Source organism: Polypterus senegalus, chromosome 1 (genome assembly GCF_016835505.1).
Source record: "Polypterus senegalus isolate Bchr_013 chromosome 1, ASM1683550v1, whole genome shotgun sequence".
Classification (NCBI taxonomy): domain Eukaryota; kingdom Metazoa; phylum Chordata; class Cladistia; order Polypteriformes; family Polypteridae; genus Polypterus; species Polypterus senegalus.
Genome location: NC_053154.1, coordinates 42,534,784 through 42,798,836, shown reverse-complemented (window position 1 = coordinate 42,798,836; position 264,053 = coordinate 42,534,784). Strand labels below are relative to the sequence as shown.

At 37.9% G+C, this 264,053-nt stretch overlaps 3 protein-coding genes across 8 annotated transcripts; all 3 read right to left on the bottom strand.

Annotated features, from left to right (window-relative positions):
• Positions 1–43,160: 43,160 nt before the first annotated feature.
• sinhcafl (SIN3-HDAC complex associated factor, like) lies at positions 43,161–48,121 on the bottom strand. 3 transcript variants are annotated; one of them, XM_039748232.1, is made up of 6 exons: positions 48,027–48,121; positions 46,643–46,787; positions 44,785–44,884; positions 44,287–44,401; positions 44,061–44,211; positions 43,161–43,547 (listed from the first exon to the last, which is right to left on the bottom strand). In XM_039748232.1, the coding sequence occupies exons 2-6, from the start codon at positions 46,768–46,770 to the stop codon at positions 43,394–43,396; spliced, it is 648 nt and encodes a 215-aa protein (XP_039604166.1). In that variant the 5' UTR covers positions 46,771–46,787; positions 48,027–48,121; the 3' UTR covers positions 43,161–43,393. The 3 variants fall into 3 exon arrangements, with proteins under 3 accessions (XP_039604166.1, XP_039604183.1, XP_039604175.1); XM_039748249.1 differs by having other exon boundaries at positions 44,323–44,401; XM_039748241.1 differs by lacking the exon at positions 48,027–48,121 and adding an exon at positions 47,886–48,014.
• Positions 48,122–63,255: 15,134 nt separating this feature from the next.
• Positions 63,256–178,724, bottom strand: dennd5a (DENN/MADD domain containing 5A). 4 transcript variants are annotated; one of them, XM_039748193.1, is made up of 24 exons: positions 178,084–178,724; positions 141,834–141,905; positions 140,958–141,067; positions 139,183–139,846; positions 124,174–124,361; positions 121,553–121,870; positions 119,576–119,791; positions 118,976–119,210; positions 118,506–118,595; positions 108,914–109,064; positions 100,670–100,763; positions 96,870–97,001; positions 93,308–93,460; positions 93,129–93,216; positions 92,962–93,046; positions 84,411–84,539; positions 83,464–83,585; positions 79,568–79,713; positions 78,823–78,941; positions 77,875–78,056; positions 75,650–75,732; positions 74,682–74,805; positions 67,545–67,713; positions 63,256–66,941 (listed from the first exon to the last, which is right to left on the bottom strand). In XM_039748193.1, exons 1-24 carry the CDS (start codon positions 178,181–178,183, stop codon positions 66,758–66,760), a joined length of 3,954 nt encoding a protein of 1,317 aa, XP_039604127.1. In that variant the 5' UTR covers positions 178,184–178,724; the 3' UTR covers positions 63,256–66,757. The 4 variants fall into 4 exon arrangements, with proteins under 4 accessions (XP_039604127.1, XP_039604145.1, XP_039604136.1 ...); XM_039748211.1 differs by lacking the exon at positions 118,506–118,595; XM_039748202.1 differs by lacking the exon at positions 141,834–141,905.
• A 9,224-nt stretch (positions 178,725–187,948) lies between these two features.
• tmem41b (transmembrane protein 41B) lies at positions 187,949–230,219 on the bottom strand. The gene is made up of 7 exons (XM_039748179.1): positions 229,897–230,219; positions 222,793–222,910; positions 210,792–210,920; positions 203,181–203,274; positions 202,169–202,273; positions 199,650–199,788; positions 187,949–190,097 (listed from the first exon to the last, which is right to left on the bottom strand). The coding sequence occupies exons 1-7, from the start codon at positions 229,994–229,996 to the stop codon at positions 189,928–189,930; spliced, it is 855 nt and encodes a 284-aa protein (XP_039604113.1). The 5' UTR covers positions 229,997–230,219; the 3' UTR covers positions 187,949–189,927.
• Between the last annotated feature and the right edge of the window lie 33,834 nt (positions 230,220–264,053).

Sequence of the window (264,053 nt, the reverse complement as noted above, 5' to 3'; positions counted from 1 at the left end):
GTTTTTGTTGATTTCTATGTTCACATTGATATACAATATTCTGTAAAACTCTGCTACCTCCCTCCTTGGAGAGGCATATACCAGGTTAAGTACCTATATTAAACATTCTTGGCCATATAGACAATATTAGTTACGAACGATCCCAACTGTAGAGGACAAAGAGAGTATAGGAAATGACTGGAAAATGTGTGTCCATCAGTGATCATGTGTAGTGGATAAAATATGAATCCTCAATTATTTCCTGTTTTATTGTGATATAGTATGTAATTAAGATGTATGTAATAGTTTTTTACACAACTACATAATACATACACACACAAACAACTCTGTAATGTCTATAATGAAAAAATATCCTACAGATTCAAGGCTTCTTGTTACAGCATATTACATGATTAATATCAGCTGTGTTAAATTTGATCGCAACCTTGTCCCTTAACCATCATACACATATTCATAGCACATAACAGCGTAGCTTGTTATTTATTTGCTAGTTGAGCTAATTATGAAGATTTATTATTTTGGCCCCTGGTGACCCTATATTGGATTAAGTGGGTGTGTGAATGTTATGTTGCAGTTTCAGATATCCGTCTCATAAAAGCAGAAGCTTCCTGTTAAAAGAAGACTCCCAGCAATATTAACTGACTTTGTCCCACAGTGCAGCATAGATAGTGTAACTCATAAACTTCATTAACAACATTTTCAATTGTAGCATCTGGTCCTTTTCACCTATTAAATATGTAGTTTTAATTTTACTTGCAAATAGTACAGTTTCTAAATCTCAGATAGATAATCACAGCAGACTTTAAGTTGTGTAATACTTTTAAAGATTGTATGCAATAAAAATGAGAAATCACTGAAAAACTATGAGTATATCAATTAGTGGTTCAGTTCAACCTGATTTTGTACGTATTTATATTGTCATAGGTGTGGTATAAATACCTTGTACAGTTAAATAACTACAGTTACTTTTTGTGTCTGTTAGATAAGGATGCCAAATATCATTTTAGATGTTGATTTATCTATGTTTTATGTAAGACTACATAATGAAACGTACAACATGGAATAACATGATTGATTTCTTTTTGATCCACTCCTAAAAAGGTAAATGTTCCATTCTTCCAAACTGTTAGATTTCTATGCACAGCACATTTTCAAATGTTTTTTTTCTAGATATCCTGGTTTTCCTACCCCATCCCAAAGACATGCATGTAAACTTAATTGGCAAATCAATGTGAGTGAGTGTTTGTGTGTGACAGAGAGTGTCCTGAAATATACTGGTGCCATGTGTGGGGTTGGTTTTTACGTATCTTTCACCTGATATTACTGGGATGCACTCCCACATCTGCAGCCCTGAAGCTGAGAAATGGATGCATGGCTGTATGTATGTAGGTAGTATGAGTTGTTTGAGAGCAATGGTCAAATATTTTGATGGTTTTCCAGCATATCTTCAGTAGTAATACAGACAATATACTTTAGTCTGAAAAAAAATTATTATCAATCAATCAATCAATCAACATTTATTTATATAGCATATATTCATACAAAAAAATGTAGCTCAAAGTGCTTTACAAAATGAATAGAAAAATAGAAGACACAATAAAAGATAAACATAAGTCAACATTAATTAACATAGAATAAGAGTAAGGTCCGATGGCCAGGGTGGACAGAAAAAACAAAAAAACTCCAAAGGCTGGAGAAAAAATAAAATCTGTAGGGGTTCCAGACCAAGAGACCGCCCAGTCCCCTCTGGGCAATCTACCTAACATAAGTCAAACAGTCCTCTTTGTATTTAGGGTTTTCATGGAAGGACCTGATGATGATGGTCACGTAGACTTCTGGCTTTCAGTCCATCAGTGTTGGTGCATCATGATGCTTTGAGTAGGTGGTGGTGGCGCAGGCCGCCACCACAAAGAAACCGGAAAAAGAAACAGAAGACAGAGTTGGGGTCAGTATGGATTTTGGAGCCACTGTGAATAGTCATTATGAAGAATTGAACATACAGAGTATCAGTATTAAGTTAAAGTGAAGTTATAAAAAGGCCATGTTAAAGTAATGTGTTTTCAACAGTATTTTAAAGTGCTCTACTGTATTTGCCTGGCGAATTCCTATTGGCAGGCTATTCCAGATTTTGGGTGCATAACAGCAGAAGGCCGCCTCACCACTTCTTTTAAGTTTAGCTTTTGGAATTATAAGGAGACACTCATTTGAGGATCTAAGGTTACTATTTGGAATATAACGCATCAGGCATTCCGATATATAAGAGGAAGCGAGATTATTTAAGGCTTTATAAACCATAAGCAGTATTTTAAAGTCAATCCTGAATGACACAGGCAACCAGTGTAGTGACATCAAAACTGGAGAAATGTGTTCGGATTTTCTTTTCCCAGTTAGGATTCTAGCAGCTGCATTCTGCACTCGTTGCAAATGATTTATGTCTTTTTTGGGTAGTCCTGAGAGGAGTGCGTTACAGTAATCTAGTCTACTGAAAACAAAAGCGTGAATTAATTTCTCAGCATCTTTCAATGATATAAGAGGTCTAACTTTAGCTATGTTTCTTAAGTGAAAAAATGCTGTCCTAGTGGTCTGATGAATATGCGATTTAAAATTCAGATTACAGTCAACGGTTACCCCTAAATTTTTTACTTCCGTCTTAACTTTTAATCCTAGTGCATCAAGTTTATTTCTGATAACCTCACTGAATCCATTATTGCCAATTACTAAAATTTCAGTTTTCTTTATTTAGTTTGAGAAAATTACTATTCATCCATTCAGAAATACCAGTAAGACATTGTGTTAGTGTATCGAAAAGTCGGAGTCATCAGGTGCTATTGATAAGTACAGCTGTGTGTCATCAGCATAGCTGTGGTAACTCACGTTGTAACCTGAGATAATCTGACCTAACGGAAGCATGTAGATTGAGAATAACAGCGGACCCAGGATAGAGCCTTGTGGAACACCATATCGGATATCATGTGTCTTTGAGATTTGATTACCACAACTCACAAAGACTTTTCTCCCTGCCAGGTAGGATTCAAACCAATTTAAGACACTGCCAGAGAGGCCCACCCATTGACTAAGGCGATTTCTAAGAATATTATGATCAATGGTGTCAAATGCAGCACTCAGATCTAAGAGGATGAGAACAGATAAATGGCCTTTGTCTGCATTTAGCCGCAAGTCATTTACTACTTTAACAAGTGCAGTTTCTGTGCTGTGATTTGTTCTGAAGCCTGACTGAAATGTATCAAGAATAGCATGTTTATTGAGGTGGTCATTTAACTGCATAATGACATAATTATACAGTATATATCTTATTTTTGTATTTTAAGGTGACACTACTTTACACTTCCAGTATTATTTCTGTTTTGGCAAGTATTGATGATGACATGTACTTTATAATACAGTGGAATAAGAAAAGTAGTCTAATTTTCCCCTCTTAAAGATGTTGTTGATATGTGTGACATCAGAAGTGGTATGAGTGAATGAATGATTTTTATGTTGTAATAAATAATTTATGTCATGAACAAAGATTTCTATGGCGGCATGGTGGCACAGTGGTAGCGCTGCTGCCTCGCAGTTAGGAGACCTGGGTTCACTTCCCGGGTCCTCCCTGCGTGGAGTTTGCATGTTCTCCCCGTGTCTGCGTGGGTTTCCTCCCACAATCCAAAGACATGCAGGTTAGGTGGATTGGCGATTCTACATTGGCCCTAGTGTGTTTGTGTGTGTCTGCCTTGTGCCCTGTGTTGGCTGGGATTGGCTCCAGCAGACCCCTGTGACCCTATTCGGATTCAGCGGGTTAGAAAATGGATGGATGGACAAAGATTTCTGCATAATCTTATATTATTTTAAATAACAATAAACACAGTTCAAATACATGAATTGTTTTTCCTTCCTCTGACCTTTCTTCTTTAATCAAACATGGTCTGGTAATAGTAGCTCATTCTCATCATTTATCACAACTGACAGTAAATAATCGTTGTGTAGCTTTTTTTCGGGTTAAGAACAAGAGTAAAACAACTTTGACAAATAAGAGGAGACCATTCAATCCATTGGGCCTACTTTCTTAGCTAATAGTAAAGTTGTGCCAGTATTTCAGTGGCATTTTTGCCACCAGATGTTGTTCAAAATAAGTATAACTCCCCTCAGCTACTTAACCTAATACAATATTTATAAAAAACAAACTCAGCTTTATCTTTTTAAACCTTAATTTTTTTCTGTTGTATGCTTAATTCAATTACTTACGTATAAAAATTGCTTCTTGTAATATGTGAAATTGTTTCTGTGCCGGGTGCTGCAAGTCTGTGTGTTCTGTATCTCATGGTGTGAGTGTGTACAAGTGCAATCTGAACTTTGCAATCTAGCAATCAGGTTTGAAGATCATTTTTCGTATTAAAATGTGGACTGTCTCATTTTTTTAATCATGTATTTGCACATACAGTTCTAACTTTTCCCAGTCGAGACCATGCAGCACACAATCGGGAACAGGTATGAAAAATTCAGTATTATTTTCTCTTAAAGGTAGCCACAATAAGTAAAAAAAAAGAAAAAAATAAAGGAATGTGATCAAAAAAAGGAATGGATCATTTACAAAATATTACGCCACAGCTAGATTTTCACTCACCATTTAGGGAGGACCTAGGTAAATTTGAAAAAGCCACTGATGAGTGTTCAGTATGAGTGCTCTTTCCATTATGTGGGAAGAAGCAAAGAGTGTGATGCTGCTGTTTTACTGTTGTACAGAAACCTGGTATAGAAAGAAAATATGCAGAAAATATATTTTTTTCAATTGTTTGCTGGCCTTTTTCTGACCAGTAAACACTTGGCAGCGTGGTAATTAGTGCTGTTATCAGACATGAGTATGCATAGTCTACATGTTCTGTTTGTGTTATTACAGCTTGTTCTTTTTCACCTTAGAGCTGTTTGATTCTAACCATGAGGTGCTGCTGTTTCAATTTAACCCCAATATTTTCCTGACAAGCTGGTGATTGCCTGACTTGTACCCTAATTAATGTTTAAATTTATATGGTTTTGTTTTGTCAGGTGGTAACAACGTCAGAAGATATCACAATGATGTGATGGCAGTTGAGACAAACGAAACATTAGCGTCCCATTGTTGAAATGATTTTTTTGTGACACAAAAGTTGTGTGAACTTATATGTTTTACTAGTCATTAGCAAAAAGAGGGGAAGGCATTTTTAGCTGGGTAAGTTCATGTTTATGTCAGAGAAGTCTGCACACATTCAGCAAAATTGTGGTACAGCTCCATCAGAATTTCAAGTCAGAAACAATACTGGTTTGGTTTGCTGCCTCATCTTCATGAGTAAGTAGTTTGGCGTCTTGCAATTCATTTTGAAAACTCTTCAGTATAGACTTTATTTCCATCTATGATGGAAATTAAAGAATATTGAGTATATGATTCACTACTAATATAAAGAATTTTGGTTTGTGTTTTTAGAATTTTGAAAACCTGGTATGGGCCACTGCTTAGCCTCAACTGGACAAATGACATGTAATTCTGTAAGCATATGTCATGTCCTTTAGTCCAGTGTTGTGCTTGATTGATAGAACATTATTAGAACAATATAAATGATCTAGATAATCACATTGTAAACCAGTGGTCAGTCCTCGTTCTATATACTGTAGCATGTCTTGTCAATGAAGATGATGCATGAAAAAAGGTGTTCTTTTTAATGTTCTGCTGTTTTTGATTTTAAAATTATTTTTTGTATAGGTTCTGTAAATTTGATCTGCTTGATTGTATACTATGGTACTTCCTTAAAACAAAATATAATAAATAATAAAAAAAAAGAGAGAGTGGGTGCTCTGAGGGCACCAGAGTGAAAAAGACGACGTGTAGGATTGATGAGAGGCTAATGGAATTCCTCTAGTCTAGTAGGTGAAAATAAAAATATACAATAAGGAATGGTGAGGGGTGTTGCCCATTTTAGAAGACAAAGGGACCAGACATTGCCATGGTACACTGACCCCTAAAGAGAAAACAATTGCTGAGGTATAGTTGCTCCTAGGTTCTATAGGAAGTATTATGCATTTTCTGACTAAATCTAGTTGGATTAAGATGCAGAAGTCCAGTTTAAAACAACAACCAACATAACTATAGGTGACAAGTGAAAAATAATTGCAGGATCAGAGGACAGGAATACTTTCTTAATTCTCAAGAGCCCTGCACTTGGGAATAGTTAGTGTCATATAAAAAACCTCATGTTTGTAGCTGCAAGGAGGTATGTCCTATAGATTCTGACACATCTAAATAGGCATTGTGCATCTGTTTCTGTGAGAAAACATTACAACATAGAGTTTCAAATGGAATCAAGATGGCAACCCATACTGTTCCATACATACTAAGCAAACAGTACTGCTAAAGTAACAGGCCAAGGAAAGGTCATAACATCAGAAAGACATTCCTACAACATGCCAACTGTATTTGGTAAAACAATACTGGGCAAGCCTACCGTGAATGTTTCTGCAGTGGGTGATTAGATCATTTAAATATATCTTCAGTTATAGCACTCTACATAAAGCACTGATGATTCAGATGGTGTGCTGTTTATCAATGCTCTGTTTATCATCTCCATGTTCAAATCTTGTGGTTATGAGCCCTAAGGGAGAGGCAGTAATCATCAGTAAAGACAACCTGACTTGACACCAGTCTAAATTGTTCAAAATATTTTGGTCCTTTCAGATTATTCTTGACAGTTTTAGGTGTTTCTGCTGCCATCATCTCCAGCTACAATTCAACTGCAATAATTACATATCCAGCCTGTGCTGTACATTAGACTGAACACTCTATTTTGCCAAGATCAATCATTTAAAGCTTGACAGTGTTTCCTGTTTTTCTACAAAATTGATGTTTACAGTGATTTCAATCTATCTGTTTGTAGAGTTTTAATGGAGAGAGAGACCTGCCAGAAAAATAGATCATGCAAGCCCAGGTAGGACAGACAATTGGGAGCCATGAAACTTTCAAAGTTCAGAGAATGAGTCCTGCCAAAAGATGACTCCAAATTCAAACTTATGTTGCATAAACTGAACATACAGGTGCATTTAGTTCAATAAAGCCCAAAAAACAAAAAGCTGTTAAGCCTAAAGGGTATTTCATACAAATAGCAGATAAAGCCCCAAGCAAAAAAAGTCAATTTGTGTTTCTTGCTGCTTATAAAGAATCTGAAGAGAGGCAATATAGAGATTTCTAATAACCCTATTGTGATATATTTTGTTTGTTTACATGAGCACAAGGGTGCAGGAAGTGTCCAGTGAGGGTATGGAAAGGAAGGGGAAATGAGAGGGGCAAGCTGTAGAGACAAAAACGCCTGCCAAAACTGTCTATATTTTTAATTTCTAAAAATATTCATATTCGTATAAGCACATCTTTACCAAGAGCTCCTTAAAGTAAATCCTGTCCTGATCAATGAAAGTGCATTTTATGTGCAAAGTTGACAGCTGGGACTCCTATTCAAAGTATGCCTTTTAACATGAAACACCTAGACTCACTTGATCCATTTCAGGATTTGATCTGGACAATGAGCTCACTTCAAAAGTACTGGTTGCAAGTCTAAAGCAGCCCTGGACAGGGCAGTAGTCCAGTACAGGGCCCACTCATAGTTACCCACACTTGGTTATTCTTTTTATTATATGAAATAACCATTAGTCGGTTATTGTGAATGATCCTTCCAAAGGCAAAGTACATGCAGACATCTCTAACATTGCTAATATAGTTTTGTTTTTTACAGGTGATCTGAGGTGATGACTGGAAGCGTCAGCATGTTTATGCTATTACCAATAGAGAAATTCACTGTGTTCGATACCTTAGATGTGAGTACTTCAGGAATTCTGTCGCATTTTATCATTTCATCATTTTATAGCAGACATCCCTTGAGTGCAAACCTTCTTGAGTAAAGAAGGTAATATATTTTGTATTCAAATCTGTGATCATGCTTGTTCAGTTTATATTTACATTGCATTAAATTACAGCTTCAGAACTGAATCTTATTAAATTATACTGCATTATTTACTTGTAAACATATATTGACAAGCTTTAAGCCCGTTGAAATATTTGCTTTGTGAAAGTCTATTTAAATTCCAGCAGTTCCGCGATGAAAAGCTAAATTGGCACTACACAACATATTATAGGCACAATTAGGTCTCTAATTGTGTGATTTTATTTTTCAGCAATGTTTTTTTCTTTATCAGAAGAAATACTGTATAGATATGCTTTGATAGTCCCAATTTTAATTATATAAATTTTCAGGAATCATATATATATACAGTATATATATATATATATTTAAACTTTTTTAAGCAAAGTGTGTGTGGTCTTTTTTCTTTTTGTCTTGCATCTTCCTGTTAAAACGAAAAACCGATGTAAAGCGAATGATAAGAAGTAGTGCATTGTTTGGCCCCTACCTCCCTGCCAGCATCTGCAGTATTATTTACTTTTACCTATCAAATTTGTCTAAAAACATGTGCCAGGAAATAACTTGCAGACTCATCAGCCTGCGCACACCTCTAACCACGGCCTCCATTCCAGCTTTTTCTGAACAAATACAGTCTGTGTTCTGTGTAGGAACCTTCACAAGACTTGTCGAAATCTCTTGGGCATGACTTTCAGTGTTTGTGCGCAGGAACCTCATGCTGTATGTGTGAAAACTCTTCTTTACATGTTAAAGGAAAATGTGCCAGTTTGCAACCTCGTCTCAAATATGAGCTCCTGGTGGTTAGTGCTTTGGTGAAATATGTAAAATGCAGCTCTAAACGTTTTGCTATAAGTAACCTTGTTATGAAGACTACAGTTTGCTTGAACTATTTAATCTTATTGCAACGCAATACAGCTTGATAAGGACAATGTACATTTTTTTTTATTCATTGTATATATCTGAGTGTATATATATCTGAGTGTATAACTATATCTGAGTGTATTCAGCACCATGGCTGCTTAACAGCAGCATAAAACAAGATTGCTACTTAGTACTGTGCACCTGGGTGTAATTTAGCTGAAAATGCAAAAAAAAAGACAAGTGAACATTAAGTACATTCCACTGCAGCTGACTTCACAGTTTAAGGGGTAAAAACAGAGATTTGGTGAAGGAAAGGGAAGAGGAAATGTAGCTGTAGACTTCATTTGTTGAGTTCCTTACAGTGGTTAATATTCCTACACTGTGCGTCATAGAACCACTTCGGATACAGATTTTGACTGATGCCAATGTTTAAAGCCAAAGTAAATTAAAACCATTGCATAGGACAATATGTCTTAACTGTTGTAGCTTTTAGTACATAGGAGTCTTTTAATTTTTAAATGCTTCTAGTTTTTTTTTTCTGAAACTTACACTAAACAAAGAACAAATGCAGTTTTAAATAACAGTGTGTCTTTAAAGGTAAGATGCTAATTCAGTACATTTCTAACTGTGTACTAATCATTGTGCTAATTATTAAGGAACAGCTTTAATACTTTTTTTTTCTTTTCCAACACATGACCCAGTAATCCATCTTTAAAGTTACTAGAGTCTATCCCTAGAGCATAAGACTATAGTCTGTTGCAGGGCACTCTTACACACCCAAACACAGTTGTCATTTTGAGCCATCTATTAAACTAACATGAGTGTCTTTGGGATCTTGTAGAAAGCCCATACAAATAAAGAGAGAGCATGCAGACTGCAAACAGACAGAAACCAGGTTCGAAATTTCTGAGCTATAAAGGAGCAGTGCTAAGCACTGCCCCACTTTGCTGCCCCCAAGGTTAAGTATGACACATAATTTGAGGAAAAATAAACAGTACATGGACATTAAACATTTTGGCGAAATTACTTAAATGTTTGTAAGTAACCAAGATTCTTATTTCTATAATGCAACAATGTACAGAAATACCGACAAAATGTGCTTAACAGCTGAGTTAACAATAGTCTATGCATCAATCATAACTGTCCTATTAAGCAATTGGTTCAAACAGAAATTTTTAGGTTCAGGAGATAAAATTCAGAACCCAGTGCTAGGCTAAAGTAAAATTAAATAAAATATTATAAACTAGCCACATTACCTCATTGCCTTTTGAAGACTGGTAATAGAATACATTTTAAAATATATGATTTTCTCTATACTGTATGTACCTTCAGCAGCTTTCCTCTGTATCCTCATGTGTCTGAAACTCTCTTGACTGACACTCCCAATCAAGAGCGTATTCCTGTAAAGCCTGTCATTTCAAGGCACTTAGCTCAACTCATGCCTACTTTTATACTTACCATCTTTGAGGGTGACTCTCAGCATTTCCCCTATGTCTTTACTCCTTCCTGTTTTGATCGTCTCACCAAAGCCAAACTGACCAATCGGATTCCTTGAATGGACACACACACACAGCCCTTAATGTTTTATTATATAGTGTACACTACCCGTCAAAAGTTTGGACATACCCAGAAATTTTCACATTTTTGATGGAAATAGCTTTTTTTATCAAGATATAATTAAATATGGCTGTTAGTGCTTGAAATGACTGATTTTTAATTTATTATTCACATTTTTACCAGTTAATGTTTCAGTGTCCTAATGGTCAACACCTTTGCTCATCCTTAATTAGTCATTTTAAATACTGATTGGTTTTTAAAGAAGCCTTTGTAATTACATTAGCATAGCTGAAACCTGATTTTCTGTTAACTCGGGTTGCAAAGTACTGGCATTCCTAAAGAAATGGCTGAAAGTAACAGCTTCCTCAATAAATATGTCAGTCTATTGTTGTGTTTCTTTTTCTCAAAATGAAAGCTATTAATGTGACAGATTCCCAAGAAGCTGAAGATTTCCTGCAAATGTGAGTGAAGAGAGCAAACTGGATTTATCCAGGACAGAAACAAAAAATGAAGACTAAGATGGGCAACTGCATAAAAAGATACAGTAAGTACATCAGAGTCTGTAGTGTGAGAAACAAACACTTTGCTGGCCTTTATTTTGCTTCTTCCGTAAATAAATGGCATATTTCGGTGTTGTCTCTGACAGTAAAAAGACAACTCAGATTCTGGCCTAAGCAGCAGAGTTTTACAGAAAAAGTTATATCTGAAACTAGTGAATAAAAAGAAGAGATTAAAATGGGCAAAAGAACACAGACATTGGACAGAAGATCAATAGAAAGCATATTAAGTGTCTGGGGTCATCTTTTCTCTGTTGTAGATGACACTGGAATTTGGCTTGTATTTAAGGAAGAAGCTGAAAACAGAGTAAATTATTGCGTGAACTTTATTGAAACTACTTTGAATATAGGGCAGTACGGTGATGCAGTGGTAGCACTGCTGCCTAACAGTAAGGAGACCTGGGTTCGCTTCCCGTGTCCTCCCTGCATGGAGTTTGCATGTTCTCCCCGTGTGTGTGTGTGGGTTTCCTCCGGGTGCTCCATTTTCCTCCCAGAATCCAAAGACATGCAGCCTAGGTGCATTGGCGATCCTAAATTGCCCCTAGTGTGTGCTTGGTTTGTGTGTGTGTGTGTGTGTGTGTGTCCTGCAATGGGCTGGCACCCTGCCGGGGTTTGTTCCTGCCTTGCACCCTGTGTTGGCTGGGATTGGCTCCAGCAGACCCCTGTGACCCTGTAGTTAGGATATAGTAGGTTGGAAAATGATGACTGACTTTTGAATATGTATGGTTAAATAACAGAGTTCTAAAATATAGATGGAAAGAGTTCTACAGAATTTCCTGATTTACTTTTCATACAGTTTTTTTCTTTTGAGACTGTTTTTTTCCCTTTAAATATAACTTGTGATTTGACTTCTTGTTACTTTCTGCTATGGATTCAAAGATACACTTCAATGTAAGTTTTGTTAAAAATTTGTGTTATATTTTTTCCTTTTATTTGCCTTCTCAAATACCCGTTTCACTCATTTTTGGTGTAAAGCAGTGATAAACAAATTTAGTACCTAGTATCTGCTGTAGTTTCTTTCAAAAAAGACCTTGCAAATAATTGCCATTACTGATTCTCAGAGTATCAGAAATGCTTGTATTCATGTCTGCTCAGGATAAACTGGCCATCTGAATTAGGAGAGTAATTTCTTGAGAAGCATGCTGAAGACTAATGCTTTCATGTATATTACATATTGTTAAATTTTATATATATGTATAAATAAATTTGTATGGTAGCTTCAGTATTTTTCCAAAATGTATTAAATTAATAAAGATATCAGACACTGGTAAAATATAGACAGCCAATTTCAAACCCTATAATGTATTCAGAAATGCAGATAAAATATGATTACTTTTGTAAAAAGATGATTTGAAAAATAACATAACATTGTAACATCTGCAAAGTCTATTCAAGGGTTGTTCCTGACAGCATCTGGCATGAAGCAAGAAATAGAAATGGCCAGGGTTGCCCTACAGATGCCATACAGACTAAAAGAACCCTGTTGCTTTATAGGCGCATGTGGAAAGGCAGCAAAGAATTGCCATCTAGTGGAAAGTACTAGTATTACGTTATAAATTTTTAAAAAGAACTGATGTTTGCATATTCATAATTTGTTCATAGTAATGCAAAAATGAGGATGAATAAAATGGTTGTAAAGAAAATTCTGTCTCATTAGTTATACCATCCTTTAGTTATTCTAAGATGGACTTTGAACAATGTTTTAAAATATGTCATTTAGCCACGTGTGCTATTTGCAGAAAACACTATAAATAAGACAACCTGAATAAATAAAGTCTTCCTAATTTGGATAAAAAATATATTTTATAAGTTTGAAAAAACTATTAAACTAATTGGATAATGAAAGTTCAAATACAGTATGTTCTGCTAATATCAACTTTTGAAGTAATGTCTTTATTACTATTTTACCTCTTTTGTGACAATTGCATAACGGGTTGGATAATGGATGGAGACTATGCAGCATTTAAACCAATTTGTTATCTAGTTAGAAACAAACTCTTATGTGTGGTGTTAGGAAGGACCCATTGATCTTACCCTGTAAAAATATTATATAAGATTCTTCTCTTGATTCATTGTGTGGCTCTGATCGTGCTATTTATAGATGCTAGTTAATCTAATTCTTAATAATAAATGTATCTGAAATGTAGGAGGAAAACTGAGCAACCATATAATATCTCTGATAATACAAGTAGAACATGGGGCTGGTACATACATATTGCCTGGACTATCAATCAGATCCAGGTCTGGACAGCAGCTCTCAATGCTTTACACACCCACCCTACTGCTCTCTATGAAAGCCTTCAGTAGTAAGAAGGAATTTACTGCCACATAAATTGTTAAAGGATAGCACAGTGAGTTGTGTTTTCCTCCCAAACTGAATTAAATCAAAAGTTTCCCTGTGTGAATGTGGGAACTCAGTCAGTACAGGGCTATTTTCTGTCCTTGCCATGCACTGCTGAATAGACTCCAGTCCCCTGAAAGCTTGAAACAATTTTCAAAACTTGTGGAAAGACCGCCATCTGGTGATTTGAAATAAAATTACAATTATCTTATTAAATTCTGCAACAATAGGAAGAAAATAGCTTAAGATGTCAATTCAGTTTCAAGACATTCTGGCATATATTAGATTGAAAAAATATCACAATGGGCAATTCTCCTTTATTCTGTTTCAAATTATTTATTTTTATAAAACAAATTTCATTAATAGGATTAGTATACCTTGAATTAGTTGTAAATACAGTATAGCTGAAATAAGACAAATTATATTGACTATAAGCACAAAAAAGTATGAAACACAAGAAACATTATACAGTATATACATATACACACACACATATATACAGTATATACATATGCAAATATATATTTAAAAATTACAATATATATTGTATTTATATATTTATGTACAGACAATATACACTCACCTAAAGGATTATTAGGAACACCATACTAATATGGTGTTTGACCTCCTTTTGCCTTCAGAACTGCCTTAATTCTACGTGGCATTGATTCAACAAGGTGCTGAAAGCATTCTTTAGAAATGTTGGCCCATATTGATAGGATAGCATCTTGCAGTTGATGGAGATTTGTGGGATGCACATCCAGGGCACGAAGCTCCCGCTCCACCACATCCCAAAGATGCTCTATTGGGTTGAGATCTGGTGACTGTGGGGGCAATTTTAGTACAGTGAACTCATTGTCATGTTCAAGAAACCAATTTGAAATGATTCGAGCTTTGTGACATGGTGCATTATCCTGCTGGAAGTAGCCATCAGAGGATGGGTACATGGTGGTCATGAAGGGATGGACATGGTCAGAAACAATGCTCAGGTAGCCCGTGGCATTTAAACGATGCCCAATTGGCACTAAGGGGCCTAAAGTGTGCCAAGAAAACATCCCCCACACCATTACACCACCACCACCAGCCTGCACAGTGGTAACAAGGCATGATGGATCCATGTTCTCATTCTGTTTACGCCAAATTCTGACTCTACCATTTGAATGTCTCAACAGAAATCAAGACTCATCAGACCAGGCAACATTTTTCCAGTCTTCAACTGTCCAATTTTGGTGAGCTCGTGCAAATTGTAGCCTCTTTTTCCTATTTGTATTGGAGATGAGTGGTACTCGGTGGGTTCTTCTGCTGTTGTAGCCCATCTGCCTCAAGGTTGTGCGTGTTGTGGTTTCACAAATGCTTTGCTGCATACCTCGGTTGTAACGAGTGGTTATTTCAGTCAAAGTTGCTCTTCTATCACTTTGACTCAGTCGGCCCATTCTCCTCTGACCTCTAGCATCAACAAGGCATTTTCGCCCACAGGACTGCCGCATACTGGATGTTTTTCCCTTTTCACACCATTCTTTGTAAACCCTAGAAATGGTTGTACGTGAAAATCCCAGTAACTGAGCAGATTGTGAAATACTCAGACCAGCACGTCTGGCACCAACAACCATGCCACGCCCAAAATTGCTTAAATCACCTTTCTTTCCCATTCTGACATTCAGTTTGGAGTTCAGGAGATTGTCTTGACCAGGACCACACCCCTAAATGCATTGAAGCAACTGCCATGTGATTGGTTGATTAGATAATTGCATTAATGAGAAATTGAACAGGTGTTCCTAATAATCCTTTAGGTGAGTGTATATATGCACAAGCATATATTTATTATAATGATTAGTGTACAAGGCAGTACAGTTAACCCAAATGACAACAATTGACAGACAAGTCAAAATGATGGAAAGATCTGACAGTGCATCTGTTTTAGTAGATGACTCATCCTATCCAAAGTACACCAAGAACCACTACAACACAAAAAAAGAAAAGAAAATTATTTTCTATAATTATTATAGTCTTAAACACATCCTGTCAGCAGGTTTAATATGAGTTTTCCTTGTTAAACAGGCTTTGCTCTTTTATTTACATGCCAACGCCAACAGGACCCTTCAAATATTTGTGGTCAGTTTTTTTCAGAGTTTTGGGGGCCTTGTATATTTAAAAGAGTGGTTTTCAAGTTCAGTGTGGAGCCCAGATGTTTCTGCAGGTTTAGATCCCAATCAATATCTTTAACTGGACTCCTACCTTAATTTTAGCAATCTGTAATTTTCTCAGTTTCTCTGCTTTCTTGTGTCAGTCAAGAGAGTACAAAATAGTTACGGTAAAGATTTACTGAAAGCAGTAAGCATTTATGTGAGTTAGATGGGGATGAATTAATTCCTTTAATCTTGCTTTTTAATATTTTGTCCCTTTAATGTGCTGGTTATTTATGATATTAAATAAGTGATTAACACAGATGTAGCTGCTGTAATTCAATGATGTTTTCACTGGTGTCTGCTCTGTTTATCATTAATTGCTAGTATTTAGATAAAGTAAAGAAAGGAATCCCCATAGAAAATTTACAAAACAGAGTTAAACATTTAAAGCTATCGAAAAATAGGAATATTTCCTAATTTGTTATACCTAACTCTCACACTACTGCACTTCTCTGAAACTTAAAACAAGTGTAGGGGAAAAGGGTAAAAATGACTCACTGATTTTGAAATTAGTTGGAAAGAAAACCTGCAGGCAAATGGGACCACTGGTCTAAAAATTGTGCCTCTTACACTTGTTTTATTTATCTCAAAATATTAAGTAGACTTGCATGTTGAAATTGCACTATACACGTTACCATACACAGTATGCAATAAAACATTTAAAGTCAGAGAAGACTATGCCATTTTCAATTTTACATCTTAAGGAGATTTTAAACGTAAATTGAAGCCAGTGTAGTGATTTCAGAGCTCTAGTTATAAGGTCACATTTCTTGTTTCTAGTTATAATCCTTGCTGCCATGTCCTTACTTAACTGTAGAGCAGTAATAAACAAATAGAACAGCCTTCAGTGAAATGAGTCAATAGTCAATTCTGCATTGAATGTATGGCACAACTTTTAAAGATCTTGCAAGTGAAGAATAAATCAGAATTCTGAATTTTTTCTAACCTGGAGAAAGCAGATTTTAATAAATGGAGATGTGACCCTTGTAATTTATATCCATGTTAAAGATAACACTTACATATAATATGCATTCTGCCAAACTATAATTTAAACTTTTACATTTTTTGCACACATGGTTTAGGGAAAGTATTGTAATCCTCCAAAAATTCCATTTTGCAGATTTTAATGAATCTTGACATTTTAGACCTCCCTGAGTCCGAAAATACCATTTTTGGAATTATGTGTGTGTGTGTGTGTGTGTGTAAACACGATAACCTGAGTACACTTTCACTTAGGTCAACCAAATTTTGTACGAAACGTAGATTTCTGTCAACTTTTGGGTTATTTCTGCTAACCGGAAGTGGTACTTTACTTGAACACATACTCAATTTTTTTTTATTTATTCAGCTGCAGAGTTTGATTTTCTCAGCTTTACTTTTATAATAATTGTTCAATATATTATTAATTTGATTTGATTTATTTTTAAAGGTTCTTTAATGTACATAATATAAAAGCATAATCATTGTCTTGCGGTTTACTCCTCAAATATCCATCCACATATCTGAGTATATGAGAATTTTTTTTTAATTTACATTTATTAACAAAAGCATATGCTGTGCTATTACACTGCCTATGCTTTTTTCAAGCATGATACAAAATTAAGAAACCCAAAACACAAAAACAACTTAATTTAATTAAATAAGTTATTTTTTAGTTGTGCCTGAATTTCTTAATCATAATATGTAGTACTAGGGTCTTGTACCGTGTTAGCCATTATGAATGTAGAGAAAAGCCAAGCAAAATGACACCTTTTATTGGCTAACTAAAAAGATTACAATATGCAAACTTTCGAGGCAACTCAGGACCCTTCTTCAGGCAAGATGTAATACAGAAACTGGGGTTCCCTGTGTTTATATACACTCTAGGACAAGAAACAACATTGGTAAATCTTTAAATGAGAAATCTTAAATGTAAAAAATGAATAGATTCATTCAGGCTAGGGTTAATTTAACAAGAGAGAGAAGAACAATGTATGGTCAAGATCTTTGGATAAGATAACTGTTTAACAAAGACTTTTGCAGTTTGTGTTGAGTTTTTCAAAACAATGTTGATCTGTAGACAGGTTGTCTGTGCCATTCTGAGAGATGTAAACAATCCTCATATCTGGCCATAAAACTCTTGACTTTATTCAAGCCATGTTGTAATGTATTATATTTTAGCATGAGTTTAACTTCCCATTCTTTTCTCTCTTGCTGTGTTTTGAAGTTGCCCATAAGCACTGTGACTTTAAAGTCCCTCTCACAGTGTCCATGGCTGTTAAAGTGGGCCACTACAGGAACCTCTGTGTTGCCACGTTTAATGTGGAACCTGTGTAAATTCATCCTCTGGCGGAGTGTTTGTCCAGTTACTCCCACATAGAGTGCAGTGTCAGGACATTTCATGCAGAGAATTAGGTAGACCACATTAGATGATCTGTAGGAAAATGATCCCTTTATGTGATGTTCAAGTTGGCAGTGTGGTATGACTATACGGTCTGTATTATAAACGTAAGCACACGTTTTACATCTTTTCTGTAGGCAGGGAGGTGTGCCATTTTCTGTTGGTTCACTAAGCTCCCAGTCAGATAAGGGCAGCCAGACAGATACCTATGTGACTTCAAGAAGTGAGAGCAGAGGTGGCAGCAGTGTGTGTGAATTCAACCTACTATCTACTTCATGTGACTGTCATGTCTTTGGCATCATGCTTAAACATTATATTTCTTTATGGCAGTGGGGCGTGTCACCTCCTTATCAATATTTCTTGTTTGTTTATTTCAAGCTTCCTGTTCCCATTGTAAGTACAGGCTAGTAATTGCAGCGCACTCTGCTGTATTGATTAACGCAAGCAGTTCATTTATATAAGGATACAATCTATGAAACTAATGTTAAACTGAATCTTTGTGAATGCTGATAGTCATTGTATGCTGTAACATATTTTGTGTAATGATGAAGTAATCTGTTATAAAAAGATAAGCTTGACTATAGCTTGATTTTTAGTGATTTGAGCATTTTGCTGCAATTTTATAATTATTTTCAGTCATCTTGCAAAGCCAACCAACACCCAGGATGTTTGCTGAGGCGGCCTAGTGAGTTGCTGCCTCCTGGTTGAGAACCAATGATTTAGATTATACATATGCAAAAGTAGTCTAATTTATTAAACTGCTATATAACCTACACATTTGAGCTTACAGAAATATATTGTAAATATAAACCTTATTTTGTAAAATTTCTTGTTCACAGCTTTAATACCAGTTTCTATTATAAACACTTATTTGAACATCAAAGGATATTTTGTAAAACAACGATTAGAGTAATGGTTTCAAAAAATGTACTTTCATATTTTTGTGTCAAAACATATTTTCTAAAATTTATGTACTGTATGTATATAAATTATATATAATTATATTGCACTATTTACCTAACAGTAAGTGTGAGTTTCAAAGTGCCAGACAGAGACTAGTCTTGTATTTTTTGCCACACAATTGGTGCTTGCCACTGTAAGTTTGGGGTGGAAGCGATTACAAAGAAAGTGAAGTGCAGAGTAATCCTACTGTCTTTTATTTATCAAGACCAATATACAGTATAAGTATTGCAACAAGCAGAATGAACACTTAAAGTGTAAACATAGAAATGCTTTTTTCATGTATACTTTTAAGAGTAACTTTAACACTGTAAAAGTTAAGTTAATGGTGCTGGTTAGTACACCAAGTTTGCTGTCTTAAAAGAATTTTCATGCAATCTGGTGCTTGCCTTTCAATCTTTTTTGTATATATTGTATCTTATTTATACCCATGACTCACGATTACTACCAAACCCCTATACTTTATTAACTATTTATGTAATATAATTATCCATGTTCTGTTACTGAATGTCAATATAACTGCTAAAAATGGCATACCTATGTAGAGGGATGGACAGTCCATGAAAAGCTGCTAAAATGCAGGTTAATAGTCTGTTAACAAAGTCTAAATAAATCCAGGCTCTCTTCTGAATATCCCTGCAAAGTCCATCTAAACAACACATATGATAACTCCTGGCAGAAAAATTCTTGGAATGTTCAATGCAATATCCCCCCCACCCCAAACCACTAGCTTTAACAGCCTTGCCCAAATAATTTAAAATTACATCTAAAAATTTAATAAGTACATATTCAGCCTAGAATTTCCTCATTAGATGTGAATGTTCTTGATGTGTGGGGCTATAAAGCTAAGAAGTACTTTAAATCATCAGAATCAGGAGAAGAATTCCAGTTCCATAATAATATATATTTCAGTAAAATTTAAATTTTGATTTCAATTTATTCTTATTAAATAAATGATCCAATTAAAAGTGTTTTTATTCTGCTCTATGTAGGACCTTCCTGTTGTTCATATGACCCAGAAGTGCTTCCAACAGGGAATATCATGTCACCGGAAGAGCTCCAAGGTCCAGCTTAAAAGGAGCCTGCTGTCACACCTCGGAGAGTCAGAGTCGGAAGGCAGCAGGTGAAACTCACTGAAGGAAAGAAGGTGAGAGAAGAGAGAGAAAGAGATAAAGTATTCCAACTGTCTTTGTCTGTACGTATTGTATTATTGCAGTGGGCTAGGTTAAAAATCTGTCTATTGAACCCAGAGTGGTGTTGGGACTTGTAGTTTTGGCATTTGGTTGCACAGTGGTGCCCATATATACATTTTGGTATATGCAAGGTGATATTTTTTTGAAATGCAGTTAAATTTCAATTTTATTGAATGATGACACAATTTTTCCAAGGCAAACCTAGTGGCAACATGCATGCTGAGAAGAGGAGAAAAATAGAGATGACCTAGTAATGGCCATTCAAAATGATTAATGGAATTGCTTAAAAAGTAATGAAAAGCACAATGTGAACACCCTAAACAGCAGCTCTGACAAGAGTACACTATGCTAAAATATCCTCACCCAATGCAGAGAACAACTTTAGCAACTTCTCAGTAGGATTGAGGTCCCAAAATCTTCTGACGGTTCCAGTTCCAAACCTTCATTCTTTTCTGTTTCTTTTATTCAGTAGTGGATTGGCCAGTGTTCATAGAATCATTGCCATGCTGCAGGATTTCATTTAATCAAAGTTTTAGCTGACAGACAAATGACCTAAAAAGTTTCTGCACTTTTATATTTTTGTTGAAAATGGTGAAGTCGGGAGGAATAGTAATTGGGCATTAAAAAGTTGGTATGACGCTGGGATAATTGCATTGCAAATGAAGCTAACTATGTAGAAAAGTGACGTAATTTCTTTATAAGTAAGTTCTTAATAAATAGGGTTTTAAAAAGTGCAGAAACATTTTGACCTTCCCTCGTATTTTACTCTAGTATGCTCCAATATAAAGATAATTGCATGGTGGCGCTCCAAACGAACTTGTATCTTCACCCTCCACAACTGCACTTGATGGTTGGTATGAGGGTCCTGTGGTATTACCCTGTGCATGGTTTTCACAATACATGTGACTGTATACCAGTGAGAGCTCGCTTTAGTCTTACCTGCCATTGTTCCAGAAGTCTTGCAGTTTGGTCAGATGTAACTCTGCAAACCTAAGCTATGTTTTCATGTTCCCTTTAACCAAAAGGGAGCCTTGTCCTGCCTACATTTTCAGATATGTCAAACGTTTAATTTTTTTCTGATGGTATACCCATGAACTGTAACATTTGCCTTGTTGACAGAGGTCTATAAATTCCTGGATATATTTTTTATTTTTTTCCTGATTCCTCTTACCATCACACAATCTGATCTCTGTGTGAATTTGCTAGAATGGCCAGTTCTAGGAAGACTGGCAACAGTATGATTTATAAATAGTCCTTTCCACTTTAACATGGAGGACTTCAGATTGTTTGGAACTAGCCTCATAAATCTTCCGAGAGTGATAAGCAGCAACAGTTGGTTCACTGTTGAGATCACTGCAGATGTCCTTTGTACTTGCATGGTGTTAGCACAAACTTGAATGCTCCAGACAAAACTGAAAAAGGTTTGATTTTTACATCAGCATTCATCATCAGTCAAGTGCAGCTGATTGTAAGCAGCGGTCTGAATTACCATTTTGTTTGAAATGGATGCAGTTAAGAGTACTGTTGACTTCTTTACTCATTTTAGGTTTAGCTTATTATGTGTTTGTCACTTCAAGTTAGATTTGACTAATTTTAGGACGTGATGAGGACAAGAACATTGTTGAGGCAAGTGTCCTGATATAGAAATTTATTTTTTTTTTATTTCTTTCCAACTTTTTTTTTTATATCACAGCATAGGGGAAAGTGAAGTGGCCCAGTGCTAGAACCTGGGGTACACCGTGGCAGCAGATAGGAATAAGGTGCCACTGTCATCAGACGTTTGCATACATTTAAAAACAAATATAATGGAAACTAACTAAGAGCAGGTTCCTGATGATGTCTACTAAGGCTTGTAGTTGAATTCTACCAAATGAATCACTTAACTTACTTAAAAATGAGTGAAAGCAAGCAATAAACGATTCTGTTCCTTCTTTTACATTTCATAGAAGCAATTTTGTAAACCATCTGCAAAATGACTTTGACAGTGTTGTGTTTCAGCCAAGGTCTGGTATTATCCATTTAGCTATGCCTGGAACACAAGTCCTACCTTAAAAAGCCACTGCCAGACACTCTTAATATCAGCCTCTTCTTGACTGTGTCTTTCTTTGGAATTCATCCTCTGCACATTATCTGATAAAATGATCAATAACCAGGTGAAATTCCAGAGATGTCTTCTCATGGTACCCTTCAAACATCTGGCTCAGACAAAGAGTTAGAACTCAGTGATTGGCAACCTTGATGGACAAAACATTGCTTCAATAGCCAACCAAAACATACGGGCTTATTTGCACCCAAGAAACCAATGGCAACCCATGTCTTCCTTCCTTTAAAAACCCTTACACACCCTAAATCTGTGCTCTGTCTTCATCAAGCTCACTGCTCTTATGCTTGCAATAATTTCAGCTGGACCCCATTGCCTTAAGAGTATGCCCATAATAAAGGCTGAAGCAATCCCTTTTACTCCAAAGTTCAGCTGTGCTGGACTGAAAGAATGGAAGATCTGTCTGTATTAGAGTTGGATGTGGGTGCCATTAGTCAAAACCTTGCTGAAGAATAGCAAGGGCACAAGCAGGTGGACCTACGTAAGAGGCATGCATTCATCTTTTTACTGACGAGAGTTGATTGATCAGCGGGTGAGACTTTGCTTGCAATAGAGGACATTGTATGTAAAAACCTTGAAAACCTGAAGAGAAAACTGCAGTACAACCCACAACCATAAGGTGTAACAAAGGTCACAAAGGAGAAAAGTTCCAGAATAAAGAAAGAAAAGTGTGCTGAAGATCCTTCACATGTGCAGAGGAAGTTGACCAAGAAAGGAGCAAAGCATTGCTTGTATAAAACATAAGTACACCTACTTTGATTCCAAGAATTGTTGATTGTAACTTAGGATAAAGCTAGCTAATGAATTATGGTATTGGTACCACTGTAACAGAAAATAATAACATTTGTGAACAGTAAGTAGTTTTTATTTGTTTTATGTTTTTCATTCTAAATCCAGTAAGGAATCTCAGAGCCACACTTCACACACACACGCACTTACACACAGAAAATATATGGGGGTATTGGTGGTAAGCCAGCACAGGCTTACTTGGAGTAAGAAAAAGAGTAATCAAATTCATCAGTAAAGGCAAATTTCTGTTGCAATTAAAGCTAGCATCTGACAAGGAGAAAAACCTAACAACATAAAGTTGGTTGCTTAGCAGGTGGTGAAAGTCTGAATGTAAGAGTCTCTCACTGAACCAGCTAAAATTAGGAAAGCACCAAAGTTACTGCATACAAGGATAATGATGAACTCTGTGCTTAACGTAAATTTCATCTGTTCTCTGCCTGTCAAATACCGGTTTATATATTGTGTTTCCTGTAGTATGTACAGCTTAGGTATTCCAGCCAACAATACAGACAGTTTCACTTGCCAAAAATGCATAGTTAATCAGTGAGGCAGGGGCCTAAGAAGTCAAGAGAGATGGACCTAATTCTAACTGGAGGGAATCTTTTGTTTTATCCCAAAATATGGCAGCAATACTGCCTGGCCAAGTACCATCGAGGCTGCATCCTTGTGATCTTAAATCATAGGCTGCAGTTTATTCCATTTGTTACTTTCTGTAAAACTAGAATGTAGATGTGGAGCAACAAAGCTGCAGGTCTTCTGAACTGCATGGACAAAGAGTTTTAAAAAGTATAAGAAAGCTCACTTTATGTCTCTCACACTCTACTATTCTAGATTAATAGAATTAATCTATTCTAAATTAATAGTTAACAACAGATAACAATCCTCATGTACTGTTTAGAACAGTGGCTGATCTAACAAATCGAAATTCTGCAGTGCAGAACACCAAAAGACATTATCAGTGCAGACTTTATGGACTTTTTAATGTGAAACTTAACAATGTGAGATCCCAGATTTCAGTGTCATTTTGCAGACTTAATACTAGATTGGCAAACCCTGCCTTGCCTTGCATACACCACTTTAGAAATTGTAATTATTGTAGCAGAAAGTCATAACTTTAATTTCAAAAATGAAATCTGCTACCTGTCCAATAGACCCACCGTTAACAAAACTAATAAAAATCTCAAAGGATGTTCATTATGGAATAGCACAGTTCCTGATTCACTAAAAGCATCAGCTGCCAGACCATTTCTTAAACAGTCAGACCTAGACCCATATGCATTTAAAAATTATAGACCCTGTTTCATATTTACACAAATGTTAATTATTGGAAGGAATGATGCTCAAGATCACCATTAGTTCTACTAAATAAGTGAACAATCTAGGTGTTATCTTTGACACTAGCATGTCATTTAAAGCACACATTACAAAACTATCCCAATCGTTTTTCCATCATAAAAATGTTGGAAAATTAGGATTTTTCTAAATATGCAGGATACTGAGAAATTCATTAATGCGTTAATTTCTAGTAGGATGGACTACTGTAATGCAAGAATAGTATACAAGAATGGATTATATTGTGTTATGGTATATTTCTGAGGTGGTAATCATAGACTCGCCATCTTGCTCTGAGGATTACTTGTATTCTTTTTTATGTGTTGTAATTACCCCATGTTTGACACCCATTGCATACTCCACCTACCTAGAAGTTGAATCTGAATTTTTTGGGAATTTTTTTTTCTTGTCTCCCTAGAGTCAAGGCTGGGAGACTGTCAATTAAACAGGGTCTGTTAAAGCCCATTGAGCCATTTGTTGTATTATTTTGAGCTATAGACAAATAAATTGTTGTTTTAGTCACCCTCACGGTGCAGGCACAAAAAACTTTATATCTAGCCAAACAACCTATCCATCTTAACTACATGAATTGAAATATCTGTTTTCTGTAGGAGAGAAAAAGATAAACTAAGCTAGCTTAAATTTATAGTTTGCTTTGTCTGTATACTTTATATCTAAACTAGCAAAATACCCGTGCTTTGTAGCGGCGAAGTACTGCCTTAAAATTTTTATTAAGAAGAAAATTAAACCTTTTAAACTGAGTGAAAATATACCAATAAGTATTTGTTAAGGATCTCTTTGTATACCACATTGTGAGTTCAGCCCACGGTTGTAATATGACCAAGCTGTGTGCTGAGCTTACTCTTGAGCATGCAACGTACAGTTGGCCATGTGAACAGTAATCTTGTTTCAAATCTCACAGCTTGGATTGCTGCTATCATAATCGGTTTGAGTTTCATGGTTTGTTTCAATTACGACAATATTTGTAGGACTTGTGTTGAAGTGACATTCGGCATCTGTCAAGCATTGTAAGTATACAACCAGTTTCATCGATAACTTCACATCCAGCTTTTGAGAGTTTAAACATTCATAAATATCAAAGTGTCCACTACTGAAATCATCACCTGTGAATCTAAGATGTTTAAGAGGCATTGGCGGTTGTCGAAAGGTGTAAAATATTTGTCCATTTCGGTACACTTGAAAGTGACAACCTAACAATTCAGCGGCAGCCATCAACTCACATGCAGATGCATAGGTGAAGAGCTTAAGCATTTCACTCTTATAGTGCTCCTGTGTAGTATAATTATCTCCTGTACCGTCATCAGTCCACACCTTGAACCTGTCCCTGTCATTCAATACATAAGACACAATGTTCCTCCGGATATCAAGAGTGAGCCTGATATGGCCGTGCAATATGTAACAAAGAGAATGGAAAAGGTAGGTGCCATCTCCGGGCATGGAAACCACTCGGTAAGTGACAGTTCTTTGATCGATGGTGATCACCTCGATAGACATGTTAATGCGAGTAAGGTTGGAATGATAAAGGAAATGGGTACCTGAACAATGTAAAGTAAGTCTAAAATACCTACACAATAACTATAATCATAATAAATGAACAATAAAACAGCGGAGAAGCCGTGGATTAAATAAAAAGGGTGTAGTTATCAGCAGGGAGATGTGAAGCCAGTAGCGAAGCAAGGAAGGGAATGTAGAGACTGGAGCGATGGACGGCCTTATATAGGCAGGCAGCCAACAACGTGGGAGGCGTTGGGATGGGGGACCCAACGCCGCCTCACACGGTGACCGAGCTGCAGGCTATGGACGTATATATGTACGTAAGTAGGATTCAGTTAGCGTTGGGAAACCGCGTACCAAATTTCTTGAAGATGGGCCCATAAGTAACAAAGACCGTTGAAAGGTTCAATATGGTGGCCGACAGTGGCATCATACCACCGAAATAAGTACCAAATTTTAGCCTTCTACCTACACGGGAAGTTGGAAAATTAGTGACGTTGGAAAGTTCAATATGGCGGCCGACAGTGGCGTCATACCATCGAAATAAGTATGTACATTGGTTTCGGTTAGCGCAGGGAAGCCGCCTACCAAATTTCGTGAAGATGGGGCCATAAATAAGAAAGTTCAACATGGCGGACGTAAGCTGTAAGGAATGAGCCTGCCAAATTTCATCCTTCTACCTACACAGGAAGTTGGAGAATTAGTGATGAGTCAGTCAGTCAGTGAGTGAGGGCTTTGCCTTTTATTAGTATAGATACATATACATCTACATATGTACTTGAATATGTTATCTTTTATTATAAGTAAATTATATCATTTGGTTTATTGTAGCTAACATTTTTGAGCTATTTGTTGAAAATAAATCTATCGCCACGTCTGAACTACAACAGAGTAAATGAAAGTATTTTGTTTAGACTTTCATTGAATCTCGTTGATAAATGTATAGATCTTTTCATACCTGGTTCTGGTTCCCTGGCTAGAAGGTGAAACAAAAATCTTTGTGTGGACAGGAGTTAAAATCTCCCACTTCTCCTACATCGGTGTTTGTTAAACTTTTTGAAACTATGGAGCCATGCTGAAAAGTAGTTCTTTTTGATGACAATGTAAAAAAATACATAAAAAATAAACAATCATGTGATAAAAAGTTTAATCAAGAAACTATTTATACATAATGTAAAAAGGTGTTCAGGTTTCAGGCAAGATAAATATAAATACCTAGTCTTTAAAAGAAGAATGCACTGGATTGAATTAAACAGTATTTAAGATTTATTAAAGATATCTTTAATATAAACGTCATGTTTAGACTATTTCAGTGTTTTGTTGTTGCAGTGACAGTCAAAAATCCACTTTCATCTAAGTAGGAAGAAGCAAAACGAAGTAGGATCTGAAATGCATTTTCACTTAAGGTCCATGTTCACAATGAATTTTTATACAAAATGTATAAAGAAGTAAATTAGACTTGAAATGTCTGAGGGAAAATTAGCCAAAATGCCTTCTTCATCCGTGGAAAGCACATTCTTTACTTGTGTATTGGGATACAAGTCAGGAGCTCTTGGACATTAAGAAAAATAGGCTTCAGATTTAAATGACAATGTTTTCAAATGATTAATCAAAATTAGTTTTAGCTGCATTGAATTGCAATCTTTTCTGTTCTCTGCTTTGTTTATTTGATCAGTTAGTTTGTTCAAAGCAATTGCTTTCAGTACTTTCTATCCAAAGTTTAATTTTCTATTTTAATATAGCTGTCAAATATTGTTTTATGTATTCCCTAAAGAGATAAATTAAACTTGTTCAGAAGTTGAAATATGTCTGCAAGACAACATAACTTCATGTTCCAGTCTATGTCTTTGAAGAACTTTGTACGGTCACAGTTTTTGTTTGGGAGAAATATAATTATTTATGTTGCAGGTCACTAAGTCTTTTTAATATTCAGCCTCAGAAAAGTCTGCCAACTCATGTTTGCCGTTAATAACGTTTTAAGAGAGGAGCCCATTTCTTCACAAAGAATTGCAAAGACTTTGAATTTAAAGCGCTGGACTTTATAAAACTCACTGTCTTAACAGCTATTTTTAATATTGTATTCAACTCAGCATTTATACTTTTAATTGCTAAGATATCTGAATGTGTCATGCAATGTGAGCTTTTTAGATCTGCCAGTACTTTTTTTTTTACCTAATTTGTACGACTGTCCAGTATGTTTACCAACCATATTAGCTCCACCATTTGTACAAACTGAAATACAGTCCGGAAGATTTTAAACTAGGATTTCAGAGATACTCAATGCTGAAAATATGTTTTTGCCAGTTATATGACTTTTTCGGTTCAAACAGTTCAGAAATTATTCTTTAATGTCATTTTCATCTCAGTCTATGTAGTGAACATAGATACATAACAATGCTTTATTAGAAATGTCTGTCAGCTCCCCTGACTGAAGAGCAGAAATCTTTTGACATTTTGAATTTACTTATAAATTGTATTATTGTATTCTTTTTAATTTCTTAAAAAATGTGTCTCCAAACATTGTATGGCAGACATCCAACATGCAAGATTTTTTGTCTCATTTGTTTAACTGGTTTCACTTTATCTACTTTTAGGACATTTTAGGTCATATGTATGCAGAAATATAGAAACTTCTAAAGGGTTCACAAACTTTCAAGCACAACTGTAGATGCACGATGACAAACTGAATGATGCAAGCATTAAGCTATAGAAACGTTTAGTAACTATCATGGTAGATGGTGGAAGCTCTGCTTTCTATATTGGGTGAGCTCAGATCAGAGCTATGAGAGGCACAACCATTGTTGGGTCAATTGCAGGGTCTTCACCTCTTATTTTTCCAGCAACAGCAACTGAAACATAGATTGCAGACCTCCTATAGATTTTAATGGAACCGAACACAATTTAGGAATCACTGTCCTACTTTAATTTGGTTTTCCTGGGTGTACATCTTACTAACTTTTTTTTCAAAATTAATTACTGGTATTTCCAAAGGCAACAATAGTAATTAATTACGTGATTGAGTAACATTATTGTTAGTTCAGGTATGTTCTTTGTTTATTTAATCTTTTTCTTGTTTTAAAATATTATTTTGATACTGTTATTCATTTTGTTTCTGTTTTTATTCAGTATTTATTTTCTTAGTTCATTAAGGTGATTACTAATTATGTTTCAACTCAGTATTATGTTAAGACTTTATATGTTACACTTTTTTGTTCTTTTCCCTGTCTCCTATATATGGAGACCAAGGAGGCAGGACCACCTAATTGTGCAGTCAGGGAGCTAGCAGTATTTAAGCTGAAGTTGGAGTTGGATCAACAGCTTCAGCATTGTGTTTTCATTTCAATTTCTGTATTCTTACTTCATTTTTGATATTTGCATTTATTGGCTTTTGATTTAAGGAACTGACTGACTATTTTATTTGGTTCTGTATTTGGATTTGGTTGCTTTAGCTTTTCCCCGTTTTTCCCCACCTTTCCTTTTGTTCAGTCTTGTGTGTAAATTTTGCTTTCGTTATCATTGGACCCCAAAGCTTATGATTTCCTTCTACTCCTTTTGAACACCTTCGACTGCTGCTGTTTTTAAAGCCTTAGCTCGATTTTTGGGTTCTGTGTATGTCAGAAGTCTGTCATTTGATGCTGGGCTAGGCTGCCTGGAGTGAGGCCAATTGAGTGGGCCCAGACCTGAAGTCAGGTCATGTCTGCCTTTTGTGTTTTTTTGAAGCCTGTCTCCCTTAAACTAAGTGTTCAATGTTATCTGAAAGGCTTAATATTAAGATGACAAAGGGAGGCTAACAAGGTTTACAAGGACAGTGTCTTTCTGTCTGTGTTACCCTTCGTTATCAATGTAGACTTATTTCATTTTCTGTACGTGGTTTAGGGTTAATTAGAATGAGTACAAATAGGGATCTCAGTCTATCATTTTGGATATCCAAACCTTAGATGATGAGAGTAGTAAACTAGACAAGAAAAACAAGGGGAACACTAAATAAGTAGAGTACTATTATTTTTAAATATTCAAAGAATTAATGAGCTTTACCAATCACAGAGAGCCAGTCAGTCATTGCAGCACATACAAAACAATAACAACAACATTTATTTATATAGCACATTTTCATACAAATGATGTAGCTCAAAGTGCTTTACAGGTTGAAGAACAGAAAAAAAAAAGACAAAATATATAACAAAGTAAAATTAGGCAATACTAATTAACAAAGAATAAAAGTAAGGTCTGATGGCTGGGGAGGACAAAAAAAATAAAAAATAAAAACTCAGGACAGCTGGAAAAAAAAAATCTGCAAGAGTTCCGAGGCCACGAGACCACCCAGCCCCCACTAGGCATTCTACCTAACATAAATGACCTCAATCAGTCCGCATGGTATTCAGGGTTCACATGGAAGAACTTGATGACGGCTATGTGGACTTCTGGCCTCTAATCCAGCAATGTAGGGACACCACGGTGCTTTGATCGGGTGGTGGTGGCGCAGATCGCCACCACAAAAAAACAGAAAGAGAACAGCAGAGAATGTAGGGGTTAGTGCAGATTTCGGAGCCTCCATGAATGATAATAATAATTAATTGAATATACAGAGAGCATCAGGATTTAATTAAGATGAAGGTATGAGAAAGCCATGTTAAAGTAATGTGTTTTTTAGCAGTTTTTTAAAATATTCCACTGTATTAGCCTGGCAAGTTTCTATCAGTAAGCTGTTCCAGATTTTAGGTGCATAACAGCAGAAGGCCACCTCACCATTTCTTTTAAGTTTAGCTCTTGGAATAATAAGCAGGCACTCATGTGAAGATCTAAAGTTAGGATTTGGAATGTAAAGTGAAAGACATTCTGAAATATAAGATGGAGCGAGATTATTTAAGGCTTTGTAAACCACACTATGCGACTCTTCAATTCCACCCGGGGGAGTAAATGCTAACATTAATTTTATTTTTTTCATTTTTATTACTATTTAATTTAATATTGTTTCTTTGTATCAGTATACTGCTGCTGGATTATGTGAATTTCCCCTTGAAATTAATAAAGTATCTATCTATCTATCTATCTACCATAAGCAGTATTTTAAAGTCGACTGTAAATGCCACAGGTAACCAGTGTAGCGACATCAAAACTAGAGAGATGTGCTCGGATTTTCTTTTCCTAGTTAAGATTCTAGCAGGAACATATAACTGGATAAAATCAAAGAGATAGGATCGTGCTTGATCATAACAAGTCTTTCAAGTTAGAAGAACAATTATATAATGAATATTTGATTCAGGTTGGCACCCTGCCCGGGATTGGTTCCTGCCTTGTGCCCTGTGTTGGCTGGGATTGGCTCCAGCAGACCCCCGTGACCCTGTGTTCGGATTCAGCGGGTTGGAAAATGGATGGATGGATATTTGATTCATCTGGCAACCAATTACTTGTGTAATTTAGATTTTTAAAAGTAGAATGTCAGAGGTAGTGGGTTTCATTTTAACATTGACTTCGGAAACACAAAAAAGGAGACATTTGCAGCCTAGACATTAATTAATGAATTTCTTTAATTAAAACAATTAAAGACAAATACACGTGCGAGTAAATAGCATCTTTAGCCCTGATTCCCATGCTGAGCTGACCTGTCTGCAGTCCATGTGTGGTACCTTCAAGTTGTATGCATGTCCTAGTCTTAGTCTGCAGTAATTTGGCTTCAAGAGGAGCTAAGAATTAACATAAAATGAACACATTTTTGCTCACACTAATATGGGAAACCAACAGCATACATTTCAAGAAGCAGTGGCGCCCTCATTCTTCCTCAGTTTTCTGATGTAACGTGTGTAGTTTACAAAATTTTGCTATCCAAAGTACAGAGTTCTGCGGATCAGTGAGCTGTATTTCAAAGTCTTCAGGCCCATCCACTGAAATACCATTAAATCCACATTAATTGACTTTAATATATCTGGGCTGATAAGAATAGAAAACAGTAGTCCATGTGCCTAGAACTCTTAAAATCTCTCGACTGAAGCTGCTGTGTATATGGGATGAAGTTTTCAATATTGGTCAAATGACATGCAGATAGCTACACATGAAAAGTGTCTGGACTGAGACTTGATACCACACATCACCAAACATCATTCAACAGCAGACCTGAGTGGTTCTGGACCTTACAAGTGTCTCCATATATAGATTTTGACCCATTGACTACTCTGTAGGCAAGCATTAAGAATCTGAACTTAATCAGGCTGCTACAGGAAGCTGGTGTAGTCATCTGAAAAGAGCACTGACATGTGTTTTCTTCAGTTGGTTGAACACCAGACGTCTTACTGCTATTTGAATCATTTGTAGCGACTTAGTGAGTGACACATGCCGGTACTTCTGCCAGCAGAGAGTTGCAGTAGTCCAGACATGACAATACCAAAGTCTGGTACAGTTGGTTGCGTACCAACTTGGCAGGTATCAGTGATAATGAGTTCAGCTAAACAGAGATGGAATTCTGAATAGACGGATGAGCTGGGACAACAAGGAGACCTGTGTTTGAGCTGAAGACGGTGTTCCTTCATCCAGACTGAAATATTAGTGAAACATGCACAATGCCATCTGGCTATCACAGAGTTTTAGAAGATGTGAAAATGTCAGTGCTGACATTAAAGGAAGGCATTCTTCTGATGCAGTTCATCTGTGTTATGAGACCAGTCCAACCTGTCATTGTACTTGTAGGAGTGCACCTCCTCAACATCTACTTCCTGAACAGTGACTGGGTGTAGAGGCTCTTGTTTGTCAAACCTTCCTAAATTCCAACATTTAAAGAAACCAAAAGCAAAATTTACAAATAAATATACCAACAACTCTATAGGTATTATGGATGCAAGAAAATTAAACTCACAAGACCAAAAACTAAACACTAAAATGCAGTCCCAAAACATGTGCATAGCCGGTGTAGTTAAGGAACAAAGATGGCAGGTAGGGTCTGTGTGAGTTCACCATGCGAAGGGCTGGTGCTCTGTCCAGGGCTTATTCCTGCCTGCGCCCTGTACTGGTTGGGATATGCTCTAGCTGCCCCCGCTCTGGATAAGCAGGTTTAGAGGATGGATGGATCAGCGAAAACTTCAATCCATCCTGCCCAAAGCAACTCTGCACGTGCATATCACCTATCCTTAAAATAGACAGAGACATGCACTATTCAATTTCCATGACAGATCAGTTTATTACATCTTGCCTGAAGAAGGGGCCCGAGTTGCCTCGAAAGCTTGCATATTGTAATCTTTTTAGTTAGCCAATAAAAGTTGTAATTTTGCTTGACTTGTCACTACATTCATAATAGATAACACGGTACAACACCCTAATATGGCGCAGTGGTAGTGCTGCTGCCTCACTGCATGGAGTTTGCATGTTCTCCCCATGTTTGCGTGTGTTTCCTTGGTTCCAGCAGACCCCTGTGACACTGTGTTCGGATTCAGAGGGTTGGAAAATGGATGGATCAATCAATCAATCAACATTTATTTATATAGCACATATTCATACAAAAAAAAATGTAGCTCAAAGTGCTTTACAAAATGAATAGAGTAATAGAAGACACAATAAAAGATAAACATAAGTCAACATTAATTAACATAGAATAAGAGTAAGGTCCGATGGCCAGGGTGGACAGAAAAACAAAAAACTCCAAAAGCTGGAGAAAAAAATAAAATCTGTAGGGGTTCCAGACCAAGAGACCGCCCAGTCCCCTCTGGGCATTCTACCTAACATAAATCATCATATTTTCATGGAAGGACCTGATGATGATGGTCACGTAGACTTCTGGCTTTCAGTCCATCAGTGTTGGTGCATCATGATGCTTTGAGTAGGTGGTGGTGGCGCAGGCCGCCACCACAAAGAAACCGGAAAAAGAAACAGAAGAGAGAGTAGGGGTCAGTACGGATTTTAGAGCCACCATGAATAGTTATTATGAAGAATTGAACATACAGAGTATCAGGATTATGTTAAAGTGAAGTTATAAAAAGGCCATGTTAAAGTAATGTGTTTTCAGCAGTGTTTTAAATTGCTCTACTGTATTTGCCTGGCGAATTCCTATCGGCAGGCTATTCCAGATTTTAGGTGCATAGCAGCAGAAGGCCGCCTCACCACTTCTTTTAAGTTTAGCTTTTGGAATTATAAGGAGACACTCATTTGAAGATCTAAGGTTACGATTTGGAATATAACGTGTCAGGCATTCCGATATATAAGATGGAGCGAGATTATTTAAGGCTTTATAAACCATAAGCAGTATTTTAAAGTCAATCCTGAATGACACAGGCAACCAGTGTAGTGACATCAAAACTGGAGAAATGTGTTCGGATTTTCTTTTCCCAGTTAGGATTCTAGCAGCTGCATTCTGCACTCGTTGCAAATGATTTATGTCTTTTTGGGTAGTCCTGAGAGAGTGCGTTACAGTAATCTAGTCTACTGAAAACAAAAGCGTGAATTAATTTCTCAGCATCTTTCAATGATATAAGAGGTCTAACTTTAGCTATGTTTCTTAAATGAAAAATGCTGTCCTAGTGGTCTGATGAATATGCGATTTAAAATTCAGATTACAGTCAACGGTTACCCCTAAATTTTTTACTTCCGTCTTAACTACTAATCCTAGTGCATTAAGTTTATTTCTGATAACCTCGCTGAATCCATTATTGCCAATTACCAAAATTTCAGTTTTCTCTTTATTTAGTTTGAGAAAATTACTATTCATCCATTCAGAAATACCAGTCAGACATTGTGTTAGTGAATCGAAAGAGTCGGAGTCATCAGGTGCTATAGATAAGTACAGCTGTGTGTCATCAGCATAGTTGTGGTAGCTCACGTTGTAACCTGAGATAATCTGACCTAACGGAAGCATATAGATTGAGAAGAGCAGCGGACCCAGGATAGAGCCTTGTGGAACACCATATCGGATATCATGTGTCTTTGAGATTTGATTACCACAACTACCAAAGAATGTTCTACCTGCCAGGTAGGATTCAAACCAATTTAAGACACTGCCAGAGAGGCCCACCCATTGACTAAGGCGATTTCTAAGAATATTATGATCAATGGTGTCAAATGCAGCACTCAGATCTAAGAGGATGAGAACAGATAAATGGCCTCTGTCTGCATTTACTCGCAAGTCATTTACTACTTTAACAAGTGCAGTTTCTGTACTGTGATTTGTTCTGAAGCCTGACTGAAAAGTATCAAGAATAGCAGGTTTATTTAGGTGGTCATTTAACTACATAATGACTGCCTTCTCTAAAATTTTACTTAAGAAGGGTAGGTTAGAAATGGGTCTAAAATTTTCAAAGGCAGAGGGGTCAAGATTATGTTACTTAAGAAGGGGTTTAACTACAATGGATGGATGGAACACCCTAATAATAACAGATTTAGCTTGCATATTTCATACACAGTATTTTCGTCTTCTATACGTACCCCGTGCTTACGCCTGCCTGTACAAACAGCAGTGTGGCAAGCTGAGCAAATTTCCGTCACACATCATCTTCATCCCAGTCACAAAAATGTAAAAAACAAAAATTTGATATTTGTCCCTTTGATGAAGCAAATGTATCACGGAAATCATTCCAAATTTTAGCTGCACCTGAATGCTATACTATGTGTACATCTTGTAATAAAAATGTGCTTATTGTTTTACAATTCAAAGAAGAAAGCACACTTTCTGTCATTTAAATATTGTTAATGGTATTTGTGTACTTTCTTGTAATTTAAAACTTTAAATGTGTTGTGGACTCTAGAGGGTGCCAGAGAGCTCCATCCTCCAAACACAACTGCCACAGACACAGTTTCAAGGTTAAACTAAAGTTGTTTCATTCCATACCAATACCTTTACAGGTTTCCTCGTCATCCTGATAATGGATTTCAAAACAAAGCTCCTTTCTGTCTCTTTTCACACGTCAGTGAGCGTCATCCCCTGCCTGCTGATCTAGACTCCCTGATGCTGGAGAAATGGCTTCTTTAATGCCTGACCCAGGAATACGTCTGGTGCCACAGCACTGCACATTGAAAGCACTTCTGGGTCAGGTGGAAGTTACAGTGCTCACCCACATCACATAAATATCCCAACAGGGCTATCTACATCAGGACTACAAGTCTCAGTATGCCCTGTAGGTGTAGGTATGGGAGTTCCACCAGTGGGATGCTCCCATCATGTGCACTGGGGAATACATGACCCCAGAAAGAAGACACTGCCTGTCGTTCTGACAAGGCCTCCCTTCCATGAAAGGCACTAACAACCAACCAACACTGACAGGACACTAGTCCATCGATATCCTTCCACTAAGGCCTCCCTTCCTGGCAGGGAACCACCCTCCATCCTAGTTGGGATGCCAGTCCATCCAGTATGGCACTCACAGTGTTATTGTAAGTGAGACTTCAAATTATAAATGTATATCATGAGCTGTTTTCTAAATTAGATATGGGGCGTGATGTAAATATGTAACAGTACAGTTGAGACTCTAAAAAATGCTGTTGTTGTTTAAGCCTTAGATAGATAGATAGACAGATAGATTTTAAACTTTATTTATGAGAATTTATACAAAGGGTGGAACATATTGATCGATAAATTGGAAGCCTTTAAAAACAGAAAAAAGTTGTAAATAAAAGAACAAGGAATGCTGAGCTATCACATAAAGAATGTGACTACTCTTGCAAACTCCGGACTGAGGCTACATATTTAGAGGAGAACTCAAATTTAAAAGGAAATACAGAAATTGTGAGTATAGTTAAAAGGCCGCTAAAGCACCAGAATTACTGGTTTGGTTAAACATGTGACATAAAATAAAAGCATTGCATTGCCATTACTACTAGACCTAATTGACTCACAGATTGGTTGTGAGATTCATGCAGGGTTGAGTGCTTCTTCTGAAATTTGCTGGGTTATTTTAAAAGCTTTGCAGTGTACCTTAAGGCCAGCTTGTTTTGTTTAGTTGTTCTTGTTGGCATCTACGAAGTTTTACTGAATGAAGTTTTAATGTAAACCCAAGAGAGATGTGAGCAGAGGTAACCTTACATGGTTTAATACGAGCTGAAGTATCCAATGTAAGAAACAGCAGAATATTATGATTTGTTACCATCTTAGAATAATCTCCACCAGAGATCATAGACAAAACATCACGTGGATTTACAATTTAATACTTCTAGAGCTAACTGTACTTGTAATTGGACTTACATTTAACAAATGGCCTAATGATCTATAAATCAAAACCAAGTGATCATGAGGAGGCATTCTCGTGTCTAACTCAAACTAGATCTAAGATATGGCCTTGAATATGAGCAGGAAAAATGAAGCAGCTGCTAGAGATCTAAACACTCTAAAAGAGCCAGAAAGTCACTTCTATTCAAGTAAATGAAAGGGAATATTAAAAGTTACAGCTTTAGGAGTCAAAGAGTAGAGGACTGTAAGCTGTTCATATGATTCAGATAAGAATTAGCATCAGAGCTCCTCTACTGTATTTAGGCAACAGCATGACAGGGTGGTTCATTGGCTAGAAACTCTTTATGAAATGTACAGTAACAGGCAGACCACCACTGCCATGAACAGAAAAATGGGATTTCTTCATATAAGAATAACCAGGTGGAGTGTTTTCAGATCAATTCATTTGGCTGTTGCTATGTCTCAGTCATAAACACATAACATCACAGATTTCTCTGAGATAAAGTCATTAAAAAATTCAACCTTCATGATCAAAGGACGGGTGGCAATTTTATTATCAGTTTAATTCCAGGGAAAGCAAGAATCATTTGATCATACCTGTACAAGGGAATAGTAATTCAGCCTTTATTCACACGGTTTTCAAGAGATATGTACAAGGGGTCCTCGCGTTACGACGCAGTTCCGTTACTACAACAGTGATGTAACCCGAATTTTGGTGTAAGTCGAAACACACCCTAGCCAAAGTCACTTACCTACCCTAACACATTTGCACAATTATAATCTAGATTAGAACATAAAAACACAACTATGCCACAGAAAAAAGGAAAAGGACATAAATCGATTGTACTGTACACTGTAGAAGAAAAAATGACAAAAAATGAGTGTAAAAAAATCTCACCTTTATTCCTTCTGATCTCTTTACAATGTCTAATTTCACTTCCGTTGTGATGGCTGTCCTCTTCTTCGAAGCACTACCATCTGAAGACTTTTATTTAGGAGCCATGATAAGGACCACAAAGTCACGAAACAAAGCCACACAAACGGAATACTTCCTCTGCACGCAACCAAACTAGTTCGCTCATGTAGTCTGTAAGTACAATGCTAATGGCGTAAGCCGAAACACTCATGTCTTGCTTTTTTTTTAAAGTTTTTATGTGAGTGAGCGTCGTAAACTCGAAATGTTGTATGCTGAGACGTTGTAACCTGAGGACTCCCTGTATTATGGTCACTGTATATGTTGGTTGCAGTTTTTAAATTTGTAGCAGAATCTCAGAGGTAAGGTGAGGTGCCTCTGTATAGTGACTGACAGTACAAGTCTGAAAAAGAAATATATATATGTTCATCAGGACATTATGGTCATGTGCAAGAGCAGCGTTTGGGGCTGGCAACTGGCCTAAGGGGGCCCTGCTTCTGAGGTCCACGTGTCGCGTTCGAGCGGATATGTCAAGAAATATGCTCCAGTATAGATCAACCATGTCTCAAGGCAGGCTTTGTGGTCTGGCGATCCTATCTATAGAAAAAGACATTGCATCCAGATTAGACTACGAAGATGTGATCAACAACTTTTCCAATCGGAAGGCAAGAAAAGTGAATTTTCATCTGTGAACCTGGAAACTGGTAAGAGATTTCATGAGGATACCTCTGCGTTAATTTCACACTTCCTGTCGAAACACTGAAACTCACATTTTATTTGTAGGCCATAAACGTCAGAGTATTAATGCACAAAAACATGTATCGCTAATGATTACCGGCTGACATGACATCAACGTGAGTTACGACTATGACATCCTGCATATCGAGACTCAGAGTATACTTGCAATTTGGGTATTTTTCTAGGAGAGACCCTGCTAATTTCTGCATGCCACCACATCGCATTTCGCACTGTCGTGGTATTGTCATGAATTATGAACTGCACTTTTTTAATAGATTATTATATCGTTATAGTTTGATAAAAAGCCGAATACTGCAATGAGAAAATCCAGTATATCCAGTTAACATTATTTTTATTAAATTCGCGCACAAGTTTATACAATCCACACATACCAGTAACAGTGTTTTACGTAACTGGCCCCGCGTGGAGTTGGTCAGACCGAAACCCCGCAAACCCCTAAGGCCGCCTCTGGACATGTGAAATGAAATTCCTAAGTCCATGTCACATTAGATGACTTTTCTATTGATTTTCAGCCATAGCCTTCATTTACTTTTATCTTGGAGAGACACAGGCAGTTTGTCAGCACATTCCTGTCAAGTCAAGTAATGTGACATGCCCAGTGACTCGCTTCAAATATTCCGTGATTTGACCCTACAAAAGCAGACAGGTTGGATTTTGTCTTTAGTTGTAGGGACAGGATCTGTGTGCATGAGAACGGACAACCAACTAATGCTCATCTGGAGGTAAAATGTTATAAAAACATGAAATAGGAAATAAAAACGTGTTTTGGACATCACAAACAGAAGAGAAGCTTCTGTCTGATGTCTTATGTTTTATGTACCATGACAGAATGGAAAAAGAGATAACTATAGAAAAAGCACTTGGGGGCAATACTGTACTTCAACTCACCACACCTGTGAACCCTTTGTACAGCGTCAGCTCTGTCAGGTTATTGGCTGTCAGAAAAAGAGGCAAACACAACTGTGCCGAGAGTCAAATTTAAAGTGGCCACCTATTTTCATTCGAGTAAACTGACATGGTCTGGCGATGAGATGAGCAACTGCATTCAGAAAGTGTGAAATACCACACACCTAGTAGTCACGCAATGCACTATTCAACCTGCACTACTCCCTGGTGCCTTGATTAGAGAGTAGAACTATGAAACTTTTCTCTTCTTTGCCTGAACAAACATATGACACATTTGTCATTAGTGTCTCCAGCACATGCATTACCCAAGATAGTCGCCAATAATTAATAAATTATGTTACCTTTAGTTGCTTGAGTGCACTTATTGAAGCTCTGATGTCACCATTTAGCTCGTTAACTTGAGTAAAGTAATAATTCACAATAGGTAATCGTGTCGCCACAGGTCGATTTCCGTCCATAATTTGAAACACTGCTGTCATGTCACCTTTCTAATCTTCATCTACTTATTCATTAAGTCTTGCCCCACAGCCCTGGATTCTGTCTCATGGCTCTTCTTTGTGCTCCTCCTAATGTGGGGACCAAAAGTGTACACATCTTTGCAGATGAGGGCTCACAGCTGCCTTCCACTGCTTTAGCATAACATCACTTGCCTTGTGCTCATCAGAATAAATTAACTAACATCATTCTATCAGCCTTTATCAACGCCTGTGCACACTGTCTAGTATAAGATAATATATAGTGCATAATTGATGATGGTGCCTCAAATACAGTTACTGTGTTTATTTTATCCCACAGTATAGCCACAAAACAATTCTCCTTGAATTACGGTTTAGACCATATTTAATTAAATGTGGCTAACTGCTGAGACACCAGAGACTGCAAAACAGCCAGATGGCTTTGCTTTCTTCTTTGATTGTCTAAAATACATTTAGAGAACCCTTATCAGATCTGGATGATTTTGCAAACATCTTAACAGGACTCATCCCAAAGAAAAAAGAAAGTGTGGATAACTTTGTGCCTACGAAAACAATCTGCAGATTTCCTAATAAGAGACTGTGGATCACTGGGGCCTTCACTACATTTTTGTACATCCTGCATCATCTCCTTGGCTCACAAACACAAACCCCTTTAGAGGGTGGTGAAGGCAGCACAGAATATTACTGACATGAAAGACGCTTGCTGCCTTAGAAAAGCAAAACGGTAGAATTAGGAACCTCCGCGATACTGCACAGCCACTTTTCAGACTCCAACATTTGGAATACGGCACAGAGCCATTGTCACTCATACAAGGAACTTCAAGAACAGTTTCTACTCAGAAATTATAATGAGAAGTTAATCATAAAAATTCTAATATTCTAACATAATAATAATGTGTAAAAAGTGTATAATATATAAAACTAAACATTGTGCATATATGTTGCGAGCACACACGTCATACTTTATAAATTTGCACAACGTACGTCTGTACTGTCAAAATGTGTATCCATTGTCTCCATTTCCTAACAAACAGGGTGGGGAGTACATTATAATAACATTTGAAAAAATTGTTAATTTGTTACATTTCATGGACTAAATCATATTGGATATGGAGAGCCTTAATCAAAGACAAACATTGTATTTTATCAGTATTTAATTAAAATACAGAAGTATTACAGTAGTGATATACAAGTATAAAATAGCATACAATTTACATTTCAGGCCAAATATTTCAAAAGTGCACAAAAATAAAATGATTTTGAGAAGTTCATTACAGCTACCGGTGAATATGGAAAGTTTATGCAAAAAAATAAATAAAATAAATTATGCTGGATAAAGACAAATTCATTAAAAACAACAAAGATTTATGGTCCAAATTATTTGTGTTCTTTCCAAAAAAAAAAAAAAAAAATTACACAATTGAGACAAAATAACCCAACAGTAAAAGACTAGAAACGAATGTGACAGCGGTGGCAATATAGGAAAGATTACAAAAAGAAACAAGCACAAGCCCACTTAACTGTTTGTTCATTTAAAAGATATGTAATTGTAGAATATCCTGAGATTTAATCATTCTATTTTGGCTACTTTTTAAAAATATTTCCATCCAAAATCTGAACGCCGGAAAAAAAACTTAACTAAAAGAGCATTAACTAAGAAGTCCTTGTTCTTGACTTAACTCTACGACATACTGCGAGTAACTTTATGACAAGTCTCGTTTAAACAGCCAGAGCACATCCGGCCCCCATCGGCATCAGTGGGGTAAACGTCGTCCAAAAATCAACCTCACTCATGGAACAGTTTCTGAGCAACAATACAAAATGTGGTCTGAGAGCAAGAGCACTAGTGGAAGACGGGTGTCTTCAAAAACCGTCAGTCAACTTAAAAGTAGGAATAAATTTAGCGAATTTAAATTATTACTCGGTTAAAAGCGCAGAACTTCTAAATAAACCGGGGGAAGATGTGACCGAGTTCTCCTGCAGAGTTTACAAGCAGAAAGAACAAGCACATCTGTATTTGCCAACAACGAATAAAATGGCCAGTAGCTACAGAAGTGTGGAAATATTCTAATTTTCAGCTTTTATACTATGATTAATAGAGAAGGCACTGAAGACATAAACTGATGGATTCTAAAAAGTAATTTTACTCAAAAGCAAGACTGGGGACTGTATGCCATTGTTGCATAGGTGGAGACGACTACAAGTTAGGTCTTACGCTTTAAAGCATATTACATGCACGTTACCAATAAGAACATTTTAAAAAGTCAAGAAACTGATTTGATCGTTTAAGTGGCGGACATTTTTCCTCCTCAAACAATACTCCACCGCTACAAAGGCGTTGAAACAGTTTTGGATTGGGGACGTTCAGAAGGTGAACGTTTATTAGAAAACAGTACATGTTTGGCTGAAAATCCTTCATACTTTCACAAATCAATGGTTTAAACTTGTAAAGGTCTTTCAGACAGGCATACAACATGGAAAACAAATTCATTCTCGATTTTCTTCTTTTAAATCCTTTTGCACCAAAAAAAAAAAAAAAAGTTAACCAGACCAACTAATTGACTGGTGCTGGGTTTACATCTTACATTTTACGGGAGGTAACACATCAGAAGATCTATTAAAGCTTAAACAGTACCTGGTCCCCATGGCATAAGTAGTGCAGTTATTACCATGGTCAAAGTTCACTGCACCTCTTGCTCAATAGTTACATTTGTTCCAGAGTTCAGATTTATCCAAAATAATACATTTTGTGAAGAAAGAAAACAAAAACAAATATCTTCACAATTCTATTTCATACTAACCCGTATTCAACTTCTTACACAAGTATATTGCAACTAATGTGTAAATAAAGGACAAACATTTTGACAAGGCAAATTTTTTTTTTTTTTTACATTTACTGTTCCATCCACAACCCCCCCCATAAAAAAGGCATCAAATGAAGAAGACAAAACTGGTGTCCCTCCAGAATAGCATACTGTGAGCACCTCTGGGCGCAGATCATTTTCACAAGGTCATTAGGCTCCAATTTTATGCACAGTGACAACGTTTTCGGAGTAGCATATATAGAACTAGCAGTAAATACTCAAAGTTTAACAAAATAAAATCTAGTTGCTTTATTTACATATGTTGTACATGTCAATAAAAAGAAAAAATATGTACAGTCCTTAAATGTAATAAAAAAATGTAATATATAAAAAAAAGAAGTACTTTTAGGTTTCCTGATGTTAATATCTTGCTAATGCCCATTGTTTTTAAAAAAAAAATTAAAAACAGCATTTTCTTCTCAGGAAGAGATGCTGAAGAAATCAATTTCCTGTAAAGATGCACAACATTACGGTATCATAGCTTGTGTGCCTGAATGATTTACCTTTTTATTTTTAATAAGGTGGACGACGACAGGAATTGTACAAACAAGAAAGAAAGAGTCTGCCACTGGAGACAAAAGTAAGTGTACCCAGGGAATATCCTGAGAGCGCAATGGAGCATGCGATAGCCCTCACCACTCCTCCTTCAACTCCTGCAGTGACGGTGGGGGAGGCTGAGAGAGGGTGCTTGACTTTTTAGCACTGCAGCAAGGTTTGAACATACGGGAATCAATCATGACCTCGCCAAAACGACCTTTGTAAATAATTCCACAACACACCTTTTGCCTGCAATAGAAAATAAAATAAATAAGCCCTTGGATAAATTGCCTTGAGGCAGAGAGAGACAGAGAGAGAGAAACAAAAAAGCACAGTGGTTTTATAAAGGTTCAGAACTACGTGTGCGTTTCATTGTTTCTTGCAAAGTAAAAACGAAACTTGCATGCTCACTATACCCAAAAATACTGTAATAAACTATGCCAATTAGAAATGTAAGAATCCACTAAATCATATAATCTGCTGGACACCAAACACTCAAGTAAGCCTTTCACAGCATGTTATCCATCTCTAAGCATTACACAGGCTGGGTTTTTAGCAAACTGGACTTGTCAACATTATACCCACTTCAAACCCAAACATTGTATTTAGAAATAATACATTTTGCCTCACAAATCTATACACAATGAGCCCCAGAAATGAACCTGTACCATTAGCTTCTTTGCTAACGCGTGACATGCTGTTGCAGGTACTACATCTTACTACTTAAGGTGTTCATGGATGATAATATACAAGGCCAGTCACCTTTTCCAGTAAGTAAGATCAATGAAGGAAAGAACTGGTGGGGATGAATGTCTTCTTTTGGACTCAATGTCTGACCCTTCATCCGAGTGGTTGCTGTAACTTGGGGACTGTGAAGGAGAAGCACTAGATGTTGTGCTGTGGGCATCAGAATCTAGAAGCAAAGCAGAAACATTTAACACACTGTAGTATTCAACATACACGCCTGCACAAAGTCCGAATTACTCACTTTGCCTTTTCAACTTGTGCAGTTTTGCAAGCTTACTTTTCTTTTTGCCATCCACAATTTTTATCTTTTTGGGCTTTGTCAATTTGAACCCTGGTCCAGCTCGCGCATCTACAACCTATAAGAGAGCAGACAAATATCTTATTAAATACAAATAGTTCGTTCTTGGAATTAAAGAGCACTTTAAATCACTTTTAAACCAGTTAAGGGCAAAGAAATCCAAAGAAATAAAGAATCAAATTTCCTGACTTGGAGTTCAACCATACGCTAAATGTTCTGTGCACAATTTGGCCTTCTTTTTTGAGCTACTTGAAAATTAAAAAAAAAAAAAAAAGTTTTAAATCCACAAACCTGGACAAATATGTGACTATGTTGCTGTAGCACAGGATGGCCTTATTTTTGTCAGTATATCTTAGCCAAAAGCCGCTGTACAGTGCAGACTCTGTCACAATTGAAATGACTGTTCTATCAAAAGCAGAGTACGGTGCAAAGGCAACTTACATGGTTCCAGTTCTTTTTGGAGCCAAGAGGAAGTTTCTTCCACCGTTTCACTAGCAGCACACACGCATTGCAGATATCTCCGGTGCGATCTTCCATCAAGCTACCAAAGACAAAGTGACATTACACTCGAGAAGTTCAAGAAAGTACTGCAGATATTTAAGAATCCATGGTCCATTCAGAGTTGCTTTCCACACTCTGCCCCAGGCTTCCCCAACTCTAAAATTAGATTAGCCTGCTTTGATTTATGCAGAAAAACTATTATATCTTAAAATGTCATCAGCAGTAAGCATTACCCAAATAGTTATCATTCCACGCAAGGCTGGCCAACAGTCTCCAAAAAATAAATACATAAATATTGGTTTTCATTTGACATCAATAAATAAATAAATAAATATTGGTTTTCATCTGACATAGAGAGATGTGAAAGGCACTATATTAGATAATAATAATTTTTTGCATCTAGATAGATAGATGCTGTACCCGTTATGCACATTACTGCTTCTTTCATAAGGAAATGTCAGCAAATCAATCCAGACATACAACTGTCCCATCATTCTTTACACCAAAATATCCGAGATGTGCTCAGTTACCTTAAACACAATGAATTTGTAAAACCTGAAATAAACCAAATTGTTCCATTCCACCAACACCAATTACAACATTCTTTAAATTTCTAAAAAAAAAAAATCAGGGCAAAAGAAATAGGCGCACACCCCTTATCCAGTTGTGTAAAAACAGCCTAACGGCATAATAAACACTCACATGAATAGCAAAATAAAAGACCATATTTTAGTAATAGAACGATTTTTTTAAGCATTATACAGGCCGTCTTACCGCACACATCATGAAATGTTACTTTCCTGCAGACATCACTCTGGGAACACAAAGTGTCACCATGCCTCCAACTGTTTACTAGGACGCACATTTCCAAGACGAGTGTCACAAGAAGGCCAGTGTGTGCAGTGTGCTCTGTTAATCACCTACACTCACAGCAGAGATCAAATCATATCGTATGTGCAGCAGTGCCTAGATTCAACTCTGGGAGTTAAACAACAAAACGTAACAATAAACGCACATTAAAGAAAAATGACAGTCTAAATCCATGTGTATATGACTCCTCAATACTACTGAATTTCTTTTCCATAAGGTTCCCTTCATGAATGCCACCACAAACAGAGTCACAAAGTGAAAACCTGTAAGACATGGCAGGTGCCTACCTAACTAGTAGGAATAGCTGAAGTCTTGCTTTCATTTCTGAAGGTGCGAATGTGTACACAACATTCAGTTTGCACATCTCCTACATAATTGCATCCTCCAACTGTTTATAATGCATGTTGTTCAACTTCTGATAGGTTTTGTCATTAACAGCTCCAAAGTGACAAATACAAATGACTCTGATCTGTACAGAGCTTTGTCAATTACTTACTTGATTATCTGCCCAACATAAAGTAAGGACTTCGTGGCTAGAATAAACAGCGTATGGATTGATAAATTGGCCTGGAAAGCCCAAAGTTGAGGGGTTGGCTTGTGAGACCCTCAGATACGTCGCGTGCACTCAGCGTGTATGGGGGTCTACCACTCACTGTAAATGATACAAAGGACTTCGGAAACGGACTCGCTTTGTGACCCTAACTAAGTCACAGGTGATAATATAACCGATATTGTAGCACAAACTAAAATAAACATTTAAAAGTTTTTTTTATTTATAAGTCACTCCGGTTTGAAAGAAAAAGATAAGTAAATGTCATGATAATGCGGCACCAAAAATCACACTTGCTCGAGAAAAAAAAAAGCAAGTTGAAGTATAAAACCCCGACATCAAGCACCGAATGGGAACGGGGAGTCGAGAGTCGCTTACCCAAAACAGAGCCGGAAGTTTTCCTGGTATCTCCTGCTGTCCGTGAAGCGGGAGCTGGACGACTTGGTCTTGCAGATGCAGCAGCCCTCGTGGCTCCTGTAGATCTTGGATTTATGAAAGCCGAACATCTCTCCACCGAGAGAAGCTAGAGAGAAGACACAGACAGACCGTTGAACATCATCGCCCAACCGGCATGCTCGTAACAAAGCTGAGCAAACAAGGAGCAGGGAGCAGCCGGCAGACACGAAATCCGTCGACCCTTTTTAACTTTCCGCGGTCTTTAATAAAAGAAAGGGGCGGGCACCCAGCAGACTGGTAGCCAGCACTGCCAGCTGCTCGGCGTACTCGACTTTTCATTTGGATCGCCTGAACGAGAATGCAGGGTACTTCGTGGTATTCTTCTGCTAGAAGACACATCTGACCTATTTCTTCCTCCTGCCGCCAACAAAAACGACATTTTCTGCAGCGCCAGACACAACATAACCCAGTTTCGGTCACTGGAGACAAATTAAGACACGTTGGAAAGCGCACTGAGCACCAACTGGCAAACGTGACAGAGAAAGCCGAGATGGCAATCCTAAATCCCCGATTAACCTTTCCAGAAAAAGTGCAAACGAGGTTCACATGCGTCGTACAAAACGAAACATCTATGCTTCGACTGAAAAACCCGTGCGACTGAAATATTCATTATTTGGAAAACAAGTCACCCGTTTCGAGTTCCACCGTGTATTTAAAATAAACGCAAAGATAATCTGTTCATCGCACTCGCAGCGGACTGATTTACTGTCACTGCCCCTCGCTGAACATCAGTCTGACGCCATCGTTATAAACGCAAACGACGAAAAACAGCCGCAAGTTTTCAAAACCGCGATCTCGTAGTATAAAATCAGTTCTCCACTCAAAATGCATTCTCTGCTAAACTCGCGATCGCACTTCTCCACGAGGGAAAGGCGAAAATTACAGACTGAGCATCTCAAACAAAAGTGGGGAGGTGCTTTTTCCCTTAAGAGAGCGTTAGTAGGCAGCGTGCGCCACTGCTTAAGTGCATCTACATTTAAGACGAATGGCCTTAAAGTAACTTGTTTCTTGACAGCAAGTAAATCCGGACTTTCTAATTAGAACACAGAAACGAGAAAATCAAGGAGTTTTTTACGTCGAGCGTGTTCTTCATACGATTTTATTTTTTACTACCACGCCACGCTCCACACGTTCTCCCATTGTTGTGCGTAAATGATCACCTTACCGATCTGGATTAAGTCTCTCCGCGTGTGACTTAGTGCCTCCGGTAGAAGGAATCTTAAGCAAAACTCAGCTGTCCTATATACTGCCGAACACTTGTAAAAGTCAGAAAAAAGACGTGATAAACACAGAAAACAACACTTACCAAACAAAAAACTTTGAATCCTTGCCGTTTTCTAAATACACTACTGCGCATGTCCTACTACGACTTCTGCATACAGCTGGATATTATCATATGATTTGCATAGCACCGCCTACACCAGGCTAACAACGCCTGAGCGCCATATATGGAATATAACGTACCTGTTTAAACGTAAATATTGCCAATCGGAAAGCAGCAAGGCGTGGTTTAAGTCGAGGTGTATGACGGGAGACGTAGTTTGGTTCACCTACTCCCGCAAGCATTTCAACTTAAAGAAATTCGGCTTAAAACTACACCATCCACAAGTCGGTGTAGTTACTAATATTAAACAAACAATTCTATTGTTAGACACAGCGAAGTAGAAATGGCGCGAACGCGTTACGTGTTCTCTATAAGAGCGCCGTTTTTCTAATTTTGTAAGCAAAATCCGTTAACATATCTTCGTTTTCTGTTGAGTATTAAACTTCTTTTCTCGTTTTTTGTCGTTAAACAGTATAAAAGTGTATAGCCGTGCAGTTTGTAGAGTTAACATGGTAGCTCCTCCCACCGGAATGCGCTGCCTTGTTGTGTACGTGCGCTTCATTCATAACTTGGGTCGGTAGTTGTAAATCGTGCGGCGGGGGGTGTAACGCGTCTTTTGTTTACACCTGTGTCGACAGGCGCCTGTAGCCGTCGCGAGTCAAAATTATGCTAAAAGAGTTTATAAGAAAACCGTTTACCTTTTAAAAACTCAAAGAAACGAATGGATTTAACAGGATATTCGAATTTCAACCGTGAGTAAATTGTTACGTCGTAGAAATCGGCCATCTGTCCGCATTATGAGGCGTTTCAGTTTGCCACGCGGTTGCCAACCCCTCCTTTCCCCAGCCATGCAGTATATCAGGAATCGAGCCGAATTCTGGACGCACTCTGCCAGCATTTTCGATGTAATTATTGTACGTTATCAATTTAAAGAAGATAGTATTACCGAAACACGTGCAAGGTATTATTTTTGTAAATATTTTATTAAAAATAATACGAATAACGTAGAATTGCAGATTTTTCGGGTGATCCTGCAGGGTGACATTTTGACAATTTGATAGTTGAATCCTAACAGAAGTTGCAACGTGGAAATCCATAAATCGCTGGACTTGCCGCGCGCGTCAATTATAATATAGTTGGGCGCTGTGTGATTCACGCTAATCGCGGTAGCGTTTCTCAGTAAGAATGTTTGCAGTGTATCAACTTATTAGTCAGATGAACGTCTAAATCAAATCGTAACAGACAGGTACGGTACTTTGTCATGTTAGGAGTAACAATTTTCTGAATTTCTTCAACGGGTCGTGCAGCGGTGGTGTGGTCACCTCACCGATTCAGATCCTGCTCCCAAGTCCTCGTGCACAGTTTGCACATCCTCTCCATGTCCCATTGGTTTTCCTTTTCCATCCTTCAGCTTAGCTGTCTGTCCACACCCTCCATTCCACTGATGCTGGCAGACTTACTGTGCCTCGAACTATCAAAAATATTACCTGCACTTGAGAACCTGCATGGTTGGGCCCGGCCCGTACTATTTCATGGGAAGATCATCCTGGAGGGCCCCAGTGGCTGCAGGTTTTTCATTCTAACTCTTTTCTTAATTAGTGACCTGCTTTTGTTGCTAATTAACATGCATTTCATTGTTCTCTGCTACCCTGTCTTTTTTTTGGTAATGTAGTGCAGTGACCACAACTGAACACACAACTCCATCTGTGGCCTCAGTAGTTTAAGCATAACACCCTTTGACTTTCATTCTGCAGGTTTAACATTTTTGAATTGCTTCTGCACATTGCCAAGGAAATAACAATGTGTGTACGTAAACCCTCCAGTCCCTTTCAGAAGTTGCTTGCTGTGGGTCCTATCTTGTCTTAATGTTCATTTTGCACACACGCAGCACTTTTCACTTGTCCACTTAGTTATGAAGATTTTCAAAGTTGTTGCGTCTTCCATGGTAATTGCTGTGTTGCCACTTACAGCTTCACGTTTCACATTTCCCAGTTTTGCTCAGCATACCTTAAATGTATCATTAGTATACCATAAATATAAAACTGTTGTGGTCCTCGGGCAAATGCCTGCCGAAGTCCATTGATGGCACTATCTGTTTTTCTGTTGCAGACCCAATCAATGTACTTTATGGATTTAGACGTGCTGAATCCATTTCTGAAATTGTTTTTTCTCTGCCATAAATCATTTCTGTAAGATATCAGATTAAGTGGAAACCTTTTGGAAAAAAAATGTGTTTTTTTTCTTTTGAAATGTTACATTTCTTTAATGGCATGCGGATATTCCATGCTCAGAACATTATTTGAAGTACGGTGTTCAAAAAAAATTAAGGTAACACTTAATCCTCACAGTCTAACAGTAAGTAAGTTAAAGCTTCAGAGATATCAGTCTGTCCAGTTAGGAAGCATAATCGATTGTGAATCAACTTCACCTGCTTTGGTGCAAATGGAAGTGACAACAGGTCCACTGGAGAGGCAACAGGAAGACAATCCCCAAAAAGGGAATGGTGGCCACAGATGATTGCTCTCTCCTTATCCTTCCTAACAAATTCTTCTCTTGTTTTGTCCTTATCACTACTTGTTGCATGAAGCGGTACCTGCAGCCAATTCAGGTTACGCAGGTAGTCCAGCTCCTCCAGGATGGCACATCCATATGTGCTGCTGTATAAGAAGCATTGTCGTGTCTCCCAGCACAGCCTGCATAACATACAGGAAATACCAGGAGAAGGGCCTTTACACAAGGAGAGCTGGACAGGACAGTAGAAGGGCGTCAACCCAGCAGCAGAACTGATATTTGTGTGAGGAGGAACAGGAAGATCACTGCCACAGCCCTACAAAATGACCTCCAACTGGCTACTGGTTTCCATGTTTCTGACCAAACTCTGAAACAGACTCATTGGGGGTGGCATGAGGGCCCGATGTCCTCTAGTGGGACCTGCGCTCATAGCCCATCACCATGCAGCTCTATTGGCAGCTTCCCCCATTGGCGACCCATTCTCTTCATAGAGGAGATCAGATTCACACTGCGCACATGGGACAGAAATGAAAGAGTCTGGCGATGCCATGATGAACATTATGCAGCCTGCAACATGAACCAGCACGACCGGTTTGGTGGAGGGTCAGTGATGGACTGGGGAGGCACTTCCTTGGGGGGTCGCACAGACCTCTACGTTGTAGGCAATGGTATCCTGGCTGCTGTTAAGTACTGGGATGAAATCCTCTGAGCCACTGTCGGACCTTACGCTGGTGTGGTGGGCTCTGGATTCCTTCTGGTGCAGGACAAGGCCTGGTCTCATGTGGCCAGAGTGTGGGCCATTCCTGAATGATGAAGGCATTGACCGCCCGCTTGTTCCCATACCCGAATCCAGTCGAGTACCTCCGGGACGCTATGCATCAGTGCGTCATTGTGTTCTCAACAAATTCCTCAGTATTTGTTAGTAAAGATTATCCACTCGAATATTTCATTCATCGAGATTCGATGTGTGATTTAAGTGTTCTCTTTATTCTTTGTACACAGAGTATGTTTAGCTGAGAAACGTCACCTTAATGGTAATTGAGGTGGAAACGACTCAAAAATCAAGCATTTGCTACACAGTTGCGCCCCAACACATTTTTTCTCTATTCTTATTCCTTCAAAAAAGTCAGAAGGTTTAGGTTAGGAAGATGCATTTGTTATTGTCAATAAGTGAAAAAGTTGTTTAAATGGCTTATACAGAAATATGTAAGGTGGGATTGATCCAATCATTGTCTTGACGAGTAAATGGAAAAAAATACACAGCACTCCTTTATTTAAAGAAAGAAATGCCATACTTATCTTGAGATTATAAAGGCAGAAACCTACGACCTGTCTTTCTCCGTAGCATTGGGGTACAACATGTCTTAAAGTCCTTTTCCGTCTCTCTCATTTGTTGTTTGAGACATCGCTCAGCCGGAGAGACGTTGTAATGTGAAGAGTCTACGGGAGCCGACTTGTGCTGGTCATTCAACTGTGAAACACCTTCAGAGGATTACAAGAGGCATAAAAAACTAGCAGAGGACCCCCTTTTGTAAGTAAAAATTATGTTTAAAAATTACATGTGTAACTGATCAGTTCTTCAAGTCAAGGTACAGTGGTGTGAAAAACTATTTGCCCCCTTCCTGATTTCTTATTCTTTTGCATGTTTGTCACACAAAATGTTTCTGATCATCAAACACATTTAACCATTAGTCAAATATAACACAAGTAAACACAAAATGCAGTTTTTTAAATGATGGTTTTTATTATTTAGGGAGAAAAAATCCAAACCTACATGGCCCTGTGTGAAAAAGTAATTGCCCCCTGAACCTAATAACTGGTTGGGCCACCCTTAGCAGCAATAACTGCAATCAAGCGTTTGCGATAACTTGCAATGAGTCTGTTACAGCGCTCTGGAGGAATTTTGGCCCACTCATCTTTGCAGAATTGTTGTAATTCAGCTTTATTTGAGGGTTTTCTAGCATGAACCGCCTTTTTAAGGTCATGCCATAGCATCTCAATTGGATTCAGGTCAGGACTTTGACTAGGCCACTCCAAAGTCTTCATTTTGTTTTTCTTCAGCCATTCAGAGGTGGATTTGCTGGTGTGTTTTGGGTCATTGTCCTGTTGCAGCACCCAAGATCGCTTCAGCTTGAGTTGACGAACAGATGGCTGGACATTCTCCTTCAGGATTTTTTGGTAGACAGTAGAATTCATGGTTCCATCTATCACAGCAAGCTTTCCAGGTCCTGAAGCAGCAAAACAACCCCAGACCATCACACTACCACCACCACCATATTTTACTGTTGGTATGATGTTCTTTTTCTCAAATGCTGTGTTCCTTTTACGCCAGATGTAACGGGACATTTGCCTTCCAAAAAGTTCAACTTTTGTCTCATCAGTCCACAAGGTATTTTCCCAAAAGTCTTGGCAATCATTGAGATGTTTCTTAGCAAAATTGAGACGAGCCCTAATGTTCTTTTGCTTAACAGTGGTTTGCGTCTTGGAAATCTGCCATGCAGGCCGTTTTGCCCAGTCTCTTTCTTATGGTGGAGTCGTGAACACTGACCTTAATTGAGGCAAGTGAGGCCTGCAGTTCTTTAGATGTTGTCCTGGGTCTTTGTGACCTCTCGGATGAGTCGTCTCTGCGCTCTTGGGGTAATTTTGGTCGGCCGCCACTCCTGGGAAGGTTCACCACTGTTCCATGTTTTGCCATTTGTGGATAATGGCTCTCACTGTGGTTCACTGGAGTCCCAAAGCTTTAGAAATGGCTTTATAACCTTTACCAGACTGATAGATCTCAATTACTTCTGTTCTCATTTGTTCCTGAATTTCTTTGGATCTTGGCATGATGTCTAGCTTTTGAGGTGCTTTTGGTCTACTTCTCTGTGTCAGGCAGCTCCTATTTAAGTGATTTCTTGATTGAAACAGGTGTGGCAGTAATCAGGCCTGGGGTGGCTATGGAAATTGAACTCAGGTGTGATACACCACAGTTAGGTTATTTTTAACAAGGGGCAAGTACTTTTCACACAGGGCCATGTAGGTTTGGATTTTTTTCTCCTAAATAATAAAACCATCATTTAAAAACTGCATTTTGTGTTTACTTGTGTTATATTTGACTAATGGTTAAATGTGTTTGATGATCAGAAACATTTTGTGTGACAAACATGCAAAAGAATAAGAAATCAGGAAGGGGGCAAATAGTTTTTACCATACCATACCATACCATATTTATTTGTTGAGCACTTAAAAACACAGCATTACAACTGACCGAAGCGCTGTACAGTTACAACAAGCAGGACTAAAAGCAAAATATTTAAAACAAACATTAAGAGAGAATTAAAACAGAGATACTAAAAACAGGTCAGGGGACCAAATAAAATAGAGAAAATAGCAAAAGGCAAGTGGAAAATGAAACAGGTTAAGAATTAAAAGCCAATGTGAAGAAGTGTGTTTTTAGGCGAGATTTGAATGTGGCGACTGAGGCGGCTTGCCTAACCACTAAGGGCAGGGAGTTCCAGAGCCTGGGTGCACAGGCGGAGAAAGCCCTTTCACCACGAGCTTTAAAAAGTGCCTTGGGAACGGTTAGGAGCAGCTGATCTGCGGATCTAAGAACACGAGGGGGATTGTGACAATGGAGCAAGACACTCAAATAGTCGGGGGCTAGACCGTTTAATGCCTTATAGGTTAGGAGGAGAATCTTAAAATCGATTCTGAATCTAACCGGCAGCCAGTGTAGGGTTTTCAAAATCGGTGAAATGTGTTGGATTCTGCTACTTCCAGTTAGAAGCCTTGCAGCCGCATTTTGAGCCAGTTGGAGTCTAGAAAGAGTGGCTTTACTGATACCAAAAGGCAGGAATTAGAGTAGTCAAGCCGGGATGTAATGAATGCATGGATTACTGATTCCAGGAGGTGGTTAGACAGAATAGGCTTGAGTTTGGCGATTCGCCTTAGATGGAAAAAGCAGGATTTTACTGTGCTGTTGACTTGAGCATCCATTTTCAGGAACGTATCCATTTTGATTCCAAGATTGGAGACAGACGGAGTTACTGGAATGGGAAGAGAAACGAGGCCAAGGGGTGGAGCCTGTTTGCAGTCGGGACTAAAAACAATGACCTCGGTTTTTGAATCGTTCAGGTGAAGGAAGTTTACAGCCAGCCAGTCCTTAATGTCAGATAGGCAGTCGAGGAGAGGTTTGGTGGAGTCAGTTGGCTTGAGGGAGAAATAAATTTGGCAGTCGTCAGCATATAGGTGATATGAAATTGCATGTTTTCTAAAAATTGCACCTAAAGGCAGGATGTAGATTGAAAAAGTAGTGGCCCTAAAATGGAACCCTGGGGACCCACATGGGAGTGGGACTGATTCAGATGAAAAATCGTCTAGCATGACTCTGAGAGTCCTGTTGCAGAAATATGACCTGAACCAGTCGAGGGCTAAGCCAGATACACCAGCCCAGGATTCGAGTTGGGAGATAATGATGTCGTGGTCGATTGTGTCAAAAGCAGCAGATAAGTCGAGAAGAACCATAACCACGTGGAGTCCTGAGTCCAATGCCAAAAGGACGTCATTTAGGACACGTAAATGCGCGGTTTCTGTGCTGTGTTGGGGCCTAAAGCCTGACTGAAAAGATCCATTACCTGATGGTCCTGTAGGTGATGAGTTAATTGCTCATAAACTACTTTTTCTAGTATTTTTGACAAAAAAAGGTAGTTTGGAGATTGGACGAAGATTGGAAAGAACAGCAGGGTCAAGATCAGGTTTTTTCACAATTGGATGTACAACTGCGTGTTTGAAAGCATGAGGAACTATAGCCGAGGATAGACTACTAGTTATGATCTTTAGGACATCATATCGAATCACAGGAAACACATCTTTCAGCAGTCTGGACGGCACCACATCGTCCGGAGAGCCCAAGGCTTCATTGAGGCGACAATTTTTCCAGATGGGGGAGCGAAATGGGTTCAAAGCTGGTGAGGGAACTGTGCACAGGAGCGGCTAAATCAACAGAGCCAGAAGAAGAAATGGAGATCTGGGATCTAATGTTCGTGACCTTATCCAGAAAAAACGTGAGGATCTGATTACAAAGAGCAGTGAAGGCAGAAGAGAAAACAGTTACGGCTGGAGAGAGGACAGCATTTAGTGTTTTGTATAAGACACGTTGATTCCCAGAGTTTTTTGAGATGATGTCAGCGAAAAAACGGTTCCTTGCACCTCTGACTGCTCTCTGGTATTGGGACCACGCGTCTCTCATGCAGTCGAAGGTAACAGTGAGACCATCTTTCCTCCATTTACGTTCTAGCCGCCTACAGTTTTGCCTGATGGAGCGAGTTTGTTCATTTAGCCATGGGTCATGCTTGACTTTGGATTGTCTCCGTTTGAGTGGGGCTACGACATCCATCACAGAACAGCAGGAAGTGTGGAAAGTTTGCAATAAAACATCAGCATCCGTGGATTCACATGATGTAGAGATTGGTGAAAAAGCAGCTGCAAAATCTTCAGCAGCAGGGGGAATGACACGGGAGGGCGGGTGGTGGTGGATTTACCATGCTCAACAGAGACCAAATCCAGATTAAACAGAACAGGCGAGTGATCAGAAAAGCTGGGAGGCAGAATGTCCAAGTCACTGATTCTGAGACCGCGAGAAAGAACCAGGTCCAGTGTGTGAACCTGTCCATGTGTTGGTCCGTTCACTAGTTGAGAGAGACCAAAGGAGTCAATAATGTCCAGAAAGTCTTTTGCTAGAGGATTAACGGGACAGCAGACATGGATATTAAAATCACCCAAACAAAGGAAGCGATCATATCTGCAGGTAATATCAGCCAGGAAAGCTGCAAATTCATCTAAAAAGTTCTTATTGTATTTTGGAGGGAGATAAATGAGTGTGCACAGCAGCTGAGGTGAGCAGACTAGTTCAAACATACTGAGCTCAAAAGTTGAAGGGGAAAATGAAAGGGGAAAGGAAGGGCGGTTGCAAATAAAATCAGATTTAAATAAGGTCAATAAGCCACCCACGCTGCGCCTCGGCGTGTTGATAAAGGAACATCCGGGGCAAAACTTCAGTGAGTGGGAGCGTCGCCGGTAAAATCCAGGTTTCAGCGGTACATAAAAATCCAGGCCATTAGAAAGAAAAAGTCTTTCAGGATGAAAGTTTTGTTCACGACCGATCTGGCATTTATCAGCGAAACGAACCGGCTGGGAGGACGTCAACAGAGACGTACCAGCCGTGGCGGCTGATATTGTCATGATACGGCGTAGGTTGTTAAAGTTCACCCCCCGGCGGCGGTGACGGAGCGAGGCAGGGAGGTACACCGGAGCGTCCGAGGGGACATGGCATTCCGGCAACATTACCTCATGTTGGGAGCCAGGAGAGTTGTTCCTAGAGAGGATCCGGGAAGCACGGAGCCGAGCCCTGGTGCCACCGCGCTTCCCCCGGCGGCGGCGTTTCCATCAGCGACCGCCAAGCCGTAGGCAGTGATGAGGAAAGATGGGACTTCCTCAAACAGTCGGCCAAAGGCTTGACTGAACTCAGGGGTCAGATGTTGAGAAATCCCCACACTCGTTCGAAGAGCCAGAAGGGTGAGGCGATCATAAGAAAGAAGAGCATCACAGGAACAGGTAAGCCGAGGAAAAAGCACTACTAAAGACTAATAAGAAACAAAAAAGCCAGAGCGGCTGACGGTGTGCCTCAACAGTCGGCGCCATCTTTCACACCACTGTAATTAATTTAAAAAAAAAAATTTCTGAACAAAAGTTTTTTTTTTCCATTAAAGCCTCTCTTGTCTCAAAACGAAACTGGCCGTGATAGAGCAACTCTCTTGCCAGATTTGGCTCAAACACCTTCAGATCAATAAAGAACACTAAAAATGTTTGATGGGAGTGGAAAAAAAAAAAGTTGCAGTAAAATTTTTAAATTTACTGTTGACACCGCAAAGCTTCAAGAACACTTAAGTTATTTCTAAAATTTATAAGAAAATGCTTCACTTTAGAACTGTGCGAGAAATCGAAACATCCTAATTAAAGAAAGAAATTCATTGTCAACTAGGACGAGTGTGAGTCAGTAATCAGGCAGGAGAAAAGCTTGTTCGTTGCGTCTTTAATGATCTCCTCAGTAAAAACTGAACAGGGAACGGAGCGTCCACAACAGCAGCCTGGTACAGAACGTCAAAAACAAAGGGTAGAAGTCAATTTTATCAGCAGCTGAATTCATAAAGAGTGCCAATCAATGCCTACATTTTATACATCAGATAAAGTCTCTTTTTATTACACTTGTTTTTCTTGTGTCTTTTAGGGTTAGCCATTATCCTTGACATTTGTCCAATCTACATATCTATATATGACATCGACCTTCCTCAGGTACATACTTGTCTTTTGTGCCCTTAACCATTTCAGTAGTTCCCTTCATGACATTTCTTAAATTTGCAGATTACACAACCTTAGCGGGTCTCATTTCCAATAATGACGTGTCTTCCTATCAAAGAGAGGTGGGCGGTCTTGTAGAATGTTACTCTTGTAACAACTTGGAGCTTAATGCTGTTAAGACGACAGAAATGAGGATTGACCTCCGCCGACGACTCACTAACTGTGCGAATGAATGGCCAGATTGTGTCTGCGGTTCAGTCGTTTACTTTCCTAGGGTCTACTTTCATGAATAAAATTAAAATGGGACAAGCACATCACCTCCATCATCAAGAAAGCCAGGCAAAGACTAGTCTTCCTTCACCAGCAAAAGAAGCTTGGCATATCAAGGTGTGTGTATGTTCAGTTTTTACTCGGCCACCATCATGAGTTTTGTGACCTCCTCCATCACTGTTTCCTTCTGTCTCTTCTCTTTCTAAGAGTCGGTTGCAGTGGGCGATTTGTTCAGCTGAGGAAATCACTGACTGTTATCTCTCAACATTAGAAGATTTGTTCATCGCCAGAGCAAAAAAGAGAGCAGGAATGATGGTAGCCGTCTGTTCATTAAACTGCCATCACAGAGGAGGCGCCGGTCTATCGTGAGCCAGGCTACACGCCATCTCTGTAGCTTCTTTCCTCAAAGTATTCAGATCCTAAATAAACTTACAGAGAATTCATCCTAACTTTTTACAAATATATACCTGGTAACGGTGCAGTTTGCTTATTCGTAATTACTTCATACTTGCTCAACCTGACTATCTGATGTTTATATTATTTTTGTATGGTTTTTCCATTTATTTGAAGATACCATTAAAGTTTCTAAATGTATAGTGGTTTGCACGATGTCGGGTAAATGGTGGGCTGAAATCGATCTGTCCTGAGTGGTAACGTCTTGGCTTCCATGTCTTTGCACCTAACCAAAGTCAATTCTGGAATCTTTCACATGCTAGCAATAAAGCGAGTCTAAAAAACAAATGCTTATATATTTCAATGTGCACTGCAAGCCAAAATACTTCACTATTGTTACCTCTAAATTATTTTCTTACAGTTTTATGTTGCAAATGAATGTGTGCCATGACTTTGACTTGAAATACACCAAACGTCTACCCTAAGAAGTGTGGTACAAGGGACTGTAACTATATTTCGCACACAGATTTAGACATACCAATCAGGTGGCTTACTTTTCTGCGTAAAATTAAATTGTGAGTATGTTTTCATAGTGAAGTGTCTGCTAATAAATGTAACTCATGTTCTGAACGTCTCGACTGTTCTGCTCAGGTTCCCCGACAGTTAAACGAATGCAGGCGGAGGTAGAAGCGACGTGGACATGAGGGCAGCACCCTCAAGAGGGCACGGTCCCAGAAACGGGTGTTGGGTTGGTGGCAGGCCTTGTGCAAGTGTCCCCTCAGATGGGCTCAGACCCTGTGCAGGGTTGGCTCCTGCTGGGTGAATTTTTAACACACAGTATTTTAACAATAACATATCTCTCTATTATATTAAAAAATCCCGCAACAAGACTTTTTGGAAGATTTTTTCAAGTCCCATGAGTCGAGACTTTGGCCATGAGATGTTTTCAAGTCCCGTCCTCCTCTCAACCACACACATGGTCCTCTCACCTCTCATTCGTGTGAATGCTTTTGACAGACACACTTCCTGCTCTCTCAGCTCTTATACATTTAAATGATTTCCTCACTTTAAGTTCCCAATTAAAGAAGACGTATTATGTCCAAATCTTATTGAAGAATTTCATCCCGAAGGGTTATCAACAGAAGAAATGAGAACCTGGGCAATCCTAGCACCGAGAAACGATGAAGTCAAATGAAGTAACACCAAAATTGTTGATTGGTTACACGGCAAATTGGTTAAATGCGTATCGATAGACTCTGCTGAAACAGCTGGTGGTGATCGTGCAGAACATGAAAACATCAACTTACAATACCCTGAAGAAGAACTACAACCGTTAACACCGTCCAGTCTTCCACCACACGAATTACTGTAGAAAGAAGGATGTATCCAAGAAAGGTAATGTAGTCCATCTTCAGGGGATAACATTAGACACCAAACAAGATCTTGATATGCCATTCTTATTAAAGCATTAACAGTTTCCCGTGAGAATAGCTTTGGCAAAGACAATTAAATCTCAGAGACAAACATTCGAAAAAGTTATTTTATTTAGTAGAGAGAAAGAAACAAAATTCAATCACGGGAGTTAAAAGTTGATTTTATCACGATGAATGTCCAAACACAGAATCAAAATTCAATGCAATTTTGACAAAAATGTAATCCAAAAAATTGTTTTTACTGAAATTTTACAGTAAAAGTGTAAGTTTAAAAAGTATTTGCGTGTTAATTTCAAAGCCAAATGGAACAAAATCGTATTACGCAACAAATAACTCTAATGCAACATGAAACATAATTTACTTTGAAATTATGTTTTACTCTTTTTTTAATACGGTTAATTACTTGCTGTACAGTTAAATAGTTAGTAAATTGTACATCCACATACCCATACGCGAGTGGTAGAACTGCAGAGAGGCTCCTGCATAATAATAATAATAATAATAATAATAATACAAATCCAAAAGATCTTAAAGATTTGTTGACTCGAGCCGCACAATATTACAGTTTACTGCTCGCCAGTATATACATGTATAGTATGAAAATAAATGGCAAATCATATTAGGCTCAAGGTGCACATCCAGGACACAAAAGTAACATAAAATACAAAAAGTAATTATTCTGTGTTCTATTCTTAGGGGGGCCGCAATTCTCCATGTGACAAGACTGACATTACAACAAAACTGAACGTCCAGAGACGAACCCCCGGAATGAGGCGCATTGGTTCTTCCCAAAGGATGCAGAAGTGAAGCCTTTTCATCTGAAGGCCCCAACATATCGCACAATTTTTATTTTCCCCCCGTGATTTCCATTCATAGACTTCATTTAGATGGTCTTAGCAAGTCAGGGCAGTCGCAGTGTGCTCCTACGACCGCCATTTGTGTAGTTTACATCCCCAGCTAATCGGTGAGTGCGAGTCATCCTGCTGTTCCATTTTTGTCTGAAGTTGCTCGGTGGGCCCTGTATACGCGAAAGCCGGCAAGCAGTGAGCGCTCAGCCACAAGAAAAGAGGGGCAGTGTGTGTTGTGGACCTGAAAAAGAGAGGAGAGGCTCATCTGTGTGACGTCAAAAGGAGGACAGAAACTCGCTGCACTGGAGAGTGTTTACAGCACCGGCTCAGTCCGGAGAAAAAGGCGAGCTCGCGATATTTTGGGAAATGTCATACTGTGATGGAACGTTAGCGTGGAGTCGTGCAATTTGACAACTGCTGGTTGTGTAATCGGATATCCTCTGCTTGATGAGATCAGCAAGTGCAGTCGCCAGGTCTGACATCCCTTCCGACTAGAAGTTGTGTCACGCGATTCTGGTTTCAGGCCAAGAGTTCCACTGCGTTTACACCTCTGGTTAGTTTTTTTGTGACCGACGTGGTTTACCCGAGACGGACGGAATCCAACCCCGGAACTACAACTGAAATGTGCATTAAGTCACGGGGGCGGCCCAGTTCTAAGTGTTAGGACGTTTGTGTGGACACTCGGATCAAATGAAACTGACGTTTTGTGAAGCCGATGGGTTTCATCAACATGTGAACAAGGATGGATTCAAAGCGACTGCTAATTTAGTTAGCCGAGGCCATGGGAGATTGTATGTCGTGCCAAAAAAGCAAATGGCAGCTTTCTAAATGTGTGTCATGCCCATGTTACTAGAGGATACTCTGCTCCTTTTTTCAATTTTTAAATCACAAATTTTAAATCTGAGCACAGGAAAGGCGCTATATGAATAAGATGTATTATTAAAACAATTCAGCTTGTTCATTTTTTAACTGACTTTAGTTTTTCCCATTGTCACAGACACACAGAGCCTAGAATGATGATGGCAGTTCTGGGCTCACAGCTCCTGGTAATCTTGGCACCGAGTGCCACCACACACCACATGCAGACCCCAAGAATCAGCTGCATTGGAACTTTGGATGGGAGTGAGGACTTTAAGGAGCCTGAAAACTGGACTTGGCTATCAGTATTACGTCTGAAGCCTTACCTCCAATCCAGGGGTCCATTCAACCATCTTACTGAGGTAGTGACTTGGCTGGCACAGCTACACACACGTAATCAAGCAGTGCCAATTTAGAGAGTTGCCAGTCAATCCGAGTACACAAGAACCCAGAGAGTCAGTCAGACATTTTAATTAAAATGGACGCTAAGAGATTAGATTTGATTTTATGGCTCAGACCTTTGCAGATGCGACACGTTAGATTTGGGTGTTCAAGTCAGGCCGTCTGGTTAACAACACACGGGAGGAGGCTTGGATTTGCAGCCTCTGGTCTCTCAAGTGGCCTGACTGGTGCCAGCGCTGCCAGGGTTGACTCCCTGACGTGAGTTAACTGGGCTCAGAGAATTTAAGGCAGTTATGTCCATTCTGCTATATTTTATTACACACAATCTCTGTCCACACTGAAATGACCAAGAGCGCATATGACGAAGATGTTCACCTACGCTGGGCCTGCGCCTGTTGGTGGAAGACTCCTTGAAGGGTTGGTAACGCTACCAGCCACAGGATTTATCACAAATCTGGAACATCCATTAAATGACTTGCCTTTTGCACACGAATGCAGCACTCAAACTGCTCAAAAAGTCATGTAGATGATAAGGTAAGCAGCGCAGAAAGTGCCATGGAAAGCAACTCTTTGATGTCGGCTATGTTGGACTATGGCTTTCTTCTGTGAAGGGTGACCAATCAGGGAAGGAGACACAATGAGCAGGGTCCAATCAGAAATGGGCAGCGTAATAATCCCGTCCAAATCAAAGTCTGCTTTTCAAAGGCCTGCGTTTTTGGGAGTTAAAAATGTCAGGGTAGTGTGGATGACAGGCAAAGACGGAGACTGATGGAAACCTAGTGGCGTGGACAAAGTCTCGGGTCACGACCGTGTGGTCAGGTCGGCTCTCCGCTGTTTCTATTGGTCCTTTGTTTTTTTTATGTCTCAATTTTAATGTACAATGCAGCAGTAATCACGCTTTAAAGTTTGAATGAAATCTCCTCACCTTCACCGCTCTGTCGTCTTCAGCACACTCCATCCTCGGCCATTTGCTGTAACGTCTGCTTTATTAGCTACAGCGTCATGAATTCCTCTGCAGTACTCGGAGCTGAAGCGCGATATTCCGATGGACTGGACGAGCCTGCTGTGTGGAACAAGGATGTTAAAAGTGACCGTCGCTTCTCAAGGTGCAAGAGAACCAATAACGTCGGAGGGCTTGGAAAGAAAACAGACCAGTCGTGTTAGGAAATGTCTGCAGTTTATTAGAGAGGACAATTTCAATGCAGTAACTACTCGAGGACATCTCTACAGTATGTACAGAGCTACGGTTCACGGACAGAACAGAGGCGACCAGAGCGGTTACAAAGGTAAAAAAGCTCTCTAGAAAAGCACTCGCCAGGCGCCGTCCACTCACCACAGCAAGTTCATTATGTAAAAATATACGATACGCTCTTTACACACACTTGCCACCCGGCACGGTTTTTATTGTATTACATTTTATACACTGTACACAATGTGAGTAACTATTTGGAACACAGCCCTAGTATGAACAATAAAATAAAAAACAACACCCCGGGAGCCTCACGTCCGCCTCCTCCCCCATAAGCGGGTCACCTCAGCTCACCGCCGACATTCCAGCAGGTGACCAGGATTTTCTTGAAATGCCTTTTAGTAATCACAAAAAAACAACAACAACATAAAGAGATACTTGTCGTGCGTCCCAAACGCTGGACTGACGGCTTCAGAGACGATTTACTGCGTAGCGGAGACATTTATGAGAGGAGCAGCGGCAGGCACTCTCGACGAAGAGGACGTCTGTCTGTATGAAGCGAAGGCAGCAAACACGCCGGAGACCTTGGGTATGACAACTCACTGCAGGTACAAACGGACACACACACAGAGCACTTGTGTTTTATTGTCGTCAGTGTTGTTCTTCAAAGTAAAATCAACAGATCGGTGTGGCATTTTCACCAGGAAAACTCTGAATGGCCAGTATGGCAGCCAACACTGTTTACTTCTTACAGAAGAGCGAACCGGAGAACGAGCTTCTGCTGAATGTGCATCAGCCTGAAACGCCACGTCTCGGGGGTCCTAATACTGCTCTCCACACGGCGGACATCCCCCGGGCCCAGTGGCAAGTGTACATACAGCTCTGGAAGCTTTTATATGATCACGTCCTACAGAATGACAATTATTTTCACGTTAGCTGTTAAATTCATTAGATGACGTGCTTTGATCATTTTGGAAATTCTCAGTACACAAACAGAGCTGCCTCAGTGCACTGGTGGTACATTTAGGAGGCCGCCGACATACAGACACGGCTAAATAGTGAAGAGAGTGGCCTGGCAGATCTACCAGGGTCTCCTGTTACAGGCTCAGATGCTGATGGCTACCAGTAGGCCGTCTGATACTGTGGACGAGGCCTGAGCGCCTCCAGTGCTGTGTGACCCGAGCAACGTCATTTAGCCGAATATAAACTTAAACAAAAGTCGTGTACTAGTGTCTGAAGCTGCCTTCGGTAAAGGGGTCTACAAGAATAAAAATAAAAGCACACACAAGAGTTAAAGAGAGCAATTTGAAATCTGCTTTCTGATTAGTGACAGCTCTGTCTCCGTGTCTGTACGACGTTAGCGGGCTGTCGACAGAAAAGTAACGTTTCTAGCATGGGAGGCACGTGCCCTTTGAATGTGTGGCTCACACAGAATACTGTCAGTTATGGCCGTCTGAAGAAACGTAACAAGTGTCACGACTGAAAAGTGACATACGTGCTTGTGTGCCTCGGACGTTTAGGGTCCGGTTTCCATGCAAAGGTGGAAGTGAGCTTTTGTGTTTGACGTTACGAGGTAAAAACTTCTCAGCAGCATTAAATAAAAATACAGACCTTCACAGACAGACAGGCACATGGCATTTTCTACAATGCGTTTTTCAAATATGAGAACGCCATGGAGTTTACGGTTTAAATCTCCTCCCGGTGGATCCATCACATTACAAATTAGAGCAGGAGCTTTTAAAGAAATACTCGATTAGAGCCGACTGCTATACTTCAGCAGTTACAAATGAGGGGAATAAAACGTCTCATTTTAAAAGTTTTTGTTCAGTTTGCTTTCTCCATTTTGTACATAATGCATGGAAATGAATTTATTTGGAAAATTTGTCAAGTGAGCGTTACATTTGTTGATAAACGTGGAGTTATCTTCTGTGCTCACATGGATACGCACACACTGTAAGTACTGGGCCTGTTTCTGCCCAGTTTACTCAGACAAACCAGTCCGAGTCTGAGGCACACACACAGAATGTCCTCTTTGCTGTGTCTGCTTGACCACCACTTTCAATTTCACTTTGGCTGCCAATGGCTTGTGCGGTGTTGTATTTACCAGCTGCCCTTCTCTTTATAGTTGGTTTGATGTAGTTGGGGATCACAGTTTGGTCAAGCCGGGGAGTATAGCCGTATATATAGAAGAGAAGCTCTAAAACGAGTGCTGCCCAAATCCACAAGAGCCGCCAGGCAGCAAGGCTGAGTGTGCCACAAATGAGTTTATGGGGGCTTGGATTGCTGCACTGTAAGGGTCACACAAGAGCGACCAGATTACAATTTGATGAACTAACAGAGTTTGGAGCCACACGATATGGACAGGCGAGTCGACAATAAAATGATGGCAGAGAGAAAAGAAAAACACGTGCATGTGAGAAAGTGACCCAGGCAGCCATGGCTCTGACACTGGCAGTGCCTCGCTCATCTATACTGATGCTGTAACAAATGACTGGAGGAGCAAAGTGACAGAAACGGCTCGTCTGTACAAAATAAAGTACAAAATTAAAACACCCTCACTGGCTGTTACGCCATCTTCTAGTACAACAAGGACTCACAACACAAAGTGGCCATGTCTTAGACAGACCGAGACTCGCTGAAAAGGCAGCTCAAGTCGGAGACACCGAAAACCAAACAAATGAACGCAGCAAAGGCAACACAGGAGACCACAGGGTTTGTCATCAAGCGACACGACCAATTTGATTTACTTTCACTTACTTTGTCCCAGCAGTGGTCATCAAAGTCCTGCTGCCAGGATAAAAATCCAAGGAGCCACGCAGGTTGTAGCGAAGGACGGGACGAGTAAAGCAATCGTGCAAATTAATATCCAGTCAAAAGTGATGGTTTTGTTCTTTTGTTTCCTATCTATTCTGTAAATGTAAAACAAACAAACCAGCAACACACTTTGGCATACAGACGTCTCTCTCGCGCACACACACACACAGTTTGTTTTAAAATCCTACCTGCTTTGTAAATATAGTACTTATAAAGTATACTTTTGAGGCGACTGGGTCAGAGCTCAGCATTCACCCTCTGTTAGAACTGGTAACGAATTTAACAATAGTGCAAGCAAACAGACAACAATATCAAAATAATACTGCTTTTTCCATTTTAAATATATTAAAATTAAACAAGTCCTTTCATATTATATATATGAACAAACAACTAAAAATAAACTACATTGGTAATCATAATATAGCACACACCAGGTCCTCACAGATCATTCAATTCTGTTGCAGCGTGACGTCCTGAAAGCCAGCGTGACTCGTCCAAAACGGTCTCATTGCACACGACACCCAGCGCATTGCACTGTAGCTTTAAAATAAGCCGGCAGAATCCTTTACGCTGGCCTCTCTCGATGGATCACAAAAGGGTGGAATATTTGAATGTCATTCTATGAAAATATGTATGTTGGACTGTATGAAAGAGATTCTAAATGCAAATTCCTTTAACTAAAGAAGCTTCTAAGGTGATGTTAAACTCTTGGAGTGTTTGCAGGACTCGGATTAGTGAGTTCACTAGCGTGTGGTCTTTAATCAGAGCCATGTCTTCATACATTTGTGCGGTGATAGGGCAGTCGGCAAGGAGAGCAATCCAGTGGTGCAGCAAGTGGTCCCTAGAAGAGAGTTACAAAAAAAGCAAACGTCAGATGTAACGACAGAGCACTGCTGCCAAATCAGCGAATACGATTACAAAAGCAGGGCTAGCAATAAAAAATATTTTTGAAGTCACAGGTGTACTTTGTACATTTTATTAACTGAGCACATGAGCTTTCAAACTCCAGAATAGACACTGCCTGGGGATTTTTTTTTTTCACCCTTAGTCTGAGCACATGAAAGCAGCAACAAGACGTGTTTTAGCAGGCCGAACACACGGTGCTCTTAATCTGAAGGATAAGATGTGGAAGCCTGTGCTTTCAAACAGCAGTCTCAGGCGGCCACTACTGAAGGCGCACTATTTAGTGTTAGGCACAACAGGAAACAATCACTCCCAGGAATGAACAGAAATCAATTAAAGAGCAAACACAACATGCAAGACAGTTCTGTAACCTTGAAACCTTAAAAGAGGAATTTATCTGTCTTTAAGAACGACATTTCATTAACACATTGGGCTTTCATGAACCGGGGCTGCCCTCAGTTACCACTCACATTCTTGTAAATGTCTTACAGTTCTGAAACCAGTGACAGCACAGAATGCCCAGCGTGACTGGCATACTTACCTCGCACCCAAGCACACCAGCAGCTGAAATTTGCCATCTTTCCCAATGTTTCGTGGTGTGTTGTTAACTGCATTCATAAATCTGCAGAAGGTCTGTGCTCTGGTCTGCCAGTTCTCATCTTCAGTCATTTCTCGCTGATCAAAGCTTTCAAAGTATGCTTGTGCTTTTTCTATAGATAAACAGAAACATTTCAGAAATAAAGTACTTTCTATATACCAATACATACACACACACACAGACATATATACATATACATGTATGTATGTACATATTTAAAAAATGTTAGGTGTGTAAATTTTTATTTAGGCCAGATGATCAAAATGTTTTGAAGATGAAACTGAAAGGGATGTAACTACTGTGGAGATTCTGTAAGTGACCAAAAACTACAGTAACCAGGGGCCTCATGTATAACGCCGTGCGTAGAACTCGCACTATAACATGGCGTAAGCATAAAAGCTGAAATGTGCTTACGCACAGAAAAATCCACATGCAGGAATCTGTGCGTACTCCAACTTCCACGTTCTTCCGCTACATAAATCCCGATCAGCGGGAAAACTAACGCTCGTGCACGCATTATGTAACGCCCCAAATCCTCCCAGAATTACGCCTATTTGAATATGCAAATCAGTATAAATCGCCCTTAAGCGCAGCCTTCTGTGAAAAGACAATGGGAAAAGCACGGGGGAAAATCTAAGAATTTCAGCGAATACCAAGTGGAGGCAAAGGAAAAATATACTATTTGTTCAAATAAGCTGTGGTATAATCAAGAAAAGGAAGTTGATCGAGTGACACAGCGTGTTGGAGAAACTTGAAAGCTCACATTCACAAAGTCGCACAGTGCCGGAAATAAAAAAGAAGTCACATATCAAAGTCGCCGTGAAAAGAAGAGTTGTAAGCCCACTGTCTGAGTGTCATATGAAAGCTTATTAGGGTACAGAGAAAAAAGCCACACGGTGGGGAAAAAGCATGAAATGTCAACTTCAATCTCGACATTTCCACTTTAATCACGTAGTTTATTTTGTCATTAAAGTAGAACATCATAAAATTCATCTTAAAATCGTTTAATTAACCAGTTTCTCAAATCACATCGTAATTAAAGTAGCACGTTAAATGCTTTGTTTTGTATTTGATTTTCTATGTGCTCTATGTGTGTGAATCACTACTTGCTTCTTAAACCGGCTCTCTTCCTCCAACTGGACACAGAGTCCATTACATTCGTGATATTACAACTCTCTGAATAACTAAAATACTGAGATGTATACGTGATATCATTTTCATGATGATAGGAGCTAAAGCACGTTATTAAACATGTGTTTCATTTCGATGAAATAATTTATTGTAGCAGTACTCAGGGGCAGCTCTAGGCTTGTGGTGGCACTGGGCAGAGGAAGAATCGGTGGCTCCTTCGCCCGCCAATGTCATGCACGGTGGATGGCCATGTATGTTGCAGACACTAGCCGCCGCGTGCTCATGACACAAGCATTTAACTTTTGCCGAAATTTGTCGCTGCGTTTTTAGCTGTGTTGTTATTTTATCTTTCTGTTTTATATTCAATATATATTGGTGTAGCCGTCACTGCAGTCAGTGCTTTTCTTTCCCCAAGTAACCGATCGCCACACAATCAGCTCTGTAATACACGTTAAGCCATCTGTAAGCTTAGCGCCGATTCTTCAAAACGTTTAAAGAACATTGATTGAAATATCTTCGTAGTACATGTTTAATTATTCTATCCTTAAAGACACTCCTAGTGAAGAATATAGATTATTTAAATGAAGTTAAAGTTTTATCTGTATAATTTAATAAACATATTTTGCTGCATTTCACCTTAAAAATGATATCGTCATCATCACTTTATAAAGTGGCCCAGGTTGTGAGATATTATAACTGTAGTGCAAGTTTACAGTGAGGTAATTGTACTTATAAGTACAAACAGTTCTACAAGGAGCACTTGATTGGCTGCATTTAAAGTTCTTGGGATTAAACTGTTTTGAACCACAAGGTCCGTACAGGAAAGGCTTTGAAACGTTTTGCAGTGGCTGAGACAGCGTGTCCTTAAAGCTGTATACCGATAATTCTCTTTCCGATCAGCTGCTGCTGTGATTCACACTCAGATACAGTGATATAAATACTCCGAGTGGTGCAGTGAGAGAAATATGGAAAAAGATGATCCGCTGTGGCAACTCCTAATGGGAGGAGCTGAAAGAAGAAGAAGAAGAAGAAGTAGTGAGAGTAACGACGCTAAAGCAGTTATGGCATTTGGAATACTATGGCTGTTCCCTGGACCATTATATTGTTACGAGTTAATTACAATCAGATGCATTACACTAATAAACAATATGCGGTTAGTTTCAGTGTATTTATAAAGCCGCGTCATGAAAATAATGAGTAATCACACAAGAACAGTAGCAGTGCTTTGACGCTGGGTGCCGCCAGTTTGCAAAACCGAGCGGAGAACTTGCGTACGACAAGGCATGAGGTACCGTGGAAAAGTGCGTGGATTTACGCCAAGTGTAGGTTTTATACATCGCGATTTGAACGTGGAAAAGTTCTTACACAACATTTCTGTGCGTAAGCACCGTTTATACATGAGGCCCCAGGTCAAGATGGATGCTGAAAACCACAAAAATCATAAGTTCTATCATTGAATTTCTACCACTAGAGAGTCAATACAATGGGGTCATCCAATACATTTGGCCCTCACAGAGCAAATACTCATACACACCTACCTAACACACTCCTGTACACTGTCATCTAAGCGCCACTTATTCACACACACACACACAGAGTTGTTTCACACCTGTCAAATTCAGATTTAGAGGAAATAAGAAATCATCAAGCATATGTTGCACAACTAGTAAGCTCAATTATTCACATTTTTTCCATCCAACAAATCCATAGTGGTTGTACCCGATCATGTAACTATTCCTGTTGCAAGCGTGCTAGCAAAAATGTCTGTCAAAAAATGTTAGAAATATTAAAACAGAGGATCACCATTTTAATAGTGAATGGACATAAAGGTATGTCTTTATAATGTTTTCATTTCAGAATGCTCAGTCGACCTGTCTGATCTGCAGCCTGATCACTAACTCAAGAGCAACAGCTGCTTCCCTCCAGGCTACACAGATACTGACTGAGCACAATAAAACTTTCACTGATGTGGAGGTACTAAAATACATTTCAAACATTTATCGGAGAGCTTGATATACGTAACATTACAAAATCTGTGAAACAGGTACCTCTGCCTGCCACAACCGTGTGTGTTCATGTCTTGACAGAGGATGGATGGATAGACAGATGGATACTAAAGGCATTATATACCATAGACAGATATGTAGCACCCCCTTTTCGAGACAGATAGATATGAAAGGCATTATATTAGATAGATACACAGATCTTTAAAGATTACTCCATCATTGCAGAATTCCTGCCAATCAGCCTTTGCTGTGTTTGCAAGACGCCTCACATACTGTAGCACATACTGTAGCGGTCGGCCTTTGTGATTGCCAGTGCCTGTGTACTAATCCAGAATTAGCTATCATACCTGCAAGAAGTGCTGCTGGAGAAGGCAACCCATATCGTTCAAATATGAACAATATATTCTTTTGTCACATTTTAATTGTTATATTAATAACCATCAATCTTCGGCTTCAAAAAAACCCAACCAATGACAGGTTTAATGTTTGTTCATTGATGCATTCTGTTCTAACAGCCACATTCACTACGAGACTCTGTGATTATGCACATCCATTAATGCACTTGAGATCATATCATCAGAGGGGTCTGCCATGTGCAGAATAGGTCAGCATAGATGTTTTGACACACTAAATTAAAACACTTTATTTTGGAATAAACATACAGAGCAGCTCGTTTCACCACCTTTGTAGATAAGCCACATACACAGATAAACTGGTTAGAAAATGTATGGATAGCTGAACAGACAAGTGCGGCCATGTCCATTACATTCAGAGGATAAATGCAAAGCCTCCACTCCTTTATCAGGGTGTATGGTGCTGAATGTAAAACCAATGGATTTTACCACCATTTGTAACTCACTCATTCAAATGCATGGTTTAAGTTAAAAGCTTTTAAACCTCACAGCCGAGTGTCTCCATTATCAAGTTCTTAAAGCAAGCACAAATAATATATTTTTATTTCTTAATGGAATAAATGTAGCCAATAATGAAAGCCTTTCCAGGCTGACAGAACGGTGGGATTTTAAATGTATTAAGTAAGCACATGTGGAACTTTTAATAGTAACAGGCGCAATCCCCACAGTCGCTCCGTGAAATTGTGTAGTGATTATTTACTTACCTCTTTCTGAATTTCAAGGTTTAGACTCCGAAACAGAAGTGTCAAATGTAGAGTAAATTTATTCAATTCGGTTATGAATTTTCTCTCATATATCTTGCTTGTCTTCTTACACTGAGTTGAGCACCTGCCCTGTTCAAACTCTTCACATGTACTTAATTTTATAGATTGTACATACTTTTAATATATCTGAAAAAATATTAGAGGATGGCCTGGGTGCAGAGAAAACTTGCATGCAGAACCAAATTGGCGACCCTGTCAATACACCCTCAGTGGTTCCTATTCTCTCCTTAGCATGTACCTGGACTAGACTGTGGCATATGAACAAGACCAGATGAGGTGCCAATGCATGTGGTTACAGAACTTTTATCAAAACGTGACCAAACGCCAGCTTTTTAACATTGATTACAGAAGACAATGTTGCCTCCATGGTATGAACTGTAATGGAGAATTGAGGAGGATGGTGTGTGTGATATGGTAAGCACTAAAGAGATTAGTTATGGGTTACAAAAACCCATTTATCGTGAAAAAATTAAACATTTGTTCTGGTCGGTCCATGCTGAAGGCACGTCATTTGTCATAAGAACGACACTGAACTGATTCATTCATACTGGAATATGTTCATGTAGTGTTTTATACCTGCCGGTGAAACTTGGAAACATCACTATGGATCAACGTTCCTAAGAACACCTGAAACAATCTATGCATGGCCATTCTCCTGCACCAAACAAGTTTAGTAAGTGCTGGCAAGATCACAAGCACAATTATTACGATAATAATTATTGACTACATGCCACAAACCACCTCCATAAATGGCCAAAGTTATGCAAATTTGTTTGATAAGGGAATTGCATTGAGGGAACCTGTCAGCCCTTCTCCCTGGTGCTTCATGACACCACCCTGCACAAATTGGAACAACTGGTCTGCAAAACTGAAACTGATGCCAGACCTGGCCCACATTCTCCAGTCTGAGGGCAACTACGCCAATGGTGAAGACGTCAAATCAGCTACTGCTACAGTAAGTGCTTACACAGGCAAAACAAAAGTTTTATCTGAGTGACATTAAAAAGTTTTATTTATGAAGAGCATGTTGAAAATTCAAACTTGTTGGATTTTCCTGTGACTTCTCTTAACTCTTTCAGGGCAGATGTCAACTTCTGTTGAAATTCAGGGGTAGAGGACGGTAATCAGCTGTAAATGGTGACAAACTTTGCCATTATGTTTTAGTTTGATTATCTTTGTAAGAAAGAAAGTTAGCTTCATTGATTTGACTTTGATTTTCTGCACGTGCATGAGTGACGAAGAGTAAACAATCGACATCTGGCGAGAGGCCGAAGCAAATGCATGAAGTACAATATTCTGTGGATGACATTTTGTGTATTAATCGCTGAGTCAGACTCCAAATGTAATGCAAGTGATCTGAAGATGGAGATCGAGCTGCCCCTGTGCAGCCGGCAAAATTGGCGATCAGGTGCCAACAGTGGCCACAGCATGCAGCAACAGATGTTTTATGTTGATTTATGGGCGAAGCCATTGCTTTGTAGGAGTTTTTTGGGAAAAAATATTCAGCCCTCAAAGAGTTAACAGGTCAGGCTTGAGACATTCTGATCACCCCTTGTATATTTAGGATTTCCACCCAATTTGTTATTCAGTATGCCTGCTCCTATTACACTTAACCTTGATCTTGAGCTAAACAAAGGAAAATGAACCCAAGAAAAAGAACACATTTGTGTCTATGTGATGTATTCACTAGTAAAAGCTACCAGACAAAAGCAAAGTCTTAAGGTAACCTGCAATTGTACACTGAAAGTTATAGCACAAGAAACTTAATTACTTTTTTAAAACCAGAGTCTGTAAATAATGTACTGTAGTAATTTCTGCAGTAAGCATTTGCCTGATGGTGCTTGTGGGATATGCAAGACATCAAATAGGGAACACTGCATGGCAGAACTAATACTGCATTGTCTTAAAAAAAAAAAAAAAAACTTCATGTACGTAACCAAAATGAAAAAGATGTATGAGATGCTTCTACAGTATTTAAGCTTCTTGATGGTGACATCATCTTCCTCATCAATTTTTATTTAGCTTATCCGGTCATAAATAACATCACCAGTTCTATCTGTTCATTTATGCTTTTACCCACCTGATTTATTTCACTTCATCATTTTACACACTTTTGTCATGTCTCCTCTTACTCCACCCTGTATTTAAGATGAACAGATTCGGCTCCTTTTGTCTTTTACCACAGCTTATTCACAGGAGTCCAAACGTTAGTATAAAACAGTCTTCTATGGACACTGTCTAATGTGACATCTCTCCTACAAACTGGGGATGATTCCAGATATGGCCTCACAAGTGTGTCGCACAACTTTACATTTTGACCTTTATGCTGCACAATGTTAAGTTACAGTCCTGAACCTGGCCTTCTCTTTGGCTTTTTTTCAGTCCTGGTTGTGGACACTGATCAGTCAACTGAGACTTGCCAGACATTTTTGCTCCCACAAGATGTGCACTGGGCCATGCCAGTTATATCTAATGTTGTTGCATGTTGTGTGTAACATTTATTTCCATAAAACTCTGTCACATGTGCACTCAAGTCCAAATCCTATCATGTTTGACCTGCACTAATTGACAACTGCAGAGCTTACTGCTGTCCGCACATTTAATTACCTGGTTATTTTCATATTTATTAACAGAGAAGCCGGCACAGCAGTAAACCTTTGGGGGTCCTCTTGTTTAATACTGGCAGAAGGGTCACACCATTATCATTTTTAGATCAGTGTTACTTTTTAGTTTAGTTTTACTTTTTCATTGTTAGATTAGCCTTACCTAAAAAATCCCAAATAAAGACATTTTTGAAGAGCCGAGGAGATTTGAACCCATGCTGAAACACCAGCTCCAAAGCAGAGACCAAGCCATTTTCTCCACATAACAGCAGTGTCAAACTTCCTCTCTGGCAGAAATAAATAAAAATAAATAAACAAAAGACATTCTAGGTCTATGGTAATAGCATAAAAACGAACAATATTTATATTATGATAAATTTCTATTTCAAAAAGTAAAGATACGTCTATAGTTTTGTAAACACAAAATGAAAAACAACTAGGTTGCTAGTAACATATGACTGGGGATTTACAGTTAAAAAAAAAGCTGTATTTCTGTTTAAAATGGTACCTTTTTCATATTTAGTGTGTTGGAGTGCATTTGCTACATAACTGCGAAAATTAAGCTCTGGGCTTGCTGTGGCGTCCCTGCCTCTCTGAATGAGAACAATCAGGCTTTGTGGTGCATCTGTGCTCAAATGTGCTCAATAAACGCACAGCTTCTTTCTTAACAAGTGTGATGGATAGTTCAGTAAACCACCAGTGGTTATATGACTCACATGCAGCACGCTGCTACCTCAACTTATTAAAGTACCTTCCTACATACCACATAAGGAAATAAAAACAAATATTCTAATTCAATATGGCAAGAACCATAGCCCATACAAAAATAGACACAAGGTAATCAATATAAAGGCACATTTAATTACACAGAGTCATCATTTAACCTAAATGGCGCATCATGGGGATGTAAGAGGAAGACGAGAGTACTCTGAAATAACCAACACAAACACAGGGAGTACATGGAAAACCCATAAAGACAGTGGCCAAGATGGGATTTAACTAAACACGAAAGCAGCATCCGGTTAAGAATTATTACTAAATACTATATAGTGAATGATGCATTATTAAATATATATATTTGCAATGAATAAGTGCTTTCCTTGCTATTTCATAACTGTTGGTTGACCTTACCTCTTTCTCTGGTTTGTGGAAGTGCTTCACTATGCCATTCATTGCTTCGCCAACACTCTCCTGTATCTGTCCAGTATTGAGCTCTAGAAGAAGAGATATAAAAAACATGCAAAGCTTAATGTCACCCAAGTTTTTTAAACTGTGCATTCTGATTTAAAACAGATACACCTTCTAAACCAGAGTCAGTCAGTCAGTCAGTCAGTCATTCTCCAACCCGCTATATCCTAACACAGGGAAATGTGGGGTCTGCTGGAGCCAATCCCAGCCAACACAGGGCGCAAGGCAGGAAACAAACCCCAGGCAGGGTGCCAGCCCACCACAGAAAATCATAGATGTGTACTGTCAAATGATAAAGTTACTAAATGAAGCAAACAGATTTTAAAATTAATTTCCATACTAAGAAGAATCTGGAACATTTCAAATGCAGAGAACATATTTAATTTTGACAAGTTACACATTAAAAGAGGACTGTTGCATATGACAGTGGCACTGGATTTAAAACCATACTGTATATCACAAATTATGTGTCACGGAGCATTGCTTTACAGCAACTAATAGATTAATGAATCATACTTTTCTGCTTCTGCATACCTTATAATTGTGCAAGAATCCCAAATAACATACATACCTCAAAAAATGTTAATATCTGTCTATGTCTTAAGTTAGCAACCATATGTCCATTCTATAGTCACAGAAAGAAAATGTTTATGGCTATCTATGGATCATGGCAGACACCTTACATTTCACAATTTTGAATCACATGTGTATATTACCAAACAGCGTATAGCATAAAGCAGCGGAAAAAGCAGAAATGAATGCAGTGAATATGAATACACACACCAGAAACTCCAAACTGGACACCCTGTGTACAGAACACAGATGTTAGAGCTGATACAGATGTGTGTGTGTTTCTACCCGTATTGCTATATTCACTTTCATACGACATTTTGGTTTGGTAGGACGTGTGCCTTTTCCTCCATCGTTCATCAAACTACATTAATTTTTGGCATTTATTTATCATTGGCAGTTTTTACACATGGCCAAGCATATTGTGTGTTACTTGGACAAGCGCAACCTCAAGAGCAAATGGGTAACACATAAAAGCTCTTAATACAGAAAAGCAAAGAAAACTAATTCCCAATGAATACTGGGTGTTTATTCAACAAATTGTGCATAACAAAGGACTTATTGTGCACTTATTATTTAATATAATGAGGAATTATGTACAGTAAGCTTAGAAGTATATACAGTATACATAACAAGCATTTAAGCATTCAAGTTACATACATAAATAAAAGCATGTAAGTGTACAAGTTACTATATTTATTCATTTCTCAGCCTTACTTTGTGCTTCCAGTTCTAAACACTGTGCACCCTTCCAACAGCACACCCTTCTTATTGAGGAAAGCTGGTATAGTTTTAAGGGAATATTCCACCCAAAATTTATATTTTCTTTACACTTATCACATGTATTTAGTGGTGATAACTGAGAAAAATATTTAATCTCATGTTTTCATGGAGAAAGAAAAGTTTATGACAGAATACAAGCCAATGGTAACCAATGCTGTACAGCTGGGTTATTCAAATGGCAGCCTGCAGGCCACATGCAGCCCAGAAGCAACCTCTGAGTGGCTGAATCTTGAGGTCCTGTCAGGGATCCAGACTGCAACTAAAATGGTCTGAAGTGTAACCAAAAATAGGCTTTGGCGATTGTTATTTCTACTTAGTTTGCAAGTTGAGAATGAAGTCATCGAAACTTTAAACTGATTATATTGTAATAGGCCCTGTGGTGGGCTGGCGGCCTGCCCAGGGTTTGCTTCCTGCCTTGCACCCTGTGTTGGCTGGGATTGGCTCCAGCAGACCCCCATGACCCTGTATTTAGGATATAGTGGGTTGGATAATGGATGGATATTGTAATAGATGCAAAAGGCCATTTTTTGAAACTGAGCATATGTGCCATTAACATGTGTCGGTATGGGCTCCGCAGTCCACCGCAGGGCCCAATCTGAAATTGCCAGTAAATTTAACCAGTGTATGATTTCGAAAGAACATGCAAAATGCAAATGGACAACTGTCAGGCACAGGGTCTGAGTGCAGAATAACCTCCCCAACAATGTGCTGCCCCAAAGCAAACAGTGTGAACTAGAAGGATGTGTTGCCTGCCCAGTCCTTAAAAGAAATCAGCAAGAAATGTTAACTGACAAATACAATCACTGTTTACTCACTTGGTTTACTGTTCGGTGATATGGTAACAAATCTCCTCATCATACTAGGAGACTGCTGCATGGGCGGTGTTCTGCACAATCGCTCGTCACTTTCCATGTTGGGTGTTACAAGTTCTCCTACCAGGATACGTTCTAAACTACCATCATCCACTCCCTTTCCTAGCCAACGTCCACAGGGAAACCTTGTGCCAAACAAAAAGGTATCGTTAGAGGAATTCAGTTACAAGTAAGCAGATTAAGTTAATTATTTCATTGTGCAATTAGATACTAACGTAGGACAAGAGACATGAATCTATACTCTGTAAATGATTATGATAAAGTAAAAGCAAATACTAGCCTCATACTACTGTACACTTACTTGTACAGTACACTTGTACACTTACTTGAAAGTGAAACACAGAAAAGTGTACGCAAGTGGCACGCCAAACAAATGACTCGGGAACACTGCATTTTTTATTCAGATTGACAAATTACAATGCATAGATACAGCATGAAATAAGGGGCAAAAGTAATTTACAGAACATAATATCATAAATTGGCTCCTAGCGAACAAGACAAAGAAAAGAACATCTTGTATTCTAATCTGTTGGTGTCAAGTGGTCTGAACCAAAGGCACTTCGTTTACATGTTTAACATCTCGGGCTCCTTTTTAGCCACAGTTAAAAAAAAAATTAGATAGTATAATTTGAGCCACAGTACTCTTTCCGTTAATAGTAAAGCTTAAGTAGTAAATTCAGCATTTAGTGAGGCCATAATAAAACCCCATCCATTTTCCAACTTGTTTAATCTATTTCAGGATCATAGGCATATGGAGCCTGTCTCGATAACATCAGGCAGGTTGCCATGTAACATGGTATGTAAAACAATATGTAATTGATGAACAGATAAAGGTGTACTTTGTTTTGCATATTTTCCCAATAAGGCTTACACAAAGCAAATCACACTCACTTGTATGCATGACCAGTTATCTCGTTTCTGACGATGACGAATTCAACCAACCACTTTGCATACAGTCCTGAGTTATCATGACCAATCTGGACAGTTGTCAGTTTCCCAAGATTTTGACACTAAAAGTCCCAAAATGACAAAAATTAGACACAAAGAAAATATTAGTTGCAATGATAGTTTAGTCTCTTTCATAATGAACGTTTAATTAACAAGCTCTTTACGGTGCTAAATGACACACTAGTAAAGCCTCGTCTGGAGTAAAGTGTGCACTTTTGGGTCTCCTTGTAAGAACAAAGATGTTGCAGCATTAGAGAGAGTCCAAAGATGATCAACTAGTTTGACTCCCATACTAAGAGGTCTAAGATATTAGGAGAAATTGAAGGAACTGAACCCTTCCAGTTTAGAGCAAAACTCCCAAATCAAACCAAGGTGGTTTCTTCTGAAAAATGACTTGCAGTGGTTTTGTCTTGAAATCTTTGATTATTGAAGAACAATCAGAAAGATGTCAGCTTTTAAACTGAACATAAATACTTTTCAAATAAGAAAAACACAAAAAGAAAGATGCCATGACAATCAAAGTAAAAAAAAAAATCCACATTTCCTCTGTGTCGGGGTCACCTTACAAAAGCTCAGATTTCTGAATATGCTGTAGCCACAAATGATAGCATTATCTTTTTTTTCCCCAGTAAATATCACAGATTTATTCTTTATTGTAGATATCATCCTAACAGAGGATATAACTTACCTCAAAGGTCATTTCAAGAATGTTTTTAGGAATTTGTAAGACTCCCGTGTCAGACATCTCTCCAGATATACAAATCCATGGGTTGGCTGTAAACATGGAGCCCCCCAGTTTTTTGCTGGGGATAATTAGTACGTGATAAGGAATCACTAGAAATAAAATCAAAACAGAACACTATTAGCTTTAAGAAATAAATGTATGTTAAAGGGAAGTATAGCTTCTGAAAAGGTCAGACAGAATATTTGAAAGGTAAAGAGGCACCTAAAGATGGGAAATGTGTGAGATCAACAGAATTCTTCCCATATGGAGGGGCAAAAAAATATGCAAAATATAAAAATGAAGGAAAAAAAATAAACTGGGACCTTCAAGAAAAAACTCAGAAAAGAAAAAACCAAAACACTTCACTGTGAATGAGTCATCACATGTACGTTCAGATCTACTTCCCACAAATCAAGATGTTAATCTCTGTAGTAGTTGAGGATTTCCCTGTGGTGTCTGTGATGTTTTCTGGAAAGGACCTTTGCTAAGACGGAGATTCATATAAAATGTTGCTGCTGATGTACAGTATCAGACCTTTAGATGAATTGCATGGTGAGACACCCCAGCAGTAAAATATGCAGTGAAGCATCTAGACAGTCAATCATTCAGCTACTAAAAATTACAAATCATTAATTTAACAACACTATATAAAGATCTGGTTGCAGACATTTAAATGTTGTTGTTGATGCTCTTGAATGCCATTTAAGAAAAAGGAACATGGCTTAATATCATACAATAAAAGAGTATTCACTACAAGTAGAGGCTGAAAAAACAACTTGGAACAGCCTGGCCTAAGAGATACTGAATGGAGACTCTTCAATTTCTTAAGAGCATAAACTTAAGTAGTCCAAAGCTGTTCTTTAAGGAGACGGGGAAAGACGTCAAGAGTAAACTGGGAAAGGAACAAGGAAATGGCTAACTATGAGCTTTGCGCACCTTGTCTACGTGGGCTTTGGGGGTCACGGGGTACTTTGAAAAATTTACAGTTACACCCAAAAACTAACATGTACCTTTTTGTAACCCCAAATCCAGTCTGTTATTCCTACAATAACAGGCAGTATATAGCCAGAACAGTCTACTTTTACCTTGTCATCTTTTCGTCTAAACTCAACCTAAATGTAGGTTATTATTTTTATTGACAATAGGTTTTATCCCCACCTTCAGCTAGACACATCACACATAATACAGCACTATGTGACTAAACACTAAAATAACATAATAAGTTTTAGTTATGTAGTGCCTTCCATACACTCAAGGACATTTTACAATTCAATAAACACATTAACAAGACAATAGAAATTACATACAAGAAAATGAATTAATACTCATTGAAGAGATCTGCTTTTAACAGGAGTTTGAAATGAATAATAGATTTTTCCTCGCAAAGGCTAAGAGGATGAGCATTCCAAATTTTAGGGGCTATCACACTGAAAGCTCTGCCACCCATAGTTACTAACCTGTATTTAGGTACAATGAGTCAGTTAGCATCCGATGATCTTAATGCACGAGCAGGAGTGTAAGGAAGCAGCAGTTCAGACAGATAATGAGGGGCTAAACCATGAAGGGCTTTAAAGTTGAGATGAATAATTTTATATTCGAATCTTGAAGAAACTGGTAACTGCTGGGCTGCATTAGGAGTGGGCAGGAGGAGGAGTATAGGAAGCTAATCAAGGACTTTGTTAATTGGTGCGACTCAAACCACTTACATCTGAACACCAGCAAAACCAAGGAGCTGGTGGTGGATTTTAGGAGGCCCAGGCCCCTCATGGACCCCGTGATTATCAGAGGTGACTGTGTACAGAGGGTGCAAACCTATAAATACTTGGGAGTGCAGCTGGATGATAAATTGGACTGGATTGCCAATTCTGATGCTCTGTGTAAGAAAGGTCAGAGCCAACTATACTTCCTTAGAAGGTTGGCGTCCTTCAACATCTGCAATAAGATGCTGCAGATGTTCTACCAGATAGTTGTGGCGAGTGCCCTCTTCTACACGGTGGTGTGCTGGGGAGGCAGCATAAAGATGAAGCACACCTCACGCCTGGACAAACTTGTTAGGAAGGCAGGCTCTATTGTAGGAATGAAGGTGGACAGTTTGTCATCTGTGGCAGAGCGATGGGTGCTAAGCAAACTCCTGCCAATCATGAAGAATCCACTGAACAGTGTCATCTCTTGGCAGAAGAGCAGCTTCACTGACAGACTGAGGAGATCGTTCCTCCTCCACACTATGCGACTCATTATTCTTTATTTACACCCGGGGTTAAACATACATTTTTACTACTCTTTAATTTAATATTGTTTTTTTTTTTTGTATCAGTATACTGCTGCTGGATTATGTGAATTTTCCTTTGGGATTAATAAAGTATCTATCTGTCTGTCAATGCAAATCATAAAGGAAAGGCGTGATGTGATCAGATTTTTTAGTGTGTGTAAGTAGACAAGCAGCAGTATTCTGAACATATGGTAATCTATTGATATATTTAGTGGGGAGGCCATTAAACAATGCATTGCAATAGTCCACACGGGTAGTGATGAAAGAATGAATCAGTGTTTCAGTATCCTTCATGCTGAGGAAAGAATGCAAATGAGCAATGCGCTTATCTGTGGTTGAAAAGTAAGAAGATGATCAAAGATGATACCCAAATTATGGACTGATGCTGTGGGTTCAACCAGGATCCCATCAATGTCAATTTTTAGCCCACGAAGGGTAGAGAGGATAGATTTGGTACCAACTAATAAGATTTCTATTTTATCAGGATTAAGTCATAAAAAATTCTCTGTCATCCAAAGATTGATTTCCCAAATGCAATCTGTCAGTGCAACAGGTGAAGATGTTGCAGTTGCAAAGTTGTGTGTCATTGGCATAGCATTGGATGCTTAGACCATACCGACGAATAATCTCACCTAATGGGAGCATGTTAAATGTTAAAGAAAACTGGACCTAGAACAGACCCTTGAGGGATACCTTGTGTGAGTGAAGTAGTGGCAGATTTGTGTTCCCTAATGAAGACATAATACTGGCGATCGCTGCGGGAAGATGTGGACCAAGAAAGAGCAGAGGTTCTTTGTTTTCCTTATAAATAAAATACATGGTAGGATGGCACCAGCAAAATAAGGCAACTAACTACATGAATATTTCACTGGATATAAAACAAAAACATAATGGAAATAAAACACCAATTCCCCTTCACTATATATTCACTAAAACATTTTTCCAAACAGCAGTACAGATTTAAATTTTGTACCTCCAGTTTTCCCACACAGAGCCCGATTATTTGCAGGATGCTTTCTTCAAGTTATGGTAGAGTATGAATGTGCAACGTATGAGAACATTTTATATAAGACACATTTTCCCCTTTAAGTCAGTGCTTTATAATATTTTGAGTTGGTGCGATGGGTAACTGTGACATGTATGATGCCAGTTTATTTCACAGTAACAACTGCATCACAGAATGTAGCACATGTCTGTCTTTTCACTTCAACGAAATTAGCAGCAGTGCAGGAAATATCCTGGAATGCTGATGCTAAGGCAAGGTCTTAAGTATTGGTATAGGGAAAGTGAGAGAAGCGACTGGAAAACTTCACATTCAACGTGAGAGGCCTTCAAGGTATCAGCCAAGCTTCCAAACGTTAATGAAAATGCCTTCCACTGGAGCTACAATGGCACTCTTATATAAGAGACCTTATACATACACAAGCAATGATTCAGATGGACTCTACCATCTCAATCTAGAAAAGTCTAACAAATCTATTTTGACAGATGTTTGTCATTTTAACATGAAACACCTTTTTATTTTCATCTTCATTTATTATGCACAGCAACAATTCACTTGGTAAATAATGCCTGGAATGACAATACTTACAGACTGTAGTGAAAACATTTGTGAAGCAAAAGTAATCCACAGCATTGAAGGAGAGAAGATGGTACAGGAATTGTTCTTTCTCATCATCACAACGCAAAAAAGCGTAACGTTTGTATAGTTTTCTAAAAGGCAAAAAACAAAGTTAATTTTTTCACACCATTTTTGATCAAACAGTATTATACTCTTTAGTATGTGCTCTAAAACAGGTCAAAATGGAAGATTACATTTTTTATTGCTGCCTCCATGCACTCAACCAGTATTATTAGTGCCGGGCAAGTGAAGGGGGTGCTCAACTTAAACTGTCATCTACTGCACCCACAGTACCAAAGCTGCAAACTTTCATTCTGTTTCATAACAGAATTTCGTCAAAGCAAGTTAGATATTTTTCCAAGGACATTTAGAGCTCTGCAGTCCAAGTGCACTTTGCAGCAGTTAACTTAAACTAGAGTTATAATTCATACATTTTGTCTCTTCAGCGGAGAAGTTCACAGTGACCACATGTCACTTTCTTTATAGAATTTTTCTAGTTTCTTTTGGGAAATTGCCAGATGCCCCCATGCTGAGCAAGTTAATCCACTTATTCCACTGTATTATGTTACTTTGTATTTACAAGTTAACAAAACCTGCTTAATACCACCTGTACTTCATGTTGGTCTGATGTTTACAAGCAAAAGTAATTGTAAATTACAAAATGCTATTACTGCATATTCATATTAAAATACTTGTTTACTGAATGCCTGTGAATTGGTGATATGGCCAGTTTTATTGATTCTTCTCTCAAGCAGGCATGTTAGAACAAGTAAGAGAAAGAACAAAACTAGACTACTCAAAAAGAAACAGTGTGTTTAATGAATTTATTGTTAGTGTACTTAACAATCATGAATGAAAAGTGTTAATGCTGACCTTCTAAACCTATGCAACTGATCAATTCAAATGTGCGCTCTTACTTGGTTAGCTCATGGTCAGACAGCAGCTGTTTCAGGTGCCTAGAAAGCAGTTTTTTCTCCATTGATAGTCGCACCCAAGCCCTGGCCTTCCCAACATCAGTTTTGATCTCACTGATATTCTGAATATGTCTAAAAGGTAAAAAAGCCTAAGTTATTCAAGTAAAATTTCATATCACTCACACAAACTCTATCAACTAAGCCAAATAAAAGTTTTGTCTATTACGATATCATGATATAAAAACCGTAATACAAAAAGTAAAATGCCTTATATATTACAATTATTCACCCGGTTCTATACTATTATAATTTCAATATGTAGACTAGAAACTTAAAGGTCATAAATTCAAAGTATTATTTTTAAACTTCACACAGCAGCAATAAGTCATTACACATTTATCTTCATACTTGTGCAATCAAACAGTCAAGCTCTTTCAAATTCCCTGTTTATTTGTTTAAAGAGCTGATAGAAAATGGTTTAGCTCATATTGAAGAATATCTGGCCAGCCACAGAGTGCTCAAAGGCAAAGAGAATTCTGGGAGCATTAAACAGACTGAGCACTAACGACAAAACCCTAACCAATAAACCGCACACTGGTAAGCAACAGTCAATGGTAACACAACATTTAATGGTGGATTCACTAGGTGGCAGCATTCCCGTGATTTATGTATGCATATCAGGAAAAAGACTAAATGCTGTTTAAACTTCGGACTAGAGCTCTGCTGCGTCTCCACACACAAGGCTTCTGACCACATCACCGCTGCCACCATGAAGAGCAAAGGCAGTGCAATGCATTAACCTCTCAGTCAAGATGAATGATAAAAGGCCACTCTCAGTCAAACCTTCCCAGCCACATGAGAGTACCAGTGAAGATTTTTGCCAGCTATGGTCAGAGATGAGCAAGACCCAGAACTAAGAACTGCTCTGAGATCATGTCTCTAGTGTACTCAAATCTAGGCATATCTCTTTCTGAACCCTGTTTCCTCCAACCTTAATTACACATGAGGTGGCTTTCTACATTCACAATGGTCGTAGAAAAAGAAAAACTTCAATGAATGGAATTTGGTGTACAGGACTGTCATAGCTCCAGAACTATAAACTTAAACAGCAACCAAAATAGATCTCAAAGGTGAGAACAATAATAAAAACAAAAATGCAACCCCCTTAGAGGCCCCCCCTTGGTCAATCAAACAGAATTGTCAGAGCTGGGTTTGGGGAGGTGTCCCTCGTCATTTTCAGAGCTAGTTCCCCTTGAATCAGTGAATGATTATAATCATCAGTACAGGTTTTATTCCCACTTGGTGAATAGAGTACAAGTGTCAGAATGCAGTCCCCCTTGGTGAACTCACCACAAGCATTGGAGCAGTGGCCTGCCTCAACCCACTGCACGACCCACTACCAATATAAACAATAGGAAATTGTGAACCACGCCTGTGAAACACTGTGTTATAACATATAAGCCATAGAGAGCCTTTTGTGGTTCTTGATGATTTAAACTGTGATTTTCATGGTAAATAACCATTGTATACTTTCAAATTCATGCAAACCGCATACATGCTGTGATTTGTAATCTCTGTACACATGCAGCATCAAGCAGGACCATACCATCTGAGAAAACTAGCCATCCATCATCACAGTGTACTTCAAATGTAAATGTTATATATTTTGGCTTCCTTAGGAAGCCTTACTACCACAGATATGCATCTGTTCCAGTTGGGACCACTGTCCATTTCTCCACTACATATTTACAGTCACAAAGGTTATCCAGTGAATCAAGCATTGGTTAAAAGCAGAATGGCAGATCTTAGCCTGTAGGAACTGTAGACATGATTTTCAAGGACAACCATACAGTTGGACAGTTAGGGAAAAAAAAAATCTACAATGTTGCCAATCATGCCCACCTTAAAGGTGTACACAGGCGTAGGAGTTAAAACATAGAGTATATTAGTTTAATGCCTTAATGTAGTTGAGTGTAGCACACAACAGTGTGGGCTCTGGACACTCTCACATAGCCACTGAGGGATGGTGGGGTTAGTGAAAGTGGTGCAGGGGATGCAATGACTTGCATAAATAGACATGAATGATGCATGTAGGCTTTGGGCCTCTCTGTTTCACACTAAACTTCTCTTATAAAAGATCTTTTTTTTTCTTTTCAAAATTTGTTTTTTGTGTGTCTGGGGTCAGGGCTGCCATTCAACATTACAGTTTCCTCAAGTCAGTTTCTGGAAGAGTTAATGTTTATTTACATGGGCTGTACAAAGTGACAATACACCTTCACCTTCACACGTCTTAAACAACTATTATCATACACTGATAATTTCTGTATTATCTATATCTATTATTTATTTATTTATTATATTACATATCTTACCCATCAATATTGCTGCTACTTGTTTGTCCTATCTTTGCACAATGTCTTGTCTTGTTTGTGTTTTAATTTAAAATTTTTAAATTTTTAGTCTATTTTTAATTTACTATTTGCACATCATGTTGTTACACTGTGGACCATGAGCTTCGCAATTTCGTCTATCTGTATACTTGTATATGGTTGAGATGACAATAAAGTTCACTTTGACTTTGACTAATGCATGTTGTTCTTTTTTTGTCTGTTGTGCTCTACTACGTGGCTTGTGATTTCTCATGTTAGATCACCTGTGAGGCAAGTGTGAATACCCATTTTGTGTTTTAACTGGCAAAAGCTGGTCCTGCACACTACAGAAATAATGACATAAGCTTAGGTCACCTCAGGGTCTTTTGGAATTTTCACAGTTAAAAAACTGACTGGGTCTGTGTCCTCGTAAACTCTTAAGTGTGAAAGACATCTGAAGCCACAAAGACTTTTTCAGTTTCTCACATTTTGAGCAACTGTGATTTTTAGCTATGCATTGTATGTATCCTTGAGTCAATTTAAAATTTTTAAAACCACAAGTTACACAAATTAGTAATACATCAGGAGCTGCAGGTCGTTTAAATTTGTGCCACAGTACTGATACAAGCATGTTGCAGCTCCTCTTCTTGGAAACATTATAGGATTTACCACAAAATGTTTAGGCTGGAATCACATTCTCCAAACTCCATGCTTTGCTTTACTTTTCTGTAGGCTACAGCATCTTTTTAATTTGGCAAAACTGTCATAACACCAACTTGTGTTCATTTTTCAAGAAAAAGATTTTGAATATTTCTACATATATTTTATAACATTAACAATTAATACAATGGTTTGTATGGTATGGAAGATCAACAAACTGGTTTGCCTTTTCCATTAATTACAATGAAGCTCTCCATTTTAATACTTTCTTGTTTATTATCATGGCACCAGAGGGTGGTTAACATGCTGCATGATGGTCAGAAATACAATTAAAAACTTAATTATTAAAGAACTTAAGAACTTGCAGTTACTCTGTGTATGGGACAATATGAATACTACTGAAAATGAACACAAGTAACATGAAATAAATTCCAGCCAGAAAAATACATTGTTACTTATCTTATTCCTTTCTATTTTAGATTAAATAAAAAAGCAATAAAACCATAGTAATAGTATATTTCAAAATCAGTATCTGGGAAACAAAGATACAGAAATTTGCGCATTGCTTATTTTTTGAATTATACTTAATCATTTATTTAATAAGCAAATTATTTTTTTTTTAATTTTAGGAAAGATGCACACTGGGGCATTCAAGTCACTGTCATTTGCAGACTAATTATTGGTAGGAAAAGCACATTATGTTCAACGATTCAATTAATAAATCTTAAATATGATTTAATAATATGCTCATTTCACCGATCTGTAAAATAATAATTAAACATTGTGATCAAAATTAATTTGTTTGTGCAGTAATGCTAACTGTGAAATAGCAAATTTATTCCAGGTTGCTATTCTGACCTGCGTCTTGAATACTGAAGTCATTAAAAATAAACTCCAAATACTGGTCTGGATGTCAACTTTACAAGACTTACAATGAGAAGTTGGTCTGGCCTCACCAAATTTCTTTAAGGTGATGTTGCCACACTTATCTCTCCCCAAAACCCTGTGTTCCTGCAAACTAAAGCAGCAGATGAAGTCAGGACTTCATGTCACTTTAGAGACAGGCAACTTCAGTCCAACAGGCTCATTCACCTACCCAGCTCATCCACCTGAACCCACTTTTCCATTAGAGTTAGGGCAGTCAACTCAGTCTTCACCACCTATGTGACACGACAGGCATAACCAGGTATGGAATGGCGGGGATCCACAGAAAAAGCAAACAAGGAGTGTGCACAGATGTCACTTGTGACATCTTAGTGGGAATTTATATTAACAACAAGGGATATTCTAGGAAGAGGGTAGTGTAGCATACATATAAACTTGGTGACTAAATAACAATATTAAAGTGCATAAATATGATCAGCACTCCTAATAAGTTACTAAGTTGAAGTGAAGACCTTGTCCAAGAAAGTACACTGCAGGAAAACATTTTTAGTTCTATATGATAATGTTTATAATAATATGCTTATGCAGTTACTCTCTCCCAAATGCAAGAATAAATAAAAAGCATTAACTTTGTGTCAGGTGGATATCTGTGGAGGAGGCCAGCTGGCCTGGTGTGAATGTGTGCATAAATGTGCCCTGCTCTGCAGCAGACTGGTATCCCATCCAGGATTAGTTCTTAACTTGTACACAATGCTGATAATATTGAAGCATGAATTAGACAAACATTGTTTATACTGTAAATGAATGAGTAGATTCTTTAGATAAACGACTATTGGCCAAAACATAGGTTGGAGGCCTGTCAAAAATCAATCTGCCAATCAGCAACAAATCTGCTGTCGATTTATTTATGAAGCATGTCATGAATCCACACTTTCAAGTTGTATGTCTTTTCCAAGTCTATGTAGTGCATCTTTGACACTTAACTCAAAAGTACAATGATATTAAATATTTACCCAAGGTCACGTTGTAACTCTGATTACTGTGCTAATGTGAAATCTCATCTCAAAAAACTAAAAACACAGCTCAAATATTTTCTTCGAGATACTTTAATTCTGATACACATGTATTGCATTTTGTTTGGTATGACTATAATGAAATGTGATCAAGTACCGGAAGATGACATCTTTAATTAATAAGCTTAGATTAATTAGTAGCTTCTTGGATAGCAGTAACACACTGTGTAAATAAGAAATGTAAATGTCACAAGTGACTCGTAAATTTCTGCACTAATTAGCGCTAGTGGCACAAGCTCCGGATCAATGCTTAGGCTGGGGGCCTCTGAGGCTGCGATTCAAAGATCTATCTTTACAGCAGTGAATTAACTAATGAATATTTCACACAGGAATACTTTTTTATATAACCGTTCCACCCATTTTTACTTGGATGTGTAAGTTTGTGCCTTGGACTACCTAAGGTACCCCCCTTATAATGATTAAAAACTGTTAAAAACCTCAATTTAATAAAAGTATGCAACATTTTAGTACACAATTTATTTTTTCTCCAGTTTTCATGATGCAGTTTAGTATCTTATAAATGCTTTATTGTAAAATGCAGCTGAATTGGCTAAATAGTTTTAATATATGAAAAAAACGGTAGCACTATTTTGAATGAATATACTGTATCCCTTAAAAGTTTTTAACTTTACTTGTTTTTATTTGGACACAAAACATTATAGCAAAACACTGCACAGATGAGAGTAAGTTATGCTTCATAAAGAATCCAGAAAAAACCTAGCATTCAAGTCCCACCTGAAATAGGGCATATAAACAAAGTGTGCCATCTAAAAGAGATTGCAAAACTGCCATGGTATAGAAAAAGTTAAGTCCAGTGTGTTTACACATACAGTATATTAATAAGATCTTGCCAAGTTCTGAAGATGTTCTGAACAGATCCTAAAAAAGAGATTTAATTTTTTCCAGTTTGAAATAATAGAGAACTTCCCACTTAGTTATAGCAGGTTGATTTAGGGTCTTCCAGTTGAGCAAAAGAAGACTCATGCAAGTAATGCAGTACAGGAAATCACAAGCGAATTCTTCACAGCACAATTTTATCCCATCTGGTATTACTCCAAATACTATTGTTAAGACGTTAGGAGTGACTTTAAATGCAAAGCGACTTTGCGATGCAGGCGCTTGATGACATCACTCATAAGTTGGATCTGCAGCGGATACATTTTACACAGTTTTAAATGTGGTATACATGGCTAATTAAAAAAAAAATACTTGAATTATTAGGCTGTGCTTGGTGCATATTTATTTATTTTATGAATGGCCAAATTCCATTCTTTTTCTGGGATTTTTTTTATTATAAAGTCATGGTGCTTTTATATCAAGTTTACAGCCTTCTCACAGTTGCCCACACAAAATTTGGGCAGTGAGTGAAAGATGCAGAAAATAGGGCAGCAACACTAACCTCTCTGTCAGTACACTTCAGAACATACTTAGTGTTTACTCACTGTAGGAAAATGATGGAATTTTAACCCTCATGGAACGGCAAAATAAATGTAGGAAAGAGACATAGAATTGTAATAGAATTTTAACTCCGTTAACTATAAGTTTTGCCTTTGACAATGATGGTAATCCACCTTAATAAAAGGATAAGTGTCTGTGTGTCCATCTGGTTGCTACTGTATGTCTTTGGCGCATCACAAACTTTAAAACTCCTTTTACAAATCTTATACCAAATGGCATATAACAGAAGAACATGCATTGCATTGTGCAATGAAAACGTTAATGCAGGGTTTTACGTTGATAACTTGATTTCAACCCATCTTAAATGGGTAGCACAGACTTATATCAAGGTAACTGAAGCATGCTCTTTTAAAGAAACTTAATAATTCAATTTATTGATAAACAGGGATTATAGAAATATAATAACTGCATATACATTGACATAAAAGACCTGACGCAAGACAGATGAGCCAGACAAACATATAACATAGAAGAGGCTGGCTGTTCACTAGTTATTCAGAGTTCTAATTTATCTTGGCACTAAAAAAGTTTTATGATACCAAGTCTTTAGGGATCATGTCCAGTGTTGTGTGGAGTTGTTGCTGTTATTGCTCCAGGTTCAAGTGGAGGATTCATCCTGTGTTGAAGCACATCCTCTCTCTTTGTGACGTGGTCCTCTGTTCATGGTGTACTATGCTTTTCTCAGTTCGCTGTTAAGCTTTCTGCTGTGTCATCTTAAACCTCATAAGGAAAAGCATTATTCTTTCTGGCACAAAATTGTAGGTTCTGAAGTTCCCTTCTTAAAACAATGCTGCTTCTCAGTCTTCTAAGACAGGGCTCAGTCACTGGCACACTGGCAGATTGGATCTCAGGTCCACAAAGAGTAGAGAATGTCAGCTTTCAGCTCTCCAAAGAGGGACTGGCTCATCAGCTTTTAGGTTTTATAGAGTGTAAGCAGAGAGTTCAGAGATGAATGCAGCTGGTGTTAAAGAAAGTTGTAACCTCTGGTGATTAAAACCCCTACCAGTTACAGAGCAAGTGCCTGCCCATGAATGTGTTATTTTGTCAATCAAAGGCATCCATTTAACAACTTCTGTGCTGAAGGGTTCCTTTGCTAGAATATCTTTTCAACTCTCATTTACACCTTTTGTTATAAGATGAAGTACAGGCTGATCCTGGTACGTTAAGAGCTGCAGTTAAACCATTTTCTCTGGAATGCTGATTGGGGGTTATGGTGGATTTATGAATTCCTGTTAAATTTGCTGTCTTACCAAGCCTTGTGTGCCACTAAAACTCCTGGCAGAATGGGCAATGCCATACTATGATACTTTAGAGGCACCAATAAATGTAAAATGTACATCTAAAAGCACAGTACCTGAAGAAAGCCCACAGATGGTGAACCAATCAAAAATCAAAACTGAAGTCTGTTAAACAAAGAGGCCATAACACTAACCACTGTGTCATCATGCCACACAGTAAACTTTTCAGGCTTTTGCATCCTCTTTCATTTGTAGAAGATTAAAATAATACCTATTGTAGCTAAAGTGTAATGTTTTTAAAAATAGACAGTAGGCTTTGCTGTAGTTAACTTCCTCTAGTACAGTTTAAATGAGCATACTGTAGAACTTTGCATTACCTTCCTTCTAGTACTTAATATCTATCTCTTTCTTGGCCTCTGTCTATCCCCCTGTTTACTAAGCAGCCAAGAATAAATTTATTTTACAAATGGAAAACTGCTCCAGTGTAGTAGCTTAAAGGGACTCTCAAAGTCGTACTGTATATGGAAATAATGAGCAAGGACACACAAAAAAAACACCTGGTGGAGTCTTGCCAAATTTAAGAATTGCATGCATTTCAGGGAACACACATCAGCTCTACATCACACTGGAGCAAAAACTCACACAGGTGCATTTAAATCCACTAATGGGGTTAGGAAAGAACAGCTGGAGAAAGAACAATCAACAATTTAGAAGCAAAACAAAGTAAGGATCAAAAAACTAAAAAAATAGCAGTAAAGCAAAGATTGTACTTGAGTAAATACGGTAACTATGTTAATACATGTTTTTGCAAAGAAAATAATACTTGCATTACGTATATTCTATATTATTTAAAAGACGAAAAAAAACTGACCGCATATCCTGAATGAGTGAAACTTTAAGGGGGCACATGACAGGCCCAACATCAGATTTTCTCCTTTCTGTGTCCTGGATAAAGCCTTAGGAAGGGAAAAAAAAAAACAGTAAGAGAAAATAATTTTATCTTCATATGCTTAAATTCTAAGTGAAAATGATGCAAACCTGGTGTATTCAAACTTCCTGACGTCGATTCCTTTTTCTCTTTACTTTCCTGATAATGCAACATGTGAGACCACAATGCAGATTTACCCTGAAAAGCCACATAACCAAAGTTACTTTTACAGAAAACAACACAAATCTAGGATAGCTACAGACTGGATTGTGCGACTAGACTGCCTTACCTGCTTAACAAGCAGTCCATGACTCCAAATTCTTTCTAGGAGATCACAAAGACTAGCTATGAGTGTGTTTTCTTCTACTCCTGTGATGTTGACCTCTCCGTGGCCCAGCTCCACAGCTTCTCGACCCATTTTTTCCACCAGCATCCTTTTTGTCTGGGCAAAAAAATAAGAAATAAAAAAATAAAAAATAAATAAATAAAAAAAAAGAACAACAATGGAAGTGAGGGGTGGGGGCCGGGCTGTAAGGGGGTTGGTGGATTAATAAGGTGGGGTTCAGCGGAGTGGTGGCACTGAGGCTAAGGATCTGCGCTGGTATCCTGAAGGTTGCAGGTCTGAATCCCCATCACTGCCAAAAGAGATCCTACTCTGCTGGGCCCTTGAGCAAGGCCCTTAACCTTCAATTGCTCCAGGGGCGCTGTACAATGGCTGACCCTGCACTCTGACCCCAAACAAATTCCTAATATGAGAAATTGTATAAGGCAAAATAAAGAACAAAAAAAAAAAAAAAAGAAGGCGTTGGTCATAAAGTGTCTTATTATTTGGATGTTCTTATTTTATGGACTGTCCTTTTCAATGGCAGTGGGGTTCAGAAGGTGTTGGCCAACCGTCACCCTGACCGAGTTGCAAAATTCAATGGCACTGATTGGAGAGGATGTTCATGGCTCAACAGCATTAAAGGCACTGCACAAAAATGAGCCTTTTTGGAAGAGCAGTGAGGGGGAAGCCATAACTGAAGATATGCCCTTGTCTGTAAAGAACTTACAAAACATCACCTGGAAGACACTGCAAAGATGTGGCGGAAAGTATTATTGTCTGATGAAACTAAAATGAAACATTCTGGCTTGAACACCAAACAATATGCGTGGTGTGAGTCTAACATTACACATCAACCAAGTACCACCATCCCCACTGTAAAATGTGGTGGTTGCAGCACCATGCTGTGGGGATGCTTTTCAGTAGCAGTCTGGTCAACTCTGATGAGAAGATAAATGCTTCATAATACAGGCAGACCCTGAAAAAAAACCTACACTCCTCTGCCAGAAAGCTTAAACTTAGTATTTCAACAGCACAGTGGCACAGTTTTCACACTGCAAGAGCAAGAGAGTGGCTTAAAATTAAGAAAATTGATATATTTGAGCATCCAAATGTCTTTAATCTGAGATCTAAAAATTGCTGTCCACTGCCACCCCTCAACTAACCTGGCAGATAGTGGACAATTCAGCAAAAAAGAATGGACAATCTTGCTTTACCACAGTGCACAAAAGAATTTAAAATGACTTCTTACTATAGTAGCTGCGAGGGGTGTTTCAACAAAGTACTCAATGAGGAAGAAAAAATCTTTACAAATTGTTTATATATAAATATAAATACACACACACTTGAATACAGCATCTGCCATAATAAAAAAAAATTGACTTATACAGTAAAGCTAAAACCTGATACAGACTTCCATTGGGGTAAATTAGTCATTGTAAAGTGTAAAGACCAGGGATTCATTTTCCAGCAGACACTATACTGAAGAAGTGAACTGACTCTATATGATCTCAAACGTCAGCTAATTTAAAAACATTTATATCTAAAACTAACAAAGTAATGTTTAACTTTTATCTACTGTATATGTGAAATCAAGGATTCCTAGCTTTTTAGAATATAAACTGTTAATTTGAATTTGTATACAAGATGCAACCCAAAACTTTTTAGACAAGTTGTTTTAAAAAGAGTACTGTGCATTACATCTAGTGACCAACACTGCAACTACGTTGTACTATGCTTCATGTACCGTTGTACCACTCCTCAAATGATTGCTGATCATTTGACTATTGGTAAGGGTACAGTTCGCTGGATTACAACTGAGGGCTTGAGAAAAAGAAAGATCTGCGCAAGATTTGTTCCTCACACCCTGACCACAGAGCAGAAACAAGAAGGCTGTGTTTACTGCCAGGATCTTCATATAATGGGACAAGATGAACGTTTTTGGGAAAATATCATTACCGGTGACCAGTAGAAGAAATTCAGTGTGCAGGGACAAGGGAGTGTAACAACATTTCAAAAACTGCTTTCCTGGAGGACATGAAGAAGTTGAAGGAAAATGCAAACAAGTGTATTGATCAAGGAGGAATGTATTTTGAAGAAAAAAAAAAAATATGTCCATATAAGAATTTATCTGTGTTTTATAACAGTTGTTTAAAAATGTTTGTGTCTCACCTTTTATATATTTTTTGCTGATGTTTTCATGTACAGTACGTGGTGTACGTGGTGTACAGATTGTTCCACAGGTTTAGCACAAAGCTGCATGGTACTGTCTTCTCAGATACCACCATGCATCTCTCTCTGACAGACAGTACATGGGGTCACTGTAATGTGAGGCACTTCTTGTAGCCAAAGACCCAAAATATTGAACAAAGTGAATGACTGAAGACACAGTAAATCAAACTTTTGGAAGGGTCAAAATCCAGAAGGTAGTCCAACAGAAAACCTTCTAGTGTTACTGAGTAGAAACATTAGTCCTAAATTTATCCACAACAATGTAAGAGACAAACGTGGCATACCTTTACCTATTATATTTTTTTATTAACTGATAAAGTTTGATTATTAAAAATATTTTTAATATTTTACAAAAATATTGAAAAAACACCTGAGTACCTGAGAAGGATATTTAACAAAAAATGTTGTATTTTTTAACTAAAGAAAAAAATCCATTGTTCTTGGTATGTAAAAAAGCAACCAAGCCTTGTCAAAAGGGCATGTTTAAGACTGCTGATGTACCAAGTCATTACTGTGAAAAGGTTTATTCTGTACCAAAAAAAAGACCCAAAAAAAAAACCTGTAAACGCCGTGAAGACATTTCTTTAAACAACAGTCAAAATAACACATACTGCTTTCAGTTTGATGGAGACTGGAATATAAAAACTCCCTAAGTAAGTATTAAACAAATGGGAATAAACAGTTACATAAACTGACACAAAAAGGACAATAAGAAAACAGATGTATAATCACCCAGGAAAAATAAGTGATTCTAAGTATAGCTTTACCATTTAGAATGCTCAGTGCCAGGAAAATATTAAACTAATAATTCACAAAATATTTATATAAAAATTAACTCAACAAGCTACAATGCCCCCACATAACTAATCCAGCAAGGCATATATGACCGTTGCTACTCTTAAAAAAATTCAGCCTAATGGCTAAAAAACTTCTAGGATTTTCTGTGTTTTCACATTCAAATTCTAATGATGGCTTACTGTGTTACCCCAAACAAGCACACTAAATTGCTTTTGCTCAAACCGCATGAACGTTAATCACCACTGGGCAACATGACATCAGTGGCACAACATAAGGTTTCAAAATTTTGAGATAGGAAATTATTACAAGATACTATTAACTCAGTGGTTAATTAACAAATGCTGAATAATGACATGGAAGTCTGGTTGCATTTAAAGGTTAATTGTATATTCTGTTGGAATTAATATTATATTTATAGATATATTATACAATATCAGTACCCTATGGTCAATCATACATAAAAGAAACAAAATCTTTCTAAACCCTTTAAATAAAGTACCTTGTTTCTGCACTCTTTTAGTAAGCCCTCCACAAACTTCCAATTAGTTTGTGCAATTACAGAAGGAGATAGATTGGACAGCTTTGGCTGGCGAATAGTTGTTCCCAGACTTCTTGCTTCTTGAATGTATTTCTGCAATTATGCAAATCAAAAAGAGTCAAATTATCACCCACAATAACAGTACAAGAAAAATATCTATTCATTAAAAAATGAGAAGTTGGGACAGCACAAATTTTATTAATTTAGTTAGGACAGTCCTTACTGAAGTTGTGTTGGGTATATCCCTATCTAAACTTCAAGCAAATGGCATAAATGGCTCAGTGGCAGATGAACTTTACATCATAAAAAAGACTCAAATCCAAACTATACTGTAACATAATAACTAAAGGAACTCAGTCTCATACTACAATTTTATATTTCAGATCATTTTAAGGTGGATTGTATCACTGGTAAATTAAAACATAAGCATGACGGTATGTTGTCAGTAGGTTAAGTGAGGAGTCTAAAACTGAAATGTTAATTGGTGAGCCCCAGTGGAAGTTATGCTCAATTAATTACTAACAGCCCTTGATTTTGTTATAATAGTGTTATTGTGAATAAAAACATAACATTTCTATTACATGTTCATTTCCAGGAAGCCTCAACTAGTCATGCTGTTTTATTTAATCAAAATAGGTTTATACAGTATGTTATATCAACATTAACATTTGTCCTTAAGACAAACACTTAATATTAAACATTAATTTTGTTACAGCTTCTTTGAATAGCCCGGTGTCAGAAGCTACAATTAGAAACATGCATCTTTATCTAGGCAAGTGTACAGGTTTGAAGGAAGATCTTTACAAAAACAGAACAGATACTTATACTGAACAGTTAGGAATTTAATATCATGTGTACCGCAATATACACAGTCACAGTTAGATACTGCAAATAACAGATGATGAATTTAACACCACACTCACAATACACACAAGACAAATACAAGGAACCCTCAGTTGTTAGCATGAATGGAGTGGCACCTTAGTAGCCTTGTGACCAGCGGGTAAGCCTGCTCCCAGTGTAATGTTGCACCTACTAATTGTCCAGCATGGAGGAGGACAAAAAGTGATTGTGGAGAATGGCTGAAGTTTTTAATAATACTGTTAGCCTACCTGAGATACTGTGTGTTATTTGGAAGAAGGCAGTCTTGTCAGTAATGGGTATTTGTAATATATGGCTTGTGCTATTGTCGAACGGCTGACCCCGTTTCAAAAGCCTCTGGCCTAGTCAGAGTATATGCTTAAATGAATGTGCCATTTCACTTACAGTACAATCCCTCTAAACTGACCGACAGATTAACCGGCCTGTTAAAAAAAAAAAAAAAAAAAATTATATATATATTTATATATATATATATAAAATCCTGAGTTCTTCTTTATATATGTATGCACTTCCTTCTTTCCTGGAAGATGAGAGGGCTCCTACGCTCAGAGTGATATCCATTTACACATTCCTTTATGAATTTTCCACGAATCAATTTGGCTAGCTTGCAACAAGTATAGCCGATTGCTTTTATTCTTTCTAGGAGTAGGGTGGAGTGCCAACTTGTTGTTGAACACACCCAGGCTACATTTAAGTTATAAGGCAAGTACAAGTGGAGGGGGCAATAAAATAATGATTTGGAGTTAAAAAGAGTACATTGGAGTACGTGTAACGAGTAAAAGAATGCGACTTTTGTATGACTGAAGCAAACATTCTCGGAATTTTAAGAGGAGAAAGAGGGCGGAGTATTTTCTGATTTTTTACCGAACTGTTTCCCTTTACGATGAGTACAAAATGTTAACGAATTGTAGTTTCAATGAATACACGTCTTAAGGCGCTAAAGTGGTTGGATAACGGTAAATCGGTGGCGAAAATTTGTGCTGAACTTGGTGTTGGGAAAAGCACAGTAAATGACTGGTGAAGAGACAGGTGTTTCATCAAGGATTTCTGTTCGAAAATGGAGTCTGATAAAAAATCTGTCCAGTTGTTGTATGAGAAAAAAACCTGTGTGCAAAATCATGGATGAAGCCTTGTGAATATGGTTTTTTCAGGAATGTTGCTGATGTACAGTACATATCTTACAAATATTTTTCTACATGAAAATAGGTAGGAGTCGGATTAACTGGCCAAAACGGCAACCAGCCATGGGTCCAGTCACGTGGTGGCCGGTTAAGAGGGATTGTACAGTATTGGTTTTATTTAGTTCTGCTATTACCGACAGAGGAAACAACTATGTAATCTTGTTTACATGTTATTAACAACACTATAAAAGACTGATTGAATAAATGACTGATTTTTACTTTCCCTTCTTGCCTATATATACACATGAATACATATACACAACAGTTATAGTTTATAGCTTTAGTATATAGCCCTGCTTCTCTAGTGAAACCAAAGCTTTAGACAGTCATGAGAAAATTGCTTATAGCACCTAATTTAAAGAGGGTTGCAAGCTTAAGGAAAAAATGAACACTGGCCAAATCAATAAGTCCAAAATGAAAAACACAGAGAAAGAACGTACACTTTGTCTCCAAGTGTATGCTTTTCCCAGAACATACCAGATCAAACTGTGACACAGATTTTAGAGATGGCCTGAAAGGCTGGTGAAACCAGTCCCACTCATAAGACAAGAGCAAAGGAAGTTCTGGCAAAAGACAGTCCATGTGCTGGAGCATATGGAAATAATGAAGACAAAACGGATTGGAAAGCAAATAAAAAAGGAAAGAAAAAAGCATGATAAATAAAAGCATGCAAATTACAGAACAAAAAACAGACAAGCAAGTTACAGAATGGAAGAACCTAAAGAAATAGCAGGAAAATTATTCAGTTAAAGTTAAAAAAGCAATTAATTTAAATGGAAAACACCTAGTACATAATGTTCAATAATGGTGCTATTGTATGTGTGCAGGGTTTAAAAAAAAATCACTCTATGATTACAATTTAAAACCTTTAAAACAAAATTTTCCATTCTACTTATATTGAGGGTGTCTAATTTATTCATTTGAATGCATTCTGGAGACAATAATGCTTATACCTGGACTTTAAAACTACAAACTCAACAAAAAACTGGGAACAAAAGTAATTTCAGGGCCAAGCAAGTCAAAAGTTATATTTTGTTCACAGTACGACAGGAGAACTAACAACCTGCAAATGCAGAGGTGGGCAGAGCAATGAAATTTGATGAAACTAAAAGCTAAAAATATCCCATAAGTATTGTAGTTTGAACTGCAGCAATATACCTCTGTATGTTATCATAAATCTTTTACCTGCAGTTAATAAAATACACTAATTTAAAAAGGTATTGAAAAGGTGGTGAAACTAACAGGTACAACACCACAATAAAAATAAAATGTTATGTATGTAAATGACACCCCTGCACCCCCAGTGGTGCCAGGAGCCATGTACGGCACGCTTACCCAAGCGTGGCCACTCCTGCAGCTTTTACTACAAATCACGTGGTATGCAAACATGTTCTACTATTTGAAAATTACGTATTTATTGTTAAAGAAGATGAAAGGAAAATAAACTGCATTTTAAAAGAAATAGCAAAAAAACAAAAACAAAACAAACACACCACACAGACAAATAGGACACTTTCTGCATGCATAACCAATACCTCTTAAAAGCTTTCAATGACTAAACTGTAACTTGCACAAATCCCTTTTATAGTGATCATAAAAGCAGATCAGTAAAAAAAAAAAAAAACTAAAAACACAATTATCTTAGATCACATGGACACCTCTCAAACTGAGAAAATAGGCAAAGAAAACAATGCTGACCTCTCTCTGATCATTATCGAGGTACAAATGTTCAGCATGCTGCTTCTGTCTGTCTTTCCGTCTCCACTGTGCAGTAGCACTTCTTTTAGCCCATCTAAATGATAAAGAAACAAAAATTAATAAAACCTGTTACTGTACTACTACTTTACAAAACCTTTGAAAGTAACTAGGACCAGGTAACATTTATCCTTAAATTCTTAAAGAGGGTAGTGAGTACTTGCCGTATATAAATCCTTGATGCATATTTTAGAAAGTCACTAAATACGGGGAAAATTCCTAAGGACTGGAAAAATAGCAAATATTATCCTGTTATACAAAAAGGGTGATTAAGCAGATATAAGAAACTAGAGGCCAGCAGGCTTAATGAACATCAGAGGTAAATTAATGGAAGGAATTACTAAGGAGAAGATGGTGCAACACATGGCAAGAATAGGAGTTTTAGTGAACAGTTAGCAAGGGTTCAAACGAGGAAGGTTGTATTTTAGTAACATGCTGGAATACTATGAAGACATCACACAAGTATATGATAGTACTGATCACAGTTTTCAGAAAGAGTTTTACATTATCCCGCATGATGACAGATTGGGTATCAAACTAAAAGAAGTGGGAGTTCAAGGTGTAGTGTGTAGATGCGTGCAGAATTGGCTAAAGCACAGGATTAGAGGGTTATGGTGTGAGGAACCTTACCAGAATTAGGTAATGTTAAGAGTGGTGTCTCTCAGGGGTCAGTGCTGGAGCCGCTGCTATTTTTAATATTATATAGCTTATCCAAGCTAGGAGAACTGGCAGATAAACTAGAATTGATTTAATCATTACAGAGGGACTTGTACATTGTACAGGCTTGGGCAGATTTGTGGCATAAGAAATTTTATTTAATAAAATGTAAAGTTTTACATACAGGAAGTAAAAATGTAAGGTTTGAATACGCAATGGAAGGGCTGAAAAATCAAAAGTACACCTCATGAGAATGACCTAGGAGTAGTAGTGGACTATTTTCAGACAGTGTTCAGAAGCAATCAAGAAGTAAGATGTGACATGACAGAAATGTTAAATTCCAAAAGCAACGAGGGACATTCAAAATGTGACTTTTTCAAGTTTACCCTCAATTATATAGGACCATATATATATATATATATATATATATATATATATATATATATATATATATATATATATATATATATATATATATATATATATATATATATATATATATACACACACACACATACACATACACATACACAACAAAGCCAATGCAGTATTTACAACTTAAATGGAAAGATGTTTTGGTAGTTCAAAATGTAATCAATGAAACAGAAAAAAAAACTTTAAATAAAAAAAAAAATTCAGTATTACAAATTTTAGTATTTTTTTGTGTTAAAAACAAGAAAGCAAAATGTTCTGATATAATTAAAGTCTACTAGAACAAACAAGGTTATCTAACAACTTGCATTAGGAATACATGCACATGTTGGATACAAAGGAGATGGTACACTATTTAATTGTCTCATCTCTAATGACAAAACATTAAAGAGCAATGTTTTCTGGTTTAACAGATTTTAGACCAGTTATGAGCAGAAATGGATAGAGATTGATGCACACACACTACATTACGTATAAATTTATATTACATATTTTATATTAATATATACTTATTAATTTATACTGTCGCAGGTGACTGGGGGGGGCAACCCGGCCGGGACGCCCAGGAGGACCGGTAGAGGGCTTACGCCTTCCTCAGACCTCGTGGGGGCGACCGCCCTGGTTGCTATGGGGACCACGGGTACAGGACTTTGAAGCTCAACCCTGTAGGGGCCCGTGGTCACCGCCAGGGGGCACCCGGATGCCTTGGACCTCAGCATTTCCGCCACACCCGGAAGTGCAGGGGGGGGAAGAGGACCAGGGACATCTGGAGTGCTTCCGGGGATGTAGTTGGCACTTCCGCCACACTGGGGCGTGTTGGTGGGAGATTGCCGGAGCACACCTGGAGCACATCCGGGTGCTTATAAAAGGGGCCGCCTCCCTTCGTGTGAGGACTGGAGTCGGGAGAGAGAAGGACAAGGTCTGGGAGGAGGCAAAGAGGCGGCCTGAAGAAAAGAAGGCATTGTGTGGTGTTGGCCAGGTGATTACAACGTGTCTGCCTGTCTGTGTCCGGGTCAAATTCCACAATATATACACACGCACAGTCCCTGGGGTTACGTAAGAGATAGGGACTGTAGGTTTGTACTTAAGTTGAATTTGTATGTAAGTCGGAACAGGTAAATAAATTTAATAAATGCTAATGTTGACCGACTGTAACCAAGTGCTCTGCCAATGAATGATGGAGTTTCACCTCTCTCTGACCTTTTTATTATTTCTACTTTACTTTCAATGGTGATTGTTTTTCTCTTCTTTACTGTATCACCAGCACTTGCATCAGATTTGTGTTTCAGAGAAATAATTGAAGGGTGAAGACAGCACTGTACACGCTATCACAGCAGGAAGGCACCAGTCGTCAACACGTCTGATGTACTGACAAGAGACAACTTCCTGCTATGTACGTAACAGTACAAGCAGGCTTGCTATTCAGAATGAATGGGGGCATCCATGAATGGTTCATCATCAGCCCACTTCACAGTCACCTCCACTACAGTATGCTGCCTGCAGCGTCCGCCCATCGAGAATGAACACAGTGCAGCCAAAGGCAGGTAGTGAATCGTCCCCATTCAATAGGCAGCCATCCGATGCACACTACAATGCTAAACCCTGCCGCCCCATTCAGCCACAACCAGGTCACCGCTTGCTGCATTACCAGCCACCCACCGAGAACGAGCCGCCTGGAGCTGCCCAAGTGACACTACACTGCGCGGGCAGCGAAATCGCCCCCCTCCAGCCACCGCTTGCAGCATCCGCAGGCCAAACATTATGGAGCGGCAGTTACTGAGGCGTATGTGTCGCAGCTGCGGCCTCGTTCGTAAGTCGGATGTCTGTAACCTGGGGACTACCTGTATATATGTGTGTGTGTGTATGTATATATATATATATATATATTTAATTTATTTATATTGTGATGGACGGCCGGCGTTTCAGTCCGGCCGGGATGTCCCTCAACTGAAAAAAAGTCTTTTCAGGGTACTACATCCCCCAGGACGCTAGTTGGCAGCTCCCCTGGACGGAAATGGTTCCCCGGATTCCCGCAGGGCAGCATGGGACATGGAGTCCGTTTCTTCAGCCCTGTTGGGCACCGTGGGTGCCGCCAGGGGGAGCTCACCAAGAACCCGGGGACTATTATGGTGACACTAACCCAGAAGTACTTCGGAGTCCCGAGGACGGAAACCCGCAGTACTTCTGGGATATTTGAAGGCGCCGTTTGACACAGAAGGAATACTTCCAGGTCATGGACTTTAAAAGGACTATAGGAAACCCAGCAGATTGAGCTGGAGTTGGGTGGCAGAAGAACGGAGCTGCTGGGAGTGGAGGATTGGTTATTGTGATTATTGTTATTATTACTGATTTGGAGAATTGTAGAGTGTGCGGTGCTTTGTGCAATATATTTGAAGAAAATATTAAAGAACTATTCATGGTGCTTTTAAAAGTGTGTCTTGGGCGTCTGTCTGGTGGGTTCAATGGGGCAACAGCACCTCTAGCATCCACAATATATGCATTATAAAAAAAAAATCTTGGAAGGAGACGAGACGTGATTTTCTCAGATAGACACTTCCATGTTCTACGAGACGAATCTTTGCTCCAAGAGATTTAACCAAGCCCAGGGCCGCAAATAAAAGACAAACAGTAGATAACAAAGTAGTACGTCGTAAAGAATTAAAAAATGTTGGCGCGGTACACATATGCAGAGCATGTTAGAGATAATGGAAGTACGAAAATTTGAAAGTCTCAAAAAGATCTAGTAAATCTAGTAAAGATTGCATTAGTGCAAACAACTGGAAATTACTTGGTGAAATAATGGAACAGTGAAAAGAGATTGAATATATTGTTCAGATTTAAACTTTAAGTCAGAGATTTGTGAATCTCCCCTTGGGATTAATAAAGTCCCTATTCCCTAATCTATCTATTTGTAAATCATCTAATGCGTGTTGCCATCAGGGAAAAAAAGTAGTGTTTCTTCCCAATGATGAGGCATATCCTTGAGAATTAAAACATTTGTTGTTTGGTGAAAGTGAAATCCCATGAGAGAAAATTTCAAGCCCTGTGAGACAAGAGCTTATTCCAAGAGATTTGGAAAGGTCCTTCCCACATAACCACGCACACGGTTCAATCGTTTCTCATTTGTGTGAATGCTATTGTCAGACACATTTCTCGTAGTGGGAAAGAAACGATATTCACTTACAGGCAGTTATACGTTGCATTGTCATGATGTAATTCTAAACACTGAGTCAAACTTCAATGCGATATTGATGAAAAGGTAAAAGCAAAAAGATTGCATATATGGACATAGGTGATATGACAAAAGTATGTAGATATTGTTTGGCTTTAAACTTTAAGTCGGAGACTTGAAGATTGTCTAATTTGTGTTGCCATCAGGGAAAAGTAGTGGTTCTTCCCAATGAAGAGGCCTATACGCGAGAATTAAAAGATTTGTCGTTTGGTCCAATTGAAATCCACATATGCATGCGGCAGAGATGCGAGCTGCTGGCGCATTGTGCAGGCAGTTGGGTTGACGAGCAAATTGAGCAGGGGGAGAGGCTCCCTAGTGTATATCTCTATATCTATATATTACATATATCTATATATATTATATATATTATATCTATATAATATGTTTTCCCGAAAATAAGACCTACTCCAAAAATAAGCCCTAGCTGATTTTCAGGCTGCTCTGTAATATAAGACCTACTCCAAAAATAAGCCCTAGTCAAGATTGATAGCTGAAAAGTAAGGACCCTAAGGCCAGGTTTATACTTCACGCGATGCGACACGTGTGCCTGAAACATCCATTAAATTCCTAGGACACCTTGCCACAATATCTCTGAAAAGGAGGTTTAATGATTACATCCATCAGTTCTGTGATCTGCCCATTCCAGCAGCATTGGCGCAAGACAGAAACAAAATCCCTAGACAGGGCATTAGCTCATCGCAAGGTGAACACACGCGTCATTGTAGTTTCACCAAATCCTCAAACCTTCATGTCTTTGGATGGAAAACTGAACACACTGTGGAAAACCACCAGGAAAACATGCAAACTCCAGGCAGGGATCACAAGGGACATGACTCCCTGCGAGACAGCAGTGCTACCGCTCTGCGACCACATATGTGCAACTATTAACAGCATTCATTATTTAAACAAAGTTAACTATTTATCTGTAAAATGCAACATACTGTACATATTGTAATGCATTTCATCATGAAAGTGATATCAAGTATAAATCTGGAATATTATAAATTTAATGTGCTCTGTCTGGCGATGCTGCTTGCCGCTGCTGTCAGGTCAGGAGGAAGCCCCAAAAGCACATTTCAATTTAACAACTGGGTCTGTTTTGACATGACGTTTACGACAGTATGCTTTAATGATAAAGTAAGCTACGAGGTTAATGTGGACAGTTCAAGGTTAAAGACGAAATTTCAGCTTTAATCCCAAAATAGACATTTTTATTATGTCCTTATTTTTTTCTCTGTTGGCTCAAATATGCCGCAGTACATTCTGATGGTACTGTAAAGGTGCACAAAAAAAAAGACGGTACAAAAGATGGTATGTGAGACTTTTAAAATGCATCATGTCATTACTTTGGGAAATGTGCAACGCTTGAATATCAAAGCAACATGAATACATTTGCATGTTGGCATTTTGCTTCACCACATCGAACCATTCATCAAACATTGAATCACACACATCGAACCTGGAGGATCCTAAAAGCGGCTGGAGTAGCAAGAAATTCAGGCTGGAATTTAGGGTTTGAATGTGGAGAGTTATGATGATATTCCACAAGAAGATGACATGACTATTTGGATAAATGTATATTGTTGTACATGAATAAATAAGATATCCCCTGAAAATAAGCCCTAGTACATCTTTTGGAGCAAAAATTAATATAAGACCCGGCCTTATTTTCAGGGAAACACGGTATATAGATTTACACACACACATACACACGTACAGACATACAGTACATGGAGTCCCACAAATGTGCCTGGGAAGTTTTCTGATGAACTATTTGAAGAAACATGAGGGGAAATAGGGGTTATACTGGCTCTCTGTTAAAACCTCTCTTCCCATCTTGAGGAACTCTGCAATTCTGGAGCTCAGCTGAACAGGCACTCAAACTACATGTTTATGGCATATAATTAGCACAGTTGAAACTGGGAGAAGGGTCCTCCTGTAGCTTGCAGCACTACAAGACACTCCTACCACAAGACATGCCTGCTCGATAGTCATAACCATGCCACTCTAACTTTAACCATAGGGTACGGATTTTTTTTTGAGAAAGAAGCATGATGTACACCTTGAAATGGACTGGTTGAGAGAGGTGCAAATGACTAGGCGAGACATATAATATAACTGGTGTGTAATGCAAAGGTAGCTAAAAGTAATCTGGTGTGTACAGTCTACCTCTTAGAACATGGATACTTTCAGCAAAATAATGCAAACACAATGTCAGAAAGTATGCATTGTCACAAGTTGGATCCATGAACACAACTGCAATTTCAGTTTACTCTTTGCTAAGACAGTACAGAGTATGAATGTGGCTGAAGAGTCTGGATGAACAGAGCGCTATCAAGCCAGCATGGATCAATATCACTAAATAATGTATTCATTACCTTGCCAAACCCATGCCTGAAATAATTAAGGAGGCAAAAAAGGGAATCCTACCAGATACCAGTGTACATACAAATTGATCATTAAGAGTGTGTTTATAGACAGACAGAAATAAATCAAGTGGTAGAACAATGCATCTGTATTATAACTACAGAATTTAAATCCACCTTTTGTTCTTTTATATCTTAAAGGCATTTAATGTTTCATTGAATCCCACCAAACACAGCAAGGACTGGGTATGAAGGGCTATTTCAGTACCAGTAAGTTAGCACTACCTTATTTTATTAGCATCAAATGTTATGTTAGGACTGACAGGAAAAAGTTCAATAAAATTTTTTTTTTATTATTTTCCTTTTTATAAAAAAAGGATTTTCAGAAAGCACTCCAGGATATGATCTCAAGAGGCAGACATAGCGGTTCTGATTCAATCAGAAATTTGAAGCCAGAAATTAACCTACTCTCTTATATTTTATACAGCCAATAACTCTAACACACCCAATGTGTGCAATCACGTCAGTCATTTATAAATGTCATTAGCAAGAAAGTTTTCTTAAATTTATTTTAGAGCTTACATTTCATCTCCATAAAATAGCCAGCCAAAGCCAATTCAAGGTGCACTGTCCTCAGACATAAAATCACTGACTAAACTCTTTTACAAACTATCTAGGGGGCAATGAAGCAAACACAGACTGGGAGATATTTAGAGATTAAATTAATAGTTTTAACTAAATACAGTACCTATTAAAAACATATATATACACAATTGGAGGTCCGAAAAATCAAACATACACCTTAAGAGGAGAATGTAGGAGTCATAGTGGATGCAACACTATTAAATGTCAGACAGTTTTTAGAAGCCATTAAAAAGGCTAAAAGTTAGGTTATATAGCACAATGTGTAGAGTAAAAGTCCAAGGAAATTATGTTTAAGCTTTATAACACACTGGTGAGGCCTCATCTGGAGTACTGTGAGTAGTATTTTCACACAAACACTAGGAAGGTTTTGTTTACACAGAGAACCACAGACACTTGGAATATGTTACCAAGCAGTGTGGTGAACTGTAAGACTTTATAGACTATCAAAACTAGACAATGTTTTTTTTTTTTTTTGCAGAATTAAGTGGATAGAACTGGTGGGCTGTGTTGGGCTGAATGGCCTGTTCCTGTCTAGATTGTTCTAATGTTACCTCCTAGACAGTGCCTGAGAAAAACAAAAAGTTTTAAAAAAATATTGTCTTGCAGTAATCAACCCCACCTCTCAGTGTGAATCAACAGTTTCTTCCAGTGGATGGACGTATAAACTGAAACTAAAGTTCATAGTTTTCAGATTTTGAGCAAATACTAAAATGCTCATGGTATATTGTAGAGAAGGTGTGGCTAATCAAAATTACTCCAATTTCTTGCTTTAACAGAAATGTCTAGCTTTAAATTAGATAAGCACATGTATCCTACTTTCAGTCTTTGTTCTCATCATCCACTTCCCACACTTACTTGTTGCTGGTTGGCCCTGTAGACAGTACATCTGACTGCAACTTAGGAAAGAAACCAGGCTCATATCTCCCTTGACCAATCTTCATGTCCAGCAAATGGGGGTGCAAGGCAGTATGATCAATTTTTGCGAGTCTCATTTCTATTGCTTTTTCTGCATATAAAATAAACAGTAGTTGTTAGCAGTTAAATATTTATCTCAGACAACAATTAACACAGCAGCCTGAGAAGTGGAGTTAAATCACATATTAAATAGTTTTCAAGAGTAATAGCAATACACCACATAAAACAAAATGCATTGACAATTATTACTGTGTTAGTGGAGTAAGGGCAGAAAATGCAGGCTCACATGTCTGGGAAATGCAAAAATAAATAAGCAAACAATAAAGGTTTATGGTCCTCAGATATTCCAGTGCTCCACCAATATAAAGGCATGTGATCTAAAATAAACCATCTACTGACGGATGCATCTTTATTCCAAGAGAGAAGAGTTTTCAGGCAGGAAGTTCAGATAACTACTAAACAGACAGGATTTGTGCCACAAATGAGGCTTAATATTGCACTGAAGGGCTTATATATTGTGCACCAGGTCCTTAAAACATAAGCAGCAGTACTCCACTTGTATCATTTAACTTGTTTTGAAAATTAAAGAAACTACATAACTGGTTTTATTATTTAAGTAGATTTAGAATATATTTGTCACATACACACACGGGGTATATAGCAAAAAGTACCTCAGTGAGCACCCTGTATTGTCAAATAAAATTAAAACGTATATATTAAAAACACTCAAGTAATTGCAATTATATAGCATGTATATAAGGTATATTAATTGTGAATTATTAGATAATAAAAATATAAATAATATGTTGACTGTTTTTACAGTTTTAAGGAATGCCTAATAATATGAGCATGTGATTTTAATCACCTGTGAAATTTAGCTCTTATGCAAGTCTTTCTGTTCTTGATTTGAAGCAAAGCAGGTGCCAGTCAGATCTTAAACATTTAAAATGGCTGTGGAAAGGGTGAGAGGAGTCCTTCATGATCATGGCTTCATTGGTAACAGAGAGTAATCTTCTTATATAATACGTTACCGTCGCTGTTCGTTTGTCTGTCCAGAATTTTATATCACCTGTAGCTCGCAAACCATTTCACCTATTGACCTGACATTTGGTACACATATACTACGTGACTTCTACTATCCAGTTTAGTGGTGATTATTTTTATTACTCTTTTTATTTTCATTTTATTGTAGAACAGCAGAGCTGCTGAACAGCGCATGTGTACGTGCATCGTTCTCATTCCTTACCACCTTTGCGTTCACTTCCCCTACCTCTTCATATCTTAAATCAACCTTGAAGCAGAATGAAGACTTAAGTGCCAGCTTAAGTGAAAAATTAAGAAAAACATACTAAGTAATTGCAACACAAAAACTAACTTAATCAGTTTTAACGTGAAAAGATGACAACGAAAGAAGAGAAGCAGCAAGTCACTAGGGTGGAGAAAAGAAGAGCTGGTCAGGAAGCAGCAAGCACATCAACCTTTGAACAAATGAATGATAAACGACCAGAGAAAAAGAGGATGAAAATTATGAATGCTCAAGTCAAGTGTATTCACTGCACGTTATCGTGCAGTACACTGTTACTGGTATCTATATCTATATCTATATATATCTCTATATATATATATATATATATATCTCTATATATATATATATCTATATATATCTATATATCTATATATCTATATATCTATATATATATATATATATATCTATATATATATATATATATATATATATTTTATATGAAAGCATAATTAAATATATAACACGGATTTTTCGCTGCTTTGCGGGTTCTGCGGACAATGTGTCTTTTTACTTCCTGTACATGCTTCCTCTGTTGGTTTTCCCAGTTGATTTCATACAAGGGACGCTATTGGCGGATGACAGAGAAGCTAACCAATCAGAGCACGCAGTTAAGTTCTCCTGACTGAGAAACTAACCAATCAGAGCACGCAGTTAAGTTCCTGCGTGCTGAATGCAGTGTTAACCAGGAAGTCTCGTCTTGCTCATTCAGCATCAACGTGTTTCGCTGTGTAAAGAGTTGTGCTCTTTTGTGTTTATCTTTGTGCATAGTCAAGCCCTTCATTATGGCTCCAAAATGATCTGCTACTGCTTCAGGGGCCGTGCCCAAGCGCAAACGGAAGATGTTAACGATTGCCGAAAAGGTAAACGTTTTGGATTTGTTGAAGGCTACGATTCTTTTATTTAAAAAGTAGGAAAGGAATATAAGATCTACAGCCACAGTGTCCTTTTAACCAGGGTGCAAAACGAGTTGTAAGTGGATGTAATAAGGCAGTAGTCTGGATGGAATCTGCTTTAGGGATTTGGATTGAAGACTGCCAGAAGAAGAACAACGGCAGTGCAACACAATTGCCTGAAGTGGCTCCTTTGGAAGAGCTGTAACACTCTCCTTTGGTGTTCAGTAAAATTAAACTCATTGTTATCGGACAAGTCATCGTGTCATTGTTGGTGAGTAAACATAATTAATTTTCTACTTACAGTACTAAGTACATGTACAGTACGTACGTTTAGTGTCATTGTACACACATTTACTGTATACTATTTTTCTTGCATTGTACGTATTTATTGCTGGTGGCCTGTCTATCGTAATGGCTGTAACATATGTGATATCGGAGACACTCAATATCTTTAAAATAATATTTAGGTTTTACTGTATATAAACTGTGTGTTTATATACATAATTTCAATGAATCTTACCTAATATCTAAGAGAATACAAAGGGATAATGCTGTATAACTCTGCGGGGAATATTTATAAACAGTGTGGGAGAGTTTAGAAGGGCTTAAAATATATAAAAATAACCATACAAACATATGGTTTCTACATTTCGCGGATTTTCACCTATCGCGGGGGGGGTCTGGAACGCAACCCCCGCGATCGAGGAGGGATTACTGTGTATATATATATATAAAATTCACTAAGGGCACTCAAGACAGTGAGCACAAACAAGACAGTGAGCCACACCGGCCAACTCACAGAGCCCCACCGGCCAACTCTAAGACCATGAGATACTGTACGCGTGACAGAGCCCCGCCCACCAACTCTAACTAAGGGCAAGCAAGACAAAGAGTGCACACAAGACAGAGAGACACGTCCACCAACTCACAGAGCCCCGCCCACCAACTCTAAGACCATGGGATATGCACAACAGAGCCCCGCCCGCCATCTCTAATCCTACTTCCGCATCTACCGTCGCTCTCGATCAAACAGCAATAATTAGCAAACAAACAAAGATAACTGGCAATAACAGTGCAAAATTCACAATTGGTATGCCAGTTTGAAAAGATGTTTTGAGGGTAGTTTTAAAATATGTTATTGAATCGAGCTGATGTATATAACACAGAAGAGAATTCCCGAGTTGAGGAGCACTATGAGAGACGCTCGAGCTCCCATAGAACAGAGTTTGATGTATGGTAAAGAAAGTACAGCTGCAGATGAGAATCAGAGTGAGCGAGACGAGTGTCAGTCTGTAGAAGATCAGTGAGGTTGTGGAGAGCTTTAAATGTTAAGAGCGGTATTTAGTATTGTATTCTGTAGTTAACTGGGAGTCAGTGAAGTTGAGAGAGAATAGCTGTAGTATGTTCAGTGGATTTAGAACATCAGGTTATTATCCTGGCAGCAGAAGTTTGAATAAATTGTAAGCGATGGATACGTTTTTGTGGGATGACAGATAGAATACCATTACAGTAATCTATACATGAGGTGACCCGGGCATTAACCAATACGTAGTACTGTGTTGCGTAAGAACAGGACGAAGTCTACAAATGTTTCGGAGATGGAAGAAAGCAGTCCGAGAAATGTTACTTATACAGGAGGAATTATTGAATAATAATAATAATAATAATAATTATTATTTAATAATTGCCATTATTAGTGTATAAATGGATATAAATAATTGCATGTAAACGATTCGCCAAAATCTGTTGTATGTAAATAATACTGTTTAAAACATTGTTTTTTCATCAGAAAACCCGAGTTCCACGTCTACCTGTATTAGTTTAAATGGCACTTTAACCACTTGCAATAGCGCAAGTGACTTATCATGTCGACTGGGCAACACAGTGAATGCGCCGTCTATCTATATATGTCTATGTTTTCCATAACCTGCTACAGGAAGGTACTCTCTCGACCATTGGCATTGGTTTCGCTCTTTGCTATTTTCGTTATACTGCAACGGTGTTTCCTAAGCCTTTGTTATACTGAATTCCTTTCTCACCGTTTTCCATTCCTATTCTTACACCGACGTAAGCTACGGCGGGCTTCGGCTAGTATAATATAAAACCCATATCCGTTTACAAATTGAAATTAATTCTGTTACTGAGAATAACTATTTAAAATTTACACCAATATAGTTACTGTAGGGTGGCATATGGTTAATGGTTGGCACTCCTGCCTCACAGATCTTGGACACTGGGTTTGAACCCAGGCCACTGACTGTCTGTTTGTAGTTTGCATTCTCCCCATGTCTAGTCTTCCTCTTATATTCTAACGATATGCAGATTTTGTTCACTACTCTAAACTTGTCTTGTGTGAGTGAGAGTTCCTTCATGTGGACTGGCACATCATACCAAGATGGGCTGGTGCCTTGCACTCACTGTTATCAACACAGGCTATGGCTATCTGTGGCTCCAACTGGAAAGGAGCAGGTCAGAAAGTGGATGCATGCAGTTTTTACTCACAGTGACTTTTGCACTGCACAGCAAATGCCCAAAATGTATATACAGTATAATATATTGATGCTATTGACTGTCTGTTATACCTTCATTGTTATCACTCTTTAATTTAATATTGTTCTTTATCAGTATGCTGCTGCAGGAGTATGTGGATTTCCCCTTGGGATTAATAAAGTATCTATCTACCAAATGTCACTAAAAATAGTGACAACTAAGAAATTCCAAATTAATCAAAAATGTTTTCAAAAACAACCCTCTACCAACAAACTGTTTTTATGCCAAAGCAGAACATGAAGTGTTATACTGCTTGCTGCTCTGTGAATTTTCTGAACATCTTTCTCTTCTTCGTCTTTCAGCTACTCCCATTAGGGGCTGTAACAGCTGATCACCCATTTCCATATTTCCCTGACCTCTGCATCTTGCACTGGCACACCCAGCAACTGCATGTCTTTTCTCACCACATTCATAAATCTCCTCTAGACCTTCCTCTTTTCCTCTTGCCTGGCAGCTCTAAACTTAGCATCCTTCTCCCAGTATACCTAACATCTGTCCTCTACACATCCAAAACAGTGCAATATCTCCTTTCTGGCTTTGTCTCCACACCATCCAACCTGATCAGACCCTCTATTGTACTCATTTCTAATCCTGTCCATTTTCATTACACACAATGCAAATCTTAACATCTTTAGCTCTGCCACCTCCAGCTCCGTCTCGTCGTCTTTTTATTAGTAACACCGTCTCCAACCCATACAACAAAGCTGGTCTCACTACCATCTTGAAGACCGTCCCTTTCACTCTTGATGGTACCCATCTGTCACAAATCACTCCTGACACTCTTCTCCACCCACTCCACCCTCACTGCACTCTCTTTTTCATCTCTCTTTCACACTCCACATTACTTTGTACTGCTGATCCCAAGTATTTAAACTCATCCACCTTTACTAACTCTACTCCATGCATCCTCACCATTTTTCTGACCTCCCTCTCATTCAAAAACTTATTCTGTAGTGGTCCTACTAACCTTCCACCTCTCCATGGTCTCCTCAACTTGCTCCCTACTGTTGTTACAGATCACAGTGTCATTCACAATCATAGTCCAATGGGAACTGCAAATAAGAATGGGCTCAGAGACTATCCCTAATGTAATCCAACCTCAACCTTGAATGCTTCTGTCAGTCCTACTGCAGACTTTACCACTGTCACACTTCCCTTGTACATATCCTGTACTACTCTTACATACTTCTTTGCCACTCCTGACTTCCTCATACAATACCACAACTCCTGTCTAGGCACCCTGTTATATGCTTTCTCCAAGTCCACAAAGACACAATGCAACTTCTTCTGGCTTTCTCTATACTTCTCCAACACCCCCCTCAGTGCAAACATTGAATCTGCAGTGCTCTTTCCTGGCATGAAACCATACTGCTGCTCGCTAATCAATACCCCCGTTCTTAACCTAGCTTCCACTACACTTTCCCATAACTTCATTGCTGTGGCTGATCAATTTTATCACTCTGTAGTTACTGCTGCTCTGCACATCATCCTTATTCTTAAAAATTGGTACCATTACACTTTTCCACTCCTCATGCATTATCTCACTTTCCAAGATTTCATTAAATAATCTGGTTAAAAAGTCCACTGCTATCCCTCCTAAACACCTCCATGCTTCCATAAGTATGTCATCTGGACCAACGGCCTTCCTATTCTTCATCCTCTTCACAGCTGTCCTTAATTCCTCCTTGCTAATCAGTTGCACTTCCGGATTCACTATCGCCACATCATCCAACCTTCTCCCTCTCTCTCACTCTCTTCATTCATCAACTTCTCAAAGTACTCTTTCCATCTATTTAACACATTGTCCTCACTGGCGAGTACGTTTCCAACATTATCCTTTATCACCCTAACCTGTGGCTCATCTTTCCCAGCTCAGTCCTTCTTCCCCGATTACCCCCTTAGTGTCCAACCTCTCATACAACTCATCATGCTCCTTTTCCCTAGCCTTCGCCTCCTCTCTCTTCACCTTATTTCTCTTTACCTTATCTTCTTGTACTTTTGTCTACTTTCTTCATCTCTCTGATTATCTCACTTCTTCGCCAACCTCTTTCACTGTATATTCTCCCTGTACTTCCCCATTCCACCACCGGGTTTCCTTGTCCTCCTTCCTCAGTCCAGATGTCACACCAATCACCCTTTTAGCTGTCTCCTTTACCAGTTCTGCTGTAGTTACCCATTTATCTAGTAACTCTTCACTGCCACCCAGTACCCATTTTACCTCCTCTCTGAAATCTACCTTACAGTCTTCTGTTTTCAGCTTCCACCATTCAACTCTTGGCTCTGCCCTCACTGTTCTCCTCTTTTTGGTCTTTAATGTCATCATACAGATCACCACCTTATGCTTTCCCCTGCCACCACTTTGCAGTCTCCAAAAGCCTTCAGACTGACTCATGTATGGGATATGATCCACCTGTGTGCATCTTCCTCCACTTGCACAACACCCTCTGTTCCTCCTACTTCTTAAAAATCATACATACCACAGCCATGTCCATCCTTTTTGCAAAATCCACTACCACCTGGCCTTCTACATTTCTCTCCTTGACACCACACCTGCCCATCACATTGAAATCTGCTCCAATCAACACTCTCTCCCCCTGAGTACACACTCCACTACTTTATCCATCGCACACCAAACTTGCAGGGCGTATGCATCAACAACATTCATAATCACACCTTCAGTTTTCAGCTTCATAATCATCACTCTACTCGACTCTCTTTTCACCTCCAAAACACTCTTGGAATACTGTTGTTTCAGGATAACCCCTACCCCCATTTCTCCCATCCACACCAAGGTAGAACAATTTGAACCCGCCTCCAAAACACCTGGCCTTACTCCCCCTTCCATGTGGTCTCTTGCACGAACAATATATCAACCTTCCTTCTCTCCATTATATCAGCAAACCCTCTCCCTTTGCCAGTCATAATGTGTACATTCAAAGTTCCTACTCTCACTTCCACTCTCGAACCCTTCTTTCTGCCTCTGGACATGCCTTTCCCATCTTCTTCTCCTTCTTCGGCCAACAGTAGCCCAATTTCTTCCAGCACCCTGTTGGCGGCTGTTGTTAATCTGGGCTTTGATCAATCTGGTATGGAAATCTGTACTTAAATAAAGATCTGGCAAAATTTTACACTCAATGCCCTCCCTGACGTGTCCCTCCCCATTTATGTGGGGTTGGGACCAGCATGAAGATACACACTACTTTGTGCATCCCCCCCATGGCTTTTAAATTTCCTGAATATACCCATGTGCTTATTTGGCTAACAGGGGAGTATTAAATTTTATGACTTTTGTATAAATCCATTACTGCGTATGCTTTGTTTGCTCAAAACAAGCAAAATAACTTCATTCTTTCTTCTGAACTTAAGTCCTGTATTCAATTCAAAAGCACAAAATTACAGAAATTGTTTTTTCAATTTATAATATGTACTGCATTTTCCAGAAATACCTTTTAATAATATGCAAGTTTTGAACATACAACTAAATGACAGACGTGAATTATGTGACACGGGCAATGCAAGAATTTTTTTTCTTCACTACAAACTATATGGAGTAAGTATCAAATAAATATTTTTGAGTGGAATACTCCTTTAAACTAATTTCATGTAGCATTTGATATTATATTTCTGTTTTCAGATCATGAGTATTACAAATTACAGGAATATACAAGGCTTACAATAATCAAAATTTATTGCAGAAGCCCGACACGGGAACATCTAAGGACTCTAAAAACCATTGTTTTCAATGTTAGCAACTCCATTACTTTTAATGTTCATGCTGGAACAAGGCTCTGTTAGTACCAAAAAAAAAAAAAAAGGATTACAAAAACAATTCAGTTTAAATGTGCAGAATATTAAAAAGCACTCATCCTCTACAACTCCTAAAACAGCAAAATAAAAGACAAGAAAATTTCTAAACAGACAGAACAGGTTTACAGCTTCTGTACATTTGCTTCAGGATAACTAGCTTCAGTACTCAAGATCTTTTACACTTTGTAATTATGACTTTTTTATTAACATATTATAAACACAGGCAAATATATATATTTAAGGCTATCAGAAGGAATGCATTAAAGCATTAATTATATTTTTAAAACACAGCTGGCACAATTAGCTCCAGGTCTGGTCGTTATTAGTTATACGGCTTTGTATACCATGTTACATTGTGTACTAGCTACTTTGTTATGTGCAGTTTATTTTTCTTTGGTTAATGGAAAGAAGGAAAAAAAAACACTAAATTCTTAGGAATTTTAAGCTAATCAACTAAAAATCATAAAGACAAAATCGAACAGAATAAATCTGTGCAATGAAAGTGACAATTAAAGAAAGAATGTTTGTGAAGTTCACAGGGAAAGCTCTAATTTTTCAAGAAATGCAGAGGTATACCATCTAATTAATTCAAATGTTCCATCAGCATAAATATTTGTATTTGACTAAGAAATTAGATGAAATAACAATCTGCAGATGCCGTGGTTCTCCCGTAGCCAGGCCTAGAAGACAGCACTATTGCTTGTATCTATTCAACTAAAGAATGAAAATGACTAATCAGCAGAATTGGCATAGTGATTCTCAAAGTGCAAAGGTGTGAATTTTGGCCTTTTGAGATTGTTGTCTTAGTGAATGTAATTTATTAGTTAAAAACAAAAAAAGCGCCTTTTTAAGAGAACTAAAATCGTGCTTAATTATTTGGCAATGTTAGCAATAAAGGCCACCACCAAAAACAAAAATCAAAATTTAAAAAGAAAACCATCACCCAAGAACAAAAATCAAAACAAAATATAATTACTAAGATGAGCTTTATAGTTCTCCAATCCAATACAGTGAGGAGCGGGAGCAACCAGATCAAAATGCTCAAACCTCTTTTTAAGCAGAACATCTGAAAACAGCAAAAAGGTACACAGGGGTCAGCTATTCTACAAAAGAGAAGACAATAAAGTGTCACCTACAAAGCTTTAAGCTTTTCTGTTGGCTCAAATTGTCTCTGTGTATAAAGGATTTATGCCAAAGTAAATTTATTATTACACATTCCAAACAATTCAAAATGAAAACATTTTTCAAAATACTTAAAGGTTAGACGTTCTTTTGGTATAGGATAGCCAATGTACATATTCAACTGCAGGCCTTCAGCATTAATGCAATATACAGTTGTACAAAAAGCAAGATGTCCTGGTGTGATTTCCTTTCTCAAAAATCCCCAGACTAAAAACTGGCTATAAAAGAGAATATTCTTTAAATGAGTAACTTTTGCTTGCATACCTGACTCATCAATCATCGTACACTTTTGGTACATTGATGTCCTCAAGGTTGGGGTTCTTACATTCAACATTCTGATTTTATCAACTCTTGAGTCAAAAACCCGTAAAATTGGGTCTTTGTCCTCATCATCATGGCACATTATTTTATTGTCAATAAAAGATGCAAACATCTGTGTTTCAAGAAACCTTGACAAAAAAGGCAGATATGGCTCAGGCTGGTCTGACAAGAAAGAGGCCTAAGAAAAAAGAAAATAAAACATATTATTATAAAGTAAAGCATACCCAAGAGCTTTTTCTGATGACTGCTTGTCTTGATGTACTGTACTCTGTAAAATTTGAATTTTTATAAGTTTTTTTAATTCTCCTAAATAAAGCCACCAATTCCCTGTCAAACCAATTAGATATCACCACCCAGCATAAGATATAGATATAAAATGCATTAATAATTGCCCATAAAGATGTTATTTTAAGCACTTATTCTTTGTATTCTTCAAAGTTAGAAAGTAGAACAGCAGCTCCATTTGGCCTGCTCAAGCTAATATGAATTGGTTGTAACCATGTTGATAAGAATAAATACAGAATGCAAGTCTTGTGTACTCACTTTATCAAAGTTTTGCATCTGCTCTCTGTTGCTAAACCAGGACTCTTTGTCCTGACTGGGCTGAATCACAAAGACCTCATAATCAGCAAACATTTGTGTGAAACGATTGGCAAACACCTCTCTGATTTGAATGTTCAACTGATGCATCTTAAGCTCTTCTTCATCACATTGGACCTTTAAGTCCTTGTTATTGCTTGCTTCATCCCTTACTTCAAGCTAAACACAAAAAAGAAAAATAAATGTTAAATACATGAAAGAGCTAATGTAAGGCAAGAAGGCTGACACGGTGAACTAGTTAACCCTGTTGACTCTGTGATTTACTATCTCTGTGAGATGTGTTTGCACATTCTCTGTCTCAGTGTTATGCTTTTCTCCTCATGCTGCCATTTTCCTCCCACATCCCTAAAGATGTGCAGATTAGACTGACCGAAGTTTCCAAGTTGACATTGTCCAAGTACATGCATGTGTTGGACTGACATCCTATATAGAGTCGGTTACTGCCAGGACAGAATCTAGTCTCTGTATTGAATTAGGCAGATTTTGGTATGGGATATAGGGTTTCTATTATTATTATTAAACATAAACCAAAGGAGTCAAAAAAAAATCATGCTATGTTTAGCAAATTAAGTCAAAATTACCCAAATTGATCCATGTTTCCCATTACTTCTTCCACTTTAACAACACAATATCCCCATTCATATTTTTCTGCAATTGGGAAGATTAATCAATTTTTGCTATGACATGTAGACATATAACAACCATAACGAGCAAACAACGGATTTGTATTAATATCAATTGCTAGGTGGCCTGAAAAACCACTCTGTCTTAATTCCAGATTATTCCTATGCTTAAAGCAAACATATTTATTATGACAAATCTTTATGTTTAAAGGATTAGACATGAAAGATAAAAGCCTATGCAAACTCCACATTAAGTGAGTTTTATGCTTTTGTGTTTTGTTCTCTTACTAATAAGCATAGTTGCCAAATAAGACAAATTTATTTAACTTACAGAAAAGTTATATGCAGAATACATCATAGCAATTCTCAACTCCATATTTTATTTTAAATGCGATTTAATTATCATAACAATGATGGCTATATAGAATGTAATGTTGCCCAGACATTATGAAGTATTATGAAGTACACATTCACCTGCAAGGGAATGGCACACAAGAATGCTGAGGTATATGATCAGAAAATTTCACTTGTCTATATTGAAGAGGAGACTAAAGCATCTTTATGTCTCCAGCAAAGGTATCTTGGTCATTAAAGTGTCAACAGCAATAAATTGGGACTGGGTGGTTTAAAGCTGCAGTATTCACTCGCAATAATTTGTAAAGAATCAAGTGTCTATTGGGCATGTCTACTGGACACTATAAGCTGTAGGTGTGCTAGGGCACACCTACTACAAACTAGGAGCCAACATGAGCTGAAAAGTAGACCCAAGAGCTATAAGAGACATCATTCATTTTACCTATCTGGACTTACTATAGACATCAAACTGTTTAAGCTAGAGGTCAGGAGATGCCTGATCAGTGAACTTGCTACAATACAAAGATATGAAATAGGTTTCAGTCCTTCTTGTGCACTGCAATGGATTTAAAGCAAGTCAAGTCTACAATTTTCTAAATCTGATATTACTAGTGCAAAATCAGGGGTAGTCTAGGCATATTACAGCAGAACTGGGAGTAAGGCAACAACAAATGCTGGTTAAAAGCAATAATCCAGTGTAGGATACTGTTCCACCCATACATACAAAACAAATTTACTAACCAGGTACATTTTTCGAATGTGACAGAAACATTGTTACCCAGAGAAAACTCAAAAGAATAAATAGAACACAAAGGCTCTCACATTGTAATTCAACAGTTCCAAGCACTGCACAACAATGCTGTCCATGGTATATTTATATTGCATTGCAGTTTTGTTTTACAGTTCCATTAACTGAACTTTCTTACCTTTTCTACATACTCACCTTGTCTACAGTGACTCCTGTCCTTTTCACTAGGGCCTGCAGTCGTGCAATGGTTTCATTCTCTTTTAAGAGTTTGTATGAGTTTAAAGGAGAGCATGCAATGTTGCCATTGCGTTTGTCTGAAGCAACATCAATAGACCGGTGACCTTTTAACTTGGAGGCACTTTCACTGCAGTGCAGACTGCCTTCTGGAGGGATTCCAAAAGCCATTAGTATTTCTGAAATTTCCTGAATAAATTCCAGCTTGTTAGGAAACTGAGGCAAATCCTCAGGCAGTTCAATGAAGTGGTTGTCAATATCAACAAAACACAAATTGGCCTGAAAAACACATCAAAACAAGAATACTACTTCTTTCAAGACATACAACTAGCAAACTGCTTTTCTGCCTACTGTGCTAAGTCATGGACTTAGAATTTCTTTTTTTAATACATATCTTCACATTACAAAATGTTATCACCTCTAAGTTAAAAAAGGTATCTTCCCCAACCAACTTTATGAAGATTTGTCCGATTATCAATAGAATGAATTAGTTTTCATTACCAGATTTAAAATTCTGGTAATTTTGAAAAATTTGTACTTACATAAAATCTGACTCTCATAAACAAAATAAACTACAGTAAAATAAAATGAACTATAGTTACACAATGTGGGTTGTTAAGAATACTAGAGTTTAGTACAATGTATTAAAAGCTGACAAAATAATACAACTTTAAAATACTTTTCTGTAACATTTATGCAAATAAGTAAAGCATTAAATAGGAAGATCAATATTAAAACTTAAGAATTACAGAAAAAGAAGAACCAGAAAGAAATGTTAACTGCATTTTTTAAAATTCATAAAGTTGAACAGATACATTCTCAGATGCTAAAAAGGTTATACTTAATACACATTTGCCTTAGTTAAACATTTTTAGTGCATGGTTTTAAACAAACAGTGAAATGTATCATACCAAGAAAAAAAAATAATACTACAAAGATAGCATTCATGTTAATATTTTTAGTAAAATACCAAAAAAAATACACAACCACAAATGACTGTTACTAATACTTGTTTCTTTGTAAATCTGGAAGAGGCTTATGAATGTGTACAGTATGGCATCTTATGGAAGCTGCTTTTGGTTGCTGTTGCAAGCCACACAGACCCTGCATTTGGGGGGCAACAGTTATGTCTGCATACTTGACATTTAAGTCAAGTTTATTCAGGTTTTACATTTGACTCTGTAAAAGATGGATTTAATCTCCTCCCCTGTTCATTAATTCTCATGAAAACAATATCAAGGTGTAGCAGAAGCTTAGGCATTATCTAGTTTGAGAATACAACTGTTGCATCTCTGCTGTTTGTAGATGGACGTGGCCAGTATGTTGCTGAAGAAAGTTAATGCAAATAAATGTAAAGTCATCCAAGTAAAAAGCAAATGCAAGTGCACAAATAGAAGGGTTCTGAAAGTACGAGTTTAGAGGAGAACATGCATTAAAAACACTAATAGGAAGACAGTTTGCAGTGCAAGCACCATACAGGTTATGTTTGAACAACTCTATTCAATGTGTAGACCTCATCTACAATATCCAAGGTGCTTGACTTCTACATATTATTAAAAAAAACACAGAGAAGGTGCAGAGACAAGGTACTACAATTACTCCAGGTCTAGCTACAAAAAAGACTGAATGAGTTGAATCTTGTCGATTTAAACAATAGAAATTAAGTGCACAGCAGAACTTTAGGATTTTAAAGGGAATTAATATGGTAGACATCAGCTTATAGTTTGAAACAGATTCTTCAACAAGAATACAAACATCCAGAAGGAAGATGGAGGAGTAAACTTCATACAATAGTTTTTTGCATCCAGTGCTTGCTGGGATAGGCTCTAGCTTCCCCACAAAAATTCTTCGGTTAAATAGGTTTAGAAAATGGGAGACACTGTACGTGTTTGAAAGTATTGCTTCATATAAAGAACAAAAATATATAAAGTAAGTTATCAAACACAACTGCATCAAACCCAAAAGTTAGACGAATAGACAAGCTAGGTTGGCCTGAATGGCCTTTTCTTCGCAAAACTTTGAATGTGTTTTTAAATTCGTACCTGTCCTAATCTTTTGACTACTTCATCTTGACTGAAGAAGAGGCCTGAGTTGCCTCGAAAGCTTACATATTGTAATCTTTTTAGTTAGTCAATAAAAGGTGTCATTTTGCTTGGCTTTTGATTTGAATAGAACATAAAACTGAGTTTAGTTAACCTGTTAGTACTTATTAGTATATTAGACAGTTAGTAGTATGCTGTTTAATAAACACAAATAAGTGCGAATGAAACAACAGCTTCATTCTGGGAAATTCACTGATTGCTTAAATTAGCCTGTGGTGAGCAGACCACTATATGGAGTAAAAATGTGTTTTAAAAGTAAATTCAGAGAGAACCTGCAGTTAACACTCTGCAGGTTCTTGACTAATGTAATATGTTTATAAAAAAAAGTAGGCAATTTTAATTAAAGTTCGCAAATCACATATACAGTAATCAAATCAAATAAGGTGGTTATGTTGCACTGTATCTGTAAGTTGGTATGTCAAAATTAAATGAAAATGCAGAAGCGATGAGTGTGGATATTTGGATTAGAGAACTACTCACTTCCTGAGGAAGTTCCAGTTTGGATCGATCATCCTGGCCATTGGAGTGTAAGCCCATAAGATATGGAACAGGAGCATCCAAAAAATGTAAAAGGGAGGCAGGTAGAATGGGAACATATACATGCTGCCACTGAAAGGGGAACATTAAGGCTGTGATGCTCTCTGCCACGGTCATTAATCTCTGATAGTCTGTAGAGAGAAGAAAAAAATCATGACTTTCTTGCTGGATTGAAAAAGAAAAAAAAAAAAAAACCTGTACAGACTTATTACATTGTGACTCCTTTATTATAACATGATTGTTTTACATAAAGCCTTTGTTGTACTGAGCAAGTTTTTTGATGTTCAAGCACTCACAAAAGCATCAAAACCAAGTACTACACCAGTGTACCAAATGAAGCTACACAGACTTTTGCAAATGTCGTCTGCAGGAAATCCTTCAACAATTGAAAGAACATGGAGAAATTTTGCATTCAAATTAAGCCTTTACATTTCCCCCCTAAAAACGGAACTGCACAATTTTATGACATGCAATTTAAGGAGAGTAATAAATTAAGTCTAACCCTGCTAAACACTTCCACAAATATACAGTGGTGTGAAAAACTATTTGCCCCCTTCCTGATTTCTTATTCTTTTGCATGTTTGTCACACAAAATGTTTCTGATCATCAAACACATTTAACCATTAGTCAAATATAACACAAGTAAACACAAAATGCAGTTTTTAAATGATGGTTTTTATTATTTAGGGAGAAATAAAATCCAAACCTACATGGCCCTGTGTGAAAAAGTACTTGCCCCCTTGTTAAAAATAACCTAACTGTGGTGTATCACACCTGAGTTCAATTTCCGTAGCCACCCCCAGGCCTGATTACTGCCACACCTGTTTCAATCAAGAAATCACTTAAATAGGAGCTGCCTGACACAGAGAAGTAGACCAAAAGCACCTCAAAAGCTAGACATCATGCCAAGATCCAAAGAAATTCAGGAACAAATGAGAACAGAAGTAATTGAGATCTATCAGTCTGCTAAAGGTTATAAAGCCATTTCTAAAGCTTTGGGACTCCAGCGAACCACAGTGAGAGCCATTATCCACAAATGGCAAAAACATGGAACAGTGGTGAACCTTCCCAGGAGTGGCCGGACGACCAAAATTACCCCAAGAGCGCAGAGACGACTCATCTGAGAGGTCACAAAAGACCCCAGGACAACGTCTAAAGAACTGCAGGCCTCACTTGCCTCAATTAAGGTCAGTGTTCACGACTCCACCATAAGAAAGAGACTGGGCAAAAACGGCCTGCATGGCAGATTTCCAAGACGCAAACCACTGTTAAGCAAAAAGAACATTAGGGCTCGTCTCAATTTTGCTAAGAAACATCTCAATGATTGCCAAGACTTTTGGGAAAATACCTTGTGGACTGATGAGACAAAAGTTGAACTTTTTGGAAGGCAAATGTCCCGTTACATCTGGCGTAAAAGGAACACAGCATTTCAGAAAAAGAACATCATACCAACAGTAAAATATGGTGGTGGTGGTAGTGTGATGGTCTGGGGTTGTTTTGCTGCTTCAGGACCTGGAAGGCTTGCTGTGATAGATGGAACCATGAATTCTACTGTCTAACAAAAAATCCTGAAGGAGAATGTCCGCCATCTGTTCGTCAACTCAAGCTGAAGCGATCTTGGGTGCTGCAACAGGACAATGACCCAAAACACACCAGCAAATCCACCTCTGAATGGCTGAAGAAAAACAAAATGAAGACTTTGGAGTGGCCTAGTCAAAGTCCTGACCTGAATCCAATTGAGATGCTATGGCATGACCTTAAAAAGGCGGTTCATGCTAGAAAACCCTCAAATAAAGCTGAATTACAATTCTGCAAAGATGAGTGGGCCAAAATTCCTCCAGAGCGCTGTAAAAGACTCATTGCAAGTTATCGCAAACGCTTGATTGCAGTTATTGCTGCTAAGGGTGGCCCAACCAGTTATTAGGTTCAGGAGGCAATTACTTTTTCACACAGGGCCATGTAGGTTTGGATTTTTTTCTCCTAAATAATAAAAACCATCATTTAAAAACTGCATTTTGTGTTTACTTGTGTTATATTTGACTAATGGTTAAATGTGTTTGATGATCAGAAACATTTTGTGTGACAAACATGCAAAAGAATAAGAAATCAGGAAGGGGGCAAATAGTTTTTCACACCACTAAACACTAAACATGACTAGTCACTTCAAAATATTTGAAAAAAATTAGAGAGCCCCTCAGCCTTGGAAATATAACTCAATTACTCTGCCAAGAACTTACAATGGTGTACAGATAACATCAAAACCATTTATCAGGTTAAAATACAAGTATTGCCATCCTGCAATGCCAAAAAACATCAAGTCTGAAAAATCATGCTGGCATTCTAAACAGACAGCATATCCTTATTTTAATGAAATGCTGCCACCCGCCGCCATTTCACAGGGATCTGGTAATTACAACTGGTCCTTGACTCAAGGTCTACAGTGTATTTAGAGCACAGACTGCTTCCATCTTGCTGAAAATAAAATAATCTCAATTTGAAAGTTGGCTGGAAGAAATAAACAGACAAATAACCAGTGACTAAACCTTAAGTGTGGTATTTTTTTTAATGTGACATAATCATTAAAATAGATTATGCAGTTTCACAAATAGAAACCAACATAAAAGGAACAGGCTACTATAAATCTAGGTTCAAAGCATGGGGCTTTTTCAATGTGTAGAAGTCCAATGGGATCTTCATATCTGCCCATGGTTTTGTATGGGGAAACAGACGTGAGCCTCTCTGCCTACCTTACGTAAAAAGGTGGTCCTCTTTATTAAAATATCAATATTAAAACTCACAAAATAAGATGTTCATATGTACAATTATAGGACAAAAAACTGAGTTTATAAAACCAAACAAAAAACACACAAAAATACACAAATATACTTTTCTATCTTTTTCTATAAAATAATAATATGGAAAACAAAAGATTGTCCCTGCTATGTGTCCTAAGCTGGCAGTTGGGAGAGGCTCCAGCCCCCTGCAACTCTGACCACAATTATGCGGGCCTAGAAAATGGTATGGTATGGTATGTGTTATCCACAAATAATATTTTTTTTTTAAACTAAAAAGCAAAGGTAATACAAAACAAGAAACCTGTAAATTGATAATTTAAAAAATGTCAGTTTATGACAATAGATGAAGCAAGTTTTCTTCTGGACCACAAAAGAATCTCACTAATTATAGCTAGAAGCTTTAAGGTAGACTTAGGTTTTCCTGCCGAAAACCACATTTACACACGTCCTCGAGAACATAACCAATAGTTAGTTGAAACAGTGCCATACTAACATGAAAAGCTGTAAATAAAGCCTCACAAAAACACACAGTATGTGGACAGCTGGGACAAGTTCAGGTTGTCTTCAATAACTTTGTTAATTTTATTACACAATACTGTACAATGCCATTCATATCTTTCCTTTTTGTTCATTTTCTAAACTTTTTTTTTTTTGAAAGTACTTTGTAGTAGTGTAATGATTGCAACTGTCATCTATATCCTGCTCTATCTTTAGTGCAGAAAAAACAAACAAAGGAAGATGTAATTTTGTGGTGGAGTAGCTAAGCACAAAAAAATCTATTCTGCTGTGAGACATTTCATTCAATGCTTATAGTCAGCAACATATTTCTGGGGGCAAACACATTTATATGCTGCAATACTGCCTTAAATAATCAACACAGTATATGTGAAAAAATATTCTCTGTACATGCAAAGCAGGATGCACAGTTACTCTGCTGTGATTTAGGGTGGGTGCTAAATTATGACCATGGTGATAATAATAGGAACAATAATACATTGCATTTTCCCAAGCTTAAAGAACATGAGCCAAATGGTAGATAAACAATTTGTGATGCTATTTTTCACCATTAGAACTTAAACAGAGAGGGTGAACTGAGAGAAAGGATAATACTGTCTTGTGCAGAAATGCTTTAATTTGCCTTATAAGGGAATTTATTAGGTGACCCTATCAAATTCCTTTAGGGATATCATTCCAAAGTCTGGGTGCAATAGAATAGAAGGCTCTGTCACCCACTAAGAATTGATTAGATTGAGGTATGACAATATTTGTCAGCATTTGTAAACTGGAGTGGGCAAATAGAACTGTGGCGCTAAAGGTCATTTAAAACTTCATGGGTTAGTAACATTATTTTGTATTTAGGCTTGTAAGGCACAGTGTGCCAGTGAAGACTGAACAGAACATGCATTATTTGCTCACTGCTGTGAGGCTGAGTGACTTGTAGCAGGGATTTTGCACCAGCTACAGTGGAAATAAAAGATTAGAAGGCAGATTCATCAGTGGAAAATTACAGAAATTAATGAAAAATATGATACAAGCTCAGGAAAGCTTCTCATTATTAGAAAAGGACAGGAACAAGGAAACACATTTTATTACTTATTAGAGGCAGAATTAGGAAAATTTCGTAATATGATTTATGCAAGTTGAATAATAAGGGGAATAATCAAAAATGACACCAAGATTCCTTGAAAAAGATGACAACATGACAGTACCACATAAAGTGGTATTTGAATGAAAAGGAGTTCACTTTCTTATGCTGGGCTTTAGTGTCAATAAGCCTGGAATTCAGTTTTTTAAAGACTTGTGCAATAGGGACCCCAGCAGAGAATCTGAAACACTGATACTTTATGCTAGAGGGCAGAAAAACTTGTCAAAGGAGCCAAAATATCAAAATATGAAATTCTAGCCTTACACTTTGGTACACTTTAAAAACCTTTACCCATAATTTCAAAGCCTGAGGAGAATATGGCAAATGACTACACAGAGAAAAAGCCAGAGGTAAAGAAAATTAGCATTATATTATCTGACTTCACTAAATGTGTAGCTTTACTGCTTCCCCAATTTGCATGCTGCTGTAATTTTACTATATGCATTATGAACTACTGAACTTTGGCTCTATAATGCTGTTTTATTAAAGCACCACATATTTTTTGTCTGCAATACACAGCATAATTGATTATGGTGTTGTCAAATTGGCATTTCATAGTTAAGTGCTCTCTTGTTAACTAACTGAAAGCCAATTAATGAACTTGGACAGGGGCATATAAAGTCAGACAATAATTTCAGACAAACTCAAAGGAGTGCAAGAAAGCTGTGTGAAATTGAGGAATGTACCGAGATGAAATGCTACATGGGAGAAGAGATTGAAAATACATGAGATGGTAAAAGAAGAGGGGTAAAAAAGCAAAAGCATCAGCTTTTTTTTTTTTTTTTGCAATTTTACATTGTGGATTTATTACAGGTGCAGCTCTCCAAAAGAAAGACAACAGTCTTGATGAGAAATTCTTAACAGCTAAAGCATCCAAATAAGTAAAAAATATTAACAACAGTGTTTTTTTACACTTTTGTTTAAAAATAGAGCATTTTATTTTTAACGATTACAATCAATGCTCTCGACAAACTGATGATGCTTAGAGGAAAAGTCACTTATTTTAAACATGAAATAAAAGCTCTGAATGCAACAACTAATCCTATTCAAAAATATACCAAAAACAGCTGCTAATTCACTCTCTTTAAATCAGTGGTACATAAACTGAGGAACATAAAAGATACCCACTGCATGAATGACACTTTGCTGCTAGTATTGTTACATAACTCGCTCTTAGCTGTTATTTGCAAAATATTCTTGTAACACTGCTTTGGTACTGCATCAAAATCTGCAGTGTTTGAACACAATAAAAACACCACACACTGATGTCATTTCTGACCAATCCTGTGTGCTCTGCATCACAGGCAGTTGCTCCTTAACCCCCTCCCCCATCTGTTGCTTAGCAACCCTACAGCAATAGACAGGACAAGTACTGTATTTTCTACCAATAAACTACACTCTGTAGTCATTACAGAAACAGAAAATCCCTGCATAATAACTTTGCTACTGCAGTACTTACTGCTGCACAGGAGTTTTTAACCTTAGTGATAGCAGCTCTCATAAAAACATTGCTGCATCTGGTTTTGCTACTCAAAAAAGGAAATACTTTGCATGCTCAAATATATGCCCTGTAAACTTCTGCTAAATTAACCGGCCACTGCTTGATCATTTATTTTACTGGAGACAAAGCATGAATAAGTAAAATGTTTGAAACATTCTTCTTTTTACATGCCACCATTATTCATTTATTTATCTTAAGATGTAATTTTACAGGTAATGGGGATGCATACATCACCTTGCACCAGCTACTCATTTTGACCTATATTCTTTCTTTGTAATTGATATATTTTTAAATATGAGAATCATTTTCTGTATAAAACAGGAAACACTATGGTGTGAAATTATCAACACATGAATCTGAGACCGATTTCAGATTATATTTTTTTATAAAGGTAACTGTTGCTAAAATATTAGTCAGTCATCTCAATGCATATTTCTTTCTTTGGGTTTAATTTCAGCAACATCCATTTATTCATAGTGTGTAAAACTGCTTTTTCCAATTAAGGCACACTGAATATTGGAAAAGGGGATATTGGTACAGTGGCTCACACACGAACCAGCTCTAGTTTGGGTGCAAGTCTATTGCAGTGTACACACTTACACTGTCACTCAAAGCTTAAAATCACAGACACAGTACAAACACAAATATAATATACATACTTTTCTTTTTGGGCAGTGTTTGATAGAGTAACAATGGGAAGCCATGCCCAGCAGAACCAACTGTAAATAAGATTTTGTACTAAATTATAATGAATGAATGAATGAATCCATCAATCAATCAATCAATCAAACTTTATTGCCAAACAATGTATTGTTAATTCTTTTGGTGTAATACAGAAAAGAATAGTAACATACAATTGATAGTAAAATACACAATACAATATATGCCATCCCCACAATATTATATGTAACAGCAAAAAATACTGTAGTGTACATTATAAAAGAAACGCATAAAACAGTACGACAACTGACAGAAACAATACTTCCCCCATACTCCAACTCTTTAAACATATTTAAAGGTGGATGGAGGTGGCTGGAGACCTGGGGAAGACTGACACCAATGAAATGTTAAGACTGACCAAGATGAATGCAGCAGAAACTATTGAGTAGGCCTACTCTTTGCTTTGAGTAATAACCTGTAATGTTTTCCGGACAGTAATAATTAGTAATTATCAAGGCACATTTATATTGCCTGCTAACATTCTAACCATAGATGTATGCAGGTCCTGAATTTGGTTTCAGGACATTTCTCCTGTCTAGGCAGTTTTAGGAAAAGAATGTGACCAAAGGTCAGACTGCCTCACCTGATGTACCAAAATGCATTAAGTCTCTAGAGCAGTGGGTCCCAAACTCGATCCTGGGGACTCAAAGTGGCTGCAGGGTTTTGTTCCACCAACTTCAGTTTTTCCATTGGTCTCTTAGCCTAAATAAGTGAGTCATTATTTCCCAGTTTCTGTGTTTTGAATTCAATGTAGAAATTACAAACTAAGTATGGTAGATTTTTATTAAAATGAAATAAGCAGTTATATGGGGAATATGTAGTTTTTTTTTTTGTTTTTTTAAGTCGGTAACGGTATTTTCAACCTAATTTTCATTCTGCTTTTCCAGGTGTTCTGGTTATTTAACTGATTATGTACCAATTAGTGGACCTGACACTGAAGTCGTTGCTGCTTTCATCATCCCAGGTGTCCGGTAAGCTGGTTGTTAATTGTCACTATTAGGATTAAATGGAGAGCAAGTTGAACATTTATAGCTTTAGAAAAAAACAAATATTTTTAAAAGTCTAATAAATGTAAAAACCATAATGTGTTTTTCTGAATGCAGAATAAGAGAAGAGTAAAAAAGACCAGCTAATTAAATGAAATCAGTTGTTATCAATTATTATCACCGATTGTGAATTTGGTTGGAACAAAAACCTGAAGCCACAGTGGGTCCCCAGGATCGAGTTTGGGAACCACTGCCTAGACTATCAAACCATATTATTCATTAATATACTGTAAAAGTATTACAAGGTGATACGATTCCAGCCAACATTAGCAAGTGTACTTTTTCTACATCTTTATCTTTACCCACTTCTATGTTCTCTGCAGAGCAGTATTTGTGTTTTAGAGCTGTTTTTCTTGTCTAGTAATTATTATCCATCTTAAGAAATACGATCATAATACTTTTTTTCTTTTTAACAGAATCCCAATGATACAACTCAAAACCATTCCTTTTTTACCTGCCATTATGTAATATGCACATAGCTATTCTGACTACTTGCTATTTTAGTTGTTCCATGTGTATCCAGCAAGGGGGTGCTCTTTCTCCCCTGGGATGCGTTTCTTGATGCAAAATAGACTAGAACCAATACCATCCCTTTTGTACCCGTAGCGGAAAATAATTACAAGAGAGAAATATGGTGCAAAAAGAGCTATATTATACTCAACTTGCTTTAAAAGATAACATTCATTCCCACAATATAATGCATAATTCTGTATACATACATATTCAGGCCAGAGAGAGGCAAAGGGACATCACAGCCAAGAGGGAGAATGCTGACACTCAGATATCCCATCCAGCAGCGAGGAATGTCAGTGGCATAGTGAGACATTTCTGACATCACGTTGGATCCTCGTCATTATAAACACTCGCATAATTATATATTCATAGAATTCATGTCAGATATAGGCGACTACCAGAAGAACTGGCTGGTTATTAATACCTTCACAGACTGTGGATTTTTTAACCATATTGGTCAAGCAGACACCAGAACCTTTTAAAACAACCCGCTTGTATCCTTCACGTTTTCTGCCTATCTCCCTAACCTGACTTACAGCTGTCATTTGTCAATCTCCCCGGCAGTCTTGCTCTCTCTCTCTTTTAGTTGAATTGCATGGCTTTGTGAAATACATTCCACAAATTACATTCGATACAAAAAACCTTCTTGCTACACCATTTTTCTGTGCTGAACATACAATTTTCATGTGCTTCTAATCTGACCCCTTTTGCTTCTACCAGCTCTATGACTGAAATGTGCAATGCTGAATTGTATACTACAGTAATCCCTCGTTTATCGCGGGAGATAGGTTCCAAGGCCGACCGCAATAACTACATTTCCGCGAAGTAGGGACACCATATTTGTTCAATTATTTAACGTGTATCTGGACGTTTTTAAACCCTCCCTGTACTGTTTACAACCCACCCTTTACTCTATTAATAACAGGGACCTACCTAACATTTCCTGAGGCACCTCTTCCACGGTTTCCGAAGGTGTATCCGTAGTAGTAGCAGGAACTGGCTCTTTTTTGTGAGGCTGCAAAAACATTGTGATCGGCAGTTGCTGCTGCTGCTTCTTCTTCTTCTTTTTCCGGTCGAAGAGCAGCTTTTAGGCGGTCATGACGTCATCGACCTTGTTGCAAAATTAGACTGATCGAACGGTGTTTAGGCTCAGCACCAGCCTTGGAAGAAGGAGCACGTTTGGGAGCCATTGCAGGGGGTGAAAATTGAGCGAAGTTCAACACAAAGAAACCACAAAAACAATCACACACAGTACAGTGTAAAGTAAACCGCTCGGCGAGAAAGCTTGAAGTGAAATGGCTGCGACAGAGAGACAAGGGGAGATGTTGTGGGATCTGGGCATCAGTCAAAGCACCAATCACGGGCCCGATTAGAAAGCGGGAAGCTGTGATTTGTTGTCTCCCTCCCATGTACCAATGTTACAATGCACTTAGTCACCAAACTTGTTTTGTTGTTTTTAGACTAGGAAATACTACTACTATATTTAAAATCCCGCAAAGTCATGAATCCGCGGAAAGTGAACCGCGAAGTAGCGAGGGATTACTGTAATGTAATTATCTTCGACCTCAGAATGTTTGGAAAGAGTTGTACTTGGTGGCAAATCAGAAGCAGGAGTGAGCATTCATTGGTTGTCACATCTCATGCATGCAGAGCTCACCCCATGTCTAAAGACAAAATTAAACCGGTTTGATTTTATTGGAGAATGTAATGGACTATTTGGAGTGAGTTGCTTCGTATTGTCACATTAGATTAATGACTTCACAGGAACGTGCCGCCGATTGCCTCTGACTTGGTCCGATTACGTAAAAGAAGGCAATGACTGAAAAATCACAGGAAACGTCGTGTAACATGACATAGCTTTTAGTAGGAGCTCATCCTTAACTTTACAATGCACTTCTCAAATTAGGGCCTGTAATGGAACCTCTTGAATAAATTAGACACCTGGCTTACCTAATTCATTATCTAAATGGAAATGTAAAGTGTATTTGTGGGCTTTACCACTCCACATTTATATAATTTTTTAGATTAAAGCACTAAAAGTAATCTGCTCATTTCCAAGCAAAAATTACTGTTTTTAAAAACCTCCTTTAAAAAATTTCCTCCAAATAGTCATACTAAAAAGTAATCATAACACATTTACCATGTGCTATCACCATCAATAAATTAACTGACATTTTCCAGGTGTACTCAGGATAGCGAGCTGCCCCTTCAAATATTTTTCTCTCTCATCTCTCAAATTGTCCAGGACATTCATACAAAAAAATCAGGCAAGAAAGAATTATACTTACGCATACATATACATTTTTCTTCAGTGAGCAGGGCACCTGAAAAGAAAATCTCACTTTACCCAACTGTTACGTACTGCTTTGTGGGTGTGATGTGGATTAGAGTTTGAGAACTCGAGTGGTATAGTAAAACAGAGTGAACATTTCTTTTCACTCCTGTTCTAGCTTAGAAGTGCTGCATTTTTGTAGTTTGCAGTTAGTTATAGACGCTGTGCCAAACTAGTTACAATCCAGTTCAGAATACATGAAAAGTTCTTTGCAGAGGTACAGCTGCCAGGTGGAGCTGACTGGCTGTAAATTGGGACAGTAGTGAGCTAGTAAATTAATAACAGAGCTATACAGAAAGAAGTTATTTTACAGTTCTCTGTAAATTTCGGTAATTTGATCAGGACTGGTGATATGGAGACACTTAAGCTGGTACAGCAAATCCATAAAGAAGAGATTAAAGCAGGCAAAAATTGAGAATATGGAAAAATTGGAGGCGAGACTACAACACAACACCAAAGATGTATGGAGGGAAATGAAGAACATTAATGGCTGCCACCACCTACTCAAAGCATCATGATGCTCCAACAGTGATGGATGGATTAAAAGCCAGAAGTCTACATGACCATCATCATCAAGTCCTTCCATGAGAACCCTAAATCCAAACAGGACTGTTTCATTTATGTTAGGTAGAATGCCCAGATGGAACTGGGCAGTCTAATGGTCTGGAATCCCTACAGATTTTATTTTTTTCTCCAGCCGTCTGAAGCTTTTTTTTTGTTTTTTCTGTCCACCCTGGCCATTGGACCTTACTCTTATTCTATGTTAATTAATGTTGACTTACATTATTTTCTTACTGTGTCTTTTATTTTTTTATTCTTCATTATGTAAAGCACTTTGAGCTACTTTTTGTATGAAAATGTGCTATATAAATAAATGTTGTTGTTGTTATAAAGAGGAGCCAGGCAACAGCAGGTGATGAGGACAAGGCCAATGGGTTTAACCTGACTTGTTTCAAGTGCTTGCACAATTTGGTCTAATTCCACCCTACAATTCCACACTAGAAAGACCAAAGAATGTTCCAGTTAAACATACATCAGGAAACATTACAGAATAATGCATGCTACACCATTTAAAAGAAAGTGTAATATATATAATTCATACTTAAGTATTCATTATTCATAAAAGCAGAAATAATTATGTGGAAATGTCAAACAGAACAACAACTGGACTGTTATGAAATGGAATACCATATTTTTTTGTTAACTAGGGGTACTAAGTTTTAAAAAAAAATGTAAAGTATGCATATAATTAGAGACGTGAAACCAATTTTTTCTTATTTACCACAAAAAACAAAACCAAGCCAAAATAAGAAGAGAATGTCCAAGACAAACAGAAAACAAAAAAATGATAAATGTAGTTCTAGATAAAAACAAATACAACATTCATTCACAATATGCTCTTGTAATTAATTCATACTAAACTAGAATTAAAAAACACACTGTCTTACATGTGGATACATTATATAAATATACAGCATACTATAACCTACAACTAAGAACTGAAATAACCAGTTATAGATGTCATATTGGTATTTGAAGCTTATAACAATTACTAGAAATAGTAAGACGTATTCCAATTAATTAACGATTAATCTTAGTAAGCTTTGATTTCAAAAGAAATGTAATATGTTACATTTAAAAAAAAGATTCATCTGTGTATGAACATATGAAATGTATTATAGACCGGTGTTGTAGCCCAAAGGATGTTTATGAAATTATTTTCTGACTTTATCCAACACAGGCTTGTGAGAAGCTGGGGTTTAGCTTGCTAGCACAAATTACTGGCTTATTCCAGGACAGTTTAGAGCTGTTGATCTGACTTCACATTTTATGACAGTGAACAAAAAGCAGTGTGCACGTGAAAGCCATGCCAATATTTTTCAAGAATTTTTTAATAAAAGAACAATATTACGATGTAGGTCTTCTACACGATAAATTAAACACAGTATATTTCATTCAGAACCTTTTAAACACTGCTAGAAACTTTTAAAAGTATAAACAGCTGTTTGAAAAGTGGTGAAAATTGGGATTTTTTTAAATCTGTAAATTAATTTTGAAGCAAGATTTGTAAAGAAAATAATAGAGTACAGTCATTTAATAAAACAAAAATGACAAAAATAAAACTAATCTTAGCTATCTGTGAAATTTACTGTTGCGATTTGAATGACTAAAATAAACTGTAGTAATTTCATTACAAAGCTGGGATTTAAAGTATACAGTCTGACTAAAAATGTTTTGCTTACAATTCATGCAGTGATTGCATTTCTATAGCATGAATTTGCCATTTACCTTTAGTGGTTCCAACTGAAGACAACAGTAAGCAAGCTGCTATGTTTTTCTACTTTTAAAAAAAAAATGTGGAATAACTACAAACGGACGGATGAACAGATTAACTGATACAACATGTACAACAGCAAAGAATAATGCAGAAGAAGATTAGGCCAACATACATCAAAAACAGTATATGCTTCTCTACATCATGGATGAACAAAGTATATAAAAGAAAATGACTGAGGATTAAAATTAAGTCAAATTATTTTCAGCTTCTTACTGTAATAAAGCAGAAAATGAGTCTAATTCCTGGTGAACAACAAACATGTTCACTCAGCTATTTCAGGAAAACAAAAATGATCAGAAAATGTAAATTTCCTTGTTTTCTTCTGTCGTCCTTGTATTAAATGTTCACTTAACAATAAAATATTTATGTTACAGCAATTCTGTAAATTACAGGTTTGTAGAGAAAAGGTATATTTTCGTTTACATATCAAAGATTAAATAAAACTTGTTTGTAGAACTCTTGACAGTAAATTTCCTACATTAAAATGGCAACTAATTCCAACATATATAAAATACACTGTTAATGATATTTAGTAGGGGAGGAATGAACAAATCAAGAGGAGAGGTATAAAAGTAGTATGAAACAGGGTTCCTTCAACACAAGCTGTGTGTTACTATCCATTCAATGTGAGGAGTGACTCATCTAAAAGTTTCTCTGCTCACCTCACAGCTATATTCTCAAAAGCTCCTTCAGGGAACAGCCTTTAAGCACAACCTAGGATTGATCTTCTGGTATTTGGAGTATTTTTACAAATTCCTTGGGCCATCTTAAAAGAGTACTTTGTGGAGGACCTAGCTGTTCCTGCACTACTGATCTCGTCTACGAACACAAGACAGCTCAATGGCTTATCTGTCCTTGGCAGACACCTCCATACCTGTTTCTGAGTGTTCTGTATTGGTGCATCATGGGTTTGCAGAATGGAGATGTGGATGGTGTTCACATGGAAACTTGCTAGTCTCCTGTGACACATCTGTTACACTTGTGTCCTTCTGAGAATCTACCTTTTATGGTAATCTATATATTGACAAGAGCGAACACTCGCCAGTTCCAATGATCTATGATCAGGAAAATCTGGAGTGGGCTTGCTTATAATGAATGCTGGTTCCTCTTGTGTTGAACTGGTAAGGTAAGAGTTTCTCATATTATGTGCTACTTTAATGGCTCCTCTACCCCTAGAAAACCCCTTGCAAGCAACAAAATTTGGTCAAGCAGTTAAATAGCACACAAGTTAACGATTCTAAACAATAAACACAGGAAAATTCATTCTGGAATGTTCTAAAAGAAAATGTTTATATTTTACTTCTCTCACCACCCCAGCTCGTGAAAGTAAAAATTACTTTAAGGTGAAAAAATACTTTATTAGCCTCATGCTGTAATTAAAATTAATAATTAAAACTCACTGAATGACATTAAAAATACACCTGTTACTGAAGTATTTTGCTGCTATGAGTGTCAGAAGGATAGCATTCCTAAGAAGTACCATAAATAATCACTTCAGATGTCAAGCTTATACAGAATGAATTGCTTGATACCAACCAGTCCAGCTTCAAGAGGAACCACTCGACTGAAACAGCTCTTCTGACTGTGGACAACCAGCTTTGCCATTCTAGAGCTACCAACAGGTCATCAGTCCCGATTCTGCTAGATCTCTGTTCTGCCTTTGACACAGTCAACCACAAAACTTGACACCCTCTCTTACTTTGGCATCACTGGGACACACCCTAATGTTTTAAATGATGAATATTTTATGTGCGAAGAGGGAGGTGAAAAAAGTAAGCATTCATAGAGCAATGCAAATATTCACCAAAATAACACTAACCAGAAGAGAGTTGAATAACATTTAACAAACCAACCCAAAACATAAAACTGCCAGATATTTAAAATTGTAAATTGTATTGAAATATATATTCTTCACTAAGAAATCTTTTTTTTTTTTTAAATAAACACTGAATATTTAAAAGTACTATTCTACACTACTAATATTCTCTTTATCAGAATTTTTGTTAAGACAGTGGCCTTTGATACACATCATTTGTAAACATCAATTTTAGATTATACTTACGTTGAGAGTACAGCAGTATCTGGATCTCAAGAAGGGCACAAGTGAAGAGCTGTATTACATTTTCCAGACCCAGGAGTTCAAAAACCTCATTCAAAGGAAAATCAAAGAGAGGTAGTTCATTGGTGCTTGGCCTCTGACATACAATTGCTCCATATACACCTGAGAATTTCAAAGACCTCCCTGATGGTGGAAGGGGTACCTCATAAAGTATATTGAAGATGTAGCTTTCCAATGGCAATGGAGGAGGCTGTGGAGATGTTACAGCCTGGTGAAGTTGTTCTAGTACTTTTCTGCATGCTTGAATGAAGCACATGGGAGTTATTAAACAGATGCATTTAGAGACATATAGTGTGTCTCTGCTAATGTCATAAGAGTTGAAACGTTGCAGTTTTGAAATGGATGTTCCATTATATTCTTCTAAAGTGCTGTCACAATCTCTTCCACTGCTAGAGGATGAATGGAGGATATCATATTGTTCTGCATTGTGCATGTGGTAAAGGGTCTGCATTGCACTACAGATTTGCTTGCTGGTGACCTCCTCATAAAAAGTGAGAGCAAAACCATAAGTCCTGGAACCATCCTCACGGGTGATTATGAAGGAATGGAACTGGGGTTCTCTACAGTCTGACTGAGTCCTGAAAGATAGCCCCTTAGGCATGCAGAGCTGGGGGGAAAACAGAGAGAGGTAAGGCAATTAATTTTCTACAGACAATGCAAAACAAAAAATAATAATAAATTACCAAATATATAAATGTTAAAATTAGCTTACAATAAATACTAAAAATAAACTACCCCACAAAGAACAGCTGCATAAAAAATTATTTATCTTCAAAAGGAATTTCTGAATCTTGATATTGTTAATGTTAGATTTCATGCACACCTTAAAAGAAATTGCCAGCACACGCAAACTTATCCAACACTGATAGTAGTAAGGTGTTGTACCATGTTAGTCATTATGGATGCAATGAGAAGTCAAGCAAGATGAAACCTTTATTGGGTACTGGTTTCTAATTACATCCAACATTGATAGTATAACATTTAGTTTAACAATTGTTCCATCATCTTTGGCTTCAATTGTGGCAAAAACTTAAAAAACACGGCCAGTCAAAGACCATGAAATTCTTTTTCTGTAAACACTGTGTTACAGACTTGACTGAAGGTCTATGATCTTTATCTTTCTGTAAGTCCTAAGCATGTCTCAATTGAATGGCAGCTAGCCTAATATTTAAAAGTATTTCTTTTTTTGTGGCTATTTTTCTTTAAGTATATTGTAACATAATTTACAGTCATGGCCCTGTTTAAATTCATTCAAAATTAATTTAAATAAAATGTACTGATCTCAATACACAATTTATATTTAAATGTCAAAAAACCCAGACAATATTAAAATCCCTTGAATACTATGATATTTCTATATTGTATAGCCCCTTTTCATGTATAATACTGTTTTTTTGACATTGCAACTTTTTCATCAGAGGAGAAAAAAGTTAGTATCTAAAAACAAAGCAGATAGTAGTTGTACTGATTACTTCTTTAACAAATATGTCAATTTTTGTTCGACTCATACCTATGCAGGCAAAATAAATTATATGGAAAGTAAATGGCCAAATCAATCATTACACTGAAATGAATAAAGCTTGTGTGTTTCTATTTAACGTTAAGACAAAATCTAAATTACATTCATTTCAATTGCATGGATTTTTAAGGTTTTACACTTAGACTATTTTAAATTGCGTAATGTGAACATCACTACAGCAAATTGTGGTCACACTAACCATTCCTACAGCATCCTGGTCAAAGGGACTCCACTCCACATTATCCGGATAATGAGCCAACACCTTTGATTTAAATGTTCTTCTTAAAGGACTCTGTTCAAAATTCTCACCTGCAAGAGAGTCATCAAAGTCAGTTACTAATCTCAACTGGCTTCATTCCATTTCAAACAAGCAGGCAAAATGCAGAACACATATGTCGACACACATATATACACAAATGCAGTATTAAGACATTTCTGCACAGAGCACAAAGAAGAATAGTTTTAAGAAACAGTATTGTAAGGCCTCTGCTACTTAAGTTACTGCAATATTTCAAGGTACAAACCTGAGATTCTAGTCTTATTATCAACAGGCAAAAGAGAAAACATATCAGTTATGATGGTTTTGTCAAGTACTTTATACCAGCTTACTAATGGTTTATGATGTGCTTTAAAATCAATTGCCATTTAACCCACATGCAAAATTAATTTGTCAGTGAATCAGCAAAATGCAGAAAAGTGCAATTATATTTTGCAATACAAGAATTCACAGCACATAAATCATTCTTACGGTTTTGCAAGGTGAGTGATGTGAAAAAGGAAATAAAAAATACACAGAAATCCCCTTTTTTGGGGAGAAAAGGTCTGGTAAGTTATCAAGAAGAGTATTTTCAGTGCAAGATAATGATAAATAGAAGACATAAATACACTTTAAGCACAATTGAAAGGAATAGAGCTGCAGTGCAAAAATCTCCAGGAGTTCCCTCCACCTGCACAGAACAAGCTTTGAAATAAAAAGGAGTGCTGTGAAAGAAGGAGGTGTAAAGTTAAAAGGTTAAAAGGGTCACAAGCAGCACTCAGAAGCTGATATCAGAAGGACCATCAGATGGAATTTTACCTTCATCCGCACTGGCTGTGAAGAGGCCGGGCCCCACTCTCATTTTAGAAGCCTGTATAAACTGGCATAATGCTACACAACAAATAAAAGAACAATTAATATTGCTGACATAATAGTTGCATGTCCTAAACAAAAAAGGTACAATTTAAAAATTAACACTTAAGAATTTCCAAGTGCAAGTAACCAAACTTAAAATGTTTTCAATTGTTTCTAAATTTATTTGAAAAATATTCACAGGACCCATACAACATTAAGTAAAGTAGTCTATCAGTTACCTTAGTAAAATTAAATGAGCTTCTGAGAAATGGCACTTGCATCAGGCAATCTGCATATTATGAAAACCTTTAAGCCAGTGTCACTTTTAAAAACCATTGCTTCCACATTTTTACAGAATACCTGGCAATCCTTCAAATAATGATCCAATGTTTAAAGAAGAAAAGGCAAAAACCAGAGTAAATTACATATATCCTGCACCTATTACTACTGGAGATTTTTTCAAGTAAGGTATATATAAACACTGATCATGGCACAGGACAGTTGGGACATGTTGGATGTTGAATAGCACATGCAAGTAAAAATTTCACTGTACTCTGACAATACTAACCCTATGAACAGGTTCTATGCTCTGCAACTCTGTTCAGAATAAAGATGATTCATAAAATCAATAAATGGAACTCATGGTAGTTGGGGAACCAAGGTGATAATGCTTCGCAGGAAATTTTCACACCTAAAAATGCAGAGTGCACAGAGCTACAGTCAAAACACAAATGCTAGTTTGATGAAATACAATTAAAAACCCAATGAATCCAATTCAGGGGCATGTGGGTCCAGCATCTCTGGGTGCAATGCAGGAAACAACCCTAGACAGTCCACCACATGCCCATGACCACACTCTCATAAGTGGACAATTAACTAATCACTAACCTATTATTACTAATTATTATTATTAATTATCTCTGTGACAACAAAGGAAAGTTGGAGTACCTGGAGGAACTCACATAAAGCGCATTCCCTCTGCAGGGCTTTTTTTGAAGCCTGGAACTTTTGTAGCATTCCCACCACAGGAACTCAGGCCATTTGTAGTTAGTGGTACTATTTTTAGCGCCTACTCCAGGGTATCTACATTTTGTTCAACCAGGAACTATCTTAGGTGGGCCTGGGGTGATGAATTATGAAATTGGTTGACCACAAGCACTTGCGCAGTCTTTTCTTTGTTAGTGGTTTACAGTTTCAGGTGTCATCAATGAAGATGGAGCACCAAACTTCACACTGCATCACTATTCATAGCCACTTCCCTGGCATTCTGCGCCATGTACCACATCGAAGCATTAATCTCCCCAGTGAAGTCGCAATCACTTTGAAGCAGTAAGGTAAGAGGGTTCCCCATCAATTGACAATCATGCCATACTTTGCTCTTCATATATTTTGCATAAACATTACAGTTCTTGTTGTGCAATGGGAATGCAACACACAAAAGTGGCCAGGGACCATTAGTGGCTGCTGAGGGCTTGTACTGCACAGGTATCCATTGGTTCCTGAAAACAAACTTCCTCTGGTGTGACAGAGCCTATAGACAAGGGAGAACATGCAAACTCCATACAAACAACAACCAGAAGCAGGATTCAAGTCCAGAATGTCAGACCTACGAGATACTGTAGCATCACAATCCACTGTACCCCTGTGCTACCAGGCTCATTTTAAGATTTTGTTTTAAGATACACAGCCAAAAAAAAAAAAAATCTGAATCCAACCATATTGCAACAAATCTTTGACCATCCCTTTCACAAACAACCTCCTATATCCAACATTTTAAATGTTTGCTCAACCAACCATATTTCTTTACAGTACATAGATTTTTCATTTGTTTAGATTTTTTTAATTGAATCTTTAATTTGATTTCTTATATGAGGAAATTATACAATACTTGAATTGCTCCACAGTTATAATTTATAATGTGGAGGTTAGCAGTCGACTCATACAACTAGACCACTCATCCATTGGTTGTTAAAAAGTCGCAAAACTGCATGACCTGTCTGAATATACTGGCCAAGTGAAAAGGCAGCACCATGTTATAAGTAAATTAAAATAAATTTGATATGTAATTGCAGTACAGTTAAAATAACATTGCAGTTTCTTCCAAAAGAAATTTAATTTTGAAATATGAATTTATAATATCACCACCTGCAATAAGGTCAGTAACAAAAGTAGCAGGTTCCACATATTCTCACTACTATATTTTACACTAGCAAAATACCCGCGCTTCGCAGCGTAGAAGTAGCGTGTTAAAGGAGTTATGAAAAAGAAAAGGAAACATTTTAAAAATAACATAACTTGATTATCAATGTAATTGTTTTGTGACTGTTATGAGTGTTGCTGTATTCAAGGATTTGATTATCATTATTTCTTTCAGTCAGGTTAGTATTTGGAGGATGTGTTGTGTTCAAGTTATATTCCGTGTTTGTCAACCGTTGTAAAGATAACAGGTTTCATTCATCGAAGTGATCACTACCCAAATCGGTACTCATGACTCAAGATGTTTAACAGGCATTCCCGGTATTAAGTTGTGGATTTGCCTGCGAATATTTAGCGGCAGCGTGTCTATGAATGTAATTTAAACTTAAGCTTTACACCTTGCTTTCCTATTGATATGTCTACAAAGGCTTGTTCAGTGTCAGAGGGTTGTTCCTTTCCTACTGCATCAATAAGCAGCTCGTCTTCCTCTTTATCTGAGACATCACACACTGCATGCACGGGTTTACCTTTCCCAGTCCTGCAAAATCAGTTCACATGAGCCGCTCAGAGAACATGCATCGAAGGTTCTCAGCTGTGCTTGTTCTATCTCGTGCGATCTTGCGGTGTCCACGGCTTTATTTAATGTTAGCTCAGACCCGGCACTTAAGTTTCTTTCGCACTTTTGCTGAGTTTGTGCCAAACACTATTTTATCCCTGACCATCTTATCTTCATTTGTATAAGCACAGTCCTTCACCAGCAATTTTAACTCCGTTACAAAGTGATGAAAAGTCTCATTTATACCCTGTGTCCTCTTATTAAACTTGTATCTTGCGAATATTGTATTCGTTGTAGGCATGACAAACGCCAGTAGCAGCCTGTCTATGAACTTAATTTAAACTTAAGGTTTACACCGTGCTTTGTTTCCGCAGTAGCTGCACTTATGAATATGCTTGTATGTGTCACTCGCTTCATATTCTTTTGCTGCCTTCTCAATTGTGTAATGCGTTTTTTGAACATCTCATCTTCATTTGCATAAGCTCAGTCCTTCACCCGCATATATTTAGCGGCAGCGTGTCTGTTGAATTGCTGCTGATGGATGGCCTTATATGGGCAGGAACTCAATTACGTGGGAGGCGTGACGATGGGGACGCAACTCCGCCTCTCACGGCGACTGAGCTGCAAGCAATGGCCGTATATATGTATGTAAGTAGGTTCCAGTTATGATCGTTACGTGTAGAATTTCAGAATGAAACCTGCCTAATTTTTGTAAGTAAGCTGTAAGGAATGAGCCTGCCAAATTTCAGCCTTTTACCTACACGGGAAGTTGGAGAATTAGTGATGAGTGAGTGTGTGAGTGAGTGAGTCAGTCAGTCACTCAGTCAGTGAGGGCTGTGCCTTTTATTAGTATAGATACTGTACACAGCTCATGTGTATCAGTTTTATTAATTCCAAGTTTCCATACTGTCTAACCAGTGTGGCAGACGACCTGGGAAGCTCCTTGACCAGGATGTCCCGAAGACAGAAGGACTGGGGGGGACGACATACTGGGGACAACACCTCCCCTGGAACATAAGAGGTCGAACCCCCTGGAATACATTGGGACCACAGGCTTGGAGCTTAGAAGCTCAGCTCTGCTGGGGCCTGTGGTCACCACCAGGGGGCACCTGGTCAATGGAGAAATCCTGGATGGCAGCACTTCTGCCACACTCGGTAGTGCTGCCAGATGTAGGTCCAAGAGCTCCTGGAGTACTTCTGGGTGTCCATGCAGCAGTTCCAGCACAACTTGGAGTCTGCCGAAAATTAATTGGAGAGCACCTGGAATACTTCCAGGTGTGAAATAAAAGAGGCCGCCTCACTCTATTTAGGGAGCCGGAGTCAGGAGGTGGAGGACAGAGCTTGCGGAAGAGGAGTGGAGGCAGCAGAAATGAGAGAAAGAAGAGAGAGAAAAAGGACTTTGTTATTTGTGGGTGATATTTGTGCACTGTGCTGTATAAAGGCAGAAGTAGAATTGGGACTTGTGTTTTTGGGACTTGTGTCTCAGTGTCTGTCTGTGGTCGGGTTATATTTCACACCAGCAAAACTGTAGTTAACCATAGTGATAAAACCAAACCTTGGAATCGTCCATGGGGAAAACAATCCTGCATTTTATCAATTCCTGTTTTTCCAAGTGACATGTTTTTATATTGAGGGTAACTGCAAAACAATTTTACAGGAAAGTGTATTCTTTTGAACTGAAATAGGTAATCAGTAGGAATCTTAAATTTTAATGTATGTTATTATAAGATGCTTATGATTTTAAATTGTTTATGCCATTCACTTATGTACAGTATTTCTTTTCATGTTTTTCATCTGTTAATAGTCCTACTTTATAATCCGCAGAAGAGAATGTATATTCAAAGAACTGCTTGTAAGGGATATAAATATATGCCAGTACACTATGTGTGGAGCAAAGGAGAGTAGCATCAAGTATCACAACATAATTTCTGTGACTTCCCCATTAGAAATTCAAACCTCACCATCTAGCACCAAAATCAAAAAGCAGGAGTTGGACAGGGTATTGTTTTTCAGCACTGTGACTAGAAACCTTGAGGTCAACAAAGCAGAATGGATAACTAAGATGAAAGCCTTACACATTTACAGTCAACTTATATAACAAGACCACTCATCCATTGGTTGTTAACAAGTAAACAAGACAACATGGCCTGCATGACCACAACAAGAGTGGTGGTAGTCAACAGCAAAAAACAACCATTTGCTTAATTTTCTTTGAGCGTTGCCGAACTTTCAATTTCCATTTCATGCTATCAAATTTTTATTTTCCTGTCCAGGACACTGTCCAGTCTTCAGTCCTCCACCCACCCTATTGGTTAATTGTGGCCCATCAATCACTTCTGCTGAATCTATCATTTGCATAAAGCAAGTTAGTGCAGTGCACAGCACATAACTTGGCATAGTATTAACAAATATAGACAAATAAAAAAGCAAAAAAGCTCATTTTCTTTTTCCTACAATGTCACCAAATTCCAAACAAATCTGTTAAGGAATTTTTGAGATTTTTGTGGTATTTTTTTTATTTACTTTGTTAGCAGCTACCTACTGCCCTAGATGTGCCATCCAACCAAAATTCAGCTTTATCTAAACTTTTTTTTTTGCTTATGAGTGAGTGAATGAACTAAACAGTCAACTCTGCAAGATAGCTAGATAATGCTGCATTCAATATATGACGTGGAATTCATCTTCTTTTTGTATATTGTTGCTATTACTAGAGCTGTGTGTAAGCATAAATGCCAAAAAATGTAAACTTGAACTTAAACACTTATCCACTTGAATTGACACTTCTAACAATTTGGAGATACTAACTGCTACATGAAAGACCATGGCTATTCTCGAATTAAATTAGATTACTTTCTGTAATATACATTACATATTCTGGGTTCGGACTAGGGAGCCCTGCCGCGAGCCATGGGACAGCAGGGGTCTGGACCCATGGAAAGTTGGCTGCATCTGTTGTTTTGATGTCTCCCTAGGCTGCAAGACCCGAGCTGGGTAAGCCTCGGAGACGTCCAATTTAAAGGGGAAGCACCAGGGACTGCCTGCCTGTGAGATTTTAATCTCATTTTAACAGATTATTCATTTGGATTTTATCCTCCACAATTCACTTGTTTTATTGGGTTAATTATTTACAGACTGTATACTGTATAACAGCAATACACTGTTTTGTTGGATTATTTTAATCAAAGCACTTTAGCACTTTATGCACCAACCCCTTGCTATACTTGTGTGTTGTGTCCTCATCCGTCTAGCTCAGGGGTGGGCAGATTCAGTCCTGGAGGGCCGCAGTGGCTGCAGGGTTTTGCTCGAACCCAGTTGCTTAATAAAAACCACTTATTGCTCAAGTAACACTTCTGCTTCATTTTAGTTGTCTTGCTAGTTAAGATTTTGAACCCTTATTGCTTATTATAGTCTTAAACAGCTGTATTCTTGGTTTTTAATTGCTCCTTATTAGCAATAAGATGCAAATGACAAAAGAAATCTGCATTTCTCCATTTTGCTTGTTTCCATTTACACCGGTGTGTATTTATCGTGCACTATTGGGTTTAATTAAAATACTTGGAAGGAAAGTGAAGAGAAAAACGTGAAGCACTGAGAATGACTCGTCTGTTTTGGACCTCAAATCATTTGGATCATATCCTTAGAAAGGAAAAAAAATCTAGGATATGAGAATGGCTTAGAGTCAGAGTTAAAACACTAGCAAGACATGAAATTAAATAATTGACAAGGATTGTTTTTTAATTAAGCAACTGGGTTGGAACAAAAACCTGCAACCACTGAGGCTCTCCAGGACTGAATCTGCCCACTCGTGGTCTAGCTCATCCCAGTTACATTACTGATGGTGACGGGTTCAAGGGACTCCCTAGAGCAAATGGGAGTGTGTAGCCAACTCACACTGTCACACCCCATTCAAGGATAAGCAGATATTAAAAGCAAAAGAACAGAGTCCTACATCTGCATATAATATATACATACGCTCTCTTACACACACACACACGACTCTCTTCACCATTTCAATGTTGTTATAAATTGAGATGCACAGCAGTTAACACAGTATAAATGATAATAATTTATTTTTTTGAATTAAGTAGATGCAGGAAATGTGCTGTAATGGTTCAAGTGTTAGAGTGTCTCCATTTCTATTCTCCTTAGAGGGATTCAAAATAAAGGCACAGAGGAAGGGTCATATTAAAGGGTAGTACAAGTTAGTCCTTAACCAGCACCCACTAGTGGCCCAGAAGACAATGAGCTGGAAAAAGAACTGAAATCCCAACAGGTATATAGGACTGGAAGAGAGAGGCTCTTTTTTCACAGCACGAGTTGCAGTAGCCACTGTCAGTATGCTTACACACATTAGCAAACCTCAACAAGAAATTAAAATCTGTGGCTCCATCTATTCCTCCTCTTATTCACATCAGTTTTCACAGACTGTAAAGTAGAAGTTTCAATTGCCACTGCTGACTCACTCTTTGAATATGAACACAACATTCAACCACCAAGTACTAAAATCCTTTAAACAACTGTACTAAGCTTTTATGATCTTTGAATAGCCTTAATAAAAGTGTAACCATATTAATATAATATAAATTGCAGAAGACGTTTTAAGGGCAAGTAGAATTACTTGCTAATCAAGGTATGGAGAGAATGCTGAAGAAAGATCTGAGTGATGGAAGGAAACTTACAGAGCTAAAATATCAAATAAACTCACTTATAATGTAATAATATTAATATAATGTAATGTTTGGAACGGACTGGGCATAATTACTGGACTCTAGCAATCTAGGGCTACAGAGCTAGAAGGTATTCTGGACAAGGCTAAACCCTGAAACAATTTTTAAAAGATCTCGCCACACACATCCTCTACTGCATCAACAACTTGCACCACTTCAACTGATGTAGCCAGTAATGAGTCGACTTCTAACCAGACTGGGCTGCCTATGACTGATGACAAAGCAATGAGACAACTTAGGAGGCCACAAACAGGAAAAGCTATTGGGAGCACCTAGGTTAGTCCTGGAGTTCTTAAGGCCTGTGCTGACCACCTTTAAGGTATTCTCAGTTACCTCTTCATTATGTCAATAAGACTCCAGAAAGTGGTCCTGTTGTGGAAAACATTGTGCATTGCTCCTGTTCTAAATAATGTCTCTTCACCTAATGATTACAGACCAGCAGCCCTTATACATCACAAAGACATTTGAGGGGGTAGTCCTGAAATATTGAGTCCTCTTGTGATAGACCACTTGGGCCCACTGCAGTTGGCAATTTTCTGCTCCACAATGGTTATTTTCACCTGGACAAAGCTGGAAGCACAGTGAGGATTATGTTTTTTGATTTCCCCAGTGCCTTCAATACCATCCAGCCATCCCTATTAAGGGATATGCTCAGTGATATGCAGGTGGATGAGTCTATAGTGTCTTGAATAATGAATGGACTATATGTCGAGAAGACCACAATTTGTGAGGCTCAAGAACTAGGTCTCTAAAACATATGTGAGCTACACTGTAGTACCACAAGGGACAATACTGTCTCATTTTCGCTTCACTCTGCACAACTCAGACTTTAAAAAATAACACCAGCTCATATCAGATCATTCTGCACTAATGGCACATATTGACAAGGGGAATAAGGCAGAGTATAGGAGTCAGGTGGAGAACTTTGCTTCTTGGTACAGAAAAAAATTGTCTGTAGGTTAACAGCAGCAAAACCAAGGAAATGGTTATTGACTGTCACTGCACCAAAGAGCCTCTAAACTCAGCCACTACTTATTAGGGAGTGGATATGTTGCACTGCTATAAGTACTTTGGAGTTCACATCAATTACAGGCTGGACTGGTCTGATAACACAGAGGAAATATACAAAAAAAGGGGCAGAACAGACTCTTTCTCCCTTGGAAGACTGCACTCCTTTAATGTGGTAGTGACATCCTTCACATGTTCTACAACTCTGTGATGACCAGAGTGATTTTCTACATTGTAGTGTGCTGGGCCAGCAGCATCACTTCAGGAGAGGCCCCACTGAATCATCAAGCAAAAGGCATGCTCAGGTATGGGATACACTCTTGACCCACTGGAGATAATAGTGGAGGACAGAAGAAAGACAAAAACAGATGGCCATTATGAACAATGCTGTATATCATCTTTCTGACAGGCTAGCAGTGAGAATATTCAGCCAACAAATTATTCAGTAAAAGTGTGTCAGGAAACACTACTTAGACTTCATACCAATGCCAATATGCCTAAAATATGCCTAAAAAGAGATCCCTGTAAATTTGGTGCATATATTTTTATTGTTTTGCTTAAAAGAAAATCAAGTTTTGTGTTGCAAAAATGCCCCAAAGGTGTAGTGCAAGTCCTTCGGGCTCTAAGCCCAAGCATCTAAAGCCAGTGATGTGACTTAGTGAGAAAATAAAGGTGTTAGTTAAACGTTGTACCACAATGTCGCTAGCCACTTTCAGCCACGACCAGCTGACTAGAGACATCGAGGCTGCCAATGCCATCCTCAATCACAGTCTCAAGAATAAACATCAGCTTGCCTCTGATATGTGTCCATACTCCAAAACCCCTAAGAATCTCATTACTAAATATCTTCAAGACAGTTTTATTTCAAATGTTAAATAAGATAGCATGAATTTGAAGTGATACTTTCTAAAACCTACTTTGTTCACTTTTCAGATACTCTTATAATAAGGGGACAAAGTACAGTCAGGGCAGCATCAGACACACAGCAGAAACCAACTATGGATAGAACGGCAATCCATCACGTCACACTGTTGTAAACCTGGCCAATTTGCAGTTGCTAATAAATCTAATCTACAAGTTTTTATTTAAAGAAACAAAAGCACCTTGAGAGAAAATAGAGATATGCAGAGAACATGAATCTCCATAAAGACAGTGGCCAGTATATCAAATGAGACCAGGACTCTACACTCATGAGGTAGCAGTATTATCCACTACACCTCTCTGCATGCCTGGCTTTAAGATATACTTAATTAATGAAAATGATGTTTCAAATTTGTGTACAAAAAATGTTAATTATTACCAAATACATTCCATTAAGCACAATCTACATTTGTCTTTAATGTTTAAAAATGAGGACCCTACACAGCAATGAGTCCAATTTAACATCTATGTACACACTTAATACAAATACTAGTTCTCACCATTCACAGCACTTCTCACACTGCTTCTCTATGGAACTTTATTTTAAAATATATTGCTGCACAGTAGTTATTTAAAAATTTATTGTCTCTAATAAATTAATTATGCATTTCTCAGACTTACGTAGTATAACTTTATACATAGCTGTGTGACATTTCCAATGAACAAGTCGATTCAAAAAAAGGTCTGACTAAACCCTCAACGGCCCCTTTAATTTAGTGTAATGAAAAGAGCTATTGGAGCAAAGCTTGCTTTCTTTATGCTTTAAGGAAGTCCCTTGGATTGACATTTGTTGGCAGGAAAACACAGCTATGTCATGTACAACCAAACTTAGCTTACTTTAAATAAGAACTGAGGAATTGCTTTTTGAAGCAGTCAGGCTTCCTCCACTAAAGGCTATTAACATCTGAAGTGTAACTAGGTTTTGTTTCTGTGTGAAAAGCAATCTTCATGGCTCATCTAATTCAGTAATTAGTTTGCCAGTAAGTGACACACTCCCAGTTACAGGCAAAAGCACATCTGCAAAAAAAATAAAAGTAAATTGCCCCACAAAACAAAAAAATGGGACCTTATCACAGAAAAAGACAAACAATAGAAAAAATGTATGCAATCAAATTATAAATGTATTACACTTATTGTACAGAAATTTTACTATGCAAAAATATTTTACTTACAGTATAAAAAATACTTAAAAAGAGACATAAAGGTATAAAAATAACCAATTAATATATAACAAGACATGAGTGCATATTTTGAGAATAAAATCAAAACACAAAAAAGTTAGTTACATAATAAACAAAGCCTCAAATGTTGTTAAAATGCTCTTAATAAGTTAAGAAGACAATTAGAAATCAAGTTCAAATGTTAATTTAGCCATATACTAAGACACATTTATTAGTACCTGGGAGAGCAATTTAACCACAACCAGCCTGAGAGCACCTAAAATACAGGTTTTCCTCAAACTTGAAAATATATATATTTTAGAACTTAACACATGAATGTTTCTGAAAAAGTGCATTATGCTGTATAAAACTTTCAAAATGCAATCATGTAAAAAATATAAGAATGCAAAGATGACACATAAACACCATACATGCCAATAAAAACAAACATACAAAAAAAAAACTCCACAATCAATAACACAATATATGCATAACATTCTCAAAACTGCATAACCTAATTCCATCTTACCCTAAATCAGTCACTGGCACCCATAAGACCTACTCCCAGTTACCAGTTCATGTAGCATATATATTATCTTTGGAGGAAAACCGGAGTTACTCTAAACAATTTGCTGCAGACACAGGGAGAAGTTACAAAAACACACATCAATGCAGGATCCATTCAGCTCAATTCAACTTAATTTATTCTTACACAACATACTTCCATTTACAAGCCCAGGAAATGTACAATTACTAACACAGTATAGCTAAAAACGACAAAATAAAAAACTAAACCACAAAAATACCATGCAATATGCACATAAAAAAGGAACCAATGGGATCTCCACTAAAAACACCAAAATGATATTTTAAAAAAAAGGAATCAAGGGGATTTCCCCTAAAAACCTAACATGATATTTGATAACTAATCCACATTTGCCCTTTGCATTCATTAATGAGTCAACAGTAATAAATAGGTGCCACTTATCTCCCTTTTAACTACCAAATCTGGTAAAAGACAAGACAGGAATCGGAAACTGTGTCAAAACACTTCTTTATACTTACTCACTGTACTTTTGGCTTATCATACTTATCTACAGTTGCAAGAAAAAAGTTCCTAATCATCTGAAACATGCATTTCTTGAGTCAACGTTAAGTCCATTGATTTCCACTTGAAAAAAATATTCATTACATGCTTTTGTTTCACCAGTTTCTTCTTTTTAAGCCGATTTCTCTTTTTTGACAATTTAAATGTATTTTAAGGATTCTACTTTGATTGCCAGGCTCTTGTTAGAAGAAGTTTATTTATATGCTAACGATGATTATAATGCTGACATGACATGACAGAAGTCTTAACAGAAAAAACACAAAAGAAATACACCTGTCAATCTGGCCTATTTCTGTTTTTACTTTTTTGTTTACATCAACTCAACGTAAGGCTACTTAGCGTTTTTTTTTTGTTTTTTTAAATTACATGGTTATAAATATCAGTTTAAAACATCATTACAGAGAACAGCAGACAAAATGCTGTCTTTTGTTTATTATGTCAATACAAAAGACATATAGTTACACATAGTACTACAAAACTACATACCATAAAAAAAATACATCTTAATACCAGCATTGCACAGAATGTTCTAAGAAGGAAACACAACAGCAGCCACGAGAAAAAGTCAAATCACAAATCTGTTCAATTATCTAGTATACACATAACAAAAAAAAAATACTTTTATATAGAGTGCATTGATACATTCTAATCCCTCTAATAATCATAGCTTTACCCATATGTTTTTGCATGGCCAGATTAAGACCCCCACAGGATTATTTTTTTTAACAATGTAGTGCTTAGACATCATGTTGTTTAAAGAAACACAGCATTTCTCACTCTTGATTGCAATTCTAGACTCTTCTGCTTTATTGCCCCTGGGTGAGGATTGTCTACCTTTGCTCACCTCGACTTGTGGATACTTGACCGTTTCGTTAGGCTCGGTAAGGGCACTGGTAAAAATACACCTTAATAAAACTAAGGGGCCCCATTAATAAAAGCACACCTTGATGGTAAACCTTCAGGTTACAACTACATCCTTATATTGGCAAAAGCAGCTCAAGTGTGTGTCTCTTTCTTTTGTTTTAATACATGTTTAAGAATTAAGGCCTTCTAGGGCAACATAACAGTTGTCAAGGTGACTTTTATAGATATATTTTTAGAAGCAAAAAACACAGATTTTTCTGAACTCTTCTTAAAGAGAAAATGACAACGTACTGTATTTTAAAATCAACAAACTTAAAACAGTAATTCTGAAACAAATTAAATTACAGTAGATTAGACACATTAAGCCCTATTTTCACAAAGGTACACTTATAAGATGAACCTGAATTTATTTAAACACGACTACCTGATACAGAGCTTCTCATGATTTCATAGAAAAATAACTTCAATGTTAAAATCTTAAGACCGCTTTCTGGAACAAGTTCTTACTTTAAAATGGAATTATTTTGAAAGTGCTTTACTATTGATATATACTGTAAGGTGTATAATGTGACCCAGCAGAGATTAACTAACTAACTACTTTTACACAGCACTTTTCTAACCTATTTAAAGCGCTTTACACAATCAGCGGGGAACCACTTCAAGCACCACCAATGTTTAACATCCAGCTGGATGATATGATGGCAGTCATTCTTGTACCAGTATGCTCACCAGACATTAGCTAGTTAAGTGGTGAAGGGGTGAGAGAGATAGCCAAAAAGGGGCAAGGGATAATTAAGAGGCCAAAATGGACAGGCTATGGTGGGCACTTTAGCCAGGACATCAAGCAGCACCCTGTTCCTTTTGAAAGGTGTCCAGTGATCTTTTATGACTAGAGAGAGTCAAGACCTTAGTTTTATATCTCATCCTAAGGACAGTACCTATTTTTAAAGCACAGTGTCCCTGCCACTCCACTGGAATTTTGGGATCTATACACAGACCACAGGGTAAGTACCCCGTTATTCAGATCCATTTTATGATGAGGAAGTTATAATTTTAGGCCTGGATGCCAACACAGCATCTTGATTTACAGCAATTTAAAATTATCTTCATAACATTTTTAGATATTGCCACTTATGCCGTCTCATGTAATCACAAAAGACCAGCAATGATGTCAGTGAAACACAATAACCCCCACCACTGACCCCCACTACAATCCATGGATTCAATTATTCAAAAGCCATTTAGTTTACTATGTGGCATTAAATATATATTTGAAAAACCACCCTAAACCTGAAAATACAAAATAGCAGCATTCATGATTGCAATTGGGCAAGGAGATACTGAAATTATGGTATCCAATAATACACAAAAACACATTGACTAATGAGAGCAGATAAATTCATAAAAAGGTATTGTTTATTGTTGGATGGGGCACTAGCACTTCAGTCAGCAATGACAAAAGGCCAACAATTAAAAATGTAATATTTGCTTTCTTACAGATATGCCAGGTACTTCTGCTAGTCCGATATAAAAAAAGAAAACGAATCATTTTGAGACAGATGCTCACCTTCCACAAATTTAGTCAACTTACAGATTGTCCATCCATTATCCAACCTGCTATATCCTAACACAGGGTCACGGGGGGTCTGCTGGAGCCAATCCCAGCCAACACAGGACGCAAGGCAGGAACAAATTCTTGGGCAGGGCGCCAGCCCACTGCAGATTTACAGATTATAAGTGGACAACTGTAGTATACTGACCCAAAGACTATAACATGGCATTCAATCCAGTATCCTATCCGACATCCTATCTCCTCTGCTCTCTTCAAAGAAACTATAGGACACTATTTTTGATTACTGTAAACATATATGTTTAACACCAATCCATTTCACAGCATGGCCAAACTATGAGCTTGTTTTAACAGCTAGAAAATAAAATGTCTAAAGGTGAGGCTATCAGATATTTTTAAAAACAAAGTGACATATAGTTCTTGTAGATCTACTCACAGAGTCTACAGGCAATTATAGCAATATTTCAAAAAATGAAACCTTCACTAGATATCTTCTGCAAAACAGAAAATTTACCAATATGGTTAAAATTTCTATGATACAAAATACCACCATTTACTACTGTATGGACTCATTCTGAAACAAACATGCGCTGTGTATGTGTAAACAAATCTAAATTAACATATATACACTTTCTGACTCAGTCAACCCAATTCAGGGTCACAGTGGGTCCGTGGTGATCCTAGCCACAGCATATGTAAAATAAGAAACAATCCTAGACAGAGTGGTAGTCTATTGTGGCACCCACTCAAGCACACACCGAAAACTCGCTCATACTGGTGCCCAATTGCAGTTGCCATTTAAACTAAAATACTTCCCCACCCCCAATTTTTTCTTGTTGCCTCTATACTGTGATATCTGCCAAAAAAGCACAGAATCCAAAATGCCACAATTAACAAATACAAAAAAAAATGTTTTTGTATTCAACATTTTCAGCACAGCTTACATTACTCTTCATCCATCCATCCATTTACTAATTTGCTTATCCTGTTTCTAGCACAACTAGAGCCTATACCTACCACAGCAACATTGGGTACACACCAGGAAGTAACCCTTGATAAGCTGTTAGGCCAGAACAGAGAAAGCTCAGACACACATATTCTCACACTCACTTACACAAGGTGCTAATGGATCTAGAATGAATGTAAACTGCAAAATTTTTGGTGGGGTGGTTGGGAGGGAGAAAAACCTGAAGGAAACTTTAGGCTAGATTATTCAATGGTCCAGTATGATTAAGAGAGTCTGGGCACTCATTTGTGCAACCTATCTTTTCAATAGTAAAGACCATGTCACATTACCCAATTTCTCCAACAATTATCAGTCAAAGGCTTCATTTACATAATTTATGATACTCGGAGGCAGTAGCAGTGCATTCCCATAATCACCAGTCTTGTCTGACATACCCAGCAACTCAATAAAACACATCTGCAATTCACCGATTCAAAAATCAAGCTAGTTTGTCTTAAGTCATAAGGGGAGTTCTTTGTTCATGAAAGCCAACAACCAATAAGCACCCACCTCAAGTACAATACATATAATGCAGCTACAAGAAATGCATGTTTTTACTGCAGCTAAAATCACCATACGTAAAGCCTTCACACAGGCACCGACTCAGTCAGACAGGACATTATTGGCTGGCAGAAAAAGGGGCACGTTCGCGTTACCACACAATCGCATAATCCGATATACAGTAGCCTGTGATTTCTAATCGTATAAAATGACACGCTCAGGCAGTGAAATCGGCAAATGCAGACATCAGGTGTGATATCCTGTATGACTTGGAAGTTGTGCAATGTGACATCGGCTCAAAGCCAGCCCTGCATACTACCCTTTTCACTAAAATATGGAGCCTAATACTTCACAAAAGAAAGACTTAGAAGTTTATAACCATGCCACCTCTTACTTTTCTTGTTTTTTTATAACAAACCCTCATAAAGGAGCCACATATGCTAGAAGTCTTGGGGAGATTCCACCACAGCAGCACCTTCAAACAAACAAGCTTTCAGTTTGAGGCTTCCTATTTTGTGAAGAGGCCTTTAAACTCTAAACATGAAAAAGATTATCACTGAGCTCCTGGTGACTAATGAAACTACTTTTACAAAACCATCAATGAGTCATTAATAATGATTTAGGTTGTAATAAAAACCTACAAATAGAAGACTTTCTTCTCATGAATCATGAGTAAAGAGTAAACCAGTAATACATTTCTAAATACAATTTTTATATTATATATATCTATATCTATATCTATATCTATATCTATATATATATATATATATATATATATATATATATATATATATATATATATAAAGTCAAGGTCATTCCAAATTGCACCTCTTTGAAAACAAACATTATTACTGCTAGTAGTCCCTAGGGCACTCACATTCACATGTAAATTCTGAATCAATAGGAGTTTGTGTTACAGGTTGAATATTAAAAAAGTAATAGAAAATTTCTAATGTCTCTAATCAGCCATGCTTACTCCAGATTTCACGATGTAACTTTTCATTATCTTCCAAGTCACCATTTTGTACTCACTTATCACTTCCAGTAACAACTGATTTCTGTGTTTGATAGCTAGCTACCATAGTCATGTATTACACAGTCTTTTTTACTTTTCAAATGAAAGCTGCATGCTGTTGGTATTGCATAGATTGCAAAATAGATGGTGACACAAAGTTAACAGATTTGTCATGTGATATCATGATGGCTTTAAGCTAAATATATATATACTAAATTATAAGAATTTTTCAGAGATTCAGGTTAAATCAGGTTAATTAAACTGATACTTAAATATGCACATATACATTTTCTGTGATTAAAATCTACTATGCAAATATGGCTTTCTACTCTTTGAAGATCCAGAAACACATTAGAAGGTTACTTGATTTAAATGAATATTCTAAATAAGAGCCAGCATGGTTTCATGAGGTGAAGATCCTGCCAAACCAATCCATTCGACACTGGCAGCAGGAGGAGTGGACATAACTTATTTAAACTTTCAAAATATCTTCTGATATGGTTAAAACTAAGATCAATTCTGAAACTAGACGTTATTGACATCATAGGCAAGCTTAAAAACTGGACTGCAATTTGGTTTAATGAACTGTTACATAGAATACAGATAGGAGGCAGCGTTTCCCCTAGTTTCAGTCAGCCACCCTGTAATCCATATGGAATCGTTTTATGGTGATAAAGGATTTTTGACATCCTATATTGCAGCCAATTGGATTCATTTATCAAGGCACTGTGAATTTTTGAAGGGGACATACTGTAACTAGGGGTCTATGGTGTGGTTCACTTTCATGTGGTGTTCTGGATCAAATTCCATCTTTCTTAATATCGAATGGCTACCAAATATCAACCTACCTCTCCCCCTTTGCTACACACACACAAAGGAATGTGCATCCTGGAATCAGTATGAAAACTCAAGAACAATCTTTTTATTAGTCACAAACTGCAATTCACCAGCAGTGACAGATTTAGTGACTGATGAATGGCAAGATTTTAGGAAGTGGGACATTTATCTTCTGTGTTTGTGTAGTTGTAAAAGTCATTCTGAAAAAAAAAAACATAACTCTTGTTCAAAAATGGTTCTGTTGCCTCATTCTTTGGTCATATACTGTATAAAAAGACCCAATTGCTCAATCTGAGAACAGCCATGGTATTAATAAGACAATATCAAAAAAATGCAGTCAACAGAAAGAATGCTGGTTTCCCAGGCATCAGGGAAAATGTGTGTGAACAGTGACAAAGACTGAAATTTTTGAATGGATTTCAAAATACTGAAATCTCTCAGTGGATATCAGAATCTTTCAGACTGTTCTATGATTTGCATCTTGGAGATAACACCAAGGGCAGACTAATCAAAAGAACTGTCAGTGGTGTGGGCACACTCACTGACACATGCAAAGCACTAACATAATCTTCATTTCACACTATCATAAGGCAAAGTAAAATGAGAATTGCACTGTTCAGCTCCCCAAAGACTGTTCTCTTCTGGTCACTGAATGATTCTAATAGAAGGCACTGCATTTGCAGCTTTGCATGACTCATTACAGTATCTGTGCAGAAGTTTTAAATTAAATGAATCTGGAACCCCGTCCTTCTACTCAACCACTCCAATTAACATTAATATTTTAAGAAAATACACACCAGTATGACAAGCAACATAAACTAGATAGAAAAGGGAGCAAAGAAGATACTAAAAGAATTCCAAGCGGATACACTCATACATTCTACTCTTCTGCAAGATAATGTTTTACATAAAACCAATAGGTAATTTGTTTCAGCACAACCAAATAATGTTCTTCATTTCATTTTTTCTGTTACAAATAAGGTTATTACTAGATATGATTATCTATCCATTTTCTAAACTCACCTACTCAAAGCAGGGTCACACCATGTTTCCATTGCCTCTGGATTTTACATTTTTCTTGCAATTATCTTTTACATTTATAAATACTTGGTCAATTCACTTTTTTCTTAGTTTATTACAGGATACATTTCACATTAAACTCATTCAGACTGAAAACCACTTCCTCTTTTCAACTCTTCACTCCGTCGTTCTCTGTGTTTCACTTAAGATGATCTAACTACTTCAGATTTTTCTTCTTCAGTACGCAATTTATTGTTTCCACACCAATCGCTCCTTTCGGTTATAGATTTGTCTTACCCTCTGTGTAACTATTCAAGCCACCATTCTTCTTTCACTTTCTTTTTGTTCCATCCACTATGACCATGGCTCACACAGCTTACATAAACCTTTCACCTGCATGATAAGAGACTTGGCCCTGGGTGGGAATGAGCTGGCCGTTTGATACATTACCAATATGGACCAGAGTTAATTTTTGCCTTGTACCCAAATCTACTAGAATAGGTGATGTCCCACTATGACCCTGAACTAAATAAAGTGGAGAACGTTATGTGGTGTTCTGTAACAATTTCCTACATCAGGCTTTCAGGAGTTGTTTGTGTCAGCCTTAATCACAGTCTCTTCTGCACCATAGTTAAGAGAGAGATATCCTAGGAGGGCACTAGGTCAGTGGTTCCCAAACTGTTAACATTAATCAAACAGCATGATACTGGATAATAGTTGACCTATTCATCAAAGTAAACGATGAACATTTTTTTTTTTTCTTATTCGCTCACAACTAAACGTATGAGGGATGTTCAAAAAGTTTCCACACCTTTTTTTAAAACTCTATTTATTAAGAATTTCAAAAACAAATTACGAGCACTTTTCTATATAGTCACCTTCCTTTTCAATGTAATTGTCCCAGTATCATATCAACTTTTTAATAACCAATTACTTCTCCTCCTGCCATCACCGTTTCCAATGAAAATTTGAAAGTGTGAAAACTTTTTGAACGTCACTCATATTATTTTATTGTCCACACTCCCATCGAATCCTTAGTGATCTTAAAAAGGAATTACAGATTTTTGGGGGTTTTTTGGGCCAGTGTATGCATTTTAATTTTTCTAATGTACCCCAAATGCTTTATCAATTTTTACTGTAAGAACAGTAGTGTGGTTTGATATACTGTAGAATAAAAATTAAAATGCCTAAAATTTACATACTTTACATTTACAAAATATATATATGGAAATATCTAAATCCAGACAGACAGAAGCAGATAAATAACTCACAAGTTACATATGACTTTAGGACACAAAAATAAAAAAATGTTTGCAAATGTTTCCAAGTCAATGTAGAAGCGAAGTATGATTCATGGCAGATAGGTTCTTTATGTCAGTTTCTACTTTTCATAACTTTAATTATAGTTTTGTTACATATTCCTCCTATTTCTGTTTTTTACTTTTTAAGGAAGGCCAAGGGATACCAAATATTGGCAACTCTGCCCACAAATGTAGCATTTCCCTTTTGATTAATACTAATGAAGAGTATAATTTACTGTTAGATATGTTTATTATTAATAACTGTTAACATTGTTTTTTGTTCTTATTGCCAGTCAAGAGGAAAAGAGGAAGGCCTAAGAGAATGTGTGGATGTGGTGAGAGAGGACATGCAAGTGATGGGTGTAGCAGAGCAAGATGCAGAAGATATGGAAGAAAATGATCCACTGAGGCAACCCCTAACAGGAGCAGACAAAAGAAGATGGCAGACTAATACAGGAGAATATACCAACTTCCAAACTCTTCTAAAAATTACAGCATGAATATGACACAAGGGTGCTGTACAAAATGTCAGTTTTTATTTCTGGGCAATGTTTTACATAAAACATATGCAATATTGGAAGAAATTACATTTGTAGTATTTAACACCACAGCATCAGCTGAGCAGAAGTAATGGCACAAAAGAATAACAGATGATTCTAACTGCTCATGTGTTCTGTTAGTTAGTTTATCAACACATAAGTGTGTATTGTTGGTTACAAACATTGCATTTTGCTTTTAGGGTATGATATTTACATCAAAAAGTAAAAAAGAAGGTAAAAATTACTGAAATGACGATAGTAGAAATGCAAGGGATTCTGAAAATGAGACTAAAGCAAATACTGATCAGAACAACTAGGCATTCTGAAATCAACAGCATGGAATATTTTGAAAAAGAAAGAAACCACCGGAGGCATAAGCTATTTGCAACAAGTAGGCCATTCCAGGAAGATCATTACAGCTGATGACAGGAGTACAGTTAAGAGCTGTCAAGAGCAATTTAAAAAAATAACATCTAAAGAAAACAAAAAAGACAGTTTACAGAGTGCATGGGTTAAAGTGTCAGTATTCAACATTCACAGAAGTAGTCAAAAGGAAAAACACACAAGCTACAACAGAAGACGCAAACCTCTCATCAGAACCAAGAATGGAAAGGTCAGACTGAAATTTGAAAAGAGGTGCAAAGATGAGCCTGTAGACACTCTGAAGTGAAGTTTTATGGGAAAATGTTACTAGCTGTTACTACAGAGATGGGAAGGAAAATGTGTGAAAAAACAGAGGAACTGCAAACGATCCTAGGCATACCAGTTAATCTTGAGGCATGGAGGAGGCAGCATCATAATGTGGCAGGCATGGCAGCTTCCGGAACAGGGTTCCTGTTCTACCACCATCATTTACATCCTTAATTAAGAAGAATAATGAATACTGGCATGTACAGAAACATCTCGACTTATGAAATACAAACAAATGCCTCCAAGCTCATAATACAGCAAGACGACGACCCGAAATATATTGCTCACCTAACCAAAGAGTTGATCATCATAAAGAAAAAGTTAGACTTTTCCAAGTCAGTCTTCTGATTTAAACCCATTTGAGAATGCATTTCACCTATTGAAAAGTAAACTAAATTCAGAATCCCAAAAACAAGCACAGCAATGAAACAGGAAGCTATTAAGGTTTGAGGTTACAGTACCAAGAGTCTGGTTTTGTCAAAGGGTCGCAGACTTGGAGCAATTATTGTGTCTAAGAGGTACTGTATGAGACAAAATGATAACTTTAGTTTACTATAGATTAATCTGCCCCAATAATTCTGCTCAGCTAAAACTGGGGGCTAAACACAACAAATGTATTTTTTTTCCCAATATTGTTTGTTTTATGTTAAATACTGTCCAGAAATTAAAGATGACATTGTGTACTTTAGTCTCATATTAATCTTTTCTTTCTATAACAGACTAGGGGACTTCGCCACCTGCTTGCTTCGTTCGCCAACCCCTTTCCCCCCCTCCTTCCTGTGCTTTGCGCCATTGTGAAAAGGGGGGCTGAACGGACCCCAAGGAGATGCTTCAGCTCCTCCGAAACCATGCTTAAACAGTGATATAATGGGGGAAAAAAAAATATATTTTTTTTTAAACTCCTCTTTGCTCGATCAGCTGTTGGCTTGCTGCTGCTGTTTTGCCACGTGATCTGCACTTCGCTCACCTACCCCTTCCCTACCTACCACCAGCGCTATGCACCATTATGAAGAAGGGGGCTGAACGCACCCCAAGGAGATGTGGCCACTCCTCCAAAACCATGCTCAAACGGTGATTCAATGGGAAACAAATACATTTTTTTTTAACTCCTCTTCGCTTGATCAGCTGCTGCTGCCATGCCATGTGATCTGAACTTTGATCGCATACAAATTCCCCCCACCGGCACATGCCATTGTGAAGAGTGTGGCTGAATGCACACCAAAGTGACGCAGTTGTTCCTCTGAAACCCCTCTAAAACATTGATACATTGGGAAATAATTAATAGTTGTCTTTTTTTACCTCGTCTTTGTTCGATCAGTTACTGGCTTGCTGCTAGCTTGCATTCATTCTGCATGATCAGCATTCAAGTCAAACTTAATAAAACTAAATTCAATTTAACCTCCACCCAAGAAAAAGAGAGTAGAAAAAAATGGAAGAGAATCTTCTTCCCCCAATATAAAAGCTTATTCAAAAATGTTATTGATTAGATCCTGCCAGGTTTTTAAAAAGTTTTGTACGGATCCTTGAAGAAAGAATTTTTTCCAATTTCAAATAGCACATAACATCAGTTACCCACTGACTTAAAACAGCTAGGGCTAGAATTGTTCCAACAGTGAAGTAAAGGCAATTACAGTTTGTCCTTCTCCACTTTAAGCCCATCTGGGAGTACACTTAACTGAACCGTTAATGGATTAGGAGTGATTGTGACAGCTAGGCTATCCGATGGGCATTTAAAGATTTTGGTCCAGAATGATGTTAATTTAGTGCATGCCCAAAACATAAGGTCCAATGAGGCTAGAGCTTGATTGCAACGTTCACAGGTTGGATCATGCCCTGGAAACATTTGGGACAATTTTAAATAAGATAGATGTACTCGATAAAAGATTTTAAGTTGAATAATTGCATGCTTTCTGCAAATGGAGCTCATGTGAATTCGGTGCATGGCTGCCTTCCACTCCTTTTCTGAATTGTTGTACTGTACTCCGTGATCTTTGAAAGGAAGGACACTTAAAATGTTTTTATATCTTATAGAAATTCTTTCAGTCCTCAAGACTGATCAATATTTCTTCTGAAATATAAGTAAATGGGAGGAAATGTGAGGAAAATTGGGCAGATTTTGATTAGCAACGTCTCTTATTTGGAAATAGTGGCAAACTTGTGTTGATGGGAAGCTAAATCTGTAGTGTAATTGTTCGTAGAATGCAAAGACATTATCTATGTATAAATCTCTAAGTAACTCAATCCCGTACATTTTCCAAACATTAAAAACTGTTTAAGTTTGAGAGGGTGGAATAGGTGGTTATCATGTACAGGTGCCACAGATAACAGCTCATCTTCCTTGAAATAAAAAAAACCTCACCAGGACTGACCCCCAGGGGGTTACTGGCATTTGAATCTATCTGCACTTAAATTTCAACAAGTATTTTCAATTACTTTCCACCACTTATGGTACAATATTATTTTATCATATTTTGGGAGTATGTATGTGTGTTCCCAGCATTTTGTTTTTTTATACTTATACTACTGATCAAAAGTTTTAAAACACCTCAGTGTTTTAAAAGTTTTCTTCAAATTAAATCAGTTAAAATGCAATGAATGACCTAAAATAGTGAAAAGGTAAGCAGTAAATTGGCAGACGTTTAAATGCAAAGTTTTGATTAGCAAAAACTGGGAAAAAAAAAGGAAACTTCAGAATATTACAAACTAGCCTTCTTCAGGGAACAACCTACAGATGTTCTTCAGCAATTAAAGTAAATTAAGCCTTGCAAGTTGAAGCAAATAATCAGCGCAGGGGTCCCAACTTCTGTTGATTACTTGAAAACTTTCTGTCTGTTTTAAAGCAAAGTTGGAATAGACTGTTATACTACATCCTCTACACCCTAGAAAGTTGTAAATTCCAGTGATAATGGCAAGAAAATGTCAATCAACAAATATAATGAGACACAGAATAATTACCCTTAGACGTGCAGGCCTTTAATTTAGAAAAATTGCAAACAAAACCAAAGTGTCAGTGAGGACGGTGTCCTACACAACCCAAAGGCAATTGGAAACTGGAAGAAACTCTCATAGGAAGAGATCTGGCAGACCCAAAGTCACAACCCAATCAGAACACAAGTTTCTGAGAGTCACCAGCTTATGTGATAGGCACCTCACAGAACAACAGTTTCAAGCACAGCTTAACAGTGGTTGAAAAAAAGCAAGTCTCAGTTTCTACTGTGAAAAGGAGACTTTGTGTTGAAGGTTTGACAGGGCGAGTGGCCTTTAAAAAGACATTTCTGAAAGGACAAAATAGGGCCTTGAAAAAGCGGCTGTGGACTACTGCATACTGTAAGAAAGTTTTATGGACCAATGAATCAAAATTTGAAATATTCACTTCATCACAGAGGTAGTTTGTATGTCGTCAAGTTCACGAAAGGATAGTTCCTCAGTGTGTGACACCAACTGTCAAACATGGAGGAGGAAGTGTGATAGTCTGGGGTTCTTTTGCTAGAGGCAGAGTTGGTGACTTGCACCAAGTGACTAGCATTCTAAATCAAAAGGGTTACCATAGTCTGGCTGTTATATCAGCAAAAGGTAGCTACTTTGATGAATCAAAACTTTCAATAAAATTTATTTTAAGATTTTTTGGTATGTAAGCTAAGAACAGAGCTCCAGATCTTCAAATTAGTGAAAGTCTGGCCTTGGTGGTGTGTCACCTTTAATAAGGTATTGATGATGTGTCACAGATATGGGCGACATCAATCTTCATTCTACCTCTCTTAACCCCTGAGCAAGTAAAGCTATAAAGTATGAGCCATAGAAATACATAAAACAATCCCATATAACACAGATCTTGGTTTCCCTCTCGACAAACCTAATCAAATTGGTGTTCATAAACAATAAGAAGCATTATATCTTATTTACACTTCAACTAACCTACCATTTGTGTTTCCCAGACAGTGCTGGGGAAGATGGCAAATGCATACAATGACACACTGCAGCCGAAGGGCAAAAATCTCAAACACAAGTTTAAGAGCAATTTGATTAATCTTAGTTAAACTAGCTCTAACCTGCCCTACGTAACATGCCAAAACATTTTGTTCGTCCAATCTGGCATACCCAGTAAAGTTTTACAACACAGTTACAACTTCTGTCTCAGATAAATGAGGAATAATGACAGTTCTCCCACATCATTCATTGCTGTAGTTTTGTACAGCTCATTTTTCAGACAATGAAACCACAGGATCATTGCTGTTAAGGAAACTAAATAAACCTTAGAAGTCTTATCAAAACACTTATTGATCCATAACATCAGACAAATAGATTAACAGAATTTCAAAAATTAGAATAAACACACCCAAAAATATACGTAAAACAGTAAAAGGTGGTTTAATCTTGGACATTACTGTGAGACAAGTAGCTATACACTTTTTAGTGGAAGTACAAGCCTCACTAACTTATACAAAAAATTACTTTCTAAAAATATCTTACACTTATTTTAAAATTCACTTTTATTCAACAAAAATTGAAGCAATCATCCAAAAGACATGTCAGAAACATGGACATGATTTCATAAAGCATCATTTCTGTATAGATCCATTATGGGCCTATACCAATTAACAATTTAATCTAAATGATGGGACATTTCTCTGGTTCACACCACACCGCTTCAACTGTCATCATCTAAATTCCTCCACTGTTACTAAGCACATCTAGATTCAGCCTAGTATAGACTTGCACAGATATGAAACATGACTCCATATCTTATCTTGTACTCCCAAGATGAATGCCTGTATTTGTCCAGAACTTATGTAATTGCCAATTTTAGAACCTTGCCCAACTATTTAATACAGCTGTGATGATTAAAAAAAGTCTAGACTTTATAAGTAGCTTTGAAATTCAAGATAGAATTTTCTTCTATTCATCTAATTTATATTCTAGTGGTGAACCAATTAAAGTGGCAGTCAATTTTAATGCCAAATTGTCTACCACATCTATGACATAAGGTATGTCTGCCAAGTACACTTTCTGGCTTTGACGGCTTGGATTAGGTTTATTTGTACATCTATGAAAACATAATATTCTGGGAAATGCCTCTTTATATTAGTTATCCTGTCATACTGAATGTATGGCTGCCAACTCTTCTCTGGAAATGAGGACATTTGGGTCGAAAAATGAGGACTTTTGAGGACACCTTTCCGTAGGATGTCATAATACACCTTTATACTGTCTTATGGTTTGTTAGAATGATACAAACCTTTAGTAGCAGTTTATCACTATAATTATGAAATGATGGGTCACAATCACAGTCACTGGCAAACTCAATAATCCATTGAATATTTTGGACATGTCAAGCCTCTTAAATTAACAGACTTCATTCCTTCCATTCTTAGTTGGACAGCTTAACTGTCGTAAAACTGTAAAATATGATATACATGGTAAATTCACTTCTAACAAAATAAAAATAATTTCACTCTTTTCAATTTAGTTTATTTGCACTTATCTACATTCTTTTATATTTTCCCACTGAAGCTATTTTTCTCAGTAAATCTGGGTTCTTGGATAAATATGAATAGAAATCTTCACATAGCATGCTATTGAAATAGAATCTTGTGAGCATTAGCCCCTTAATTGAATCTGTTATGCCCTTTTGAAAACAAGGAAAATGTTTTGTGCAAGTAGTCTGTGAGCTTGCACTCTTTTCGGCATAATGGGCATTCCTGAATTTATGCAAATGAAAGAATTATGAAAATATTATTAAATTATTTGAAGAAGTGACTTGTTACTTGATCAACTAATAACTAAAAAGATATTGCATTTATATGACAGAATAAATGTGTGATTTTTTTTTTTAATTAACTGAAACTTGCAAATAATAGTTGACTCATTCATGTACAATTATAAATACATTTTGGAACAACAGATGGTAATAATACTTTCCATTAAAATATTACATAAGAGTACTTACACGCACTTAACTATGACAGACTGTACCTGGGTGTATGAAATTTCTTGTTTAACCAAGCTGCCGAAAGAAGAACTGAAAATAAGATCTCACATACAAAAATGTGAAATTGTAATAATCAATTTTGAATAAATTCACTCAGTTACTGTGAATTGGGATTACAAATTAAAGAAAGGAACAACATTTATAATTAACTGTCTACTTGCCAAGAAGATAAAGCTGAATTCAAAAGAGGACATGAAAAAGCCAAGTTTGACAGATATTGACTATTTACTATCGGCATGGAAGTGAAGATTCTGGGGACATAAAGTGTGCGCACTACTTCTGCAGATGTTGATGGGTGTATGGCTTTCAATTTTTACCAATGATAAGGATATGGAGATTTTCACATTTTAGGAGCCAAAATTCCAGACATTTTCAAAATTTTATAAATTCCTCCCAGACAGTCCATGGCGCGTTAAAAATGAGGACATGTCTGGAAAAATGAAGACAGTTGGCAGCCCTAACTGAATGGGATAATAAAGTGAGCTTCCTCAGCATCAACTTCTGTGTATGCCATCCACATCACTTATATGCCTTTGAATGTAAATAATGGTAGCCTGTATTTATTTAAAAGCCACTGTAAGTCAGTTGTGCAGTAAGAAAAAAAATGAACATTTAATATCAAATAAACATGTTATTAAAACATACATATCCTACTAGCAATGTCTTGCTACTTCAATAAGCTACCAAGATGAACAGCAATTGCCCAAAGTTGCATTCAAAATAATACACAGATTCATAAAAAAAATAGTTGATGAAAACCCTCTTTTATTATTCTTCATTGGATGATCAGCTACAAATGGTGCATTTCTTATAAAAGGTCTTAGTAAATCTGGAAACTAAAAGACAGCTTAAGTCAGAGATGTAAATATAAGCGAAAAACACTATAAACATATTCTCTTTGTTGCATGAGAGTTTGATGCTTATCAGAAAAATTTCCATCAAGATAAGCCTTTAATTCATGTATTTCAGAGCCTTATTGTTCCTTTAGATATGAAGACGCTACCCTCTGGTGTGACAGTTTTAAAAATGACAAAATGTTACCCATGTTTTTTTAAGTAACTATGACAGGATTAACTTTCTGTATAAATAAAAAGACAAAACATTAAAAGAACAACATGATTTTTCTTGTGTTAAGCCAAAAGAAACAGAGACAGGCTGAACATGTGCATATGTTTTTAAGTGATTTCAGGCTTCAGTGCACAAATATCAAGATCAAGTTTACTGTCACAAGTACAATGAATTTGTTACTTCCATGTCTGTCTATTACATACCATGCAACCAAAATGTGGTGCCATGATTGGATAGTATTATAGGTTATAATGTTTATACTCATTAACAAGTGTGCTAGCTTCTTCACTGAATATGCAGATATGAATTTCACTGTACTCTGTGCATGTGACAATGCCCTGGATAACAGTGGCAGAATTCTGAGTTAAAAAGACAAGGCCAGTCTATCCTCATCAACTTTTTCAGCTATGCCTGGGGAATTCCCAGAATGCCCTAGCCTGTCACGGGAAATAATCCTTCCAGCATCTCCTGGATTAGCCCTAGTGGTAAACCCAGCTGTAACAGAGCGTACACACACCATAATATATACTTGCCCAAATTACTTCAAGTGGCTACTGTCTATCTAGAGAAGCTGCAATTCTACTTCAAGGCCATCGGGTACTGTTACACTAAACAATCAGCAATGAAGCAGGCACCCAGCCAACTTAATTGTAGGTTACATAAACATAATAAGGATGGATTAAAAGAGCCACCTTGGTGAGGAATAGTTTCAAGCGAATTTGAAATGTGAGGTTAACGCAATCTGATATATGCTTCACATTCAATATATATTTAATAGAGAACCGGATGGATAGATATTTTGGTTGATAAAAAAAATACATAAAATCAGACTAATAAATCATAAGTTGATTTTGTTCTCTTCACACAAATTGCATTTAGTTCTTTGGAAACAAGCAGATCACTGCTAGAATTAAAATAACATTCCAAAAAACATTCAAACTGCCAGCTTTTAAGCTGCATAGTGATCTAGATTCTGTTAATACAATCTGACAGTTCAAAGGAAACGGAATATTCTCTGCTACCATATTAACAAGTCACTCTGTTGGAATGCATACATCCTGTACATAGCTCTAATTCCAAAGAGAAAACTTACCCTCGGGGCTTAAGCTTTAAAGATTCTTGTGACATGATAAGACTAACAGTCGACAGAAGAGTTTTACATGTACCACACAAATTAAAAAATGTATTTATATAAAAAAAAAAATACATTTTAAAATACTATGATATGTGTTCTTTAAAAAAACATTTTGAAAATACTTTTTAACTGCAAACCTTAAGGAACTCATCACACAAAGAATGGCCACAAATGTTGCCTTCACCCAGCCCCAGTTAAAATAGAACTATTACAACTTAAATAACAATTGAGGAAACACCAACATATAATTTAAGAAGTACTGTAAATAGAACAAAGCACAAGGAAAAATCCCACACCTAGAAAAATACGCTGCATATCTGACTGAGTTATGTAGTGTAGGATTATGTTTAAAAAAAAAAAAAAACCCACAGGATATAAAATGCCATCAATTTGAATGCTAACTCACATGAAGACAAGTAACATAGTATAAAAAGAATTTTCACACACCAAAAAATTACACCTCCAAGAAAAATACCACATACTAATATGCAAGATATAATTCCAAAAACGTACCACATGTTCTTAAAAAGTTCTCTCAGGAACAGAATATATTTTTTAATAAAAGACCCAGATTAACAATAACAAAACAATAAAACTTAACCAAACCCACTTAATCTAGCACAGTATTATAACAGCCCTAGCCCAAATAAGTAGCAAGGGCTGCTGAGGATAAGAAAAACCCCAGACAGTAATAATACAAACAAAAATCCTCCACAAAAGCTAAAAAGTCATTTTCATCTCCTGAAGCCACCAGCTCATCCTCCTTGATCAGTGTACTCAATTGCAAAACAAAACAGAGGAAAACAATAATAAAAATAAGAAACCATCAACATGCTGTTAACGAATGCACACATACAGTATATAAAGTTGAATTGATCAATTCACCAAAGAAAAACATTGGTGACACAGTATTTTGAGTACTTGGTTTAGTAATGAGAAACTCCTTGCTTATCTTCTCTAGTAAGGTGACACAACAAAATATCACTGATTATGCACCACAATGTTCTAACATTTTACTGAAAACAGCCTTCTTAAGAAATGCTGAAGGCTATAGAGGTAAGCGAAGCAACATAGTGTCATGTATTGACATGAATTCCACGAGTAAAAGAAAGTAAGAAGAGGGGCAGGGAGTTAGGGCTATTCCAGTAGTTTCCTGGAAACCTATCCCTTCCTGAAGCTCTAACATGATTTATTACACCTACAGAGAATACAGTAATCCCTCGCTATATCGCGCTTCGACTTTCACGGCTTCACTCTATCGCGGATTTTATATGTAAGCATAACTAAATATATAACGCGGATTTTTCGCTGCTTCGTGGGTTCTCTTTTTTTTCAAACAAACAATAACTGTTTATTGAAAATCATGCACTGTTCTATAGTAGAGAAGGTGCTTTACATGGTAAATACCTATAGTATAATCATTTACCATATTTTTCACAAAGCACTGGCAGATTAATGTACTGGATTAACAGCTGGACAGAGATGCAGACTGAATCAGTTACTTTACTGTGAAATAAATCAAATAACATTTTAAAATATTAAATGTTTATCACTGCACTTTGGGCAAAAAGTAACATTTAAATACATGTTAATTTATGTCAATTTATAGAGCACATTAAAAACAACATCAATGCTGTAGCCAAAGTGATTTTCATTAAACATACAATAAACATAAAATAAAGTGTACAATACACGGTGTATTGCATTGCTGTGCAGCAGTGACGGGAACATTTATTTCTTTTCAAAAACAAAAAACAATTTTCAACCCAACCGAGCACTTTTACTTTTATATCCACTAACATATGACCACAATATGTCCTGGTGTTTAGTACAGTCAGGGCTTATTGGAAATGTGAGACTAAACTTCATAGTACCATCACTTTATTTCATCACAAATATGCTAAGACACAGACAGAATGCAGTAAATATTTGACTTGAGTATTTCCAGTAGAAAATGCTTCGAATGATGACGAGGGGGTCTTTAGCATTAAACTCATCATTGAAGGGAGCTTTTCTATTAAGAACACAAAAATGCAACATCATCTTTGCCAACCAGTTTCTCATTAACAAGTAAAGAGCAAGCATTTTAGGAAACGTAATATTATAAATGTAGAAATAAAGGTATTATAAACCTAGCTGTGTTTACAAATCTACATTAAAATGAAATTTCTTACAGACTATATAAAGATATCAAAAGTGGTACTGGTATTCTAGAAAGGAAGGCAGTATGTTATAATGGTATTCAGGACACAGAACTCTGTAACAAAAAGCTGCAAGTTCAAATGAATATAAAATGCTAATTTCATCTTTGCATGGTCTTCACAGATTCAAGTAAAAATAGTACATAAAGCATTCACACAAATATTTTATTTGTGCACATAATACAAAATGACCTCATTTTACTCATAATATTTGTATTGTCAGGATGTTCAAATAGTTTCATAAATACTCCACTGATAATTAGAAAATGGGAAACAAGGATCATACCTAAAACTAAGATGACCATATAAATGTAGCTTTTAAAAATACTCCATTTGTCAAAACAAAATGAACAGATTACTGGATTATTTACACAAATATAAAAAACTACACTATACTTGTAAAATGTAGAAGTCAATACAGATAAAATTATTAGCTACATAAATGCATACACACTCACAAATTCCTCCTCAGTTTAATAACCAAATAAATCACAATGGAAGGGATTTGTCTTGAATGCAGCTAATTCCTGCAGTGGTCAGAAAACGAACTGACTTGTTAAGGAGGAAAAAAAAAAAAGTTATAAACCTAACTGCAGACTAATCCATATCCTTCATTCAGTGCTTTCCTCGACTACTAAAACCAGTAGGTGAGCCACAGATAAAACATTACAAAATATTTATTTTGACATAACTAATTTAAAACCGTCCTCTATTTATATCAATACCAAAATGATTACTAATGGTCAAAGATGAAATGTGCTAGACAGGTACTGCTCACATCTACAGAGAAGACATTTCTATTAATTCCTTAAGCATAGACAAACTATGATACACTGACATTTTGGACAGGTTCAGAATAGATTACACAAGTCAATTGCCAACTGGGAGGAAGGAACAAGGCTAGCTGGCCACTCAGAGATTTCCAACAGGTTTGCATACCTGCAAGCCCCATTCAATAAAATGCATTAGCTATTAAACGTTACTGAGCAGCTCTGGCCTCCTTGCCTCCCTTAGGAACGAGACAGTACTCACAGACTTCCTGAAGCAAGTCTCAGTTACAATGACATCATCTTCTTACACAGCGCCTAGTGCCAACGACTTGTGTCAAAACCCAGGGGACGACACTTAGGCAGACAGCGAGCTTTCCTTTTGTGTCCAGTACTTACAGGATAGACTACTAACCAGCAAAGGGCTCAATGATGAAACGAATATTTGCAGCAGAAGCATCAGAAAATGCCTTAAAGAAATGACTAGTCTATATTATGAAGAAGCTGCTGCAAACCAAAAGTCTATGTAGTTCTTACTAAACTTAATAAAAATTCTGAAAAAAATGTTCTGCTGAAACCTGCATAGTTTTTACAGTTGAATACTGTATGCTTTTTAATTTTGTATAACAAGTATTTTTATAACTAATAAAATTATTATTTATAATAATTAATATATTCTCCTCACTTTGACAGTGCTCACATTCAATTCTATTAACACATCTTTAATACTTAAATCATGCTGAATAACTTTTATTGTCCACTAACTGCTCACTGGAGCAGTTAGCACAAACTACCAAACTAACAAGTGGAAATGTTCTGAGAGACATTGAATGACACATTGGTTTACTATAGTACACTTACTCCATGACATAAAAAAAAAAAACTGACCATTTTTCACAGCAAGGCACTTGTTGAATAATATCATAAATAATAATAACAACAAGAAGAGCAGCAAGAAGCAATCCTACAATAAACAGCAGCAAAGACCAATCAAACTCTTTTGATGACTTTCTTCTAAAGCAATGTATGGTTGGCCATCCGGCATCTCTTACAACTAAAAAGGAAATGTGCATTCTGAAAATGGATGAATTTGTCCAAAAATAATAAACAAAGCATAATATCAAAGTATTCCGATATACAGAACTAGTTCACAGAAGATTTAAACTGAAAAAAGAATAAAAAAAAGCAAATATGAATAAAATTTTAACTAACATTTACACTTATCCAAAAGGTAATTATTAGTAAAAAGGAACATTTTACACTGTCAAAAACTGAATAAAGTCAACTATAAGGAAATGTCTCAACTACAGATAAGTTTCCATGTAAGTTGTTGACAATAAGTAGCATAATTAGGTTAACCACAGTTTATAAAGTCCATCCCTCTGTTTTCTGAAGACGCTTTATAAACAAGATGGTCACAAAAAGGGAGAACCTACTCTTAGCTGCAATGGGTTGAAGGCAGGATGGATGAGAAGCTAATCCTTCTGAGGGCACACTTGTGTAGCGTACACGACCTTACTCACAAAGTGCCACTTTAGAATTGCCAGTCAGCCAAACATGCATATCTTTGTGAGGCAGAAAAAAATGCTGCAGAAACACAGAGAATGGAAGGACAGCCTCCACAAAGACCACTGTGTTGGGAATTTAACCTAAGGTCCCTGAAATTGTGACACTAACATTATTCTCTGAACCACTAGCCACACGGTTCATAGAACAACATTGCAACACAGCAAAGAAAATGCATTACATAGCAAAAAATTAAGAGAAAAACCTTGTAACATGCAGCACCACATGAAATATAATCCAATGCAAATGATGTTATAATAAACTTAACAATATTTGGCATGGACGGCACGGTGGCGCAGTGGTAGCACTACTGCTTAACAATAAGGAGACCTGGGTTCACTTCCCGGGTACTCCCTGCATGGAGTCTGCATGTTCTCCTTGTGTCTGCGTGTGTTCCTTCCGGGTGCTCCGGTTTCCTCCCACAGTCCAAAGACACGCAGGTTAGGTGCAATGGTGATCCTAAATTGTCCCTACTGTGTGCGTCCTGCAGTGGGCTGGTGCCCTGCCCGGGATTTGTTCCTGCCTTGAGCTCTGTGTTGGCTGGGATTGGATCCAGCAGATCCCCATGACCCTGTGTTAGGATATAGAGGGTTGGATAATGGATGGATGGATATTTGGCACCCATCCAAAGCAGGATTCATATTAATCTTTATAACTTCCTTATCTTGACTTAATAACATCACTATTGCTTAATTATTTAATCTACAGTCTTTAACAAAGCCGTGAGCACACTGTCAGAATTATTTTACTGCCTGTACTCTTAAAAAAAACAAGACAAGCCCTTAGTGTTAATAGATTCTTTCATAATAGACACCAGATTCTTAGCATTTCCCAGACGATTTAGATTTACCTCAGAGGTTTATACCTACAAACAGACTCTTCCTTCTGTACTATAGGCGGACTATATGAAAATCAACTGAATATGCAATGCAACACTTGCAGCTCTTTATTGCAAAGTGAGTGCAAAAATGTTAAGAAACAGATCACTCCTTATTTCCAATCTGTCCTCAAACATCAATCCATCCATTTTATTCAAACAGTGTTTACTGGGATCCTAGACCTCATTCAACAGTAAGCCAACTCTTGATGTCTGTTCAATGTTGGGTATAATCATACTGAGACAACTTCCAGTTGCCCATAAACCTAACTGCATCTCATTTGACTTTAAGTAAAAACCCGAACTACCGGTGGAAAACTAGTAAACATGACTTGGGGTGGCATGATACCTGCACACAGATCACCAGCACGAGTATTTAAAATCCTCCAAAGATGAGGAAGCACTGCCATAACTCCAGGTTCCACGCTGAAAAATTACTGGGGCTGTACCCAGGAACTAAAATTCTGAGGATAACAGCTATCCTGATGCCACTTTGGAGACACTCAAGTTGTAAATTAGTTTTACCATTACGTATTTAGCCAACACCTATAACCGTGACAACATACATTTGAGATACAATTGGTTACATCTCTTTTGTTTTTCCACTTGGAGCACAGGCAGGTGAGGTGACTTGCTCCTGGTCACACTGTGTCAGTTGTGGGATTTGAACTCACAACTTCATGTTTTCAAGTCTAAAGCCTTAACTACTATATCACACTGCCAGGGAAAAAAACTCCAAGTGTGCCAGTTTACATTACTCAACAAATAAATGAAGGCAAGTATTCGACCATTTGTTAAGACAACTTTTTAAATATATAAGAAGTCTCTTTTACCTTGCCATTTTAGTTTTCTTTGGTTTACTTGCAGTCTTAAACGCAATCGGCTATTGAAATACTAAGATTGTGTCCACAGGCACTGATGTAGCACCACTTAATGCAATTTTCATTAATGTGTTTCTATTTACACACATACAGGCGTGTATACACAGTATGCTGTATATATACACAATCTACAGTATATGCACACAGATCCCCTGTATATATACTCTATACACATACGTAGTGTAATGGGTGTTCACTCCTTTCCCATCACTAAAGACCATATGCAGAGAAAATGACCACTTGTGCAAATTCCTCAATCTTGCCCACGCAACCGCATATTTGGGCAAGAAGTCAATGTAAGGGTGCTCCTGCTAGGCCCCAAACTCAGGTTGAGCCCCCACGATCTCGCAGTGCGGAGAGCTTTTTCCTCACTCTACGTAGTCGGCTGTCAAACGGGGAGAGCCAGCGATGTCCTCTTTTAACCCCGCAGAACCGCTTAACTAACTGAGCAACTAAGTAAGTAAACTGTTTGGTTACTCAAAAGGGCAGTGTCCAAGCTAAGGCTTGCTTGTGGAAAGGCTATGGACGCTGCACATCTGCCAGAGCGCAGCTGTCCTTTGCAACATCTTGGCCAGATTTTTTTTTCTCCCCTAGCCAAAAAAAAAATCTACCCCGTCATTTTAAGAAGGTCTCCGCGGTTCTTTGATTCCTTCCCCGAACCCTTAGTAAGAATTCATGTTAAACGTCCACTGCTGAAGCCCGCACACTCACCGGAGAGCTCATCCGGTTCCAGACCGGTTTCGGTATCGAGTCCGCAGATGACGAAGTAGTCCGCGAATCGGCAGGAGTTGGAGCTGAAGCCTGTGGTCATTTTGAGGCTGGTGTAGTGGCTATTCTGTCAGCGCACTGCATGTCAAGCTTTCCAGCCGTATCTTGAGGCTTCCATGAAAAACGGAAAAAAGAGAAACACTCGTCGGAGGAGAGAAAAGCTGGAAGAAGAACAGGAGACCGAAGACACGGGAGGAGGGTGTCAATCGCGCTGCATCATGGGCCAAGGGCACAGCTGTGGCTCCAAGTAAGAGGCGCTCTGAGCGCCAAACGACGGCTGCGCGAAAAAAGCAATGACGTCATACGTTTTATCACTTAACAAAGAGGACACGAAGGACCGCTCGCTCAGAAAGAGGTGATCGGAGAGGAATGATGTGGATTTTAAATTGGGTCCTGGCATGGATAAAACATTTATCTTCGTGTTATAGACACTGTAATTTAACATGTTGTTCTTTTCACCGACACAAGTCTGGTATTTCCTCATGTCTCCAGTGAAAGTTAAACGTTTTCTTCATATAACCAATGTAACTCTAAACTCTTTAAACATCTGTTTAATGAATTGGAGGTATACGATGTTTTACTAACCCGTTCATTCTATTACTTAGAGGATAATAACTATAAAGATGTCTACATGCAAAAAAAGAATTGCATTATTTTGATTTATTCGTGATTAATGTATCAGGTTTATCACACATCACATTTTAGTCCAATTTAAATGTCGTGCGTCTGCTTCAATGATTTTTCTTTCCGAGTTTGCTATGTACATTAATGATTTGCTAGTAGCCAAATAATATTCTGGGCATAAATTCTCTCTTAATGTTTGTTTTTAATATTTTGCTTTTAGTCCTGCTTGTAACTGTGCAGCACTTCGGTCAGTTGTAATGCTGTGTTTTTAAGCGCTCAACAAATAAATATGGTATGGTATGGTATATTACGAGCAAGGCGGAAAGCAGCCCCTGGCGGGATGCTAGCAGGGCTCAAGGATCAGGGAGGGACTGTACATCTGTAACCATCGCAAACCAAGGTTTCAAAAGTTAGGTATAGAACTCTTTAGAAAATGCCTTCAAAATCAGGAATTATATTTAAATATTAATTTTCAAAATTGTACTTTTCTGGTAGTTAAGTCCTTGATTGGATCACAGTTGTTACCATATTCAAAATATTGAGTCTTTCCAGTCTCATTGTGGATCTGAGCCTATTCTTTACTAGGCTGTGCTTGAAGAAATATTGTTTATCACTTGCATTTGTGACAGGCAATGCCAGGTAAAGCTTTAAAGCAACGCCTGCATTTGGGAGGATGTGCTGCAGGTTTTTTGCTTTAAGAAACTGAAAAAGCTCTGGATCAAATTCAATGTTTTTAGTGCTTTTAGATTATCTGGTCTCTACAAATGTATAGAATACAAAGCAGAGTTGAATTCATGAGAAAATGGGGCAAAATGAGAAGGGAAGAAATTATGTTAACATGCCTCAGAATTGGGCATGCTAGATTAAATTATACATTATTCAACATAGGAGAGCATCAGTCTGGAGTATGCAGATCATGTAATCAATTAGAGACAGTAGAGCATATTTTATTAGGATTTGTGGCATAAAGCAAGTTCAATATTTTAAATACCTGGGAATGTGTCATTTGACATTAGAACAATTATTAAGGTATGGAGATGAGTTTAAATCAATTCATAGATCCATATTCTGCTATTTAAAAACTATAGGGCTATTTCAAAGCATTTAATTGGAAATTTAGGTATTTATAGTGTAACAAAGGTGCTATATAGGCACCTGACCCAACACAGATGGACACAGAGGCACGTATAAAAATAAACAAACTTTTATTTTTCTTCACCCATGGGCACATGTCTTCTCCGTGACCCACAGGCAATACACAGTCCCAAACAGCAATCACAACACAAAACACTCCCTTTCTTCTATTCCCCCACTCCTCCTCAAGCTTAATCATCCTCCTCCTCCTCCTCCTCCCGACCCTGGCTTCTCGAGTGGTGGTGGCTGGGCCCTTTTATAGCCCACCCGGAAGCGTTCCAGGTGATTGACCACATGGTCCTAATTGCACTTCCGGGTGGGGCTGAAGACTCGTCCAGCCAGGCTGTTGGAAGCAGACAGCCCCCCCTAGCGGCCACCCCGGGCCCCAACCAAGCTGTGGAGGACTCCATCTCCCATGGAGCCCTGCGGGTGGTTGGGGAATCACCGTCGGCCAGGGAGGCTGCCACCAAGCGTCCCGGGGGAGATATTGGACTGCCCATGGTGGCTCCCCCACATAAGCAGCAGGGGCGTCCTTGCCGGGCATGGGACCCAGCTGTCTTTTACAATAGTTATAGGTTTTTTCCTTTCTGCATCACACTCCAATCCAGTTGGTGATGGTAATGGACTTTAGATGGTTTGCCAACTGCCAATATAGAAAAGAAGAAGGAGAAGAATGATCTGTTAAACCTGCTAACCACTGCGTCACCGTGCCTTAAACAGCAAAACTCAAACAGAACAATAACCACAAAAAATACAACAAATGGTCACAAACAAGCACTAAACAATTATATCTCTCTCTCGCTCGATCTTTATATATATAAGTCCAGTCTATATATAAATATAAATCAACTAAGAAAAATACTCCAAGTCCTTTATTTCTCTTTCTGCATCTCCCAAGCTCCTACCAACAGCCTGTGAAGCAAGGGATCAGCATTCTTATGATTAGCCATCTTTTTTAATTTAACAATTTTTTTCCTGGATGGATTTTTAATAAGTATGTTTACAAATAAGGGTTATGAACATCAATGAGTCTAAAAATTATGTTGCTTTTCCATTTTAGAGTGAAATGAAAAAGTACTGTACACAGTATTTACTGTCTTGCCTCCACATAGGAATGTACAACATGTGTCACACTAACTTTGCAAAGCATCATGGGGTACTGGAAAATAAAGTCTGACTAAGCCGTATGGAAGAGTTTCAGGAAATAATTAAGCAAGCATGGTCATCAGTAAACCCGACAAATTGACCCCCAGCATGTCAGGACACCAGGATACTCCCCTGGTAAGCTCTTGTTAAGTCTGACTGGGGAAGGGGTGCAGGATAAGGGTTACCAGATATCTGGTAAAAGGAGGACATTGTGTTCTTTCTGGCCTCTTGACCTGTGTCTGGCAGGCAAACCTCAAAAAAAAAGAAAAATGTCTGGTTTTTCTATGTTTATAGTGTAGATTAGGGCTTGAGGTGGGCTGTATTGGCAATATTCCATTTAAAGAGCCTGAGTACTGGAACTAAATGGTTGCATACCAACATCTCCCAGTCTGAACCCAAACCTGTTGTTTTGTGCACTTGATACTGTAATGGGGAACCTCTGTCCTCCACACTCTTTGATAAAATCAGCACATTTGAAAGTCTGCATTGTGAAGATGATGTTGAAGCCAATAAAAATAGACAGTACCAGTTAATTATTGGTTCCCCTACAAGCACTGCATAGGAGACACCCTGGGTAAAAATTTGAAATGTGTCTACCCTTGTCCTTTTTCCAGGTTCCCATGTCCTCCTTTAGCTATTGAAGTATCTGGTAAGCCTTATCCAAGGCCTAGCTGTATGGAAATGGTTGGTCATCAACCCCATAAAAAATGGGAGGAGATGATGTGGGATGACGAAGTGTGCATTAGTACAGAAAGAGGCACACATTGTGTACTGGGAGTCAACTCTGTATTTGTTCATATATTTTTAAACAGAATGTCTGTCATTGCATCCATTTACCATCAACCACGTAATTCTTCTTATTTCGTGTGACAACTCCGTGTTTTTCTGCTGAAAAAGACCAAAAGTCAAAACACTGCAATGGGCAGCCGCAGAACTCAAATCATGCTGAGACAAAAAAATCAATTGCCATGAATGTTAATGCAAATTCTGTTGTTGGAAACGTGACAAATTTCCTGAAGGTAAAGAAAAACAATTTACCTGGATGGTCAATTCAGGCGAGCAATGCACCGGTGTGTGTAAAATAGTTTTCACGAGACAAAGAATAAGAGTTGGATTTTGCATTGGCGCAGCCCAAAGAAAAAAAAAGCAATCGAGCGAAAAAAAGGATACTCTAGGCTTTGAAGCTCAGTCAAGCTTAGACTAATGGCATAGAAGTGATGAGGTGCCGGTAATCTTGGTAATTCAAGCTGGCGGATATACGCACCCTCAAATGGAGCAACACTATCAGAAAGAACTGATTTTGTGTTGAACGGCAATGCATCCCAACAGCAGGTCACGAAAAACGAATCGAATTGAGGAATTATAACAAGTTCCGTGTTCTGGGAATGTAACAAGACGCTCTTTCAGGAATTTCCGGTCAAGTCAGTGCTTGTTTTTGCCTTTAATGTCCCCACAAGTTCAGAAAAAATGTGTGGATTGTGTCATTTTTATCTAAATTTGTTAGAATTCAAGAGCTCGACCCAAAGTATACATTTTAAATATGCACAGATTTTAAAATGTTACATTCGGTGCAGTAGCTTAGTGGTTTGGACTGCTGGACTAACGGATAAAAGGTCTAGCAGAGTTCAAGACCCGTTCATGAATGGAGTTTGCACCTTCTCCTTGTAAAGGGCCTGACGACTGGGATGTCGGGGATGTCGTCCTGTCCGGTGCTGCCTACTCACTCGCGGATGTTGTTGAAAAGACTCCGGCATTCTACGAATCTAAATTGGCTCAGTGGCCATTCTTAGCAGCATCAGACTCGTGAGAAATATAAATCTGAATGATGTAAGAGTCCACCTCTGGGCTCAATAACGCACGCTGTCACTTTAAATGAGCCCTTTAAGAGTGAGCAACTAAATCAGATCAGCCCGCATGAACGAGTGAACTGTCTTCACGACAAGGAGGTGTCAATGATAAGCCTTGCAACATTCTTATTTTGACTGGATTATACATTTAAATAGTGGTCTCGCTGTAACCCCCCATAAAAGCAGCCCACATTAGTTAAATCTGGACTAGAGAGTAAGATCATCTGCAATCGTCAGTTGTAATAATCACGCACAGAAAATGAATGAAATGCTATTTAGGAAAAGTGTCGTCAGTCCCTTTAAACGGATAATGCTGTCCTCTGCTGGCCAAAGTTGGAATACTCATTTCTAGTAATGCACTATTAATTCGGGTTTAGATTAGCGAGCAAACAGTAACAACACCAGACAGTCAGTCAGTCCGTAGCAGAGGACACTGACAGACAGGGGCATTTTTGGGGCCCTGAATCCCCGGGGATCATGGGGAGGCAACCTTTAGCTCAAAAGAAGCACAATGCCTGAACAAACTTACTAATAAAGCCTCCTGTATCACCGGGCGAACCCTGGACTCACTGGAAGATGTGGAAAAGTGGATCATAGAAAAATCGGATGCCATCATGAAAAATCCCATCTATGCCCTCCAGGTGGTGCTCTCTTGGACTACTTTTAGCCACAGGCTCTTTCCACCACGGTATGCTAAGAAATTCAATACTTCCTCTCGATGTACTCGTTATCCATCCATCCATTATCCAACCCGCTATATCCTAACTACAGGATCACGGGGGTCTGCTAGAGCCAATCCCAGCCAACTCAGTGCGAAAGGCAGGAAACAAACCCCGGGCAGGGCACCAGCCCACCGCGGTATACTCGTTATATTCATTTTGAAATATCTGCACGATATACAATCATTTATTTATCAATAGGTTGACTGTATTATTTATTCTGCGAGTCCGTATCCTTGTTTTTTTATGTTTCTGCTGCTGTATTTGTCTTACTTTCTCCATGGGATTAATAAATCTTTCTAACGTATCTTCTACAAAGTTAACAAATCTTAAGCATCAGAGCACCTAATCCTGGGTGTCTACTATGATAAGGGTTTTAAATGAAAGATTAAAAGGTTATTAAAATATCAAAAAAGGTTGTGGTAATATATCGTGGAACAACCTCATTGAAAAAGATAAATGGTGGTTATCCAGACCTCATTACTGGATGCATACAGGCAACCATAACAGTTCAAGCCTCAAGGCCCAAAAAACGTAGATCTGCCACTGCTCATGGACTCATCTACCATGTCTCATTCCAAGTCAACTTGAAATTGTATGGATTCACGTACAATGTCACATTCCAGAAAATATCATCCAACAATCCCCATCAAATCCAATCAGCTTTCACAGGGATGGAATTTCTACAAAACTGGTGCAACACAGACAGCAACGGTAGATATATTGTAGCTAAGAACATATTCTAATCTTGGCTCTTCAGTAATGTCCTGGCAGTGTTGACTGTTGTAAGGCTTTTGATAAACAGAACTCAAATAAGGACATAAGAAATTCAACAAGCGAGAAGAGGCTATTCAGTCCATTAAGCCTGTTTGATGAAATAAAACAAGAAACTCCAATATACATGTTGTGTGATTAAATATTATTAATATTAATTATGATTGTAATAAAATTAATAAATTAAAAAAAAAAAAAAATTATGTGACATGTTGCAGACCGGCACATTGGGAGTACCTTCAAGACTCCAATGAGATAAGAATGGTTCTCATCCAGTATGGGGAATCGAGTGGATCTCTAACATCACTTCTGGGGTTAGCCCACTAGGGACCTCCCCACCAGGTATTTAAGAGATTGTCAGACTGGAAATCAGTGGTCAGTCTTGAACCTTCACCTGAAGAGGATGCAGCTCTCCTAGCCAAGCATTATTTGTTTTCTAACATACTTCCATTTCTTTTGCCTTATGCATTAAACAGGGTACCAGAGCGGTAGCCAACACTTTATTTTGTCCCCACTCGTTTTCTTTCAGGTTTTATGAAAGAAATGAGAACTGAGTAAACAGCATCAATTATGTGACACGGTTATATATAAAACGTTAATCAATCAAAATCACCTTGTCAAGAACACTTCTTGTTTGAGACATTTGGTTCAGCGTACAGGAAAAAAAAAGGGTGCAGAGGCATTGTGAGGTGTTAACTTAACAGGGGGCACATGAATCATAATTCCATCTATAAAGGATCAACTGGACTTGTCATCAAATGTATTTTGGACCCCCACCAGGTATGTGTAATGCAAGGGTGGTATTGCACTGCTGCTTCCCATCTACAGTAGTCTGAATTCTAGGCTTGAAGATGCATATTAATGTCTGTCTCTTGTCTGTGGGTTCCCATCTCAAAGACACAAATGTTTATTTGACTGGTGCTTTTAAATTGTCTGATGTGAGTGATTGTGGTTATCTGCATCAGTGTATTTTGCTAAGGACCGACACTCAAGACCCCCATCCAGGACTAGTTTCTGTTTCTAAGAGAGGCTCCTGCTCTTGTGACACTGAAATGGGTAAAGCCAGAATAGATAATGAATGCAAGAATTACCTCAATACACACTGCAGTTTGCCTATCAGATAAAGATTGGAGTGGAAGATGCAATTATGTATCTGTTCCACAACACCTATTGCCTTCTGAACTAGGCTGACAACACTGTGAGAATTACAATGCCTTTAAGAACTAGTCACCCCTTTGGACATTTTTTCATTTTATTGTTATACAACATTGACTCATTTGGGATTTCTGACACTAATCAGCAGAAAAAGACTCTTTAATGTAAAAGTGAAACAAATCTGAAAGGAGTGACAAGCTGCAATGGTTAGGGTTGGGCAGATTGTCCAGGTGCTTCACCAGCTGCAGCTTTATGGGAGATCGGCAAATAATAGTAATAAAAATGCTAACATCTCAGCTAGAGTTTGCCTGAAGGCACATGGGAGACTGGGTGGTTTGTTCAGACCAAAATTAAGTGCTTTGGCCTTTAGACTAAACTGCATGTTACAATGCACATTATATGAAACACATGACCCCCACTGTTAAGTATGGCGGTTACAGCATAAGGCTGTGTGAGCGGAAGTGTCTTTACATGCTTGTTATGGTAGCGGGTAAAATGAGTGCAGGGGAAGTCTGCACCTTGGGAGAAGATTTATTATTCAGCAGGACAACAACCCTAGGCATAAAACAAAAGCTACACCGGACTGGTTTAAAAACAACAATGCCCTGGATTATCAGTGTCACAGAGTATGTGAGAATTTGTGCCTGGACTTGATAAAGGCTGTTCACTCATTGATCCCCATGCAACCTAGCAGAGCCTAAGCACTGTTGCAAACAAGAATAGGGGGAAAATGGCAGAGTGCAGATATGCAAAGATGAAATAGAGACCAGTGCACAAAGACTCAAGGCTGTCACAGCTGCACCTAATAAATACTGACTTGAGGTTTGTGCTTGATTACTTATACAACTAGGCATTTGGAGTTTTATAGCTGTAATTAAGCTGAACCATTTTACAGAGATCATTTTCGTTTATTTGCTTTCATTGTCCTTTTCTATTGATCAGTTTCAAATAAAGGCAAATTAAACTCACTGTGGTTCAACATTATATAGAAATAAACTGTAAAAACTTCAAAAGGGGTAAATGCTTTTTGTAGGCACTGTAAATATTGTGTACATTTCTCAGATCAAATACTCTCAAATTTCTCATAGAACTCTAACATGTTAATTCAATTATTCTCTTCCTGATTTAAATCCACGTTCAACATTCACTTGTACTTTATAGATGATTTTGTCTTCTAATTAAAATTGCTTTCATTAATTCAGTTTCTCAGATCAGCCAAAACATTATTTTTTAATGTAATGAGATGTTTCCAATGTTCAAATCTTAAGAAAATCCCCAGTGTGCAGTAGCTTCTGAAAAATTCACAGTTATGGATTTATGTAAAGTGTGATGCAGTCAGGGTGAAGATTATATGGGTCAGTGATTGCTGTATACGTGTGCATATGATCTTAGGCTGTGCTTTGTGAACAGCACAATACAAAAATACACTGAATTAAATTAGTACCTCCAATTCTGATGGCATGGTCCTCTACCAAAAAACACTGGTACTTTGCTTCCTGGAGGTTATAGGGGAGCAGCAGGCCAATGGGAAAGAGATCAAGTACCTTGGATCTTGATCTCCTTTTACCTCACAACTGAACATGAAACTGACGGTTGTGGTTGTAGTCTTATAAACACTGCTTTGGAATGTGAGGATAAAAGTATAACATTTGAGTCAACTAGGAAATCTATAGTGTATTCCCTTTCTCACCTATGGCCCTTGTCTCTGTGAAGTGACCAGATGATTTTGATTTTGCAAGTTACCAAAATTAAGTTGTTGAGATTAACCACTGTTATATGGTGAAGAGCTGTAAGTGTAACTGATGCTGGACTGATTGGCATCAGCTGTTGTGGTTTGTACCCATACAGAGTACATCCAACGGGTGCCTCTTCCTGAAGATGTACCAAACATGGCCCAATGGGAGAAGACCCATGGGCAGACCCAGGACAGAGTTTGTGGATTATTTCACTTGGCCAGACTATTGGCTCCTCATCATTCTCCAACAGTACCTGGACACTGTTAGGGCAAGAGAGGCATAACAACTTCAGGTATTGAAACCACAACTCGCTCAAAGATAAGTAGATGGAAAATATGCTGAAGTGAAATTGTGAATTAAAAAAAAAAAAATGCAAGGCAATATAAACTAGGTGATCACATCATAATCTTTAAAAGGATTCTATTAACATACCACAATACACAATGAAAAATAGACAAAACAGACAGAATTTTATTAAATGCTAGTTGTTTTTTTTTGTTACAGTCCTATAATAATATCAGCTCTTTACTTGTACACAGGAGTATAAATTTTAGAAATATTTTTTATTCCATCATATTTCTGTGAAGTACAAAAAATATGTTAAGAATTATATTTATACATGTACTTTCTGTACATATAATATACATAGATTGTGCATTTTTATGTATTAATGTTAATACTGACAATTAACACTATAAATTATGAAATTAAAATGTTCAGGAAAAAATACACAGGTATAAGCTGCTGTTTGATAAAATATGTTTATGAGAGTTAAGGCAAAAAACTAACTTCTCTGAAATCACAGTAAAAAAAGATACTGATGCGCAAAGCAGCTCTGGAGTTCTACTAGTGATACTCATGCCTGATTAAAGAGACCACCACAGCTACATGTTTTTATTCAATCACTTTTAAACAATTTACTCAAATCCCACACTAAGTTGGATTTTTTCATTTACAGTTTCTTTAACTAGTTTGTGGACTCAAGAACTACTATTGAGTATGAAATGTAGAAGTGTATATATTGTCATGTATACAACTGTTGAAAGACTAACTCTACACTTCCTGTGCTACTTATTTACTAATATTTTATCACTAGTACAAGAAGATTTTTATTAAATTAGGTAACATGTAAGTAAGGGGCTCTGGTAATACACTAGGTAGTACAGCAATCTGTTCCAAAGCCGGACACCAGACATTTTTTTTAAAGGGTCAAAAAAGGTTTGTGAGCTATTAATTTGAACACAACTTTGACATGTTTGGCTTTATTCCATGAACACCAAAATATGCCATAAATCAGAAGAGCTGGAATTTGTGGATCAATATTTCAGATACAAGCACAAAATAACCTTAAAAATGCAGGAGAGAGAGAGAGAAAAAAAAAAAAATATATATATATATATATACTCTAACACTGCATTAACTGGCTTAAGACTTTTTATATAAAAGGTGTGCAGTATATTTTTCTATTTTACCTAAAAATTGTTTGTTTTTTTTGTTTTTTTTTACAAATAAATGAATAGTGACAGTCAGTTAAATATACAAATGAATTAAATAGTAATACAAGACACAAAGTGCAGACTGTAAAGATAATTATACTATTTCCTTACATTTACAGCCACCATCCCTTCCAATTATAAATACACATTAATAACAATGTGGTTCTTTAGTGAAAGGATTTACATATTCCATAAATTGTCATTAATTTGGCACATTTTGCACACCACATATTATCCTGTAAAAAAAATCAAATATATGAAAAATGTTAACATAGTTTTTAGTTCGCACTCAGATGAAATAGTATATTACCTTATGTTTCATATCTTCACAGGTAAATTCCTGTTTGGAAAATTAAACAATATGAATACAGTAGTTCACTTATCTGCATACAAGTGTGGCACCAAAAGTCTTTGTTGCTTCTCATAGATCTTCTCTGCTCAAAGTTAATAACAGATTAACTATATACCCTATATTTTTGTATACACTTTATAAATTGTCTTAGTCTATTTCCCTCACTTTATCTGAGGCCTAAACATCTGTTAGAATCAATTTTGCTTTTTAACTGCAACTCATATTTAACCCCTCATTTTGAACACTACAGAAATGTATGTATGGCATTAAAAAACTGCTGTTTCAACATCTCTTTCTGGCAAAGTGTAGTGTGCATATACATGGAATTCTATCATCCACAGAACTACCTTTAATTTTAGAAAAACATTATAATAAATAAACAGAAGACATATAATTATAAGGTTAAAGTACCAGATTCAGTTTCATTCTGAAATAACCTATTGGAAGGTCATAATATATACCAACATGTGTGTGCATTTATGCCATACTTTTATACATTTAAATGCATATAACCTTTAGGAAGAATATTCAAACTGCAACCTACTTGGGTAATTTAGCTGCTTCAACATCATTTTGTTACTCTTTTACAAATATATTATGTTAAATTAAAATACTTTCCATTAATTTGAAGAGGAAGTTTTTCAATTTGTTTACCTAATGAGGCATTATATATACACAAACATTAATGAAACCCACAACTAACAGGGTCCAAATGGAAAATAAAAACTAAAGTACAATATTACAATCTCATAAATAGTAAACAAGAATTAAAACAGAGTTCCTGAGCTGCAATAAAAATCAAATTTACTCCAGTTTCTGTTGAAGCTTCTGTCTGAAACAGACTGGTAGAATGGATAGGACAGCAAGAATCCCAAGAATGAAAAGAGAGTTCCAGGACACTGCTTCCCCTGCTGTTGCAAGCTTATATAATGTTGTTCCAGCATTTATAGCAACAAAAGATGGAGGTGCAACTCCTAAAAAATACAAAATGCAAGAAAGAAAAAAAAAAAAAAACATTAAGCAAGTTAAAAGTAAATGACATGCTTCCATGTATTCCTGGCATGGACATTGGAACACCTGATTTGTCATGTGAAAATGATAAAAAAAAAAAAAAGGTACCTCTAAAGTTCCTTTTATACAAGCGGACAAGTTAATATTGATAATGTCTACATTATTAGCCTTTTTTTACATGTATATTCCCCAATACTTACCTATGTGCCATTCAGTCACCACTCTTATCCCAAATAAACAAATCAAACACAAGAATATGTCCAAGGCTGGCAACCTCAGCTTCAAACCATAGCAGGGGCTAGAAGCTGGCTACTTCATCGTTACTGCTGAAATGGCTGCACAATTCTAACAGAATAAACACAGCTTGCAACTGAACAAATATGCAAGAGACATACTCCAACAAGGCCAGATCATTATCTTTAAAAGGGCTAAACAAGTAACAAATCAATTATTAAAAAAAAAACTCTCTCCTCAGCTGGGAATCGAACTCCGGTCACTGAGGCACGGCAGTAATGCTGTGACAGCATATCCTTACTGCTACTCAAGGGAGATGTTGTATTATTCTTGAACCTTTTGTGAAAGTGTTTATTTGATCTTTGGAAATCAGGTTTCATATTTTCTATAGTTTATGCCTACATTTTGTAACATCTATTACTAAAATATGAAAAGGTTTCTGTTTTAACAATGTGTTCCAAAAACGATCCATTATTTCCACTCTAAAACTCCACTTCACTCCCAGATAATCAAGGCACGAGCTGGGAGAAGTTCGTGCATATTCTGTGACGGTGGGGGATGGAATAGCCAGTTGCTTGCTGCTCTTAATCTGCACAATAACAGGACAAAAGACGCTGGCGTAGAGGTGAGGACGGATTTAAGAAGCGATTTAAGGTGGGACGGATCTACGAGTTTTTTCGTAGGCTCTGGTAATTCTAGTGTTAAGAAAAACAGTGTAATTGTCACTAAAGCAGTTTGTAGCACTTCCAATAATGTGCTAGCAATGGCTTGGTGCATTTCTGACAAACATTTGTCATTCAGGTAGTTTCCATAGGTTGCTTTGACAAGCTTACCATTGTTCCAAAAGGATATTCTTATTGCCAAAAAAAAAACCAAAAAAAAAAAAACCTTAGTCCAATAAAACCTGAAAGAACAATTATTTGTTCCACTAAGTATGTCACTTTAGGTAGCCATTTAATCTCTTCATCACCTTGCATATTAGCAACTCCAATAGCAATAGCCATAGCACTATCTATGACTTTGTTCAAGTATATCATTTTGTAACACTCCCTGGTAAATCTCATGTTGCAAAGTGTCTGTTCATTTCTGTTTTTTCCACCCAAAAGTTATGTTTATATTTTTCCATTCAGTGTTCGGATATACATTTTTTGTTTTTCCACAATCAAATAGTTTCTTTTATGTGTGTCCTACTAATTATTTATTTGATTTTCTTTTTAACCCCCAATCCTGATTTGACTGAATGTCTTACAATCCATCATATTTATTATTTTTAAAGAAAAGTATAAGTCTCTTAAAATGTCATAACACAAGCACAAATTGGTTGACATTGGGAAAATCCTGAATTGTACGAGGGATGTTCAGAAAGTTTCCACATTTTTTTTTTAAATTCTATTTTATTAAGAATTTCAAAAACAAATTACATCATTTGGTCTACACAGTCATCTTTGTTTGCGATGCAATTTTATCACCATCATACTTTTTTGTTAATGCCCAATTACTACTCCTCCCGCCTTCACCGTTTCCAACGAAAATATAAAAGTGCGAAAACTTTTTGAAACTCCCTCGTAAAGTTCTCACGGATATGAATTAACAGCTTCCTGAGACTGTCGAGACAAAATAATCCAAGAAAATGTAGAGATCTAACACAGTATTTATTCAATCTGTGAGTGGTAAGATTTAATACTAATACTGAAGGCAAAATTATCACCAAAATTCAGACAAAGATCAGAAACCATACAGTTTCAATGGGCAAATGAATCTCAGTGATATTGGTATTTTTGTTCAAAAATGACATGTAGAAATTAATTTACAATGTGTATGTAATCAAAAGACGTGGAGCAATACCTGAAAAATGTCTTGAAAAATAGACATATTTGGTAAGATTTTACGCTTTTCTTGGTGCCCCAAGATGTAAAACCCCAATGATAACAATTTTTTAAAATTTATAGAAAGTGATTAACTTTAGAACACAAATTTGTGTGGCAAATGCATATATACAATGTTTATGAAGAAAAAAAAACTACGGCTTGAAAAATACTGAACTTATCCTTTAACACTAGAATTACCAGAGCCTACGAAAAAACTCGTAATTCCGTCCCCCCTTAAATTGCTTCTTAAATCCCTTCACACCTCTCTGCCAGCGTCCTTTGTCCTCTAAATGTGCTGATAAAGAGAAGCTAGGAGCAGCCGGCTATTCAATCCCCTCACCAATTTAGAACGTGCACGAACTTCTCTCAGCTCATGCCTTGATTGAGTATCTGGGAGTGAAGTGGAGTTTTAGAGTGGAAATAATAGATCGTTATTTGGAACACACGCATTTCATGTCTGGTTCGTTTCTACAGTAATCTGCGTCAACACATTGTTAAAACAGAAACGTTTTTTATATTCTAGTAGTAGATGACAAAATGTAGGCATAAATTATATAATGTATGAAGCTTGAAGTCAAAATAGCAAAGAAACATTTTCACAAGAATAACACAATTGCGCTTTTATTCAAAAATATAACTGCAGAAACAGCAGTTTATTGTAACCGCCTCCGTGGTTCAATACAATCAGTTCCCGCTTGGGAATCAAAAGGTCACGAGTTCGATCCTGCGCCCTTCCGTTTTGAGAAGTAAACTGCTCTTAGTCTTACTATTTTAGAATAAAAGCATACATTTGATTTCAGTCTGTAACAGCCGGTGGAATTTATGATCCTTGTAAAGGGTAGCTTTTTTTTTAATTCACTTTTCATTCTCTCAGTCGCGTTCAGAATCAATCCATACAACCCCATCTGACACGGCTGTTTTCACTAAAGACGCGCTATAGCTCTGCAGTGTACCACGATGCATACTAACGCCCCCCAAAAAAAAAAAACCCACCAACCGGGTTCTGACACACAAACGCTGGCGTAGCTGCCTTCTTCAGTATCTCACCGTCACTTGCTTTTCTTTTTATTCAGTTTTATTGAGTGTTCCTGCCAGTCCCTGCATGTTGCTGTATGCTGTTTCTTTTGTACTCCAGGACATGCAGAGGAAAGAATGGTAAAGAGCAGTAACTTCGGCGCTATATGCAATCATCAGACACTCCCCATCTGCCCGTGTCGCTCAAACACAGGAACATATATTGGTGTAAAAGTATAACAAAAGTGCACTTTTATTCAAGTGCACTTTTCCATCGCCTTTTCCTGTAAGAAGCAATGTACACACTTCTCTCTATGCTGTGGTTTCTATTACACACCTGAAAGAAAGAGACAATATATGTGAAAATATCCAGCATACAGCAACATGCGGGACTGGCAGGAACACTCAATAAAACTGAATAAAAAGAAAATCAAGTGACGGTGAGATACTAAGAAGGCAGCTTCGCCAACTGTGTGTCAGAACCTGGGGTGCGTTAGTATGCATCGTGGTACAACGCAGAGCTATAGCGCCTGTATTCTGTTTCTTTTGTACTCCAGGGCATGCAGAGGAGAGAATGGTAAAGAGCAGTAAGTTCGGCGCTATATGCAATCATCAGACACTCCCCATCTGCCCGTTGTTTTGTTATACTTTTACACCAACTTATGTTCCTGTGTTTGAGCATGCTCAAAAAATACATGTGTAATGCCACGAAAAGTGCACGCAGACACTTCATTTCGCAAACAAAACAAGTGCACTTTTATTCAAAACTACCTGTATAACCGAAGAAAAAAGAAAGCAAGTTACAGTAGGCGATTGATACGACAGCTTGCATGGTGCAATGCTAAGAAGTGCTGATTTTCATTCCGTGCTATATAAAATCATCACATTCAAATATTAACAGTTCCCACACACCCAAGGACCGTCCTTCCTACATTTACGACACGTGTACTTGTTGCAGTGCACACACTCTCTGTGCTATGGTTCCTATTACACTGAATGAGCACCTGACACTGTACTTTCTTCCCTGGGGGAAGGTCCCGTATCAGAGAATTTCCAGTTCCTGCATAAATTCACACCCGATCTGACGCTGTTCGTTTTCAAATAATATTGCATTAGTGCGATTATATTTTCACATATATTGTCTCTTTCTTTCAGGTGTGTAATAGAAACCACAGCATAGAGAGAAGTGTGTACATTGCTTCTTACAGGAAAAGGCGATGGAAAAAGTGCACTTGAATAAAAGTGCACTTTTGTTATACTTTTACACCAATATATGTTCCTGTGTTTGAACAACACGGGCAGATGGGGAGTGTCTGATGATTGCATATAGCGCTGAAGTTACTGCTCTTTACCATTCTTTCCTCTGCATGTCCTGGAGTACAAAAGAAACAGCATACAGCAACATTCGGGGACTGGCAGGAACACTCAATAAAACTGAATAAAAAGAAAAGCAAGTGACGGTGAGATACGAAGAAGGCAGCTTCACCAGTGTTTGTGTGTCAGAATCCGGATGGTGGGTTTTGGGGGGGTGGGCGTTAGTATGCATCGTGGTACACTGCAGAGCTATAGCGCGTCTTTAGTGAAAACAGCCGTGTCAGATGGGGTTGTATGGATTGATTCTGAACGCGACTGAGAGAATGAAAAGTGAATTTAAAAAAAAAGCTAACCTTTACAAGGATCATAAATTGCACCGGCTGTTACAGACTGAAATCAAATGTATGCTTTTATTCTAAAACAGTAAGACTAAGAGCAGTTTACTTCTCAAAACAGAGTGGCGCAGGATCGAACTCGTGACCTTTTGATTCCCAAGCGGGAACTGATTGTATTGAACCATGGAAGCAGTTACAATAAACGCCTGTCAATGTCGCATGTTAAGGCAGCTTTTTGTTTCTGCAGTTATATTTTTGAATAAAAGCACAATTGTGTTATTATTGTGAAAATGTTTCTTTGCTATTTGGACTTCAGGCTTCATACATTATATAGTTTATGCCTACATTTTGTCATCTACTACTAGAATATAAAAAACGTTTCTGTTTTAACAATGTGTTGACGCAGATTACTGTAGAAACGGAACAGACATGAAATGCGTGTGTTCCAAATAACGATCTATTATTTCCACTCTAAAACTCCACTTCACTCCCAGATACTCAATCAAGGCATGAGCTGGGAGAAGTTCGTGCACGTTCTAAATTGGTGGGGGGATAAAATAGCCGGCTGCTCCAAGCTTCTCTTTATCAGCACATTTAGAAGACAAAGGGCGCTGGCGGAGAGGTGTGAAGGGATTTAAGAAGCGATTTAAGGTGGGACGGAATTACGAGTTTTTTCGTAGGCTCTGGTAATTCTAGTGTTAATGTAATTGATACATGGTATTAAGTTTGTTAGATAAAAGTTGAGGTTTCAAGTTGAATGCTCGTTTATCTGATTTCTCATATATAAATGGCGGAATGGAAAAAATGAGAAAAAAAAAAAGAAAATGGCTGAGATCATGATTGAACTTGCTGTGCTTGTTAACCATTTATATAGCACTGGCTCTGTCAAGCAGCAATTGGCAGTCAGAAAAAGGGGTAAACACAACTGTGCTGATAAGTCATTGTCCATTCGCTAAATATGACATGCCCAGTAATATTCAGTTGTATAAATTAACATGGTATATCAATGAGATCAGCAACTGCAGTCAACAATTACCCTATGATTAGAAATTGCATAATGCCACATCAGCTTTAACCAATTTTGCAAAAGCATGGGCTGATTGTCTATACAAGTGGGGGAATGTATCTTCCACAAAATTGATTACCATGTAGCCAATCACTGTGTTCGACACCTCATCGGAGAATGCAACTGGAGAGAATATTAGGGCCAAATGAGAGACTTCTAGGATGTGACAATGGCAGCAATTTAACGGATTAGGCAACACGATGTAAAATTTTTAAATTGTGAATTTGTTTTAGTCATTGCACACTCAGATTTTTTTTTTTTTTAATTTTTCTTTGTTTATTGTGTAACTCATATGCTAAACAAATAATAAATACAATACAGTATATATTGAATAAATGATTTATATTTCACTTAAAATCAGAAAAATCAAATTCACTTTGCAAGGAACTGTACAAATCTAATTTTCATAATTTTTCAATAGGTTATTATATCTTGCTATCTAAATAAATAAGGGGGGTGGCAGATTTGGTCTGAATAAGATGAGACATTTTATGTCTGATGACATTCACTGTAATGAAATTCATCTATACTAATAAAAGGCAAAGCCCTCACTGACTGACTCACTGACTCATCACTAATTCTCCAACTTCCCGTGTAGGTATAAGGCTGAAATTTGGCAGGCTCATTCCTTACAGCTTACTTACATAAGTTAGGCAGGTTTCATTCCGAAATTCTCTGCGCAACGGTCATAACTGGAACCTACTTACGTACATATATACGGCCATAGCCTGCAACTCGGTCGCCGTGTGAGGCGGAGTTGCGTCCCTCATCGTCACGCCACCCACGTAATTGCGTGCCTGCCCATATAAGGCCATCCATCAGCAGCAATCCAACAGACATGCTGCCTCTAAATATTTGCGGGTGAAGGACTGAGCTTATGCAAACGAAGATGAGATGGTCAGGGATAGACTAGTGTTTGACACAAACTCAGTGAAAGTGCGAGAGAAACTTTTAAGTGCCGGGTCTTAGCTAACATTAAATAAAGCCTTGGACATCGTGAGATTGCACGAGATAGCACAAGCACAGCTGAGAAGCTTCCATGCATGTACTCCGAGCGGCTCACGTGAACAGACTTTGCAGGACTGGGAAAGGTAAAACCGTGCATGCAATGTGTGATGTCTCAGATAAAGAGGAAGACGAGCTGTTTATTGATGCAGTAAGAAAGGAACAACCCTCTGAATCTGAACAAGCCTTTGTAGACATATCATTAGGAAAGCAAGGGGTAAAGCTTAAGTTTAAATTAAGTTCATAGACACGCTACCGCTAAATATTCGCAGGAAAATCCACAACTTAATACCGGGAATCCCTGTTAAACATCTTAGATTCACGAGTACCGATTTCGGTAGTGAACACTTCGATGAGTGAAACCCGTTACAGTGGTGTGAAAAACTATTTGCCCTCTTCCTGATTTCTTATTCTTTTGCATGTTTGTCACACAAAATGTTTCTGATCATCAAACACATTTAACCATTAGTCAAATATAACACAAGTAAACAAAAAATGCAGTTTTTAAATGATGGTTTTTATTATTTAGGGAGAAAACAAAACCCAAACCTACATGGCCCTGTGTGAAAAAGTAATTGCCCCCGAACCTAATAACTGGTTGGGCCACCCTTAGCAGCAATAACTGCAATTAAGCGTTTGCGATAACTTGCAATGAGTCTTTTACAGCGCTCTGGAGGAATTTTGGCCCACTCATCTTTGCAGAATTGTTGTAATTCAGCTTTATTTGAGGGTTTTCCAGCATGAACCGCCTTTTTAAGGTTATGCCATAGCATCTCAATTGGATTCAGGTCAGGACTTTGACTAGGCCACTCCAAAGTCTTCATTTTGTTTTTCTTCAGCCATTCAGAGGTGGATTTGCTGGTGTGTTTTGGGTCATTGTCCTGTTGCAGCACCCAAGATCGCTTCAGCTTGAGTTGACGAACAGATGGCCGGACATTCTCCTTCAGGATTTTTTGGTAGACAGTAGAATTCATGGTTCCATCTATCACAGCAAGCCTTCCAGGTCCTGAAGCAGCAAAACAACCCCAGACCATCACACTACCTCCACCATATTTTACTGTTGGTATGATGTTCTTTTTCTGAAATGCTGTGTTCCTTTTACGCCAGATGTAACGGGACATTTGCCTTCCAAAAAGTTCAACTTTTGTCTCATCAGTCCACAAGGTATTTTCCCAAAAGTCTTGGCAATCATTGAGATGTTTCTTAGCAAAATTGAGATGAGCCCTCATGTTCTTTTTGCTTAACAGTGGTTTGCGTCTTGGAAATCTGCCATGCAGGCCGTTTTTGCCCAGTCTCTTTCTTATGGTGGAGTCGTTAACACTGACCTTAATTGAGGCAAGTGAGGCCTGCAGTTCTTTAGACGTTGTCCTGGGGTGTTTTGTGACCTCTCAGATGAGTCGCTCTCTGCGCTCTTGGGGTAATTTTGGTCGTCCGGCCACTACTGGGAAGGTTCACCACTGTTCCATGTTTTTGCCATTTGTGGATAATGGCTCTTACTGTGGTTCGCTGGAGTCCCAATGCTTTAGAAATGGCTTTATAACCTTTACCAGACTGATAGATCTCAATTACTTCTGTTCTCATTTGTTCCTGAATTTCTTTGGATCTTGGCATGATGTCTAGCTTTTGAAGTGCGTTTGATCTACTTCTCTGTGTCAGGCAGCTCCTATTTAAGTGATTTCTTGATTGAAACAGATGTGGCAGTAATCAGGCCTGGGGGTGGCTACGGAAATTGAACTCAGGTGTGATACACCACAGTTAGGTTATTTTTTAACAAGGGGCAATTACTTTTTCCACACAGGGCCATGTAGGTTTGGATTTTTTCTCCCTAAATAATAAAACCATCATTTAAAAACTGCATTTTGTGTTTACTTGTGTTATATTTGACTAATGGTTAAATGTGTTTGATGATCAGAAACATTTTGTGTGACAAACATGCAAAAGAATAAGAAATCAGGAAGGGGGCAAATAGTTTTTCACACCACTGTATCTTTACAACGGTTGACAAACACGGAATATAACTTGAATACAACACCTCCTCCAAATACGAACCTGATTGAAAGAAATAATGATAATCAAATCCTTGATGACAGCAACACTCATAACAGTGACAAAACAATTACACTGACAATCATGTTACGTTATTTTTAAAATGTTTCCTTTTCTTTTCATAACTTCTTTAACACACTACTTCTCCGCTGCGAAGCGCAGGTATTTTGCTAGTTTAACTAATAAAAATCAAAATGTATATACAGTAAGAGCAACTAATGATACAGTATTGGAACTGCAGCAACAAAATATATGTAACTTTTAAGTTTATAACTGAGGATAAACCACCAAATTAAACACAAACATATTAACTAACTAGAGAAACAAAGTTTCAAGTTAATATTGCAAAAATATATTATACAGTGTATATTTAAAAATGACACTCCATATAAGGCAGTGCTTCTCAATTATTTTCTGTCATGCCCCCCCCAGGAAGAAGAAAACATCTCGCTCCCCCCGCGACTATAAATAGTATCATTTGTCTATAAAATTGTTATAAGTACAAGTATAAAAAAGCATGTTCCCCGAGGTCAAACGCGCCCCACTATTTGAGAAGCACTGATATAAGGGGACAATTTAAAAATTACAATACATTGATTGTAAAATAAGTACTTTTTTAAAATGATCTCTTACCCAAAAATGTGCCAATGAAAAAAACTCCTAAAGGCACATTGATTACAGGAGATGTTATATTAATGAACCAATTAGGAAGGAACGGTGTAATTCTGAGGAAGATGATATAATTTATTAAATGTTCCCGGTGTTTGTCTACCTGAACAAGACAAAAAAAAAAAAGAACAAAAGTTTACATATTATATAATATTCCAATATATAAAAACTACACTGAGTGCACAATTATTAGGCAAGTGAGTATTTTGACCATATTATCATTTTTAATGCGTATATTCCAACTCCAAGCTGTATTAACTTGAATGCTTATTGGATTTAAGCACGTCAGGTGATGTGTATTTGTGTAATGAGGGAGGGTGTGGCCTAAGGAGATCAACACCCTATATCAAGGTGTGCAGAATTATTAGGCAGCTAGTTTTCCTCAGGCAAAATGGGCCAAAAAAGAGATTTAACTGACTCTGAAAAGTCAAAAATTGTAAAAAGTCTTTCAGAGGGATGCAGCACTTTTGGAATTGCTAAGATATTGGTGTGTGATCACAGAACCATCAAACATTTTGTTGCAAATAGTCAACAGGGTCGCAAGAAACGTGTTGAGAACAAAAGACGCAAATTAGCTGCCAAAGATTTGAGAAGAATCAAACGTGAAGCTACCAGGAACCCATTATCCTCCAGTACTTTCATATTCCAGAGCTGCAACCTACCTGGAGTGCCCAGAAGTACAAGGTGTTCAGTGCTCAAAGACATGGCCAAGGTAAGGAGGGCTGAAACCCAACCACCACTGAACAAGAAACATAAGTTGAAACGTCAAAACTGGGCCAAGAAATATCTGAAGACAGATTTTTTTCAAAGGTTTTATGGACCGATGAGATGAAAGTGACTCTTGATGGACCAGATGGATGGACCTGTGGATCAGTAATGGGCACAGAGCTCCACTCCAACGTGGAGGTGGGGTACTGGTATGAGCTGGTATTTTTAAAGATGAGCTAGTTGGACCTTTTGCATTGAAGATGAACTCAAAATCAACTCCCAAACCTACTGCCAGTTTTTCAAGACACTTTCTTCAAACAGTGATACAGGAAAAGACCATGATTTTATGCAGGCCAATGCTCCATCACTTGCATCGAAGTTCTCACTGCGTGGCCAGCCAGTAAAGACCTTAAAGATGAAGGAATAATGACATGGCCCCCCTTCCTCATCTGACCTAAACCCTATCGAGAACTTGTGGGTACTTCTTAAACGCTAGATTTACGGGGGAGAAAAACAATACACCTCTCTGAAGAGTGTCTGGGAGGCTGTAGTCACTGCTCCACAAAAAGCTGATCGTCAACAGATCAAGAAACTGACAGACTCCATGAATGGAAAGGCTTATGACTGTTATTGGAAAGAAGGGTGGCTATGTTGGTCATTGATTGATTGATTTATTTTTTTTGAAATGTCAGAGATGTTTATTTGTAAATTTTGAGGTGTTTGTTTATTATTCTCACTATAACAGATGAAAATAAACAAGTGAGATGGGAAAATTTTAATTTTTCCTTTAGTTGCATAATAAATCTGCACACTAATAGTTGCCTAATAATTGTGCGCACATATGTATTCACCTGATGATGTTCACACTCACATTTCCGTTGTGAAACATTCAGGTTTCAGGTTTATTAACATTTTGGATTGACTGATAGCACTGTGTTTGTTCCATATTAAAATTAATCCTCAAAAATACAACTTGCCTAATAATTCTGCACTCCCTGTACATCTAAACATCTTATGCTTTCCCATTTTAATATTGTCATTCACAGCATTACCAAAACAATTTTTTCAGTGCTGTTTTTTACTTTGTTTATAGAAATCATAACCTTTACTTTTCTGGACTATTTTCAACATGACTTAATACTAGGGTTTTGTACTGTGTTAGCCATTATGAATGTAGTGACAAGTCAAGTAAAATGACACCTTTTATTGGCTAACTTAAAAAAAAAAAAAAGATTATAATATGCAAGCTTTTGAGGCAACTCAGGTCCCTTCTTCAGGCAAGATGTAATGATTACAAAATGTAATGAATGCAAGATGTAATCATTAAATCTTGCCAGAAGAAGGGGTCTGAGTTGCAAGCTTTAATCTTTTTTAGTTAGCTAATAAAAGGTGTCGTTTTACTTGACTTGTCACAACATGACTTAATGAAAAGAAATCAATAAATTGTGGTAAAATTGCATTTTTTAAACAGAAATACCAAGTACATTTAGACATAATGATTGCCAGCTATTTCAAGAACAGTTTGGGCTTACTCAATCACAGAAAGCAAGAGAATTTAAACATAACATTTAATATATAAAGAGAGTTGAAATAAAAGTGAACAAACTGAGAAACTGGCATTAGCAGGGGAGAGAAAAAGAAATTATCTGAATGTGACTTATACCTGTGGTCCAGCTGACACAGTGACAGAATTTCTGTATTTAACACAGTTCGGCATTTAACTATCAAGAATTTCTATCATGAGAAAGAAGAATAAATGTATAACAAAGAACTACCTGTTGTGACCATTTCAGTGCCTTTTCTGTTAAATATTTGTAGACCACTGGTCTTCCTACTAGGTAGGAGAGCATATAACAGAAGGAAGCTCCAAGTCCTGAGCACTGCAAAGAAAACAGCCAAGAAATATATATCAAATAAACAAAGTAGAACAAGAATACTAAAGTTTGTGAAGCATATTCTGTCTGACACTGTTTAGCATATCTTAATTTAGACTCATCAAGCAGGATGTATTCAAGTGCTTGTTTTTTGGCTATTTTTCAATTCATTTACTTTATATCTTACATTTTTCTCCATATTTATAATCCTATATAAATATGCCCTGGAGTCCAGTACAGTATTTCACTCAGACGATTCTCTCATATGCCTCTGTCATGTATTCTTTCCACCATAAAAAAAAACAACATGTGTGAATAATTCTGATCAGAAGCCACTCTTCCTCTTAAACAACAACAAAAGCCAAGCGTAACACTGATGACTGTAGATCTTTTCCAGATATTTCTGAATTCCATCTCACTTTCTAGGGAATGTCATGTACAAATAACTAGCTAAGTTACATGTTGTTCTGACTGATGTGATCAAGCAAATAGCAAGGGTAAGGAATTGAGGTGTTTCTCAGGCTATTTATGAGAATAGGAGTATGGATAATAATATCATTACTATACAATACAGTCAGCTCATCAGTGACAGTTAAATTCATCTAGTTTATAATAGATAACATGTTTTTTTCAAATTACATTTTTATATATTACTTTTATCAGTACTTAACTCAGGAAAATCAACACTTTAAATTGCTTTATTTTTTGGAAGGAAATTTTATTTTATCCACAGTAAACAATCATATCATCAGTGTCACACAAATAGGAATAAACAAATATGAACAGACAGAAAATAAATGGTGCTGAGCCACACAAATTAAAAATAAAATTGAACAAAAAAAAAACAAAAAAAAAAAACAAATTCCAAATTGAAAGCTAGAGTTAGAGTAAAGATGTAATGAACACTACTCACCAAGCACACCAGGAATAGTGCCAAGGGAAATGGGTAAAGATATCCTGACAAAATACTCAAAAATATTGAGCCTGGAATAGCAAAGGTTTGTAAACTGTGTTTGGGAAAGTCAAGGAATTCATAAAGATGTGAAAACATAAATCTCTTGAATCATATCAATACATATCAATATATAAGGGCTTCTAAGCTTAATCAAGCACAGATTTTCCAGATTGCAGAACCTGAGGCAATAACAACAAAGAAAAGCAGTTTGGAATATTTATTCAAACATGTACTTGCCAACCATTATGGTCCTTTACTGGTTTATATTTTTTCCCCTTTTTCTTTATGCTGCCTCCTATAAAATGTAACATTTTTGAATTTACTTAACTAGAGCTATTAAAATTCTAAATAACGCAAACAACTATAATGAACGAAAATATATAAATTATAATCTGGAAAAAAATTTAAAACAAAGGTCCCTTTATTAGTCATGACAGTTCACAAGTGGCTGATTAAGGGGTTATTTAAGGGGACCAAAAAAATATATGTATAAAATGAATGAATGAAGAGCAGTAAGTCTCACACCTTGAGAACAGTTTTGGGCTATAGTTTATTTGAAAGTCAGCTGGCTAGGACATTTACTTAAGTTGGGTAGCTACTGTGTCTTTAAATAACACCTTAGAATTGCCATATGTACATGAAATCTACACTGTAAAAAGTGAGATCATGTAAAGTGCTCAGTAGGCAAAAGCAGCTGAAGCTAACTTTCTGCTTAAAGATCTCAGTTTATAGGTTTAACTATTCAATCAACTTCAGCTACAGCCATACTGTTACGTAATGAATGACTACCACTTTAATTACCAGACATAGACTACTTGCAGGAGACAAAGGGTAAAACCAAAAATAAATAAAGGATTTATATGGCATGAGTGGTGAAGTAATGTTTGAAGCTCCTCCTATTACCTAAAAAGTAGCTGAACCATCTGATTCAAGAAATGTAGTGTACTCTGCTTGGTTTACCACCACTTAAGACCTTTACTAAGAGAAGTACAAGAACAGAAAATTCTGAATAGACTCTTTAAAGAAACCAGTGTTTTCAATAAAGAAACTAACACGTTTACATTACTTTGTGACTCTTTATGACATGTATTTAAAAAAGAAAAAACAGTTGCTTCTGCTTTAGGAATTAAACTAATTTTATCTCTGTCTCTCTAACTTAAAAAAACAACCCTATTCTCCTACACAAAAATGGATAGACAATCAAGTGTATAAACCAGTAATGAAATGTACAAGCATCAGTAACAGCTAATTAACACTGTCCTTAAGTAAACAAGCTTACTATGAGTGGTTTCTTTTCTTGACCTAGTGCACCAGGACAGTCGCTGGTCACCCATTAAATTGAACTGGAATAGGTTTGAAAATGTTATCTTTCTTTTATGAAAGCATTTAGTAGTGAAAAGTTGATTTAGAAAATAAATCACATAATGCATTCTGAGAAGAAATTCCATTAAATAAGCACATGTCAGCTGAAAACAAGACTTGGTTTTTAGTTCTTTAAAAAGTTTCACTAAAATCAGTCAACTATCACAAGCTATACAGCAATCAAGAAATGATTTGCTATGATCATATGATAGGTATGTATTAATATATAACTAATAAATAAAGCAAAAGGGATGAAATGTATTCAAAACAGTGTGGCAAGCGGCTGGGGGTGGCACGCAGCCGGGATGTCCAAAAGAACCGAAGGAGGGGTTATGCCTTCTCCAGACCACGAGAGGGCAACCGCCCTGGTGGCGATGGGGACCATGGGAAAGGAGCATGGAAGCTCAACCCTATAGGGGCCCGTGGCCACCATCAGGGGGCGCCCAAATGCCGGAGGAGCCCTGGCCCTTAGCACTTCCGCCACACCCGGAAGTGCTGGGGGGAAGAAGACCAGGGACACCCGGAGTGCTTCCGGGTGCACAGCTGGCACTTTAGCTTATTGGGAGGCACCTGGAGCACGTCCAGGTGGGTTTAAAAGGGGCCGCCTCCCTCCGTTCGAGGGCTGGAGTTGGGTGGAAGAAGGACAGAGCTCGGAGGAGAGAGGTGGAAGCGGACCTGAAGAGAGAAAGGCATTGCGAGAGGCCTGGACTTTGGATGTGAAAGTGGGTTGTGTGCTGTGTCACTTGTAAAATAGTATTCTGTAAATAAATGTCTGTGGTGCTTAAAACAATGTGTACCTGTCTGTGTGCGGGCCATTTCCCACTATAACTAACTAAATGTTACAAAATACAACCAATTCAAACTTACCTCTGTATGCTTTAGAAATGAAGATTTAAGTGATCATATTTTATAATTATGATAGTTTTGAAAGAAGACAAAAGATTTTTAATATCGGCTGCATTATTGGGTGACAAAAGAATGAATCAGACAATTTAACATAACAAAAAAAGTTGTAATCATAAATTTACTTGATTTCTTTTTAACAAAATATAACTATCAGTTGAAAATGCAGGGTAACATTTGTCAGAATTTAAACAGCAATTATCAAAGTCATTGGGACTTCAGTCAGATTTAAAAAGCCACGGTGCAATGATTATGTCTCCTTATTGGAGAAAGTGCAGCTTAGCAGTTAGGACACTGTAATTTTAAGCATAGTATTGCTTGCTGGCTCAATCCCAATCACTGACTCACTGTCCAACCCAGAACAAGTTATGCAAGCTGCATTTAATGGAATAACTATTAGTTTAAATCAACTGTATTTCAACTGACTCAGGCTCAGACATCCCCAGACATATTTTATTTTTTCTCAGTTTCTGAACTGACAGCAGCTCCAAATAGTAGATGTTACCACATCCATGTCCCACTTATTCTAGCAGCACTAAGCACGATGTCATATTTTAAAATTACGTTTCCAATCTATTTTTAAACTGAAAGTTATTGATCACAGATTAATAAAAAAAAAGAAATTAAGAACATTTCAGAGCTTTTTTTTGTCCTATGAGTTTATGCCACAATAACTGGGGAGATAAAAGAAAGAAAAACTTGAAAGCTAACATTGTGTCAAGCATACTTTGACCACAAGCATTGCCAAAAACCAGTGCTTGACTGTGAAGCACCTATTCATCTTGACTGACCTGCATTCTCTCACTTCCTGGCTAAGGGCACTAAATAATAAATAATAAGAATACATTTTATTTATATAGCACCTTTCCCATGCTCAAGGCACTTACAGAATATAAGAAAGAACGGCAGGACATACAGTATATAGCACTCTACAAACCAAATAAATAAATAAAAGATTAAGACAGTAAATTCAGAGAAAGCCTAACAGACAACATAATTGATGGTCTAGCACACACACATACAGGTTATATGAGCATCTTGACAGAGAGGTAAACTGAGAGAAGGGTAATAAAGTCAAGTAGAGCTAAAAGCCTTCCTGAACAGGTGAGTTTTGAGTTCTTTAAAAGAATTCATGGAGTCAGCTGACCTGATTAATTTCGGTAGGTCATTCCTGAGTCTGGGCGCTATACAGCTGAAGGCCCTGTCACCCATGGAGTGTAGATTAGTGTGGGGCACAACAAAATTGCCAAAATCAGAGGACCTTAGTGGGCGGGCAGGCACATAGTGATGGAGAAGGTCACTGATGTAGTTTGGCGCGAGGTTATTTAAGGCTTTGTAGGTTATTAGTAGGATTTTATATTCGATTCTGTAAGACACAGGGAGACAGTGAAGACGGAGCAGGATGGGTGTGATGTGCTTGCTGCTGATGGTTCGAGTATGGACTCTTGGAGCTGAGTTTTGAATAAGCTGGAGCTATGATATAAGATCAGAAGGGCACCTGCCAGCAGCGAGTTACAATAATCGATGCGGGATGTGATAAAAGCATGGACAAGTTTCTCAGCATTAGAAAAGGAGAGGAAGGAGCGAACACGGATATGTTACGGAGGTGAAAGTAAGAAAGTTTCTTAATGTGATTTATGTGGGTGGAATAAGAGGGGAGGAATCAAAAATGACACCAAGATTCTTTGCAGTAGAGGCAGGTCTGATGAGATCACCACCAAGATGGACTGGGAAGGAGCTCATTTTATTAAGTTGCATTTTAGTCCCAATTTGCAGGAGTTCAGTTTTGTTGCAATTTAATTTTAAAGAGTTCTGCTCCATCCAGGTTTTAATTTCACTAAGGCAGGTTGTGAGCTGAGAAAGCTCTGATGAAGTTCCACTTTTAACATTGAAGTAGAGTTGAGTATCATCTGCATAAAAATGATAGCCCAGTCCATAGCTATGAATAATATGGCCAAGGGGAAGCATATAAATACAGAAGAGAAGAGGCCAGGACAGAGCCCTGAGGAACTCCTTGTGTGACTGGCGCGAGCTGGATCTGCTGTTGCCGAGACTAACAAACTCTTGCCTATCAGTCAGATAGGACTTGAACCACTGGAGGGCAGTGCCAGAGATACCCAGCATGTTCTCCATTCTGGACAGTAGAATGTCATGTCTGACAGTGTCAAATGCTGCACTGAGGTCTAATAGAATTAATATGCTGGTTTGTCCAGAGTCTGCTGCCATAAGCAAATCATTGGTTACCCGTAGCAGAGCAGTTTCACAGCTGTGCCATGCCCTGAAACTAGACTGAAAGGGTTCCATCAAATTATTAGAGGTTAAGTAATTGGTGAACTGGGAGGCTACAACACGTTCAAGAGCTTTTGACAGGAAGGTAAGTGGGGAACTAGGCCGAAAGTTGTTAAGATTGTCAGCATCAAGACCAGACTTTTTTTTTAACATTGGGTTTACAGAAGCGATTTTAAAAGTGAGCGGCACAGAGCCAGTGTCAAGGGATGAGTTTATTATTGTAACAGATGGGATTATGGCATGAAGGCAGGATTTAAGTGGTGTGCTGGGAATGGGGTCCAGTACACAAGTAGTCGGCCTCATCTTACAAAGCAGGTTATTAACAAACAGATGTGACTGGTGAGAACTTAGAGAAGGAGCTGGATGGAGTGGGAAAACAGGAGAGATATAAACAGATGATGTATTTATGTTAGTTGAATTATTTAGATCTTTAATTTTGTTACGGAAAAAGTGGAGGAAATCCTCACAGACTTCAGTAGAAGAGGTAGTTGGGCCAGATGCAGGTTGAGTAGTTTATTAACTACAGAAAACAAAACCCTTGGGTTATTGTGGCCACTTTCTATTATTCTGCCATAGTGGGTGTTCTTAGCAGCAGTTAGTGCTTCTCTGTAAGCTCTTTGGTGGTCAGAGAAAGCCTGGATGTGCACGGTGAGGCCAGTCTTACGTGACATTCTCTCAAGGCGTCGGCCAGCTGCTTTCATAGATCACAATTCTGAATTATACCAAGGAGCTGAACGTTTAAAGGAAACCTCCTTATGTTTTAAAGGAGCTGTTTTATCTAATGCTGAATGAAGGGCTGAGTTATAGTGGTCAACAAGACTATCTAGTGTTGACGGAATAGGTGCAGACAGTAAAAGATCAGAAATGGATCCAGAAAGGATAGAGGAACAGATATTTTTAAGGTTTCTGTAAGAAATTTGTCGTTTACAGGTAAGAGGAGGGAAAGGCAGCGAGACAGTGAAAAATACTGCTTTATGGTCAGAGAGTCCCAAATCAGTGCTGTAAATGTTGGCAACAGATAGTCCAGAAGTGCAGATCAGATCCAATATATGACCACCAGAGTGGGTGGGAAAATCAACATGTTGTGTCAAGTCAAAACAGTCCAGTAAGGATAGGAATTCATTCTCAGTTTAGATGTAGTAATGTCAATATGGATGTTGAAATCACCAAGAAGGATAATTCTCTGAGAATAAGAGCTTAGGTGGGTTAAAAGTTCAATCAGATCAGATAAGAAGGATGCATTGTATTTTGGGGGACGATAAAGAACAATGAGTGAGACAGGACCTGATTCCGTTATTAGTTTAAGAGCCAGGCACTCAAAAGACAGTGGAAGGTCAAATGGGATTCGTTTGATGTTTAAGTCTGCTCTGATAATTACTGCAACCCACCTCCTTGTCTACAGCTGCGAGGTTCTGTATGGAAAGTGAAACCAGTGATTTACAATGATTTGTTCACAGTGTTACAGTTCTAATGCATTACGTTTCATGCAAAAAAGAAGATAAAAAGATATACATGGATGGTTAGCCTTCTAGCTTTATAGTTAACAAAAAACTGACCAAACAGAGGCATAGACAACACTTAAACAGACATGCAATCTACTATCATTTGCTTAATGATTATGGATATCTGCAAATGTAATACTTAATGTTACGGTGAAAATATAAATAGGTGTTTAACTCAAGTATTCTAGGATTCTATAGCTTTGTTTCAACTTTAACTTATAACAGAAATCCAGGAAAAATATAAAAATCTTCTGCAACTTCAACTCTCTTCTTGTCTACAGTAACTCTGCAAATAGCAAAATTCAAACAGTTAATTTTCTCTAAAATATGTCGTCACCGTCACTATTGCTGCTGCCGCCACCACCACCACCACTGACTCTGCCTCTGCTGACATTCACTTGATGTCCTTACTCTGCAGCAATCTTCTACTATCCCTCTTCAGTCATGCTCAGAAACAGAAATGGAGACTTTTACAAATAAAAATCATCTTCCCTAACAGAGCAGACAAATAATGTTGAAAGAAAACTATACCTTTAATGTGTTTTTTTTTTTTTTACACTCATGATATCAAGACTGTTGGTGAACACAAACACAAAAATGTGCATATATAATGTGAAAGCAAAATTAGAAATAAAAGGCTTCCACAAAATTCATAGATGCAGTGTTATTCATATTTCTACTGTTTCCACAAGCATCCAGTTCTTATGCTTCTGGCTTTGACTTAACTATGCTGGAAACATTAAATCCATTTAATTAAATTTATGATGTAATTTTTCCAGTTTGAAGGTATTGATATCCATGCGACCCTGAAATGATTTAAGCAGGATTGAGAATGTTATCTTATGATTACATAACTGCATGTGGCACTTTTGTAATTCATCTTTCCAGCTTAGTGGATTTGGAACTATGCAGTATCAATACATTTATGAAACCTTGTTATCCTACCTTCTCCATGTCTAGCATTCCTTCTGTTTGTAACTATTTAATTTCTGAAACCAGAAAGACCTAGATAAAATTGTGGAGGCATTTCTGGGAAAGGTCAGCAGTGAAAATATATGGAACACTACCATAAGAGACATACACATTCATCATGAGCACACACACGCTTGTTGAATGAGATAGTTTTTGTATTTAATTCACATATTGATTCTTATATTAAGAAGCATACATAAGGCACAAAGAACTGTTCAATAAAGAGCTAAAGCATTAAATCAAATACCCATCCATTACATAGCCATTAGCAGACAGCAAAGAACATTTAGAAACACCAGTCCCACAGTGTGTACACATGCACAAACTCCACTGATCCATTCACTACAGGAAAAATATTATAAATAGGAAAAAGATAGAGATATATAAATGATTACACACACACACACACAGACATAACTGTGAATAAATATGTATGAACACATGAATACTGTTAAGAGAAATGTTTAGCATGAATCATTTAGTGGTGACAAATAATTGGTCCAAAAAACCCAAGAAAAAGCTTCCAATATGCAAAGGATACAAGATATAAGTGGCAAAATATGCTAGAAGAACTTGAGTGTAATATGTATCTTTATATTTAGATAACACAGTTCCCAGTGCTTTGGCATCATCCATGTTTTTTGGTATTTTTATCTTCTCCTTTTCTTCCCTGAAAGTTAACAAAAAATATAATAAAAATTAATTAAATTTGAAAAGGGCAGAGTATCTGACATATTACAGAACAAACAAATTAGAATGGATTCTAAAATCAGACCACATAAATATTTATTGATTCGTGCTATGGGGATTTAACCCCCACCCCCCCTGACAATTAGTACAATTGAATTTGCATCAGAGATTTATGCATGTAATTGGGCAGTTCTTCTATCAGAGTGGCAAATGTTTCCAAATGTTACAGAGAAGACTGTACCTGAATATTCAAAATTTAAATCAAGATCTACTAAAGACAGGATCAGAGGTTTTACAAGTTTCCGCCTCTCCCCCTCATTCGTCGAGTCTCATCTCTCCATTACAAAAAAAAAAATCTCGGGAGAGAAAGACTAGGGAGACGAGACGTGACCTTCACGTGGTAATCACGGAGGACACGTAACAGACCCGCGAGACGAGAGATTGGCCACGGGGCGTCTCACAGGGACCTTAAACATCAGACTTTCTGCCGAGATATTGACCCATGACCGTCTTGCGGGACGAAGAACATGGGAATCTTGCAATACACGCCCTACTTACAACCAATATCAGACCACGGGCAGCAAAACACTCAGTCGTGTCAAGGCTTTGAGCACACACAGATCCAGGGCTCTCGGCGCATATAAAAAGTGCATAAGGACACTACGTTATAGATGAAACGTTGACAACTAAGCAAAGAAGAAAGAGCAGCACGGAGAAAAGAGACTCAAAAGCGTAGGAGAAAAAACAATGCAAAAAAGAAAAAGAATAATCTAGGTGCAAATTAAGAAAATAAGGTAATCAGCCTGGAACAAATGGAATTGAAAAAAGGCAGGTCCAATCGGGCTCAGAATTAAAAGGCAAAGAGTAAAAGACAAAGTAGAACTTTATAAAGACGTTCAAAAACGTTGGCACTATACACATGCAGAGAAAGTTAAAGAATATGAAAGCAGGAAAATTAGAAAGTATAAAAAAAAAAAAAAAAAGAAAGTAAAGATCACATTAGCGTAAACAAATTATTCGAAAAGAGGGAAAATAATCACCACGGACCAGGTGTCAAGTGGAATTCAAAAGACTCAGAAAAACGTTGGTGTGAAACACATGCAGAGCAAGATGAAGAATATGAAACCAGAAAAAAACTAAAGTGTCAAAACAAAGGAAGTAAACATCGCATTAGCACAAAGAGAAATTATTACTCGGAGAAATAACGAAAAGGTGAATAGAAATGGAATATATGGACATAGGTGATATGTCGGAAGAATGTAAATATTGTAAGGCTTTGAAGTTTAAGTCAGAGAATTTCAAAAACGGGGTTTACCGCACATGCATTTATTGGTTACTTTGCAAAAAAAAAAAATTAAAAAAAATGTAACTGCTGATGATGTAGATTGTTTCGTCTGCTCTGAAATTCCAAACAGAGAAACCTATCCTTAATTATGGTACAAAGTCATTACACACAAGTCCCCAGACCTCATTTAAAAGTTTCAGCATATTGGAACTCAAAAGATTCCAAATATTGTTTCTACCGAAGTTCTGAAATAAAAATGAAACTAATGAAATAGCAACAATTCAAAGAAAAAAAAAAAATCTTAAAAGTGTACATCTGGAAAACCAAACACGGAGGTTGTCGAGCGAAGCGAGCAGGATGCAAAGCCGCCTAGTCTTTAATTAAAAAAAACTCAATCCCAGTATGGCTTATGTTTCCATTAAATGATGTGTCCGGATTTTTCCAAAAGCATCTTTCTAACAATATTTTAGCAACAAAAATGCACATATTTTCCATGCTTTGAGCACAGGACTGGGTAGCTGACAAGTGGATTATGTAACACAAGTAACATTTTTTTTTTTTTTCTTTTTTCCCCCCCAAATGCTTTTCACATTATTTTCTGTTGTGCAGCATTGGTCACCATTAGCTTATATTACGTCATAAACTTTAACTACAGTATGTTCTGCATGAAAACATTTTCTTGGCCATCTCTACAAACTGCATGAGGTAAGTAACATATTACAAATATATAATTTTTGGGTGGTGTATTCCTTAAAGCTGGAAGGCTCGTTTCATTGTCATTGCAGCTTTTTAGCCATACTAAAGGGATCTGGAAGTGACAAAATGTCATCTCCTAGAAACTGAAAGTAGATGGAGACCATGTTACTTTGCTGCACGAATTTTGTATTGTGAAATGATAAACAACCTGCATCTCAGTAATTTCTTCGAGAATTGTATTTCTGGAGAATAATCTTTGATGCAGCATAATCCCATGTCATATTTTTAATTGGAGAGTATGTTAAACTTGACGACTGTAGTTGTTGATCTTGTCGCCCAAGTATGTCAATTTATAGAAATGGCTGGAAATGTCAAAGCTAGAAATTGCTGGGGATGCCAAACTACCCAACTACATGATAACTTTCTTGCGTAGTTTCACACTTCCAGAGAATCACAAGCTTGTCTCTGTTTCTGACAGCTAATAATTTGCTGCCCAATGGAACCAGTGCTGTAGAAAGGGTTTACAAGTATGGCGAGCTCAGCCACAATCTCTCATATTTTTCCCCATTCTGTCATGGTACAGAAAACAAAACTTTAGACAGCTGAGACTATCTATCATTTGTGAGGTGCAAAACACCCTCCTTCATTATTTATTTGCCACTGTATTATATGCAGTGTATTTCTGGATGGATTCTTATAAAAACTAACTAACAAACTAACATCCATCTTCAACGTCACTGTCACTAACTGGATACTCAAAACAAAACAAAACAAAAAAAAAAAGCACCGTAACTGTGATTACGGTCAGAAATTATCCAATCATCAACTGGCAGAATAATATCCAAAAAAAGGGGGACTTTTGAAGCTTTGGTGGCCCCAGGAAGCATTGGTAATAACTATAATGACAAGTGGTTTACTCTAAACTGCTGTTCGGCGCATATGCACATCTGGATCAGTTTGCAGCTGAGTGTGAAGCGGCTGGGATGAGAATCAGCACCTCCAAATCTGAGACCATGGTCCTCAGCCGGAAAAGGGTGGAGTGCCCTCTCAGGGTTGGGGGAGAGATCCTGCCCCAAGTGGAGGAGTTCAAGTATCTCGGGGTCTTGTTCACGAGTGAGGGAAGAATGGAGCGTGAGATCGACAGTCGGATCGGTGCAGCATCTGCAGCTGTATCGGTCTGTCGTGGTGAAAATTTACCAGTCGATCTACTAGCGGTGGGCGGTAATTTTCTTCCCCATGCATGAGTGGATGTTAACCACATTTTCCACTGCAATTACTGGCTAAGAATAACCTATTCCACTGTCAAGAGTATTGTACATTGTACAAAAAAAACAAAACATTTTAAATATGCACACAAGTATTAATATAGTTTTGCATTGCCCCATAAAGTGATAGTTTTCAAGGGGGTGGCACTAATGGAGAAGGTATCACATTGTATGACAGATGCAGTCAAAATATAGAACCTTTTTATTGAACAAATTTTGCAAAAACAAACTATCATTTTGACAACATATTTTCAACCATACAAAGTGGCATTTAGACTTCGTAAAATATCCAGAAGTGCTTGTCAAAAATTGTATTGCACCGAATATGTCTTAGAAAAGGAATACAGTAATCCCTCACTATATCGCGCTTTGACTTTCGCGGTTTCGCTCTATCGCGGATTTTATATGAAAGCATAACTAAATATATAACGCTGGATTTTTCGCTGCTTCGGGTTCTGCGGACAATGTGTCTTTTACTTCCTGTACATGCTTCCTCAGTTGGTTTGCCCAGTTGATTTCATACAAGGGACGCTATTGGCGGATGACTGAGAAGCTAACCAATCAGAGCACGCAGTTAAGTTCTCCTGACTGAGAAGCTAACCAATCAGAGCACGCAGTTAAGTTCCTGCTTGCTGAATGCAGTGTTAACCAGGAAGTCTCGTCTCGCTCATTCAGCATCAACGTGTTTCGCTGTGTAAAGAGTTGTGCTCTTTTGTGTTTATCTTTGTGCATAGTCAAGCCCTTCATTATGGCTCCAAAATGATCTGCTACTGCTTCAGGGGCCGTGCCCAAGCGCAAACGGAAGATGTTAACGATTGCGAAAAGGTAAACGCTTTGGATTTGTTGAAGGCTACGATTCTTTTATTTAAAAAGTAGGAAAGGTATATAGGATCTACGGCTGCAGTGTCCTTTTAACCAGGGTGCAAAACAAGTTGTAAGTGGATGTAATAAGGCAGTAGTCTGGATGGAATCTGCTTTAGGGATTTGGATTGAAGACTGCCAGAAGAAGAACAACGGCAGTGCTACACAATCGCCTGAAGTGGCTCCTTTAAGGGCTGTAACGCTCTCCTTTGTTGTGCAGTAAAATAAAACTCATTGTTATCGGACAAGTCATCGTGTCATTGTTGGTGAGTAACCATAATTAATTTTCTACTTACAGTACTTAGTACATGTACGTACGTTTAGTGTCACTGTACACACACATTTACTGTATACTATTTTTGTTGCATTGTACGTATTTATTGCTGGTGGCATATCTATCGTAATGGCTGTAACGTGATATCGGAGACACTCAATATCTTTAAAATAATATTTAGGTTTTACTGTATATAAACAGTGTGTTTATATACATAATTTCAATGAATCTTACCTAATATCTAAGAGAATACAAAGGGATTATGCTGTATAACTCTGGGGAGTATTTATAAACAGTGTGGGAGAGTTTATAAGGGCTTAAAATATATAAAAATAACCATACAAACATATGGTTTCTACTTCGCGGATTTTCACCTATCGCGGGGGGGTCTGGAACGCAACCCCCACGATCGAGGAGGGATTACTGTAAATAGTAAATATTTTTTGTAAACCAACTACGCTTTCTGTTAATGTTAACAATCTCTGTCCACCGACACGTTAAAGTGACTTTTTAAACAACTTTATCATCATTAAACTGCATAATATTTAAACTAATAAATAATAACAATAAAATAAATAATAGTATTATTACTGATAGTTGCACTATTACTTCAAGACTTCAAGCCCAGGTGCATTACACAGTATTCACCAAATTAAAATAAAATAAAACAAGTGCATCTTGGTGATGACATCTTTACCAACTGAACCATCATTTAGGCAAACTGCATTAATATGGACCTTGCTTCAAGCTAAGCTATACTGGGAAGAAAAAAACAAACTATATGTCGAGAACAAAGTCAACATTTCCACTTTATTCTCACCGTTTATGTTGAGGTTAAAGTAGAATGTCGTAAACTAAACTTCTTCCTAAAATTAATGTTTAATCAATTACTTAATTTACCCCGTCATAAATTAATGCAGCACATTAAATGCTTTGTGTTACGTTCCCCGACCCAGTGGTTAATCACTACGCTTCTTAAACTGACTTCCTCTGCACTAAGAGAAGACAGCAATCACCATACAGAATCCATTCACTTCGTGATATTCCTGCTTTCTGAAAATTTAGAAAAAATAAATACTTGATATCATTTTCATGATGAAATGCATTAAAGCAGGTATTACACATGCACAGTAGTGAGGCGGTAGTGCTGCTCCCCAGGTGTATGTTCAGTGTAGAGAACTTTATGGCAGGTGTGACGAGGCTCCAAAAACTGGATGTATGAATAGCTATCGCACAGGCTTAACTTAAATATTGTGCAAATGTTGGGTTTCTGATCTGCTGGTCGGAGACACAAACACAAAATTCAATGTTCTTCTGAGCGGGCTCTCTTTATTGCATGCATGTTGTCTCTGACGTACCAAAACCCCAGTTCCTTTTTCCATCCTTCCTTTTTCTTTCACCACATAACAAATCACCACACGATAAACGTCTTTGTGATATTAAAACTAGTTATAAACTTAGCCCACGGAATGTTCAGAACTTTAAAAATATCTTCGTTATACATGTTTAATTATGCCATCCATTCAGAGTTGCGCCATCTCTGAACGAGTCGCCAGCACATCGCAGGATGAATACAAGCAAAACATACACTAGCAGGGTCAATATAGCACAACAAAACCCCACATCCTACATGACTTTGAAAGGAAACTGAAGCACGCCGAGTAAACCCACCAGAAAAACATGCAAATGCAAGGCAGGCACGCCGCCGTGCCCCCATATGATTAATGCATATTTTAATTCATTTCACCATGAAAATTATATTAAGTATTTATCTTAGCATTCTAAATGTTCAGAGAGCAGGAAGATCATTAAGTGAATGTATTCTGTGCAGTGATCGCTGCCAGCGCCTCCTCTTAGTGCAAGAAGAACTCAGTTTAAGAATCACTTAACACAAAGCATTTAATGTGCTATATAACTTATGACGGGGTTTGAGAAAATCTAGTAAATTAAATATTCATTTTACGATGAAGTTTAGTTTACGATGGTCTACTTTAATGACAAATTACGAGAATAAAGTCAACATGTTGTCACACTATTACACAGTACCCAGGTACATTACACTGTATTGAAAACAAATAAAACAATTACAACTTGGCTTGCACTATTATCCAGTAGTACAGGAACAGTATTTACACATCTGACCTTTTAAGACTAAAGTTATCTCCAGGCGACGGACGTGACTCCTTTTTTTCGGCAAAAGTTCTTCTGTTCATCATGTTCAACTTTACTTTTAGTTCAGTTTCGGAATGCTCTGTCCATTTTCACTGCGCGGCATACCTACGCTACCGCCCACTATTTGGTGGTGTAGCAGTGAAAAAGAGCCCTAGTGCAACAAATCTGTGTTTAGCGGTGTAGCAGTGAAAAAAGTCCCTACTTGAACAGTTTCCCACTGCGCCACATTCCGAATGTCGTTTAGGCAGGGAAAAATCCATATTATAAAAAAAATTAAAAAACAGTTTTCGGTATGAACCGGTATACCGCCCAGCACTACGATCTACGTTCCTACCCTCACCTATGGTCATGAGCTATGTGTAGTGAAGGAAAGAACGTGATCGCGAATACAAGCGGCTGAAATGAGTTTCCTCCACAGGGTGTCTGGGCTTTCCCTTAAAGATAGGGTGAGAAGCTCAGTCATCCGGGAGGGGCTCAGAGTAGAGCCGCTGCTCCCCCGCATCGAGAGGAGTCAGATGAGGTGGCTCGGGCATCTGATCAGGATGCTTCCTGGACGCCTCCCTGGGGAGGTGTTCCGGGCACGTCCAACCGGGAGGAGGCCCCGGGGAAGACCCAGGACAAGCTGGAGGAACCGTCTCCCGGCTGGCCTGGGAATGCCTTGGGATTCTCCCGGAAGAGCTGGAAGAAGTGGCCGGGAAGAGGGAAGTCTGGGCCTCTCTTCTTAAGCTGCTGCCCCCACGACCCGACCCCGGATAAGCGGAAGAGGGTGGATGGATGGATGGACAAGTTGTTTAATATTGTACGGTTTGCTACACAGGCATTTTTTATTCAACTGCTCATTTCTCAAATTAAAATTAATATTTTAATTGCTTCTGTTTAGTTGCACTCATTTGTTACATTTAAAAAAAAAAAAAACATTGTTCTAAAAACACTCAAGATGGTAACTCAGATTTCACATGAATAAGGGTCATGTTACCGTTGTGAACCAATTACCATTACTGGGCATAAACCTTTTTATAATATGAAAATCTTATTAGCATCCTTTCCATCCATCAATAAACTATTTAAAAATATTCCATATCAAAGCCAGAATATGCTAGAGCAAGCACACACAGATAAACATACACATACTGTCTCATAATGGGTCAATGTATTGCTAGCAATTAACCCAGTACATAAAGTACATCCTAAAAATCCTAAAATTGTGGGAAGAAAACCCAAGACCGCAGAGAAAACCCACAATCATTGCATAAATTATGAGCAAGCCAGGAAACAACCCTTAACACACAAGTAATGGGTAAGCATTGCTACCCATTGTTCCACTAAAGAATGCCAAATAGCAAAAGCAAGCATGTTTAATAAAAGAATATAAAACTGTCTAATGAACAGACAGAACATACATTTCTTTTGCTGCTTTGCTTGTCTAGCTCGTAAAAAAGGATTATTCAGCAACTTACTTAAGTAATATGAGTTAGAAAACTTCATATTTTTTATTTACTTCATTCAAGAGTAAATTATTACATTTTTATTTATTAAATAGTTATGTAACAGAATGCAATTCCATGTATTAGTAAACTACATTAAATATGTGCTTTTTAACAGCACTTTACAATGGAGTTAGAAATAGAGTACAAATAGGCTTGTGGTGGCTCAATAGCTTTCATACACAGCAGACTGCAATTCAAGTGATATGAAAATGGCATTGATTCATGTGTTAGTGGTTGAAGGGGGTCTGTGACTAATTGTTCTTCAATTTTCCTAAACATTTTTGAAAGTATATCCAATAGAGTAGTATCTAGTAATTAGCAGTTGGGGTGGGTGTGCTATGATAGGCGATCCCTTGTAGTTTTCATTTGTCAACATGTATTGGTCCGGTGTGTACTGTGCTTTTGCTATTGAAGCATTCTTCAAAAACAATGAATCCATCATCACTACACAACGCGCCTTCCGAACGCACTTCAGCATTCCTCCTAACAGGGACATCCCAAATCGGAAAACAATTCTTCAGTAGGTGGCAAAATTTAGACAGACGGGTACAACACTGAACAGGCTGTCCTTGGACTGTATGAATGCCTGAAACCATCCAAGCTGTAAGGGCATAAATTTTGCAGTCTCCTAGATGTTAAGCGCACAAACATGCTCCTGCCTTTCTTATTTCTAACACGTCTTTGAGGAGGATTTTGCATGAGGACCTTAAATTTCCATTTATAAAAGATGATGGTAGAGCAGGAACTCACTGAGAGAGACGGGGAGAGCTATAGAGAGTAGTGTGCGAATATTCTGCAAACCGTTCATCGAGATGCCATTGTCACGTGCAGCGATGAGGCACATTTCCATTTGAATTTTTGTGTAAATAAGCAACATTTTCGCTCTTGGGCTGAAACCAACCCTAGCAAACTTCATCGGAGTCCCCTGCACAGTGAGCATGTTCCAGTTTGGTGCACCAGTGCAGAATTAGGCATTGTAGGCCCTTACTTTTTTGAGGAGGGGGGAGCAACAGTCACCGTCAATGTAGAATGTTACATTGAAAACTTTTTGTGGCCCCAACTGGAAGAAATTGATGTGGTGGATGCCTGGCTTCAAAAGGATTAAGCTACAGCTTAAAGAGCAGAGATCCAGGCATGTTTCTGGAAAAGCTGATCTCCCTGCACTGCGATGTCAGATGGCCTTCATGCCCCTTGAAATGGCCCAACAAGTCATGCAAGCATTCAGAAATCGTCTCGAAGAATGTACTGCTAATAATGGCCACCACCTTGAAGAAATCATTTTTAAAAACACAGTGAAAAAATATATATTGTATACCCTTTCTTGTGTTGTAATGAAATTAATTTTATCTTGTAGTGTTTTTGTTGAATAAACGTTTGAAATGTGGTACTTCTTTTTGGCTCACCCTGTACAAAATGACTGATACTAGCCTAAATCCAGTATTAATATAACCTTATACAAGCAGAAAAGAAACAGAAATAAGTAACCCAACTAGTTATTAATATTGGTTAAAACACAGTAATATGTTAAAATTACATAAAGAAGACACTTGGAAAATGAACTGGATATACAAATGGAATACGATGGGCAAGAAATTAGAGGCTTTCCACAATTGTTTGTGTGTATCTGGGACTACCCTCGCTGAAGCCAGACTTCTAATAAATACATCTGGAGACAACCATAAGTGAATTTTACTTAAAACTGGGTGGGAACAATTAAGACAGCTCACATACTTTCACAATACTAAACCAATCCAATGACTCATAAAGGCAGCACTCAAAGTAGTAGCGGTGATTCTGAACTGCAAAGATTAATGGTGCTCTTGATAATAAGGTCAGACAGAGCTTTTGTTTATGATGACCATTTACAGCAGAAAAACCCCAATAGACCTATCAACATGTATAGTGTGTACAGAGAACACATTGCATGTTTTTAAAATAAACAAAACGTGTTTGAAAAATAAGCATAACCTGATGCAATGGAAAAACCTTTCTGCAGCATCACATTATACATTTGTTTTCAACAACATCATTGGATGAATGGTAAATGTGAACAATATGTTGTGGCAGGTGGTATGTGTGCTTTCTGTTGTTCAACGTTTTGAGTATAGTGTCGGAGTCGATGTAATCTTGAAAGAACTGGCAGCTATAATCTTTAAAATATATACTGCAAAAAAAGTAAATGGTGTGTAACACTGTGCCTAAAGAACGTGAATGAGACCGGATAACAGATGCAGAAGATCTGGATTTCAGTGCTCAAAAGCACCTGAATCAACAAATCTGCCTAACAACAACAGTAAAAGTACCCAGGAGGCTGAACAGCATCCACTTTCTGATTGTATGTCCAAATGAATAACTAAAGAAATTTAACATTACTTACTGGAAATGCAAACATGCCATGGCAAAATAGCCACAGCGTTGTATTTATTATTTATATTTATTTATCATTGTATTTATTTATTATTAAGACATGGTATATTAGACCACAACGCTCATCTAAACTCTGTTTCCAGTTGTGCCATAAAGCGATGAAATAAACTGACATAAAGACAGATGTACTTCTCAAACGTGTGGAGCCCATCAGCTACTTGTATGTTTGTGTGTGTGTGTGTGTATGTCTGTCTATCTCTATGATCGCAGTGCTCATCAAAACGCACAGATTAACTATTAAACTTCAGTCACCTTATGCTGCTGAGCTCCTGAATGGAAAACAGCCATTTTAGCTTTTTATGTTCTCTCAATGTCAAGTTTTTTGCTCAGTATGTTTGGCTCTCTCCCTGAAACCCTAACAGCAGTTTAAAATGTGTGGATTTGAGAAATTGGGGTTGGGTGTTTTAGTTAGAAGCACTGTGGGTATAGCCTTTGCAGCACAGGATTTTGCCACTACTCACTACCATTTATTGTTTCCAGACATGCATTCTTGTTTAAGAATCATGTCTGGCCCCACTAGACTAATCTAGGATAGAAAGGTTAGGGACTGGGCAACAGAGATCAGAGCCACTGAAATTTACCACTTCCTGACACCAAGGTGCATTTTAAAACGTGTCCTATGCTTATATCAGTTAAGGGAGCTGCGCATTTCCCATGTTATTAATTAGTTCAAACACCATTTAGCTGCAGGTTGATAATGTCTGTTCTTTTTAATAATAATCTGCAGATTATATTGTTCAATTTGTCATCACATATGCTTATATAATTGCTTTTCCCTTCTATTTATTTCCAGAGAACTGACTTTTTTTGCACTTTGTTAGTTAACTTACCCAAAGCAGCAAGAGAAGGTGCTGCTGTGTGAGCTGTAGGAACGCATGCTCTGCCCAGCTATTTGATTCATTTATTTTGGGTATCAACATGGCTGTCAGACGAGTAATAAAGGAAAATATACAACGTATACAAGTTCAAGGAGCCACTCTCAAGGTAAAATTGAAACAGTAAACCAATTCATAGTTGAAGTTGCACACAACATTTCTCAGTTTTAAGATGGATGAGCTCGCAAAAATCGCCAATGCTTTTCAATGGGAAACTGGGGAATTTTAAAACTTTATACAGTGTGATCTGTTTGAGATAAAAATTGAACCATCTAAACAAATTTCTTTGAAGAGCAAGTGTGCCACATCTCAACGAAAAAAAAAAAACAACTACGCCTCCTAGATTTTGCTACCCTAGCTAACAACACAATTCATCTAAAATGGTAGAGCTGGCCCTGCAGATAGAGAGAAACAGATAACACATTAAATCATAAAAAGTGTTAAGTTTGCAGTGGAATACAACATGATCCAATTAAACAAATACTACAACAAAAATTAAACAGTTCTTACTCATTTAACTCTGGGAAATTTTGATAAACCAGGTACATCACAGATGCAGCCAGCAGAAAAATTGACACCAAAATCAATAAAGACATCCGAGCTGATCCACCTTCTGAATATGCTTTTCCTAAAATATGGGGAAAAAAATTCTTTAGAAAAACTTTTTTCCTCTGGTGCATGCAAACTTACAAAAACAAATATAGACAAAAAAAAAATTAATATTTAGTAAACATTTTAATTCTGAAACATTAGAAAACTTTTAAAGCATTAGAACTTGCACAAAATTAAGTATTAAAAGGCTACACATTTTTATTTGCTTTGGGCATAAAGTTAATAGTCTAACAATAAATGCAGTTGGAATATACAGTATAAAGTATTAAAATGTATTTACATCTGAAAGGAGATGCAATAAATGGTTTTAAAAAATATTTAAAAAGTTTGAAAGAAGATTTAATCAAGAGACAAAATCTTAATTCCATAATCTAATATATCCATACACAAAATGTTCATTATTTTATCTTCCCCATAACTAAAATAAAGATTTATGTATGCAATCCAAACTAGGTATATTTCTGCTAGTGCATAATAATCAAAGCATTAAAACACAATTCTTACAGATACAGAGCGGATTCAAAAACTGTTCAGACCCATTCACTTTCTGCACACCTTATTGAGCTATGAATTTAATTTTAAATTGATAATTTTGCTATTTTTACAATAAATCTACAATCAATAAGCCATACTGACAAAGTGAAACATGTCTTGAGAAAAGTTTGCATATTTATTCAAAATCCAAAACTGAAATCTCTCATTCACATAATTCACAATTCACAGTGCATCTCAGGAAAAAAACAAGTCATGAAGTCCAAGGAACACTCTGTAGACATCTGTGATAAATCTGTGGCAAGGCATAGATCAGGAAAAGGGTATAAAACTATTTCTAAAGCTTTGAGTGTTCATGGGAACACAGTGGCCTCAATTATTCTAAAATTGAAACTGTTTGGAACCACTAGGACTCCTTCTACAGTTGGCTGCTTGGCCAGGAACCCAATGGTCACTCTAGCAGCATTCCATCAATCAAGAGATTATGGTAAAGGTTGGAAATTGCCTAATGGAATTTAAAGGACTCTGAAAGCATGAAGAAAAAGATTCTCTGATTTGATCAAACAGACTCTTTGTGTGACACAGTAAGCATTATGTCTAGTTAAGACCAGGCTTTGCTCATCACTTGCTGGATACCATCTCTACAATGAGGCATGGTGGTGGCAACCTCATGCTATTGGGGTGTTTCTCAGAAATTGCAAAAATGGTCACAATTGATGAATGAATGCAGCCAAATACAGAGATGTTCTTCAAGAAAACCTACTTCAGAGTGCATGCAGCCCTCAGACTGGGACAATGGTTCACCTTCCAGCACAACAATGACCCCAGACAACACTGGAGTGGCTTCAGGACAAGTCTCGGACTGTCCTTGATTGGCAAAGCCAAAGCACAGAATTAAAACGCAGAGAACCTGTATAGAGAGATCTGAAAATGGAAGTTTATAGACACTACCCATCCAGTCTAATGGAGCTAGAGATGATCTTCCTGTAAAAATGGGATAAACTGCCCAAATCCAGCAGCGCAAAGCTTGTAGAGACTTACCCAAGAAGATCAAAAACTGGACTTGACGCCAGACGCCAGTCTACAAAGTACTGAATTTAGTGTCTGAATATATGAATGAGAGATTTCTGTTTTGATTATAACAAATCTGTATACCTTTGAAAAAATCATGCTTTCATTTTGTCATTATGGCTTACTGTGTAGAGTGATGGGCAAAAATGGCAACTTATCCATTAAAATTAAATCTACAACACAAAAAAGTGTGCAGAAAATGAAGGGGTCTAAATAGTTTTCTGAATCCACTGCATTCAATATCTACAGTGCATTGTATGCCGATCTATCTTAAATTCTATTTGCAACACTCATCATATTTGGTATATCTGTACCAGGCCAACCAATCGTTTAAAAATCTTTTGCCATATCATACAGGTGAACTATACTGCAGACTGACACAAACAATACCTTGTTTATAAGCAAGTCCAAGCAGATTATTGTATGATGCATCAAACACAAGAAATCCTCCAAACAAGAGCAGTCATGATAAAGGAGGAGTCCTTTAGCAAGGACCACCTCACATTTCCAGGTCAAAAGCTCTGACCAGAGTCAGTGATCTCTGCAACAATACATAGATGTCCATATATGGACATAATGAGACACAGCTGATGACATACATAATAAAAATACACTATTTGAAGCAGAAGCAAACAACGTAAATAGTTTCATGCAATTGTGTGTAGAAGGTGTACTTGAGTGTAAAAGTGTATTAGGGGATGGGGTCCAGAGTTTTGTTTTATGTGATATAAAACTGTTCTTAACTGGATCCCCATTTAGAAAGGTTTTGGATAGGGAAGGGGGATGGATACAAGGTGCCAAACACTATTAACTATTTGGTTGTCTTATCAACATGAAACTTTTTCCTAGTTTAGCAGCAGTTTCCAAGTAAAGGAATGATTAAATTGGAGAAAATCATGAATTCTATTACATTTGAGAAGTTGTCTGTCATGTTTAAGTAAAAACGTGATTGCCCTGCCTTAATTTTTTGAATAATATGGCTTTACTTTGGGGTACTCCCCTCAGGTGGAGACTGCTGAAAAATGTCCCCAGGGTGTAAGGAGTTATAAAGAAAAATAAAAAGTTGTAAAATGACATGTATGCTGTTCCTCACTTTAATTAAGACACTCTATATAAAGAAAAATAAAAATCTTTGAAACATTTTTTTTATAAAAAATATACTTTAGGAACCACTTTATTTAATGCAAGCTTCCTCTTGATAACTGTTAGTTGCCTCCTTTCATAATTTCTAAACATTACAAAATTTCCTGTTAAGATATAGGTTGTTAAAATCAGAAGAAAGATCTCACACAGCCCACTTCCTATTATCTGTCACTGTGCTTTTCAGGTTTACTTAGTTATTATATATATTATTATATATCTAGCACCTGTGGACAGGTATTCCAGCCTAGGCTGACTGGACTACATTCCAAAATTCTTCTGCATTTATTGGTTTTTCCTCAGAAACAGTATTTTTGATGTCACCTCACAAGTTTTCGAATTGGATTAAGGTCTGGAGATTGGGCTGGCCACTCCATAACATCAATCTTGTTGGTTTGGAACCAAGATGTTGCTCGTTTACTGATGTGTTTGGGGTCGTGGTCTTGTTGAAACACCCATTTCAAGGGCATTTTATCTTCAGCATAAGGCAACATGACCTCTTCAAGTATTTTGAGTTATTCAAACTGATCCATGATCCCTGGTATGCTATAAACAGGCCCGACACCATAGTATGAGGAACATCCCCATATTATGATGCTTTGGTTCACGGTCTTCACAGTGTACTGTGGCTTGAATTCAGCGTCTGGGGGTCATTTGACAAACTGTCTGTGGCCCCTGGACCAAAAAAGAACAATCTTGCTTTCATCAGTCCACAAAATGTTGCGCTATTCTCTTTAGGCCAGTCAATGTGTTCTTTGGCAAACTGTAACCTCTTCAGCACATGACTTTCTTTCAACACTGGGACTTTGCGGGAGCTTCTTGCCAATAGCTCAACAGCTTGGCTTCACATAGGCATCTTCTAATTGTAACAGTACTCACAGGTAAATAACTATATATATATATATATATATATTTGATATTAACTGTTTTTTTTTTTAATGGTTGTATAACCACCATTTTAAAATGAAGTCCACAGAATAATTACATTTCATAGCTAAATAAAGTGAGTAAAGATTTTCTAATAACTTTTGATTAAAATAAACAATTTACTATTACCTACATTAATAATATATTTAACTGGTGCCTTTTCCATCACTGTAACAGATGTACAATAGTTTCATCACTTCTTCTAGATCCCATGGGAACAATTAAAATATTGTCTCTTGTGAATGTATGAAGCCTAGGTATTTAGGTGCCAGATCTTAACACAATCCATGTATACATAACTAAACTATTGAACTAAAAACACAACAACCATCCCAGCAATGAAAAAAATGAACACATTCTAAATTATAGTTAAAACTTAAAAAAAAAAAAATAATAAAATCACACACCTAAAATATCTCATTTAAATCAAACTGTTAATCTGCATCCTACATAGTTTTTTGAAAAGTTAACACCATCATTGGGATCACTGAACCAAATAAAGAGCATGTCAGAACTCTTAAGTGTACTACTAGAAGTATAAACAAAATTACTTTAAGCAATACAGTTAAAGAGGTACAATAAACCAGCCTTTAGGTTGATAAAAGCAGACAATTACTTAAAACTACATTTTTATTTTAATATATAATTAATATCTGATTATTGGGGCTCATTTGTATATGTCAGAGAAGCAAAGAAATCACCAATTCAGGCCTAACACACTGTGTAGGAGTTACTATATATACATATACACACATACACAACCAATTAAATTTTGTGTTGTGAGGCACCTATCACGCAAGCTGGCAACCCTCAGAAACTTATCTTCTGATTGGGTTGAGACTTCCAGTTTCTAATTGCCTTTGGATTGTGTAGGACACCATACTCACTGACACTTTAATTTGTTTTGCAATTTCTCTAAATGAAAGGCCTACACCTCTAAGGTTAATCATTCTCTTTCTCATTTCATTTGATAATTTACATTTTCTTGCCATGGTTATATTCACTAGAATATTGTCCAAGTAGTACTTCAGAGGATGTAATAAAACAGTCTGTTCCAACTCTGCTTTAAGACCAACCGAGGGTTTTTAAGTAATCAACAAACGTTGGAACACCTGTGAAAACGGTTTGCTTCAACTTCCAAGGCTTACTTTATTTTAATTGCTGCAGAACATCTGTAGGTTGAAACCTATTTGTTGTTCCCTGAAGATGGCTCATTTGTAATATTCTCATATTTCCTTTTTTTTCAGTTTTTGCTAACCCAAACTTTAAATTTAAACCTCTGGTAGTTTACCATTTACCTTTTCATCATTTTAGGTCACTCATTACATTTCAACAGATTAAATATGAAGAAAAACTGGAAAAACCATGGTGTTCTAAAACTTTTGACCGTGGGATATATTTATAAATTATACACAAATATACATACCATAAGAATGCTAGTGACAACATAGAAATTCTGTACATAATAAGTGATTTGTCCAGAAAAAAAATCAAGAAGACTAATACCTCTTTAAAACATCATCATCTTAAAACAAAAGGCAAAACATGCACAGATAGTGATGCCTAGAGATATGATTTTAGTACCATGAGTAATGTATTCAACTTAGCACATACTGTACAAGTTCTTGATATCTAGAAATAATTTACTCATTTAAGTCCCTGGTAATGAAGTCATGAAGCTACTAAACCTTTGAATGCATTAAAGATGACCCATTAGTCCAGACTTGCTGTTATTTTTAATGTCACTGCCAATGAACTGGCCAATCTAGTCTTGTTCCAGAACTCTCTTTCTCTTAAGAAAAAACATCCAGGATTGTTAAAATGGATGACTGATTTGTGTGTGTTTTTACTGTAATGACTGCACATGGATAACGAACTATTCATCCATCCATTATCCAACCTGCTATATCCTAATTACAGGGTCACGGGGGTCAGCTGGAGCCAATCCCAGCCAACACAGGGCAAAAGGCAGGAAACAAACCCCGGCCAGGGCACCAGCCCACCGCAGGGCACACACATCCACACACTAGGGACAATTTCAGATCGTCAATGCACCTGACCTGCATGTCTTTGGTCTGTGGAAGTAAACCGGAGCACCCGGAGGAAACCCACGCAGACATGGGGAGAACATGAAAACTCCACGCAGGGAAGCGAACCAGGGTGTCCTAACTGCAAGGCAGCAGCGCTACCACTGCACCACGGTGCCACCCATAACTAACTATTTTATACTAAAATTCACTTTCTTGAAAAACCATGGATTTGAAAAAATTTAATTTTCTCAATATTGTATATCACGCTGCAGTTTGTTTATCTCTTCTCTGCTGCAGCAATACTGAAGAAAAATGTACAAGAATTAAGTTAGCAGTGTGAGCCACAATTACTACAAATGATATTCTAATTTGCTGTTGATTAACCTTTGATTGCAGAATAAAAATAAATGACAGTCCACGAAATAGACAAGAGAAAAATGCTAAATACAGATGATTGCAAGTAGAAATTTTGAATTTGGCTGCAAGCAGCACCAATCAGAATTAATATACTAATTAATACAATGCTGTAATTACCATTGCCACACCACCACTACTTTTGTTACCCTATGGTTTAGCCATTAATGTCTGTGGCACAGCCGCTAATGAGTTTCTCTTAACAAAACTTGGGATGTCCACCAGCAGTAAAGACAACACACCACAGCAATTGATGCACTGCAAGCAAAGCAGATGGAAAACTCAGAAGGGGCTAAAATAACGTAAAGACCAGAACTGATGGAGGGAGAACTGAAGTAGGAGCATTCAGAAAACTAAATCAGTATATGAAGTTTGTTTGATTTGCATATTTTTGGGGGCAGACTGCCACTTAACAGCCACCAACTGTATTTTGCAATGTTGTACAACCCTTCATCGACCTAAGTAGCCCAAGTCAAACATTCGTCTCTTTTAAGCTTTTCTTCACAAACTGTCCTTTTCATTATAGTTATTGTCACTTTCCAAATTTGGATAAATAAAGAAAGAACGAACGAGAGAAACAAAAGAAAAATCGCTTACAGTGTATTTACATTAAAGACATGATTACTTTGCTTTTAACATATGTTAATGGATACACACTACAACCTCCATAAAAACTGTTAATAATCATTCAAAAAATTACGCGTTCATTAGGGATTTGTTTCTCTTAACTGAAACAGACTTCGATTACTTATTATATTCTGATATAAACGCCTGTGTTCATTTACTAGTGATATAGATGAAATAAAACCATCTCAGAGATGACGCTGTCATTTGATTGGACCGGGTTGCTCAAAACGTACAAGTTGTCAGCTAACCTTCAAAGTCCACTTTAATTCAAGGCGGTGGTGTGTAACATGAGTAATCCTACCTGTAATCAGCTCCTCATCTCGCAGGCATGGCTTTTCGTGCGCGGATGACTCTGCTGAAATCGAGTCAGCCTGTCGCTTGTCACTTCGCTTTTTTACCATTTTCTTGTTTTCAAGATTCTCGGCGAGGTCCAGACAAATTAACAGAGATGGTTAGCGTTTTATAAGCGTCTCCAAAATTTCTCTTTCTCTGTCTAGAAAAGAAATTATGACAAAGAGTCACTGCTTAGAATCCTCCTTCCAAAAAAGCGACCTCTCGCACAGCTCAGTCAAAGACCGGTCACATCTGCTCAGTGACGCAACATGTGCACCAATAGTAATTACTTCCGGTGTTATGTCCCTAATTCCAATTGGACAGCCTTTCACTTTGTTATACAGTCGCTGTCAAATGGCGGAAGTATACCTCGTATTTAAACCGATAAGAACCTAACCATTGACAATAAACGGTCTTGTGACTTTTTCCTCCACATCCTAAAAATATGCTTGTTGGTTAATTGTCGATTTTACCTTGTCTTGTGTGAATGAGTGTGAGCGTTTGTGTAGTAAGATGGTTTACAATACCCTAATATAAACCGTTGCAAGTATGGTTTGGATTAAGAATATGGATTAATGCAGGCTGTGCTGAGCTTGACATTACTGTCTCAATTTAAAGTTATCTGACTTTAGTGATGATAAAAAAATAGCTTTGTTAGTGTCGAAGAGAAAATCGTCCGCGCTAAAACGCACCGGAGGTCTTCACCCGGAATGAAGGCTTTCAGGAGTTAAGAGGATGGGCAAACAGAGTTTATTGGTTTTTTTTTCCAACACGGACTCAACCCATTTCGGCCAAATCAGGCTGAGCCCCGAATAGTTCAAAAGTCATAGTGTATATCCTCTTTTCTTATCATTCTGACCTCACTCGAAGCAGCCCATTCGCTACTTAGTATGACTCCCCTTTCCTGTAGTTGGCCAGTCAAATTCTTTTATGATGACCACGGTATTTTTATTTTCTGTCAATTATCTTTATTTTTCTGCTTCGCTTATTTTTAGGTCGGCTGAAAGCCAACAGGTGTTTTCCCTTCTTCCATCCTTGTGCTGTCATTACCTCATTTTCCTCCCTTCCTGGGTCCTCTCGCTAAATTATATTGGCAGCTAAAGCCAAGCTGCAATTAAAAAAGAAATATGGCATGGGTCTTTATTTAACCATTAGCAGGCCTAGCTTGCATTCGAAACTCGGTAAAGTGGGATAGGTTTTGGAGACAGCTGAAGAACAGTGAAACAGGTTTAAAACATTTAGAAATAAGATGCAAAAGAAAAAAGCTGTATAAGTCGTATAAAATTAAAAACTCCAATGCGAATCCTAGAGTTCATGAGGGCAGCCATTAACAAGGATATTAGGGAAGTTAAAAGGCTGTCAGAGGGCAATGTTGTGGATAAGGTGAAAGATGACCCAAAGTGATTCAGTATTTTAGTAGTAAAACAAAGAGTCAAGGAGGAGGTGAAGCATATCAGGGACAGTAAGGGGAGATTAAAATTCACAGACAGTGAAATAGCAAATCCTCTAAACTTGCATTTTTCTGAAGTTTTCACATGTGAGAGGAGGTGGATAACCTGATTAGCAGCAACTAATAAGGAGGTACTGAGTTATTGTGATACTCTGGGTGTAAAATTCCAGTTCTGGAGGGTCGCAGTGGCTGCAGGTTTTCATTCTAACTATTTCCTAATCAGTGACAAGTTTTTGCTGCTAATTAAATTCTTTTGCTTTAGTTTTAATTGATGAAACTCAGGCCCCTTAGTTATTTCTTTTTCCTTAATTAGCAGCCAAACAATAAGGAGACACAAAACAAGCCACCACATGAGCAGCTCACCACATGATCTGAAAAATAAAGGTGAAGGTCTCAGTAAGGCTGATCTCTCAGGTCACCAAAATATTTTGACGGCCTTCTTAGAAAAAACAGAAATACTGACATTTTTGGAAATGTCTGCTGTGGCAGAATGAGAGCAGCAACAAGCCATGGAATTAAATAATGGGTTTAATTAACAGCAAGAATCAGCTTCTCGTTAAGAAGTAGAATTAAGAAGAATTGGTTGGAGTTTGAAATCCCAGTTTAGCTGGTCATCTGTTGGCTAGTTTTACATCTCATTTCTGTTTGGCTACCATTTAATAAACAAAGGAATAAATACAGAGGACTGACTGCTTAAAAACAAGGCTATTAAAATGAAGAGAAAAGAAGTTAATTAGCCGTGAAAACTGGTCACTGATTAGGAAAAGGGTGAAAATGAAAACCTGCAGCCACTGCGGCCCTCCAGGCCTGGAGTTCAACACCCCTGTTCTAGAGGGTGAAGCAATGCTTAGATTAAAGAGGCTGAAATCTAATGAATCACTAGGATCAGATAACATTTATCCTCAAGTGCTTAAGGTAGTTCATGAGTGCATATTTAGGGTGGTCCAGATCTAATTATGCAGATCCAGATCGTTTGGATGATTTTGATTTATGCGGGGACGATTCCAGTTCGGCGCAAAGACGATTCTTCATGTCGTCGGTTCGCACACTTCTTAATGGTCCGGGATTTTTTGGGTGATTTTCTATGTAATAAACTTAATAAGTTATAGCGTAATGAAAATTGCATAATTAGATGTGGACCACCCAATATAATCCCTTGGCACATATTTTTAAGAAGTCTCTGTGCACTTGGAAAATTCTGAACGAATGGAAAATGGAATTTATTATCGTGTTATATAAAAAGTGTGCTTGGGCAGGTCCAAGTAACTACATGCCAGTAAGCTTAATGTGCATCACAAGTTAATTACTGGAAGTAATTACTGAAGAAAGGACTGAGCAACACATAACAACATAACAAGAACAGGAGTGTTACTGTGCAGTCAGAATGGATTCAGATAAGGGAAGGTTGTGTTTTTTTAATGTGCTGGAATTCTAAAAGGAAGTAAAAAAGGATATAATCAGATGTAATATTACTTATTCTGATTTGCAGAATGCAGTGTCGCACATGAGAGGTTAGGCATCAAATTAAAAAAAGTGGTAATTCAGGGTGTAGTATGTAGATGGGTGCAAAACTGGCTAAAACACAGTAAGCATAGGGTTATGGTGTGAGGACCTTATAAGAATTGGGTGAAATTAAGAGTGGTGTCACCTCAGGGGTTTGAGCTAGATCTGCTACTATTTTTAACATAAATATAAATGATTTGGTTAGGAATATAAACAAAAACCTGGTTAAGTTTATAGATGATACCAAGCCAGGTGGATTGGCAAATCTTCTAGAATCTGCTGAATCATTACAGAGAGATTTTGGCAGTATACAAGCTTGGAAATATTCATGGTAGATGAAATTTAATGCAACTAAATGTAAAGTATTAGGATGTAAAAATGTTAGACTTGAATACACTTTGGAAAGTCAGAAAATTGAATGTACTGCTTATGAGAAGGATTTAGGGTTCATGGTTTGCTTGCCATTATCAGCTTCCAGACAGTGTTCAGATGTCATTAAGAAGGGAAACAGAATGTTAGGTTACATAACATAATGTGTAGAATAGAAGTCAAAGGAGGTTGTGGTTAAGCTTTATAACGTGAGCCCTCACCTGGAGTACTGTGTATAGCTTTGATCTCCGGGCTACAAAATAGACAGATTAATACAAGAAAAAGTCCAGAGAAGATCGACTAGGCTGATTCCAGGACTGGATGGAATGAGTTGTAAAGAAAGAGAGAAAGAGTTCAATTTAAGCAAAAGCATATTATATGGTGACATGATTGAAGTGTTTAAAAGTATGAAAGGAATAAGTACAGTGGATTGAGACAGTTACTTTAAAGTGAGTTCATCAAGAACATGGGGAAACTTAAGGGTACATTTCACACAAATATTAGAAAGTTTTTGTTCACGCATACAACCAGAGACATATGGAATACATTTTCATGTAGTGTTGTGGACAGTATGACTCTAGGGACATTTAAAATGGGATGGCTCTGTCCCCCTATATAATTCCTGAAGAGCCTGATCTGGGTTTTTTGCCTAGGTAGCATGGTGCCATTTTTCCTGAAATGGGACAATGTGCTGTTAAGTATTGGCAAGAAAGTGTTCTGACCTTTCAGTTACTTTCCTTGGCCCCACTCCTTGTTTAGTATGTCATTGCACTCTTGACCCATACAGTATTGCCCTCTAGCATCCTGGGTGAATCTCATACAAACCACTAGGGTGTCACTACATCTTTCTTGGTCTGCTTTCCTTATGTATGTTACTTCTGGGATGCCTACTTTAAATTCAAGGCCCACTATTTCCAGGTTTTGACCCTATTCCCACAGTAGCCCACAAAAATTTTAGCACAATTGCAAATCTGAATATACCTTGTCTATGTCTCTGTCACTGCTGTTCTATTTCTTCCTGTCATTGTGGTGGTTATCAGCTGGTTTCTTAATTTAATGAATTGGAGCCTTCATGAAAGCAAAAAAATGTGAGGCCTCACTAATGCTCCCAGGCTTCACTAGCCAGGCCTGTCTGGAATTAAACCTCACCCTACTGAGCCAGTCTCTATGCAAATGGCCTTCCTCAGGCATAAAAGGAATGAAGCCCCAAAAATAATCTTGAACTGTCTTTCAATATCACAACAAGAAACACCTAAGGAGGGGGACCATAAACCTCAGCTGGTGCAAAGATGGGCTCAAAAAAGAATCTTTTTAAAAAGGAGATTTAATAGAAAAAATACAAAAAAATGTAACAGAAGCTCCACTGAGCAAACAGAAACAGTAAAGCAGTTGCCTTAAAGGTCCACAAGAGAGCAAGTCCCAAAAACAAAAACACAATCCAGGAATCAGATACCCAAAACATAGAAAAATAATATTAAAAAACAGAAAATACAAGCATAAAAATAATGCACTCCAAAAGAATTTACAGTAACAAATGATTCCCACTGAACTGTCTGTCTCCACAGCTCTTATAGGGCTGGAGACAGTTCCTAAATGGAGACTGACAGGTGGCCCTGCTCTTTTTGGGATTCTCCCACAAGGATCATGGAATATACTCATATTTAAAGAGACAGTACATCAATATATAGCCACATACGAAATCAATAAAAATAACACAAGGACGTGAAAGCAATAACTCAAAACAAATTAACACAATAGTAAAACTTAAGATACACATAACATAATCTCAATACATGATACTCAATCACTTTGCTGTACCATGTAGCCACTCCCTTACATTTTTTGGATTTCCAGAACAGATCAGGTCACAAACCTTCAATTAAGACCAAAGTAATAGTGACCTATTACTTAATATGCCACTTTCTTGAACAAAATACAAACTTTTAAACAAAAATTAAAAATCTGAAAAGTTTTTAATGTGCTGGTTTTTGTGCATACTGTACTTGCAGGTCCAAGCCACAATTGATAGGTGAATGAGGATGATGACATGGAAAATGAATAAGAAAACAAAAGTCATTAAAATGGAAGGTTAGCCATGTACATGCAATTATTTTCTTCAGTTAGGTGGTCTAAGAAGAAAACTGACAAAACATCCAAATTTGTCACTTCTTTGTTACAACTCGACAATAATAAAAAGAGGCATTTTGAAGTGGAAATAACAAAGCTGTTATACCAATGAATTGTGATGATCACCACAGTTTTATTTTGGAAAAAGTCTGTTGTGTATTCAACTAAATCATAGTATGTCACTAGCTCTCTCTCTAGTAATCATTCTTTACATTACATATAACCTTTTACCCTACAACAAACTACTACAAGGTTCTTTACAAAGTGAGGAGGAGGAGGAGGAGGTTAGGATCACATGGTGATACAGCACATTGCTGCACCCACCACATGACAAACCAACTCAGATCCCAAATAGGGCCCGAGTGCAGCCATGCGACGGGTGACACCTCAGCACCACACTAGTTCAGATGAAATGGAACATTGTGAAGTGTTTTTTGTGGTGGCTGGAGTGCCAATTCTGTTTTTCCCTGCAGGTTGGGGAGCCTACATGCAAGGCCAAATGTAGATTAACATCATACCCAGGACGGAGCTCAAGGGCCCAACACAATAGAGTCACTTTTGATGTTTTACGGGATTCGAACTGGCAACCTTATCCCTAGCCTCAGAACCACCACTCTGCCCATTTGCAAGGTAAACAATAATAAAATTCAAGATAAGCAATACAAAATACAAATACATAATTTAGTCAATCACCATATTACAGAGAAACAAGCTTAGAATATTCTGCACAAGCAGAGATGACATGTTTGTATATTGGAGTCGTATGCACATTTACATTTTTTCGGTGCTTGCATGCACCTCACTATGAAAGACCTGCGTGCAGCAAATGCCGCCATGCAACAACAACATCATGCTAATGACACAGATGAAGAGACCCAACGTCGAAACAAAGCAATTGGCGCAGCTCAACAACATGCAAGTGAAGCACCTCAGTAACGGAGGACAAGGATAGACGTTTTCACTAAAAAAATGCCTAACTGGAGGTATTTTCTCGAGACAAAGATTAACAGGACTCATATGCCAGTGGTACAGCTAAGATATGATATCACCAGTGTCTTCTTATGAAAGCCAGTGGGGCAGGAAGCACAAGGTGGGTGCTCTGCCTTGGGTATTTCTTAAGAGTTAGCTGAAATCTGTCAAAGTTCATGAATATAGTAAAATTGCTATGGAGTCTTCTGGTATGTTTTTTATCCTGAAGACCACAAACAGCTAGTAAGTTTATAAACAATGTTTCAATAGGAGTTCCTGTTAATTTTAAGACATTTTGATATTAATTTGAGATACTCTGAAATGAGCAGAAATTTATTCTGAGAAACTTTGAAATGCATTGTAAACATCTGAAAATGGAGATGTAAAATGCATTTTCGATACCTCAGAATCATTTGGATGTTATTTCAAGATTTGTAGAAATGTAATCAAGACATCTTACAATGTATTTTAGAAAAATTCATATTGACTATATTTTCAGATATTTAAAATACATTAATAAGGCCTAGAAATGTAAAGTAAGGCTGGCCATAAAAAGAGTTATGATCTGGTCTCTAACTTTTGTCTTGAGTGTCTTTTGCATTTTGACAGACCAGAGTGGCTTTTTCATTTCCACTGGAAGGCACCAAGGGGGCATTCTCAACAGATATCGTTAGTAGACATTTTAGGTCTTTCTTTATTACTGAATTCCTCACCAGCCATGGACAGAGAGCCCAGCAACCCTGCACAGGAACCTCATTTCAGCCTTTAATGTTTTCTACTTAATTTACTACAATTTTATCGTATGTATTATCTTTTAATGATATACTGTGTAACAAAGAATTATCATGCCTACTTCATCCAAGATGGAGGTTGGGGGATCATGTGATAAGTTGTTTTTAGTATGTAACTCTTTCCTTAGCTAAAACAACAACAATTTTTATTTCCATAGTACCTTCTAATACTGTATAAGGTGCTTTACAAATGGTGGAGTGTTTTTTCAAATAGTAATAAGTGAATGCAAAGAAAATCATATGCACTTTATACTAAGGGTCACTTGGCCAGGGGGAGTGTGGGGGAAGGAAAAAAAAACTCCAATGGAGAAAAAAAACCATAGCATTCCACAACTAAAAGCCCACCCAGGCCCAGAAGGGAATTCTATCATTCACCAAAGATTCAAAAAACAAATAAAAGAGAGTCAACTGTAATAATACAAGATAATTCCTACCTAATGACAAGATGGTTACCAGAAACTTGTAAATTATTGTAACTGATTCCAGTGTTAGTTATGCAGATTTCCTCAATGTTTATAAGCTTATAGTGAACTGAGGTGTTGATATTTCAAATGCTCCATCAGACCTGTTGAATAAAGGATGTCCGTTGGAACCAGTGCAAGAGTGATTTCAGCTATTATGTTAAAGGAACATCTAAGCTCATTCTTTCTGAGAAATTATTCTTTTATTTGTAACTTTTTACTGAAAGCCACTGTCTTTCACCTTCTTCCCTAAATTAAGTAGAAAAAAAAATCAGTTACTAAATAAAGTAAATTAAATTTTGCTTTGATTTTTAATTCCAGTTTACTTTTATTGAAATTAATCTAACTATGTTTATTTTGAATTATTTATTATTATTTTCTCAGTGTCATTCTGAATTTACACGATCGCCACCATTTTGTTTGTTTCCGGCATGATTGCTGCTATTTTGTTTACCATTTGATTACACGACTCAAATCATGCAGCATGTGACATCTTAGGCCTGCCACTATAAAACACTGCTGTCTACTAATATCAGTTTTCAAGTTTTTGGATTCTTCCTCAAAGTAATACTAACAGCAACTCATATTACTTTTGTAAGTTAGAGATCCTTTTTCTTATAATGATTTTGACTTTTCAGCCTTGAATTCTTGTTTAGAATTTTGGCCTTGCTGTTTTGGTACTTTGACTTTTAATCACATACCCTCCCCTCACCTTGTTTTTTTTTGACTATCCTGTTAATTCTGCCCTACTTTTTCCTAAAATGAGCCTTTACATAAGGACAAGTCCTAAAATATAACTGATGGCCAGACAGAAGAAGCACACATCAAGCAAGGGTCTGGATGCTAATTTATTGTAATTTTTTAAATCACATTTTTATTGATAACTTGAAAAAAGAGTATAGTAAAAAGAAACCATCAATAACTGATTTTTAAGCTATATAAAAACTTAAACACCCCACCACTGGCTCTGGAACCAACCCAGAACCAACCCTGCCTGAGACGGCTAAATAAACAGAAGCACACTTAAAAAAGTTAATAGCTAAAATTGGTACACACAGACAGAGCATTGAGCTTACAAAGTTTATTCAAGTTAAATAATTCCTTTAAATAATGGTCAGTTCAGACTGGAATGAGAGAGGAGCGTGGAATCAAGAGCAAATTGAGTCTCTGATAAATCCTTCAAAAAACCCTTATAGTAATTCTCTTTATGATTGATTTTGTGTCTTGCCTCGTTTTCAACTTGTTGTCTGAACTTTGACTGTATTTCATTCACTCATTTTTACTTTATTTGTTTTGCTTTGCCATTTGCATGCATCTCCTGGGTAAACTAAAAAAATTAGTTATATGTTCCCTGCCAAATCAGGACACATTACCAAGAACATCATCAACATACAATGATACTTTTTGGTGTATACATTTAAACAGTATAGGACTGATATTGTCAAACTTGCACAGAGCTACTTCTAGAGACTCTAATGAGACAATAAAGAGAACCGATGCAAGAGGACAGCCCTGTCTAGCTCTTTGAAAAACACAAAGGCAGGGAGGCCATTTGATATGTTTGTTCAATTCTTTGTTTTCTGAAAAGTTAAAAATGTCCAAAAACAAATAAAACAGCCTTCACACCTTGAGGTGACATTCACTACTGTTGCCATCCATATAATTAATACATATTTGGTCCAATATGGACATGTTGATTAACATGGCTACCTAATCAGCGGATCATTCAAACAACTTTCTATGTTAACTTTTTAATACAAAGGAATCCTCCTTAATCTCTCATTTAGAGAGTTCTGGGCAGTTGGGATATACTCCTGGAAATATAGTGTATATTGCAAGACAGGAACCATCCCTGGATAGGACGTTAGTCTATCTTTATTCACAGTATCATATACTGGTACTGTACTTAAATATATATGGGCATAGGTTCAAATTTGCATAATATTAACTTTTTAGGTAGATACATATTCATCCCAGAATTTTGTGCATTTCTTTCTGTTACTATGGTTTTCTCTTATGTTCCAAAGACATGTAAGGTTGGAATCAAGTTAATAGGTGACTTGAGATTGTGCCTAATCTGGGCTTGGTTTGTGATTTAGGAATGGTGCTGTTGTGAAAAGCTCTGGCTCATGACAGTGTAATTGAAAAAACAGGTTCAGAAAGTGAATGGATTAATTGTAATCTTCTCACATTAATTAATGATGTACTTATAAAAGCATTTTGCATTTGGTGTGTAATCAAAAAGTTGCTCATAAATCACCATTGGTTTGTATAGATACTGAATAAGTATTGCAGATATTCCACTGATAGAGCTTGTTTGCCGTTGTAGATAAAGAAATAAATAGATTTTAAGCTTGGAATTTTTTACTGCCTAGAACAATTAAAATGAAGAGTGTAGAAGGAGAACAGGCTTCCCAGTCAGAACAGTGAATAATTCATTTCCCAAACAAAAAATAACTTTGTATCTGGCCAATATCAAATAATGGAAGGAGTTGTGAGTAATTCCATCAAGCATAGGCTAGGTGGTAGTGGTCCTCACATGGGAACTGTTGGGAAGTCCACAGGGATGTTTGGGATATGAAGTCCAGAGCGCAGCCCTGTCAGGGTCCCTAAAAACCATTAGAGGGTGCTGTCATGGAAGGACCTCCCTACTTTCCTTATGGCTTGGAAGTGCACCCCTGAAGACATGGAAAGGTACTAGAAGCATTCCTGGGTCTGGCTTAAAAGGAAGCCTGATGCCTAATTGATTAGATTGGGTCAGAGTTGGGAGGCAGCAATCAAAGGAGGTGGACAAGGAGGAAGAATTTTTGGTTTATGGGTCATTTATTGTATAATTGTGGCACATTGCTGCAAGGAGGTCTCTAAAGGTGGTTTGTGGAATAAATATCCTTTAGTTGATTCATATATTGTAGGTTGCGTTACTGTGTCTGTGATTTGGGTTCTCTGTTGCCCCCGTGTGGTCACAAGAGTTAGACTATAATTTTACAGAGATACTTCTCTAGAATCTAGGCTTTAAGAAGAAGATCTACATATGGCAGTGCAATTTATTAATTTTTCTAAATCCTTTGCTTTTTAATGAAAAAAGACTAAAAGACACAGGCTTCATTAAGGACACCTAAACTTAAAACCTGCAATCTCTTTCATTGGTCAAGAGTTCTGCCTTTATTCAAAAGCGTGATTGCGTGTAAAGGAGCTTCCTCTTTGTGGAGTTCTTTCAATTTCAATAGTTACTTATTTAACAATATTTTTGCAAAGAATACACACATTTTGCACATTGTGAGCATACAATTGGATATTGATTGATTATGTAACAGAGATGGAAAACCAGATTTTTTCCTGATCTTTTTAATATGTTTGTTGTTGTACAGTGGGTCCTAGGTATGATGTTAAACTGCATCTGGTCTGGAAACGGTCCTCTATCCTGCAGGGAAATGATGGGGGTGGGTGGCAGGATTGGCACTCCAGCCACCATAAACAAAACTTCACACAGCTTTGAGACAACAGGCAGGACTCCTTTCTGCTCTCTGCATGAGTAGCTCTGCTGCAGCCACCCATAGGAAGGCTGCTCACATTATGAAGGGGATGATGGAAAGCCCTCGGAAGCCTCATCTCTGGAAGAGGCAAAACCGTCAGAGTGCCAGTTGGGGATCAGAACTGGTGTGGTGTTGAGGCAGCACTTGGGTCCCAATTTGAGGAGGTCCATCCAGATAGGCACATGGGAACATCTTGTCTCTTTGGCATGATGATCATTTTCCTCTGCTGTCGGAGGAGCTTCACAAACTCTGCATTTCAGTGGTGGCACTCTTTGAGGTACAGACCTGAGACTGACCAGATCTCTGTTGATTAGTATACTTTTTATTGGGCTAGTCACTCTGATGGCTGTCATACTCAGGGAGTAGCTGCTGCTGTAGTGGATTGGTTCCTTCTTATGGTTTCCAATGTCACTCCTTTCAACCAGCATATTATGAGACAGATTAAGGCACTTTCTGGGTGTCTTGTCTGTTGTCTCAGTGTATGCTCCAACCATAGTGAGTGATGTCTAAGTGAGGGAGACATTTTATTCGAAATTTCACTTGGTGGTTAATGGGTACCAGCAAGGTGACACTCCTCTTATCATGGGTGACTTCACTGTGATCACTGGCACTAACAACAACAACAACATTTATTTATATAGCACATTTTCATACAAAAAAAATGTAGCTCGAAGTGCTTTACAAAATGAAGAATAGAAAAATAGAAGACACAAAAAAAAAAAAAAAGTCAACATTAATTAACATAGAATTAGTAAGGTCCGATGGCCAGGGTGGACAGAAAAAACAAAAAAAACTCCAGAGGCTGGAGAAAATAAATAAAAATAATAAAATAAAAATAAAAACAGGGCTGACTATTAGGATTGTGTCGGTCCCCATGGGTCTGGAGACTGTGATGCAATTGGCTCTATGTTCCTACACTTTGTAAAAGGTCAGGGGCTGTGGATTGCTGGATCCTGGTTCCAGCATCCTGAGCTGCATTGTTGGACTTGGTACTCCAATACTAGTGGTGCAATGAAGGAGATTGATCACATCCTTGTGGGCAGATGCTGGAGGCTCTTACAGAACAGGAGAGTCTACAGAAGTGCCCAGTTTGTGAATTCTGACCACATACTTGTTTTTGCTACTCTGAAGATCCAGCTTAGGTCCAGTAGGCTACCATCGATTAGGAAAATGAGGCTGGACCTGGCCGGACTCCAAGATCAGGCTGTTTCAAATGAGTTTGTACGCAGTATGTGTGAGGAACTTACAGCCTTGGGTGCGACTGATGATGCTAATGTGATGTGGGAGACATTCTGTAACAAGACCCTGAAGGTTGCTGAGGATTGTGTTGGTGTTACCAGTGTTCTCAGAAGGAGGTGTTTCATCTTGCAGGGCACTCTGGATATCATTGAGAAAAGTCACAGCACACAGCTTGAAGACAAGTCCAGTCTGTCCTGGGAACTGAGAAGGATGGCAATTTTTGAGGCTTGAGGCTGATCCTCCAATTAGCTGTGAACCACTGAATCTCACTGAGATTGCACAGGTGGTGAACCAGCTGAGGATAGGGAAGGCTGCAGGTATTTTTGGTATCCAGGGTGAACTTCTCCAGGATGTTGGTAAGGCTGTCCTCCAGGCATTAAAAGCAATCTTTGCTTCCATTTGGGAGACTGGCTTCATCCCAACTGACTGGAAAACGGGACTTGTTGTCTCTATCCGGAAAAGGAAGCATGATCGTCTGGATTGAGGCAACCGGGATAACACTAGTCTCGGTACTGGGTAAGGTCCTTGTTAGCGTTATCCTCAATAGGATCTGTTATCGCTTGCTCACCTACCAGTGACTGGAGAAGTCTGGTTTTATGCCCTAAGAAGTCTACCATTGACATTGGCATCCTGGTACTGAGGATTCTTATGGAGAACAAATGTGAGTATTGGCAGAGTTTCTTTGCAGCCTTTGTTGATTTTCCTAAAGCATTCGACTCAGTTGATCGATTTGCCCTGTAGGATATCCTGAGACCACAGGATCCCCTCAAGGTTACTGGATATCATGGCTGGCCAGTACACTGGTATTTTGTGTGCTGTGCAGAGTAGAGGTAGAAACTCTGCATTTTTCTCAGATGATTCTGTGATTCATCAGGGGTGTGAATGTTGACCTCGTTTAGAGATTTACTTACCTCTGCAGTGACATTCATATGTCTGGTGACTCTTCCTTTGGCGTCAGTAGACAGATTGTGAGAGCATGGGGGTTCATGAAGCTGCTGGAAAGGGGTGTGTGGTGCTCCCAGTACCTTTGCAAAAGGATGAAGGTTCAAGTCTTTAGAGTCCTGGTGTTTCCTCTTTTGCTATATGGTTGCGAGTCATGGACACTATCCTGTGACCTGAGACGAAGACTGGGCTTCTTTGGTACTGTGTCTCCTTGGAGACTCCTCAGATATAACTGGTTTGAGTTTCTGTGGAATAAGCGATTGTTCATGGAGTCCCAAAAAAGGTACATTACCTGCATTGTGAGGGAGCATCAGTTACGGCACTATGGCCATGTCCCATAATTCCCTGAGGGTGATCCTTATTGTTGAGTACCTGAGTGGCTGGACCAGGCCAAGGGGACACCCATGTAACACCTGGCTGCAGTAGGCAGATGGTCATTGCCGGACGGTGGGACTGGACTGCCTGTCTGCTGCCTTTGGTTTAAGGGTGCCAACCAGGATCCTGAGCTGTTTTGTTATGTGGTGGGTGCAGCAACGTGCTGTACCAGTGCAGGCTCCCCAACCTCACCTGACCTGACCTTTACAGTGTTGGTCACCATAGGCTCCTGTTCTATCAGAAACGTTGTTATGTCCAGTCTTCATGAAAACATGAGATTAAATTATTTTTTGGCTAGCAATACAATCTACATGGTGTAAGTAGCATATAAAAAACATATAATTTTTCGGTGGAGTATTACTTTAATCTAAATATCTTTTAGATATGGAAGGACGTGTGAGAATCCAAGACTAAAAGTTGGTTTTCTGCTAAGAGGCAATGGTGAATAAGCAGGAACATTATGGGCCACTACAGGAAACTTGACCCTGTTGTCCTTGCACCCCTCAGTCACCTTTCGGTCTAAAATGACTAGTGCCCTTTGACAGTTGTCTAACTTAACATTGTCCCACTTTTCCAGATCTTAGAGCATTTGCTGCCATCTATTGGCCAGAAGCTACTGTGTTCTGCCATTCCTCTTTGCCTTCACTGTTTTTCATGTGAATGGTTTAATATATATCTGCAATGTATTCTTGTGATTTCTCCTTGGAAAAACATTGCCAGCTTTCTCCTAGGATGTAATCTCTCTCATGTACTGGTGCCCTTAATCTCTGGGATTTGACTCTGTCTTTTCTCCATTCTGTTTTTCCTGCTGACTTGTATTCCTAGTGTCAATATCTGCGTTCCTCTCTCTCTCTCTCTTTCTCTCTCTCTATTAGGGCAATGTCAGGCTCTCCCACTCTTCCCAGGCAACCTCCTTCACTCATTCAGCAATCTATCATAACGTTAATATGCTTAATATTCATGTCTTGTAAAGTGTAGAATATGATGATGATGAATAAACTATACAGGTAATTCACAATAGTATCTTAGTAGGGAAATGATTTTTGTAGAAAGTGAATACTAGGAATGCGTACATTATTTGCTCAGGGAGGCAAAGTGGTGCAATGGCTAGCTTTGCTGCTTCAAAGTTTCAGAATTCAGGGGACAACTCCTGTACTGAATGTTTGCAGGTGATTTCACCAGGGTTCACTGTTTCTCCCACATTCCATAAATATGCAGGTAGCCTTCTATTTGAACTCTAAATTGATGTTAAAAAAAGGGGACTGGACATGTGAGAGCACCCTGTAATTTACTGCTGGCTCATCCAAGGTCGGCTCTTGTTTTATGGCGGACGATACAAGAGTAGTGCCTCTGGCCCCCATAGCCCTGCATGGTTAATAAGTGGGTTTAAAAATGGATGCCTGGAATGGATCATTTACTCAGATTTTCAGAAATAATCTGGCACATTTCTATGTACGAGACTACTCACCAAAGCAAAAGCAACTGGTATTTCTGGAGAAAACAAATTATAAAGGTGCTTTTTCATGGAACCCTGCTTTATCCACTCATCTATTTACTGAACTAACTCACTCCAATTTTAATGTCATGATGTAAGAAAAAGTATACATTGCCCAATGTTACCATTCTTTCAGACTTAGTTGAAATACAGAAATTCAGCTGCATTCCTCCCCACCTACATTTCAAACTGAAATATTATATAGCTCTAATAGCAATTGATCATATTACTTTCAGAATTTCATTTAAAAATGGAAATTGTTAAAAAAAGATACTGTAAGTTGGCATGTCTCCAAAAAAAACCAAAAAAAAAAACACCTTGGTCGTTTAGACTGAGGGCTATAATTAACCTTTGATGAATAAACATGCATATCCATCGTTAGCCAAAAATGTGGGCAGAATGGCCCAGTGGCAAAGTTTTCACTCCTTCCTTTATAGTCAGTACTAATTTTGGTCTCTTTCTCTCTCTTTCTGTATGGATCAGCTTCATCAGTGTTGGGCTTTCACATTCTGTCCTGATACTCAGCCGAAAATGCAACATTACACCACAGTTTCAGAGAGTACCACATGGCAAACACAAGAGTGCTCCACTGCAAAAAAAATTTATTATTGGAACTCAGAACTATAGCATGCAACTCCATGTAGCATCAAACATTATCCATAAAGGCTTAATATTATAAAACTGTTAATCTGTGCCAAGATAACTAGTATATGGCAATGTAGAGGTCCACTTTCCCTTGTTGAATTGTTTCTATGCAACAAACCGAAGATAAACTGTGTCAGATAAACTTATAGCTTTTGTAAGATTTTAACTAATTTGGAGACTAAAAATGTAAAGGTACAACATGTGACAGATTACTCTCTCACTCACAGCAGTGACATTATACTTAAATTCCAAGACAAATGCTAAACAAAAAAGTTTGTAAAATTAAGAAAATCCAGAAAACCTCTAAATGATTGTGTTTCAGTTTCCTTAATATAAATTTAACTAGCCATGTGCGCCCAACTACGATGCGCATGTTAAAGTTGTCTGTGAAGGGCTCCCTGTTTAAACGCGGCTGCCAGTCGTGAACTGGGCCCTTTGTTGCACAGCATTATGATTTTTTATAAGGGAAACAAAATTACAAAAGAAAATCCTTGGATATTGGTTCAATAGGAATGGCCTATTTGGAATCACTGTCCGAATCATAATTATGTGGTGGTGTAGGAGCATTTCTGCTTCTGTCCGTTCACAGTCCGTCTCGTTTTCACGACGCTGTCGTTTCCTCTCACGATCTCTTCTCAGCCTTTCTCCAATCTCACAGGTTCCAAAGAGTAAGGCAATATACACGGAGCAATGGTTATAAAAGGGGACACATAGGTTTCCAGGCTCTTTTAAAGCATAAATAGGGATCACTTCACTGACATGTGAGCAAGCCATGGTACAACTGTGAGACGCGCAGCACTCGCCAGCTACAACGTAACAATAATAATTTCCGGAACGTGCTGTTACGTTGTCATTCATTTTACCCACTGTCTTTCTTTCATTCATATGTTATGTAGGCACGTACCTTTTATCTTCGGCAATCTCATTCTCTAACCAGGCTTCCGGAGCTAACCAACGTTACACTGTCCACCACCCCTTTCGTTATTCCGGCACATTGTTGACATCCGTGAGTAACAACAGCGTACTAAACTGGAAGGTGGTCTATGCATGCGTGGAATTTGCGGACAAACAAAGATCAAGATCTAAATGAAGATCTCTTTAGTTAATTTAAAGCACAACAATTTGTTTAGTTTGAATGTCTGTGTTTTGAGGTGTGACTGGCGTACTACAGTCTTCAGTAGTATAAACCTGGAGGAAATTTTTAAATGCAATGCCTATGTTTTAGCTGTCTCTCTACTGCCATCTAGTGCTTCTTCTTCTAATTCATTCACGGACAAACAAAGATCAAGATCCAAATGAAGATTATATATAGAGATGGTCAGGGAGCCCCATCTACAGACAACAGTGAGAAACATAAAGCAGGAGCCTTATGGATATGTCTAATTATTTACTTATTATTATTTACCAAAATCAGAGTAGATAATTGATTTTCTCATGGAATAAAATAAATCAATCAAATTCTTTTACTGTTCCACATGACCTACTGTACAATAGAGAACTAGAGTCTATATCAACAGCATCTGGATCTAGGCAGGAATCAGAACTGTGTAGTTCGGTGTTTAGAGTATTAAAGTTTAAACCACACAGCTGTCTGTTCAATTCACACTTTTAGTTTACTGTGCAACCATAAACAAAGCACTTAATGTGTATGCAAGCCAGTTAGAAAGAAATGTACACTGTTGTAAAGTATCCTTATCTTGTAATTCAAATTTAATAAAGTGATAAATACATGACGAAAATAACAACCCTGGACAGACTGTCAATCCTTAACTGATTTGCTTACTGAGACATTTCAGAGTTTCCAGTCACCTGAATATAAAACAAATTAGTAAGGGGGAGCAGGCACAGCTGTAAACAAGTTGTTTAAATAGGCAAAATTATAATATTACTCTTTAATATTTATCATTTAATGTACATTTACAGTTGTTTTTATCTGTTGGTTTGAGAATTATTACATTGAGAACAAAATCTGTCTCAGCAAATCTGTCAAAATTAGTAATAAAAATTATTGGTCAGTAGCACTTCTCTGTAAGAGAGGACCGAGGAATCTCACAAGCAGGTTAGAAAGAAGACTAACTTAATTCTGTTAGACAGCAACCATTTTCTGTTTCCAAAGTTTCAAATGTTACCATCAAGTTGTAGATTTAGATGCCCATTGTTCAAGAGAAACAGAGTTAACAGTTCTTTAATTCATGTGTTATAATAATTTTGAATTCTAGTATGTTATTGTAGAAAGAGCACATTTTTCATGTCAACTTATTTTAGTTAAAACAAAGAAGAGTCTTTAAATGATCCCCTGTTCTTGTTCAAATTATAATTAAATATACATTTTCCCAAGAAAATTCTGTTTTAAATCTAGGACTTTTTTTCAATGTTTCCTACTGTATCAGTATTTTATGTTTGTAATTTCCTGCTGCAAACAAATTTCCCTGTGATAATAATGTCTACTTATCCTAACCTAACTTGTGTAATACCTTCCTTGACATGTGTAAGAGAAAAGACTGACCAGGCTGAGATTCATATACCCATCTCCAGTGGCTGCAAAACAGTATAGCTAATAACTGCACTGTTGTGTCACTCTTTAAGGAAATACAGCGCATCACTTTTTCCACATTTTGTTATGTTACAGCCTTATTCCAAAATGGATTAAATTCATTTTTTTCCTCAGAATTCTACACACAACACCCCACAATGACAACGTGAAAAACGTTTACTTGATGTTTTTGCAAATTTATTAAACATAAAAAAATACGTACATAAGTATTCACAGCCTTTGCTCAATACTTTGTCAATGCATCTTTGGCAGCAATTACAGCCTCAAGTCTTTTTGAATATGATGTCACAAGCTTGGCACACCTATCCTTGGCCAGTTTTGCCCATTCCTCTTTTCAGCACCTCTCAAGCTCCATCAGGTTGGATGGGAAGCGTCGGTGCACAGCCATTTTAAGATCTCTGCAGAGATGTTCAATCGGATTCAAGTCTGGGCTCTGGCTGGGCCACTCAAGGACATTCACAGAGTTGTCCTGAAGCCACTCCTTTGATATCTTGGCTGTGTGCTTAGGGTTGTTGTCCTGCTGAAAGATGAACCATCGCCCCAGTCTGAGGTCAAGAGCACTCTGGAGCAAGTTTTCATCCAGGATGTCTCTGTACATTGCTGCAGTCATCTTTCCCTTTATCCTGACTAGTTTCCCAGTTCCTGCCACTGAAAAACATCCCCACAGCATGATGTTGCCACCACCATTCTTCACTGTAGGGATGGTATTGGCCTGGTGATGAGCGGTGCCTGGTTTCCTCCAAACGTGACGCCTGGCATTCACACCAAAGAGTTCAATCTTTGTCTCATCAGACCAGAGAATTTTGTTTCTCATGGTCTGAGAGTCCTTTAGGTGCATTTTGGCAAACTCCAGGCAGGCTGCCATGTGCCTTTTACTAAGGAGTGGCTTCTGTCTGGCCACTCTACCATACAGGTCTGATTGGTGGATTGCTGCAGAGATGGTTGTCCTTCTGGAAGGTTCTCCTCTCTCCACAGAGGATCTCTGGAGCTCTGATAGAGTGACCATCGGGTTCTTGGTCACCTCCCTGACTAAGGGCCTTCTCCCCCGATCGCTCAGTTTAGATGGCCAGCCAGCTCTAGGAAGAGTTCTGGTGGTTTCGAACTTCCAATTACGGATGATGGAGGCCACTGTGCTCATTGGGACCTTCAAAGTAGCAAAAATGTTTCTGTAACCTTCCCCAGATTTGTGCCTCAAGACAATCCTGTCTCGGAGGTCTACAGACAATTCCTTTGACTTCATGCTTGGTTTGTGCTCTGACATGAACTGTCAACTGAGGGACCTTATTTAGACAGGTGTGTGCCTTCCCAAATCATGTCCAATCAACTGAATTTACCACAGGTGGACTCCAATTAAGCTGCAGAAACATCACAAGGATGATCAGGGGAAACAGGATGCACGTGAGCTCAATTTTGAGCTTCATGGCAAAGGCTGTGAATACTTATGTACATGTGCTTTCTCAATTTTTTTATTTTTAATAAATTTGCAAAAATCTCAAGTAAACTTTTTTCATGTTGTCATTATGGGGTGTTGTGTGTAGAATTCTGAGGAAAAATTTATTTAATCCATTTTGGAATAAGGCTGTAACATAAAATGTGGAAAAAGTGATGCACTGTGAATATTTTCTGGATTCACTGTATATTAACCATACAAGAAAAGTACTAACAGCATACAACAAAACACCCTTATGGTATAGGAAATCTAAGACAATACAATGTGAAGGCAGAAACAATGGATTTTCAAATAAATGTTTTACATACATATATGTTCAATCCCCACAACGGGAAGTAAAAGCGTCTACACCTGATGAGCCCCAATTAGGGCAAAACATGTGTTGCATACTCTTTGTAATATTTGGCAGATACTATATATCATGTCTATGATTTGCTTCTTGCAACTGAGAGGGTGCGGCAGATGTCTGCTGACTGGCCAACAAACCACAATTGTTATCTGGCACCAAGTGCCCTCGTAAGTTGAGTGCTCAGAATGGCCTGTTTATCACAAGAAGTCCCAAACAGGAAATGTCACCATCCCTAAGCCTACCCACTACGAGGCAGAAATTTCGGAAGAACCAATGGGGGAATACACCTTTCTTCCCTACCATTGGATGTGTGGGGAGGTGAGAATTCCACCACTGCTTGTCCTTGCTCCAGTAAGCCAATTGACTGCAGTTGGGCATAAGGTGAGAATTATTATTTCACTGCCAATACCCTGTTTCTTTCTTATACTGGGATGGTGGTTATAAATGGTCATGAAGTTACAGCACTCATAGACTTCAGCAGCAACATTTCCATTGCTGCATGATGTTACATGCTACTGTGACAAAGGGAGTCTACATCGACCAGTCTAACCTGCATCCATAGGGAAACTCAACGATACAGGTCTGCTTCATGTATAATCACATATCAAGGGACAACTCCGAGGATCAGGGTAACTGTATTAAACTGTGATTTTATTGGCTGGGGATTAATGAAGAGGTCCTCCCCTTTTACAGTTCATGTCTGGAATGTTAACTGTGGCAAATTTCTTGAGAGGACTGCACTTCTCTTATACCTGTCCCACTCATTGACATTCTGTTTGAGTGCATAGGTGTAGATAATGTAGGATCCCTTGAATGCTTCACTCGTGGTCATAAATACATATTACCGGATCAAGGGACACCTTTCACTTTGGAGATGTGTAGGGAGGCTGCCAAGTTACTCAGAACTAAGCATTTAAAAAACTTTTAGACCTATTTTAAAAGACAACAGGTAGTATGCAAAAACAGCACAGGCTCGTTATTACAGTCATGGTGTGACACTTTGTGAGTTCATTCCTGGAGATTAAGTCATGGTCCTCATTCTCACTTCATATTCTAAACTATTGGCTAAGTTAGGAGCAGGCACTGATACAGTGCATTATCACACCCAGCACATGACAGACCAACTCAGGACCTGAGTGCAGCCATCCAATGGATGACACCTCAGCACCACACTAGTTCAGATGGAGTGGAACAGTATGAGGTTTTCCATGGTGACTGGAGTGCCAATTCTGCCACTAACCCCCAAGTTTTTCCCTGCAGGTTGGAGGGCCTACATACAGGGATGGATGCAGATTAACGTCATACCCAGGATGAATTAATTGCAGGGCCCCTAAGAAAATAAAGAGTGGGAAGGACTGGTTGATTATTTAGTGAAACAATCAATTCGACCAGTGGAACAAGTATACCATGTGTGAGAGCTAGCCTGAACACCATCAGACAGACACCACCTGTTCTATAAAACACACGTTTATTTACAGTTCAATCCCCATGCACTCACAGCGCCCCACACCAATCACCCTTACACGGGCCTTTAAACATCCGTGGGCTGCCTTTCTTCCTCTCTCTGGAGCTTCGTCCTCCTCCTGCACCTGACTCTAGCTCCTTGACTGTAGGAAGGCAGCCCCTTTTATTGTCATCCGGACGTGCTCCAAGTGCTCCCTGACATCCTTTCAGCAGCACTTTCTGGTGTGGCAGAAGTGCCGCATGAGCACCTGGAAGCACTCCGGGTGTCCCTGGAAGCTCCTCCGCTAGCATTCCCAGGTGTGGTGGAAGTGCAGACATCCTGGGCTCTATGAAGCTCGGGGCGCCTCCTGACGGTGGGCACTGGCCCCAATGGGTTTGAGCCTCCATGCTCTGCTCCCGTGGTCTCCACACAAACCAGGGCGGTTGCCCCCTCGCTGCCCGGGGAATGTACAGTCCACCTCTCAGTCCTTCCAGGCGTCCCGGCTGATTTTGCTGAAACTGTTGGAAGAAGAGACACCACGATCTCTCCTCCTGACAACCTCATTCCTACTTTGCTAATAAATTTCAGCATGAATTTAATGCCCAAACAAGGAACTCAAAGCAGCCATCTTGTCTGTCCCAGAAGTGGTGAATGAACAACATGGAAGAACCTCTCTGCACATGATATCATCACAGAGCCTGGGGTTGTCAACCAAGAACGCCCAATCTGCCCCCTGGAGGGAAAATTAGCTAAAATGTCGAACTTGAAATCAGGAGAATGCTACATCTTGGTTTAACTGAGGAAAGTGTTAGTCATGCCGACTTCCGCCAACTTAATCAAGTGTCTCAATTTGATGCTCATGCTATGCCACGAGTAGATGAACTCCTTGAGCGACTCAGTACATCTCAATATCAGACCACTCTTGACATGACGACAGGGTACTGGCAAATTCCTTTAACAGAATTCTCAAGGACATTGGCAGTGTTGTGTCCTCCCATTTGGATAGCACAGGACACCAGCTGCCTTCCAATGTCTGGTGGATGGAGTGCTGCTTTTTATCGTACAGACCAATGCTTCAGACGCAGGTCTTGGTGCCGTGTTGAACCAAAGTATTGAAGGTGTTGAACACCCCGTCATGTTCCTGAGCCAGAAATTACTGGACCTGGAGACCAGATATGCGGAGGTGAAAAGAGAGGCCCTGGTGATAAAGTGGGCTATTAATCAGCTGAAAATACAACCTCGGTCATGAGTTCACTCTGGTGACTGACAATGCACTTGAGTTGAATCCATGGGTCATCAGGTTGTTTTTGGACCTTCCAACTTATTGGTTCAACCTCCATCCTTGAGGTTCTCTCCATGCCAACACTCATGCTCTTTCTGGGGCTCATGTCTTCATGGTTTGAATCACCCGACCCAGCAGATCTGGGATGGGTGGGGAGGGTTCTGTCATGTGTGTATGCATAGTGGACAGTGAAAGGGCCTCAGTGACTGCATTTCTACTGCTGCTCCGGGGGTTGGCGCTGTGTCCTAATGCCTCTTTCTCCTTCTCCTTTTACAGATTGGTTGATTGATGGCTAAGACACCTCTGATATAACTTCTGGTATATGTCCACTTGGATCCACCTCTTCCTATCAGAAGGGTCCAAAACCAGAAGCTCTGCCATCTTGGGACAATTCTGTTTTGAACTCATATTTGTAGAGACAACTCCACAATATTTTGCATGGTTTTGAATCTTGCTGCCTCCAAATATATGGAGTGGCTGCTTTGACACCCCATCTCTTTATAGTTGTCCTCTCTTTCTGTTACAATATAGACTATCAGACATTCAGATAGATAGATAGATAGATAGATAGATAGATAGATAGATAGATAGATAGATAGATAGATAGATAGATAGATAGATAGATAGATAGATAGATAGAAATCCACAAAGGGAAAGCATGAATCACATATCTGAAAATAGATTTTTATTCCTGAGCTTTCATCACCTATCTGGTATCATCTTTAAAGGAATACCTGATAGGTGTCAAAAGCACAGGAATCTTATATATAAATGTCTATGCGTGGAAGTGTGTGTGTCTGTCCAGCCCAGAAGTGAGAGTAAGGGCTCCACCTCCGAGGATACACAAGTGAGGCAGCATGTCAGCAAAACAAAACCGCCAAAGAAAGAGTCACTCGCTTAGTGGCTAATACAGAAGCAAGGTGAGCACATCGGCAAAATGGCATCCCTTTTTTTTTCCTCCCACTGCTAATACACAAGCGAGGCAAGCATGCCAGCAAAACGAAACCTCTGAAGAAAGACAGTTGCTTAGCTGCTAATGCACAAACGATGCGAGCATGTCAGCAACACAAAACCTCCTATGAGAGAGATGCCCAAAGTAGTTCTTTCCAATTACCTGACATCTCTAAATTTCAATTTTTCTGATGATTTCAATATTTTCCAGGACCCCAGGCTTTTTACAGCACGGGGTTACACAGAACATACTATATATACTAGGGGGCTTCACTCCCTGCTCACTTCACTTGCCAACCCCTCCCCCACCTGCCAAGCGCTCTTTTTTTACCTCCTCTTTGCTCGATCAGGTGCTGGCTTGCTACTGCTGCCGTGCCGCATGATCTGCACTTCACTCGCCTATCCCTCAACCCCAGCACGGGCTTACACAACTAGTACTATGTATATACTAGGGGGCTTTGCCCCCTGCTCACTTTTCTCGCCAACCCCTCCCTCCTCCTCCACCAAGCGCTACACGCTGAACGCACCTTAAGGAGATGCAGTCGCTCCTCCCAAACCCCTCTTAAATTGTGATATAATGGGAAACAAATAACTTGTTTTTTTTAACATCCTCTTTGCTCGATCAGCTGCTGGCTTGCTGCTGCTCCTGTGCCGCGTGATTTGCATTTTGTGCGGCGCTTTGAATGTTTTAAAATCACTGCCTTGTCTCTCTTCTCCCCAAGACATCCTCAAACACTATTCAGTCTCTTTTCGCTGTTCTGTTATTTCACCGAGTAATATGTTAACGTTTGTTTGAACTAATGTGAACTTTACTCTCATTTTCTTGAGACTTTTGAATTTTCCTCTTCCATTATCCCTAACCTGCTCTGCATGTGTATCACGGGACTTGCTTCCAAAGTTTGTAAGTATGGCAAACTTCGTCTCGCGGGATGTGAAAGTGTCTGTCTCTGAAAGATCTCTTTTCAAAAGATCACGTCTCGTTGCTGTCTCTTCCCAAGTTTGTTTTTTTATAATAAAGATGGCATCTTGCAAGAAGACATAGGTTTAGGTTGCTGGAACTGGAACTGATACTACTGCTCTTCACAATGTTGATCATCTGTTATGAAGGCAAAAGAAAAGGAGAGGCATTAGATGATAGCACCAAACCTTGAACTGGGATGGAATTTTAATTAGATGAGCTCTGTGACTGTCTCTCAATCACATGTGTTTGACTATATAGTGAATATTCACAGCAGCATTGTTTGAAGTCCTAATAATTAACTAGTCTCTGTTTGCAGCTATAGACTACAGGGAAAACAGTAAGAAGGCTTTTCAGTGTAATCTTCACAAAAGACCTCAAACATAAAAAATAATACAGAAATCTCATTTCAGGTTGGTGAGATCTTCATGAAATTACTATTAGTAGTGCTAGCCAGCATATTATAGTAAACACCCTCAGAAATCCAAATGTAACATTACAGCTGATATCCAAATAAATAGGATTAAATTTCAAGTCTCTGCAGTATAGGGTACGGATCTATAAATCATAATATTTGTTGTTGATAAAAGTTGAAAAATACAAGAAGGAACCCAAAGAGGAAAATCGTGTTGATCTGGAGCAAGTTATGTCCAAATGTTTCTATATTTTCTACTTTATATTATTCAGTACTACATGCAATTACTGTGTATTTTTGTTTAAGTAAAATAAAACGTAACTGGTATTTTTAGTTAGGACATACATTGGGACTACATTGTGATCAATAGGGATTATCAGTAAAACATGTCAGGTGACCCTTAAATATTTATTTGAGCCTAGGCATTTTACCTCATGTAATAATCAAATTAATGAAAGGGCCCATTGCCTTACTTCTCTTTATCTCGCCAAACATTTTTGAATTTTCAACAGGGATGTCTCGAGTGGTCTCGCAATTAGAATTTTTGTTCTGTTGATATAGGAAAGCTGTTATGACCAGGAGTCCCAAAAACTCTCAAAAGCACTTTCCAAAAATACTTACTAGAAAGGAAAATTCCATCAAAAACCCTGGCTTGATACAAAAAAGGGCCAAGTAGAACCTTTATGAAGTAAAACATTATCACAAAAACACTCTGTAAGTACATGAAGCTTTGTAGAGCACACAAGGCGAAAATGAGTTGCCAGCAAGGAAAATCTAAAGTGAACAACTCCAAATACACAATCCAATGACAAAGTCAAAAACAACACAAAATAGTCAGGAATCCAGACAAAATCACAAAAGCACAGAACACAAGAAAACTTATCAACTCCCTAGCACAAGAACTGTGGAAGACACTCTGGATTTACAGTAAGCAGGGCAGCTACTGGCAGTGATTGGCATGTGGCCCTACTTCTTGGGGGACCACTCACGAAACACAAGGAAGTTTACATACATAGATAAAATCAAAAATAAAGAATGAGGTACATAAACCACATAAAAAGAAACACTAGTGAACAAAAGAAACATAAAAGATTAATTAACATTATAATGCAAAGCGTAGAATTCACACTAAAATATGGCGTACAGACAAAATTGGAAATGTGTGTATGCACAAAAAAATCCAGATTCATAAAACTGTGTATATGCCAAGTTCCACACACTTCACAAATTTTTATGAACATGAAATTTAATTCACATGCATGTGCCTATAGCCTGACCCCAGCTTCTCCAAAAATTTAGCATATTTGAATACATAAATCAATATAAACACTACTCGTTGGCTTGGTGGCAGAGACACTCGAAAGTTTAAGTTCAGAAAGTTGCACAGTGTCCAAAATAAAAAAGAAGTGGTCAGATATCAAAATTGCTGTGAAAAGGTGAGTTGCAGCTCACCATCTGTTTATTCTGTTGTAGGCTATATTACAAAAGTTGACCCCTGTACTGAAGACGCAACTCCTAGTGCTACTGTGCCCAGCACATCTTCAGGCTCTGGCTGCACACACACCTCTGCCTCAGAAACTGCTGGGTGACCATCTTGCTGTGTGCTAATGGATTCTATTCTGGAGTCACATAATACAATAGTGGATGCTGTAAAAGATGTGGCCAATGAACTAAGGAATATAAGTGCTGTACTATGTGCTGTTTACCACAAATTAAATAAAGTGGTTAAAAAATAAATGGTGCATCTGATTACCTGTATTCACATTCTGCTAATTACATTAAACAAAGTTGTAACACTGTCCAGTTTGGCTGATCATTTGATGGGTCAGGATCAAATTCATCATACCACATCTGTTCAGGTACGGGCAAGCCAGGATTTCTGTAGACTATAGAGCAGCACATTAATAGAGTGGAAGTGCTTTCAATTTACATAAGAAAATTAATTCTCTGAAGGTGCCTTTTTAGTGTACTGTTGAAACAAGCACCACAACCGACAACTTCTCTGCTCTTTACATGGCTGTTTGAAGTGACTTGCTATCTTTTAAAGGACTACTTGCTTTTTGCTGCACTACTTTTGAGTGCTTGGCTCTTAAAATAATAACGGAAACAGGTCCTGTCTCACTCATTGTTCTTTATCGTCCCCCAAAATACAATGCATCCTTCTTATCTAATCTGATAAGACATATTGACACTACTACATCTAAACTGAAAAATGAATTCCTATCCTTACTGGACTGTTTTGACTTGACACAACATGTTGATTTTCCCACCCACTGATTTGGGACTCTCTGACCATAAAGCAGTATTTTTCACTGTCTCACTGCCTTTACCTCCTCTTACCTGTAAATGACAAATTTCTTACAGAAACCTTAAAAATATCTGTCCCTCTATCCTTTCTGGATCCATTTCTGATCTTTTACTGTCTGCACCTATTCCGTCAACACTAGATAGTCTTGTTGACCACTATAACTCAGCCCTTCATTCAGCATTAGATAAAACAGCTCCTTTAAAACATAAGGAGGTTTCCTTTAAACGTTCAGCTCCTTGGTGTAATTCAGAATTACGATCTATGAAAGCTGCTGGCCAACGTCTTGAGAAAATGTCACGTAAGACTGGCCTCACCGTGCACATCCAGGCTTTCTCTGACCACCAAAGAGCTTACAGAGAAGCATTAACTGCTGCTAAGAACTCCCACTATGGCAGAATAATAGAAAGTGGCCACAATAACACAAGGGTTTTGTTTTCTGTAGTTAATAAACTACTCGAACCTGCATCTGGCCCAACTACCTCTTCTACTGAAGTCTGTGAGGATTTCCTCCACTTTTTCCGTAACAAAATTAAAGATCTAAATAATTCAACTAACATAAATACATCATCTGTTTATATCTCTCCCTGTTTTCCCACTCCATCCAGCTCCTTCTCTAAGTTCTCACCAGTCACATCTGTGTTTGTTAATGACCTGTTTTGTGAGATGAGACCGACCACTTGTGTACTGGACCCCATTCCCAGCACACCACTTAAATCCTGCCTTCATCCCATAATCCTGACTGCTGCAACAATAATAAACTCATCCCTTGACACTGGCTCTGTGCCGCTCACTTTTAAAATCGCTTCTGTAACCCCAATGTTAAAAAGTCTGGTCTTGATGCTGACAATCTTAACAATTTCCGGCCTATTTCCCACTTACCTTTCCTGTCAAAAGCTCTTGAGCGTGTTGTAGCCTCCCAGCTCACCAATTACTTAACCACTAATAACTTGATGGAACCCTTTCAGTCTGGTTTCAGGGCCTGCTACTGGTAACCAATGATTTGCTTATGGCAGCAGACTCTGGACAAACCAGCATATTAATTCTATTAGACCTCAGTGCAGCATTTGACACTGTCAGACATGACATTCTACTGTCCAGAATAGAGAACATGCTGGGTATCTCTGGCACTGCCCTCCAGTGGTTCAAGTCCTATCTGACTGATAGGCAAGAGTTTGTTAGTCTTGGCAACAGCAGATCCAGCTCGGCGCCAGTCACACAAGGAGTTCCTCAGGGCTCTGTCCTCGGCCCTCTTCTCTTCTGTATTTATATGCTTCCCCTTGGCCATATTATTCATAGCTATGGACTGGGCTATCATTTTTATGCAGATGATACTCAACTCTACTTCAATGTTAAAAGTGGAACTTCATCAGAGCTTTCTCAGCTCACAACCTGCCTTAGTGAAATTAAAACCTGGATGGAGCAGAACTCTTTAAAATTAAACTGCAACAAAACTGAACTCCTGCAAATTGGGACTAAAATGCAACTTAATAAAATGAGCTCCTTCCCAGTCAATCTTGGTGGTGATCTCATCAGACCTGCCTCTACTGCAAAGAATCTTGGTGTCATTTTTGATTCCTCCCTTTCTTACTCCCCACATAAATCACATTAAGAACCTTTCTTCCTTTCACCTCCGTAACATATCCCGTGTTCGTTCCTTCCTCTCCTTTTCTAATGCTGAGAAACTTGTCCATGCTTTTATCACATCCCGCATAGCTTATTGTAATTCCCTACTGGCAGATGCCCCTTCTAATCTTATATCACAGCTCCAGCTTATTCAAAACTCGGCTGCAAGAGTCCTTACTCGAACCAGCAGCAGCGAGCACATCACACCCATCCTGCTCCGTCTTCACTGGCTCCCTGTGTCTTACAGAATCGAATATAAAATCCTACTAATAACCTACAAAGCCTTAAATAACCTCGCACCAAACTACATCAGTGACCTTCTCCATCACTATGTGCCTGCCCGCCCACTAAGGTCCTCTGATTCTGGCAATCTTGTTGTGCCCCACACTAATCTACACTCCATGGGTGACAGGGCCTTCAGCTGTATAGCACACAGACTCTGGAAAGACCTACCAAATTAATCAGGTCAGCTGACTCCATGAATTCCTTTAAAAAACAACTCAAAACCCATCTGTTCAGGAAGGCTTTTAGCTCTACTTGGCTTCATTCCCCTTCTCTCAGTTTACCTCTTTGTCAAGATGCTCATGTAACCTGTGTGTGTGTGCTAGACCATCAATTCTGTTGTCTGTTAGGCTTTCTCTGAATTTACTGTCTTAATCTTCTTTATTTATTTATTTGGTTTGTACAATGCTATACACTGTATACTCTGCCGTTCTTTCTTATATTCTGTAAGTGCCTTGAGCATGGGAAAGGCGCTATATAAATAAAATGCATTATTATTACTTGGAAAAAGCATCTGTGACTGTGTGGAGCTGCCAATTTTATAGGCTCTCCCACTATAGAGGATGTAATGCCAGCTCATCTTTTGGTGACTCATCCCTGGCTATTGTAACTTGTCCAGCACCACTGCATAATAAGCAATGTGCGTGCAACTGACCGCTCCGATTATATTTGGAAAACCTGGTTCCAGTGTCCTGAGTCGCATCGTTGGACTTAGTAATGCAATACTGGTGGTGCGGTGAAGGAGATCGATCACATCCTCGTCGGCAAGTGCTGGAGGCTCCTACAGAAGTGGAGTGGCTACAGAAATGTCAAGTTTGTGACTTATGACCATAGACTTGTTGTTGCTACTCTGAAAATGCAGTTTAGGTCCAGTAGGCTATGGCCTACTAATTGATATAGGCTGGACCCGGCCAGACTCCAAGATCAGGTTGTTTCTAATGAGTTTGCACGCAGTTTGTATGAAGAACTTGCAGACTTAGTTGCAACTACTGATTCTAATATGATGTGGGAGACCTTTCATGACAAGACCCTGAAGATTGCCGAGTGCTGTGTTGGTGTTGCCAGTGTTCCCAAAAGGAGGTATTTCATTTCTCAGGGTACCATGGATATCATCGAGAGGAGTTGCAGCACACAGGCTGATGGCAAGTCTGGTCTGCACCAGGAACTGAGAAGTACAGCTGTGAGGGTTCTGTGGGCAGATAAGAAGGCTTTGTTAGAGGAATCTGTGAGTATATGACACACCTGCTTACTGAGGAATCGAAACATTATGCACATCCAAATCTGTTCCATGGAAAGTCATAATGAGGGTGGGTGATAGAATGGTCCTTATGGGTGACGCTGCAGTTGTGACCCACTGGGCTGGATACTTTGAGCGCTGTTTAAAGCTGATCCTAGAGCTAGGAGTTTGGACATTTCTAGGTCCACAGTTCTTGAGGCTGATCCTCCAATTAGCGCTGAACCAACCAGTCTCACTAAGATTGCACAGGATGTGAACCAGCTGAAGGTAGAGAAGGCTTAAGGAAACTGTTATATACAGGGTGAACTTCTCCAGACTGGTGATAAGGCTTTCTTCCTGGCATTCCAAGCAATCTTTGGAATTTGGACGACAGGCATCATCCCAACTGGCTGGAAAACGGGACTTATTGTCCCTCTCCGGAAAGGGAAGGTTGATTACCTGGATTGAGGCAACTACAGGGAGATAACACTGCTCTCAGAGCCAGGTAAGCTCCTTGCTAGGGCCATCCTCAATAGGATCTGAGATCACTTGCTCACCTACCAGTAACTGGCTCAGTCTGTTTTAATGCCTAAGAAGTCTACCATCGACTGCACTCAGGCACTAAGGGTTCACATCAAACACAAACAGGAAAATCGAGAGTTTCTTTGCAGCCTTTGTCTTTTTTCATTAAGGGTTTGACTCAGTTGATCAAGCTGTCCTTTGCAACATCCACAGACTTCCTGAGATCCCCCTGAAGTTGCTAAATATCATGACTGGCCTGAACACTGATAGTGTGAGTGCTGTGCAGAGTGGAGGCAGAATCTCTGTGTTTTTCCCAGTTTATTCTGGGATTCGTGAGGGGTGTGTTCTTGCTCCTACTTTGTTCAATGCTTGAATGGACTGGGTTTTGGGCAGGGTCATGGGGTCCAGCGGCTGTGGGGTATCTGTTGGTGAAGAAAGATTCACCGATCTTGACTTTGCTGACAATTCTCTGATTTTCACAGAGTCAATGGAGGCTCTGATCGGGGCTCTTGAGAGACTGAGTGAGGAGTCTGAGTCTCTGGGCTTGTGAGTGCCCTGGATAAAAACCAAGATTCAGGCCTTTAATGACCTCTTGGGCACAGCCATTAGCAGTGTGTCTGTCTGTAGAGAGAGGTCGGCCTTGTTGAGAGGTCTTGTTACCTTGGCAACGACATTAATTTCTCTGGTGACTCTTCCAATGAAGCCAGTAGACAGACTGGGATAGCATGGGGTGAAGTCACTGGAAAGGGGTGAGTGGTGCCCTCTATATCTGCAAAAGGACGAAGGTAAAAGTCTCCAGAGCCCTGGTGGTTCCTGTTTTGCTATATGGTTGCAAGACATGGATGCTCTCCAGTGACCTGTAAAAAAGACTGGATTCCTTCAGGACTGTGTTTCTTTGGAGAATCCTCAGGTAATGCTGATTTGACTTTGTGTTGAACGAGTGGTTGCTCATGGAGTCCCGAATGAGGCATATTACCTGCATTGTGAGGGTGTGTCAGTTACAGCACTACGGCCATGTGGCGCAATTCCCTGAGGGTGATCTGGCTTGCAGGATCCTCATTGTTGAGGACCCAAGCGGATGGACCAGGCCAAGGAAACACCCACATAACACCTGGCTGTGGCAGATAGATGGTAATTTCTGGAGGGTGGGACTGGACCGTGTGTTAGCCTGGGGGATTGCAAACTGGGATCCCAAGCTGTTTTGTCGTTTGGTGGGTGCAGTAACGCGCTATACCAGTGCATGGTCCCCAACCTGAAAATAGAATAAATTGTCCTATCTTAAGCATTCCCAATTGGACAGTTGGGGTAAAGGATTTTTTGGGGGTGCCCTTTAAAGTTTCACCTAGGGCTTTCAACCTTTGCAAACATATGCAGTTTTTAATATCTGGAAATAATTTGGAATTAACTTGCTTAGAGATCTTTATATAGACAAGATCCTATGCATCCTATGAACAATTACATTCCAAATTTAACATTCCAGCTACACATTTCTTTCACTATCTTCAAATTAGAAACTTTGTTAAACAGAACCTGCCTGATTTTCCTCATCTTGCACCCTCATCCATGCTGGAAAAAATATTGCTCAATTTCAAGGACTCAGACACCATCTCTGCAATATATAAAATTATTTTACAGTCCCTCCCTTTCAAAGATCCAGGAGGACACTGGGAAAAAGATCTATCAATTAATACTGTATATCAGAAAAGGAGTGGAAAATAGCAACGTAGAGAATTCACTCGAGCTCCATATGCGCAAAGCATACAATTATTCAACTCAAAATTATATATCGAGCACATCTGTCTCGACTAAAACTCTACAAAATGTTTTCAGGGCAGGATCCAACCTACGAACGCTGCAATCAAGTCCCAGCCTCACTGGGTCACATATTCTGGGCCTGCACCAAATTAACATTATTCTGGACAAAAATTTTTAATTACCTTTCAGACAGCCTTGGTGTCACAATCCCTCCTAACCCATTAACAGCTGTGTTTGGTGTTCTTCCAGAGGGGTTTAAAGTGGAGAAAGACAAACAAATTGTGATTGCCTCCACTACACTTTTGCCACGCAGACTTACTCTGATAAACTGGAAGAACCCAAACTCTCCTCTTTTAAGTCAGTGGGAAACCGATGTGTTATACTATTTGAAATTGGAAAAAATCAAATATTAGTAAATATCAGTAATATTTTAAAATAAGCTCATAAAGCACAGAGAATTTATTAATTTAGTTATGTTTAAAAGCCTTAAATTTCACGCTGTTTGGCTTGCTCTCTCTCTCAGGGGTGGGGATCGATCTGTCCTTAACTCAATTTTTCTTTTTGTAAAAACTTGATTGATTTGTATGGATTGCAATAAAATTAATAAAGAAAGGAAAAGAAAAAAGATTCACCTAGGGCAAAAAAAAAAAATGCTAGAGCTGGCCTGATATTTACCTAAATAAACAATCTTCATGGAATGAATGATCTACTCACGTTAAGCGTCTTATGGGCTTAGGCACATCCAATTAATGACCAAGGTTGAGGTGTGCTTTACATCTGAATCGTTCTATGTTTAACAGTCAAATAACCCAAAAAATAATACTGATTATTATTTTTATTTGTAACAGTTAACTAGAGCTTTAATGTATTTTGAAACCCAATACAAGGCTTTGTCAAATTTAAGTTTAGCAACCTTCATTTTGCAATATGAAATTTAGAAGTAATACAATTAATTTGATGCTTATTTATTCTGCTACAATAAATGCTATTACTGCAGTGGGCTGGCGCCCAGCCCGGGTTTGTTCCTGCCTTGCGTCGTCCTGTATTGGCTGGGATTGGCTGCAGCAGACCCCGTGACCCTGTGTTAGGATATAGCGGTTTGGAGAATGGATGGATG

Excerpts from the sequence above, each read along its gene's own strand:
- tmem41b (XM_039748179.1), bottom strand. The coding sequence starts at position 229,996 with ATGGTAAAAAAGCGAAGTGACAAGCGACAGGCTGACTCGATTTCAGCA. Across the intron at positions 203,275-210,791 it reads TATTTTGCCACTTATATCTT|TTTACAAACCTTTGCTATTC; the intron begins GTATCCTTTGCA and ends TCCCAAACACAG. Across the intron at positions 199,789-202,168 it reads CACTGAAATGGTCACAACAG|GTAGACAAACACCGGGAACA; the intron begins GTAGTTCTTTGT and ends TGTCTTGTTCAG.
- sinhcafl (XM_039748232.1), bottom strand. The coding sequence starts at position 46,770 with ATGTTCGGCTTTCATAAATCCAAGATCTACAGGAGCCACGAGGGCTGC. Across the intron at positions 44,402-44,784 it reads CCAAAAAGAACTGGAACCAT|GTTGTAGATGCGCGAGCTGG; the intron begins GTAAGTTGCCTT and ends GCTCTCTTATAG. Across the intron at positions 44,212-44,286 it reads GCACAAGTTGAAAAGGCAAA|ATTCTGATGCCCACAGCACA; the intron begins GTGAGTAATTCG and ends CTTTGCTTCTAG.
- dennd5a (XM_039748193.1), bottom strand. The coding sequence starts at position 178,183 with ATGACCACAGGCTTCAGCTCCAACTCCTGCCGATTCGCGGACTACTTC. Across the intron at positions 83,586-84,410 it reads TCTGACCATGAGCTAACCAA|AAAACTATACAAACGTTACG; the intron begins GTAAGAGCGCAC and ends TTTGCCTTTTAG. Across the intron at positions 79,714-83,463 it reads AAATGTTTTCACTACAGTCT|TGATTCCTTATCACGTACTA; the intron begins GTAAGTATTGTC and ends TTTTATTTCTAG.